Source organism: Callorhinus ursinus, unplaced genomic scaffold, assembly GCF_003265705.2.
Source record: "Callorhinus ursinus isolate GAN/ISIS: 27379988/994484 unplaced genomic scaffold, GSC_fseal_2.0 scaffold76, whole genome shotgun sequence".
Classification (NCBI taxonomy): Eukaryota; Metazoa; Chordata; class Mammalia; order Carnivora; family Otariidae; genus Callorhinus; species Callorhinus ursinus.
In genome coordinates, this window is record NW_027397138.1 from 1071718 (window position 1) to 1347999 (window position 276282).

The 276282-nt window shown below is 43.6% G+C and overlaps 2 protein-coding genes, 1 long non-coding RNA gene and 1 pseudogene across 9 annotated transcripts; 2 read left to right on the forward strand and 2 right to left on the reverse strand.

Moving 5' to 3' along the window:
• Nucleotides 1–86714: 86714 nt before the first annotated feature.
• Nucleotides 86715–104971, reverse strand: LOC112840536 (uncharacterized). Of its 6 annotated transcripts, XR_003212495.2 has the most exons (6): nt 104759–104971; nt 92536–92729; nt 91762–91810; nt 91069–91205; nt 90797–90965; nt 86715–87591 (listed from the first exon to the last, which is right to left on the reverse strand). It is a non-coding gene; the product is annotated as an uncharacterized lncRNA (long non-coding RNA). The 6 variants fall into 6 exon arrangements; XR_012376585.1 differs by lacking the exon at nt 92536–92729 and adding an exon at nt 92334–92468 and having other exon boundaries at nt 86715–90965; XR_012376584.1 differs by lacking the exon at nt 92536–92729 and adding an exon at nt 92334–92468 and having other exon boundaries at nt 86715–90965; nt 91069–91279.
• Nucleotides 104477–181471, forward strand: SESN3 (sestrin 3). 2 transcript variants are annotated; one of them, XM_073887146.1, is made up of 10 exons: nt 104477–104543; nt 151640–151705; nt 154325–154522; nt 156027–156209; nt 160777–161013; nt 161714–161888; nt 167792–167910; nt 168752–168942; nt 171652–171796; nt 173590–181471. In XM_073887146.1, exons 3-10 carry the CDS (start codon nt 154415–154417, stop codon nt 173674–173676), a joined length of 1245 nt encoding a protein of 414 aa, XP_073743247.1. In that variant the 5' UTR covers nt 104477–104543; nt 151640–151705; nt 154325–154414; the 3' UTR covers nt 173677–181471. The 2 variants fall into 2 exon arrangements, with proteins under 2 accessions (XP_073743247.1, XP_025749176.1); XM_025893391.2 differs by lacking the exon at nt 104477–104543 and adding an exon at nt 105819–106178.
• A 21882-nt stretch (nt 181472–203353) lies between these two features.
• Nucleotides 203354–205662, forward strand: LOC112840313 (F-box/WD repeat-containing protein 11 pseudogene; annotated as a pseudogene).
• Nucleotides 205663–222132: 16470 nt separating this feature from the next.
• ENDOD1 (endonuclease domain containing 1) lies at nt 222133–249309 on the reverse strand. The gene is made up of 2 exons (XM_025893720.2): nt 248899–249309; nt 222133–226380 (listed from the first exon to the last, which is right to left on the reverse strand). The coding sequence occupies exons 1-2, from the start codon at nt 249196–249198 to the stop codon at nt 225178–225180; spliced, it is 1503 nt and encodes a 500-aa protein (XP_025749505.1). The 5' UTR covers nt 249199–249309; the 3' UTR covers nt 222133–225177.
• Nucleotides 249310–276282: the final 26973 nt, after the last annotated feature.

The window sequence follows — 276282 nt, forward strand, 5'->3', positions numbered from 1 at the left end:
CACAGTGGAGCCTTCTCCCACCTCTGGAGGCTCCAGCTCTGCGCACCCAACAGGAGGGTGTGATTTGCTACACCCCACATCTCAAAATGGTTTTACTGGCTTTTTAATGGCATTTCCTCATGAATCCTCTGTGCAGTAATTCAGCATTCAGATCCTCGGGGAACAGATTAGAACACAAAGGAAGCCTAAGGTTATGACTTGCCTTCTTTGTCAGAATGTGAGCTGGTGGCAAAGCCTCCTGACAGCTCCTTCTCCCTCCCCTCCTTCCCGTCTCAGCAGGTTGAAATATGCCCAACCCTGGGATGGAAATGTGGCTTGGGTGGGAAGGCTGAATGAAGGAAAAGGGAGGAAAAAGGAAGGAAAAATGAAGCCACCGGAGCACAGAAGACATCCTACAAAGGGCCAGGTGGATTCTTGAAAAGGAAATGTCTAAGAGGGGGGACCAACGTAAGTCTTTTGATGAAGATTGCTGGGAGAAGTAATCTGGAAGCATCACGGTGGAAGTAGCTCAGGTGCCTTGGCTGATTACTTAGACATCAGAGTGTGAAATGAGGTCAACAGCAACTCTGGCCCCTGATGGTGCAAGGGTTGGTATGGTTCAAAGCACAAGATTCTTAACTCAAACATCTCTGGACTGAAACTCTAGCCATTAAATGTCACTCACCATGACATATTCATATAACCAAAGTATCTGCTGCTTTGATAATATCCACCTACGTGACAATGACAACCCACCCCACTTGCCCTCCTGATTTCTGAGTCTCTCCGCTAAGATGCCTCACACGCCCACAATCAGCCTGCCAGCCTCCATGTCCACAGTGATCCTCCTCTCTTGCTGATGTTTCCCCTTGCCCATGTGACTGTGCACAAAGTCCCAGAGAAGTTGACCCCAACTCCTGCCTGTCTTGAGCATGACGGGGTCCATGCCAAGGCATTGTGTCTGGAGGCTCCCACAGCCTCCAGTGTGCCAGGCTACACACTGAGTTCCATCCCCAGCATTAGGCCCAACTTGGTCACCCAAGCCCCAGAGGAAGGCTCCTTGGATTGGAGTCTCGTCAAGTCTGTCTTCAATAACATCTATTGGCTTTTATGTCCACCTGCCAACCACAGTATCAAAACTCAGTCCACAGGAACTTACTGGAGAATGCAATGAAATGCAGGAGACTTGCCAAGAAGAAGACATCTATGGATCTCCACATATTTATTTAACAAATATTTATTTACTTATGTTTTATTTTTTTTCAGATTTTATTTATTTGAGAGAGAGAGCATGAGTGGGGTGAGGTGCCGAGGGAGAAGCAGACTCCGCACTGAGCAGGGAACCCGATGAGGGGCTTGATCCCAGGACCCTGGGATCATGACCCGAGCTGAAGGCAGATGCTTAACCAACTGAGCCACCCAGGTGCCCCTTAACAAATATTTATTTAACAACAACTGCATTGCAGCCCTGGAGGCCATGTTACCCCAAGGAATCAAAACTTAGACAGATATATTTCAATTTTTTAAATCTAAATTCAATTAGCCAACATATAGTACACCATTAGTTTTAGATGTAGAGTTCAATAATTCATCAGTTGCGTATAACACCCAGGGCTCATCACATCACGTGCCCTCCTTAATGCCCATCACTCAGTTACCCCATCCCCCCACCCACCTCCCCTCCAGCATCTCTCAGTTGGTTTCCTAGAGTTAAGAGTCTTTCCTGGTTTGTCTCCCTCTCTGTTGACTTCCCAATCAGTTTTCCCTCCCTTCCCGTAGATTTCAATTCTTTCTCCACCTCAGCACATCTGGTGGCTGTCCCAAACATTCTTACATGCAGTATTGGTTCGTTGTGGACGCAGTGATTCTCTGCTGGATAAATGCTCCCCCTAAGAGAAAGGGGAAGGTATACGCTGATTTGAAGATACCTTCTAGACAATTCTAACAAGAAGGGATGCCCCTTCTCTGGCTGAACAGTCCCCTTACACCATCAGAAGATTAAGAATCACATTTCCCAAAGTCAAAAGACCATTTTCAATGAGAGGCATGAAGTTCTCCATTCACAAATGAAAAGTAATGCAAAACCAATGAGAATTGGGGCCTGGTCAACATCACAGAGTTCTTTCTTGCTATCGTTCTCTTTAGGAAAACACATACAAACACTCTGCCTCTTTCCGGTGAAGCAGGGATTCCAGAAGCATATGCAAGCACCTAAGCTCAGCCCTCTGCCGTGCGTGTAGCATACCAAGGTCCTCACAGAGAGAAATGGCCGAAAGAGCGAAAGAGGCACACGCAATGCCACAGATCGCTGCCCCTGCCCACACATCACTTTAGATGACTGTCCATGTTCGCCGGAGGCTGACTGTGGTCCTTAGTTCCCTGTACTCTGAGATCATCCAACAGAGAGCTTCAGTATTTGGTGTGGTTCACCAGGAATAGCATTTCACCTTGGGGCACCTGGGTGGCTCATTCGGTTAAGCGTTTGCCTTTGGCTCAGGTCATGATCTCAGGGTCTCTAGATCAAGCCCCGCATCAGGCTCCACGCTCAGTGGGGAGTCCGCTTGAGAGTCTCTCTCTCTCCCTCTGCCCCTCCCCCACTCTCATGTGCACTCTAAGTAAAATAAATAGTCTAAAAAAAAAAAAGAAAGAAAGAATTTCACCTTCCCATCCCACAATATAAAGCTCATGGAGAGTGATGAGAAAGGAGGGTGATGACATGGCGCCAGTATTAAATGAATGGTGGGCATAACCTGAGGGATGACATAGAAAGCCAGACCTCGAGGAAGGAGAAAACACAGTCTCCTTCTCTGACCTCTTTTGGTGTCTGACCTCACGTACCATGACATGATAAAACAGCTCTCGCCTGTGCCAGGGTCTCCCCGCTCAAAGCTAGACCATTGTAGTTCTTCTTATTTTTTAGGAAGAATAAAATTCAAATTTCCCTTAAATTCATAAATACATTTCAGGTTGCCTTTGCTACTGTACTGATGGTGTGCTGGCTGGAAGTCAGTTGTAGAGAAGAACGGGGGTGGACACGATTCTATCAGCCCACCCCAAATTTAAAGTCTGTTGGGGAAGGAGAGCAGACTTTAGAATTAGGCAGATGTGCACTTAACCCTAACTCGGCCACTCTCTAGCTGATGACCTTCACCAGTTTGTTTCACTTCTGCATAACTCTCTTGTCAACATCTACCTTACAAGGTTGTCAAAGGGAAGTAGAAATAATATATGTAACGTTATCTGGCACAGGGACTGGCAGACCACAAGAAGTCCTCATATCTTAGTAGAGGAGAAGGAGTGGTGACAATTGTCATTACTGTGAGCCTTGTCGGGGAGATGGGTCTAGGCAGAGGGAAAGGCCAAGTTTACCCTTAGATTTCCCATGCTACCTCTTAGACCAGGAGGGAAATTATTCACCCAGGATTATACAGTCAGAGTTCCGCAGTGGAGACTTGAATTAGGGCTGTCTGAGTCCAGAGCAAGTACAGGAGGTTTCCAAGCAAAGAAGACATCAAAGTAAAGGCATAGCATAGAAAGACAGTAGGAATGATGGTCAGATGAGTCTGGAGTCAGACAGGCCCGTGTTTAAGTCCCCACTTTGCCATTTGCTAGTGTATAGCTTCATGCCTCTAAAACCTCAGTATCTGCACCCCAAAATCAGCATATTGACTGTCAGGGACTGAATGTATGTGTCCCCTCTGAACCCTCCTGTTGTAGCCCAGACCACCAGTGGTTCTGTGTTTGGAGGGCGGAAGTTAACGAAGGTTAGGTGAGGTCATAAGGGTGGGGCCCTGATCTGCTAGGATTAGTGTCCTCATAAGAAGAGACATCAGAGAGCTCTTGGTCTCTGTCTCTGTCTCTGTCTCTGTCTCTCTCTCTCTCTCACACACACACACACACACACACACAATTCTCTCTGTCTCTGTCTCTGCCTCTGTCCCTCTCTTCTCCCACCACGTGAAAATAGTGAGACAGCAGCTCCTATAAGCCAAGAGGAGAAGACTCAAAATGAAACCTACCTGGGGAGCATCTTGATCTTGGACTTTCCAGCCTCCAGCACTGTGAGAAATCAATTTCTGTTGTCGAAGCCACCCTGTGGGTGGTATTTTGTTACAGCAGCCCAAGCAAACTAATACACTGGGTCCTGACTGGAAGGCCCAGGCCATTGAACCTGGGCCAGCAGACCACACCGTGGCCAGAGGCAGGAGAGTCATAACTGTGATCCAGGAGAGAAGTGGCAGGTCAAAGCCGAAGGGTTCTGTAGGACCTGCAGTGGGAAACCAGGACAAGGAAACCAGATGGAGGGACGAGGAGGCATGAGCCAGGGAGCAGCATTGGAGGCAGATGGGCAGGGGGTGATTTGCTGTGAACAATTCAACCCAGAGGCTGAGGCCCCCATGGGTATGGAGGGCTCCATCTCCACGTGTGCCCGTGGTGCAGGGTGGCCAAGGATGACCACTTAAGGGCAGCCAGCAGGACCAGGCAGGGGAGAATCAGCTCACAGTGGTGCTGGTGGAAGCAGCGGCATCCACATGTCAGGGGCACACAGTTCGCAGCCCACGTCATCAGGAATGAGCCATGGGCACCAGAAGGCTCTGGCCTCGGAGATGCATGTCAGCTGCTCAGACAGGGAAACGGGACATTCGAGGATGGATGAAGGCGGGAGGCATGCTGGGGCCCAGCCAGAGAAGCTGATGAAGGGAAAGGAGGGAATGGGGAGAAGCCCGGCTGCTCATTTCTGACCTGCTTCCCATTGATTGCTCCCTGCAGCCATGCAAAGGAGGATTCATTTACTTAGCCACAGTAACTACCCTGTGCTGGACACCCATCTAAGCTCTACAGACACCACAATAAAAAGACAGACATGAAATAGCGTATTTTTAAAGAGGAAATACAGACAATAAACAGGCAGACGGAAAGAGAAAAACATTTCAGATGGGGGAAAGCACTATAAACTGAGTAGGGGTAAGGTGAGGGGAAAGGAGGGAATGGTGCAAGGAAGGCTTCTTTCGACAAGGTAGTCAGGAAGGCTGTCTCAGGAAGGGACAGTTGAATTTAACCCGAATGACCAGAAGGACGCACCTCTAGGCAGCCCTGGAGGGACATCCCAGCATATGACAGAAGCTCCCTTCCCCTAAACTCCCCAAAGTCAGTGTCAGAAGGTGAAGCAGAAAGCAGCATCTCTGTGGCATTTCTTCCCTTAGGTTCTCTCCCAGCCTGAATATCAATCTGGACCATTTGTCTCTTCATCCGCTCAGCGTGGATCGAGTACCCACCACGTACCAGCTACTGTGCTAGGCACTGACACGTGACCGCAATCCAAGGGCAAGTCAGTGAATGCATCCAAATTTTAGACCAAGAACAGGATTTGATACTTAACGTGGCCTCCGCTGAGATCAAAATTAAGCTAAGGAGAAGTATGTGCATGTATGTGCGCGTGTGCGCTGTGTGTGTTTACCCAGATAAACATGTAGCTGGCAACACGGGAGCCCGCAGACAAAAAGCAAAAGTCTCCATGTATATTTGGCCGAAGCACACATCAAGGAAGTCTTCTTTTCACACAGTGAAAGCTACTTCCACACGCTCAGCCACAACAAGTCTTGCCACACTCTGAGAAGCAAAGACGGGGTCTGAGATAGTCATCTTGCTGGGAGGTTCGTTCTGAGCTAAAAATACAGAAGAGGAAAACAATGATCTCAGCAAGGTAAAATTGCCAATAGGTGAACAAATGAAGCGGACAGAATGTGAACAGCAATTTGGCCGTCCTCCGGGGGAGGGGGCAAGCACGCATGGCTAATGCCAGGGTGGCCCCAACAAGAGTTAAAGCCCAGAAAAACTGGTGATCCGACTACTCCTGACAGTGCGCACTCCTGGCCGCCCCGGAGCGTTCTTGGGATGGGGCACGAGGGGTGGGGGGACGAGAAGGAGCAAGGTGACAAGCTGACAGGAAGGAGAATAAGGATGTCTTTTTTCCCACACCTTCAGGTGCCCCCACAGATCCTGCTTAACATTTTTTTTTCCGGTGTGGATTTTATGCACGGATGGCAAGCAACGTGGAAGGAAGCAGGAAATTTTGTTTTTGTTTGGGCTTGGCCAGGACCTCGGGGCAGCCAGCTTGTTGTTTTATTTTAAGAAAGCAGCTGTATTTTAGCTGGGGGAGTATGTTTTGCACAGAGATGTTAAAGTGCCATCTTCCAGAATGGTTTAGTCCAGAGAGGAATCAGGAGGGAGCTGGGGGACGTGAGAGACCCAGCCCTGTCTCCATCACAATCTGAATCTGTGAAAATAATCTGGTGACTCCTCGTCCCCTCCCCAGGGGGGGGGGGGCCGTCTTTGGCCCCCTCATCTGCCCGACAAGGGAGCTAATACGTCGAACCCCCACATCTCGCTGGGATTCCAAACGCTCCGGTTACCAGGAAAAGCCACACAGGTGCGGGGTTTCGGCTGCTTCGGGGTCTCCAGGATGCCCCCCTCAGAAAGCTCTCGGCTTGAGCCCGGCAAGAACACTACCACATTTTTCTTGGCTTTTTATAGGATGTTGATCCAAGGATCTGTTTTTACATTTGAATGCTGCAGTCAACTGTAGCATAATAGATTGCAGACCTTTGTGAGAAACCACTGTGAGGGCTTCAGCGGGGAACTGTGGGCGGCTGCCGGGAACTGCACAGTCAGCAGGTTGGAACTGGGCACTTGTCCATGTTTTCCTTATTTTTAAAGGAGTCATTGACCTTCCACAGGCCTGTATCAAAATAGGGCGAACAAAACGCTGCCAGACACGGCGGGACCGGGAGAGAGTTCTTTCAGGGGCTGCGAAGGGCTTCATTTGGTCTATTGAGTGTCATGGAAATTCTGAGTGGGACTTAGCAGTCTCCCTGGCTCGGGGCCAGGTGGAAAGGTTTGGAAAAAAAGCAGAGCCTCCTGCGGGGAGTGAGCAGGGTGGGAAAGCAGCTGTGCTGGCACAGCCCCCCGGAGGGACGCGAGGAGCCCCAGTTGCCCCTTTGCCAAAGCACATTCAGAAGTCCCCGCGAGAGTTCAGATGAACGGGACAGCCCGTGTCACATGCTCCGGGAGCATGCTGGGAACTTGTAGAAAGTTCTTCTCACTAGGGGAGGTCCCACCCAGCATGCCATTCACTCCTGTATGCCTTCATTCATTCATCCTGCAAACCGTCCCTCAGGGCCTCCTGTGCTGGAGACAGCGAGATTGCAGGGATGACAGTCTCTGCCACTCTTCTGTGAGAAGCCCTTCTAGAAAAAAAACACTATGCCAGGAAGCCAGACCAGAGTGACCGCGGGAGGATTAGGAGGAGACCTGCCTCGGATGTCCCCCACATCTGCCATCTCCAGGGGACCTCAATTCATTTCAGCCATCACCACGGGAATTCCTAGTCACCCTGTACTGGGCAGAAGACTTCGTCCCTCTGCACAATGGGCTGCAGAATCCAAGTGAGGCCAGGTTCAGACACTCACTCCCCCTCACGTGCAAAGGCTAAGGGAGAGATAGTGTCTCTCTCCCCATCCCCCCACAACTTTTTGGGGTCGAGCTTGAATTTTAATTTTAAGGAGAATTATCACCACCACAGCTAAAGTCACTGCTCCTTAGCCCCAGGTTTTAGGCCTGAGCTAGAAGGGTAGGCTGTGTCTGGGAGCTGCAGAGGGCCTTCCTAGAAACACAGATGTCACTCTTGGTAGGCAGGCTGCCCGCTCTGGGCTTTAGGCTGTTCTGGAACTAAAAGGGGGTTGGAAACCATCTGGCAGGGGAGAAAACAGAAAGTGTGGCGGGCAGCCACCCGAGGCTTCTCTCCTGCCCTCCTCTTCCCTGGGCTGGCCTTCCTAAACTCCCAGCAAGCGGGGACTTGTTTTCTGCTAAGTTCTAGGGTTTAGGTGAATGTGTGTGTATGTGTGTGGGGGTGTGTGTGTGTGTTTACAGCCTACAGAGAAACAGCACACGGGGAAGTGTGTGAGAGAGAAATCGATCAGAGAAAAGATGCCAAGCAAGGAGTCGAGAGCTGCCTCTGGCCGGCCTCCAGAGCCACTATGATTTTTGTCAATAATCACAGTACTGTGCTTGAATATGAAGAATATCTTCAGAGCTGGGGCTAGGGAGGAGCCTGACTCCCTGGAAAAGCGTATTACCACCAGACGAACGGGATAGTAATTAATCACTGGGGTGAACTTGAGCCCCTGGGGATGCGCCTCCAACTGAATAATGGTATCTTTATTTCGGGAAACTCTGAAACTGAGATGCTCTTCCCAACATGATTCCCATCACCACCGCCTTCCCTAATGCAAATGAAACTTCTGGAGTAAAGCCTAGTGACTGTATTGTCATGTTTTCAACTTTAGAGTTTTATTCTCCAGACTTCCAGATCTTGTTAGCTCTGATGTATCCATTCTGGCGGAGACACATCGTAATAATTCCAAACTTCAGACGACTTAAGTTATGCGTTTTGTGTACACCAATATAAATATATTTTTTTCTTCCAGCTGCTGTACCTTTCTTATTATTAGCATCGAGTTAACAAACAGTTCCCATGCAAAGGAAATCTATTCTTTTCTAGGTATGCTAACTTAGACATTGGTATGAAAGTTAGCTTTATGCTACCTGTGAAGAAAGGTTTGCTAAGTATAAATGAGGACAATCAACCAAATCCCAGTCCACTTTTCTTTAGCCTACTTGAAGAAACACATATTTGAAGAACTGCAGCAGTACCCATTTACATGTAAACACTTTTTATGCTACTTACAAATTATTATGTTTTTCTTCAGAGCTGATCCTCAGAGAACCTGTAGTCGATAACACTTTGCTTAACCACGTTTTCATTACCCCATACCCAATTTGAAATTCATAAAAATGCTTTGCTTCCCATATATTTCCCCCTAAGTTAATTTGAATTAATAATGTCATTATATGGTAGAGTTTCTTTATAATCTGATACTGCTAAATGGACGGGTGGATAGATGGATAGATGAATCTGGAATAAAATCTAATTTATGTCCCTATTTCCCTCAGATATAGGCCTCTGGGTTTCAGGAGACTCCCTGGGACCTAGAAAGCATGTCCATTCCTCTCACGAATTCTTTGCCATCCAAGACACACTTCTACCCCTGACTGAATAACACAACTTATCAACGCCAGGCCTGCGCCGGGGGCCTCGAGGCAGCGGCTTTTCCCTCTTGTGCCTACCTAAGCTAGTTGGCCAGTTACCCGTTCAGATTTGGCTCTGCTTGGGGTTCAGCCTTCAGGATCTGAAATGAACAAATTGGCCTGCAGACTGGAACGTGATTTGAGTGACAACCAACCCAGCGTGGCTTTGAGACCCAAAATCCTGCAGATTTTGGTAAATAGTGCTCCCACCTTGCTCCCCACATACCAGCCTTCTCTCCTCCCCCCCCCCCCATCCCCTTCCCAAGTCCGGACTTGGTGGGGGGAGGGGCCTTCGGCTTGGGGAGGGGAGACAAGATTAGACAGTCTTCTGACAAAGTCTCTCAGGAATGCCTCATCTCAGATGTAGGTAAACTCCTACTAGCTGCTACCTATCTGGTCTCAAATCTAGATAGCTTTGGATTCAGCACAGCTTCACTTCCTAAAGACGTAATTAATGTTATTTAAGGAAGCCTGGTACTCTGCCCCTTGGTTGTGAAAATTTCCACTCCAGGGTAAAATGATTGATGGCTTCCTACTAAAATCTTCCTCTGGTCCTCATCTCTTATTTTCCCTTTCAAATAGGAGCATTTCTTTTATTTAGCCAAGAGAGCTTCTTTATTTTTTCCCCTCAGCTTTTCAAAGTACCGAAACATTCTCCATGAATCTAATTTTGCCTTTAATCTCTAACACTGCCCAAATTTTCCAAAGATTTCTCTCAAAAATATTTTTTTTACATTTTATTTACAAAATATAGGACAAATTAAAAACAAGCACCTCAGGTCTATCATTTGTTACTATAAAATATGAAGTAAGTACAACATAAATCATGTTTGTATGTGTAAAATACGAGGCAAAGCTTCTGCTCCTTCCATAGGTCCAGGCGACCTCCCAGACATAAGTCCTGATAAAGGTTTAGCACCTTTCCTTCCAGACTTTTCCTGGGCTTATACAAACACGCTTAAACATTTTCAGGCCAAACATCAAGCTTTCCTTGATTCTGCTTTGCTCCTCACCACATACGAACAACTAGGAAATTCTGATGACTACCCTCAACACCACCCAAAATCCATGGGACTCACTTCTTCCCACCTACCCCACCATGCTCGACACATGCTGCCATCATTTCTTGCTGGTTGACCAGGTAAGTCTCTAAGCAACCTCTTCATTCTCTCCCCTTCCCTCTAAATGTGCCAATGCTCTGGACACACACCAACTCTAGTTAAGCAGGAAGAGGATTATTGGCAATCTTGGGGAGTTCACAGAATTGATGAGAAGGGAGTCGATCTCACCTCAGAAATCAGCAGGAACCCAGAGAGGCTGAGAAGCCGCCACAGTGACGTCATGGTACCGTATGAGCTTGGTCGGGATGTTATGCTGCCCCTGCTGGACCTCCACACTTCCCCAGTATGGGCCCCCTGGTGGCACTAGGCTCGGGCTGGCCCCTGGGCTGGCTGCCTCTGCCACTGCTGGAGTAAATCTGCCTTGGCCCAGGTCTTTGTCCCACCGGAACTAGATTTGGAGTCCCTGGTGGAGCACCCATGCCCATTCCTTAGCGTTCAGAACTGGCAGAGGGAGTCTCTGACCTGTTCAGCTTCTGGAGGGGCAGGGGTAGGGAAAGTCTCCCACCAAAACCCACATGGTGGGGGAATCTCCCAAACAAAATGAGGGCTCAGAGGCTTGTCAGCTGAAGGACAATAGCAGCACTACAAACACTTACATTCCATTTCCCACATAACAGCCAGAGAAAGGTTTTCGTATTTAAATTCATCAGGCTACTCTTCTGTTTTAAGCCTTCCGATGACTTCCCACTGCCCTTAGAAGACAGTCTCAGCCACTGGCCCCCCCCATCCTAGATGCACTGGTGGAAGACCCCAGAACCGTCACCAGGGAATCAAATGGGATCCACACCAAAGTCAGGCGCATGAGCTTAACAGTCCTTGATGTCAGCAGAGCCACATGCCCTTCCCATGTGCCTCTGCATGTTCACGGAGTTCAGATAAGTGCGTCTGGGCCCTGTTGCTGTTCAGTGGCTTAGTTCGAAGCATGGTAAAACCCTGATGTAATGAGCTAATTTCAATTCTCTAGTTTATTGTGTACATACAATGTGCCCTGCACAGATCCAGGAACGAATGACCATCTTCAGAAAAATCAGTAACATTTGCAGAGTGGTTCACCCTTGACAGCATGCTTTCATATACTTTAAACCATCTGATTCTCAAAATGCTCTTGTGATGAGGTAGGAGAGACATCATTACCTCATTTGAACAGGTAAGAAAACCCAGTCTCAGAAATTGAGAACGCCCTCCTCAAGCACAGCAGGTGTAAGGGAGGGGGGTTATCTAGATGAAAACCTATCCCTTCTTAACCCTTATTAGTGTCCCTCACAACCAGTGAATTCACCAGGCATTCTAAGTAATCAAGGTTTTATTGGTGGGTGTGAGGAGGTGAATAAGCAAGGTCATGGGATCCCAGATCCAAGGCAGGAAGGGGTAAAATGAAGGAAGCTAGGTTATTGGCGGCCTTGGGAGTAGCCAGCTCCAGTGGACATGCCCAGGCAGGTTCCAGGGCTGAGAGCAAACCACACACTGGGCCACCCCCCCTCCCCCCCGCCTACCAGCCTACCGCACACACCACCATTTCATGGTAGGTGGAATAAATGAAAATGGCCATTGGGGACAGCCTCAAAGAGGAAATTAAATATCAAAGAGACCGAGGGAAGGAGGTGGGGCAGGAGGCCTTATGAAACTGGCTGGCTGGGCCCTGTATCTCTAGGCCTCTCCTAGGGACAGACACCACAAGTAGGGGTAGACATTAGCAGAAGGTAGGTGTTGCCTGGCAGGACTGGGGCTCTACCATCTCTACCAAGACTCAAGGGAGAAGCTGCCCTAGGTCCAGTCTTGCTGCCTTGAGAACTTTTTTACAGAAACAAGACAATCACAGCTCCCACACCCTTCAGTTTCTCAGAGAGTAAATCTCCTGGCTGAGGCACCTTCTCTTCAATGTTGGGTTTCCCCCAAGGTGGCAGCCCATGGACGCTTGCTCACAGGCATAATTTAGTGCCTCTGTCCCCTCCCTTGCTGTTGCCCTCCGTTTTACCATGTCGGCCAAGCCTGGCCTCAGACAAGAGCCCAAGTGTCTCAGGACCAAATGTAAATCACCAGTACAATGCCTCTTTGTAGTCTGTTCACACCTTTCATCCCAGAGTTTCAAAGCGCAGTGCAAATGTTAACCTGTCCTCAGACACCTCAGGAGAGGCAGGGAGGTGGCAAATGTTATTACCATCTCCTGCTTTATAGAAGTCAGCCAGGCTCCGAGCCATGAGCCATCTTGCTGGAGGCCTCCTGGTGAATAATCGGATGTCCTGGGGACCTACATCTAGTCATTAACTATATAATGTCACTGCCAACATACCACAAATATCAGCCCTCTAATTGATAACGATTTTCTTCCCTTGCTTTCTTCTTTCTCTCTTCCTTTGGAGGCTAAGCTCTCCTAGAGCTGTGTAGATAAGTAGTACAAATTGACACAGCCACCATCTTCAGTTGCCCTTCCAGAGGTTAGATTTAATCATCTCCTTTGCTGTGTGCTTGGCACAGATGAAATAGGGAAATGGTTTTGGTTATGTCACTGTGTTATTGAGAGCAGGTAGTCAATCACAGCATCCACACTCCATGCTGCCCCCTTCTAGGGGATTCGCCCCCTATGGCTAAGAAGAGCAGCTCTGATTGTAACAGAAATGGGGTGACCATCTGCTGTCACACATCACTGTACTCCCATCGAAGCCATACCTGATGGGACCAGGGACCCAAGTATTCCAGAGGCTTGCCTATGACTTAAACAGGGGACTGGAAACAAAGCTCTATTCAAACAGGGAATTTAGGGGTGCCTAGTTGGCTCAGTCGGTTAAGCATCTGCCTTCAGCACAGGTCATGATCTCAGGGTCCTAGGTTCGAGCCCTGCGTCAGGCTTCCCGCTCGGCAGTGAGTCTGCTTCTCCCTCTCCCTCTGTCTCCTGCTCATGCTCTCTCTCTCTCTTTCTCTCTCTCTCTCAAATAAATAAATAAAATCTTTAAAAAATAAAACAAAACAAACATGGGAATTTAATGGTGGGAGGGGAGGGATTGGGGATGGCGAGCTTCCATTAGGGGCTCAAACAAAGAAAAGTGGGCAGGCTTAGGGTGAAAAGATACCGGATGAGTAGTGAATCAGATCAATGGCAGAGAACTAAAGAATCCAGAACTTAAGCTACTATGTGAGTAACAGTTTCAAGGACTCTTTGGAACTGCTATGGATTCTGAACAGCCTTGAAGTTGTGGTGTCTGTGAGTCTAAGCCATACCATGGTCACATTCTTCTTTATACATTCCTAACTCCTTTAATGTTCTTCTTTATAATGTGCCCGCATTCTTAGCCTGAGATCAGAAATACCCAACTAAAGATTTCATTTAAGTTCTGTGACTTATATGCCTACGTCAATATAAAGTTGAGCCAGCCACTTGTTTTTTATGCTTCAAAGCTTTCATCAGCAAAATAGGGATAATTATTTCTTAGGCCATGCCTACAGAGTTGATTGGACTTCATAAATATCTAGTTGATTTGAAGTGAGGTTTTTCTAGCCATTATTACATCTAATCACTAAGCAATCACTGAATGTCTACCTGATTTGATTATTTAGAAATCTGAAGTTATGACTGGCCTTCTCAAGCCTGTCACATAGTCATCTTAAGAATGAGATAATGTTGGGGGTGCCTGGTGGTTCAGTCAGCTAAGCATCTGCCTTTGGCTCAGGTCATGATCCCGGGTTCCCGGGATTGAGCCCCACGTCAAGCTCCCTGCTCAGTGGGGAACCTACTTCTCCCTCTCCCTCTGCTGTTCTCCCTCTTGTTCTCTCTCTCTCTCTCTGTCAAATAAATAAATAAAATCTTAAAAAAAAAAAAAAGAATGGGATAATGTTAGCTTTGCCACACAGAAATTCTGACCAATCCCTAAGTGGCGGAGCAGTAAACATACTAATGCTACTGTCCCATAATCCCAGTTTCTTCAAATACTGGGATTGCACCTGGGAGAGAGATTAGATTATAGAAGACATCAGTTACTGCCTGAATGGTACAAATAAATCTCATCTATGAGAGAAGGAAATTTAAATGGACACAGTGGGCTCAGGAGGAAAAAAAACACAACACACATAAAACATTTTTGAGAAATGAGATCATTGACATTTTGATCAGTCAACCTTAGCTATTAAGTACCACCATCTCTGCCAAGCTAATTACCTGCAAATTAAGAGCCAGCCCTAGCCAAGAGTGGCGCTGGCATCCAGCTCCGCAATCACATTATGGAAAGGAAAAACCCAGAAAGGAAGGGAGAGCAGGGCAAAGCCCGAAGAAAGGAAAATCGCTAAGTGCAGGGCAGCACTCCCCTGAAGGATGCCTTGCCCTCAGCAGTTCTAGCACCCCTGCGGCCTGAGGGGAAGCTGCAGGCGGAGGAGGGGCCCAGCTGTCAAATGAGCTTGTCACCTGCTTTCTCAGCACCCAGCCCCTGTCAGCCCATCCCTCAGATGGCTGGTGGGATGGCTCCTCCGGAACTTCCCTTGGCCACCCCCACTCTGCTGGGCATCCATCCTAGGCTCTGTTCCCCGTTTCAGGAGTAACTTCCGGGGACCTGCAAGCTCTGCTAAGATTCTAAAGCTGCCACTGATTGGGAAGAGGAGTGAAGTGGCTTTGGGGGGCAAGAGGAGCAACAACTGGCTTTCTGGGGGGTCCAGTGGCCAAGGCATTTTACTTAGGCAGGACTTTGGGGAGGGAAGTCCATGTGAGTTTCTTTTCCCGAAGTATATGAAGGAGAGGGGAAATTCTTACATCCCATCCTGAACCACAAAGACCGTTTTTGTTAGACGTAGAGTAGATCTAGGTTTGGAGGAGCCTGAATTTTTATATCATTTGAGGGAGAGTTCCTGTTTTAAAAAAAGAATACAAAATTAAGTACAGGATCTTCTTTAAAAAGCCACGAAGCTTAAGTTTCATTAGCATCATGGAAAATCTGCCTCTACTTAGAAGTACATTTGTTTTCTGTCATTCTGTCTCTCTCTCACTTTATTTCTCCCTGTCTGTCTCCACCACTGCAGGTGCATTTTCCCTGGCAGTAGCTGAAACAAGGCAGGTTATGTGAATATTCACTTGTGTTTTCTGGAATGTTCTTAGCATCTCTCCCTCGGAGACTCTCCAGTAGAACAATGAAACCTTTTTGGCGCTGAGAGATGGACTCGAGGCAGAGAAACGAATTCCCCTCAGAATCTCCTCTAATTTGGTTATTCCTGCCCGCCTGGCTTTAGGACTCTGGGTTCTGAACTCAGGTCAGCTGTCAATTCACAGAGTCACGGTTATGGGTTGAATTATGTCCCTCCAAAATTCGTATGTTGAAGTCTTAATCCCCTGTACCTCAGAAAGTGATTTTATTTGAAGGGAGAGTCTTGGCAGGGGCAATCAAGTTAAAACGAGGTCGTTAGGGTGGGCCCCCATCTAATATGACTGGTGTCCTTACAAAAAGGAGGATATTGGACGCTGACACACACATAGGGAAAATGCCATGTGAACTTGAAAGCAGAGATTGGGGTGACGTTCCTACAAGCCAAGGAACACCAAAGATGATCCACAAACCCCCAGAAGCTGGGGAGAGGCAGAGAACAGATTTCCCTCACAGCTCTCAGAAGAACTGACCCTGCCTACACCTTGATCTTGAACTTCTAACCTCCAGAACTGTGAAACTATAAATTCCTCTTGTTTAAGCCTCTTGCTCTGTGGTCCTCTGCCATAGCAACCCTCTTACCCTAATACAGGAAAGCTCGGGTCCATCTCCCTTCTACACCATTTGCCACAGAATAAAGACCAAAAGAATGCTCTTCATCATCTGCCCTGCAAGGCAGCAACTAGGACAGACATAGGAAAGGGCTTTTTTTTCTGTACTATTTATCAAAAACAACTTGTAAACCGAGGTTCTCTAAGCACTTTTGCTGAAAGGGCCTCTTTTATTAGCCTGATTGTATTACAAATGATTTCATTCCAGTCATCAGTCATCATATGAGAGAAACGTTCGAGAAATTTTTCTTGAATGTACTCAGCCACTCTTGCAGTCCCAGGCTTTCATTCCAGGAGAGGCCAGCCTTTGTTCGTGAAATCTCAGCAAGCGTTTATTGAGCACTTACTAGAGTGCAGGTGCTGGGCCAGGGCTGGGAGACAAAGCTTCCTTGGACAGAGACAGGCTTTCCAGGAACTGTAGTCTGGTGTGCACACAAATGTAGCAAAGAGCCACAGATACAGCACAGCGTGAAAAGTGCTACAGTGTGATGCTTATAAAATACTATGGAAGCTCGGAGTTGGGAGAATCTGTGAAGGACAGTTTTAATGGAGAGGACATTCTAGTTGGGCTTTGAAGGACGAGTAAGAGTTTGCTAGGCAGAGAAGGAAGGAGGCAGAAGGAAAACCATGGACGGTTTGGAGTAGGTTGACTAAACTAGTGTGGCCGCAGCATAGTGGTCACTGAGAAGAGTATCGTGGGCCCTGAACAAGTGCGTGTGGCAGGACAAGGGAGCAGGGGTGAGTAGGAGTTAGGGAATAAAACTCAAAAGTCAGAATCTGTCCTCTTGATGTTTTGTGTGTCCTGACGTTGCTGCACAGCTCTAGGAAGCCTGACTTGGGTGTCAGTCAGATCACAGGGAAAGGTCTTGACAAGGCTCTTCTTGTCCTCCATTTGGGCCAATCCGTAAGGAAAACGGCATGGAGCTCGGAGGAAGATGGAAAGGAGTAGAGGCGGGGGGCAGTCCTCTTGGCATCCGGCCGCTGCGAAGTGCTAAGTGTTTGATTCTCACTTTGTGACTTGCTCCAACAGTTTCCCTTCTACTCTGCTTCGGGTTCTCGGATGACCAGAGACCTCTGCACTCGGCTCCGAGGCAGCTGTAGGAGTCTTCCTGTTTTGGCCACTTAACCTGGTCAAATCCGCCCAGTCATTTACTCAGCAAACACTTCAGGTGCTGTGCTAGGCACCAGACATGCCCCCAAAGCATCCAGGAGTGAATGTCACCCTTCCCCCCCGCCCCCGAAGCCAGTTGTCAGGGCTGTGGCCAGGAGGCAAACAGCACACAGCTGGGAGGCCGAGCGACCTGGCTGCACAACTTTTTAGCCGGGTGACCTGAGATACGTCCCTCGCTGTCCCTGATCTGTGGATTCCACATGTTTAAAATTAGGTTTGTGATTTTTTCCCCCCTCTGTGAAGATGGTAGAGTAAAATAGCGACCGTGAAAATCCTTTCTCATCTGAGAAACCCTAGACAATTCTTATTTGTTACTGTGACCAGACCAGTTAGGTGAGTGGGAGCCTAAGTGTATTCATCAGACTCTCGCTATGGGAAGTCGCAGGAAGCCAAGCCAAGCTCACCACAGCAACAAAGGAGTTTATTGACTCGTTTACCTGGGAAGATCCTGCTGAAGCCCAGAGTCAAAGGAAGAGCCGTGGGATCTAAGGCCTTAGGGAACCAGAGATCTGGCACACTCCTTGACGACCTTAGTGTCTACTTGCTTCTGCTTCTCCTCACACCGTGGCTTCCTCCTCTCCTGCCCAGCACCTGCTTTCTCCTTATGGCAAGAAACCTGGGCAATTGCAGCTCCAGCCTGGAGAGAGTAGGTGAGGGGGCAGGAGGGCAGTATGTTACCAGAGGGAGGTGAGTAGACACAAGGGGGGACAACAGAGCCCCTGCTGCCACTGTCTTCTGCAATGTGACAACCACATGCCCAGAGGACACGGTTGGTGGACCCATTCTGCGTCAGACACTGTTCGAGATCTTGGGCAGGCAGGTCGGCTCCACGGTGCCCAGCTCTCCAGTGCGTTCACTCATGACCCAGGGACATCACACGAGGATGTGATCGCTCCTCTGAACGAGCTTGTGGCTTTCCGGCAGGGAATGACACAGACGCAGTCCTTCTCGCCTTCCACAAAGAGGGAAAGAGGAACAGTCTGCACAAACCAGAAACAACCCAATGTCTGCCAACTAATGAAAAAGTAAATAGAACGTGGTGTATCCATACGATGAAACAGAATTTGGCACCAAAAAGGAAGGAAGTGTTGATTCATGGTACAACATGGATGAGTGTCAGAAACATTACAAAAAGTAAAAGGAGCTGGTCCGAAGACCACATAATGTATGATTCTATGTCTATGAAAGATCCAGAACAGGCACATCTCCAGAGATAGGAAGTAGAATAGTGGTTTCCAAAAGCTGAACAGTGAAGTAGTCGGGAGAGGGGTGGGGAACGGCTTCACTACTAATGGATATAAGGCTTCTTTTTGGGGTGCCGAAAATGTCCTAAAATTAGAGTATTGTGATGGTTACACAATTCTGTAAATACACTAAAATCGATTGAATGATGTACTTCACACAGATGCCTCTTACGGTATATAAGGTATATCTCAATAAAGCTGTTTTAAGAAAAGCAAACAGAGGGGCCATGTAGAAAATGTAAGTAGAATGTGAAATAAGGAGTAACTTAATGGTTACTCTGGAATAGTTGGAGATGTCACAAGACCCCTCTCAAGAGACCTTGAGAAAAGCTGAGGTCTGAGTGATAGTAAAATCAGTCCTGTGCAGGGAGCTGACGGAGTATCGTTCCAGGCAAAGAGGACAGCTGGTCAAAGGCCTTAAGGCAGAAACAGCCTTAGTGCATTCAAGGATCCTAGATGGGGGCGCCTGGGTGGCTCAGATGGTTAAGCGTCTGCCTTCAGCTCAGGTCATGATCTCAGGGTCCTGGGACTGAGTCCCACATCGGGCTCCTTGCTTAGCAAGGAGCCTGCTTCTCCCTCTGCCTGCCACTCCCCCTGCTTGTACTCTCCCTCTCTCTCTCTCTCTCTCTGGCAAATAAATAAATAAAATCTTAAAAAAAAAAAAAAAAAGGATCCTAGATGGATGGACGAGGCAGGCGGGAACCAGGTCATGTGGCTTCATATACACCTGGGTGGGGGGGGGTGTCTTTGACTCCAAGTGTAGAAAAAAGTCACTGGAGGATTTAAGAAGGGGAACAGCATGATCTTGATGATGTTTTTGAAAAATCATTCTGGCTGCTATGGGGAGAATGGATTATAGGAAGCTAGTACTAAGTTTTCTCTGATTAAATGCAAAGTATTGAGAAAGAAAAACAAACAGGATTAAATCTCAGCCTTCAAGGAGCTAACAGTGTAATGGGAGAAACAATACACAGAGACACCCATAAATCTCAGAAGAAGCAGAATGTGAGAAGTGCCCAGGGAGAGGTGTAGGAAGGGTTACAGGGTCTCAGAGGCAAATACAGTATTATCTGGTTGGGCAAGAAGCCTGTCAGTAAGGAAGATGTTTAGTTGGAGTGTGATGGATGTGTAGGAAAAGAGGGGAGGGGGGACGGTCTCCTGGCAGCCCCAATAAGGCCTGGAGGTGAGAAAGCACAGGGGGTATTAAGAGAAATTATGCCACCCAGTTAATCCACAGAGCAGAAGACAAATAAGGAGTGATGGCACTCCTAGTTGTCTGATGAGGAGGTAATGACTTAGATGTGATGGGAGGGGTGGAAAGAAGGGGTTAGGTAATGGGAGATGATGGGGGGTTGGGATGAGGCAAGGAAGGTGCCAAAGATAACATGAGGGTTTTCAGCCTGAATATGGAGGGAAGAGAGTCCATACAATTAGGGGAAATCTTAATCCAGTGAAGGTCTGAGCTTGAGGGTGTTACAGTCAAGGCTCTTTCATTTGAAGCCCACTTATGCTGACTCAAGTAGAAAAGGGAGAATTTATTATAAAAATATAGGATTATATTTCAAATTGTAAGGGCAGACAGTACAGCTGAACCTTACAAGGGTCCGGAATCAGGAATGGGCAATACTTCTGGGGCCATGGTGTTCTTTGGTGATGCTGACAGTCATCCCAAGTCTGCAGGGTCTCTCTTTGCTGCCTCTCTTCACTCCATTTGTGCCTCTTTTCACAAACCAGATTTCTCTGCACCTACACACACACACACACACACGACTGAAGACAGCAGCTTCATCTCTGCCTTTGTATCATGTCCCAGTTCAGCCAGGGCAGCAGGACGCCTGCCACCGTTCCAACCAGCTATGGACTTGGGTGCAGGATCGTGTCGTTCCAGCCCAACCTGGAGTGGAGGACGTTCTCAGAGGAGGTCCATGTACTGGGAGGAAATGCCTCAGAGGTGATGGAAGGATGAGCTCATCTTAGTTGGACTATCTAGCAAGCTATCACGATTTCAATACCAACTGAGACAGCAAATTGGCAGGATGATAGTCAGGGGAGTGATTTCGAGGTGACTCTCAGGGGCAAATGCCAAAAGAGGGGATGGAGAGGAAAGGGCCAAAAACTTAACCTTGTGAATGTTTCCATTTCCAGGGCAGGGCGGGAAGGGCAGTCAAAGATACCAAGAAAGAATACAGAAAAGGATCCATTGAAAAGTATAAGAAAGGAAAGAGAAGAATATAGAGTCATGGTGTCAGGAAGAGAAGGGAAGGAGAGCTGATCCCCAAGACCACTTGCCACGGAAACCGAGCTCCTAGGGGGCAAGAGCTCCATGTGGCTCTAGGAGTGACCAAAATACCTAGCAGGACAAGGGCCTTAAAAAGTATCTGTTGAATTGAATGAAGGTGGCGAACAAAGAGAAAAGCTGTAAGATTTAGCAAGCCTGTGGTCCTTAGTGCCTTCTAAGAAAGGAATTGCATACAGTGTAGAGGCAAAAGTCAGGATAGAAGGAAAGAGTGGAGATTGCCTAATCATTTAGTAATTTGGGCAATGGAAGGGAGAAATGACTTGAAGAGGAAGCAGGGTTAAAGGAATGGCTTGTTATTATTACTATTATTATTGTTGCTTTTGGTTTTATTTTTAGAATGGAATAAACTTTATAATTGGAAAAAAGTAGTCACGATATATGCACTGAACATATATTCAAGAGATGAGCAATGAGTAGAACCTTCTTAAAGGAAGAGGGAAGAGGTGAGAGAAACCTTAGCAATCTGACAGAATTCTTCTCAGAGATCAAGGAGAAGAAAAAGAGCCTAAAGATCCCAGGAAAACTTGAGATAGAGAAGAGCAACATTGAAGAAGCTTCCTCACATGCCTTTCATTTCCCAGTGAAAGTGGAATCTTGTTGGCTTGCCTGGTGCAGGGTTGCGGGCAGAGTATGACGGAGAAGTTTTTGGGACAGGAACTGAGCAGAATGCTGCATGTTGTCTTCAAGAAAGAGGTCATTACCCAACAGTGAGCGGCCGGGTAAAGTTAGGGTGAATTTGTTATGGTCTCAGTTCATACAACTGCAAGGCGTGCTTCAGCTGAAGTTCAACGATATGGATGCTGAAGCAGAGTCCCATGGTGATTCCTGGCAGCGGAAGGGTGAAAAATCTCTAGGTGGTAGCAAAATGCTGTGTTGAAAGAGCTTAGCCAGGGGTCAGAGTGTCAAATGAGGCTGATGACTGGAGACCTAGGGGCATTGCTGACCAGAGCGAGGTAGAGGATAGACAGGGGAAAAGACCGGAAGCTGTTGCAGAGGAGGAAGCCTCTGATGTCCAGTGCAAGAGTACAAAGTCATGGTGAAGGTCAAGATGTCAGTATGCCAAGGAATGGTTCCAGCTCTGGAAAAAAACAGTTCAAAGCATGAAGGAATGAAGAAACATTTGGTGAACTCTCGCTTACCACCCTGGAGAGGTCCACATTTCCCAAAGGGCTGTTGCCACAGAGGCTTCTAACCTCCAAGGCTGTTGGTTCCCGCAAAATCCAATGGTAGGAAGTAGACATGAAAGTTTGTCCTAGCATGTGATGGAAAGTGAAAAGGAAATAATAAGCAAATCATATATACAGTGGGATGACAACTACGGAGCAATGCTTCATAGAAAGAAAGAAGAAAGAAATGGGGGGAATGGGGAAAGTCACCAAAAGCCAATGCTTTTTCGTCCTGGGGTGGGGGGGTGGGTGGTATAACTTGGAATGATTTGGCGGTTTTCTTTTTCTTTGTCCCCTCCCCCCATCTTTTTACATTTCTGTGAGAGAGGTATTGTTGTTCCATGAAAAGCTCAAAGATTTTGGAGTCGGGAAGCACAGTTATAATGGCTGGCAGTTATGGACCACCCACCAAGAGCGAAGCATTGTGCTTGGTGCTTTACATATATTACTTCTAATCCCTGCAACAATGCTTGTGCTGACTATTATCCCCATTTCAGATGTGAAAAAATGAAACTCAAACATGATAAGGGACTTTGCCAAGTCCCAAACCCATCTGTATTGCATGTACCTGAACTCACAACCACTTTGATTTTTATCTCTTTTTCTTACTAGATGTCTGACCTTAGGCAGAACACTGAACCTCTCTGAGGCTCGGTTGCTTCACCTGCAAACGCACACACACACACACACACACACACACACACACACACATACACATATACGAAAATAAATTTGCCATCAGCTCAAGATCTGTATCGGAGCCACCAAAGTGAAGGGGATTAAAGCAGCTCCTGGGAGTGGACTGAGCAAAATGGGCTTTCCAGAGAAAAGGAGAAGGCTTGGTCTGTGACCCCAGTTACGCTGTTTGGCTCAAGAACCAAGAGAACCCAGTGTTTGTAAACATTCTCTTTACTAGAAATACAAAGGTTGTTAGTCTAGGTTTTTCTAGGATGATGTTGTAAGCCCCAGTATAAAAGGGCAGTGGTGGGGCAAGACTTTAGCTGTTTTCCCAACTCTGACAGGCCCTTGCTCATACAGAGAGTGTCACTGGCAGCTGCACAGACCATGGGAACTTCAGGGCAAAGGGAAAGCTCCCCAAGGCGGGCTGGACCTGCTCCGGAGGTTTGGATGTCTCTCATATCCAGGGTGAATAAATCAGGTCCGGGGGTGGAGGTGGGTACGGTGGCTGGGGAGATGGCCGTCCACCACTTTTCAACTCACCTGAAATATACAAATGCCTACTGCAAAGAGTTGTGCAGATGAAAAAGAATATCTTTAGAGTCCCTGGTGAGGGCCCTGCACAAAATATGATCTCATTAAATGGTAGCTTTTATTGCTTTTCTTCAAAAATTTTATATTGAGCTTGTATTACCTTTTATGGGTAAGAAAATGAATTTTTAAGTGTGCTTACATTTCAGCCACAGTTATGCCTACAGAGTAGAATGGGGATGTGTCGTTACATCGAAGGAAAGATAATCATCTTTTCCTTGATACATTTTCGTTTGGCTATACACTGAGCACATGTGGGTTCTTTGGGGATTTTTTCCAAATAAGTTATTTTCTTGAAAAATTCGTTAGCAAGATCATCCTTAGGAGACTGAGGTATCTCTTGAACATTCCTTTCCACCAGCCACGGCAGAGAAATCGGGTTAAAAGGAGCCATGGGCAACAGAACTGAAAACCCACACATCAGCCACAACAGTAGGTAGAAGGAATGCCAAGGCACAACACCAAGAGGTGGTAGCAGCGCAGATGTCCATCAACAGATGGATGGATAAACAAAATGTGGTCTATACATGCAATGGGATATTATTCAGCCTTAGAAAGGAAGAAAATTCTTTCACATGCTACAATATGGATGAACCTTGAGGACATCACGTTAAGCGAAATAAGCTGGCCCAAAAAGACAAACACCATATGATTCCACTTATATGAGGTATCCAAAGTCGTCAAATCCATAGAAACAGGGGGTAGAATGGTGGTTACCAGAGGCTTGGGGGAAGGGGGCAAAGGGCACTTATTTAATGGGTACAGAGTTTCAGTTTTGTAAGATGGATTAGTTAAGGCTCTCCAGAGAGGGGAGGGGATGGGAGGGAGGAGAGAGGAAAGAGAGAGAGAGAGAGATTTATTAGGAGGAATTGGCTTACTTGATTACGGAAGCTGAAAAATGTGATGATCTGCCATCTGCAAGCTGCAGACGCAGGAAAGCCAAGGGTGGCAGAAGACCAATGTCCCAGCTGAAGCAGGCAGGCAGGAATGGGACAAATCCTCCTTTCTCTTTTTTGTTCTATTCAGGCCCTCACCCGATTAGAAGATGCCCACCCACATTGGGAGGGCAATCTACTTTACCAGGTTTACCAATTTGAATGCTTATCTCATCCAGAAGCACCCTCACAGACACACCCGGAATTCACGTGGAATGTGGGCACCGCCCCCCCAGCCCAGTGAGGATGACACATCGAATTAGCCATCTCACAAGGTAAAAAAGTTCTAGAGGTCCATTTCACAACAATGGGAAAATAAACTTAACACCATGGAGCTGTACACCTAAAACTGTGAAGATGGTAGTGATTACAAGTACCAATAAATCGGGTCAATGGGCCTTGAAATGACAATTTCCTTGACTATGTATAAAAATGAATTCGAGCCGCTCATGAAACCAAAGCCGATGCCAAAGGAATGAGGCCACAAACAGACAAAAGATGTTACCGAAGTCAAAGCAGGAGAACCGAGGAGAGAGCCGTGGAAGGAGCCAAAGCCCTGGGTGACGGTGGAAGGAGCAGGTGTCGGCAGGGGCGGCGACACGCCAACCCTGGAGGAGGGTTCAGGCCAGCCAGCGGAGCCACCTCCATCTCCGCTCCCTGCCCTGACTCCCTGAGCTCCAGCCCACCTGCAGCTCTTCAAGCACGCATGTCCAGCAGCTCCGCTAGGATGGCCGCCCACCAGCACGCCCCACTTGACTCCACCAGCTGAGGCTCAGTCCTGCTTTTGTGCATCACTGATAGGCCACCTGCTACCTCAGGCACTTGAGTCCAGGGCACTCTATCTACACCCTGAGAATCCAAATTATGAGCCTTGATCAAGAAAATAAATATGTCAGTGGAAAATTTTCATGAGAAAATTAAAAGAAGATAGTTCATCAGCCCGGAGCCGCCTTCTTTTTTTTTTTTTAAGATTTTATTTATTTATTTGAGTGAGAGAGAGAGCATGAGCAGGGGCAGAGGGAGAAGCAGACTCCCCGCTGAGTAGGGGGCTCCATCCCAGGACCCCAGGATCATGACCTGAGCCAAAGGCCGATGCTTACCCGACTGAGCTACCCAGGTGCCCCTAGGCTTCTGGCTACAAATTACAGAAAGGTCTGACTCAAGCTAGTTAAAAGATAAGGAAATGTATTGTTATGTAATAAGTCCAAGTTAAGTCAATAGACAGAATAGGCTCCAGTGGTGGTTAATCAGAAACTCAACATTGTCATCAAAGACCTGGCTTGCTTCAGTTTCTGCTCTGCCATCTAGGTATTGGCTTCGTCCTCTGGCTGGTGGCACGCTGTCCCTCCAGCTAGCTCTAGCCATCAAATGCAGAGAGAACAGGCCCAGAGGAAGAAAACCAGCTGTCTCTTCCCGTTTTCCCTTTCCGAAAGCAGAAAACCTTCCCTATAAACCCTTAGCTTACTTCTCTTCTCATCCCACTGGCCAAAACCCGGGGCCGCATGCCCCTTGCTAAACTACCCACAATCCATAGCAAGAGGAACGTTTTCACTATAATCGTCTGAGTTTAATTATTTAGGGAGACCACAGTGTCCCCTACACAATGTAAACAAGACCAGAAAATTAACACAGCTATTATATCAAAAGCTTGCTCCAGGAGCTTTTAGAGTAGAACTGTGATACTCTCTCCGACCCACCGTCACCTACACCCACCCTCCACCTCAATTCAGTTACAATGCCTAAGTTCTCAAATTTGGAATCACTCATCTGAGAGAGATGGGGGGGGGGATTTTGTGGTCAAGTGTGATTGGGAAGTGTATGCTCCATGTCCTTCTGAGAGATTCATGGTTCTCACTGGTACGTTTATTAAAAGCCCTGTGGGTCTTACAGATTGCTTACTCTGCCAGTTTCCAAATTTATCTGACCAGCTAATTTTCCCCCAGGTGATTTTTAAACTAACATCCTATGAAATGAATACTCCTCCAACTTTAGGAAACCTCAGCTGAGACATGATCTTTCCTGGAGACAGGCAATATTTTGTTCTCCTTGTCCCTTCAGACTCAGCTTAAACAACACCTCTCCCTGGGAACCCTGCACCACCCAGCAATGGGGGGCAGGTTGCGGGGGTCCCAACCCGCTTAGCCTGCTACGTTGCAATTACCTGTTCCTCGAGTTTTCACCCCCACAATCTGTGAGCTCTTCAAGGGCAGGAACTGTGTCTTACTCATGGCTTTACATCCAACACCCAACACGTGGGCCAGCTAGAGAAGAGATGGAACATTTCTTGAGAGACTCCACTGACCCACCAGACCAGTGGTGTTGCCCAAAGGTAAGGGAACAAACTAGAATGGAGCCGAGATAGACAAATCCTGATTTCAGCCGTTCTAATCTACTCCGCCTCTAGGCAATCACTGAGTACCTCTCCGAGATTGCTGGGGAGCCAAATTGTTCCAGAAACTCCAGTCTGCACAAAGGAAGCTTTTGTTAATAGACCACACCTCCGCATCCAGAGGCCTCCGCGGAGAGCCTTGGCCCTTTCGGGCCTATTACTCCTGTTGGAGAAGCCAGGAGGAGGAAGGCCCAGACTGGGCCTTTGGGGCTGCCTCATGACCCTCACACCCATCTCCATAAATGGAAGCTGGTAATCTTCTGGGCAGAGGTCACCGAGTCCATAAAAGTACCTGGAGCATGTTGGAAGAAAAAGGCCTTTCCTAAGTACGAAGTAAGGTTAACGAGCTTGAAAAGAAAAAGTAAAAGGCCTCCAGCTCTCACTGTCCAAGTACATCAGATGTGGAGGCCTCAGAGTGGGGCTGAGGAAGGGAAGACACAAGACTGGTTGTTTCCTTCTCTAGAGGTACAGAGAATACTGAACTTGTGGGAACTAGATCGTGAGCTGTTGAGGAGAACACTCCTGGTTGCCGATCCTAGACCTAACCCTAACCTAACCCTGCTGCTCCCCCTGCTTGTGCCCACCTCTCTTCCTCCTTCCAAAGAGAAATGAGTTTGGGTTCGGGCACCCACCATCTTTCACACAGCCATGTGCTTCAGGGCAAACTGTTGCCAAGCCCATCTTCACATGGTGACTCTGGTTTGTCTATAAGCCAACCACAATGGCCCCATTCTTCTTGATGAGGCTTTGTTTAGGAATGAGATTGTGACCCAGTTCTAGCCAATTCAATGTGAGAGTGAAAATCTGCTACAGACCTCTGGGAAAGTGTTCTTGTTTCTAAAACAAAGCAAGGGGAAAAAAGAGAAATCTTTCCTCTTTCTCTGGTCATCACTGATGAGAATTGATGGCTGGAACTACAGCAGCCATTTTGCTCACCTGTCTGAGGAGGAAGACAACATCAAGGGGGCAGGATGGAAAGAATGAAGCTTCCTAGGTTCCTAATGATGTTGTCAAGCCTGGGTCACACTATAAATGCAACCCACTCCAGACTTACTGCGTGAGCAAACATTTCATCATTGTTTCATTGTGTTTTATGTGTGCTATGGCCAAAATCTTCCTAAGTTAAATGTACAGGGCCCCAAGGCCAGGTCTTATGCATACTGTGTCCAATCATTTTGGCCTTTCTCCCCAGTGTTGGGCAGTGAACACCCCCAACCAGTGCGAACTGAGGCCACAGCTCTAGAAAAAGCTGGTTGGGATATATTATATCACAGATAAAACCCTCAGACCACAGGTTCCTGAGGCCCGCACAGTACAGAGTCGTCACTCCTCCTGCCCTGATCTGCTTGAGAAAACAAAGCTTCCGCCCAAATGTCTAGCCTTCTCAACTGACTTGGAGGAGGGCTGTGCTCAGAAAAACGTAAGCAAATGAGCTAGGCCCGAGCACAGAGTCTGGTCTGGGCTCAAGGATGTGCAAGAATGATGCGTCTGGACTTAGTGTACAGTTAACATTATTTTGGTTAGCTCCCAAGGCAGCTAGTAAGTAATGTGAAGGTGTAAAGCGTAAGTATGTAAGATAAGGTTTAAGTTGGATGGACTTGGCTTTCTACTGACTCCCTTATTTGCTATGGACCCTTGACTAAAATTTGGGGTTTCAGCGACTTAACAGGAATGAGACACCTGCTGCTCAGAGCTGCAGAGGGCTGAGTGCCCTGCTGGTACATTCCAGGCCTGGAAGCCTCCAGAAAGGACATGCACTCCAGATAACTCAATAATTCTCTCACTTGCAGAAGCCATACGCACCGTCCTCATATCTGGGTTCTGGACTTCAAAATTCTTATGTGCCAGCATCAGGCAATCTTTCCTCTCCTGCACCTGCCTTGCAAGGCAGTTTTCTGGTGATATCTCCTGGGGGTGCAGCACACGACTCCTTACACTAAAGTGTAAGCTCCACAATGGCACGGTGTTCTTCTGTTTTAGTCACTGATACACCCTGGGTGCCTAAAACAGGGCATGGCACATCGTCACCTCTAAGGTGGAATTGAAAGTAGTATCTATCTCCCAGGATTGTTCAAATATTGAATGGGATAGTGTGCAAAATCTTGGCTCAGTGCCTGGCACTTAGTAAGCGCTAAATAAATGGTAGTTGTTACTGTTGTTGTTGTTGTTCGACCTTCGTCTTTGCTCTACTGCACAGGTGCATTGTCCCACCTGACCCAGTAACTGGTGGGTGGAGATCCATAGAGGAAGAGTCTGAGTCACCCCCGTGTGCCCACATGGAGGGACAGGCAGGAGTAGTGTTTAAGAATTCATTTTGGGGGGCGCCCGGGTGGCTCAATCGGTTAAGCGTCTGCCTTCGGCTCAGGTCATGATCCCGGGGTCCTGGGATCGAGACCAGCATTGGGCTCCCTGCTCGGCGGGAAGCCTGCTTCTCCCTCTCCCACTCCCCCTGCTTGTGCTCTCGCTCTCTCAAATAAATAAATAAAACCTTATAAAAAAAAAAAAGAATTCATTTTTAAATGTCAGATCTGCTCCTCATCTTCTTCCAAATCTCCTTATCTCAGTCAGTGCTATGCTTTTTGCCCAGTAATCTCTTTCTCACTTGCTAGTAGGCTCCAAGTTTCCGATCTCCCTCGGAGTGTCTCCCACACCGGCCTCCCCCAGCCACCCTCACCAGACTGGGCTGGAGCCGCCCCCCATCTTCTGTTCCACCGCCCCCCCTTCCATTCCCATGTCTGCACATCTGGCAGATTCTTCTTCCAACCATTCTCCTCCTCCCAAACTGCATGTTCTCCTGATCCCCTGCAAGATCAAGTCCCGTTTATTAGCAATATCATGAGTGAGGTTTTCAACTTGGCCCTGAAGTATTTTTCTAGCCTCTTTTCTCACTATATTCCTCTCTTTACCCCCTGGCCACCATGCTCCAACATACACAGAGTCACGCTTCTCTACGTTCCTTCAAAAGGATCCTTTCGCCAGACACACCCTTTCCCTTCACCTTTGACGATGCTGGTGACACTCGACCGGCGGCAGGCTTGCCCCCAAGGGAACAGTTGGCAGTGTCTGGAGACACTTTTGGTTGTCACGCTGGGGTAGAGCATGTTCTAGCATCAAGCAGGTAGAAGCCAGGGATGTTCTTGAACATCCTACAATGCCCAAGACAGCCCCCCACAGCAAAGGATGACCTGGCCCCAAAGTCTATAGTGTTGAGAGATCCTGGCCATGGAAACGCTACCCGTGCTTTAGGACCAACCCAAATGCCATGAAGCTTCCCCGTGAGGGTCTAAAATGAAAATGTGGGGCCCTCCCCTTTAACTTCATTGCAGCTTTGGCAACACCATCCATGCTCTCTTGCCTTTCCAGAACTGTGGGCCCCTTCACCAGATTTCAGAGTTGCTCTTCTGGCCCAGAGGAAATGTCCCAAATGTACTTATGTCAAATCACAGCCAGAGAGGAACCACTATGGAAAATGGTATAGAGGTTCCCCATAAAATTAAAAATAGAACTATCGTAAAATCCAGCAATTCAACTTCTGGGTATTTAGCCAAAGAAAAAGAAAGCACTAACTCGAAAAGGTATGTGCCCCTCCCTGTTCACTGCAGTATTATTCACACTGGCTAAGGCGTGGGCACAACCTGTCTACTGATGGGTACATGGAATTCAAAAATGTGAGATAGATATAATTCAGTCATAAAAAAGAATAGAATCTTGCCATTTGTAACATGGATGGACCTTGAGGGCATTATGCTAAGTGAAATAAATCAGAGAAAGACAAATCACTTATGTGTGAAATCTAAGCAAAGCAATACAAACAAACAAAAAACACGCTCCTGGATACAGAGAACAGACTGGTCGTCGTCAAAGGTGGAGAAGGGGAGTGAAATGGTGAAGGGGATCAAGAGGTACAAATTTCCATTTATAAAACAAATAAGTAATGGAAATGTAATGTACAGCATGGCAAGTATAGTTAATAATCCTGTGTTGCATACTTGAACGTTGCTAAAGAGAATGAATCTTTTTTTTTTAAGTAGGTTCCATGGCCAGCATGGAGCCCAACACAGGGCTTGACCTCACAACCCTGGGATCAAGACCTGAGCTGATCGGGATCAAGAGTCAGATGCTTAACGAACTGAGCCACCCAGGCGCCCCTAAAGAGAGGAGGTCTTAAAAGTTCTCGTTACAAGAAGAAGTATTTTGTAATGATGTCTGGTGACAGATGTTAACCAGATTCACTGCGCCCGTCATTTTGCAATATATACAAACATAGAATCGTTATGTCCTACACCAGCAACTAATATAATCGTACATGTCAGTTATGCCTCGGTAAAAAAAAAAGAAGGGGCCCACAATATTTGTACCTGTTAAAATTTGTGAGACCACGAGGATACAAGAATAAAGCTCTGTTACTTTTTTTTTTTTTTTTTAATCACAGCCAGAAAAGACAGTCTTGGCCTGACATGGGTCAGAATTCATTGAAACTCCAGTTTTACTTCCCCAAGCCAGTATTTCCAATGACTATTTGATTCGGCTTCATGCTAGTGGTTCACAAGTTTGTCTTTACGTAAGGAAGAAACTATTCATCCCTCAGCCCATGTGGCCATCGTGACACCCGACCAAAGCGGGGTTTTGGTGGGTGTTTCCTGGATGTTAAATGTCATTCGACCAATTTTGACTGTACGGTCCATTTCTAGCTTCTGCAGCGAAGGTTCTTCCTGAGTGGCTTTGTTTCTATCTTTTCTTCATCTGAATCAACCTGTCAGTTATATCCCCCAGGATATCACATGGGGAGGCATGAATACTTTCCCAGATGCCCTTTTTTTATTTTAAAGAAGAGAATGTGGGACAGCCAGTCGCACTGCTATTTCAGAGGTAAGTCCTACTGCAGACTGAACACACCCACTCCCCTGACTCCCTACCTTTGTAGGACCAGATGGGGAGGATATCTTTGCGAGAAACACCTAAAACATTAAAGAGCAGAGGGTTTCTAAAAGAGCTCACTTATTTTTAAGCTGATGCCAGGTCAGAACCTGTACAGACCCGCTGAAAAATCTGAAGTTGAAATAAGACACCCCAATAATTTCCTCTAGATGACAGTGCATAGGACCGTCCTCAGTAAGGCAACTTTGGACTTTGGGACTCCAATCCCTGAGCATGCCCTCTGCCTCCTTCCTGATGGCAGAGGGACAATCTCCCTCCCTCCTTGGAGTTGTCCTGTTGGTGTTGGCCTAATAGTCTGGCACCCTCCTGTTCCCTGTCCTTCCTTGTTCTGTGAAGCAGTGAGCAGAATGCTCTCAGGAAGCCATTAAGAGGCAGTTTATTTGACTACAAAATGCGCATTTCAGAGTACATGGAATTTCCTGATAAGCCAATTGTAAATACCGTTGACCCTTGGAGGAACATGGGTTTCAACTGCACGGGTCCACTTATATGTGGATTTTTCACAGTCCAGTACTGTAAATGGATTTCCTCTTCCTTATGATTTTCTTAGTAACATTTGCTGTCCTCTAGCTTAGTTTATTCTAAGAATACAGTGTATAGGGGTGCCTGGGTGGCTCAGTCGGTTAAGCGGCTGCCTTCAGCTCAGGTCATGATCTCAGGGTCCTGGGATCGAGCCCCGCATCGGTCCCCCCGCTCCGCGGGAAGTCTGCTCCTCCCTCTCCCTCTGACCCTCCCCCCTTCTTGTGTTCTCTCTCTCTAAGGAATAAAAAATCTTAATTAAAAAAATAAATAAATAAAGAGGCATACAGTATATAATACATATAACATACAGAATATGCGCTAGGCAACTGTTTCTGTTGTTAGTAAGGCTTTCCATCATCAGTAAGCTTTTAGTAGTTAAGTTTGAGGGGAGTCAGAAGGTGTGTGCACATATTTTTAAGGTGTCTGCAGAATTTGACTGGGCAGAGATCGGCTCCCCTAATGCCCACATTGTTCAAGGGTCAACGGTAGTGTCCTCAGGTCACTCACGGGTCCTCATCTGGCGTGGGTCCACCCAGCAGGCTAGATCCTGCCCCCGCCTGCTTGCCCCTAGGCTGGCTGGCTCTCAGCCTTGGATTTTGGGGCTTCTGGTTCTTTCTGCGGGCTTCCAAACAAAATCCCCCTTCCAGACCCAAACTACAGACCCCAAAACAACAATTCCTTGCTTGGCTGGATTCCATTCTATCTGCTCCCAAACAAGCCCTAATTCTCCATGCCTCACTGCCAGGCTGAGCTTAATGAATGATGCTTTAAGTCCCCGTTTGCCGTCCCTCTAGGCCCAGGGTGTTTAAACCAGGTTTTAGATTCAGAGAATGATGGCCTCTTAACTTTCGTTAGAGTCTGGAAACCACTCTCTGCTCTGGGCTCTACCTTCTCCCAGGGTCTCTCAATTGCTATGCTTTTTTTTTCATTCAGCGTGTCTCCAATCTTTGCTTTTAAGCAGCCTGTCTTTCCCAAAACTCTTTTTTTCTGTATCAGACTTTTGAGTCTACCGCACCCCTCCCTACCTTGCCCTGCCCTCTCCTAGTCCATTAATTGTCTGACCTTGGCAACCCCCTTCCAGTTCGTTACAAAATCATCTCCCAAACCACATTTCCATTGCACATCTACAAAGTAACCTTTGTCTTCAATGGGAAGGGAGACAATTATACCGCACATAATTGGGGCAAGACTCTATTCATTATAATCTTCCATCTCTATAGAAAAGTCAACTCTTAACTTTACATCAGTTTCCTATTGTAGACAATCAACCCCAATAATTCAGGATAGCCAAAGATTTTTTTTCTTTATTTCCAGATTGATTTTCCAATACCCAGAAAGGTGGCGTAGAAAAAGCACCAGACTTAGAACCAGAAGGCTTGTGTTCAGATGCAGGCTCTGCCACTTACCAGCTGTGTGACCTTGGGAAAGAGGTTCCAACTCTCTACAGCTCAGTCTACCCATATGTGAAAGGGGACGATAACATCTACCTTGTTCAGTTACAGGGATTTGGGGGTGACCTGCATTACCTGTGAGTACCCAGCCCTGTGCTTAATCAGTGACTAGCCTCATGGATCTCCATGGGAAAACTCGAATGAAGAACAACTCTGGATTTGGAGATCTCCCTTTGCCACAGAGTAGCTGAGTAATCATAGGCCAGTAATTACCTTCATCTCTCAGCGATTTGATTTCTTCAACTATAAAATGAAGATAATGTCACCTACCTTGCTTACCTTATGTAGGACAATTTGATCGGAAATTGCTTTGTAAACTGAGGCACATCGTACCGTATGAGGGTAGTGCATCTCCTTCTCAGGGAAGACTGAACCGGGGAATTTTACAGATTCTCCCATCTGCCCCCCTCCCCCCAGCTTTCTGTGGTTACTATATTTCCTCCCCGGAGAAGATCAAACAAGGGAATCTCTACTGGCTCCTCTCACTGGGAAAGTAGGACAGATTCTAGCCGCCTGGAGGGAGCTGGGCCTGAAATTAAACCCTAAGGCACTCCCAGGACTTGGAGATGCCAGATCATCAGCCTTCCCTTGCTTGGGCCTAAGTGACAACTAAGCTCCTTAAAGTCTCCTAGAGAAATTTAGCAAGAGTAAGGATTCTTCATACTATATCGTTTTTACAAATGCTGATTTGTAGCAAACTGTTGTAAAAGAAAAACAATGCAATGTAATGCAGTAGAAAAGTAACGTAAGGTAAGGTAAAGTAATGCAAAGATAAAAAGGAAAACTAATCATTGATTTAAAACCTATTTTTTTTTAACTCAATGATGTGTTTAACCCTTCTTCCACACATGCAAGAGTTTTCAGAAATGCAGGTGCATTGGCCTGTCACACCCCCATTAGACCCTGGAGCTGCTAAGATGCAGTGTTTCACCCAAAAAGCTAAGACTGAGTACAGTTAGAGTCAGCCGGGTTCCCAGGAGACAAGCAGCCAGGCTCAATAATAAGGCGTAACAACTGCCTTCAGGAATGTTTTCTGCTGAGGAGAAAAAAAAAAAAAAAAAAATAAGAAAAACCTGTAACTTTCCAGGACTCCTCCCGGGCCCCAGACTCTGACCCGCCTCTGCAAATGTCCAAGTCCCAGGAAGTCTCAGAACTGTCTATCGGCATGTTCTTGGAGGAAAACGGCCCAACTTCCGCCCTCCCTTTAATTTGGTCCAAATAGACAAAAGCCTTAGATGTCACTGGAAAGTGCAGGAAGGGGTGGGCGGAGGAAGGGATCGCGTTTTGTTTTCTGATAGCTGTGCATTTTCCTTGTTTCATCTGGCTTTCAGCTTTCATCAAAACAAGTTGTTTACCAAGATTAATGTCAAGTATAAGAAAGGCCCCAGATAGTTCTACCTGTGGGTCCGGAGACTCAACAAGGCTGTGCTCAGATTACACTCTCTGCTTCCGTGGGGCAGCTTCAGTTTGTTATTGTGCTCTCTGTTGATTTCAAGCGAGATGACACAGAGACAGATTGGTGAAAACCACAGACATTATAAATTGCAATTTGGCCTCAAAAGATGAATGAAGAAGAAATGCTTTGATCTGTGATTCAGAGCCGAGCTGCAGTATTTACAGAAAAACATGTCTTCAGGGAAATAGAGAAAGAAAGCAGGAAAGACAGACAAACAGAGACAGGGAGACAGAGACAGAGAGACAGAGATTGAAGCATAAAAAAGAGCTTTTGGGTATTGAAAGAATATTTTCTCAAATTACTGATGACCTAAATGAGGATGAGGGCTCAGGCAGAGAGTGCGGGACTTTTCTGGCAATTTTGTCAAGGCTGGAAGGGTGATCCCGAGGAGATTTACACGGAGGACATCTGCTCTGATAAAATATTACAGCACCTAATGCAATTCATGCTTGTGAGGCAGGGCTACAGGCCGCCAAATGGCTCCATGGTGCATGGATGTCCTCCTGCAGTTTGCCTCCCTCGCCCTGTGTCCTGATGGATGTTCTGTGGCTCCTGTATTGCCCAGAGCAAGTCCCCTTTGCTCTGGGTCAACCATCTCCTTGTGCTTCTCCCAGCGCCAGGCATGCGGCCAACCTGCAGACCCTTGGGGACTCTGAGGACCATGACCCCAGCCACCCCGTGACCTCACGCAGATCGAGGATGTCCTTGGTCCACCACGTTGGTCTTCACCTCACCCTCCAGTGCCCACTTCTTCCCCCACTCTCATCTAAGCCCTGGACTGATCTAGAATTAGTGGCATCATGGAATATGAAAGTGGGAAGGGCTACTAGAAATTAGAGACCCAATCCTGCCAAACTTACAGATGGGCAAACTGAGGCCTCGAAAGGGAACGTCATCTCCCCAAGTTCACACAGCAGCTAACCCTAACCCTAACCCCTTGGGGACCAACAAAGCTTTGTAACAGACAAGACATTAGGTCAGAATACCCTAATGGGAAGAATGCTTAAGAAATGTCTAGTTCTCTCCCACCCAACTTCCTGCTTCTGCCACTGGTAAAGCAAGGAATGTTGAGGTCCTTTTACCGTTTCCCTCCCTGGGGTGGAAAGATGCAGAAAAACATGGAATCAGCTAGTAAAATGTCAAATTACGTATCGTTTATAATTTTGACTGCTGAGATTCACTGAGTGCTTACTGGGTGCCAGGCACTACTTCTGTCCACTTATCATCCCCGTTTTTCGTAGAAGGAAATTGAGATTTAGAGCTGCGTCAAGGTCACACACCCGGGTGGCACTACCTGAGTGCAGAGTCCCAGTTCTTGAACGGTTACCAGCAGATTTCAAAACTTGGTGTGTCTCTGCACCATCTGTGGTGCTTGTGAGTGACGCAAACAGCTGGGCCTCACCCCCCGATTCCTTTTGGCACCTCTTGGTCCAGCCCCCCAACCTCCCAGTGTTCTCCCCATCTCTCACCCTGAGAGCATTCCCTTGCCCTTCGTGTAGCTTATCTAGCGGGTGATCACGTTCCTCCCACGACTCACCCTCTTGACTCTTCGTGTCTTTGTGACCTCCCTTTAAAGGCTGCTCTGGAGATCTTTTCATTACAGTCTGCTCCTCCTTCCCCTGAATTCCCACACCTGGGCTTCCCAGACTCCCACATCCCTATCTCCCTCCCGTCTCTTTTCTCCACCGCTCCCTCAACAAACCTCGCTTTGATCTTAGGTCCCATGTACATCGCCTGCCCTGCCATACTTTTACTGAGATCGACAGCATTGTTTCGTAAACACCAGTACACACTGCACTCGTCCTAACAGTACCCTTACCTTGTTTACTTACTTGGGGGGTGGGGAGTTCAGAGGAGGGGAATTTGTACCAAAGTATATCTCCTTTTGATCGTCTCCTACCCACCTAGCAAGGACTCTTGAAGCCATTTCTGTCTTCGAGCACCATGCCGGGTGCTGCCAACATGAAGCTGAGTAGGACACCAGCCCCTGACCTCGAGAGCTTACAGTCTAGGGCTTCTACCTTCAGGAGGAGGAGAATACCACCTCCCCTTCCTCCCAAGCCTATCTTTCATTCATTTACTCACTCAGCAGATATATATTAAATACCTTCCCTTCTGCCAGGTAACTTTTAGGAGCTCAGAATAGGGGCTTGGCTCTCCAGGATGTTACAGAGAAAGAGCGAGATTCCGCAGAGGATTATCCCGGATGTAACTGTGGAAACCAGAGGAAGACTTACCACCTGCCTCCATGAGTCTGGAAAAGGCTCCATGAGGCACCTCGGAGCTAGCTCCTGAAAGATTGAACTGCCAGGTTAGGAATGGAGAAGGGAAGGGCACGTGGGGAAGGACAAGGGCGAAGGTAGAGAGACATAAGTAGACTGTGTTTGAAGAATGTATATTGAATTCTGTGACTCTGGGCGGGGCATGTGAAGGAAAGGACAGGAAATGAAGGTGGAAGGTTGGCTGGGGCCAAATCATGGAGGCCCTCCCTTTCTGCTGGGCCTGATAGCACCCGGTGCTTCTTGGCCTTCCTTCATTAACGTGGACTGCCACGGCTGCCTCCCATATACCTGCGGACTTTGGGGCTCTCTCTCCCTCAGCTCTTACCATGTACATCACTCGCCCACTCTTTTGACCACATCCATGGCCGTCCCTCAAGGATTCTTCTGTTTATACAGCGACCTTGGCCCCCGCCTGCACCAGGACCTCTGTATGAGTCATCAGCCCACCACACAGACCACCAATCACTATTGCAGAAAGAACTCTCAAGGCCCAAATGCTATTTAATTATGGGCACACAGTTTAATTACTTAGTCCAGCTTTATATGACTTAATTTATAAATATAATTTACAGTTCCCTTGTTTCTTTCTCAAGCCTTTTAGCTCATTAATAGTGCTGACTATAAGAGCTCTTCAGTCCTATCTTGCTGGGCTCCAGGCCAGTGGTATTCCAAGATGAGTGGGGAGGGGTCAGGGATGGTGGGAGAAGTCTGGCTATTCTTCACCAGCGTTGTTAAGAATTTCCAGTGCACGGCGATTAAAAAAAAAAAAAAAGCAGACGGACTTGTAGTTGGTTTTATTATTGTTTTTAAATCCCATAAAGCCGATACCACCCTCCCCACTGCCGTGCCCAGGACAGACTCTATCCCCATACCTCTGCTCCAGGCACAACCTTCAGTTCCACCTCGAAACCAGTTCTCAGCAACAACCTGCTGGTGGGGGGCGGGGGTCCCTTAGGCCTCCCCAAGGAGCATTTGTTCATTCAACCATCATTTTATTTAGTACCTATTATCGTGCAAGACATTGTTGGCAATGAAGTGAAAAGCCGGGGTAAAGTATAATACAATAATTAACAGTTAGTGCACACTCACTATGCACCAGGCTCTGTGCCAAGCTTTTGCAAACGTGGCATTGAATTTTCAGAACCACCCTGGAAACAACGCTCAGGTTGTTTGAAACAGCAGCTCTCGACCCTGGCTGCTGCATGTTGGTGTCCCCGGGGAGGCCCTGATGCTGTATCGCACCCTCTACAGTTTTAGGTTTCACTGATTTGGGGTACGGCCTGAGCATCAGGATATTAAGTAAAACAAAATGAAAACCACTTCAGGCAATTATAACATGCAGCTATGTTTAAGAACAACGGATGTAAGTGATTTTCCTAAGATTCCACAGACAGAGACGGGAGAGCAGGTAGGCTGGCCAGCTGCCCCCCTGCGCCCTACTGTGTGCCAGGATAAACACCAACTCCTCCCACGACCGATGATATGACAGACGGCATGTGCCATGAAAAAGATAAAGCACTATGACAGCTCAAAGAACAATGAATGCAGGGAACTCTTCATGAAAGAGGTAACTGATGGGTTACTCTTTTAAAGAATTTGCAGACTATGCAGAAGTGGTCAAAAGGGTAGGGCAGGACTTCCAGGCAGAAAGAACCATGTGAGCAAAAATGCGTATGTTGGAAAATATGATGAATGTACAAGGAACAGGGAACAGACACTGTGCATTGGCACAGGGGAGGGAAAATAGGCAGGAAAGGTAAGTCAGGGACAGGTTGTGAAGGACAATGCTTCCCACACCACTTCTGGGTTAAATATGATCATTAGTGTGGACTAATGATCATATTTACAGCATACACCAGAGTCAATGGATGAGTGTGTTTTAGCTGCTATAACAAAATGCCACAGATGGGTGGCTAATAAACAACAGAAACTGATTTCTCACAGTTCTGGAGGCTGGGAAGTCCAAGATCAGGCTTTGGTGAGATTCCACTTCCTCGTAAATGGCCACCCACCTGCTGTAACTTCACACGGCTGACGGAGCCAGAGATCTCACTAGTGCCTTTTCTTGAAGGGCACTAATCCCGTTCCTGAGGGCTCCACCCTCATGACCTAATCACTTCTTAAAGGCCCCACCTCCAAACACCATCACACCAGGAGCCAGGTTTCAACACAGGAATGTTGGGAGGACACAATCATCAGCCCATAGCACCAACTCAACATATCTGGCACACCCACCGGGAAGTTCGGGATAAGGCCTTCAATATGACCCAAGAAGTTTAAACTTTATTCTATGGGTAATGGGAAGATGATGAAGATTTTATACTGGAGTGGGGAGACGGTATAGGGAGCCGTGTCTTAAATACAAATCTAGGCAATGTCACGCTGATTTCCCAAAGACAAAGTCTTGACTTCAGGAATTTTCTACCGAGTACCACTATTAGAATGCTTTTGTAATGTATCATGATTAGCTACATAGTAGGTAGTGTCATTCCTGCTATTGAAGAGCTTTAGCTTTAGTTCTTCAATAAGAGGGGTTGTGTCATAACCCCCCACCTTTTTTTTTTTTTTTTTGGTAATTCCGGTGTCTAGCACAGAGCTTGGCCCACAGGAGGTCTACAATTAGAAATAGCATTTGAATCACTCATTAAAAGCCATTCAGCATGCAGCCATCTATTCTAGGGTCAAGGAGCAAAAAAATGGCGTGAATGCGTGTACATTAGAAAGAGAAAGAGAGGGGTGCCTGGGTGGTTCAGTTGGTTAAGTAGCTGCCTTCGGCTCAGGCCATGATCTCAGGGTCCTGGGAATCGAGCCCCCAGTCGGGCTCCCTGCTCAGTGGGGAGTCTGCTTGTCCCTCTCACTCTGTCCCTCCCCCCCGACTCGTGCACACGCACGTGCGTTCTCTCTCTCAAATAAATAAATAAAATTTATTTTTTATTTTCTTTATTAGCATATAATGTGTTATTTGTTTCAGGGGTACAGGTCTGTGATTCATCAGTCTTACACAACTCACAGCACTCGCCATAGCACATACCCGCCCCAATGTCCACCACCCAGCCACCCCATCCCTCCCACCCCCAATAATTAAATAAAATATTTTTAAAAAGAGAAAGAGAATGGGTGTCAGAGCCAGAGGGCCATGAGTAGGGCCATGATGGCTGCACAGCATGGAGGCTGGGGCAGACAGACCCACTTTCCAGGGGTAGTTTCCCTCCCCTAACCTCTGCTTCCCTCCCTCAATAGGAGCAATAAAAGCCACCTAGCAGGGGTGTTGTGAAATAACACACGAGTAGCACATGCAAAGACCTGGCATGCAGTTGGCACTCAGCAATGGCCACTGGCCCCAATTCCCTTGACCACATTTAATTTTCCAATACTTCAAATCAAATAATGAGGATCACATTGATGGTTCTAGTTTGTAGGAGTTATATTGTCCTCCCAAATATCTATTCTACTGGATATGTGGGGGGGCAGGGCGGCTAGCACAGAGAAGCCTGAAGCTTCTGCCATTTACTGTCTTTAGTTAGCCAGGCAGGAACCATCATAACTACCATTTATTGAGAATTGACTATGTTTAAGATCCAATGCAAAGCATTTTATATATGTTATCTCTAATTTAATTTAATTTAATTTAATTTAATTTAATTTAATTTAATCTTTACAATAAGCCTAAACAGGAGTTGCCAAATCTGACCCTGGGCCTGTTTGGGTATAGTCCTCAAGCTGAGAATAGTTTGTGCATTTTTAAAAGTTTGTAAAGAGGGGCGCCTGGGTGGCTCAGTCAGTTAAGCATCTGCCTTCAGCTCAGGTCATGACCTCTGGGTCCTGGGATTGAGCCCCCGCATCAGGCTTCCTGCTGAGCAGGGAGTCTGCTGTTCTCTCTCCCTCTCCCTCTGCCTGCCACTCCCCCCGCTTGTGCACGCACTTTCTCTCTCTCTGTCTTGAAAATAAATAAATAAAAACTCTTTTTTAAAAAGTGTGTAAAGAAAAGAAAAAAAAAAAACAGAAAAGAATAAGCAACAAAGACCATATGTGCTGCAAAGCCTAAAATAATTACTATCTGGCCCTTTACACAAGTTTGCCCATCCCTGGCCTATAAGGTAGGTCCTATCACCATGCCCACTTTATGGATGAGAAGGCTGGGTTTTAGCCAGGTGAAGTAATTCCCCAAGGACACACAGACCGTAGTAAGTGGTAAGTCTTGGCCCAGGTCTAATTCCACAGTAGGTCTTAAAACCAGCTTTATTGATTTAAATTATATTAAAAATAGCCTTTCCCTTTAACCTAAACATGAACTTGACCCATGCATAGCTTTTTCCTTCTCGGTTGCCTACATCCCTGAACATGTTCCATCTTGCCTCTTCCTGTGTTTTGTGTTTTTTGTTTTTTTGCCTTTTTAAAGGGCCCAAACTCTGTATCAGTTTCCTCTGTCACACTCTCCACAGAGTTTCCAAACGGTCACGGGCTGTGAGCAGAGTTACAGTCCACGGGGAGAGCCCACAGAGAAGGAAACGCAATTCCTTGTCTTCAGCGAGTCTGGATTCCAGCTGTGGGGGAAGGGAGAGAACTAGGGTATCCTTCCCAAGGAAAACCAGAGCTTTCCACATCAGCACAAATCTGAGCAGCCTCGTTGTCACTCTGTCTGGGTTTTGGGGGGGAAAGCCACCTGCAAACCACACTGCTTCAAGCTCGAGCAGCTCAGCAGCTGAGAAGAGCCCCTGCTCCTGATGCATCTACTCCATATTCAGCAGGGGGATTAGCTTAAGGTTCTGACCCTGAGAGAATCATGCCTACAGTAAGCGCTCTGTTAGCCTGTCCAGCTGGGGAGCGAGGTGCCCTTCTTTGTCAAATGTGCTGGTTCATGGAGGGCTCGTTGCCACGTATGCCATCAGCAGGCAACCGGTATTCAAAGACTCAGAATGCATAAAATACACTTTGTACTAAAACTATCCAGAACATCGTTCCATCTTTCTTAGACGCTTCAGCAGGCATGGTGCCTCGGGGACATTGTCAAAGAAGGAAGAGTGTACAGGAAATGAAATCCACATCTATCGAGTTCTATGCCACCAACAGTGAGCTGAATGCCTTAAACGAAGACGTCATTTAATGCTGACGGTTGTCTTATCTCCACTTTACAGAAGAAAAAACTGAGGTTCGAGGTGGGTTCATTTATTCATACAATATTTCCTGAGTGCCTTCTATTGACGTCAGCACCAAGACTAACTGTCCCTGCCCTCACAAAGCTTCCATTCTCATAAGGGAGCCTCAAACTGAACAACCGCAAGGAATTAATCAATTATGGTAGGGATAGGAGCCACACAGGACAGGTGAGGATGCTATAGGAACTTACCACAGAGGGAGCTGACACAGTCTGAGGACCCAAGACTTCCCTAAGGAAGTAAAATTGAAGCTGAGACCCAAGGCGTTGATTAAGAGAGGGCTACAATGGAATATTAGTCAGTCATCAAAAAAAATGAACCTTACCATTTGCAACGACGTGAGTGGAACCAGAGGGTCTTATGCTAAGCGAAATAAGTCAATCAGAGAAAGACAATTATCATGATCTCACTCATGTGGGATTTAAGAAACAACACAGACGATCCTAGGGGAAGGGAGGGAAAAATAAGACGAAATCAGAGAAGGAGACAAACCATAAGAGACTCTTAATTCTAGGAAACAAACTGAGGGTTGCTGGGGGGGAGGGGGGGTGGGGGGAGGGGGTAACTGGGTGACGGGCATTAAGGAGGGCACGTGATGGGATGAGCATTGGGTGTTATATGCAACTGACAAATCACTGAACTCTACCTCTGAAACTAATGATACACTATATGTTAATTAATTAAATTTAAATAAAATAAAATTTAAAAAAAAAAAGGAGAGGAGCAAGAAGCGGGCACTCCCAGCACCACAGAGCCCCACAGCCATTCCAAGAACTGAATATATACTGGGCGGCTCCGGCAGAGAGTGAGGAGTGGGGATGGCCACGAAGTGAAGCTCGCAAGATTAGTAGTCTAGCGCTACCAGGGCCTGCCTCGGAGACCAAGCGAGGATGTTGGCCTTTATTCCAGAAATTCACAGACAATGCAAGCCACAGAGAGCGACACGGCATTCCTGCAGAAGGTCAAACTCTTAGAAGTAAGTAGCATGCAAGAGTTCAAGTGCAGGTTCAGCTCTAAAGTCCGTGTTTTTCCCCTGTCCCCAGCACATTCTGTGCCTCCAGGTATGATCAAGTGATAGGATCTTTCAGTGGATGGGAAGGAAGTCTGATATAGAAGGAAAGCCCTGGATTAGGAGTCAGAAGTCTTGGGTTTAGTTCTGTTCGGCCCATGACCCCTAGTCATACGGCGCGGCTGTCTTTTCACCGACAGACCTCACCTCTAAAAGGGAGGGTTAGACTAGGTGCTTCAATGAGTTATCCCATGGAAAACACTTAGAGCTATGCAGAACCCACGGTAAAATCTCAGTAAGTGTTAGCTGTTGCTTCTCTCGCCTCTTTGAGCTTTAACATTCTATGACTCAGCATAAATTCTGGGACTGTGAATGCACTTTCTCAGAGCCCTCCCGGCCCCGGGCCCAGTCATCCATCTTGGTCACTTCTAGAGTACGGTGGTAAAATTATTTTTCTGACATGATCCTAGAATTCGCCAGTAACACTTAGGGATTCTTGTCTTCCTGGGTTTTATAGCTCGCTTAAATGTTTGCATAATTGATTCGCCCCTCTTACAGGATTTACCCACATAACCCACAGGCAGAAATTTAATTACCATTCTGACTTGCTGTTAGAATACTGGCAGCGCTTTCATGGGTTAAGTGATAATTAAGATTTAAATTCCGCAGGGGTCAGGCAACTTTTAAATGGATCCTCTCCCTCTCCCTCTCCCGTCCCATATTGTAACAAAGGTAATTTGGCCTTTGAAATACAGAATGATACTGAACAAGAAATTATTTTGCGCACATTGTGCCTGCTTTTATTTGGTTCCTTGGTTTAGTGACAATACATTTCACACGCATGTTGTGTCCCTACAGCTTACTTATAAAAGTTGGGAGGGTTTGGGAGGGCTATTCTTGGTGATTATAGCAAATATTTAGTCCTTGGCCACTTCCTTTATGACTAGCCCTCCCCCATCACTTAGCAAGTTTTTGGGTGCTCTCCTTTCTTTGCCCAGCTGGTGTGTGCTTTCTTTGGGAATGCAAACTCATTTTAATATTAGTCTAAGCGAGGCATAATTAGGAACACAAATCTGCTGCAAGAAAACAATACAATTCATTTGAAAGCCAAGATTGTATGACTTCTGGATTATCTGTTGTTGGGCTTCTTTTTACATCCTCATTGCTCCCCAGTCCAGTAATTGAAAGCTATCTGTATATTTAAGTAGGCAGCTGAAATTGGCCTGCTAACATACTCTCCCAGCAAACTCGGTTGTTTTGCAAGAACAGAAATAGGATGGTTCGTCTCTCTTTTGCAAACTTAATAGAGGAGGAGGATGAGGTTCTTTCTAGATTCTTCTTGTGACAGATGCAAGAATAGAACTCACTATACACTGGAGCTGAGTCACACACCGAGGATAAGGGTATTTTTTATACTGGGTACTACTTCTTATTTTCCATAATAATCTTTTCTCGAGCTTTGTCTTCATGCCTAATCATCTGCACTCTCCTTCAGCAGATTCATTTTATCTTGAGACCAGTTTGCCTTACCCTTTTGTCCACATTGCAAAGCTGAAACAAAACATAACCACCCACCCTTGAATTGTCAACTTTTTGCCATTAGAAGACTTCATAACCTACACAAAAGCAATCACGTCAAGTGCTCTTTTCTATAACCATGTGTGGGTGTGTGCAAATGTGTATGTTACCAAAACCTAAGATCAAAAAAGAGTTTCTAACACATCACAGTCAGAGAGTCACACCCTGACTGGGCATTATTTCAGGCAGACAACCTTTGGCCCACTTCTCGTTCTGCAACGCATCCTGGGAGGAAGGATAACAAAATCCTACGTGATTTAGTTTCTGTCTTCCCAGCCTCCTCTGACACCACTCCCTTGCTGCGTTCTCTATGTCCCAGCCATCAATGCTCCTTGCCTCTTCCCAACCTTCACACATGTTTTCATTCTACCTGGTGTCTTCTTCTACCTTATCACTGAACTATTTATTCCTTATTCCTCGGGTCTCAAGTTAATTGTCACTTCCGGTGAAACTTGGCTGTGGACCCGGATCTACATACAGTTATATAGATTTTCAGCTACAGCAAACATTTTTTAACTCTTTCTTCAGGCAAGTCTATATCCCAAGTCTCTATGGGGGTACAGGTAAAGGGGAAGAGGGCTTTAAGGGATCACCCAAAGGTCGCCAATATCCTCATCTATGGCACTTCCAAACTGACCCCTAAGACCCTGAACCGCTAATATCCTTCTATTAGGAACAGTCTAATTTGCTGAGTCTCTATGCCATTTTATACAAAACCTTAAATTTTAAACTCTAAATTCCTCACACACAAGGTCCATCTTAATTTTAAACTGCCTCCAAAGCCTAGGACTGGAGTAAATATATAAGAAATATCATTAATTAATTGCCTATTGGCATACCTACCCTTGCAATGACTCCCACATGAATCACTTAGCAACATGGTGACATACCCAGGAGATTGTAAACTGCATAAGGACGGGGATGGTGTCTACAACGTTCGGCATTTGGCCGAGTCCTAACACAATGCGTGACACACCATAAGCACTCAAATATTTATAGAGTAAATGTGTGAATGAATGATGACACAAAGGCAGCAGTGAACACAAGTCTTGCCCGGAGGCACCTTCTAGACCGTGGAAAGAGACTTGTACTTACATTCTCCTCTCTCCACCCCAACCCTTGTCTTCACTGAACATTATTTATGCTTCCTTCCTGATTTCTTCTTAGAGGTATCTTGAAATAGGAGTTTTTACTGTTTTCTGAGATGGCCTCTGTAAGGAAAAAGGATAATCTTAGCAAAAACACATAAACAGGAATCTTTCTTTGAACAGCTTTAGAAAACACCAAGAATGATGACTGGGATGACTGATCTACTCCAGCGGGCTTCGCAGAGGTAGAGTTAAAAAACGTCCTTTCAGGATGGCCGACTCTTGGTTTCAGGTCCAGTCATGATGGGTCCTGGGATCAAGCCCTGTGTTGGGACTCCAGGGTCAGCAAGGGGTCTGTTTCTCTCCCTCTCCCTCACCCTCTGCCCCCACTACCCCCCCCCCGCTCTCTCTCTCTCTGACTCTAAAATGAATAAACAAATCTTTTTAAAAAAATCCTTTCAGTTCACAGCCTTCTTTCCGTAACATACAACGAATGATAAGCATTGCAAATCATAAGAGCAAAATCTGCAATTTAACATAAACCAGCAATAGTTCATTCTGTGTTGAATATTTGAGATAAAAAATAAAGATGAATAAGACCAGAATGGAGTGAGAAAGAACATTCCACAACTATCTTACAACATGGTAATTACAATGTTAGAGGGATGGACGGAGTGTTCAGGGAATAATGAAGATGGAGCAATTAATTCTGTCTCAGGGCATAAAGGAAAATTCCACAGAGAAACTGATCATGGAACTAGTCCTTCAGGATGGTGGGATTTTGCAGGTAAAAGAAGAGAGGTGAGGTTTCCGAGCGCAGAGAGCAGCTTGAAGACGTCGAGCATGCATCATGCTCATGATTAGGGCAGCTTGGCTAAGACAACTTCCCGACAACTTGAACACCAAAGGGTTTCATTCACTCCTAATGAAAATAGTTGTAGCTTTAGTGTTCGTCGATTGAGAAAGAGCATCACGGCAAAATTTACTACACGTTTAGTGAAGCTCTTGAACAGATGTGTGTTTTTTTGTTTCTTTGTTTAAAGATTTTATTTATTTATTTGAGAGAGAGAGAGAATGAGAGATAGAGAGCACGAGAGGAAAGACGGTCAGAGGGAGAAGCAGACTCCCCGCTGAGCAGGGAGCCCGATGTGGGACTCGATCCCGGGACTCCAGGATCATGACCTGAGCCGAAGGCAATCACTGAACCAACTGAGCCACCCAGGTGCCCCGAACAAATGTGTGTTTTATCAATCACAACAGCATCTATATACAGTCATAAAATAGTAGCACGTGATGTCAGACCTAGAGCTTACAGCTACCTTCTCTTCCTCTAAGAGTCCCGCTGAAACTAAGATGGAGGGTGGTTGTCTAAGCAAAATATGTAATTGTCCTGGAGAAGCCGCCTGGTGAGATTTTCAGGGCTTAGGAGAAAAGACCAGAGTTTTAGGGAGCTCTTTGACCCCCCCCAACCACACACGAGCAGGGATGCCGGAGAAGGGGACGGGATGGGGGGCGCGGGGGGCGGGGAGGGAGGGAGTGGGTGGCAGAGGGCCAAGACGAGGGGAATAAGTACAGAAGGAGTAACAACTCTGCCCCGGAGTGAAATACAGTCTTCCCAAGTTCTCTGGCACTAAAGTAAAGCCATCCTCCTTTGCAAGTGCAGGGGTCCCCCAGCTGCCTTAGGGAGGGAATCTGACTTACAAAGAGCCCACAGGCAGCCCTTTAATCCAGAGATCTCTACAGCTGCATAAAAAACATATCCAACAGCCTAACCCTCACCCACAAAGATAACCTGAGAATTATCAACAGACATTGGAAGAAAACCCACTGACCTTTTAATGAGAATCCTCAAAGAGTCGTGGTTTGCTTCAATTAAACAAAAGCAGGGTGCTATATAAAAAGGAACAATCTGCCAGAAAATAGTCCTTCGAAATTAAAAATGACACGAAATTCAATAGGTGGCCTGGAATAATATGCTAAATACAGCACACGAGCAAACTGGATACCCAGAAAGTGAAGTCAAGGAGGGTTCCCAAAATGTCTATCAATAAAATTAAAAATATGCAAAATAAGGGAAAAAATCAGAGAGGAGGAGAAAGGGGAGTATGAGCAAGCAGTGAGGTGGTGTTCATTTCCTGATCTTACATAACAAAGAGTCAATAATTCCCTTCAGCTGATAATAACAAGAGCGAGAGTCTTAAATATATGATTTAAGGTCATATGGTTACCAGTAAAACTAAAAACAGCCTACAGCAGTCATGGCCTCTAGCACATGAAACTGGGTTAAAGAAACTGCTTCTGGGACAGAGGAGTTCCTTTTGTGGACTCCTGTTATCTTTGAAAAAAGAAAAATTTACTACATAGGGCTACATTACTTCTAATATTTTTCACAAGGTTATCCTTAAAAACGATAACCCTTTGGCTAAACTGGGATACCATTCCTATCTCCTCCATATTTACTCTCTGCCAATGTGGAGGTCCTTTGTAACAAAAGGAAGCCCCAGAAAGAATAGCATATTCCAGGCGTGCCTGGGTGGCTCAGGCGTTAAGCATCTGCCTTCGGCTCAGGCGTTAAGCATCTGCCTTTGGCTCAGGTCATGATCCCAGGGTCCTGGGATCGAGCCCTGCATCGGGCTCCCTGCTCGGCGGGAAGCCTGCTTCTCCCTCTCCCAGTCCCCCTGCTTGTGTTCCCTCTCTCACGGTGTCTCTCTCTGTCAAATAAATAAATAAAATTAAAAAAAAAAAGAATAGCATATTCCATTTATTTATTCATTCAATCTTTTGAGAAACACGAATTGAATGCCTGCTCTGTGTCAGGGGCTGTTCTGGTGCTCCAGATAAAGCACGGAAGAAAAACAACAAAACTCCTTGCCCTCACAGAGCTTACGTTCTTCCCTTAGCACAATAATGTCAGGGTTATTATTTTGCAATTAATAGGTTCAATGTCATTTGAACAGAAGAGTGTGTTTCTTAGATGAGAACAGACTATGTTATCTTCAGAAAAAAATAAATATTTCACAAGGATGAGGTGCATTTACCGTTAGGTAAATTCAAGTGGAACCCACTGCCCTCCACTTCCCCCCAGTTCTACCCCAAGAAGAGATCTTCCCAAGAGAGGGTGGGGTGGGCCACCAGATGTGAAGAATTTAAAGAGGGGAGCTTCAGGAAAAGGAGAAGATCAGGGAGATCAAGTCAGAGAATGAGGGAGCGACCACGAGGAACAGGGAAAGTGAGGCACCTCCATATGGTGCTTGAGAACAAGTTAGCATAAAAGCCCCAACTCCCAGGCATCAGGCTCCATGCCACTCAGGGGGGCTTAATTGAATCTTGAGTGAAAGAAATGCTTGCCCCTCCCTCAGAGTTTGCTGAGGCTTATTTCCAGAGATGGCTGACATGGGGATACTCAAACACCAGCGTGATCTCTGAACCAGAGGCAACTTTGTAGGTTAACAGAAAGAAGACCCATACCCCAAGCTTGACAGCAGGTCAGTGGCAGGGCAATTCCCTGCTCTTTCCCTCAGTGGGTCTCCTGGGACCGACCCTTCCCCGCCCACAACAGGATCACCAAAGAAGGGCACCTCCTCCACAAGCTAATATTTACACCTGCTACCAGCAGATGGGAAAGGAAGTAGAGGGGATGGTCATTCGGGAAACAAGATTCAATGCAAGCAAAATTAAGAAACTCCATTTTCTCTGAACACCCAGGGAGAAGAGTGAGTTAAGTTTTGTGAACTTACAACATATGCTGAAGGCACATTACTTATTCAGGCTACAGATTTCTTGATGTACATATGGTTTTTCTGATCTGAAATAATTCCATAGGACCCCGGAGTACACAAGTTGGAAGGGACTAGCACGAAGGGTGCCTGTTGGAGGAGGAGTGAGAAATGGGGCCAGGGAGGCAGATTTTGAAAAATGCTTCTTGTGCCATACCAAAACTTCAGAGGAGGGCCAAGAGGTGTAAAAGAAGAAAGGAGTAAGGGAAAAGAAGGTTTCTAAGGGAGGGAGTGATATAATCAGATCTGGGTCTTGGAAAGCTGATTCTGGCAGTATCTGAATAGTGAGTTGGAAGAGAGATTCGCAGACGGGGAGCATAGTTAGGAGGCTACTGTATTATTCAGGCAAGAGGTGCCCTAGACTAAGACAGTGACAGTGGGGGAAGGTCACTTCTCGTTCACATCTCTCCTACCCCACCCTTTACTCTGACCACTGGTGTGGTCACCATTTCTGCACAGACTTCCACCAACGCTGGGCAGGTGCCAACTGAGAGTGTATCTTCTAGCCACAGGCCATGTACCCCATGCTTCCCAACTAGAGTCTTCTTTGATGTTGCTGGGTAACGTGCCCCAGAACTCTGCAGGTTTCTATGCACACCCTGGAAGTACGAAGCCGTTAATGCCCACGAGGCCCCGCTTGAATGATGGTGGACAGGAGGCTCCCGCAAGTTCTGAGATTCATTTCGTGAGGCTCCTCAAAAGATCTTGTAGGATCAGGATTCGAGGCAGCGGCCAACCCAGTAAGACAGCCTTGAGCTGGCTCCTGCTCTTCCTTATTCACTCCCCTCCCCATCTCCCTGCACCTTGAGTCCCCCCACTCCCCAGATAGACCACTGCACACAGGCCTTGTCTCAGGTTTTGTATTTGGTGGAGCCCAGGCTAAGGCCTGCCGTCACGGAACCTGATAGAGCGCACCACATCGGCCCGCAGGAAAGGAGAAGACCCTGAGATGGCTGGAGTCTCCCTCGTGGGTGACAGAGCTGGCGTGTGTTGGGGCTATCTGATGGGACCGTGTCGGTCGCCAGCATGCACACACAAGCACACACACTCCTACACACAGTTCTCTGCTCGTTCTCACATGGCTGGAATCCGGCTCTGGGGTGCGAGTAGCTCGTTCCACAGGAGCTCAGACTTCCTTAAGACTGTTGGCTTGCTTCTTTCATTTCTATGTTCTTCTGACCTCTCTCCTCCTCCCCCTCACTCCTTTCCCTTTTGTCCCGCATGCCTTTCCTTTTCACTCACATCACACAAGCCATTTTCATTTTTTGAGGTAAAATTCTAACTGAGCCAAATTTACACAGAGAGGACAAAGAAGTAAATTTCTATTAAAGATAGGAAGGCAAGAGTAAAGATAATCCATCATTTTGCAAGGGGATTTGCTAGCACCTTCTGATAATTTTGGATTTACTAAGGGCTACTACCTAGGTTCTTGTGTAAGGCAACCATGACTTGGCTTGCTTCTGCACCAGAGGAGGGTATGGAGGAGATCTCTGCACAGGTGGCATATGGAGGCAGCCTGGCCCCCCTTCCTCAGAGGCCTGGGCACTATTGCCTTGGCATGGGGAAGGGGGCCGCAGCCCTGTAAGATTCTGCCTGTTAGTGAGTCATGCTGCAGTGAGACATTATTGCACATTATAAAGTCACAGTGATAAGAATATGAATATGCAGGGGCGCCTGGGTGGCTCAGTCGATTAAGCGTCTGCCTTCGGCTGAGGTCATGATCTCAAGGTCCAGGGATCGAGCCCCACATGGGGCTCTCCTCTCAGCGGCAAGTCTGCTTCTCCCTCTCCCTCTGTGATCTCTCTCGCTCTTGCTCTCTCTCAAATAAATAAATAAAATCTTAAAAAATATATGAATATGGGAACATGACCATCCTGCAAATGCTTCCTTACTCTGCCTACTTAGACTCATTGGAGGACGATCGCAGACATATTTGGTTATGCAAGGATTCCCGCCCCCGGAACTCAGAGGAAGACAATGAAAGTAGAGGCCAGCGTCCTCCATGTGTAAATGTCCGCACTCCCACACATGGTGATGAAGTCCACCCCTGCTCCAACCCAGCCCCCCACTGCAACCCACCACTTACTCTCTCCTGTCCAGCTCAGAGACATTCAGCTCCTTTCTTACAATGTACAGAGTACACACCAAAAGAAATTACCATGTTACGAGCCATACTTGAAAAAAACATTCCTGTCTTTGTAGCCACCTCTCCTTTTTCATTTCCTGCTATGTCAGACACCACCTCTGAGATCTGCCCCTTTTCACTGATGTCAGCAGGAACCGACCTCTTGTCGAGCTGTCCTGGATCCCTCCTGGCAGTTCGCCTTTGACCAGAAATATCTATATAAGCAGAGAGGGAATGAGAGCATTTATCTCTTAAAAAAAAAAAAATGCCATGTTCTGTGTTCAAGGTCAGTTTCCCAAAGATCCCCTTGGGGAGTGGGAGGGGGGCACTGGGGCAACCTGCCAACGGAGCCGGGTAGCAAGTAGCCAGATGAGATGCCATTTGTTCACACACGAACAGTGGCAGAGGGATTTGTTTATGCCTTGTCATGACTAGACACCCCAAATACCATCCAGCCTGCATCAGCAATTAGGTCTGGGTTTTGTCATTGTCAGTCCCTCTGGTATTCAGAAGAGATGCTGGCTCAGGAGGGCCAGCAGAGTTTAATTTCCAAATGCATCTGAAATCCTTTAAGCCTTTTGTTGGAGCCGTTGCAAAATCAGAGTGGCTCTAAGCCTTTTTTCCCTCCAGTGGTTACATCATAGTCACCAAGACGTGCACAACTGACTCTTTCTCCAGAGAAACGTTGGCATTCGTGGTCCAAAGGTTAAGCATGCCGGGGCTTGGCTGGCTGAATTGCATTTCATTTGAGAGCACAAGTGAGAGCAGGCTGAGCTCGGCAGCCCTCTGGGGAGGGGGAGGCAGTTGCTGGTTGTTCTTTCTCCAGGGAAGGCAGGCAGCATATGGTGTGCTGCCTGTGACACAAACGGTTAATTTCCACCAGCTTTTCTGTGGCTTCAGCAACTCTGGGATTAGAAGGGACAGGTTCTTTACAATTCCCTCCAATATCTCTCCAAGTTACTTTCCAAGTCTCTGCTTTTGTGCTGCTGGTTTTCTTTCAGTGCCTTTGTTTTGCTAGGGAGGTAAACACTTGGCTTGGGATTGAGGGGGATTTAGCTGCCATGGTTTTCTTGCTGTCTTTACCCAGGGTCTCTGGAACAACTTTGCAAATCGGAAGATAGTCTTAAATGTTTCCACTCTGTGTCCCTACGCACATGCAAACAGTCCACCGCGTGCACGCATGCACGCACACAAATGCTCGCCCCCTTCCATGTAATGTTTATTAAGGATTGTAGAACTATCCTGGCCCACATGAAATAAAGCTCAGCTGGAGCAAGGACTAAATACTTGATAGATTTGGTAGTGGCGGTGGTGGTGGTGGTGTGTATGTGTGTGAGAGAGAGAAACTAATGATAACAATAGTTATAATAATAGCTATCATTTATTGAGAACTTTGTACACATTGGGGGCACTGCTAAGTACTTCACATGAGTTCTCTCATTTACCTTCAAACCTTACAGACACAGAGGTTATCATTATCCGTGTTTTACAGGTGAGAAAATTGAGGCCTAACTTGCTCTAGATGTGAACTCAGAGCCAAGCCAGATTTTTCTGACACAAAAACTATGCCTAGTCATGCTGTTAGAATGCTGATCAATAGCATACTCCCCCCCCTCGCTCATTTTCTCAGAATTCTGTTTTCTTTCTTTCTTTCTTTCTTTCTTTCTTTCTTTCTTTCTTTCTTTCTTTCTTTCTTTCTTCTTTCTTTCTTTCTTTCTTTCTTTCTTTTTCTTTTCTTTCTTTCCTTCTTTCTTTCTTTCTCTCTCTCTTTCTTTCTTTCTTTCTCCCTTTCAGAGAGAGTGCAGGTGCATGTGAGCGGGGAGGGGGTGTTGAGAGGGTGGGGCAGAAGGAGAGGGAGAGAGAGAATCTCAAGCAGACTCCACACTGAGTGTGGAGCCCCACATGGGGCTCAATCTCACGACCCTGAGCTGACACCAAGAGTCAACGCTGAACCAACTGAGCCACCCAGGTGCCCCAGAATTCTCTTTTATAAGAAGATAACTGGGTCATTGCTCTTCCATAGTAACCAGTCCTGAGAGCCACAGTGGTAATGCTAACAGCTATGATGATGGCTACCTTGATGCATCAGACACAACCCTGGGGGCTTTCTACTCAGCATCTCACTTAATGCTCACATAAACTTGCCTGTATATAAGTAATAACACTTGTCACTCCCCCTTTACTGATGAGAGAACAGAGGTAAGATTTTTTTTTAAGTAAGGAACTTACCCCCAGGTAACACAACCAGTAAGTGGCAAATTGGAATTAAATCGGTTGCTTCTGAAGTCCTACATCTTCCCAGAGCCTGCTCCATGTTCTCTTGTTGTTTTCCTAGGAAAAGAGCCCAAGAAGAGCATAGATGCTTGATGATTTTCCAGTTTATCACTGTGTGCACGCCAGTACCTCATTTCTAATATATATATATATATATACAGATTCATGCATCCAACACACAGTATCAGTAAATTTGGAAAGATAAATGCTTCGGAAAATGAGAAACAAGCATTTACGGAACTTGTGCTGTATGTCAGGCAAAATGTTGGGCTCTAGGAATACTAACATTCAAAGGAACCTGCAGTATCACAGAGAGAGACACTCCGGGACAAACACTTCCAGGAGAATGCAGCGAGTTCAGTGCGGGGCTCTAGGATGTGTTCCCAGATGAGGGACATGCAATGCAACTGAAGCTCCAGGAAGTCCTGGTACCACACACTCATTGTTTTCAAATGCTCAAGTCTGCACACTTAATACCGTTGTAGAGGATAACAATGTTGTTAGCAGTTCATAAAACTGAGCAACAGAGCAACTATAGCAATTGAATGAATGAATGCATGAATGAACGAACGAACTGGAACTTCCTACTCAGAAAGTTTCCCAGGGTCCCCCACTGCCACCTGCAGAATGGAGCTAGCTGCTCAGCCAGGCCATCTGTGCCCCAAGTCCCCACCCTGCCTGCCCCTGGATGCCCTTCCAAGGACACCCACACAGTTTGCTGGTAGGCAGCATTGTTGTGATGCCTCCCTTCCAGCCCCAGGTGACCTGATAGGGAGGACAAAGAGCCTAAAGAGAGCCATCGCCAAGAGTGTCTCCCTCCAGACTTTGTACTATGAGACCCTGGGAGGACTATCTTTGCTCATCACCAAATTTGAGAAACAAGTGGCTCTGCGAGGCTGGGCCATGAGAACAATAAGCAAATAGAGGAAACCAGGCAGGGAAAGAGAAGGTGAAGCAGACGAGAGAAGTAGAGCCGGGACTTCACAGCCCCTGGGACATGGAATAAGAGCCCCTGAAACATCCTCATTTCCTACAAGTCTCAGTGGGACCCGTGGAAACTTTCCTTCTTGAATCATGCGCAGTTCCCTTTTCTTAGGTTAATAAATCCTTCCATGTGTTTTAGCTGGAGTGCGTTTCCGTTTCTTCCTACCACAAAATCCTTGACAAGAATACCTTCAAGTCCTTCTTTAATGAGCCATAAACTTAACTTTTTAATTCCCTAGTTTGCCTCAGGAATCAGACCCAACCAGAGCTATTCATTTGTAGACACAAATGCATTTAGCTCTTTGCTGCCTCTACCTCTTGGTTGATAGACTCTCTCCACTCAGAACTCTCAACACCTGCATGTCCAAGGGTCCACATCCCAGCCCAGCTTTGGAGCCCCAGCTCGAAATTTCCTCCACAGGGCTCCTTGGAGCCCTCCTGGTAACAAGTCATCTCTCACTTCTTCAGGGGGCCTTGTGCGTAAGTTTCCTGGCCCCAGTGCTTTCTTCCTTGGGGTAGAGCTTTTAGTGCACCCAGCTTATCTTTCCTAGTAAGTTGTAAGCTTTTCAGGACAGAGACTCTGGTCTCATCCTTCCCACACTTCATCAGGGTTTAGCACACAGTAGATGCTCAAATGCTGGCGTGGGTTGAAGAGTGGATGTGTGAATAATAGAATAGAATTAGCGAATAAAGGAATGAACTCAAGTTACCAGAAAGCACAGTCAACTGAAAAGTGTCAATGTTCCAATTTTGGAGGGAAAAAAAAAAGACAAATAAGTTAGATTATATCACACATATAGTCAAAATACAAGTTACAGTATGTCAGAGATCAGTACAAATTCAATCAAATCTTGAACGTAATCTCTAAAGTGTCTTCCACTACAAAGAAATCTGTGCCTAGATGATTCTATACTATATACACCTGCAATACTCCACAAAGAGACCTGAGGTGAGGAGTCAAACCCTGAGATGCCATACATTTTCAGTGACTAAAAAGACAATCCAATTAAGAAATACTGGAATCGAAGAATTAAATTTTACTTGACCCCCCCAAAAAAGACAATCTTCTTATCCATTCAGCGTAGTATTTATCACCATATGGCATGGTATGTAATTATTTCTTGTATCTATTTGCTTATTATCTCTTCTTATCCATTCAGCATAGTACTTATCACCATATGGCATGGTATGTAAATATTTCTTATATCTAGTTGCTTATTATCTCTCTCACACTGCAATCGGGGCTCCATTAGGGAATGATCTTTCTTTCACTCACCAGGGTATCCCATGTGCCTGTGTTTGGCATAGAGGTGACACACGATAAATCATTCTTGATGACTGAATGATGAATGATTAGGATATATAAAAACAGAGAAATGTAGCCTCTGCCCTCAATAAGCATCCAGCTGTCTTTAATGTAGAAGACACTTTTGTGCCCTGCCCAGATCTCTTTTACCAACCAGTAGCCCCCCCTCCCCCACCCCAGATGTTGTAAGTGGCTGCAAACAGGCGGCAGCTGCCCTCTTCTCCTGAGCATTGCCCTTAGTGGCTGGGAACATCTCTCCAGAAAGCCCTAGGAGGCTGCACACTAACTCCAAAGGTGGCCCGTTGCCAATGACTGATAAAGGGATCCAAAAAGTATGTCCCCTCGCCTAAGCATGGGGAAAGTTCTGTGGTGTCATTCACCATTTAGACTTCCTCTTTTTTTTTTAAAGATTTTATTTATTTATTTATTTGAGAGAGCGAGAATGAGAGAGAGAGAGAGAGCACGCACATGAGAGGGGGGAGGGTCAGAGGGAGAAGCAGACCCCCCGCTGAGCAGCAGGGAGCCCGATGCGGGACTCAATCCCGGGACTCCAGGATCATGACCTGAGCCGAAGGCAGTCGCTTAACCAACTGAGCCACCCAGGCGCCCTCATGGATCACGGGAGAGCTAGCCTTCAGCTGAATACGTGTTTTATCTGCTCTTCCTCATCCTGCCTCTCTCACTCACTCCTCACAGCCTTTACCTGAGAGCATTCCCTCAATAAATCGACGCCGCAAAATTCCTATCTCAGGCTCTGCATCTCAAGAACTAATGCAGAGCCTGAGGTAGGGATTATCTACTAGCTACTATGTGTCATGCATCATTTTTGAGATGTCATATCCATCTTGAAATTAAATTTGATTTACTCTTACCCTGACAACCAACTTTCATGACAGTTACTATCATCTGTAAATTGCTCAAGCTGATAGAGGCTAAGTAATTTGCTTACACACGTTCTGTGTAGTTAAGGACTACCTAATCTACCTAACTCCAGAATCTCTGTGCCTCATATTACACTACATTAGTGCAGGAATTCATCCATATGTTTCAGGAACATTTTTAATGGCCAAAAGAGAAATAAGTGAGATTTTTGTTGCTGACCCTCAGTTAGCCAGAATGGGCAATTAATCACAACTTCTCAATCTTTAGAATTCAGGGTAATCAGGTAGTCTCTCCTTTCCCAAACTGGCTCTACCTTCACATTCTGTTGAGAGTCAGACTTAGGAGTTGATACATTAAGAAGTCCTTCAGTATTTGACTGTATCAGACTTTCAAGTAAATTCCCAACACCTGGGGAGGGCAGGCATCTGTTGATGAGGGCCACATAATACATCTTCATCAGAACGAAGCATTTCAAATTCCTGACCCATGCCTCAGACTTTCAAATTGTTATCTTGTATGGATCCACAGCTTTCGTCATTACTGGGTGAAATGAATCCCTAAAAGAAACCTTGTTTTGACTCTTGTCTGATTCTGCTGGTCAAGAATAGGGTAGAAATATGTATATGTGAAGAGTGATCATCTTTGTTTGCAGCTTCATAGACCAGATTAAAATGGAATTTGGGGTTGGGGCATCTGGGTGGCTTGGTCGGTTAAGCGTCAGATTCTTGGTTTCTGCTCTGGTCATGATCTCATGGGTCATGAGATGGAGGCCCGAGTGGGGCTCCGCACTTGGCAGAGTCTGCTCAAAGATTCTCTCCCTCTGTTCCTCTCCCAACTCACTTTCTTTCTCTCAAATAAATAAATAAATCTTTTTTAAAAATGGAATTTGGGGCAGATGATATATAGAATTAAAATCTTTAAAGTAGTTAAAATTAGGAGAAATGGACCATTCAGACATTTATTTTCTATTTGAGATACTTGGACTGCTTTGCTTCTAGAGCCCATCTCTTTGGAGGTGTATTGTATTCTTAGAAAGGAGATTTTGAACTTCTAAGCACTTTTAAAATTTTTTGCTAGTCTAAGAAAGGATGAACAGTAAGTAGATATATTGCAGGCCAAATGTGGGTTAGAATGATAAAATATAAACATAGTATCCATAGAATGGGAAATTATATTGAAATTGTGGCTCATAGATATTTCTGATCCTTTCCATGGAATGAAGAAAAAGAATGTAAGTTAAATTATGGATTTCCGTATTCTTTCTATCACTGGTATTCTTTGTTTCTACCAAAACAATGCTCTAGATTTTCAGACCCTATCTTGACTTGATTTGCACTTGGCAACAATAGACTTCATATCAAAGAAGAAAATACAAAAAGGAGATTTCAAATTGGTCTCTAGTATAAAAAAGAAGAATTGTAATGTGATCCTGGTATATAAAAAACAAAATTTGTAACTATGTCCTATTAATAGGCATGGATGTTTTTGTTGTTTTGAACAATTCCATTCTCTAAAGCTGACTCTCCCAAAACAAAGATTCTCAAACACATATTTTTGTTTTAATGAAGGACATTTGGCTACCAATATCTCAAATAATGATTATAATGTGAAACTCAAAGATAGTGTTATAGAGTGGAAGGCTCAGTACCCCTGACTTGTAGGACGTGGCTTCCAGCCCAACACAAACTAATTTTGTGATATTTGGCATTTTACTTATTCTTTCTTGGTTTCAGTTTCTTCAACTGCATTTTGAGAGGACTGAGCCAGACAATCCCTAGGGCCTCTTCCAGCTCTGTCTTTATGTGAATTCACATGTACGAAATTAGTTTAAGTACATTGGAGAAAGATGTCACAACCTCTGTAATAATTTTTCCAAATTAAGTGGATTATATTTCTCAGAGCATTTCTTTTTAGGCTATGGTGATATGGTAAAGCATAACTTTTTCCCCCAGAAATCATCATGCTGAGGTCTGCTCACAGGAAATATATTGGTATTGGTATTTTTTTAAAAAGATTTTATTTTATTATTTATTTGAGAGAGAGAGCATGAGAGAGAGCATGAGAGGGAAGAGGGTCAGAGGGAGAAGCAGACTCCCCGCAGAGCAGGGAGCCTGATGCGGGACTCGATCCCGGGACTCCAGGATCATGACCTGAGCCGAAGGCAGTTGCTTAACCAACTGAGCCACCCAGGTGCCCATATTGGTATTGGTATTGAAAGCATCTTGAGGCCAGATATGTGAAGAAGGAAAATATGATGGGCAGAATGAAAGGAAATGATACAAGAGCAAAGATCTGGGTAGTGACTCTGGAGAATTACTGAAGACTAAAAAGGCTGCACAGACAACATAAATCTGGAGAAGTCAGAAGTCAGGTCCAAACCAATCAGCCAATGCAAGAAGGGTAGACGAAAAGCTGCTGGTCAGAGTAGGCAGAGTCCAGAGTCTGAGATCAGAGAATGGTTATTAATAGCACTGAAAAACAGAAAACATAAAGGAGAGATCAGATTTCAGGGCTTGTTTAGTTATAGTTTATTTCCTCTCTAGGCTGCTTATATTTACAGGTAGCTACGTCCCTATGGTTCTCATTGTAGTCAGAATAATGTAAAAAGTATACTGATTAAGATACTGCCTCAAGTAAGAAACTGACAAAGATTTTCAACGCTTGCTTTCCATCAAAGAGCGTCAGAAGAGTAAGCTGATTTAGAGATACTGGAAGTTGAGATTTGAGCCACCTGTGGGTGGCTCAATTGTTAGGCATCTGCCTTCGGCTCAGGTCATGATCCCAGGGTCCTCAGATCGAGCCCCACATCGGTCTCCCCACTCTGCAGGAAGCCTGCTTCTCCCTCTCCTGCTCCCCCTGCTTGTGTTCCCTCTCTTGCTGTCTCTCTGTCAAATAAATAAAAATAAAATCTTAAAAAATAAATAAATAAAAATAAATAAATAAATAAATAAATAAATAGAGATACTGGAAGTAGGAGAGGAGACCTGATAAAAGAGGAGAAAGCGGGGCGCCTGGGTGGCTCAGTCATTAAGCATCTGCCTTCAGCTCAGGTCATGATCCCAGGGTCCTGGGATCAAGACCCGCATTGAGCCCCACATCGAGCCCCACATCGGGCTCCCTGCTCAGCAGGAAGCCTGCTTCTTCCTCTCCCACTCCCCCTGCTTGTGTTCCCTCTCTCGCTCTCTCTCTCTCTCTCTCTCTCTCTCTGTCAAATAAATAAATAAAATCTTAAAAAAAAAAAAAAGAAAGAAAGGAGAAAGCAATATGTCTTTCTTAGACACTTATTTTGTTCTGGTCCTGTATGGAAGGAAAACAAGCCACTCCCTACTGCCCTTCCACTCTCATACAAAACTGAACCAGTTGAGCTAGCACCAGGGGACATGATCTGGGTCGTGAAGGTCAGGTCACAATCCCTCCCCTTGTGGAAGACTCCACACAGTAGCTGGCAGATTCTTCACTTCGTTTACAGACCTCTTGGACTGTCCACCAGAGTGGACAGAAGGCCACCTTATATAAGGACTTTCTCTTACCATCTCCATCTGGCTCTGTGTGAAAATGCCCTGACCTATTCCTTACTCAAAAAGAAAGGCTGAAGAGAGCAGTTGTTATAAGAAGGCATGGCAACATAGAAGGCACTGTGGACACAACTGAAGTTCCTTTTCTAAAAGAGAATGCTTCTTCTGTGCCAATTGACTACTTGGAGATTGGAGAGGGATGTTCTCATTTATATTTTAAATAAATCTTCTAGTTGCCCTGTGGAGAATGTACTTCACGGGGCAAGAATGGAAGCAGAGAAACTAGTCAGGGTACTTTTTTAAGAATCCAAGTGAGGGACAGTAGTGACTTAGAATTCTAATGTTCACCTACATCTGTTTTCCTGGCCTTCCACACACATGGAAGAATTATACTTCCTTGTCCCCTTTGCAGTTGGCTGGTACCACGTGACTAGTTCTGGCCAATGGATTTGTGGCAGAAATGGTGTGTATTGCTTCCAGATTGGAGCTGTTGATTGCTGGCTGGGAACTTCCTGTGCTCTCTTAGCCTCTGTAACTGTGGCTGCTAACATTCTAAGATTGCGGATCCTTTTCAGTGAGGGGCCTGGAGTGAGGAAGAAGTGAAACAGATCTCCCTGCTGATATGCAATGGATGTGTGCCTAAGTGAGAAGGAGACATTTGTTTTTCAAACCACAGAGATTTGGGGGTTATTTGTCACTGCAGCATAATGTAACATTTCCTAACCATTATAGATACTAATAGTAGAAATGGTGAAAAGTAATCAGATTTGGGAAATGGTCCAGAGTTTTGACTGATAGGACTTTCTGACAGAGTAGAGATAAGTGACAAAAGAAAGAAAAACTGAGGATGAGCACAGCACAACCATGAGCCCATAGCTGGTATTGTGAATCAGTTACAGCTCTCGTTCCCACTGAGCTCAGCACAGTCTCACAATCCTTGTGAACACAGTGCCATAGAAATGTACTAGAGTAAGAAGACAGGGATGGTACGGTTTGCCATAGCTGGAATTGTATGGTCTCTTGCACCTTCTAGTTCTAACAGTTTTTGACTCTATGAGGGACTTAGAGACAGATGATTAGAAATTTTTTATCATTGGGTTGGGACAAAGTGAAAGCAACATTCACTTCAACCTCCCCAAAGGTAAAACTAAGGACATTTATATACTATCACTATCTATAAAGAAAGTCAAGAAATAACTGAAGCATTAGAAGAAATCTATCTCCCTAAATATTTTATGATAACCAGAAATCAGAAAGAAAGAACTAACTATTCTTGCGTAATAGCTGCTGGTAGATTTAGGTGCTCAAAATACTTTACCCTAAAACCACTATTTGATTGGACTAGATTTAAAAGGGAATTTCCAAAGTCCTTTGCTGAAAACTCTTGCTTTCAAACAGGACTGTGGCTCTGACACAGTGTGACACAGTGTGCCTTTGGACAAGTCACTCTAACCTCTCTGAGCTTTAATTTAGTCATTTAGAAACCGAGAGTAACCCTGAGGGTTATTTTGAGAATTAAATTAAATAATGTGTATCAAACTCTTTGTAAACTATACAGTATGAGTCTAATATGCAAAATTATTAATATTTTTAAAGAGTGGACTGCAGAGGGGCTTTCCTTCTCTTATTTCTGAGTCCACATATAATTGTGATGAGGCTACAGAGGAGACATGAAAGATTTAAATCACCATAAATTCGAATCATGACACAATGGCATTCCCAATATATCACAGGCCCTCTGATCCCACATATCAACTCATGTGGGAGAAATTAAATCACTATTCACTGTGTGCATTATTAGAACTAATGAAATCAGTAGAGCATGCTCTCATTAATTCAAGTATTTGTTAAGCAGTTTATAGTAATAATCACATAGACTAATCTTAGCTGCATTCTCCCCACCCCCCAACAAGCCCTACTTCTAAGAGGCTGAGAGAAGAGATATATCTGAACCTGGTTCCCAAACTCACTCCAACACCAATTTCTCAATTCCCTAGATTTTAACAATGAATGACAGCTGAACACCAAAGATCAAATGTATTAAAGGAAGAAGAGGAGTCAACCAAATAGAATCTCTGAGTGGCTTTTCAGGCTAACCCAAGTATACGATAGCAACTGAGTCATAGGGTTTGATTAGACATGCTACAGCTCTGTTACAAGGCTGCCGTGAAAAATAGTACGCACTAGTGTGGGTAACAATTTAGGAACGTGTTTAAATTCAATAATGGGTTTGATATGATTTTAAAGAATTTCTCTAATTAGATTCTGAACAAACTTGACCACATCTTGACTTCCTTCTCTTTGGGATATTCAAGAACTTAGTTAGATAAGATGTGTAATGTCTAAATCTCTAAGTCATTTGTTTTCGTTAACAGCTAATTGCGTCCTGGGTTTTTACATCAAATTTCCTCTTTGCGTCTATCTCCATGTTGACACAGCACAAAGCAACTTAAAAAGCAGAAAAATGATATAGCCAATACAGGAAAGTTAATGGATGGGGCACATCAGACTCTGGATCTGCTTCACTGAAAATCACCTGAGTTCCTGTTTGTAGTATGAATTCACGTGATAGTTTCTGGTTCTCCATTATGACAACAATTTTAAGAAATAGTTATTGGGCACTTATAATGTGCTGGACTCTTGTGTTAGGTACCAGGAATGTGAAAATGATTTGAACTTCCCTGCTCTTAAAGTTCTTAGAGTCTAATGAGAAAGATAGACATAAACACCATATTGACACAAGGTAGTCAATGGTTAGAGAGCTACAGGTGACACAAAACTTCCAGCACACTTGGGCTTCCTCAAAGAGGTGTCACCTGAGCTGACTTTCCAAGACACATGAAAATTAGCCAGGTGAATAAGGCAGGGAAGAACATTTCAGACACAGGGAACAGCCTGATCGAAAGAAAAGTAGGAGCCGGCAGACTTAAAGGCAATGACAAGCTCAACTTGGGATGTGTTGTGGGAGAATGGAGTGAACCTAGGAGACATCTTGATACAAAAAACAAAAACAAATTTCAGAGGAGAGTTATGGGCCAGGCATATAGATTTGGGAATCATCAACTGATGGGGAGCAGAGGAGACCAGAAAAACATATGAAGGGAAAAGATCTGAAAGTGAACTGGCAACTGAGGAACACCCAAGCTTAAGGGGCAGGAAAAGGAGGAAGAATTCTCAAAGGGGCAGCAGAGAAATGATCGGAATGGTAGAAGAATGGTGGGAAAAGAAATCTACCATGTTGAAAGTATCAACTAGTGTCAGCCTAAAATAATACTCATGCCGTTAGCAATATAAAGAGCATTTACAGTCTCTTAAAAAGCAGTTTCAATGGTGTGGGGTTTGGAAGAAAAGGAAGAGGAGTGAGTTTAGATTGTGTTTCTTGACTAAGAAGAGGAGCGAGATAAAGGAACGCTAGGTCAAAGAAGAATATAGTTTTAAGCCGGAGAACTTAGAGGGTATTACAAGATAAAGGTTAAGAATCACTAGAAAATAAGAGGTTGGATATGTAGAGAAGATAACAGATAGTGGAAGGAATGGGAACTCTTGTGGAAATGTGAAAGGGTGGGGAGCATGGCCTTGAATAGGATGATGCTCTTGATAAGCATGACGCACTATAAGAAATGCTTCTCGCCCAAGACCCAGTACACACACAAAGACATACACACAATCATAGATGTGAAACAAAGTTTCGGAGACAATATTTGTCCTTACCACGTATCACATACCCTGAAATTATCTTTTCTTCTCTAGTTTACTTCATTAACAATTGCTGGTCACAACCCACCAAGTTGCCATCATGCCCTACTAACTGATCAGGGCCTAACGTTTGAAAGGATACCAGAATGAAAGAAGTAGCTTTCAATCTGAAAAACGTCAAGCTCTAAATCTCTAAATCTTCCAAAATTAGAAGAAAATAACCCTGGGAAGAAATGAGGATAAATCTATAGTCATACAGAGGACGCTGAGTCCTTTTAGGCCTTAAGGCCTCACCTTTCTTCGAGTAGGAGCTGATGTCATCTGGTGAAGACGGGGAAAATGGAGTCAGAGCGAAGGGTTACCCCCTCCAGTGGTAGAGGGTGTGAGGAGAAGGGTGAAGATTTGGAAAAGCCGAGGAGAATGAAAGGGAACGCTCTGCCAACAGAAGGAAAAGGCTGCCCAGCAGCACTGGGGGCCCGCAGCGTGAGCTGCAGTGGTTTTATCCATCGGCTTCTCAGCACCACCGGACTTGCCTCATTTACTCCTCTTTCACAAGACAATCTAGTAAATTTTCAACAAATTGTTACTGAATGAATGTTGGCTCAGAAATACTCAATTTAGCCAAGCTAGTTCACTGCCTGAGTTAAAAATGTCACACTGACCATTTCAATTCCTGTCTCGTGGGCAGAAACGATACAGGGCCCTTTCCTTAGATTCTCCTCCCCACCAGCACCCCCATTAAGGCTGTTCTCAGAAGGCTTTTGCGCTCCGAGAATTGTTCAACTGTCAAGCTGACAGCACTAAACATGGCACTTGGCACCCTGTAGGTGCAAATTGTTTATTGATTGGCATCTAGTTTGCAATATATTGTGGGAGTATGCTATATAACCAGCCTCTGTGTTTCTACTGTTTGTCCAACAGAACAATACTTTGCGATGAAACTGTGACTGTTTGAAACAGTCTGGCTCCGTTCATTCATTCAAATATTTATTGAACACTGACTACGTGCCAGGCGCTATTCTAGGCATGGGGATGGAGTGTGGAAAAAGAACGACATGGTCCCTGCACTCTCAAGGAGCTGACCGTTCTCTCCTACTCTCCTCTAGAGAGGAGAGGGGATGTGTTTTATTTTGCTTCGCTTTGTGTGGTGTTGTTTTTGGGTGGGGTGGGGTCAGGATGGGGTGGACAACAAACATGCAGGAAGAGAGAGCGCGCACAAGCTTAAGGCTGGGTATAACGTGGAGCTCGGTGCTGGCATGTTCCCGGAACTGAGATAAAGCCAATGTGGCTACAACCCAGTGAAGGAGAGGACAGGCCCAGGTTGCGGGCCTTGTAGGCACATCAAAGATACTCATTTCTCTCCTAAGAGCAAAGGGAAGCCATTTTAGACAGGAGAATGATGAACAGATTGCCATTCCTGGATGCACCTCAGAGTCTGAGCCCTTATCCAATTGTTTTTCCCAGTGAGGCATCTCTCAGCTGGCAGATTAGTCCAAGATCTGGTTTCTGCTTCGATTTGTTTTGCTTTTGCCCCAAATGCAAGTGTGGCTGAGCAGGGTCTGCCTTTTGAGACACGTCCGTTCCACCCTCACGGTTCACTTTAGCTGTCTGGGGCCCCTTCTGCTTCTACCCACTTCAAATGGAGACAGTCTCCAGGGGGAATTTACATCACCAGGAAGAGCCTGGCGTGTGCGGAGCAGATACCGCAGAGCACTCGGGAAGAGTTTTAGAGGCCAGCTTAAATTTCCAGCATCACAACATAAAACAGGACGGATACATTTCCCTTTGTCAGAGTGGAGGGTTTTGCCTCCACTCCACCCCACAAGGCGGACTTCATTCCAGAGGGGAAATCTTGGCACTAACTCCATTGTGCCTTCTCAGTTTCCTTCTGGATTTCCTGTTGCCTGGGAGCCTCGGAATCCACAGGAGCGGCCCGCTTCCCTTCCCTGGGCTCCAGGGGTGCCTGCGGAGCTGAGCTGGGATGCAGACCGACACCCGAGAAAGTGTACCAGGCTGGGTGAGGCAAGGGAAATGTAAGCTCCTGTGTCCTGAACCGGGCTTGGGTCTGGTAACTGCAAATCCTCAGGCTTAATGATTAATTAGAATGAGAACAGAGTCTTGCTCAAGGTGGCTGCCCAGGATTCTAGCCCTGCCTGGACTCAGGAAGGCCTCACAGCCTTGCTCCTGTGACCACAGACAAGGGACGGATGCACTGTGGGGATTTTATTTAAAATGTCTGCCCCTTGCCAGGGAGGCCATGAAGCTAGTCTGGAGCGACCACTTCCAATTGACTGTGGGGGGAGGAAACTGTTGTCACCTTAGGAGAAAAAGCAGAAGCTGGTACTTTTGTATTTACCTCCACTCCACTTGTTAACTTTATTTATTTTAGAGAAAAAGAAAGAGAGAGAGAGAGCCCAAGCGGGAGGGGCAGAGGGAGAAGGAGAGAGAGAATCCCAAGCAGACTCCCAGCTGAGCACAGAGCCCGACGCAGGGCTTGATGCAGGACCTGATCCCTCGACCCTGAGATCATGAGCTGAGCCAAAACCAAGAGCCGGACACTTAACCGACTGTGCCACCCAGGCACCCCTCTGCTGGCTAACTTTTGATCTCCGCCCCTTATACATCCTGAGACTATCCCTAAATTCTAGGAAGTTTTGATTTTCTCTCAATTCTTTGTACCTATGAAACCAAATTTCCTTTAATCTTTTGAAAAAAGTTTTTTCTGTGATTGTATCACAATGCAATTAACTTAGCAAACGGACCTGGCTTTGAGCCCAAGCTCTGTGTTTTACGACTTCGGTAATCTAAACCTCACAGAACTTCATTTTCTCAATTATAAAATGGTGGGGATAATAGAAGTCACCTCGCTGGGTTGTTTTGAAGATTCAGTTAAGTGAGATAACGCAGGGTGTCTGGCTGGCTCAGTCGGTAGAGCACGTGACTCTTGATTTCGGGGTTGTAAGTTTGAGCCCCATGTTGGGTGTAGAGATTACTTAAAAAAATAAAATCTTAGGAAAGAAAAAGAAAAAAAAACAGATAAAGCACTGCCTGGCACACATGTGTGCTTAATAAAGATTAACTGTTATTATTGCCCTCCACTAATCCAGGCAGGAGGGAATTATCTGGAGGTTGATCTTCTATAGAAATCTCAGACACTTTGGGTGTGTGGGTGTCTCAGTTAGTTAAGTGTCTGGCTCTTGGTTTTGGCTAGGTCATGATCTCAGGGTCCAGGGATCAAGCCCCGCATCGGGCTCTGCACTCGGCAGGGAGTCTCCTTGAGGACTGTCTCTCCTCTCCCTCTGCCCTTCCCCCTGTGTGCTCTCTCTCTCAAATAAACAAATAAATCTTAAAAAAAAAAAAACTCAGACACTTGAAAAAGATCCAAAGTTTGTACACTACAGCTCAGTTCTGTGTATTCTTTGATGGTGCAGAATTGAGGCAGGATTTCCATCAGTTCTAACAGCCAAAATTTGGAGGTATGGATGGGGCTGAATGCCACCTGCTAGATCCTACTCCATGTTATGCAGATGTTCATCAGGAGTGTGCACTCTTCCAAATAAACGGATTCATGTAATGGAAACACCAATATCCTTTATTTAGAGTCAAAGTGCAGGGACAGGCTAGTCCCAAGCCAATAAACCCAGGGTTCCAAATTTCTAATCCTCCCAGACACTGCTGGTGGGTAGGTTTGGAAACAACACTCTAATCAATCCCATGCTTCATCCTTGTCTGTAGCTAATTCCACAGCCGAGTCCTCTCCTTCCTGTGGCTAAAAATCTTCTCACTGGGCCTTCTGGATGCTCATTTCCCACCCTCCGTTGCAGTGACTCACAGCTTGTTTACTGGACCTTGGATGGGCTTCTGAGTTCCGTGCAAAGTGTTCCAGAAACATAATGCCTGTCCTTAAGTTCCCTTCAAGTCTATTTGTTAGTAAAATTGTACTTCCCCTGTCCCCAAACATACCTGGCCTCCGGACCTTTGCTTGTGATGTTTCCCTCCCAGGAATACTGTCTCCATTCCCTACTCTCCCCTCCAGTGCCCATTATCTCTCCTTGTCAAAAGTCCCCCTATCGATTTAAGCTCAGTTCAAATACAACTCCTCCTGGCAGCATTTCTCTTATCTTCCCATATCCCTCTTCCTCCTCTGAATTCTCAGCTTAGAGTCCTTACTTTGTTCAGAGAACTACCTGCAATACCATTTTCTGTGGATACATTTCTCTCCCCTAATTCAGTACAATATACTCGGGAGAGAAACCGGTGCTGTCTGTCTTTGTGTCTCTCACAACGTTTACAGAACTTAACAGTGGACACTAAAGGGTGAGTGAATTCATTCATTCCACAAATATTTATCAACTGCCCACCATGGGTCAGATACTGTTCTAGGTACAGGGGACAGAGAGGTGATTAGACGAAGTCCCTGTCCTTGTGGAGCTCACATTCTATATGAATAATTTCCAGATTTGTTTAAAAGGAAGGATACAGGATATGTACATATGTTTTCATCCATTGTTAGCACAAGACAAGAAAGTATTGCACCTCTTCATTATTCCCATACCAACTTCCCCATTAGCTAATACTTATTTTAAATGAGTGCCATTTATTATTTACTATTTGTTGGACACTCTGCTAAGTGTTTAACAGAAAACATTTCATTTTATCCTCACAAAAATGCTAGGAAGTAGGGACATTATTACAGTTGAAGAAACCATGACTCATGAAGGCTAAGTAACCTACACAAGCACAAGAGCATCAGTTAATGAGAAAGATGGAATTTGAATCCCACTCTACCTTTCTCCAAAAACATGCTATCTACGAACCACTGTGTTATACCACCATAAACTTTGGTGCAAGAGTCTCAATACCAACAGAGTAAACCATGTAACCCAGCGTTTGCATTTGTTGGTCTTCAACCAGGTACAGTATCCCTGAAACCACACTTAATTGCCAAAACTTCGCACACCTCTTTTGATATACATATACATATACATATACATTTCTCCATGAATTTCAACAAGTTCCATTGCTACATTTAGAAAAACACGATTCCAGCAGTTCCATTCTCCTTAAGTCATGTTATTAGGAGAGCAGCCATCTTGGGGTTCACGATGTCACACGGAGAGACAACCTCCTGGCAAGATTGCCACACCCCTCATACCTAACAGTGCTAACTACCTGCAATGTTTCCATCCTCCACACACTGAATCAATGATTAACATGTAAATTATATTCTAAAAATTCTCACGACTTCAACATAGATGTCGCTACTGAGATTTGGTGTGATTTATTCAATATCATCCCTTTGTTAACCAGATTGAAAGAGAATCAGTTGATCGTAGAGACAGATTTACACAGTCCCTAAAATAAGGCACTGTAGAATGAACCTCCCGAGAAAAAAGACTGCCTTTCAAATGTATATCTCTACTGACTACTCTATGTCTAGAACACACTCTTTGTTCAACAAATGCCTGTTGAATGAACTTAATAAATAAGTTGTTTACTTTGTCAAATCACTCTGAAGATAATTGAATATGAGATGGATAGTGTGCCCAAAAGAACATTGACCCTGCAGATTAAAAAAAAAAAAAAAAAGTTTGATTCCTTCCTACTTAAGACCTGTGTTGCATGGGGCATCTTGCCCATAAACAAACTTGCTTTACATTTGCTTTATAACAGGAATGATGTTATTTGGTTTGACTCTGTGAAGGAAAACAGGGATAACCTGGCAGAGCACCCAACACAGTGTTGATACATGGTAGGTCCTCACTAATAGTCCTTTCCTCCAAAAAGGAAAATCCACTTGTTGGGTTGCACTTTTTTGTAAAACATGGATCAAAAGAGTTAGATTATATCTGAGATGCATTGTCTTTACTCTTGCTTTAAAATTCTTGTCTTTTAGAGGCAGGGTTTGTCTATAATTTTTTTAAATGTTTTTTTTATTTATTTGAGAGAGAGCATGGGAGGAGGGAGCATCAGAGGAAGAAGCAGACCCCCACCCCGAGCGGGGAGCCTGACGACGTGGGGCTCGATCCCAGGACCCCGAGATCATGACCTGAGCCAAAGGCAGATACTTAACCAACTGAGCCACCCAGGTGCCCCAGGGGTTGTCTGTAATTGTTAAAAGCCATTGATGGGCCAGTGGTGAGTGCTTGTCAGGCAGTTGGCTGTGGTACATTATCTAGCACTATAGGTGATTATGCTGCTTGAAACATTTATGCAGGACTCACAGTAGGACCGTGAATAACTCAGTTTAGCCTTTTAGCTCTGCAAACTTCGTAACGGAGGGTGTTTCAAGTAACCAGAAGTCCCAGTCATCCCACATGGGTGAATGTTACTCTCACTTCCCAGAACTTCCATCCAGTGATCTGATCTGCTATCTCCAGATATCTTGGGGTCTGAATTAAGGGGAATGAAGTAAGCAAAGTTTCAGGAAAATACTCAAGAATGCCTGAAAGATAAGAATATGAAGTCCACTCATTTGACTTTTCAACCCATTTCCATGGGCTTTGCCATCAGGAGTAGCTTGAAAGGCTGTAGGTAAATCTCTGGGTGGAGTTGTCCGGTACATAGCTGACTCTCAAGAAATCTTACTTCCTCTCCTTACTCTCCTCCTATAAGAGATCCTCATAGGCAGCCACAGTATTTGGGTGAACCCAACAGTTGATCAAAGAAAGAGAAACAAGCCACAGTGCAGTGACTCTAGCATGCTCTGTGGCTTTGAGCAACGTTTTTCACTCGTGTTATTGAGTGACAATCACTTGCAAGTTAATTCTCTCTCTGTATCCAGTTATCAGTTCCATGAGATGGGGCTTGTTATCCTCATAGTTACAAATAAGGACAATGATTATCAGAAAGGTTAGAAAGTTCCCAAGACCGTACAGCTTATGAGTGTTAAAGCTTGATGAAAACCCAAGGTCTTTACAAATTACGGTTCTTCTCTCCATACCTCCGGATCTTTGGCTCTAAAAATGGCATCTTTCAGATCTTGAGCCTGCTCTAAATATCTATGTGATTTATGACTTAATTCATTCCAAAAAAATGAGGTTCTACTATGCCAGGTGTAGCTGAAAAATCCACATGAAATTTAAGATCTATGTTGACACACAGAAGCAATAACCATTAAGGCAAGATGGAAGCAGGAACAGTCACCAAAGGGCTCTAGCAAAAGGGCTCAGGGACTTTCGTAGATGGAGGAACTGGTCTTGCTGAGCAGACCCAGAGAGACTTCCTGGTGGAGGAACAACAAGGTCTAGACCTCAAATGTCTGCTCAGTGTTCAAAGCAAGAGACCCTCCTATTTCCCAGGGGCCGAAGCTCCCAAACTTTCTCAGTTCCTCCGTTAAGGTTGAGAGAATTCCTCTGTGAATGGAGAGCTTAAGATTATTTTGGACAATTCAAAGGCAAGAGAACTCCAAGTGCCCATAATAAAGTACATTTCCAAGTGCTTGCTTTCAAAGGCCATGACATTTAAGATTCGGTTCATCTAAATTCTTTCAATTCATCATCTGTGTCATTTCTTCTATAAATCACGCATACACAGATATCCAAATAATACCAAAGCTTACTGTCGAGATGCTCCTCTTGGTTTGTGAAGAGAAGGGAGAGAGTTTAGATTCCAAACCTTTGAAAATAAACAGAACTCTACTTGGTTAGAAATCACACAATGACAATAGCAAACACGAGTACCACTCACCACATCCCAGGCATGGTTTTAAGTGCTTTCCATATATTATTCTCACTTAATACATGCAATCATCCTATAAGATAGATACTATTAATATTTACATTTTACAGATGAAGAAACTGAGACTCCACAAGGTTAAACAATTTGCCAAAGCTCACTCAGTTATCACACGTCAGAGCCTGGGTGTAAACTAGCAAAGCCTGGTTCTAGAGAATATGCTCAGCGCCATTCTTCCACGTGGTAGGCTTACCCAAATTGACTTACCTGGTTTAAAAGCAATAAAAGGAGAAAAACTAGCATGATTCTAAATATTTGGGGAAAACCAGAAGTGTTGTTAACTTGCTTGTTTTACTGGAAATTTTGGCTTGATATATAGTCATAGTTTAGTGGTCTAAGTTCCGTAGGCTTAGATTTGAAAAATTATTGTTAAAATATTTGTACTGTTATTTTCCTAACTATAAATGTAAATCAAGTTCGTCGTAGAACAATTTCTTTAATATGGAATCAATAAAGAGGGAAACAAGTCACTTATGAGACAACCACTATTTACATTTTGAAGTATTTCTTGTCAATGATTTTTTTTCGTATTCATAGCTAGGTCCTCAAGCTGCCTTCTAAATAGGCAGATTGAGGATCACGGTATACCCAGCCCAGTATCTCAATCTTTGTCCGTGTTGTGCTTTGTGACTAAAATTTCTTCGGAAGTCTCATCTTTTTTTTTTTTTTAAAGATCGTATTTATTTATTTATTTGACGCACACACAGACTGAGAGGTTGGGGGAGGCCGGTGTGGGAGACACTCCCAGGGAGATTGGAAACTTGGAGCCTACTAGCAAGTGGAGGGGAGTAGATGGGTGAGAAAGGGATTACTGGGCAAAAAGCATAGCACTGACTGAGATAAGGAGATTTGGAAGGACAGGAGGAGCAGATTTGACATTTAAAAGTGAATTCTCCTTTTTTTCTTTTTATTTATTTATTTTTATTAAAGATTTTTATTTATTTATTTTGACAGAGAGAGAGAGATGGCGGGAGAGGGAACACAAGCAGGGGGAGTGGCAGAGGGAGAAGCAGGCTTCCCGTGGAGCAGGGAGCCCGATGCGGGGCTCGATCCCAGGACCCTGGGACCATGACCTGAGCCGAAGGCAGACGCTTAACTGACTGAGCCACCCAGGCGCCCCCTAAAGTCTCATCTTAAGGGCAGAAAAATATTTCACCAAATGGATATTCTATAATTTGTTTAATCAAACCTCTATTTTAGGCATTCAGGCTGTCTCTATTTCCCTTGCTAAAGTAAATGCTTCCATAAACATCTTTATACATTTTTTGTAACAGTATGACTTTTTAGGCTCTGTTAGAATTGGATCCGATTTAATTAATTAATTAGTTCCACCAATACTAAATCTCCACGATGCACCAGCTACGGCTGAGGGGCTCCTGTCCTGTGGTGTTACTGGGTCAACAGGGTGGAATATGGTTAAGAATCTTAACACATGTGGGCAACCGCTTCACTTGGAAAGTTGTTCCAGTAATCCTATGTGAGCTGCTTGAGACTGCATTTTGCTGAATCCTATATGGATGAAGGATCATATTTTCCAATTTGAAAGGTGAAAAATTCTATTTCATTGTCGCCTTTATACGTATTTTTTGACCTTTAGTGAGGTTATACCTCTTTTGTATATTCATTATTCATAAATGTTTAATTTTTAAACTCTTGTTCAGGCCTGGTCTAATTGAGGAAATTTCTCATCTCATATTTCTTTATAGCTTGAGAAAATGCAAAAATACTCCCAGAAAGCCTTAATGTTGCCTTGTAGTACCCATAAAAGTCAAGGTCAGGCTGTTAATACATCTAGCTCTCAGAGGTCTGGGTTATTGGAGAACATCAAAATGAGCCCCGTGTATGAACCATGGGCTTGGGATGAGCTGCATAGGGATATTAAACAAAATTGGGGCAGAAGGTATAAAATCTGTTGGTCTCTCGGAAGCTAAACACATGCAGTATCAACAGTTGCAGTTCTTCTTTTTACAAAATATTTTTAAAATCCCAGGTTTGTCTCTAGGGCTAATTGCTGGTTAACATAACTGAATGTAAATTACCATAGTAATGTTACTTAAGTAACATGGGTATCTCACTGAATCCCATATGCATAAAGTACTTCAAAGTACTTTTAAAAGTATTTTTGTAACCCATTCTCAGAAATGACATCCCTTCCTCTCTGCCATATTCTATTAGTTAGAAGTGAGTCGCTGGGTCCGGCGCCCACTCAAGTGATCACAGGAGGACGTGGCTACCAGGAGGTGGAGGTCGTTAGGGGCGGTCTCTGAGGCTGCCAGCTACACTCTAGCCTTCACTGTCTTGTTCGCCACATCACCCCTAGAACCTCGACTGGAACTGGCATACAGTAGGTGTTAAATAAATGTTGTTTATTTAATTAACTTATTAACCTGATAGCTTACAATGGACTGGGAAGGAGCAGAGTCTGGAAGTCAGACAGACCGGACTTAAATTCCCGTCTTTGCCACTCACTCGCTGTGTGACCTGAACATAGGACCTCGATGTCCGTATCTGGAAAACCGGGATGATATCTACCCTGCAGAGTTGTTACAATTCACTTTAATCGTGTACACATATAGGTATACATCAGACACATTCACTTTATATCACCTCTGTCTGCCTATTTCTCTGTCTAGCATCACAATCCAAAAGATGATTCTCCCAACCCGTGGGTATAACTAAGCCTCGCAGTGATGCCTTGCACTGAGACCCCGTTGCTATAAGACCAGCCAGGAAAGGAGAGGAGTCTGTGCATCACTTCCCAGGAGGCTTCACTTCCTCCACACCCACCCAGGGCCTTGTTTGGCCAAACTTAGGCACAGAGAAGAAGGAAAGGGGGCGTACCAAAGCAGAGACGCATCCAAAGGAGGGGCACACATTGCATGCATGGGGCTCATTTCTAGTCACCATCCAGCTCCAGCTGCTGACTCTCATGGTGAGTCTGTGCCGACCCCTCACACTTGTTCACTCTGTCCCCTTGTCACGGGGGGTGAGGGGAGCTGCACTACTTCCCAGGGCCATCTGGGGTTTGGGAGCTGGCTGTGCCTAACCCCAATAAAGGGCAGGACTCTATAGGAAGCCAATCATTGGCACAGGTTTTGGCCAACTGAACTAAACCGCTATGGCTGCAATCTGCTGAAATAAGAAAAGTTGATCAAATTGGGCCTAAACTTTTCCACTTCCTGCAGATGATTCAGAGAGTTTCACACTAATTAAACCAAAACTGCACACAAACTCTTAGAGTAATAATAAATAAATCCATTATTTATCTGTCCCTTTACTGCGCAAGGATTTATTTAGTACTCGTGCGCCAAGCGCCACGAATGGAGGGAAGAAGATTCCTAGAGAAGTGACATACAGTGGTTTCCCCCCCCCGGCTTAGTGGCAGGGGCAGCGCCCCGAGACCCCTCACCGGATGCCTGAAACTGCAAAGACTAATGAAACCTACGTACACTGCACTCTCTCCTGTCCACACAGAACCTGCGAGAAGGTTGACTTTATAAAGTAGGCACAGTACGAGAGTAACAGCAAACACTCCTAATAAAATAGGACAACTGTAACAATGTACTGTAATAAAAGTCATGTGAATGTGGACCGCCCTAAAATAGCCTACTGTGCTATACTCCCCCTCCTTCTGGAGATGAGCAGAGATGCTAGGACGTCTGCATGAGGAGAGGAAGTGTGTGACGCCGGTATTGTGACAGAGCTTTAGGCTACTGTTGGTGGCCAGTCGGAAGGATCATCAGCTTCTAGCGGGCTGTGTGACCAGGGGTAACTGAGACCGTGGGAGAAACTGCAGATAAGCGGGGACCAGTGTAACATATTGGTGGCACACAATGGGGGCTCTGAGGGAGCTCCTAATTCAGGTATTCACATAGCTTAAAAAACCCTTTGAAATGGGTCACAAAGAATAAAAGATTCCTTCCTTCAATTCATACTCATCAAGCTCTTACTCCATGCTAAGGAAAGTGCTAGGTGGTGGAGAAAAAGTGGTAAAAAAGCCATGTTGTCTTGTGGGAAATAAAACAGTAGCGGGAATCGATGGGTGTACGATTTTAAAAGAGGGAATTTCAAGGCTTGGTTAGGAGACAGTAGTATGGCTAGAATATATAAAGTGTGGGGATGAGGGGAACTTGCAGGGGTGGGCAGAGGCAGGCCTGAAGCGGGGGCTCGGTCCCGATGTGAAGAGCCTCACGCCAAGCTGAAAATTTTCCACAGTATTCTGTGGGCAGCTTCGGGCTGTAGAAGTGGGATGTAGGGGGTTGATGTTTTCAGATCTGTGTCTACAGAGATCCCTCAGGCATTCATGATATATATATATATATATATATATGGAGCCCAGTTTTGCAAGTTTCCAGTCAAGAAATAGCTGGGTCCTGAACCTCAAGGGCAAGTACAGATGGAGAGCTGAGGAAGGATTCAAGAACTGGATGGGAGGAAGAAAAGCTATAAAATATCGGGAGAAAACTGCATAGTCTCGAAGGATTTTTAGATTCTCTGGAGTCACCTGCTCTAGCCCTATTTCACATACAAGAAAACCTTCTACCAGGAGGTCAGGTCACCTGTCCAAGATCACATCACTGCCAACTTTACCTGCTTTGAAGTGACACCAGGGATTTTGGTAATTGCCATTACACACTAGTTTCTTGGGGCTGCTATAACAAAATACCACAAATTAGGCGGCTGCTTAAAACAACAGAAATGCTTTGCCTCACAGTCTTGGAGGCTCACGTCTAACATCCAGGCACCAGCAGGACGATGCTTCCTCTCAAACCTCTGGGGGAACCCTTCCTTGCCTCCTCCTAGCTTCTGGCAGTTTGCTGCCAATCTTTGGCGTTTCTTGGCTTGTGGATCCTCTTCACATGGCATTCTCCCAATCTGTGTCTGTCTTCACACTGTCATCTTCTTAGAAGGCTACCAGTTGTATTTGGTAAGGGACACACACTACTCCAGTAGGAGCTCATCTTGCTAATTACACCTGCAACAAATCTATTCTCAAAGAAGTTCACATTCTGAGGTACTTGGGGGTCCTTAGGGTTCCATTCAATCTTTCTTTGTTTTCAGTGGGGATTGGGGTGGGGGGCGGGGGAGGACACAATTCAATTCAACCCATAACACTGTATCAAGTTGTTCTGACACGAAACAGCATTCTCTTGGAATAAATTGGTTTCCCTTGTCTAAATACAGGTAAAGATCTATTAGGACCCATACACCTATTTGTGGAGGTCTCGTCTTTCAAAAATAGGCAGGTCTTGACTCTAGTCAAGGTAAATCCATTTGGATTCAAAGTGACCGGATTAACGGAGGAAGCGTGAGGGGATCTCAGACTCCCTTTCGGGGTCTCCCCACTCAGCATCTGCATCCTGCTGTCCTAGTGCGGAGTGATCTCTCACAGGTCCCTGAGCCCGGTCACAAGCTATCAGTTTATCTGTCTGTAAAGTGGGAAGAAGGCAGCTTCTCAATTCCTTCTCCATGGTGCAAAGCCTCGGAGGGACAGAGAATTTATGACATTTTATCTTCCATAGCAAATGCATTTTTCAGGAGAAAGTTCCCGTGGAAAGAATAGAATGTTACCATTCCGTAGTCTTCTCGACTGCTGACTAATGAGGAACGAGTGTCTAAAATAGCTGATTTGGTCTCGCCCAGGAAATGCGCTCCCCCCACTTCCTCCCGCCTCCTCTGGGCACCACAGCTGCTCTGACCTCTAACCTGCCCTGGGGCTTTCACATCCCCACAGACTCCCAGTCTGCCAGTCTGCAGAAAGCCTTTCTCAACCCCTCTGGGCACCAGAAGCATGGCCCCTGGAAGGATGTTCAGATGAAGAAGGGGAAGGATGAGAACAGATGAGTCCAGATACTTCTGAGTTACATCTTTCTTGTAAAGAGTGCCAGGGCTTTCTAGAAGAATTCGAAGGCCCGCTGCATTCCTCCCAAGGCTCCCAGGAAAGTGAAACACCGATCGCACTAAAGCACCTTCATGTGGAGCTTGGGGTCATTCAAACAGAGCCTGAACAAAATTTAATTTTGCCCTGGCAGTAAGGCTTTGCTGAGCAAATTAATGCTAGAGTGTAAACAAGGCTTCTCAAGTCAGCCTAAGAGACCGTAAAGGACAACCTGCTTTCAAGGCTTGGAAGCAATCTTTTTACATGCTAATTACAAACCCTTCGGTGGTGGTGAAAGCGGGTCCCTCTGGGATTTCTATTTGCCAACAAGTTGTTTATTTCCAGTTTAAAGGGAGTGAAGGGTCTATGAATTATTGAGCGGCGAGGCTGTGTTTTGCCTGTACCTGATGAGAGATTGCTTCTCTTCACCTTCACAGGCATCCTTGGAGCTAAGCATTGCCCCGGTCTGCACCTGGGGAACGGAGATCTGGCTCAAGAGGTAGAGTTGGTAGGTCGCGGGGCTGGGATTCAAACCCGGGGTGAGCCTGCACGCCCTCCTGCAGCACGTTATCAGCCTTCGAACCTATTAATGCTGCTTCCTCCTACAGTATATTCCCAAATTCAGTCCCCTTGGCATTTCAGAATGGCCTGTCTCTAGCGCAGGTTAGCTAGATCTTGTAAACTCTGTCTTCACTTCAGGAACAAGGAGAAGGGGGCATTCAGCCAAGAGGCAAGCTGTCAGAGAGGGAGGCTGCAGATCGGGGCTAATACATCGTGGTCTGTGGTGCTTCCTGAGCTCTACCAACCACTCTGCAAGAAGACGCGATGGTAAATCACTCCCTCTTTGTTATATCTTTTTGTTCTTTGGGGAAGATGTGTTTTCAGCACTGGCACGCAGGAGAGACCGACTGTCTGTGGCCCCCTGGTGCAGGTCAGATAGGCGAGGGTCCCGCCTGGGGAAGGGTAATGGAGTGGATACCAATGCCGGGTAGGGAGGTTTAACCCTTTGTGCCCTTTTCCGGTCTGGCTGCCACTGTCTACTAAGGTCAGAAAACCCGAGAACATGTCAGAAGATTACAGCGTGGTTTTAGAACTACTACAGAGGTCTACCCTCCCCCAGCATGAGGCAATATCTACAAGTCACATCAGAGCCTTCCCACTTAGACTTATTTTTAAAGCATTCACAAAACACATTTTAGTGAAATTGGAGAACTGGAGCCTTTGACCCAGAAATGAAACAGCTGTTGGCTTCCAGACTGCTCGAACTGAGAGAAAAGACTTGAAACACCAGAAGCAAGTTCAAACCCTTTAAGTTGCAGTATTGCTCTTTATAAAAGTGCCAAGAGCTGCACAACAGCACATAATGCACAGAACAGGTTTCAGACAATCATAAGGCACAACGTATGCATCAAGCATTTAAAATATTTATTGATGCTGAAATTTTTGAGGCAAAAAAAAAAAAACTTGCCTCGATAGCACTCATTACTCATAGGACCCACTGTTTGGACGCAAATAATCTTAACTGCTTGCACACCCATTGGTACCCTTTCAGCTAAGGAGCCATTCAGCCTCAGCTTCAAGTGCAGAGGAAGTGCAGATAGCCTCTGCACTTAAGAGCTGAGTTTGCTTTGCTAGGAAACCGTTGAGCGAAATCCCAGCACGCTCTGATTCATTCTGCCTGCTGATTGGCTGCTCTCCTGGCCGCTGACATCATCCTGTTGCTGGGTGGAAAACGGCTGCCCCGCCGTCCACCCTGACTTCAGATTCTGGTGAAGGGGACATTGTACTGAAGAGCGAAATCAGATTGTAGCTCAAACGGAACGCTCTCCTTCTTGTGTGATCCTTTCCATCATCCTACCCCTCTTAAACGAGAGGGTGCCTGCGCCCCCGACCCCATAACGGAGCAAAAGCTTTTGTGTGGCACTCTCTCCTCCAAGCTACCCAAACCCAACCCCCTCTAGAATACCTGTCTTCTTTGAGTGTAGATGGTCAATGTTGTCCACATTTCCCAGATGAGGCTGGCTTTCCGATTAGTTTATGTTTGCCTTTATTAACAGAATTGAAGTATGTTCTTACTTGCTACTGTGAATTGTGAAGTAGTACTTCGGACTTTCTGTAATAAATGCCTCCCCGGCTCTCATTATTCTCCCGGTGTTGTGTGGGGCGTTGATAAAGGGGGGAAGGGATGGCAAAGACCAACTGGGCTATTGCTCTTTGCAGTTTGCAGAGCGCTTTTTATGTTCGTCCTCATTGGTCCCTCACAACAATCCTATGAACTAAGTATATTGCTTCCTCCATTTTATAGGTAAGGAAACAAGCCCCCCCAGTATTAAATTCTTTGCCAGCCACATAGTCAAAAATGACAAAGCTGGGACTCAAACTCAGGCTTTCCGACTCTCATTTCTGAACTTTGCCCACTCGGACATTGCATCTTGCAGCCCAGGGAGGCTTAAGTGACTTGCAAGGGTCAGTCCAAAGTGGCTAAACCAGCGCCAGCACTGACCCAGCCACCCTCATTCTCTGTACAAGACCTTTTCTTCTAAACCTCCTGGGAGCTCTCAAGACACCATTCTTCAGGTTTTCTTTAAGGATGTTCTTAGATACACATTTATTTTAAAAATCCCTAGGCTTTCACAAGTTTTTACTTATTAAGTGAAGTTTTAAGGGAAAAAAATAGAAGGCTAATAATTCAGATGCACATTTGCATGCATTACATAAGGCTTCTATAAGGGGTAAGGTTCTCTAGTTGCAGGCTTATTTTAAGTTTTAATGGAATGACTTTGACAGAGCAGAAATAGCAGGCTTCATACCAGCTCAGTGACTTAGGTGGCAGAGGCATTTCTGAGGTGGAAAATGGGGATCCTTCTCATCTCATCTCAGAGGAAACACTGGATTTCTCTTGTTGATTTCCGGCTGGGATGATTAACCACCATTTGCTTGGCTTTCATCTTGCCTGGCTGGGGCTTTGCTTTCATCTCATTCATTGCTCCAAACCCTTCCTCCCTTCAACTTTTTTTTTTTTTTTTTTTGAGATTTGATTTATCTGAAAGAGAGAGAGTGCGAGCAGGAGCGGGGGTGGGGGGGCGGGGGGGAGGGGGAAGGGGCAGAGGGGAAAGGAGAAGCAGACTCCCCACTGAGCGCAGATCCTGACTCTCTGGGCTGGATCCGGGGGGGCCCTGAGATCATGACCTGAGCAGAAGTCAGATGCTTAACCGACTGAGCCACCCAGGCGCCCCCTCTCTTCAACTTTTAATACACATTTGAAATATGTCAGCCTCCTTAAGTTATTTTTACAGAAGCAGAGCAAGAGTTCCTCCTTGGAGCCCACTACATCTGGTTTGCTTAGGTAAAAACAATACTCCCTCAGCCATCCTTATTTTTAAAGGGGACAGACGCCTTCCACAAGGACTTGGGAGACTAAAATGTTGGAGGAGGGGAGGAGGGGGTGAGGGGCGCAGATGACTCAGACGTGGAACCGTAGGTGTTTATTTTCTTTCTCCATCTTTGTGAAGGCAGCCCTGAGACATAGCACTGGGACTTACACTTTACAATTTACATAGCTGATCTCAGGTACTTTGCGTGTTTCCATCATCCTCTCAATAGTTATCTTTTCCCTCTTTGGGGACATTGTGGGGCTGTGTGTCCCTCTAAATCTTCATGTTTCTTGACTCCTGTGACTTATGTATACATGGGTCACTCTCGATTTCAGCAAAGTCTCTCTCTGAAACTGCTTCATTTTACACTGCTCAGATGTTCATGTTTTCACTGCCTGTGGAAGTACAAACTTACTGATGCTTGTCTTTTGGTGTTATTCTAAGGTAACAAATAATTTCTCATATTGAAAACTAGAATCTTGGTCTCATGAACTCTCCGGAGTGAACCTAGTCAGTCTCTGCATCCAGTTCTCCCCACTCTGCTGAGTGAATGCACCACCCCTTTGCTCCTGCTGTCCCTTTGCAAGAAATGTTTATCTTCAAAAAAAAGCCACAGAGTTAGCTCTCAGTAAATGTTCGAGGAAAAAAAAAATCCTATGGCCACATAGCTAGTTGGTGGTGGTTAAAACTAAAATTAGATCCCAACCTCACTTAAACAAATATTTTTTGATGAAGAAACGCATTAACGTAGGTTAAGACATTTGTACAATATCCAGCCCATTCCAAAGCTCCAGGCATGAAAGCTCTCTCCTGGGGTCCCAGGAGCTAGATCACCCCTTTCTCTTAATCCACCCAACTTCCCCTCCATGCTTTTTGATCTCCACTGGGAGATTCATTTTGCCTGGAAAGTGACAGATAAAATCAGGTCAATAAGCATCCATCATGTTCTGAACTAGATGATCTCAAAGGGCACTTCCAGCCCGGCCTCCTAGGTCTTCTGGCCCTTTGCAAAATTATGCGTACTAGGTTAAGAGTTCAGGCTCTGGAATCAGGCCTCATTCACACCTCAGCTCTGCAACACACCAGCAGACTGAGAGGAGGGACAGAAACCAATATAAATGTGCAGATAATTTAACCTCCCCCCATCTGTTTCATTTTTTTAATAAATCAAGGGTAGTCATAGATGCACTTCTTACAGGTGAGGATTAAAGAGGATAAGGCCCCTGAAGTCCAGACAACAGAACCAGGATGTGGGGTGTGGAAGAGTCCCCAGGATATGCTACTGTGTATTTTTGTCAAACGGACAAAAATTCAGATGCCATAAGGGGAAAAAAAAAATCAAGGTAATGAGGAATGAATGAAAGCAAATTTCAAGAATGAGTATCTGTGGCACTCATGGTTCTGTTAAAGAAAAAAAAAGTGAAATATGCAGGGATAGTATGAAAGACTACAAATATATCTAGATGATTAACTTCAAAAAGAAGGATTTTTGTTGCTGTTGTTGTTAATGAGCTTTGCCAAATAAAACTGTGGCTTTTATTACATTTGGTGAGCCGGTTAATTAGAGTCTTATTGGCAAAATCCAGCCCTTTTGATATCCTTGGTGGATGAAATTGGGGATCAGCGACGCATAGAAGGAGTTACACATCCCTTTTCTCCTGATCTCACTGCATCACTTGCAGAATCTCTAGGATAAACTACAGAGACTAAAAACTTTCACAAAATAGCAGAAAACATTTCTGGAGAGCAAAGCGTACGACGCGGTGGCACTGACTCTGGGGAAGGAACAGGAGCCTTGTTACTAACTTGGGCAGACCTGGGGAACGTCTGAAGGGCTCAACTTTGTATTTCAATCCTGGAAATGTATCAAATAGCCTGGCTGTTTTGTACAGTCTCTGCAAGTCCATAAAAAAAGGATGCAGGCTACATTCCCGAACAGATGTGTACTGCGTGTCCCCCACATACAACACTGCACTCAGTGTTGGGAAAATGAGTTTTACTCAATCCCCATTCCCCACTGACAGAAGTAAGACACAATGTCGCAAGCACTGTGATTCACAGGGGCCGTGGGTTCCCATCGGCAGTGCACTTCTCTCTGGCTACCAGATAGGGAGACTCTTCCCAGGATAAAAATACCCTATGGCATCCAACATGTATTGACTGATCAATCAATAATCACCCAGAAGGAAATCTCTAATACTGCCAGGCTAGGGGCCTGAAAGTCCCTCTGAGACCTGTCACCAATTTTAAAAGTAGGGTCTTAAATTAGCAAAAAGAAGACATGTTTATCCCATCTGCATATGGCATAAAGTTGGGAGAGAGCTAGCGAATTGACGACGGAGGCAAGATTCAGAAAGATCTAGCAGGCTGGGAGGATGGCCTGAAACCAAGAAAAATGTAAAAATTTGTATTAAAAAACCAAATATATAAAAACAGGAGGAGAGCGAGCTGGCTGGGAAGCAACCCATGTGAGAAGACACGGGGAATGATTAACTGGAAGTTCTTCTTGGTTTGACTACAAGCTTCTTTAATGAAACCAAATGTCATCATTAAACCGTAGTTTCCTTCAGGGCAGGGATCGCATCTTAAATATTTTAATATCCCTCCTTTGCCTACCATAGGGCCAAATGCAGAGTTTGAGCTCTACAGAACTTTCTTAAACGGGGTCAAAAATGAAAAAGCGTAAAGCAATAGGGCTCTACTAATGAAGGAGTCGTGGTCAGAAGCACCAGGAAAGGTTGTCCACTCTCCTCTCATGAGCCTTCCTGAGACTGCTCTGGGCTTTCTCCTCCTGTCTCCTTAAGCTGATAACCAAAATCAGAATCCTCTGCATGACTTAGAGGGCTGACCTGATGCCTGCCTGACCTCCAGTCCCACTTGGCGGGGCTCTGCTTGCTTACACAGCTCCAGCTTTTTCAGTTCCTCCAAGGCCCCTGAAGGAGTTGGGGACTCTGCAGGGAAGACTCCTCCCTCCAACCCCGCCTCACACACACGTGTTCTACCTGCTTCTCCTGTCTCACTCTGTCATGTTGCTTTAAGTATTTCAGGGAACCCTCCCCTGAACCACCGCAGCCCAGCCCTGAGCCCTCGATTGCACGCTCTCCCGGTTCCCGACGTTGTGTCCCCTTTCTAGCACTTACTGCAGTCCTCATTCAGCCTCAGCCATGGCACTGTTGTTTACCATCGGCCTCCCTGCTACAGTGTGAGCTCCGTGAGGGCAGGGGCATTGGCCGTCCTGTGTCTTCACCACTGGATCCCAAGTCCCCAGGCCAGCGTTTCTCAAACTTTGGTGCCCATGAATGACCTGGGGACCCTGGCAAGCTGCAGATTCTGATTCAGTAGGTCTGGGGTGGTGCCTGACACCCTGCATTTGTTCCAGATGATGCTGATATTACTGGTCCTCTGATCGACTTCGAGTAGCCAAGTCCTGCAGCTCATGTGTGCTCCCTGCCTTTAAACCACCCCCTTCTTTCCATTCCGCCTGCCAGGCCTTCATGGGATCCCCTCGAATCTCTCACTCGGATGACCGGGTCCCCCAGTTCATCTTCCTGCCTCTGTTTCCCAGAGGTTCTGCCCCTGGGCCACACACCTTCAAAGTGTCTTTCTGCAATGTAAGCCTAATCATGTCTCCCCCCTTCTTTTAAAAACATTAGAGACTCCCTGTCACCTTGTAGGAAAAACAAACAAAAAATGAAAACCAAGTTTCTCAGTCTGGCATTCAAGGCTTACCCCTGCCTACTTTTCTGGTCCTACCTCTTCTGTGTCACCATCTTATACCCACACTCTTGCCCTCTCAAGGCCTTTGTGGGTCCTTGAACTCACAAGGCCATTCCCTTCCTCCCTACCTTTGCTTAGGCCATTGACTTTCCTTGGAATACCCTCTCCAGCTCCATGTGCCTGATGGAACAGACATCCACACTCTGATACTGTATGAGAAGCCTTTCTAGGATTCCTCTCTCATGGAGAATCGGCCACTCCTTCATTTGGGTTCTGCTGCAGCAACTTGTGCTAAACTAGCTTGTTTAGGGTGCCTGGGTGGCTCAGTTGGTTAAGCGACTGCCTTCGGCTCAGGTCATGATCCTGGAGTCCCGGGATCAAGTCCCGCATCGGGCTCCCTGCTCGGCAGGGAGTCTGCTTCTCTCTCTGACCCTCCCCCCTCTCGTGTGCTCTCTCTCATTCTCTCTCTCTCAAATAAATAAATAAAATCTTAAAAAAAAAATAAATAAAAAATAAACTAGCTTGTTTACAGAGCAGCCTTCTTCCTGCAGTGAGTCCTCTGAGCACAAAACGGCGTCTCACTCACCCTGTAACCTTCATGCCTGGCACCTGGCTGGTACATAAGGCATATATAACATGAATGAATGAGTGTTACCATGCTCTGCTCTAAATGCCATATTTTAAGGGGGCGTTCTTTGACACAGTGGAGTCCTTCTAAGGAAGGATCATCAGCATTGGCCCCAAATCCCCACGAGAAACAGTTCAAAAAATGGTCTAAACATGAAGCTTGGAGAAAAAGATGTGTCTGCACATAGTAGGTACTCAATAAATATTCATGGAGTGAATGAACAAATGAGTCATAAGAGCTCTCTTCAGATGGAACTGTCAAGTAAAAGAGAGATGGCATGCATTCTGAATTATCTGTAGTTCCAGGAGCTCAAACATTATATCAAAGGCAGAGATCTCAGTCCGATAAAATGATGAATTTTCCAACAAGACCAAGATGTACCAAATTTCACTTTTTCTAGGAGCCACCTAAATGATCTCCTTCTTTTACAAATATAAAAACTAAGTGACACGACTTAAGTCTCTGGACCAGTGAGAGTTATTTTTGTGGCAAATGACAGAAAGAAAGTTAAGTTGTGGGTGATTCATTGCCTCGGATGGAGTCATTAGGTGCCCCTCTTTCTCCTCCCAGCCCCGGCCTTCCCCTGTGCTGACTTCAGTGTAAAGATCCTCCTCTCCCCACCCCCACCATAGCTCCCAGCTCACCTCTCCCTCCCTCATTTCAGCCCTCCTCTAACAGAACCATCTGGAACGGTGGCTGAGCGAAGCCCATGGCCCCAGGAAAGTGGTTCTCTGGTGGAACAGAGGATCACATAGCAATGCTGGACCCAGTGCACCTGAGGGAGCGGGGGCAGGGACAGGGCTGAGAATGGAGGAGAGGGCAATTTCCCAGACTAAGACGGGCTAAGGGTTACCCAAAGGAAAAATAAGAGCCGGAGGAGAAAAACCACAGTTAGCCATCACGGCCTAATCCTTGCTCCTACAATAAAACATGTTAACTGCATTCAATATTCCATTTTTTGCACATAATATAAAATTTGGTTGACAACCACTGGTTATTAAAAACTCCCAAGCAGGGGCACCTGGGTGGCTCAGTTGGTTGAGCGACTGTCTTCGGCTCAGGTCATGGTTCCAGGGTCCTGGTATCGAGTCCACATCAGGCTCCCCCTGCTCTGTGGGGAGTCTGTTTCTCCCTCTCCCTCTGCTCCCCCTGCTTGTGCACGCTCTCTCTCTCTCTGTCAAATAAATAAATAAAATCTTAAAAAAAAAAAAAAACTCCCAAGCAATTCAACCTACATTTTACTAACCTGGTAAGAATTCACTAGACCAGTTGCGCATTGACCTTCTTTATTCATTTCTTCAAAAAAAATTTATTGTATTGAGGATATAATGATGAGAAAAAACTGTCCTCATGAAGCTTACGATCTCATAGAGCAGGCAAATAAGTACAAAAACAATTGCAGAGCAGGTGCCAAGTAGTGTGAAGAAATAACCTATTTCCATATGACCGTACCAAGATATAAAAAGATAAGCAAAAGTTTAACCAAGCTTCTTCACGACTAAATATCTGTTTTCTTTGTTAACTTGACCGGCTGCATCTCTGAGTGATGATACAGATTGGCCGAAAAGTTATTTTTTGCTGAAGTAATCTCAATGTTTCCCTGGCCTACCAGAAGAAGAAACACTATCCACCGGCTTGGAGCACTCGGTCGCAAACCTAACAAACACTCACGGACGTCCCATTGTGGACACTGAGGTCACCACCTTCAGAGCACAGAAAACAACAGATTACTTTAGATGAAATGAGCAGCTCCTATCAGTGGCTGGGTCTATAAAGAATAAAAAAGGAGAAAGTGAGGAGAAAAGCAATGTCTTGATTTCCACACCATTTAATTGCTTGTGTCACCCATACTTCCGACTCTGGTCCTGTTTCACTTATTTCTCTCGGGTGGATGTTTTGAACTTCTAGCATGATCCCACAAGGGGTGTGACCTCTCAGATGTCCCCTTTGTTGTGGACATTCTTTATGCCATCTGTAGTGACATGGCATACTACTCATCCTTCCGAATCTGCACATGAGGACGTTTGGGTGAGACTCCTCTCGGGAGGAGAACACCAATGCTCTATGTTACTTGTCTCTCCAGCCTCGATCATGTATTTCAAGTTAGTTAGGTCCCGGATAATGGCAGGGGTAGTTGGGTTACAAAGTTTATCAGGCTTCTATTCTCTGCCTTTCACCTGATTTTTAAAAATTTTCCTGTTGCTTATTGAAATCTTAGCCGCTATTAAGAAGCACACTGTACTTACACTGAGTCAGGAAACATCTAGAAAACTACTCTGGATTATTTCGTTATCCCTCTTACAGGAAGCCCAGATGTGCTACATTCAGGTGACCTAAGAGGCAAGGGGTTCCATTGTAATTGCTGGCCCACAATGTGGGCCCAGCTGGGCTGACATTTTAATTTGTCTCTTTTGTGGCTTCCATTATCCTGGGGACCAAGGTATAAACGTGTCTGGAATCACAATTTGTGGAAAGTTAGTAAAATTTTGGAACAGTGCCAGGACCATTCAGTGCTTGGGATGGATTTCTTGGAGTCTCTCCAACTGTATGGGTTGTCCATTGTGCCATGTGGCCAGACTTGAGTCTAGAGTAGACAATTAAGATGAAATTATGTTTACTGCAGCCCAGTTGCACAATGGAAAAAAACTAAGGTGATCGGTCTGGAGAGGGTCGCTTCTGTGTTTTAGGAGACTTTTGAAGTTTCCACAGAGGAATGCTGCTTGCCTGTGGTGAAGCTTGGGGGTGCTTAGATAGCAGTTACTATATAAATATAAAAGATGATTTAAAACAGAAACGATGGCTGAGGCTGGAAAGGCTCTGGGTTTTGGCAAATGTGCTGTCTACTGAAAACGAAGGTAGCTTGATGCGATAAACAAAAGCATGGCATTCTGGTTCAGCCTGGGTTGGTAACCCAGCTTCACCACTTTTTGGCTGGAAGACTCTGAAAAATTTCGCTGCTTCTCAGAAAAGCAACAGTATCGTGAAGTTAGGGTTAAATTAGGTAATACATACAAAACATTTAGTATAATGACTGACGCTACAAAGTGTTCTGCCAAGCCTTGTAAGTAGACAATTTAAAACGTTATATAAATCCAGTGGCTTATAAGGCTTTTAGGGTCTCAGACCTCCCTGGGAACTTGATGAAAACTATGGGTCCTTGTCCCTCAGGGGGGAAATGCGCATATACAAAATTTTTGTGCACAGTTTTAGGGAATTCAAAGACACGAGGCTGTACAACCATAGACTTTAGGTGAAGATCCTTTGTTCTAGGGCTAGGTCCATTCCAAAGAGAGAAAGAAAGTCCTCAGTTTTATTTATTTTGTATAATTTTTGATCATTTATAATCATAGTTACATAGCTTTTTAGATGAGGAAGGGATTTTTTTTTAAATTTTATTTATTTATTTCAGAGAGAGCAAGAGAGCACGAGCAGGGGGAGCAGCAGGCAGAGGGAGAGGGAGAAGCAGGCTCCCCGCTGAGCGGGGCTCGAACCCAGCACCCTGAGATCATGACCTGAGTTGAAGGCAGATGCTTAACTGAGCCACCCAGGCGCCCCTGAGGAAGGGATTTTAGCTAGTCTAAATCCCCTCCGTCTTTTTTGGAATAACAACATTAAAATCCTAAGAAAATATCTGGTGTTTCAGATAAACAGGGAACTCGATCAATTTCACATTTCTATAATTTAAAAGATAAGTTCTCTTTTTATCACCTACCCTTCATTTTGAGATATTCCTTAAGATGTCTCATATTTCCCCTCTGTTCCTAACCCTGTGCTCTGAGATACATTCCCCTCAGAAGTTCACGTCCATTCAAAGCCCCACGATGAATACAATGACCATTTTCTCTGTGTATTTTAATTAGCATATCAAAACCTACCCTGCTGTACCCATTTGATATTGTGCAATTTGTTGAACTATACTGCTAGAGGATAACTTCATCAGGTAGGAATTTGTATTAACAGAGTTATCAAGCCCCTATAATGGGATAGGCTCCGTTCCTTCCTCCTAGGATACACGAATGAATAGAACCCAGACAGAGACGTGTGCCTCATACAGCTTACATGTATGTAAGGATGAAAATGATCTTTTCTTTCGGACGACTATGACTGGGGTTGAGATTGTATTCGTGGACGGGAACAGAGGTAACCCGCAAGTTTTCAACCAAGCGAACATCACCAAAGCCTCCACTGCCATTCCTCAAGGACACCTGCCTTCATTTGCTTAAACAAGAGTTGGCCACATGGACAGCACTAAGCACGGACTAGCCAAAGTGTGTCCAGGCAAAATCCCACCCATAACTTCCCTCTGACAGGAGCAAGAACTATAGCGCTAAATCAGCCATGTTAGGGAGGTCATCCCTTGGTTTTCCATTGCAAAATGTTTTTAAGCACTTCTACTTTATTTCTAGGATACCTCGGGTGGCTTTTGAGGAGAAGGTGAGCAAGAGAGTGAAGGTCCTGAGGTTTAGCAGTTTGCTGTAGTTCGAGCGGAGCAGGGAATCTGGCTGACAATGTGGAGAAGCAGCAGATTAATTCAAGGGATAGGAGACTGGAGCATGAAAAACTGGAAGGAGCTCGGATAAGTGACAGGGCCAAAGGCAAGAGACATTAAAAGGCTTCAAAATCCTGTGCTCTTGTTCAGTCTGCTTCGCAGTGACGACACAGACCCAGTGTCACTAACATGTTGCTGGGATCCACAGGCTCTGAGCAACTCACCTGACCTCACTCGGAATAGGGGTAGGATGATGTTGCTGCAGCCCCGAGGACAAAGGACAAAGACAACGGAGTTGAGGTGGTGCTGGCAGGTTGGGGCTAGAGCCTCCAGTCACCTCAGTTTCTTTCCTGTCTAGGGGAAGAGACTGCGGGGCTCCATTCTGAAGCTACTCTGGTTGGCCAGGGTTACAGAAACTATGGTGCCGACACACCCACGCATCTGCCTTCCCTTCTTTGCTTTTGTGACCTAGAAAAAATCTTACCCATTTTGGTTACCCTCCACATCCGGAACTTTATCCTTGTCTGGTTAAGTATACTCCCTAGTTCTTGGGAAAAGGGGAGACACTCTTCTTGGTGTTATCGGGAGGATCCAACTCAGACTTTGCTCCAGCCCTTTCTTACCTGAGATGTCACCGTGCGGTGGGCTAAGACCTATAGTGGAAAAGCAAAACTTACGTTCACGACATCTGAAGAAGGTGAAATCAACCTAAATGAGTGGCATCATTTGCTTAAGAGAACAAAAGCATTTACTTACGACTGGGTAATGCAGTGACCTTTCTTATGTGCGCCCATAATTTGCAAGCCACAATATTTTTGGCAGATGACTTGCTTATCTCCTCTCCCAGTGAACGCTTTGACAGACAACAGTGTAAATATCCAGCAGCCTGGGTCCTTGGTTTTGTAAACAACGAGGAAAGAAATAAGGCATTTTGCCTGATGACCAAGGCAAACTCACAAATAGGCTTCTATAAACAGAGGGCAATTGTAAAAGGCAAAGATGACAGAACCGATGGCTTGATCCATGCTTTATATATCTTGCCCATTACACCACCCGGAGGACCCTCTCAGCCCGAACCCATATTAAAAAAAAAAAAAAAAACAGCTCTATTAATACAATTGGGCTCTTGCTTGAGTCATACAGAATATATCAGGCATATTATCTTTCATGATTTTGTTCATGACACAAAAGGTGGTTGCCTCCCACAGACTGAAACTGGAGTTCCTCAGCTGTGGGCTAGTAGGCAAAACACTTCAAATATTTCGAGGCACTTTATCTCAGAATTCCAGCTCTCCAACGGAAATCATATAAGCTGGCCAACTGCAGTTCTTCAGTTAAAACCTTAAATAATAATGATGACTGGTATCTCTAGCTTAGAAAAAAGAATTTATTCAGCACAAGATACATAAAGGTATATATACTCATACATGCATGTGTGCACACGCTCACCTATAAACACGTACAAGCCCAAGTTCCAAAGAAGATCATCTTTCTTCACCTAGAGAGAGGTTAGAATGAAGAATGCATTGTTGTCATCTCATTTCTGCAAGTACTTAGGTTCTTCATTAGTCGACGTTATCTCTGACAGAGAGTCCTCTATCTTGGAATGTGATTGGATAGGCTAATGGAAAACGAAAACGTTCTTTGCAAACACAAGTGCAATAAAGATGCTTAATGATAAACCTTGCATGTTATCAAGTACTCGGGGCCCTTTTAAATCAAAACAAGCAATGGTAAAGGGTATCAGGGAACCCAGAACATTAAAATTCAAGTAAATTTCAATTCCTCTTGGAAAACAGCATGATTGTTGTATGAAACCTTTTTTAAAAATAATGATAGCTAACATTTGTTGAGTGCTCAGAACCAGACGATGCATTGTTCTATGCACTTTACATATATTTTTTCACTTACTCCTCAAAAAACCCTATAAGTTTAAGTACTAAACAATGAAATTTGAAGAATTTTTTAACAGTAACTAGATTACACAATACTGTGATAGAACAAAAAGTTTGCAGTTTCACCTTTACAGAGCTCTTAGACAATATATTCCAGGTCACAGCTAAAGTTATCCTTGTATAATAGGTGAATGTTTCCATGTGTTTCCATTCCTCAGCATTCTAGTTCCTGACAGACATGTGCATCTCTGGATGTTCATGCTTTCTCGGAGAAACAGAAAATGCAAAGCGACCAGTCTTGTCTATACAGAAATAACAGGAGAGTTACCCCGTCCACAGCAAGTCCAACACAACCAAAGCCTTCCAGTATTGCCCAGGGAGAAGCACTTTTTCCTTTGGCTCCCCATCCACAGCATTTTCAAAGGTGGGGGGCAAGGTACACCCGCAAAGATGATCCTCATTGATAAGGTGAAGTACCTCCTTCATTTTCTAAGGGCTTAACGTAGCCTTAGAACTGTTTTCCTAGGAGATAAAGGGTCAAGGGTTGCTGAGCGGCAAATGAGCCCAATATAAAGGAGAGAAAGAGAGAAGGGGGAGGAGAAAGGAGAGAGAGAATGAGAAGGAGAGAAACTGATTTTAGGAAGGGAAAGCAGCAGACAAGACATTTGAGGTATAGGAATGAAAACCAAGAAAAGCCCAGATCTATTAAGGCTAGTGATGAAACAGCTTGGTCATTGAGGCACTTGTCCACATCTGGCAAGTCGAAGCAAATTAAAACACTTACACGTGGGAGCACCTGGGTGGCTCAGTCGGTTAAGCGGCTGCCTTCGGCTCAGGTCATGCATGCTCCTGGGGTGCTGGGATCCAGCCCCATGTCAGGCTCTCTGCTCAGCAGGGAGTCTGCTTCTCCCTCTTCCTCTGCCCCTCCCCCTGCTCCTGCTCTCACTCTCTCCCTCTCTCTCTCTCTCAAATAAATAAATAAAATCTTCAGAGAAAAAAAAAACCACACTTACATGTGTTTATATTTCCAAAACAAAATGACCTCCTAGTATATGCCTTAATGCCCCATAAAGACCACCACAGTGATCTTTAACCTGCAAATTGACACAAAGTCACCTTCATTCACTTTATCTTTTTTCTTAACTACTTCGTTCTTGGAAACTTTTAAGGAAATTGAACTTTTTCTAGAGGCTTAACATAGCCTCAGAACTATTTACTTAGGGGATAAAGGGTCAAGGGTTGCTGAGCTGCAAATGAGCCCAATATAAGGGAAAGAAAGAGAGAAGGGGGTCTTTTGAACTTTGATTTCTGTTTCTTTTTACTTTTTAAAAATTCTTTTTGGTTCAGAAATCCTAGACCATCATTAAACTGGGCAAGCAGGCATTAAGTCTGAATGAAGGATAGAGTGGGAAGGGAGAATGCTTTTTGCCTCTCTTCATATAGACGACTTAGAATCTTTTGGGCATTAAACCCAATTTGGGTAATAGATGACTGATCCCCACTCTCCAACTAAGAATGCAAAAAGTTTCTAAAAAGTTTGAGGTTTATGCAGAGCAGACTTTCTTAATGAAATGTGGGCTGTAAGAATTTTTTATGTGCAAAAACTGAAATGGGGTTTTCTCGGCCAGCGAGTTCTACTTCTTTCTTTGGGAATGTCTGACTTTCACATCCATTTACTAATGAGAACTAAAAGTAATACTTCATATTTGTAAGTGCTTGACATGAAAATGAAGGAAGACTGCTTCAGTCAGTCTTGTTTGGTTGAAAGAAACAGAGGTGCAGTCAAGTTACTTCACAGAGGTGGCAGTGGGAGGACATGAGATGGGGGAAGGGAATTGTTACAAGGACACCCAGCAAGGACTGGACCGGAAACCCACCAGGACTGGAGGCATCTCTAAGTACTCGTGTCTTACTGCCTTCACTTTCCTTCTGTGTGTTACTCCGGCTTCCTCAACCTTCACTCTCTATCTGTTCTGATCTTTAAAGTTTGAGCCTGCATATGGTTCACGGCATCCTCCCACAATCTGACTGGGCTGCCAACTGGCTGAGTGTCTGAGCTTCCCATTGCCAAATCTCCAAGAGAGGCATCTGATTGGCCCCACTTATCATTTTAAGCTAGTCTATACAGATGGCTGGCCGGGTTACAGAACGGCTGCCTTCACATCAAGTGTCTACCCTTTGGTCCACTCATTTGAGACAAGGGACAAACACGTAGCAAGGAGCATGACTATTTAGAAGGAGGCCCCCAGCAGAAAGATTTCCTCGGAGGAGGATTTGGATGGGGCAGGTGGAGATAAAGGTCCCAGTTGGCCAGCAGATTATGTGGAAACCAGTGTATTCATCTTCCTTCTGAGAGGAGCTCATCCCAACCGATCACGACATACCTGAACTATTTGTGACCCGGCGCATAAGAGTGACAGCACCACCTTCTTTCCTCTCCCCGTTCCCTCAACTTTATCACCTTCATCGCCACTCCATCTACCACTATCTCCACAACTGACCAAGTGCCTTAGGAATCTTCAGACCTCTGTATCAAAACACGAGGAAATTCAACGTAGAGTGCCAGCAACAGTATTTTTCATATTCCAGGACCACTCAGTCGTTTTATTTTAGAGTACTATGCCAGTAGGCAATAAAATATTAGAATAGAGAGAATAGATACGACTCTGCCTACTCCAGTGGCATTTATATTAATAGGAATCCAATTAATACAGGTGCCCAAACTATATTTGGTGAGTGTTGGGAGATCTAAGTCAGCCGACTTCTCACCGTTTGGTTAACCTAATACAGAGAATTAGTTCAAAGAATATTTACAATAGGGACGCCTGGGTAGTTCAGTCAGTTAAGCTTCTGCCTTCGGCTCGGGTCAGGATCCTGGGGTCCTGGAATCGAGTCCTGCATAGGGCTCCTGGCTCAGTGGGGAGCCTGTTTCTCCCTCTGCTTGCTGCTCCCCCTGCTTGTGCTCTCTCTCTCTCTGACAAATAAATAAAATCTTTTAAAAAGAGAGAATATTTACGATAATGACTGATTGTATAATGCCAAGGCAGGGTTGCAAAAGACTATAAACCCTGGCATCAAGCAAATATGGATTTTTCAAATCACAGCTGTCTTATAATAACTGTGGGACTTTGGCAAAACTGCTAGCCCCCACAAATTATTTGTAAAGTAGATATAATAATAACCACTTCATAAGGGTTTTGTATATAGTTAGGCAAGATAATGTTTATAATATTATTTTAAAAAATAAATATTTGGACAAGATAATTTAGGCATAAGTTATTGCAAAATGACTGGCACAGAGTAAGCACTCAATATGTGGTAGTAATGGTTTCCATTACTATTACTATTTTGATTATAATATCATTACCATGGGTGTTACGGGGATTGCAGAATAAAGATGAGCGATATGAGGATTATCTTCAAACACTGTACAGTCTTAAGAGAGATGATATAGACGTACATATTAGAAGTGGGGCATACGTAGAATTTGCACATACACAAGTGGAACTCAGCGTAATTGTGGACTAAGTGGGAAACGTTACGTGTGAAATAATGTTTAGTGATAGTCTTTAATCAGGAAAAGGAGGTTCAAACTCTGGTGAATTTTTAATGGGGATCATGCCTCTTCGAAAAGAAAGGAGGGATTGCTCCCGGTGTAAAAGTTTATCTGTTGTAATGTAAAAAGTCAGGATGCCTAGGATTTTCATAACTGGAACATGAACTCTATGGCAAGCATCGAATTGCAAATGGAAAGGACCTACTGGATGGAATACATGGAAGTCACTGTCAGAAACTAGGAGACAGCCCACTGTTTGGGTGTACATTTCACTTCCTCCGGGAAGCCTAAACCAGGCTAGAGTTCCCTGCTGTATGTTCTCTTCCTGTGTTTTCCCTACTAAAATACTCACTACATACTGGCATTACTTGTAAAGTCAATCTTCTGTGCTCGGTGGTAAGTTCTGTAAGACCCTGATGCACTATTCATCACTTTATTTGTGCAACTAGCCAAGTTCCTGGTACATGGTAGGTACACCACAAACATATGCTGAGTGAATGAATGCATGAATGCAAGAATGAATCAAGTAACGAACATGGAATTCAGAGGTGATTTGATCATATACTGTTCTGCATTGTTCTCTAATATTTATAAGGGTTAGTCCTGACTTCCTGTTGACATTATAAATTGCACTGAGACACGGCAAGAATTCTGCATCTTATGTCTCTACAACTACGAGACATCCAATTACAGGCATAAATCCTCAAAGAGCCTTTCTGAGCTCTTTACTAATAATTCTTTTTACCCCCTACTCCCCATATTCTATCTTCTATTTTCTATACCAATGCAGAGATTATACCTCAGTCTCACTATTAGATTATAAACAGGTCTTTGTTATTTTTATCACCAGGACTTACAACTTGGTAAAGGTCCCATGAATAAACGAGTGAATAAGGGAATATTTGGACAGCATATATTCCAAAGCATACCATCAAACCTTGCAGCCTTCTAGAACCTCACAAATTGCTGTTGTGATTCCAAGCTTACCGTTCATGTAGAAATATATCATCTCAAGCCAACATTTTATCTTTGAAATTGCTGTCTTTGTTGTTACCATTCACACAAATGTTGGAAGTTTTTTCTTGCTAACAAGGCAAATTTTACCTTTGCATGAAAATATTTTTTAAGATTTATTTATTTATTTGAGAGAGAAAGAGTGTGTGTGCATGCGCGTGAGCACAAGGGGGAGGAAGGGGCAGAGGGAGAGAGAGAGAGAGAATCTCCAGCAGACTCCCGACTGAGCGCAAAGCCCAATGTGGGGCTTGATCCCAGGACCCTGAGATCATGACCTGAGCCGAAACCAAGAGTTGGACGCTTAACCGACTGAGCCACCCAGGTGTCCCTGCATGAGAATATTTTTACAATTTTAGGATAACTTGAGAACTTTTGTTGATAAAAATAACATGCTCACTTGCTCTCTAGTTAACAAACCCTAATACGTCCGATCATTTCATCCAAGAAGCTTTTTTGAGCACCTCTTAGGTTCCAAGCACTTGAATTACTCAGATGCAAAAGACTCGTCCCTGAAGAAGGTCAAAGTCTTCATGTACCACAGTCACATTCAGAGGGTCTGAAAGTTGAAGTGTAGACTGTTCCTTTCCAAGGGCCCCTTCAGTCTCACCTCTGTCCTGCATGTTGACTCCTGCAAATCCTTCACAATAGACTACTACTGTATTGAAGGCTTCTGAGTCTGCAAATTATAATTCTTCTGTACTCCCATTAATTAGATCCTGCTCTCAAACCTCCTTACTGTCATGTGGATTTTTTCTATTTTATCCATCCACTTTCCTTTTTAACGCCTAGACAGCATATTTCACAACAATCTTTCTTTAAAATATATAAAATATCTCTCTGTCTGAGTTTCCTCATCTCTAAAAGAAGGATATTGAGAATTTGGGACAATGAATTTGGAATACCAAGGAGACGAACAGGCTAACAAGGAGAAATAATCCCTGAGCGAACAAAGGAAAACCAACACAACTCTGACAATTTTGAGAAGAGAACTGATTTTACTTTCTCCCTGACTATTTGAAGAAATGCTTCTACTTCTCCTATATCCTGCTTATACTAGATTCTCATGGAAATACTAAGACAAAACAGATCCACAGAATTTTAGAGCTTGAAAAGGTCTTCACAATTCTCTACTCCAACGTGGATTATCCACAAATATAATGAATTTTAAACCTTAGGGTCCATTGCTAGCATTGGCCCCTTCCAAGGCCCTGGGAGAGGGCCAAGCAATGTGTTCACATGGTCATATTTTTAATTAAATATCAAAAGTAAGCTATTTTAACCATTATTGGTAAAGACCACAGTTCCTGCAGCCCAACATACCACCTTCAAACTCCCCCTTGTGCTGGAGGAACTGGGAAAGCTGTAGGGTATTTTTGTTGCTCTGGCTAAGGAGCAGCTGAGATGGAGACGCTACTGGCCGGAGTTTACTGGTTATATACACATAAATGTGGATCACAGCCATTTCAGTATGTGGTTGTTCCTTTGAGTTGTTCCACTGTGAGGATGAAGTCTAAATAGTCCACTGTCCATTGGGCCAATTTACTGGCATCTTGTCACAAGATGTAGGGTTACAGGCTGTTTCACGATGCATATATATCTTAGGGCACTCAGCACTGGAAATGTATGGTAAGGAAAAGAAAAAATTATCTTTCTATTCTCTTTGGAGAAGATAATATTGCAGGGGCACCTGGGTGGCTCAGTCGGTTAAGCATCTGCATTCAGCTCAGCTCAGATCCCGGAGTCCCGGGATCGAGCCCCGCATCGAGCCCCCTGCTCAGCGGGAAGCCTGCTTCTCCCTCCCCCACTCCTCCTGCTTGTGTTCCCTCTCTCGCTGTCTCTATCTCTGTGTCAAATAAATAAATAAAATCTTTTTTTAAAAAAAAGATAATATTGCAAAAATCATTGTCATATGAAGAGGGAATCAGCCCCCCAAATGTAGGAAAAACGTAATAAAGGGTTGTATCAGATAGTTAATTAATAAACATTTATTTGAATTTTGTGATGTTTATGGTATTTTCACCCTTTTAAAATTTGTTGTGATTTTGTTACTTATTTTAAGTATTCACTTTCATAACTAATCTTGAATCTATAATTTTATATTCTTTTCTTTAAAAAAATTATATAAGCTTTAGTCTCCCTAAAACCTGGATTTGGCCCTGGCCCTACTTAATCACCTCTCCACATTTAACAGGTGAGGCCCAACCATATCACATAGTTCATAGCCATACTGAACTAAACCCTAGGTCTTCCGACTTTCTGTCCATTGCTATTTTAACCCACGTTATCTTACTTTTGAGAAGTACCCCAACGATCAAAGATCTCCACTTTAAAAAAAAAAAAAAAAGGAGGGCGCCTGGGTGGCTCAGTTGGTTAAGTGACTGCTTGCGGCTCAGGTCATGATCCTGGAGTCCCGGGATCAAGTCCCGCATTGGGCTCCCTGCTCGGTGGGGAGTCTGCTTCTCCCTCTGACCCTCCTCCCTCTCGTGCTCTCTGTCTCTCATTCTCTCTCTCTCAAATAAATAAATAAAATCTTTAAAAAATAAAGAGCAAATAAAAAAAATCCCCTGACCACAACATGTAATAATAATAATAAACATTTATATAGCATTTCTTATATGTTAGGCATTGTTTGAAAGTGTTTTACATAGAGCTCATTTAATCCTCAAAACAACTCTGTGACTAAGCTAATATTAATATCCTCATTTTCAGAACAAAACTTCGTCCATTGATTGGTTAAGTAAGTAGAGCAAGGTCACAGTGTGTTATGCAGAGAGCATAACATCCCCTGTATTGTGAAGCTAGCAGCAAACATTTTCTGTGGCACTTTGTTGTTCTTACAAATGTCCTAGGCACTTTGTTGAACACTCTAGTGCATTATCTCATTCAATCTTTACGATCACCTTGTAAGATACACAGCATTATGACTCCATCTTAGAGACGAGAAACAGAAGTGTAGAGAAATTAAACGACTTGCCCAAGGTCATGTGTCTCATAAGGGCAAAGTCAGTACTCAAATCCAAGCCTGACTCTAGGGCCAGGGCTTTTAGTCTCTCCATGATCATGCCCATCAAAGAAAACACCCTCAGTGTCCTTCTACTATTGCCACACTCCCTGGGCGCACTTTCTCCTAAAATTACAATTAGAATGGGTATGTGGGCAGAATTAGATAAAAGACTGGGGTTAGGGGCGCCTGGGTGACTCAGTTGTTAAGTGTCTGTCTTCGGCTCAGGTCATGGTCCCAGGGTCCTGGGATCGAGCCCCGCATCAGCCTCTCTGCTCGGCAGGGAGCCTGCTTCTTCCTCTTCCTCTGCCTCTCGCCCTGCTTGTGAACTCTCTCTCTCTCTCTGTCAAGTAAATAAATAAAATCTTAAAAAAAACAAAGACTGGGGTTAGCAGCATAAAGGACATAGTAACCCCCTTAGATATCCGTCCTCCACCTTGTGGGATGCACACACGCACACACACATATATACACGCATATATACATATAATCCCATTGTACACACACACACATTTGGATCTTAGTGGAATAATTGTTCTTTGGAAAATGAGCTTTGGTAAGAATTTTCTTGGTGGAGATGTGGGTGGGTGGGTGGGTGGGTGGATGTGTGAGGGCATGTACCTATATATCATGATATACCTTGCATCTGCTTCCTGTCCTCAACTTTTGCTGTCCCTTAAGAGATGGCAAATTTATTTTTGATTCATATTCTGTGATAAAGTTAAGAATGGCAATCAGCAGATCAGTGATTGAGAAGCTGAAGAAAGTTTATAGAGGTGGCAAATCCCTACAAACGGCAAGAAGATAACATAAATATAATGGCAAAATGTAACCGCCAGGGAGTGACAGAGACCTGGGTAGAGTAGAGAGTACTTGTCCAAACCCGAATAGCAGGTACTGGGCTCCAGCAAAAGGTTGCCATGTGGCAATAGGAGCTTGCTTGGTGTGACCAGATCTGACAATTTTTCAAGAGAAACTGGAAATCTAGATTTGGGGTGTAAAATCTCCTAACTTGCAAAAATTTTAAAGTAATTTAATTTTTTTTTTTTTTTTTTAAGAGCACTGTGCTGGCTCACATTGTGCAGGCCAAACGACAACAAACCCCACATCTGTAGGCCTCTCCCTGGAAGTCTGCTTTGTATGGAGTTAAATGCAGGGAACTCTGAAATGGGAAATTACAAGAAACAACCTACAGAAATTTGGATCTTGGTGGAATATTTGTTCTTTGACAAATGAGCTTTGGTAAGAATTTTCTTGGTGGGGGTGGGTGATTCAGGGTGTGGGATGGAAATGGGCACTAAAACCATAGCCCTTTTGGATCAGATCCTCTTAATTTCTCCTTTGGAGTGGCATTGGTCTTGGGCCTTGGGGGAAAAAAAAATAGCAGGAATCTAATTAACAGCTCAAAGGGAGCAATCAATTTACAATTGTCTGAAGTGCAAATTCCTTTGCGCACAAAACAAATTACAGTATTTGCAAATTTGTAAATAATGCAGCACTTTCTACGATCCAAATGCTTTGGGTGCCCCCGGGGAGAAGGAAAAAGAAGTCTGAGAAGGCAAAATGTTAGAAAATGACCTATTGTCTCAAGAAATGGAATTTAAAAAATATCTTTAGTAATTGATTTTTTTCAATTGAATCCTTATTTAGGAGCTATAAAGGGGCCCAGTTCTTAGGTCAGTACGAGAATATCTAAAGAAGTAAACAATTTCAAGTCCAAAAGTCACAGCATGCTATTAACAGGGTAGCTTCTTTCAAAATTACTAAACAGGAAACGTTGCCCCCAACCTTCCCTACACCCTGAGTTTCTGGCAAAAACTTCCATTTTATAAAGGCAATAGCAAGGCCCAGGCATAATAATCATTATGTTCAATGTCGGAGAAGGAATCGGTGACAGATAAGGACATGAATCCAGCCAATCTGCTCCAAAGCAATGGTTTTGTGAACTGCTCAATTCATAAATATTTATTGGGGCCCTTTTATAAGATGCTATCACTGTTATTCAAGATTCAAAAGACACCCTGGAAGAATGTATGGTGTATTTAGGCAAGTAAGGAGTGAAAACTCATTATTTTTTTTCCAAGACTTTTAAAGCATACTCAACTTCCTGTTGAGCTAGGAATTGAGAATACAAAGTAGGGGTGCCTGGGTGGCTTAGTCGGTTAAGCGTCTGTCTTCAGCTCAGGTCATGATCCTGGGGTCCTGGGATCAGCCCCAGCTGGTTCCCTGCTCTGCTGCTCCCCTCACCCTCAAATAAATAAATAAAATCTTTTTTTAAAAAAAGGATACAAAGCAAATGTAACTTCATCCCTGCCCTCAAGGTGTTCACAATCTAATGGAGAAAACAGGATTTAAGCCAATCATTTCAAGACTGAGATTGTGCTAAAGAAGAGATAAGAGGGTGACACTATAGACACTTGGACAAGTGCTTGACTCCACCAGGAGATCTTTCAACAGATGAAAATCACCAGGCGGAAGGGCGAGGAAAGCATTAGAAGTGGAGGTAAATGGACTATTTATGGGCCTGAAGCCGGAGAATGACAGTTCAGATGTGTGCTTTCCAAATGATTCTCTCCCCTGTGTTCTCATTCACTGTGGGATGAGTACAAATTGGTTAAAACTTTCCACAAAATATTTTAGCAAATTGTAACAAGAGCCTTAAAACATATTCACATCCTTTCAGTTTGAAATTCCTTATCTAGGAATCAGAGGGGCTGCCAGAAACTTATGTATGAGGAAGCTTATCATGGTTATTTATAACCATGAAGAACTGGAAACAGCCTCCATGTTCAATAATGGGGTAATGGCTAAAGAAGTTATGGAACATCCAAGCCATATGATTTTAGACATTATGTGGGACAAAAAAAAAATCACATTTTAAGAGAATATTTCAAAACAAGCAAAAATTATTTCTGAAAACAATGTCAAACAGTTAATAAAGTATCATCCTAATTCGTAATAAGAAAGTTAAAAAGTACTTCTCAATGTTGGTTGTAATTTTCACCCATATCTTACTTTTCTGAAAGTCTTTCTTATTTTATATATACCTGACAACAAAAGGGAGGGAGTTTCTCCTTGTCCTGTGTGAAATCAAAAGAACTGCATTTTGTTTTCTTCCCTCTTAAGAATGTGATCCAGGATTCACAAGTCACTCTCTTAAGTCACATTCTCTTTATGACATCCAGGCTGTTTAGAAAAGGAAGGGAGACTAGGTAAGGAATGGAAGAGAAAGGAAGAATCCAGAAGTTGAACACTGACATGAGCACAGAGAAGAAGGATGATGGGAGTGGGGGTTGTGAGGACCTGAAGAAAGGGTGGAGGTTGTGTGCTGAGAATGAGTTACCAGACTGAAGATTTTAGGGGTGAACATAGACACATATAAAAGTGTTCAACATAAGAAATGTCACAGTGCAGCACAATGTTAAATGTCAAATAAATGGTCCTCTGGATAATTACTGTTACAAAAGTTTGGAGGAGTTTGGTGGAGAGATCCATCCTTCGGTCACGTACACATATCAATGAAGCTATTCCTCTAAAACCTCCCTTTAGCAATCTTTGTAAGAGCGGGTAGTGGTGTAGATTACACTCTCTTGGCCATCCCTTCTAGGGAATTTAGTTACTGAAGAGCTTAAAGAACGTCACTGTGAAAGGATTTTAACTACGAAGTAAGAGGAAAGGTTATACGAAGAATATGATAGAAAACAATTTGAATCTAAAATACTATTTGAGAAAATTCAATCTCTGCACAAAAATTCACTTCATCCTTCAATATCTCATATCCTTTAAAATGTATTCACATAAAATCTGCTTTACAAGAGAGAACCAGCCAGGAATATAGCCCAAGAAATTTACCACTAAATGGGGACACATATGTGTTTCAGTTCTTAGGAAAACTGTGCCTTGCTAACTTTCTCCCTGGATTTCTTGGTTCTCTGCATTGAAAAGCAGGTGGTGATTTCTCTCCTTACCTAATTTTCTTGCTTTTACAGTTTCCAACTGATTGTTAAGCACCTTCCCCATACCACTGCTATTCTAGGTTACATATGTCTACAACAGCATCAAGTGACCTTTAGCTATCACTAGTTAAATGGATCAACACGTTTACCCAACCACATAACTCAGACCCTTCAGGGGTTTTCCAGTCAATTTTAATCTATTTAAACCTGACACTGGCAGATTTCCACTTCCTTTGTTCCTTGTGTAGACTTGGTGTATGTGTGTTGGTCTCTAAAAGGGACAGAGGAGGCAGTTGTTGAAAAATGAGATTGACAGTTTTAACCACACAATTTGGTCTAACAGCTTTGATATGCTAAACTTGCTAGCACCTCCAAGTGTACCTTTCTGATTTTGCATTACAACACCACACTGAATCCCTAAGGAAACGAGGGTTTTTTGTTTGTGTGTGTGTGTGTGTGTGTGTGTGTGTGTGTGTGCGCGCGCGTGTGTGTGTTTTAATTAAAAAGAAAAGAAAGAAATGCAAACCAGTGAAACCGTTCTTTTACATCATCTCCAGATTGATTCTGCGAACTGCAGGCCTGCACAAATCCCGGTCCACTAGAGACCTTTAAAAAAAGGAGAAGCTGAGAATACAGATCGTGTTCTAAAGAGCGAAAACAGGTGATGTCATAACGCACAGTCCTGTGTGGTCACAGCCAAGGCCGGGTGGGGAGCTGGGGCTCCAGTGAGCACGCAGCTCCGCGCCAGTGGGCGAAGCAAGTTGTCTCCGGGGCCAGGAGGACACCGGTGGGGACCCGGCACCAATCAGGTTCTCGCTCGGCGCCTGCCTTTGTTCTCACTGGGGACCAGGTTTCCGGGCGTCTCGCGTCGGGAACCCGCATTGGACCCGCACGCGCGTTGCTGGCCTCCTCGAGAGACCTGGCTCCCCCTTTCGCCTGTCCCCCCACACTCTGCCAGCCAGAGCTTTCCCCAGTTACATGTGCCCTCTCTCCCTAGAGCGTGGACGCCAAAATCCTGACTCACCATTTTTAGCTTTGGAAGAGGCAAGTCCTGCCCAATAGTTTACAGACGATTTGTTTTCTGAACCTTCCTTCCCGAGCAAAGCTCTATGTTCTCCATGTTTCTGATGAACTGTCTCAGAAAAGGACCGTTGGGTGGGAGGATAAACCTGTCTCTTTGGCCCTTTCGTGCTGGACAAATAAAGGAACTTTCATTGCTGAAAGGACTGCGAGAAGGTGCTTCAGATGGAGGAGGAAACCGCTAAACCAGAGGTTTTGTGTCCCCCCCCCCGCCAACTCGATTAAGGGTGTAAATATATCTCAAACGCCTACCCCCCCACCCCCGCCCAAGCCTCAGGTAATTGGTCTTTTGCAAAACAAGGCTCAAGATAAACGATGCATAAAGTTCTTTGAGATCCCTGGTTGCCAAGTACTACGTGACTGCAGTCTTCTTTACAGCTAAGCTAAGATTCTGGCTGAGAGAAAGCCTAATCACTGCCCTGAGTGTGTGAACGTTTTAGCTGCCGCCCCTCTCCCGTCCCCAACCTTTCTCAAGAAAGCAGGAAATATTTAGCTCAGTTTTAGACCCTCTAGCGAGGCTCTAGCTCCCAGTTTTTTTATCTCACTCTCTTAACCATTTTTGCAGGGACCTAGAGAAGGGGGCGTGGCTTGTCTTCGGGGAGGGGCTGGGCTTCCAGGGATAATTTGCATACGACACACCCTCTCCCTCCTATTGGTGGAGCAGCACAAACTGTATTCCCTTCCACCCCACACTACCTAATTAACCCGCCATCTCTCTTCAGTTCCGAGCCTCGGAGATAAACTTAACTTGCCCGGAGATTCAAGGCGTCCTCGGCCTCTGTGATTGGCCGGCGCAGCTCCCAACAGGGCTCTGGTTGCTCATTGGCTGCGGGCTAGCGGCCCAGGGGCGTGGCCGGGGCTGTCCGAATGGCGGGAGGGGGCGGTACCGGAGCGTGGAGGTGGTGAAGGTGGCGGGGAGGCGGGGGCGGGGCCGCACTGAGGCGCTGCGGCGGCGGCGGAGGCGGCGGCAGCGGTGGCGGCTGCTCGTCCTAGCCTGGCGGGGGCGGGGGTCTGGAGGATGGGGGCGGGAGGAACAACGGGCCGGTGAGGAGCAGCCGCCGCCGTCTCCGCCGGCGCTTCGGCAGCCGCCGCGGTGCTCGCCTGGGGCACCGCCGCTCGCTCTCCGGGCCATCGCCTCCCATCCCTACATCCCGCCCGGGGGAGGCTGAGGCTGAAGCGCGGCCGGCGGCAGGGGGACGGTCCGACCCCGCAGCGGCGCGGGCGGCCGCAGTGATACCCGGCCTCGGCCCCACCGTCCGTCTTCGCCCTCGGCGTCCGCAGCCACGATGAACCGGGGCGGCAGCAGCCCGTCGGCCGCCGCCAACTACCTGCTCTGTACCAACTGCCGGAAAGTGCTGCGGAAGGTACGGGCTCGGCCTGGGGTCCAGCCCGAGAGGGCGCTTCCTGCTGGCGGGGCTCGGGCTGCTCGGCCCCGGGGCGCACTGTTGGGGCGAGGCTCAGAGGGATCCCGGGGCACCTTCCCCACGCCGAGACCGAAGGAAGGGGGCGTGGGTTGAGGGTGGAGGTTTGCACTGCTGCTTTTTATCTCCGCCGGGACAGATGCTAGTCCCGAGGGGTTGGGGATTTTTTTTTTTTCCGATTTTCTTTTTGCTGCCAGTAGTCTGTTTTTCGGATCACCTCCCTGCCTTGCCACCTCCGGCCTGCTCCGCGGGCGGAAGGAGGGAGCGACCGGCTCGATCCTCCTCCCGGTGCCGTGGATGGAGGTCGGTGCGAAATCTGAACAGCCTGGTCTGGTCTTCAGGAACCTGGCTCCCTCTTTGCTGTGTGGCCAACTCTTGGCGGGGGTTGTTTTTGTTTATTCGGTCGCTTCTGCCTTCTTTGCGCGCTCTCGCTTAACACCCCTTTTTACATTCTTTTGACGGCAGTCTTGTGTCTATAGTTCAGTCTTGAAAGGAACTGGGAAAGCAGCTTGAACTTTATGCCCATGGGAAATGCTATTCGACCTTACAGTTCCTCTGGGGTTGGGGGAGGAGGAGACGGAGGTGGACGTGGGTTATCACTCCTCAGCACCCCCCCGCCCCGTGTAGGTCCAGAAAAATCAGACGTACAATCAGCTTATTGCTTCCCCAAGTGACTGATAGAAAGTTTACTCCAGAATTGTTTAGCTTACTTGGCTTAATCACTCCGTTAAGGGGGTGGGGGAGGGGAATGAAAAGATGTCGCTTTAGACCGAGAAAAGCTTTTAATCAGACTTCATCAGCCTCCACTGGGTAATATTATAATCAGTTTATTTTCCTTCAAACTGCATTTTTACATTTCATTAAGTGGAAACAGTAGTTGAGGTGCTTCTGTTTGTCCAGTACAAATGAATTAAAATTGCTGAGCTGTGCAAATGCATCGGGACTGGAAGACTAAGATGAATACGGCACCGTTTTTAGTCAATTTCTCTAACTACAGTGCAATTGGGATTGTTATTTATATATTAAAAATAGAAAGAAAGCATGTAAGTCAGCAAGCTCAAATATTTGCGCTCTTTGTCCAAAAACTGTTTTTCTTCCTCTGTGGGTCAGGCCAAGTGCCAATCAAAGTTGTTTTTCAAGCCTCTTTTCCCTGCAGTAGGGCTGCTGCTTTTTTCCCCCCACTATTTTATTTGAGAGCATGAAGAAAGCAAAGGGATTGCAGATTTGAAGTTAATCGAACAGTTAAATGTGCCTTAAATTGTGTTTAGTGGATATGTTTCTCTTGAAACAGATTTTTATTAAATGTGCATGTTGAGTATGTGCAGTTATTTTTTTCCATAAACTCTGGGATCAAATTACAGTTGATACTTGCTCAGTTCATTGTAGGGCAGCTTGTGAGAAATGTAATGGATCAGAAGTGCAGATCAGCTTAGTTGAATGTTAACTCTTTCACTTCAGGGTCAGATGTCACCCGAACCTAGCTTTTAAAAAAAATTATTATTATTATTTCCTGACTTCAAAAGTGGTAAGTTATGTCTTTAACATGAAAAAATTGTTGCTTGAGACACATCTGATTAAACTCAAGCCTGGTTAAAATAACAGCTAGTTGTTTGTTGTTGTTTTTTTAATTGAATAAGGAACAAAAGAACTATATTGACTTTGACTTTTTTTTTTGATGGCTCTGGCAATTTGGTAGGCTAATAAGATGTTTGGAGGTGATACTAGGCTTCAAAATCTAGTTTTTCTTTTAAGAGAACCCTGGCTATGGATCCATCACTGTTTGCTGGCATTCTTTATATATTTCTCTTAGCTTTTAAGAAACTATTTCTATTTACCTAGAAAGAACATCTTCTTTTCTAGTCATTCTTAAAAGAAAGAGGTATATGGAAAATGGAAGTTCACCATTTTCATATTTTGTAATTGCTATATACCTCTGCTAATATTCCAGTTTTTAGTAACTCCAAGGTATTTAATATTGATTCATGCAGTAGCATGAAATAACTTTAGATGGAAATGGGCTTGTTTGAGCCAGTTATGACATGACTTGGCAACATTTGTAGCTTTTAAAGAGTGCTATTCTTAAGTGCTTTTAAAAGATACCAAGTGTTTAGCATTTTAAATTCATCATTCTAAAAATAGCATGTAAGAGTTTATTTCTAATAAAAATGATTTTCTTTTTGATAGAAAGTATATAACTTTAAAATTCATCTGTAACTCAAAATGTGATTCTTTGGATTTATCTTGTGTTTTCCACTTAATAAAGTGTTCAGTAATAACCAAGTGAGTCATAGCAATTTGAATTTTAGTTCAGTTCATAATGAAGAATGAAACTCATGCACACCCAGTGTGAATTACTCTTTGCTGTTACAGTCCTCATTAATGATGGGGAAAGAGTCACCTTTTATGTGGCATGAAGCCTTTTGCTTTAAGTAGCTTAATTTGTTGCAATGTGTTAAATTTGGGGGGGGGGAATCTTCAAAAGGAACTGGATTCACCTTCAAATGAAATAACTCGGTTTAACCCAATGTCTGAAAATTGAGTTATATATTGTATGAGAGTCACATTCATTATTAGAAGTGCCTTTACAATTTTGATTCAGTGTCTTTTAAAATAGAAGGACTTCTTAAAATATTGAATATACCTAATTTGGTATCCTAGGTTAGTAAAAAGAATATATTTCCCATACAGGGAAACAAATGAATGAACAAAAACTATCCTCACATCTATAACTCCTACTAAGTCTGACTTGTTCTGTTATCAATGAAATAATTCAATAAAGTTTTTAATAAAAGAGGAAATGCTTCCACTTACTTTGGAAAAGTTAATGAGTTTTGAAGTAAAATGCATGTTACTTGAAGAAATTCCCATGACAACTAGATAAATTTCAAAGTGGAGTACCAAACTGCATTAAGAAAGGTAGGTAACTATTAGTCCACTTATCTTCTGATGAATGAAAAGGGGCATATTGCAATATTCTTTGAGTATGGAGCAGCCAGCACTACTGAAGTGAATAAAACTGCACTGTAAGTTAGAATATTTAACATTTAAAAATTCTTAATGTGTTTAGGTAGTTCTAGTAGTAATAGATCTTTGTTGGTATTTTATTTTTCCACTTTGTTTATATAATCACTTATTTTGGCAACTTTTTGGTGGGTTTTTAAGTGAAAAGACTGCAAAAATAAAATAGGAAATATTAAATCGAACCATATGAACCTCACTTTTATAATTAAAATTGTCAATTAAGAGCTATTTTATAAGGTTCAACCAATAGGATGTAATTGCCTTGACTGATTTCCATAGCGATAACTCTTAATTAGGTTTCTTATATGTATTTTTTTGATTGTCAAAACCAGTTTTTTACTTATTTTATCTTAAGTGAACTAGGCAGAGATCAAGCAATGAATTTATGATGGTAAACAATTATACAAAGGTTTTCAAACTGCTTTTTAGGGAGCCCTAAGATGCTTCAGTGTTAAATGCATGAGTTGGATTACATTTTTAAGTACAGTTAAAATTATTAAGTTATAACAAAAGCACAGCTACTTAAAGTTTTTATCAAATTTTAACAAATTATTTTAAAAGTTATCTTTTGTTACAAGATTATTCTTGTGCAGGCTGCGAATTAAAACTTGTTTTGCTACCTTTGTCCATGTATTTGAACTTTTTTGTTAATATGATATTGATAAGAAAGATGGTCATTGATTATGAAGGTTTTGGCCTTCAAAAAAAAAATCCCACACGTATGTACTCATGTTATATTTCTACTGTTATATTATTACTTGTTAACAAACTTATTGTTAACAGTAGTTGTTACTTTATAGCTAAAACACATTAAAATCATTGTTTTGTATTTTTATATGTTGCATAGTTCGGGTCCGATTAAAATTTCATTTGTAAAATTGATTCTGTTGCTTCTCCCACCTTCCCACGACCAAATAAGTAAACTGCCAAAACATAACTGCTAATGTAGTGATGCTGGAAGCCACTAGATGTAATCATGGTCTCTGATAGGCCTTTTAATTTGGTAGGTCTCGGGTAGGTCTTTTAATTTGAGGCAAATTAGTTAATTTCCTTGAAGCATAGTTTTCTCTGTAAAATGTAGATAATTTCTGTTTGACTTAGAGGTTGCTGCATAGCTCAGGAGAGGTAATGTGTGTTAAAGTGCTTTGTAAACCATAAAGTATAACTTATAAATATAAGAAAAACATGAGCCTATTTATTTTCCCAGGTTACTGTAGTTCTTTGTGAGTTGTAGCAATATATTTCAGTACATACTGAGTAATTTGATTGGTCTTCACTTTTCTGTCCTTTTTAGTTATTGTCTGTAAATGAGAGGTAAAGATAACTATGCTTTGGTTAGAATGATCGACATACTGATTTTTGATTTGCATGTTTCTGTTTATACCTACTCCTCCCCCTCTTATGGGGTAATCCAGTGCATTGCTTTCATTTTTCCCAAAAATTAAATAAAATGAAATTGCCTTTTCAACACTTCAGCAGATGAGGGAAATTAGTATTTAGTTTGAAAAGTCTAAGAGTCAAAGATGACTGTATTTAATAGAAGTTGGGGAAATCTAGGGCAAAGCAAAAAATTAATACTGCTAATTTAGGAGAAGAGTTATGGGAGTAAAGGTGTCTTAATCCTTTCTCCCCACCTCTGTCCCTTTCTTCCCTTTTGAAAATATTGGGTTATAACTTAAGTTTGTCTAGACTTTCACAATTTTTAGAGTGCTTTCACGTTATCTGATTTGGTTCTCACAGAAAATTTAAGTGCCATGACCTCCATCATACAACTAGTAAAAAGTCCATTTAATTCTTAGGACTGCCTCTATAGTAAAACTATATTCTTATGGTCCCCTGAAGTATTGAAGCTGCCAGGGAAAATATCCTCATTTCCAGCTTCAGCAACTATGAACGGCTGTGGGTCCGCAAAACTCTCCATCTGACCGTTCTTTCTCTTACTGGCAATGAATGTTGTCAGTGGTCCTTCAATTTTCAGGATTGCTTGTCTCATTTTTGAGCAAGTGTTTATCAAAATCCTACGTAGGTAAAAGATCCATTAAAAGTGCAAACTGGGCAAATAGATTTTAATATAGTAGGGTATAGAAAGTTCAGTTTCCTGATAGCGTTTCAGATTCCACATTATAAGGAACCATTAGGAAGCTCTGCTTGTGGAGTTTTGGTGTGCTATCAAAGAAGAATATTCACAATTAACTCTTTCATTTCCCAACTTACGTGTGTGAGGCCAGATTTTCCTCAAATACTTCAATCAAAACATTGCAACAGATTGAATACAGAATCAGATATGAAATTCAGTTGTCTTCTATTAAACAGACACTAAAGATATTTGCAAAACGTAAATGTCACTCTGCTCACTTTTTGTTTTGGAAAAGTTATTTTCATAAAAGTATGTGCCTTGTGTTAACATGTAATGGATTTATTATTTTAAGTGAATTAACATTTAACATTTTATCAGTTTTAATTTCTAATACAGTAAATATTGACAGGTATAACCCATACACAAACAAAAGCTCTTCGGGTTCCTCCATAATTTTTAAGGGTGGGAAGGAGTTCCAGAACCAGAACATTTAAGACCTTTTGAGCCAGAGTTCATATAAATGTATGGTACATGTAAATGTAATTCTCAGGAGTCTATGGGGAAAACAAAAGGCAAGCACCACCTCACAGAAAATGTAGATAAGACCAAACCAGTCACCTCTATTCTGTATGAGGATCACTTGCAGATGCTGTCTAGCACCTTTTCAGTGACATCCTAGAAGCTTCTCTACTATCACATTAAGAGTTAGACTAACTAGAAATGATCTTTACTTTTTGTGAGCATCCCCTTACCTGGTAGAAACCAAGGAGGGGGAAAAACACATCTTTCTGGCTCTGAGGGAATATTCTCCTAAGTACTATGCAATGAAGAATGGTCAGATCCAAAGATTATGTCTGTTGTGCTCAAATTGGTTGGTTCTTGGCTGAAAAGGAAAGGCTCTGAGTAGCCAGATTAGCCTTTTTTCTTGAAAGCGGAGACGCGGGAGAAGCAACAGAAGAAGAAGAGACAAGAAAGAATCAGAAGTTATCACTGTAGACTGCTGATAACAGGCATTGTTAGAATAAAGAAAACACCACTGTTGACGGGGAGATAGGACAGCTCTGAATGTCCTATGAATGAAGGAGTCCCTAAATACCGCAATCTTCAAAGACAGAGGGCATTTTCTATTTTGTGTGTAGGGGGTGCGGTTACTCTGTCCACACAAACTACGACAGACAACTACCTGCAGTTCAATGTGGTCTTGAAGGCATGGCCATAAGGATCTGTTTGTTTGAATAGATCTGGTGAGACCTATAAATGACTACCAGTATCTAGACTATCCCTAGGATACCACTGTGGTGGGGGGGCAAGGATGGGGGAGGGGGTGGGTTTCACCATATACAGTAAATACATGGCAAAGCCAAAATGATTAGTGATGATTAGTGATGTGTCTACAACAGTTACCTTAAACTTCTAAGTAGATGCAGTATAAACTATTCAAAAATCTATATCCTATACCATCTAAATCTACAGTTAACATGTAGAATTCCTATTTGTCTTTCAAAAATCTTCAAAACTTGTGATATCTCAAGTGTTTCCTAATCTTTAAACCATTTTCCTTCTCCCTATCTCCTCAGGACTGCTGTTCTGCCCAAATATACTGCATTTATCACACTTAGCACATTAAATTATAATTAACAATTATTTGCATATATTTTTCCCCTACTAGGTTTCCTCTTATTTGGGATCTGGTTAATAGAAAGTTTATTTTTAGCAAAATTAGAATTCTGATTTAAAAATCTATTGCTCTTATAAATATTGGCAGTATACTTATATCGGATACAATATAATCTGATAAAATGAAAACTTCTCTCATTTTCCAAAATAGGTTTGATATTTGATATGTCTGTTCTTTACAGTCATATTTTGTATATATAAGGAACACTTTGAGAAGTTCAGTGACAAAGATGACTACCATCTTTTTGGCCATGGGCATGTTTCAGTGAAATATGCTCCGTTTTGGAGGGAGTTCTGATAGGGAGCAAGAATGTCATTTCACTAAGAGGGTCAGGACACTGGCCTTAGCTAGCTGTTGGTCCTTCTCAGAAATGTAAAATGGCCATTGCTTTGATAGGACATATGCTCTACCTCCTGGAAGGTGCTAGTGTTCTGTAAGGGATGGTAGTTTTGGAGTACTAAAGACGTACCTTCAAACTTCCAAGATTCTCCGTAGGCCCCCTCCTAAGGTTCTTTTCACATATTCTGGCTAAGCCTTTCTCTCTTCCACTTCCCCCAAGTCCTTTATTTTGGAAATCTCCCAAGCCAGCTGCAATCCCCTTGGCCAGCAGGCACTCCCTTGGTAACTGAACCAGAGAACCGTTCCCGGGCCCAGACTGCCCCTTAGTTAGCCTTTACTTTTTAAGATCCACCCAGAAGTGAGTCACTTTTTGGTCCATGGGCCAGGATATTGACTGCCCCCTGAGGGACACATGAATATCACGGGATATTTAATGGTGGGTTGGAATACCTTGCATTTTGTTGCTGAACGCTTCCACTAAGGAGTAATAGAATACCTTACGTTTCATGAAGAATGTGTTGAACATATCATATATGAATAAGTACGACCAAGTGTAAAAATGGCTGATTTAGGGCCATATTATTTCTTGCACCAGAGATTTCTTAAAAGTATAAAATATACATTTGAGTGAGACTTACTTTTTCTACTAATAAACAACTACTTGTAATGGAGGTACATGTTCTCATTTCTAGGTACATATTTTTACATCTCTATTGCAAAGGTGAAACTAGTCGCTGGAAGAAATGAAATCTCTCTTTCCAGTTATAGATATAGGCTGAATATTGAGAAGGCTGAAATTAACCTCATGGCTACCTAAAGCTGGATTTTGTGGAAGATGATTGTAATTATCTGAGATTGTAACTCTTAGTTTTGAAGTGCATTTTATAATACCAGTAACGATACTAGCTTCTTGTGAATACCGCCTATGTGCCATAGACTGCTAAATATTTAAGCCCAGCATATGTATCACATTTAATCATCACAATGAAACTCTAAAGAATTACTACATTTGGGCGCCTGGGTGGCTCAGTTGGTTAAGCGACTGCCTTCGGCTCAGGTCATGATCCTGGAGTCCCGGGATCGAGTCCCGCATCGGGCTCCCTGATCAGCAGGGAGTCTGCTTCTCCCTCTGACCCTCTTCCCTCTCGTGCTCTCTATCTCTCATTCTCTCTCTCTCTCAAATAAATAAATTAAATCTTTAAAAAAAAAGAATTATTACATTTTGTGGATGAAGAGATTAGGGTTCAGAGAGCTTTAGTTACTTGTTTAAGGTCATAGTACCAATAGGTGGCAGACTCAGGATTTGAAACTGGGTCTAACTCCAAAGCCTGGCTCTTTATACAGATATAAACACTGAATTTCCTTACATTCCATGTTTTCTTCATGGAACAACTTTTACAAAATATGAAATTAATGAAACAATAGGACTTGATTACTCAAGAGATTAATAAGAGGGATTTCAAATTCAGATATTTTCTACTTTATTTTTGTATTAGAAATGCAAATTTCTTTAAAAGATTAAATCAATTGAAAACCAAATTGAGGTTCTCATTGACAGTTTTGACCTATCTAGTTAGCCCTTTTATCTACGTCTGTTGTTATATGATCATGGTTCCTAATCCCAGGATATATTTTTCCTAATTTTCCAGCAAACTTTGACTTATTTCTTTTGCCAATCAGTCATTTATTAGTTCAGTAATGTTGATTCGTTCAATACTGCTGACATATCTTGACAGAAGACATTGTCTCGAAACATTGAGTTCAAGTGTTTTGTCTCTTGAATAGGACCTCTAAGAAATGTTCTCAATTTTTAGTAATATTTTACAGTAAAAAAAGATTTATGAAGATAAAATATAACATGAATGCTCATTTCCACCATTCATCTTGGCTTTCTGTGGTAAGGCAAAAATTATGCTAAAAGGAAGCCCAGATCCTGGGATGGTGTCCAGCCACTGGCCTCCCCCTACCTACATTTTGTATGTGACATCTACAGAAGACTTAACAGAGGAGTTACTGGTGTCACAAAGGGTTTATGTTGAGGAGAGGAGTTTGAGGGAAGATGTGGTTCTGCTCTTTGTAAATTAGGGCTCTTGAGAGTCTTTCCATAGAAACACAGTAAGATATCTAGTTGAGTACTATTAATATTACAGTTATATTCAATAGGCATTTACTGATTAACTTGGAGAGCCCCTGGGTGTCTCAATCAGTTGAGTGTCCGACTCTTGATCTCAACCCAGGTTTTGATCTCAAGGTTGTGACTTCAAGCCCCATGTTGGGCTCTATGCTGGGCATGGGGCTACTTAAAAAAAATAAAATAAAAAAAAAAATAACTTGGAAACCTAACCAGTAGGTATAACAACATTGTCTCCAGGGGAATTTACATCCTGAAATCTACGTAACTGCTTCACTGGAGGGCTTTCCTAACTTGCATACTTGACACTAAAAAGGGTAAATAATTTTGACAAAAAATATTTTGTAATATGTTCACTCTGAGACTATGTTTGGTTATTGTCTCTAATAGGAAAATTCCGTGACTGCAGTTCTATCCAGTATTCAAATAAACAGTGGAAATGAAGAACGGGTTAAAAATTGGGTGATAGTGAGGTGTTGGGATAACCAAGGGTCCAGCATCATCAAGCTGGCTTATCCTTGTGTGCTTTGTAGTTACTGAGGCTCTGGCCCAGCATGGTGCATTTTAAGCTGGGTGGGATATTTTTTACTTTTCATTTTGTCTTTAAGGTAATATAAATGAAAAAAAGCAATTTTAATTCCTCAGTTTCCTTTTTATATGAAATTAGGGATTTAACTTGTGTATCTTAATTTTTTTGGTATAAATTAATAAAGGAAAACACACCCAGCAAATTTACTCCACCAAAAAGGGCTTAAAACAAAAATCACCTAAGCTAAAGGTACCTCAGCACTAAGCCCCAAGTAATATTCGAATTCTTTTATATTAACCTTTTTGTCTAATATATTTGCTGAAATTGGTGAATTCTCAGATGGGGTGCAGAATATCTATTTGTGTTGTAGTTTTATTTTTTTAATAGAGTATGGCCTGTATAGTTAATAATCTTGTAAGCTCTTGTTTTGTATCGGGTAGCTATTAAGATAACCACAAGGTCTAGGTTTTAATATTCTTTAGGCAAAGTGCATTGTTGAATAGCCAAGACTAGCATGAACTCGTAAGTGTTCTTTTATGCAAGAGACCTACTTAGTATTTAGTGCCCTTAAAAATGGGGGGGAAATGCATGTTTAGGCAAATAAGAATGCAGAAACAATGCCCTTTTTTGGTAAAAATATATACGTTGCCATCTTGTGCTTATTCTATATCCGAATATTACTGCTCCTTCATGGCCTTCATACTCTTAAACAGGCAAGAAATGTAGAGGCTGTTAACATTTATAAACTACTCACGTACTATACGAATATCTGTCATTCTTTTATATATTCTTTCAGCAGACCTCAAATGCTCCTACCTGTTGGGTAGTCAAAACACAGGCACTGAGGACGTCAGGGTTCTTGGCCTAAGCCGGGTGATGAGTTACAGCCTACATCTGGATCTCATAAAGAGAACTTCAAGATTATGCCACTCATTTGACAAATGGTATAGAATAGTGTTTGGCAATTTTTTTCTGCAAAGGGCTAGATAGTGAATAATTTAGGTTTGCAAGCCTAAAGTGAGGCCTAAGTAGTTATCAGTGTGACAACCACTCAACTCTGTCCTTGGATGGCGAAACCAGCGGTAAGACACCTCACATAGAATAAGCATAAAATGGCAATGTATATATTTTTTATCAGAAAAGAGAATTGTTTTTACATTCTTACTTCCCTAAACATATATTTTCCCTCATTTTTAAGGGCACCAAATACTAAGTAGGTCTCTTGCATAAAAGAACACTTAGGAATAGATGTGGCTTTGTTCTGATAAAACTTGGTTTATGGACACTGTAGTTCTAATTGTATATTATTTTCACATGTCATGAATATGCTTTTGGGTTTTTTTTCAATTATTTAAAAATATAAAACCCGGGCAGTAAAAAAGGAGACAGCAGGCTGGATGTAGCCAGCAGTCTAGTTAGCTGACCTCCTGGTAGAGAGGACAGTGTAAGGAATTTGGCATCAGAGGCCTAGGTTAGGTGATCTTTCTGAATTATGCCTGCTCGGTAATAACATACAGATAACATAGTATAGGTTTTTTTTTAAGTAAAAAACCATTGCTATATCATTCTAACTGAACTTTCATTGGTGTAAAAAAATTAATCCAAAGCCAACTATTAATAAACACCACATTTGTAAAAACACCTAATTAGAATGACCTGTCTAGGGACATCTGGGTGGCTCAGTTGGTTAAACGTCTGCCTTCGGCTCAGGTCATGATCCCAGGGTCCTGGGATCGAGCCCCACATCAGGCTCCTTGCTCAGCGGGGAGTCTGCTTCTCCCTCTGCCTGCTGCTCCCCCTGCTTGTGCTCTCTCTCTCTCTCTCTCTCTGTCTGACAAATAAATAAATAATCTAAAAATTTCAAAAAAAATAGAATGACCTATTTAGGACTGGATAGATAACATAATTTGGATATATTCAAAGTAAAACTTTTAAAAACATGTTGATACTAAATATCCTTGAAAGCACATTTGTCAGGCCATTAAGCACTTATGAACACAGTGTGCTTTTTTACTTCTTTTGAAGTAACACCTTATCACACCTTTTTTGATTTTTAATAGAAGAACCATTATATATTACACAGCCTTACATTTTAATTACAGTTACATTTTGAGAGTTCTGCAAAACCTGACTTATGTGAATGGTTTGGATTGATAGGCCATAGTGCAAAACTAGATACTTAAGCTTCTGAATGTGTTCTGTGTGCTGGTCAGAGTCCCCATGTTAGGATTTCAGAGCTCTTGTCATTTATATTGTCTTTGAGTTCTTGAGTGAGGAGAATATAGGATAGGTCTGTAGACATTTCTTATGACTACAAATAGGCCATGCAACACGTGTAGTGCTTTCTCTGTAGTGAATTTTAAAGTGTTGAACTCATTGTCTTATTCCACTAACGTCCTAATTCCCTAACTACTTTCCTCCACCGACATTAACGTAGTGGCCCTCAAGAACTGTGTCATACTGTAAGTGAAACAAACACGTACTCCAGAGCTGACAAGGGTGGTACCCGAAGGCAGAAGTATCTGAGTCTTGGTAGGGCAGTGTATGTGAGGGGAAGGTAATTCAGGGGAAACCAACCCCTCTGGTGAGCAGAAGCGATGGCTGTCAATAATTCAAAAATGGAAAATCATTAATTATTCAGGATACTTTTTAAGACGAAGAGCTTTAAAAATTGCACACCAAGTATTTAGTCAGTGAATATAAGATGGCACATTTACCAGGGTTGCACCTTTGTAAAAGTATCAGTATATGATGTCTTCCATGGTTGAGATCTAATGATGTCCGGAGCAATGACACAGCCAGTACAAAGTGCAAGATTCAGACCCTATTCAGTCAATCGGAATTTTCACTGAAGTGAAGATTAACAAATGGCTACGCATTTTATTTTATTTATTTATTTTAAAGATTTTATTTATTTATTTGATAGAGACAAAGCGAGAGAAGGAGCATAAGCAGGGGGAGTGGGAGAGGGAGAAGCAGTCTTCCCACGGAGCAGGGAGCCTGATGTGGGGCTCGATCCCAGGACCCTGGGATCATGACCTGAGCCGAAGGCAGCCGCTTAACGACTGAGCCACCCAGGCGCCCCACGGCTACGCATTTTAATATTGTGTGCTTCATACTAGATCTGGTAGGGAGTTCTTTTGACCAACTCTTGTTATGATTGCATATTGTTATGATTAAATGTGGGAGAATTAAACGTACATAACCCAAGTATTGATATGGATGATTATGCTTATCTTGTTCTCTTTTATATTATGAAGTAATCACTAATTGGATGCTCTTGGTTTTGTTTTGGTTTTTAAGTGTAATTGGTATACATTATATTAGTTTCAGGTGTACAGCATAATGATTAGACATTTATATACATTGCAAAATGATCACCACAATAAATCTAGTTACCACCTGTCACCATACAAAGTTATGACATTTTTTTCCTTGTGATGAGCACGTTTAAGATTTACTTTCTTAGCAACTTGCGATTTTGCTGTATCATTGACTGTAGTCACCATGCTGTATATTACACCCCCACTACTTACTTATTCTGTAGCTGGATATTTGTGCCTCTTGGTCCCCTTCACCAATTTTGCCCACCCCTCGACCTTCTTCTCTGTATCTCCCCTGTCCACCAATCTATTCTCTGTATCTATGAGCTTGCATTTTGTGTGGTGTGTTTGTTTATTTTTTTAGATTTCCACAGGTAACTGAAACCATACGGTATTTCTCTTTCTCTGACTTATTTCACATAGTATAATACCCTCAAGGTCTATCCTTGTTGCAAATGACAAATTTTCAGTCCTTTTCATGGTTGAGTGGTATTCCATTGTGTGTATATATACACCACATCTTTTTTGTCCATTCGTCCATTGATGGGCATTTAGGTCATGTCCTTGTCCTGGCTATTATAAATAATGCTGCAGTGAACATAGAGGTGCATATATCTTTTTAGATTAGTCTTGTTCTCTTATGATAAATATCCAGAATTGGAATTGCTGGATCATATGATAGTTCTACTTTTAATTTTTTGAGGCGCCTCCATTCTGTCATCTCTAGTAGCTGTATCAATTTACATTCCCGCCAGCAATATACCAAAGGGAACCCTTTTCTTCACATCCTCACCAATACTTGTTATTTCTTGACCTTTTGATGATAGCTATTCTGACAGGTGTGAGGTGCTATCTCATTGCGGTTCTGATTTGCATTTTCCTGATAATGAGTGATGTTGAGTATCTTTTCATGTGCCTATTGGCCATCTAGATGTCTTTGGGGAAGAAGTCTATTTAGATCCTCTGCTCATTTTTAAGATTGATTGTTTGGGGGTTTTTGTTATTGTAACAGTTCTTTATATACTTTCAATATTAACCCCTTCTCAGATAGATGATTTGCAAACATTTTCTCCCATTCTGTATGTTGCCTTTTTATTTTGGTTTCCTTTGCTGTGCAGAAGCTTTTTAGTTTGATGTAGTCCCACTTGTTTATTTTTGCTCTTGTTGCCTTTGCCTTTGGAGTCAGATTAAAAAAAAAGAAGAAAATACTACCAAGAATGATGCCAGGGAGCTTGCTGCCATTGTTTTCTTCTAGGAGTTACATGGCTTCTGGTTTTACATTCAAGTATTTAATCCATTTTGAGTCAGTTTTTGTGTGTGTGCTAGGATAGTGGTCCAATTTCATTCTTTTGTATGTGGCTGTCCAGTTTTCCCAGCACCAATTACTGAAGAGATTGTCCTTCCCCATTGTATGTTCTTGCCTCCTTTGTCATAAATTAATTGACCACATATGCTTGGGTTTATTTCTGGGCTCTCTATTCTGTTCCATTGATCTATATATCTGTTTTTATGCCAATACTATGCTATTTCGATTACTGTAGCTTTGTAATATATGAAATCAGGGAGTGTGATCTTTGCTCTTTTCCTCAAAATGGCTTTGGCTGTTCAGGATCTTTTGTGGTTCCACATAAATTTTAGGATTGATGCACTTGGTTGTTTTTTTTTTTAATTTTTTTTAAGACTTTATTTGTCAGAGAGAGAGGAGAGAGAGAGAGCAAGCACAAGCAGGGGGGGCTGCAGTCAGAGGGAGAGGGAGAAGCAGGCTTCCCGCCGAGCAGGGAGCCCGATGCGGGACTTGATCCCAGGACCCTGGGATCACAACCTGAACCGAAGGCAGAGGCTTAACCGACTGAGCCACCCAGGCGTCCCAGTGCACTTGGTTTTAAAAAACAAATCCTATGATGTAAAAGCAGCTAGTCATGGAAAATACTTTACTTTCAATTGATGGTAAGCTTTTAAAAGTAAGTACATCTATGTGTTTTTCTTTTGTTTCCTTTCCTAATGGTCTTTATTAAAACTATTGCAGAGAACATGTTTGTCACAGTGGCAAATGGAAAGAATTGCTAAGTACCTTGGTGATAACTCCATTTAACTTCAGATATTTATAGAAACAGTTGATTTTTTTTTTAAAACCTGAGTAAGAAACTCACTCAGAATCCTACTGTCAATGTGCTACCAGGTGTTACATCTTTTGTATTAGAATGCCACTAAAGTTTGAACCCATCATGACTATGCATTTAACAGTTTTAGCTTTTAATAAACCACAATGTTACCATTTATGAAAGGTACTTTGATGTCATGAGAACTAAGTAATTTGTCCACTGGTACTTCTAACTTGCCCATCACTTTGCCAGTAACAGGTATGCATTTCATGCCCATAAAATAGTAGAGGAGTATATTGTTATTACAAAAGGCTGTTTCCTTTTATTCTATCTTTATAGTCATTTTAATGCATTTTAGTATTTATGGATAATTATTTGACAGAGTTATAGAGCACTTGAAAACTAAAATGCAATATGCTGTCAGTTGTAGATCAATCAATTCAAGATAAAGGATTTCTAAAATGAAAGTGTAAGTCGGCAGGAAAGCTAGATTGGACTCCTAGAAACTTGATACATACCTTTTCTGGCACATACATAAATGCATAATTGGTTTACAGTTATTTCTAAGAAAAATTTACATTCAATTACTAAGTTTCTCTGCACAAGTTTATAGTAGATAGTTGCTTTTCAAGGCCAGTTGAATCCACCAGAGACACAGCCATTTTCTGTTGGTCAAGGGTTTGTTTTCCTGAATGTCATTGTAACCCCAGCAGCTGCCTAACCACTGGATAGCAAGTTTTAGGAATTTAACTTGGTTTTGATTGAATTAATATCCTTTCCAGATTGCTAGGATTGACTGTCCTCCCCCACCCCACCCCTGAGATTAAAGTTATTGTTTTATTTTCCTTTGGGGAAAGATCGAAGTGATATATTAACGGAATAACAATTCTGTAAGTTAATAAGCTTGTTTAATGTCTAGGACAATGGTTCTTGAAGTGTGGTCCTGGAACCAGGAACATCAGCATCACCTGGGAGTTTGTTAGAAATGCACTATTTGGGGCCCTGACCCAGCTCTGCTGAATCAGAAATTTTGGAGGTGAGGCCCGCCCATCTGTATTTCAACAACCCCTCCAGGTGTTCCTGATGCACTCTTAAGGATTGAGAACCACTGGTCTACAGTTATTAAGCAAATACTTCTATGAATCAAAATTGTGTGTGTCCATTTTATTTCCAGTATGCATTATCAACTGTTGGAGAAATATGGTAAAAAGAGGAAATTGTTTCAAATTAAGTCAATATGAAATCCCTACTCTTCATAGATAATAAAGGTAGTATCAGCTCCAGAATCAGAAAGATTTCTCTGCCTGTTTAAAAAAATATATAGATTTGAGACCATCTGGTACGACATGCTCTCACCTTAAGAAATATAATGTCTTATTTTATTGTTGCTGGATTCTGAACTTTAGCTTAAGGGAGAAAAGAGTTGGGTTTTAGAAGCTATTTTATGACTGAAATCGAACGAAAATATCTTTTGGAATTGCTTGTTTACATAAAAATAGTGTTTTAGCACCAACATTGATAAACTTTGATGGGTCTCACCATCTTAAATTATTTTTATTTCACAGAAGATTGATGTTTTAAGCTTTCATGGAAAAGATTATCTTGGACATTTTTATTTTCCTAAACAGAAGATGTGATAATATTTGTCCTAAAGACAGGTTTAGGATTGAAAGATTGTGTTTTTGTTTGTTTGTTTTGTTTTGTTTCGAGTCTCAGACAAATTTAAACATACATGTCAATTATGGATATTCCTTTTTTCCTGTAAACTAGTAGCTTACTCTTCAGTTACAAATGGGATGTCAGAAAGCCAAATCAGGAAGTCTGAAAATTAACACAAAGGAAACTTAAGGAATGTCTGTTATATGTGGGCTTTCTATAAATCCAAAGGATAAAAGATTGCTCTTTGAAAGGAAAGATTGTTTCAGCTAGTTGCAGTTCCCTCTAGGATAGTAAATAGAAATAATTTTATTTTCTTATTTGGTTGCATATAATTTTGAGGTAATGGGATTTTTTTTCTCTTATTGTCTCCAGCTTAGTGGTAAAATCTAACCTGTGTTGATCTTTCTCGGGAAAAATAACAAACTGTATTAAATTGCCCCCATTCCTAAATTCCCATTTATGTGTTTGCTGCCCCAGAAGCATATGTAATTACTTAATTCTAACCCATGGAGAGTGATGCTTTTCTATTGACCACTTTTCTATCCCTCTGTGAGGAAAGGACTAATATAGTACCTTAAATAGAACTGTCTCCATGGCAATGGGCAGTCAGCTTTTGACTTTGAGACTCATAAAAAAGGAAATTTAGAAAGGCATTTTCATGGTCTAAAATAGCAGTGCAGCAAAAGTAAGGTATGAGAATATTTCCTGTCAGTTACTGCATGTCTGATGAAGCTAGCATAACATATTTTTTTTACATAGCACTTTTCATCTGAGCATTTCAAAATGCTATACAACAATCCCTCCCTTAATTAACGAGTGATAATTACTATCTTCAGCTTAATGGAAAACTTGAGCAGCTCCGATGTAAGTTTAGGATTGGGGCCCCTGCCTGAGAAAAAAAGGGTTGCCTAGCTCTAGTTGTAATTTTATTCTCATAAAGAATAAAAATACTAAATTATGGGTCATTCTTGATTATATTTAAATAGAATTCTCTGGGGAACACTGGAAGCAATGACAAGATTAAAAATAAAAGCAACACTTCATGCCTATTTTTTCCCCCTAACTGCTTCCTATAATTTTGAGTCTACAGATCACTTCTGTTTAAGAGACTCCACTGGCAACCTGCCCGCTTTCCTTGTTCCTTCTTGCATCCACACCCACCAAAAAGGCAAAACTTTGGTTCTCACTGTTGGGCCACCTCGCCTTCCGTCAAGGTCTGTGAGAGTGCTGTTTAGTACAGGCTAAAGAATAAAACCACATTATCATTTGTAATCTTTTGTCTTGTCTATATTTATTTCCTTCTTGACTAAGCCTTATCCAGTAAGGGTTCCTTTCTAGTTGAATCATCTCTTACCTTTAAAGTATTATCAGTAAATGCTTAATAGTCTGAGGTTACTCTTAATAATAAGGAAATCAATTAAACAAATATGTGACATAAATACAGTGGTATACTGAACTACTGTTGGGATTAGATCTATGTATTGAAGTGAATAGTGAATGTATTGTCCGTAATAGGTTATTGAGTGGAAAAGGCTGGGTTTCTTTTTTAAAGGATATGACTTCATATCCATTTTCATTTTTAAAAAGGTAAAGAGACAAAAGGGCGGACTCCAGGGGCACCTGGTTGGCTCAGTCAGTTGGGCATCTGACTCTTGATTTCAGTTCGGGTCCTGGTCTCGTGGTCCTGGGATCGGGTCTCGCGTTGGGCTCCATGCTCAGCGGGGAGTCTGCTTGAGATTCCCTCCCTCTCTTTCTGTCCCCCACCCCACCCACTCATACCTGCTCTCTCTCTCTAAAATAAATTAATTAATTTTTTTAAAAAAGGGTGGACTCCAAAATTAGTAATATCAACACCCAGATGATGGGATTGCTGGAAATTATTTTTATCATTTACTTGCTGTTATTGTCTTTTGTTTGTTTCCATAACAAATGTGTATTTCATAAAAATTTTAAGAGCTATTACTGTTTTGAAATAAGTAGAACAAATAATTTCAGTGCAGAGAGCAAATCCAAATGAGATGGTAAATTAAAGGTGCATTGAGACAAAAACAAAAGCTCATAGATTTAATAGATATCCATAGTAGCTGTGGGTAAATTGCCAAGGGAATAATAATGTGTGTGTAGGTGGTTAATGAGGACTCAAATGTGTAGACATCGATGTATACAATCTGGAAATGAATGAAGGTATTGTAGCTATCTGGATAGCAGTTTCCTTTCTGTTATCATATACATCATTCTAGGATTTCTCTTTAGGAACTTGTACTTACTAATATTTAAACAGAAATTTAGTTTTTTCTCTTTAATTTTGAATTCAAAAGATAGCTGCTGTTATATTACTCTTCTTTTTATACTATATGATAGATAAGACTTCTTGTATAAATTCCAGGAATTTATCAAATATTTAATTTGAACATTGTATATTAATCTAGAGGTGTTACTTATTAGGACCTAAGGGTAGGGAAAGATGGTTACTTTATGAAATAATTTATTTTTTTTAAGATTTGTTTATTTATTTATTTGAGAGAGAGAGCGAGAACAAGACAGTGTGCACCAGCAGGGGGAGGGCAGAGGGAGAGAGAGAGAATCTCATGCAGACTCCCCGCTGTGCCAGACTTGGGCCTCCATCTCAGGACCCTGAGATCATGAACCGAAGTCAAGAGCCAGAGGCTTAACTGACTGAGCTACCCAGGTGCCCCTGAAATAATTTAATTTACAGTTAATTAATATTTTCATTCCAGCATTTTTGAAGAATAAAGGGGCATACAGAATATGACCTAGGTTTTAGAGAGCTTACTATGTGGTTGGAGTGAAATATATTTTCTAAGTAACTATGAAAGGAGGTACAAATGGAAAACATATTATTTTGGCTTTTAATAGATATTCATCGATTGTTACTTTAACAATTGTGAAAGCATGAATAAAATGTCGATCATCTAAATACAGTGTGTGGAAAAGACTAGTTAAATATTAAATACCTTTTTAATTTTCAAGGTAGAGTGATGTGGTCTTGGTGACTGTATATTTAATACTTTTTTCAGTCTAAATTTTAATTCTTGAAAATCATCATCTACTCATTAAAGAGTATCCATAACCAGTTATTGTGTTAATGAGTGTTTCTCACTTAAGTGGCTATATTTTCCAATTCTGTTTTCCATTTTTAATTGTCTGGGACATTTGATGAGCAAAATTTTGAATTAAGGGACTACTGTGAGCCAATTTTAATAGTTTCATAAATCCAGTCTATTCTATAAATCTTTCCTTTAACTTGTTAGATAACGTTTAAACATTTTGACTAGTTACATCGTGCTTTGTGAACTCAGTGTTGACTAATTCTAATAGTAGCAGCTATGCATCTGATAATGTGACACTGTTTTAAGAAGTTTACAGGTATTCACTCATATAATTGTTCTCACTACTTGTTTTAATAGCTTCCTATTTACCCCATTGATGAGGGAGAGATCCCCAACTTTGGGTCATGGGGACGGCCAGACACACAACACCCAACACTGGACAGAGGAGATCAGCAGTTTGTTCTATATACTCACACCCCAGGGAAAGAAAACACTGCACACCGACACAGGGCCACATGGAGGTTGCACTCAGGAGTGAACAACCAAGGGCTGTGGGTGGGAGGCTTTGTCATATCAAGAGGTTGAGATACCCCTTGGTTCCTGTGGAAATCTGTGATTGGCTTGTTTGAATAATTCCATGGACTGGTGGGGAATTGAAACTTGCTACTTGAGGAAAAGCAGGAATTGTACCTGGTGCATGTGGTAAGGAGGGTTTTTTGGTCTGGGAACCTTATCTACGTGAACAGCGTGAGGATGGGAATTTGTAGTTAGGCTATTTAAGATCCTCCTTATTTTATCAGATGTCAAGGCAGCTCATAATGTTCAGCCTTAATTTTAGGCTTTGTGCCATACTACCCTTCGAGGTAGGTGCTATTATTATCCCCATTTCATGGATGAGGCTATCAGGTACACAAGGTAACTTTTAAAACTATGACCACCATACCCTCAATGATTTTCTTATGTGTTTGCTTTCCCTCAACCTAGATAGAAATTCTCAGTATCCAAAAAGAACAGAAAAGTGTATGGAAATGAACTGACTCAGTGTTTTTATTACTAATTGCCAAGTTTTCATCTAAGTGCCCTGATGATTTTATTTCCTTTCCTTTTATAAGTCTGTAAAGTCTAATATAGTGAGATATATTTGCATTTCTTGCCTGAGAGTTGCAAGACATAGTTCTTAACCAAGAGAAGCAATTGCTTTGGTTTTCCTCTTCTAAGAGCCTTTGAAACAGAATAATAGGTAATTTGGATTTTATTCCACCTAGTATAGAGGCAATGGTCTACTGGTCTTCACTTCTAAAGGCCAGTGTTTCTGTGAGTAATTTACATTTTTAATAAATATATAGAATGTCTTCTGGTTGATAGAAATTTTCCTGGTTTGCTTGATTACAACTTCAGAATTTGCAGACTTGATTTGTCACTACTGTTTAACAAACATACTTTATCTACACACCAGGAAGTAATTGATTATTATCTGAGACATATATCCTATTTTTTTACTCTAATGATAACAGGGCATCTCAGTTTTCTTGATAAAATTGGTTATCTTTTTCTGTGAATCTGGTTTTCAAATTTCAAATTTTGCAAATCTAACTATAAATTACATAAATTAACTCTCTGTTTTTGTTGTTTTTTTTAAATAAGACCAGATCTTTGATATAAAGAAGGCAAGTATTTATTTATAGGGTATTATTTATAATAAACTACATGACATGATTGAAAGCAGATTTTCCATGTTTCAGTTTCTCTCCATCTTGCCTGTGAACTTTGTCAAGTTAACTTTTTTTCCTATGAAACAATTTAACTTGTATGTATTCAAGAGTCTTGAGTCTGGTATAGTGGGATAATAATAATAAATGTGTTTAGTCTTCCTTTCTGTCTTAGTAAGAGCTGCGTTTAAGTGATGTTGTGTTAGAATGCAACCTGCTTTCTGTTCTGGTGTAGCGCTTAGGCAGTTTTGTTCCAGTTGATGTGTAAGGGAATGATTTGATCATAATGGTGAATTCTATATTTGCTTCACGCAATTTCATCTGTGAGAAACACGGGGTACGTTCAGAAAAGTGCACTCATCTGACCTGATCTACCTAGGAGTACCTCATACACACGTACCTCAAACATCTGCCCTCTACCTTAGCGTGCCAGTGTTACGAGCTCCATCCTTCCTCATCCGGTGTGAAGCCTTCCATCCCATTGCACATGATCCTCTTTCCACTGCTTTGTAATTCAGAAGTGGCTGTGGGGGGCGGGGGTGTAGTAATAACAGTAAGTTAATTCATTTCTTACTGAAGGTCTCAGGGAAACATAATCCAGAATGTAAGGAAATTAGTAAATCTTGTCAGAAATTCTATCTAAAATTTGAATATAGGGCTGCTTTTCATTTGGGGCCCACTATATCTCTGACTCAGTAGTAGGCTTTTTCTTCATACCTTATATCGTTCAATCCTCGTAACAGTCTTTTGAAGTTGAGATACCATCCCCACTTTATGAAAGAATAAATTGAGTCTTGAAGAGATTCAGTATTTACCTGCTGCTTGGATGCTACAGTATTACTGTTATAATGTGTTACTTTTTTCTTTTTCTCTGGGGAAATGTGTATTTTTGAAACACGTGTTTATCTTTTTGTAATAAAAACACGATCATCTTGTTTCTAAATTAGAAAAAAAAACACGTTTTCTGGGGGAGAAAGTTTGTTAGCTTTTGTGGAGATGGACACCATAGCCTTATAAGACTGCAGAATATTGCCATTCAAGACTTAGAAATCTGGATTTTGTGTTTTGCCACTATAGAAATAAATTATTTCAGTGCTTATCAGTGAAATTAAATTATGGCTTCTGTTTCATAGAGCATCCTTATTTGAAACTTTCATTTGTTTCCCTAAGAAACCAAATAATAGCATTAACAAAATGCAAAAGAAATTATTGGGTATTTGAAATTCAGAAGTCTGTTTGGTATGTTAAAAGTATTGACAAATATTTGCCAACTAAATTCTGCTTAAATAATCCCATATCTATTCAGATTTATTGACAATAACTTCATTTACATGATGGGTAAGAGTGACTTAACTTCACTAAGTTCACTTCTGTTCTTGATCATGATATAAAATCACCATCTGATTAGTCTTTGAATCACGTGGAGGAGAAGCATGGTACCCCTGCCATTAGCCAGCATCAACCAGCCATTGAGTGAGGCCTCCTTTCCAAGTAGCCAACCCATCAACTCTGATAGTTGTATACATGTTTGGCGTACTGATGATCAGATGACTCTTCTTTTAGAAGAGAAAAATGTATTTTTTTGAAGATTGCATTCTGGTGAAGAAATAGCTGTATTTGAAGACGTATTAAGATTATATGAACTCCCTAAAAAATAAGTTATGGAAAATTAAGACTCATGAATATATAGAGGCCTCGTAATCCTTAATGGTGAAGCTAAAATTCTACAATACATTTCTTAGTAGAAATATCTGAAAACAGCAAGCCCATACATCATTTTGTGAGGACATTGAAAAATCATTTACAATAATAGATTATAAAGATTTTTAATTTTATAAAACAACATGAATCCTTACAAGAAATTGATTTTTTTTATTTAAAATTTTCTTAAGAGTAGGTATGTCTTCTCAACTGGATCATTTATACAGAACATGGAGTGTAGAACATTGAAAAGGTTTTTAGATAAATTTAAAGTGAAAGTCATTCTGTTATAAAAATATGTAAATTATATAGTATATCTGTAATATGGTTTATTTTCTAATTTTGGTTTCATAACGTTCTACCAAAAATTCAAAATCTGAGTTTGTCAGCTTATTAAGTAGAATGGTTATTTTAAAAATATTTGTTTTAAACTAGTAAAAATAATGAAAAGGTAATTTTAAGGCATTTTGGTTATTTGTTTCTGAAAACTGTTTTTTAGAGTTGCTCACAGCATTCTGTATAACCAGAGAATGTGAACACAAAAAGGCCCTTAGAGATCATCTCTTTCATTTTTCACGTGAGAAAATTGATGCCCCAGAAACTGAGCAAGTTCTCTCAGTGCTTAAGAACGCAGGTTTTTTGGTACGTTTTTCATTATATCACCTTGCCCGTAGCATTTAGTTACATATTGTTCCGTTTATTATTGTTTGAGGTACTTACGTCTAATTTCACCAACAGTTTGTAAACGCCTTTAGGTAGCTTTTCTACTTTTTATAGTCTTAAAAGAACTATTACATAAGCTGTTCAACAATGAAGAATTCAGGGGCGCCAGGGTGGCTCAGTCAGTTGAGCATCTGCCTTCGGCTCAGGTCATGATCTCGGGGTCCTGGGATCCAGCCCCACGTCCGGCTCCCTGCTCATCAGGGAGCCTGCTTCTCCCTCTCCCTCTGCCCCTCCCTCCCACTCGCTCTCTCTCTTTCTCTCAAATAAATAAATAATTTTTTAAAAAATGAAGAATCCACTTAGTGCATACTGATTGGTGGTTGGTTGGTTGATTGGAATGGCTGTTTTTAACTTAGGATACCCAGTACAATGCTCTGGTTCCCATTCAATGTCCTTTTATTTATTTATTTTTTTATTATGTTATGTTAATCACCATACATTACCTCATTAGTTTTTGATGTAGTGTTCCATTATTCATTATTTACGTATAACACCCAGTGCTCCACGCAGAACGTGCCCTCTTTAATACCCATCACCAGGCTAACCCATCCTCCCACCCCCCTCCCCTCTAGAACCCTCAGTTTGTTTTTCAGAGTCCATCGTCTCTCATGGTTCATCTCCCCCTCCGATTTCCCCCCCTTCATTCTTCCCCTCCTGCTATCTTCTTCTTCTTCAATGTCTTTTTAATACTTAAAAATTAGTAAAGCTTACATCATATGAATGCTCATCTTTATTTTTTTCTAAGATATTATTTATTTATTTGAGAGAGCACAAGCTGGGGGAGAGGCAGAGGGAGAGAAAAGCAGGCTCCCCACTGTGCCTCGGTGGCTCAGTCGGTTGGGTGTCTGCCTTCAGCTTGGGCCATGATCCCGGGGTCCTGGGATTGAACCCCACGTAGAGCCCTGCAGCTGGCTCCCTGCTCGGTGGGGAGTCTGCTTCTCCCTCTGCCTCTCCCCCTGCTCATGCTCGCTCTTTCTCTCAGGTAAATGAATAAAATCTTTAAAATGTTTAAGGCGATTATTGCCCCCAAACAGCTACTGATATTATTAAATGTGTAGTAGTCTTAGTAATATATAGAGATGTTATGTGATCAGTCAACATTTGTTAGCACCAGATTTGAATTTATTATCAAGTAAGATGGAATTACTCTTAGAATTAAGTTAGTGTAATAAAAGATAAAGCCATATAAAGGTATGATCAGGTGTCATTTAAGTGAGAACCCAGAAGAGGGTACAAACTCGCTGTTGAATGACTCAATATAGAGCACGTAGGAACTGAGTTGGGCCTGAGGCGATGAGTTAGAAACACTGTAATAAATATGAAGAAGGGATGTGGCATTCCATGTGGAGGTTCAAGGACAAAGGAACAGAGGTACAGAAATATGCAAAGGATGGTTTGGGGGTCAGCAGATCAGGGTAGTTGAAGCAAAGTGTTCATGTCAGGACCACTTGGAAAACAAACCTTGGAAAGCTAGGTAAGGGCCAGAATATCAAAAATTTTACCCTCTTTCTACTGTCTTCCCCGCTCCCGCCCCGTAGGTGGGGCTGTATACAATGGTGTATTATAATGGGATAGTGGTGGTGGAAGTGGGACACATATTGGTCACTGAACGAGACTTCATGAACAGGTGGTGGGAAGTTGCTATTAAATGCATAACAGGAAGTTTGGCTCTTTAAGTGCGGTTGAAAATAATCAAACACTTTACTCTTGCCAGCAATCTCCTCTCCCTGAAACTCCTATCCTTCTGTCTACCTGCCTTATAAATTTATATCTCCCGATTATTAGAGTCAACCGAAATCCAAGCTGCCTCCTTCTCTTGATTTCTTTTATATCAGTTGGTGCCACCGTTCTTCATCCATCCAGGCATCTACGTCAGAGGCAACCTAGACTTCACTCACTCCTACCCCCTCCTATCCAGTCAGCCCCTCCGTTCTGTTTGTTCTGTCTGCTAAGTAGCTCTCAACAGAATGCTTTTTCTTAATCCATACTGCTTAGTGAACCCAGGTCTTCTCTCTTCTAGAAATTATAGGAGCCCTCTAACAGGTATTATGTTCTCCAGCCTCCCCCACACCGGTCCTTTTCCTCATTGATGTCAGAAATATTTTCTTAGGGGCGCCTGAGTGGTTCAGTCAGTTAAGCAGCTGCCTTCAGCTCAGCTCATGATCTCAGGGTCTGGGAGTGAGCCCCACATCGGGCTTCTTGCTTATTGGGGAGTCTGCTTCTCCCTCTCACTCTCTCTCTCTCAAATAAATAAATAAAATTAAAAGAAAATTATCATAAAAAACACCTGGCTCTGGTCTGGCATTCATGATATATGACTCTTGCCTGTGTCTCTAGGCTTATTCCCTGAGATTCAGGGATTGGTAGAACAGCATATAGTTCTCTAAATGTGCCATGCCTTTGCATTTTCTGTTCCTTTTACCTAGGATGTTGTACCCACATACACCCATCTGTTTTCTAGATGGCCTGACACATTTCCATTCCTTCCTAGAGATCTATCCCATCGGGAAGGCTTTTTTGATCCACCCCCTTGCAGGCAGAGTTAGGTATTTCTATTTTGGTCATCCCCATTATAGCTCCTAACGTCTATTGTAATTGTACATCCATATTTATTTACCTGAGGTTTCCTTGAGGTCAGCACTTAACGCTTTATCTTCGTACTCCCAGTACTTAGCCCAAGACCTTCCAAATAACAACCTTTTAAAAAGAAAATATAGGGCGCCTGGGTGGCTCAGTTGGTTAAGCGACTGCCTTCGGCTCAGGTCATGATCCCGGAGTTCCGGGATCGAGTCCCGCATCGGGCTCCCTGCTCAGCGAGGAGCCTGCTTCTCCCTCTGACCCTCCCCCATCTCATGTACTCTCTCTCTCTCAAATAAATAAATAAATCTTTAAAAAAAAAAAAAGAAAGAAAATATCTGGGGGGGTGTCTGGGGTGGCTCAGTTGGTTGAGCGTCTGCCTTTGGCTCAGGTCATGATCCTGGGGTCCTAGGATCAAGTCCCACATCGGGCTCCCTGCTCAGTGGGGAGTTTGCTTCTCCCTCTGCCGCTCCCCCGGCTTGGGCTCTCTCTCTCTCTCAAATAAATAAAATAAAATAAAATTACCATAAAAAACATCAAGCTATACAAAAGCAGAAAAAATAGTACACCAAACCTCTGAGAGCCATCACCAAATTCAATATTGCAAGATTTTGTCACTTCATCAATCCAGTGGTGTTATTGTTGCTGAGGTAATTTAAGTTAATTAAGTCTCAAAAGCCATTCTCTTTTACCCCTGCTACATTAGCATCTAAAATATATAAATGCATTCTTATATAACTACAGGGGGAATATCACACCTAACAAAATTGGCAATAATTGCTTGATATCATGTAATATTTCATCTTATTCAGTTTCCTCTCATTGTTCCATGTCTTTTTAGAGTTGACTTTTTCTGACTTACATCCACTGAAGCTGTGTTTTTGAAGTCTCTCTTCAGAGTAGTCTCTCCTCTTTTGTTGCTCCTGCTGTTTTTTTTCATGCCTATAACCAGTTGGGTCAGTTGTCCTATAGAATATTTCATAATTTGGATATTTTTCTTTGTTTTCTCATGCTGTCTTTTAACTTGTGCCTCTCACCCTCTATTTCCTGTTAATTTGAAGTCTGGACTAAAAGCTTGATTAGATTCAGGTTCAGGTTATTTTTGGTACATAGACATTTTCCTCGCCATTTTTTATGGCTGTAACGATGGGTTAGATTCTCAGAAGTGAGGTTGCTGGGTCAAAGGATAAATGCATATGTAATTTTTCCAGACATTGTCAAATTCCTGTCCCTGAGAGTTGCTGGATTCTTGCATTCCCACAATTTTTTAGAGTGTCTGTTGCCTTATAGTCTTGTCAATAAATAATATGTTGCCTAACTTGGTTATTTGCCAGTCTGATATATGAAATATAATGTTTGCTTTTGTCTTTTAATGCATAATTCCTTCTGTTAATGCCTGTTCTTTGTCCTTTCTTTAATTTGGTTTTGTTTTTTCCCTCTTGATTTTTGGGAGCTCCTTAAACAATTAGAGAATTAACTATTGTCGGTGTTAAATTTCAAGTATTTGTCATCTGATTTTGCTTATGGTGTTTTTGTAATGTGTGAAGGGGTGTGTGTGTGTGTGTGTGTGTGTGTGTGTGTGTGTGTATGTGTGTATGTGGTTGAATTACCAATTTTTTTATTGTTTCCGGATATTGAGTCATAATTACGAATGTTCCATTGGTTTGTGAATCTGTTCATATGCCAACACAACTCTTAATTATAGAAATATATTTTACTATATGGTAGGGGTATTATAGTAATATATTTTACTATATGGTAGGGTAGCACCCCTCCTAAATTGTGCTTTTTCTACAGGGTGTTCTTGATCGTTTGTATATACTTTATTGATTGAAAGTTTATTTCACAAATAAGAAAATGAACACTTCCATAGAAACTCTATGATCTTGTAGTATTGAGAAAAACAAAACATCATAATTGTTCTAAGAGCTTCTTAATACTTTGTCTTAATATGAAGGTAAAATGTGGCAATCTTTTTGCAAATGACTGAAACCACTTATAAGGATACATAATTGAAAGAGAGAGCCCAGTGCATTGGAAACATTTATTTCAATCAGTGGTTCCCAAAGTGTGGTCTGTGGACCTTTAGGCCTTGGCACAAATCAAAGCAGGGGCATCACACTGTAATGGTGACCACTGTTTTCCTCACCACCCTGTATTCACAGTAAAAAAGTCAGTTTCACTCAAGAATATTCTTTTTTTTTTTTTTTAAGATTTTACTTATTTATTTGACAGAGACACAGCGAGAGAGGGAACGCAAGCAGGGGGAGTGGGAGAGGGAGAAGCAGGCTTCCTATGGAGCAGGGAGCCCGATGCGGGGCTCAATCCCAGGATCCTGGGACCATGACCTGAGCCGAAGGCAGCCGCTTAACGACTGAGCCACCCAGGCGCCACCCACTCAAGAATATTCTTGATGAGACAGTAGAGATTATACATTTTATTAAATCTCGACCGTTGAATACTTACTTATCTTTTAAGTCTCTGTTTCAAAGTAGAGAATATGCACAAAGCTCTTCTGCACGCCACAATACAGTGGCTGTCTCCGGACAGAACAGACGTGTGACAGTTGTGAGCCAAGCTAATTATTTTATTGATCACCATTTGTACGGGAAAGAATGACTGATGGTTACTCAGACTTGGGTATCTGGCAGACATTTTCGCAAAAACTAACCAAGTGAGCCTGCCATTTTAAGGAAAACAACTGACAGGACTTATTGCCAATGATAAAAATTGAGCTTTCATGAGAATAGAATTTTTGAAAACTGGTATGCTCTACCATGAGTTTGACCACTTCTCAGTACTTACAGATGCCTCTGATGTGATGAGTGGTGGTATTTAACAAATTTTATTTTTAATATTATATTATATGTATCACTATTTTCTAAAAACCTGCAAAGCTCAGGGAGCCAATACTTTCTAAGGGACCAGTGGTTAACATTACAAAATCATATGTGGGTAAATGATCGATTTAATACAAGTACAAGATAAGCCAATGGGTTTTAATGCAGCAGAGTAAGAAATTTATTGATAGGGCTTCAGATTCCACATTGCAACAAACTTATAAAAGCTACCATTTGTCCAGTTTAGTGTAGTACCAAAGAATGTGCAAAATTATGTGAAAAGGCTGTGAGGCCAGATTTTATTCATGTTGTGCAATCACTACAACAGATAGCAACATTTTGAATTGCAGACGCAAATACAAGACTCCAGTTCTTTTTAATTAAGCCAGATATTTGCACAAATGTAAAATAATGCTCCTCTTCTCAGTGATTTTTTGCTATTGTCTATAGTTTCCAAAAACTTCATTTGTGTTAACATGTAATGGGTTTATTCTTTTTTTACTTTTCTTTTTTTAAAGATTTTATTTATTTATTTCAGAGAGAGAGTAAAAGAGAGAGAGAGCATGAGAGCAGGGTCAGGGGCAGAGGGAGAAGCAGGCTCCCCACTGAGCAGGGAGCCCAATGCGGGACTGGATGCTGGGACTTCAGGATCATGACCCGCGCCAAAGGCAGACGCTTAACCCACTGAGCCACCCACGTGTCCCTGTTTTTACTTTTAAATGAATAAGTAATTCAAAATGTTCTTTGGTTTCATTTCTTAAATGGTAATTATGGATAGAGAGTACTTACATAAAAGCTTTTGGGGTCGATAATTTTTAGTATAAAGAGGTCCTGATATCAAAAAATTTTGTGAACCATCCATTTAAATGAGCATAACCGGCGCCTGCGTGGCTCCATCGGTTGAGGGAATGAACTATCAGATTCTGATTATTTTATTATTCAGATCAGATTTTCTATTCCAGGCAAAAATTAAAATACAACTGTTCTTTTCAAAGTTAAACAAAAACTTATGTTTTTCTTTTAAATTTCACTACAACTGAAGTTGAATATAATTCAATATAAAATCAAACACACTTTAATTTGCTCAGCTGTTGTGTTCCTGGGAGGCTGTGTGAAAGGTACTTTCTCAATTTAAATTAGAACATAAGTTTCTTGTTATTTTTTACTAAGTGTGTAAAGAAGTATTGGTTTTCAAGTGGTTAAAATACTTACGTTTTATAAATCTCTAGAAATCAATTGTATTTAATGCTTTCCTCCTGATTCCTCTAAGCTAAGCAAGTGATCTGTATTTTGTTAATCATTGTGTTTTAAAAGATCTGGAAATTGTCCTGGCATCCTGTGTTCCATTAGAATAACCTAAAGGCCTTTTGATTTTGTTACAACCTAGGCGGTAGATGCTGAGTTTAGAAGTTTGATTTAAAACTATGTTTCCCTTGGGTGCCTGGGTGTCCCAGTTGGTTAAGCGTCTGACCCTTGGTTTCCGCTCAGGTCTTGATCTCAGGGCTCCATGCTCAGACTCTCTCCTGCTTTCTCCCTCTCCCTCTCTTAGACTTCAGACTCTCCCTCTCCCTCTGCCCCTTTCCCTTGTGTGTTCTCTCTCTCTCTCAAATAAGTAAATCTTTAAAAAACAAAACTAGGGGGCGCCTGGGTGGCTCAGTTGGTTGGGCGACTGCCTTCAGCTCAGGTCATGATCCTGGAGTCCCGGGATCGAGTCCCACATTGGGCTCCCTGCTCGGCAGTGAGTCTGCTTCTCCTTCTGACCCTCTTCCCTCTCGTGCTCTCTATCTCTCATTCTCTCTCTCTCAAATAAATAAATAAAATCTTAAAAAATAAAAATAAAAAAAATAAAAAACAAAACTAGGTTTCCCTCATATACCAAGGGAACTACATTCATAGCATATGTTCTTGTTTCTTCAAAAGACTAGTCCTATTGACCATGTACTTTTATCAGAATATTATGTAACTGTAATGGTCTCTGCTGGGAGTCTTACTTTCTAAAACTCCCATTTTTAATTTCTTTTAATCTAATTAGGACCTAATTTAACGTTCTAAAATCAAGAAGAGTTTTTATTATTACACAATACAAAACTTTATAAACATTGTAGAGAAGTAAAGCCCTTCTTAATACTTTTGTGGGACTTGGGGAGAGATCCTGTAATTGGTAGGAGAAAAGTATATTGTCTGTGGTAGTTATTATGGACTCGCATTATTTCAGATACAAAAAGTAATAGTTCTCTCCTCATTGTCTTGGGCTTGAGCCCAAAATTTTGATAGCATGTTCAGCAAGTGTATTTCTTAGTTCTGCATCTCTAAAAAAGTGCTCAACACTGAAAAGCTTATATAGGAGCGTTTATTGTTCAAATTAGTGTCACAGCATGTAATAATATTATTACTGACTTCTAGAAAATATTACAAATTATGGGAAATGTAAGATATTATTTGTTTTATCAATATAAGAAAATAAACAGGAAAAAGTGTCACATAGGAAACCCAGGGGGCACAAGGAAGGTAATGGATTGATGTCCAGGACTGTGTTTATTAGTTTAACTTACTATTGTTTCTCAATAAGAATACAGAGAATGGCCTCAAGTCCACAGGATGCTCTTGCCCTGTTGAAGGAAGAGAAAAATCTGTACCAGACTCCTGTCTCCTTAGTTCAGTTCAACAAATATACAAGTACCCTATTATTTTCATGTTGCTGTGCTGTAATACATAGATACTGTATCAGAAATTGATCCTGCTCTTTAAGGAGCTTATTTATTATTTGAAAGGAGTCATAAGATAATGGTATATGTTAATAGTTATAAGAAAGAGAAACACAATTGTGAATCTTAAGAAGAATAAGTTTAAATTCATAGCAGGTCTTGGGAATTGGTAGGAGTGGAGGGGAGACCAAAGGAGATGATATTTGAGCTGGGTCTTAAAGGAGGAATGGGTAGAATTTCAACAGACATAAAACAGGGAAGGCAGAGTCTCAGGAAGCGCTGGTTCAAATATATCTAAAGTCCACAGAATATGGAAAAGACCTGTCATATTAGAACTATCAATTTTTAGGGGCACCTGGGTGGCTCAGTCGGCTAAGCGTCTGCCTTCGGCTCAGGTCATGGGATGGAGCCCCATGTCGGGATCCGTGCTCAGCTGGCGGCAGGGGTTGGGGGGGCGGTCTGCTTCTCCCTCTCCCTCTGCCCCTCCACACCCCCCAGCTCTCTTGCTCTCCCTCTCTCAAATAAATAAAATCTTTAAAAGAAAACTACTGATTTTTAATTATAGGTGAAACTAACTTGATAGATTTATGCTACTTTGTGACATTGCATGGAAAGTGGAAAAGGATGTGTGTTCTTTGCTGCTTGACTCTGGATGGCCTTGGATATGAACATGATTTTATTTTATTTTTTTTAAAGATTTTATTTATTTATTTATTTGGCAGAGAGAGACACAGTGAGGAGGGAACACAAGCAGGGGGAGTGGGAGAGGGAGAGGCAGGCTTCCCACGGAGCTGGGAGCTCGATGCAGGGCTCGATCCCAGGGATCACGACCCGAGCCAAAGGCAGATGCTTAACGACTGAGCCACCCAGGCACCCATGAACATGATTTTAGATTTACTTCCAGTTTAAAGGATTAGTTAGTAGTATGATGCTACTCATGTAGTTTAAAGATTATCCCAGCCCCATATTTTATTTTATTTTATTTTGAGAGAGAAAGAGAGAGGGAATCCTAAGTAGGCTCCACACCCAGCACGGAGCCTGACATGGGGCTCAATCTCACAACCTTGAGATCATGACCTGAGCAGAAATCAAGAATCGGATGCTTAACCAGCTGAGCCACCCAGGCATCCCTCCCATATTTGTTTTTAATATTTCTACCTTTATAAGTCGGTGTCAGTCTGTGGTTGTACAGGGTGCTTTGTTTTTACAAGTTTGCTATTTCATAGTCTGTATAAAAATAGAAAAACTTGCCTGCACTTTGCACGGAGTTCACCATGAATATGTTCTAATGTTCTTTTTTTTTTTTTTAAAGATTTTATTTATTTAATTGACAGAGAGAGAGAGAGAGAGAGAGAGACAGAGAGAGAGGGAACACAAGCAGGGGGAGTGGGAGAGGGAGAAGCAGGCTTCCCGCTGAGCAGGGAGCCTGATGCGGGGCTCGATCCCAGGACCCTGGGATCATGACCTGAGCCGAAGGCAGTTGCCTAACCAACTGAGCCACCCAGGCGCCCCTCTAATGTTCTAATGAATAAAATTTAAGAGATTTTTGTTACTAGCCAAGGGAAAGCTCATTTAGAAATTCAGCTATACTGCAGTGCAAATTTAAATCATTAGCTACCCTTTGCTATATAGATATACGTGTTTAATTATTTTACTGATGGGATGAGGCCCATTCATCTTTGTGTACTTGACTGCATCTACTACAGCAACTATTATTACTGATTTCTGCTAGATAATAGTCCTACTCAGTAGGTGAGTTTGTCTATCTTTAGGCCCACTATTGGTAAAACAAATTTACCAAATGGTCCCTACCAAATGGCACACCAAGGTTTTTTGTTTTTTTAATCATGATGTCTCATTTCTTGGAACTGATTTTTTGAAAAATGAAATAGAAAAAAAATAGTTATTCAAATGATCATTACATAAAACTTTCAAAAATGGACCAGATGTTTGCCTCACACTGTAGATTGTATTAAGTTGGAATACTCAAGGATGAACAAGGCACTCTCCAGGCCCACCTGGAGCTGACAGCTTAGCAAGGGAATGAGAAGGTAAAGAAATCACTAAAATACACTGGATGGGGGCGCCTGGGTGGCTCAGTCACTGGTTAAGCATCTGTCTTCGGCTCAGGTCATAGTCTCAGGGTCAAGCTCCATGTTGGGCTCCCTGCTCAGTGGGGAGTCTGCTTCTCCCTCTCCCTCTGCTCCTCCCCCTCCCTCTGCTCCTCCCCACCCCCAAATAAATAAATAAAATCTTTACAAAAAATACACTGGATAAATGCATTGCTTTTGTTGAAAGTGTTTTGAGATTTCAAGTTAAAATTTTAGCCAGTATGTGTTAGTAAAGAATCACTGAAATTTACAGTTAACAAGGTCTTTGCCTTGTTCTTCAAGTGACTCTACCCAGGGTTGGAGCTATTGTTGACAGAGGGACTTGATAGGCTTCGTTTTTCTAAGTCTGTTAAAAGGAGTCCGTCCACTCCTGGTCTCAGGCCCTGAAAATGAGGCAGGATCTCCCACCTCTGAAGGGGAATTTTGAGTGCTGTTTGGACTATCAGTGCATTTCTGCCACTCGCTGCGATGCCTGGTTGGGCTCCTGATACCCAGCAGTTCTTTGCACACCCTAGCTCCAAGTAATAGGAGAGATTTGGGTGGGATTGGAAAGATTCCCATCCTTGGTGCTATTGCCATTTTCTGCTACCAGATCTTTTCTCACAAAATGACCGTAGATCGCAGTTATTATAGTATCATGCAGGTCAATACATATTTTAATCTAGTGTGGGAGAAGTCACAACTTTGTTAAATTGTCTTTTAGGCCATTTGGGTGGTGGGAACATAATGTATATTCCAGATCATTACAGAAATTTAAATTTGAGTTTACTGTAAAATTACCAGTCTGTTACAATTAATCTTCAAGCCTGTTCTTTCCTCATTTAGGTAGTGATAGTTTTTAATCTCTGTGTTCCTTTCCATTTGCCCTTTTCCTCTGAAATATGTAATGTCATCGATTTCTCTAAACCCAGTCATTATCCCTGAAAGTGTCTGCCAAGGAACAAAAAGATGTCATCAGCATTATCTCATAGCATGGAGCCTCCTATCCATCTCTGCCCTTCCTGCAGTGGTTTGTGTCAAAGTGAAACACCTGTAAAGAATAGAAGGTGACTCAGCAACTGAAATGTACTATTTGTGTTGATCATTGCAGTTGACTTTCTTATTACAGTCACACTTAAAAATTTTGTTTGGGGCACGTGTTTCGTATGGAAGCTGTTTTGTCACTGTTGTATTACAAAAACAAATGTTGAAGGTATTAAATTGCCCTCTCAGGATTTATTTATTTATTTATTATTTTGTTTTAAATAGGCTCCACACCCAACGTGGGGCTTGAACTCATGACCCTGAGATTAAGAGTCACATGGTGTACAACTGAGCCAGCTGGGCGCCCCCTCAGGCTATCTTTAAAAGCTATGGGATCAGGGGCGCCCGGGTGGCTCAGTCATGAAGCGTCTGCCTTTGGCTAAGGTCATGATCCCAGGGTCCTGGGATCGAGCCCCACATCGGGCTCCCTGCTCCACAGGAAGCCTGCTTCTCCCTCTCCCACTCCCCTGCTTGTGTTCCCTCTCTCGCTGTGTCTCTCTTTGTCAAATAAATAAAATCTTTAAAAATAAATAAATAAATAAAATAAAAGCTATGGGATCAGTGTGCGCCGTGGAGTCAAATTTATGTTTTGCCATAAATTTTATATGTTGAAGATTTTAAAAACCTCTAAGTGTCTCTGGGTATTACTCGGTATTTCTCTCCTAGAGAGAGAAATTCACAAGTAGTTTTTACATTTTAATAAATAGAAGGAGCATGTGTTTTGCTTTCCCATGATAAACGGGTGAGATACATGAAGATGAAATTTAATAATTTTAAAAGTATTTAGGAGCAGGAGGTGCAGCACTTTAATTCTCCGGGGTAGTCAGCTTTTTAGGGCCAAGTAATTTGTTGATTACACCTAAAAATTCATAATTTTAAGAACTCCTGACTTCCAAGTATCTGAATTTTCTGTTGGGATTAATTTATATAAATTGCTTAGCTGTTACAGGTCAAAAGAAGAAGCAGTTTTCTAAATATAATTAATCTTCATCCTTTCAGTGTTTTGTTTTCTAGCAGTTAATGACTTAATAGGCATAATCTCCATTGATGAATTTCAAGCATAACTTCTTTCAGCTATAATAACATATCTGAAAAAAGAAACTTTCCTCATGGTAGCCTTCTTGACCTTACAATCCTTTTAAAACAATTTTTTTTTAAAGATTTTATTTATTTATTCATGAGAGACAGAGGAGGAAAGAGAGAGGGGGAGAGAGAGAGAGAGAGAAGCAGAGGGAGAAACAGGCTCACCAAGGAGCAGGGAGCCCGATGCGGGACTCAATCCCAGGACCCTGAGATCATGGCCTGAGCCAAAATCAAGAGTTGACTGCTTAACCGACTGAGCCACCGAGGTACCCCTAAAGTTACATGTTTATTACACTTTTGTTCATTCCTGAAATTTTAACCATTTTATATCTTTGCATCATCCCAATTGCTAAAATCAGGACTAAGTGATGCTATGGAGCAATACTGTACCGTAGACACTTTGGCGATGATTAGAAAAATCCTAGATTTCCATTGTGCAGCATGACACTCACTAGCCACCTGTGACTGTTGTACACCCTCAAATGTGACAAATGCAATTTGGGCAGTACATTTTTAACTTCATTTAAGGTTAACTTAAATTGAAATAACCACATGTGACTATTGTAATGGACAATGCAGCTAAAAAAACTCAAGGGCTAGCTTTGGGAATTTAGATTTTCTTTCATTTTTTAAAAATTTTTCATTTTTCTAAGTAATCTCTGCACCCAGCTTGGGGCTCTCACAACCCTGGGATCAAGAGGCACATGCTCCACCAACTGAGCCAGCCAGGTGCCCTGGGATTTTAGATTTTCATAGAAACAAAACAAGGCCATTGTACAAGAATTGCTAGTATGAGCAAAGCCATTTGTTTCTGCAGAATAAGATATCAGTTTATACTTAAAAAGAGGAAAATATGACAGTATTACTCCTTAAAATTAGTGGGGCTGCAGGTGACTTTCACTTCTAGAACAAACCTTGAATTCTATTAGAGCAGCATCTGTTGAGAAAATATAACTATTCTAGTTTGGGGTGTTTGGTTTTGTTTTACATAAGAGAAATTTGGCAAAAGAAAAATAAAACTAAGACCTCATTTTGTATTATGCTTTGCATTTTTTATGTGTTATCTTCCCCCACAAGAGGGAAAGCTAAGACATTGAATGGACATTAATTTCAGTTGTGAGAGGAAACTGTTTCTCAACTCTTATGGCTGAGGAGGGTCTGTGGAGAGGATGGGAAAAGGCAGTTACAGGATTTGGCAGTTGTTTGAATGCAGGCTCCTAGGATGAAGAGACAAAGATAACTCTCCATTGGAACCAAGGCTACTGGGGCGTGCAGCGATTTTACGACTGACTCAGACAGGAAAGCAAGAATGGACAGTGAGTTTGATGTGGAAGATTTTTTTTTTTAAGATTTCATTTATTTGAGAGAGAGAGAGAGAGAGAGAGAGAGAGAGAGAGAGTACAAGCGGGGGGAGGGGCAGAGGAAGAGGGAGAAGCAGGCCCTACCCCCTTCCAGGCCGCTGAGCTGGGAGCCCCATGTGGGGCTCGATCCCAGGACCCTGAGATCATGACCGGAGCCGAAATCAGATGCCCCAGAAGACTGGTTTTAAACATGTTGATTTTTAGGTGCAAATATTACAAACAGATGACGTCACAGGCAGTTCAGAATGCCCCACAGCCAGCCTGCAGGGCCAAGAAGAGCTAGCTCTGAACTAGATAACAAGATTCAGGAGTCAGTTGCGTGGCTTGCTCATTTTCAGTTCACATGCCCTCCCCCCACCCCCACCCCCGCAACAGGGACTATCACACAATTCAGTAAATTTGGTTTTATGGAAAGAAGATGTAAGCCCTGGAAGAGAATGCTCACTTGAGCGAATGAATATTAATGAAAGAAATGCAGGGGATGTTCAGGAAAAGTGTACAAGTGGTCAAAGACTCAGTAGGATGGGTGGTCCAGTGTTACAGAGGCAACCAAGGGTGGAGTTACACAGGAGACAGAACTGAATAGTGCGAGGAGGCCGGAAGGCTGGTGATTATGTAAGGAGCATCTCAGCTGGGATCTGAAGAGTATGCTTACATAAAAAGCACAAAGTAGTGGTTGCCAAGGGCTGGGGGGTGAGGGAAATGTGGAGTTGTTGTTCAATGGGTATAAGGTTTCAGTTATGCAAGATAAAAAAGTCCTAGACATCTGTTGTACAACACTGTACTTAGAGTGAGCAATTCTGTACTGTACTCTTGATTTGTTAAGACAGTAGGTCTCATGTTATGTGCTTTTTACCATAATTTTTTTTAAAAGGGAGAAAAAGGTTTTCTTTTCCTGGAGACTGTCATAAGAGCAGAAATTGAGACAGGGATTCTTAGAACTGGCTGATTTTGTGTTTGTTTGTTTTTCCTGAATTGCCCTTATCTGGATTCACTCTTAATTTGGTTGAGAGCATTTCTGCAATTACATTAAAATGCTTGGTTATGGGATTGAGTAGGTGTGATCATCAAACTGATAACTCTGCAGAGAAATCATTTATCATTTCAAAAAGGCATTAAAATGCTAAAGATGTGATTTAAAAAAAATGAGTCTAGAGCAGTGCTATTTGCTAGAACCTTCTGCATTGGGGCAGGGGAATGTCTGCACTGTCCTTTACAGTAGCAATGGGTGCATGTGGTGGTTGAGCACATGAAATGGGACTAGCATGGTTGAGGAACTGTACTTTTAGCTTTATTTAATTTTAATTAATTTAAATGTTGTCACATGTGACTGATGGCTACTGTACAAGGCAACAGAGGTCTGGAGACCTCAGAAAAGTTAATCAGGGTATGAATGTGAGGTAGCAACTCAGTCCTGGGCATTTTGAATTTGAAATAAAAGCTGAGGAAAGGTGTTACAGGGTATAACAGGAGACCAGAACTTCAGCTTAGGGTTTGAAAATGAATCTTTGGGATATGGTGCCATCCTCTTTCTTTTGGGTTTGACCTTATCAACTTTAAAAACGTACAGAGACAGAAAGTAGGTGGGGGGGGAGACTTAGAAAAATGACTTCACAGTAGAATTTATGAGCTGCCTTGATCATTTTTGAAATTTTGTTTTTCACCTTCTTATAAATATACAAAGCAGCTAACTGAGACAATAGTAGAATCCTCACCAGAAAAGGTGCTCCTTATACAGAAGCAGGAACTAGGCTGACCATTTCAGTAGTGGTGCCATTTTAAAAACATAACTGAGGAAGGATACATGATGGCAAAACTTAAAAATGATGTTAGTTTTCAGGGGTGCCACGGTGGCTCCATTGATTAAGCGTCTGACTCTTGGTTTCGGCTCAGGTCACCATCTCAGGGTTGTGAGATCAAACCTCACCTCGGGCTCCACGCTCAGTGCAGGGTTCGCTTGTCCCTCTCTCTCTGCCCCTCCACACACTTGTGCTCTCTCTCTCTAAAATAAATAAAAATCTTTTTAAAAAATGATGTTAGTTTTCCCTTCCCTTCAGTGTTTAAGCAGCTCTCTTAGGTCAGGCCACATCATTTCTCCCTGGGACTATTGCAGTAACTGCCCAACTGGGGTGTTTCTGTTGGCTTGTTGGTTTGCGTTAGTCCCAGGCCCAGGGGCTACATCACCCCCAGAACTGTATTATTAAAAAATTTATATTATTTAAAATATTGTAATATTATTAATTGTATATTAATTATATTACATATCTCTATGTAAGAAATTTTACCTCAGATATGTATATCATGAAAAGTTTCAATCACATTTTTGGTTGCTGTTTTTCACGTTGGAAGTGAATGAGTTAAGTGGGCATTTTCTCAGCTGATGAAAATAAAATTGGTATAACATTTTTGTTAGCACCTTTGCAGTTTGCAACAAGAACTTTAAAGATATGTATGACCTAAAACCCAGGAAATCCACACCTGGGATTCTTCCTAAAGAACCTATCCGGAATACCACTGTCTGCCCTCAAATCTCTTTTTACAAAGATACTCCTCATAGCATTATTTTATAATAATGGAAACTGGACATAACTTTAATGTTCAACAAAAGGGGAATGACTGAGCAAGTGGTAACTGTTACAATGATGTCTTCCCACATCACCTTGTGTATGTATCTGCGCTGGGATATGTCATATGCAGGGTGGTTGGTTGTATGCATTTCTGCCAGGCTAATCCTTATTTGTGTCTGGCACGTTGTAGATACTCAATGAATGTTTGCTGACTAAATGAGCAAATGAATGTTGACACAAATGAAATTGAGTTTCTGTTGCTTCTTATCAATTGGTGAAAACGAAGAGATGTTACATTCTTTGCAGTGCAACGGCCTGCAGTTCCATTTGTAATGAAGACGTATTTCAGATTTAAACATCTTCTGTTCCAGAAAAATATTTTCGTAGGCAGAATAACAAGTTCAAGCATGTAAAGGTAAATTCAGTTGATAAATGTATCAAAGAGTGATTTTTGTAAACAAATCATATTCATAATAAATCATTCTTTGTCCCCTGAAACCCTTCATATGCTTTTAGTTTCTCCCTATCTTTTCTCTGAACTTGATGTATTTTTTTATAAATATAAACAAAAACCTCCACTTACCTTCCCATTGGCATTTTTTTCTCTTCAAACCTGTGGTAGGTCCTCACAATCAGTTTCTCTTAACTGCTTTATTCATTTGAAATGATTCGTCATCAAAGAAATTGCTTTTAACATATGACTGTATTAGGCTATATTGTATAGAGAGTATCTGAAATGTTGTTTCCTATAACTCACAGAGACTAGTAGAGGGAAGAAATCTGTTATTTTCCTTTAAATTATTTTTCTGGGTAAAACAAGATTGTGGTTGATGTAGACAGGAAATGCCAATATTAGAAATTCTAAATTACTTCTTTTTACATGGAGTCTGCTAGTATATTTGACCAATAGGTTAAGATATATTTGTCATCACTTTATAAATACAACCTAAATGCCTGGTCCTTTCTGAAACCTGAGCAGGTTTAGATTATCATTATTCACTGTATTTATTCCGATAGAATTCTGAAAATTGATGGAGATTGTGTGCCACGCTCACAAGGGCGGGGACCCCCCCCCCGTTTTGCTTGCTCTGTATCCTCTGAGTCTATCACAGTATCTGATCAGGTTCTCAAAAAAATCATTGAATGCCTGGCTGCCTACTTTTGTTCATTTGTTTTGTAACTGCTGCTCACTGAAGTAAGAGATTGGAATAACTATTTTGTGTTTGGTAGGCTCTTTGATTTTAAGGAACAAAAAAGACTCCGGTTACCTTATGGAGGGAGAAAGGGGGAAGGATGGAAGGGAGGAAAAGACACAGGAGAGCCCATGATTAGGCTGGACTTCTTCTAGAGACTCCGTAGAAATGCTATTGCTTTTCCCCTTAGAAGCAGATAGACACTGGGGAGGGCATGTGCTATGGTGAGAGCTGTGAATTGTGCAAGACTGTTGAATCACAGACCTGTACCTCTGAAACAAATAATACATTATATGTTTAAATAAAATAGAAGATATTAGGAAGGGAAAATTGAAGGGGGTAATCGGAGGGAGAGACGAACCATGAGAGACTATGGACTCTGAGAAACAAACTGAGGGTTCTAGAGGGGAGAGGGGTGGGGGATGGGTTAGCCTGGTGATGGGTATTGAAGAGGGCACGTTCTGCATGGAGCACTGTGTGTTATACACAAACAATGAATCATGGAACACTACATCAAAAACTAATGATGTATGGTGATTAACATAACATAATAATAAAAAATACATATATATTAAAAAAAAAGCAGATATCTGTTGTTGCCTACTCTAATGCTTCTTTATTGTGCTCTCTGCCTCTGCTTCTGAGTGCTATGTTGTTGCTCTTTGTCAGAGTGCATTACTTGCATATACTTCTAGTAACTCTAGAATCTTAACTGGTCCATCGAATTACCCTCAGTTGTGTTTGGGCATAACTTTTGCGTCAAGGCACCTGTAGGCTGCAGATCAGTTTCTATGTTGATTGGTCTAGTCGGCTATGGCCAGGAGACAAAGTCACATGAAATAGATATTGCCAACATTGGATAAGGAACCATTTAGAGTCACTTCCTCTGTTTAGAAGTTTCCTGTGGAGGGCTTGGTGGCACCTGAAGCTTAGTACACTCTTTTCCAGTAGACCTCTGTTCTCATGTTATGTTCTTCAGTTTCCCATGCAGTCTTTATAATCTCTGTAAACCACAGCCTAGTCCCTATTGTGTTTTTATTGAAGTATAATTGACATACATTACATTAGTTTCAGGTGCACCAAATAATGATTCGACATTTGTGTACATTGCAAAATGATCACCACCATAAGCCTAGTTACCGTCTGTCACCTGCACAGTTACACGTTTTTTGGTCTTGTGATGAGAACTTTTAAGATTTACTTTCTTAGCAACTTTCAAATTTGCTATACAATATTATTGACCATGCTGTACATCACATCCCTGTGACTTAACTTATTTTATAACTGGAAGTTAGTACCTTTTTATCCCCTTCACCAATTTGCCCACCTTTCCATGCTTCTCCCCTCTGGCAACCACCAATTTTCTCTCTCTAGGAGTTTGGTTTGGTTTTGTGTGTTCGTTTGTTTTATCACTTGGATTCCACATGTAAGTGAAATCATACAGTATTTATGTCACTTAGCATAATACCCTCAAGGTCTGTCTGTGTTGTTGCAAATGGAAAGAGTTCTTTCTCTTTGATGGCTGAGGAGTAATCCATCGTATATATACAGTATACCATGTCTTCTTTATCCATTCATCCATTCATGAATAGGTTATTTCCATATCTTGATTATTGTAAATAATGCTGCAATAAATATAGAGGTGTATATATTTTTTCTAATTAGTGTTTTCATTTTCTTCAGATAAATATTCAAAAGTAGAATGGTTGGATCATATGATAGTTCTATTTTTAATTTTTTGAGGACCCTCCATCCTGTCTTCCACCAGTTTGCATCCTCTCTGACACACGAGGGTTCCTTGTTCTCCATATCCTCGTCAACACTTGTTGTTTCTCGTGTTTTTGAGTTTATCCATTCCGACAGGTGTGAGGTGGTATCTCATTGTGGTTTTGATTTGCATTTCCCTGATGATGAGTGGTGTTGAGCATCTTGTCATGTGTCTGTTGGGCATCTGAATGTCTTCTCTGGAAAAATGTCTATTCAGATCCTCTGCCCATTTTTTAAATTGAATTTTTGTTTTGCTTTTGAAGTTTTATGAGTTCTTTATGTATTTTGGATATTAACTCCTTATCAGGTATATGATTTGCAAATATCTTCTCCCATTCAGTAGGTTGCCTTATTATTTTGTTGATGGTTTCCTTCACTGTGCAGAAGCTTTTAGTTTGACTAGCCCCACTTGTTTATTTTTGCTTTTGTTGCCTTTGCCTTTGGAGTCAGATCCAAAAAAAATATCGCTGAGAGTGATGTCAAGGAGCTTATATGGTTTCTGGTCTTACATCCAAGTCTTTAATCCATTTTGAGCCAATTTTTGTGTATGGTGTAAGCATAGTCCCTGTTTTTAAGTTACAGTTTTAGAGGGCTTCTTTTTTAGAACTTTAGAATATTACTTTTAATATAGAACATTAAGTGGCCATTTCTCCTCTCTCTCCTCCTGCCTAAGGAGGACTTCAGAGCCTTGAGAGCCTCCCTCTGATTATTCCCGCTTTTCAACATACCTGCAGAGAAGGAAGTTTTTACCTGATTGGAATGTTTGCAGCTTTATAGATATCACACTTAAAGGGGGTTACCAAGATATTTTTTAATTAAAAAATTTAACAAAAAAATTAAAAACTTCAAAAAACTCTAACACTCAAACATACCATTGGCAATCTCCCAGTTAATATTAAATAGAGTAGCAAGTGGAACAAGATGCATTGCTGCATTCTCCATTTCTTACATTAAGTTAATCTCTACTTCTCCAAGTTTAACATTTTTCTTACTCAAAGCTTCAAAAGTTTATATTAGATATGTTTATTCCTATTTTATTCCGGAAAAAAACCCACAGGTCAGGTCATTGCTTTGGGGAGTTGCATGGAATCCTCTGAATTCAGCCTTTCCTGGAGCTTTCAGATTGAGGTCTGACAGTGCACTAGTATACTATTAGATATGATTTTATTACAGAGATCGACAGTTTCAGTCATGTCATCTATGGGCTAAGAATCTCTGGGGCTGTAGAAGATGACTGAGGGAAATGAAATTTTGGAAGCCTACTGTGTATCCAGAACTAGAGTAGGCACTTGCCCCATTATCTTTTTTTTTTTTTTTTTTAGTTTTTAGTTTAATTCCAGTTAGTTAACATACAGTGTTATATTAGTTTCAGGCCTACAATATAGTGATTCAACAATTCTGTACATCACCTGGTGCTCATCACAAGTGCCCTCCTTCATCTCCATCCCCTGTTTTACCCATCCCCCACCCACCTCCCCCCTGGTAACCATCAGTTTGTTCTCTACAGTTAAGAGTCTGTTTCTTGATTCGTCTCTCTCTCTCATCTTTTTCCCTTTGCTTGTTTGTTTTGTTTCTTAAATTTCACGTGAGTGAAATCATACGGTGTTTGTCTTCCTTTGAGTGACTTATTTAGCTTAGCATTATACTCTCTAACTCCATCCATGTTGTCGTGAATGGCAAAATTTCATTCTTTTTTATGGCAGAGTAATATCCCATCGTTATATATATACCACATCTTTTTTTTATCCATTTACGAATCGATGGACACTTGGGCAACTTCCATATCTTGGCTATAGTAAATAATGGTGCTGTAAACATAGGGGTGCATGTATCCCTTTGAATTAATGCTCTTGTATTCTTTGGGTAAATGCTTAGTTGTGTGATTGCTGGATCATAAGGTAGTTCTATTTTTAACTTTTTGAGGAACTTGCCCCATTATCTTATTCACAAATTAGCCCTTACGGATTTTCTGTGATCTGAGACTTGTCCCTTATTTTGATTTTACATAATTCTATTTATGCTGTTTGTTTTAGTACCTCAGCAATAAACTTGCACCAATTTAACTTTTCTTAGAACATCATCATTAACACATAAAACTTTTCTTTTGAAAACAGGATAAAAGAATCAGAGTATCTCAACCCTTGACAAGAGGACCAAGTGCCTTTATTCCAGAGAAGGAAGTAAGTTTATCTGTCTTAAAATACATTAAGTGTGATACAAAAAAATAACCGAATTGTTATCAAAGAATATCTCCATTTTTAATATGGAAGTAAGCCTGTGTTTTGCTTTTGTTTCTTATTTATATGTCAGAGAACCACAGAGATATTTCCTTTTGAACTTCACTTAAAAGTTTGTGTACTTAGTAATCTGCCTTCTTGTTTTAGAGTTAGTTATTAGTTATACTGCAAGGTTAGAAAAAAGTAAATTTTACCATATTTGATTTCAAATATAACTTTTCTGAACAAAGCTGCTAACAGTAATAAATGTTTTTTTAAACCAAGTGTAGTATTAACCTAAAGGTTTTAGGTTTTTAAATGGCCTCATGGTGATTATACGTTTCATAAATGTTAAGAAAATATATTTTGAAATGAAAAAATGAGTTTCCCAACTAAACCTATTAAGCAAAACATGCCATTACATCATTAGTTGTTACTCTTTTGTTTGCTTGCTTGTTTTGGTTCTAAGTCTCTTGAACAGAATGTCAATAGAATCTATATAGTCTATACCTTTGGTGAGGGTGGCAAGGCAATATGGTAACTGCAAGAAAGAGGTCATAAAATGTAATGCAAAAGAAATGATAATCAATAGAAGATTTGTGCCCCTTTTGTGGGTATACATCTTTATGAAAGATCACAGCAAATGTGCGGGACTTCCTAGATTTCTAGATGCCTCTCAGACATTTGGGCTAAGAAAAGTTTAAGAACCACTAAACTGAGGAGTTTTTCTCTGCTGGAAGGAGTTTTTCCCTTATTGAATACGATTGTGTATCCTGATTCACTATTTACTGCAAAGACATTTATCTTAAAGCACCAGCATTATTCCTCTGTTGTTCTGAAAGTAGTCGACAAAGGTGTACAGAGCACCTGCTATGTGCGAGGCATTGTCTTAAAAGAAAGGGTGAATAGAATTTGAAGGATACATTCGAGGTCCTTGCCAGAGTCAGTAGTCCTTCATCTTCATTTCGCTTTTTGAGTGACCTTACCATCTGAACGGAAAGGTTGAAGGATTGTTAACCGTAACGGCTCTAGCTGATCTAGGTGGTGACCAGTCATTAGAGAAATGGCCGTGTTTGTGCCCATTTTCCCCTGCAGCACAGGGACCACTCTTGACCGAGTGATTACCTCGTATACATAAAGACTTCCTGAAACACAGTCTTTTTCACAGTATATATTTGAAGGTAAGCTGGTTTGCAGAAACCACTGCTGTTTTCAGGACGTCTTGCATCTGTTAACGTCTTTGGCGCCAGTCCGTTAAACAAAAGAAACTGCTCTGGAGAAAACAAAACAAGACCAACAAATACTCTGTGTTTAATTACATGTGGTTGATCCGGATCTTACTGTTTTTAACATCACTTGGTCCCTGTAGTTGACAAAATGGGGGGAAATGGGCAAATGAAACTGTACTTGGCTTTATAACTAGCTGAAATGAAATTGCTTTTTTATGCCATTGTAATTAACATTTCCTCACAGTTCACACTTTCCAAACATTCTGTTTCCTTTGGGATTACATTTTCCTTGGTCAGTAGTGCCTTTGTGTAATTTTTGCTTATTTTTCAGAAGAGACTGTGAAGGCAGCCTTAAAGAGTAAATAGAGTTTCTAATGGCAGTATGGATCTTTGGGAAGACCATTAGTCTGGACTTTAGAAAAATCTGGATTCTAGACGAGGCTTCTGTGGTTAACTAGGTGCATGAGCTCAAATTTAATTTTGAATCTGGAATAAGAAATGTATTCTTAAGTCTAGAATTCTAATTCGAAAATATCAATAAATAATGAACTGAGCCTAGAAATATTCATCTCCTGTCCATTAATTCCCACAGAGCTGGGTCCTTCTACGAGGTGCTAATAAAGCTCTTAACACCTTCAGAGCCAATTCTTGGTGTGATGCCTAAACTGTCATTGTGTATAAAGCTATGGATAGTAATCTATTTTTGAGAAAACTATTTTGATTCCCTGGGATGGAGGATGTCCATTTTAATAACTAACGTTGGTTTTAGTAATTAATACAATAGGCTGAAAATAGGAGTGACAGTATTCGAGTGTCCTTATTAATTTTTCAATTAACACTTTCCTACAAATTATCGTATTCTCCTTTGTCCCTAAAAAGACTTTCAGAAAGCTTTTCATTTTATGTTGAACGAAAACAAAGCAAAAGATCGGACTGAAAATACTTGTCTTAAGATAATGTGATTAAGTATCTTCATAGGCTGTTGAGATAAAATTGTAACTCTGGAAATCAAATGCCACCACTTTGCCGCTCCACGAATTGGCGTAATAATGACCAGGCAAGTGGGTCCTGAAAATTGTGCCTTATGTGCCTGGCACAGCAGATGGAAGCTGCTTTTCTCCCGTTTCAGAGCTGTGTGTTTGACGATTTGACATTTGTTGTTTAATAAATTGTCGTCCCAGAGCCAAGAATGAGCGGCGCCTGCTTTTTATTTCCGTTTCTGGTATGAGCAACGGCACAATTTCAAGGTCTGCTCATATCAAAAGAACATTCGTTTGCTTCAAGAGTGGCATCATGTATGTAAGCAAAAGAACCACTGCTTCTCAATAATCATTGTGTGTTTCTCAATTGCAAGGTTGTCCAAGCAAACACGGTGGATGAGCGTACTAACTTTCTTGTGGAAGAATACTCTACATCCGGTCGGCTGGACAACATCACGCAGGTCATGAGTTTGCACGCTCAGTACCTGGAGTCTTTCCTGCGGAGCCAGTTCTATATGCTGCGCATGGACGGCCCCCTTCCTCTACCACACAGGCACTACATCGCAATAATGGTGCGCCTGCTTGCCGGCTGCCTCAGTTCCCTGACCTCGCCCTCACTCACTCCTCCTGCCTCCGAGTGTGTGTGTGTGTGTGTGTGTGTGTGTGTGTGTGTGTGTGTGTCGAGCTAGGTGTAATTTTCTAGAAGTAAGACTTGAAGAAGCCCGTGGCCTTTCAGATACCCTGTGTCTTGGATACGTTTTGAATACTTTACACATCTTAAAGGACTCACTGTTTCTGCTTGAATTTTCAGTTTATTCTCTTACAGTTAATGACGCTTGTAGGGTCCAAAGGAATATCCCTAACATCCTACAAGTTTTATTTTGGCTCTTGATGCCTTGTCTTTATTACTTATATAAAACAGGTTGGTTGTGACATCCAATTTAGTCATTTTCTCCATGAAGAATATCGCTAATTTGGCCCGATGAGAGGAAAGTTATCAATCAGCACCAATGGAGAAAAATTCTTAAATGAATCATAACGCCACTAAGTATAGTACTTGATGCAAACTGGGTGAACTAGTTAATGTTTTGGTGGGGGTGGGGAGAGAATTATAAATCGGGATGAGAAAGGTGGAGGGGAACAGTGTTACAGTTGGACTATTACTGAAGAAACAGACGAAGGACCTGCTCCAAGTGCCCTGTGCTGGGACAGTTTAGGAGAACAGCTGGGCTCGCAGAGCTAGCCGACAGTGAGCAGGTTCGTTTTTCCTAAGTTTAATTTGATTATCTTGTTTATGCGCTCACCGAAGTTTTAAACAACAACAAGGGCAGCGCTCTGTTTTCTCGACTGACGAACACGATCAAGACTGTAATTCCAGCTTACATTATTGATGACAGTGAGGCCCAAGGCAGCCTTAGAATGATCACAAACTAAGAGATAAGCAAGATACGGAAAATAGAATGAGTAAACAATACTATTTTCCTGAGAAGCAGTCCCAGGGAAAGGAGCGGTGAAAAGTCTGTTTTGCACAGATTTCCCAAACTGTCAGTGTCAAAGCTGGTTTTGACTGTGCAGGAAGGAAGGGGTCAGCGAGCTTCAGTCTCATCTCAGTAGGGTGATGTGCCCAGATAAGACTGAAATCACAGTTATCTTAGAAGGGGTAGGAGGAGCACCCAAATTAGCATGCGTTCTGAATGGGTAGAGTACAAGTTAGTGAGATTTTATTGTATTTTAAATAGAACATAGTTCATATCATTTACCATCATGAAATGGACATGTATGTTCTTGACATAACCAGAAAGTGGATTCTAGGTTAATCCGTACCCACTTCTGGCTGAGGAGGTAATTGCCTGCAGGTGACAGTTATTTGCTTATACAAATATCAGCTACATGTATTGATTCAGGAATCTATGGCATATTGTATGATAGAAGTTGGAGGAAGAGGAGGAATCTGGAAGAAAAGAAGTATTGGTTATTGAAATTATTAAACTCCAAATAAATTATTATTGGTTTAGAACTAGTAGAATCCGACCTCTACCACGATTGTTGTCTCAACTGACTCTTCTTGTGTTTTAGGCTGCAGCTAGACATCAGTGTTCCTACCTAATAAACATGCATGTGGATGAATTTTTAAAGACAGGCGGTATTGCTGAGTGGTTGAATGGTTTGGAATATGTACCGCAAAGACTGAAAAATCTTAATGAAATAAACAAGCTGCTAGCACACCGACCCTGGCTGATCACGAAAGAGCACATTCAGGTACTGAGTGCTGTTTGGAAATGAAAAAGAAGTTTACTCATGATTCTAGCCAAGAGTTCATTTTTCTTTTCTTTCTTTCTTTTTTCTTTTGCTTTCTTTCTTTTTCTTTTTTTTTAATTTTTGCTTAAGACTTAATTTTTACTACTTGTGTATTAGAAACTTAAAACATAGGCTATCGGTATATAGAAGAGAAAAATGTAAAAAGTCTGTGGGTTTAATTTAGGTACAAATGAATATTCCTCTTTAGGTAATCGGTAATGAGCTACCCGGGTGCTTTAGTGAGTGGCTCTGAGAAAAGTTGATTTCTATTTTCAAGCAGGAGGCCGACAAAGAAAATAAACTGCACGATGGGCCACCTGGGTTCTCATGCCCGTGACCTTGAGTAAATTAACTTCTGTGGGTCTCAGTAGTTCCCCCTCCATAAAATGAGGGGCCTACATTAAATGAGTTCCAAGCTCCTTTCTAGTTCTAACATTTCATAATTTTAAGATTTGCAAATTACAGTTTTGCAAATAAAAAGCCATGTGCCAATTGGTGTGAACACTTGAAGGCCTCTGGAAGCTAGAGCTCAGATGAGAAACAGAGTTGCAATTGACTAGAACACTTGCAGGTGGAAAGGAGCTTCCATCAAAGGCACACAGGGTAAGGCCCTTGTACCGTATCCTTGGCTCTGTGCCTGGCACTTGGTCACTGTTCAATACATAGCAGCTGTCATCTAAATTGTTATCGGAGAAGCCTTAGGTATTTAAATTCCCTGCTTCTAATGCGTAGACATGTCCTTGGTTTTGTTGATCCTCTCTATTAGACTACATATTTGTTAGTTATTTGCCCAGTTAAACCAAACTGAGCTTTTGTCAGTCTCTATAACTCTTAGAAATTGAGTATCTGTCTGGGAATATATGAAACGTAATACTGCCCTGAGGTTTATGTTCTGACTTGAATGTTACTTAGATAGAAGAATTGATCATTATTTTTATGTCATATGTTAATTACTCCGTGCCATATACTTTGGTGCATCTAAAAAGGTAGACCCTGCCCTTGAACATGCTTGGAATCTAGGGGAAGAAAGGAGGAGAGGTAATGACAATAAACACAGCACAGTGATGTATGAAGATATGAATAGAAAGAAGGGGATCAGGAAGTTGCATGAAAGAGGTAACATTTGAGATAGGTCTTGAAGAGTAAGTGGGAATTTTCAAGAAGAGGAGGGTACTCCAGACAAATAATAGAGTGTGAAACGTGTTGGAAAAGTAGCTAACGGCCTCAGGTTACTGACAGTAGGGAAGGTTATGTGAGGTGGGGGTAGGAGATGGGAGGAATGGGGAGCTGGATACTGTATTAAAGAATTTATGTTTGGGCGCCTGGGTGGCTCAGTTGGTTAAGCAACTGCCTTCAGCTCAGGTCATGATCCTGGAGTCCCGGGATCGAGTCCCACATCGGGCTCCCTGCTCGGCGGTGAGTCTGCTTCTCCCTCTGACCCTCTTCCCTCTCGTGCTCTCTATCTCTCATTCTCTCTCTCTCAAATAAATAAATAAAATCTTTAAAAAAAAATTTATGTTTTATCCTCAGAAAGCTATGTTCTTCAGATTTATGTTACATTACTTCAGGGGATGCAGAAGGCAATCCTTCAAAATGTTAGAAAATTGTGTGTGTGTGTATGTGTGTGTGCGTATGTGTGTGTGCATACACATGCACATGTATTTTTACCTTAATAAATTTCTCTATTTGTATATTTTACAGTATTAGTATTACAGTACATGTGTACGGCTTATCTATATAAGATGTATTTTATAAGTATTTATTAATTTATAAATAAATGTACATACTGTCAAGGGTTGGAGCCCCCAACTGTTATTGTCAGAAGTGTATGTGATCATGGGGCGCCTGGGTGGCTCAATCAGTTAAGCATCCGACTCTTGATTTTTGTCTCAGGTCATGATCTCAGGGTCCTGGGATCAAGCCCTGCGTTGGGCTACGCACTTAGTGCAGAGTCTGCTTGGGATTCTCTCTCTCCCTCTGTCTCTCCCCCTGCTTATGCCCTCCCCCCAAATAAAATCTTAAAAAAAGAAAGAAGTAGTATATGTGATCAAAAGATTTCAGAGATCACTATGATAAAGAATTAAGAATCATCAAATGTTTTTGAGCTGAGTTGTAAATATGAATGTGTGTGGTGATGCAGAAGATAAATCACAAATGGTAGTCTAGAAACAGGAGAGCCAGTCATAAAGCAATTGCAGTAGTCCATTTGAGAGGTGATTTTTTTTTTTTTAAAGCCAGAGGAGAGATCAGACTGTATGTACGCATTCTGCATGGGAAGAGGCAGGACTTGGTGACTAGTAGAATGTGAGGATGGAAGAGAGGGTAGGGACAGGAGAGTAAGTCAGGTTTCTACCTTCCTGACTGGCAAAAGGCAATGCCATGAGCAGGACAGCATACACTGGCCTAAAAACAGACGACTGTGACATCTAGATAGTGATGTTCAATTACTGAAGGAAATACAGGTCTGTAACTCAAGATAAAGGATAGATTAGAAATAAAAGTAGGGGGTGCCTGGGTGGCTCAGTCGTTAAGCGTCTGCCTTTAGCTCAGGTCATGATCCCAGGGTCCTGGGATTGAGCCCCGTGTCGGGCTCCCTGCTCAGCAGGAAGCCTGCTTCTCCCTCTCCCACTCCCTCTGCTTGTGTTCCCTCTCTCGCTGTGTCTCTCTCTGTCAAATAAATTAAAATCTTAAATAAATAAATAAAGAAAGAAAGAAAGAAAGAAAGAAAGAAATAAAATCAGATAGCTATTGACAGTAAGCAGAGGTCAAGTTGGAGGAATGAATGCTCCATCCAGGGAGGTATTGCACAAGGAAAGAAGAACATGGGTCGAATAGAGCAAGCCAACATTTTAAAGGCAAGCAGAAAAAGGGGGCTATGAGGAAGATGGGGAAACGTGCATCTCAGGGGAGAAAGGATGCAAAAAAAATTAGTGGAATTGCTGAAGTCAAGGGAGGTTAATTTCAAGAAGGGAGGAAGTAAGGAAAACATAAATCCTACAGAGATCAAATAGGATAAGTACTAAAAAGAAATAGTTAGATTTGGTCTTTTGGAGGTCATATGTCACCTTAGTGAAAGTTGCTTTCAGGAGCTTGCTTAAAAAAGAAAACAAATTATAATGAATTAAAAAAAAAAACAGAAATGAGTGTGAGATGAGAAATTTGAGATGATGAGTGCTGGATGTCTATCCTTTCAGGTTTAATACTCTTGGAAAGACTGACAAAGGCATTGTAAATTCTACCCGTTGTTTTGGAAGGCTCTTTGGCAGTATTATCAAAAGTATTTAAAATATGATTGCCCTAAAAATGCTGTTAGGAATTATTCAGAGCTATAGCTTGATGATGCTATTTATAATAGCAAATAACAACAACAAAAAAAACCCAACAAACTTTAGAAGCAATTTGAATATCTAACAGTAAAGGAACAGAGAAGTAGCTCTGTACATCCATTGCTATGCAGTATACAGCCCATGCTCAATTTAAGACAGCGTGAGCCTCATGAGAAATGAATATGTCAAAATGTCAGGTTTGAAAGGCAGAGAAAATTAGATGTATTACTCTGATTATATAATTATGCTTATAAAAATAAAATATGTGAAAGTTATATGAGGGTGGTAGAATATGATTAATTTTTCCTTTCCTTTTTCCTGAGCTTTTGGTAATATATTAAATTTCCTGTGTGTGTGTACGTGTGTGTGTGTGTGTGTGTGTGTGTGTGTGTGTGTGTGTGTGTGGTTAATGGAGAGGAAAGCAAAACAGGTGTCTGGTGGGGGTTTGGCTGTGATGTGAGCAGAATTAAAAGCGTGGATTTGTGGGGAGCAGCAGGACATACACGCACGTGTACACCAAGCAAGGTAGAACACTGATGGGAAAGACTCTCTGATGGACTGATAGATGGGATTGGCTCTTGGAGAAAGTGAGGATGGAGACATCACAGTTTTCAATGACTTCACTTGTGGTTCCATCCTTCAGCTGGAGGATCAAGTGAAATAGCATATGAAAAAGTACTTTGAAACTTTTGAAGTTCCTATTCAAAAGCAAGGTAGTATTCTGGAATTCCTACCATCTGCTATCGGCTCTTTCTCCATCAGGAAAGGCACCTAAAAGTTGACTTACTGACTTGGATTTTTATGTGACTTTGAAGGTAAAGTCTTTACCTAAAAACCTTAAAGTGAATGGCTTTGCTAGAGGATCTTTAAAGTCCCTTCTAGCTTTAGTGTTCTTGGAGTCTCTGAAATATCTTATTAAAACAACATAATATGTAAAAGCGCTTTGGAAGCAGAAGATCCATGGTACATATAAGGGATTTAGAAGGATCTACAACATAATTATGTTGTTAGGTTTGCCGGTTGAATGTAATATTGTTTGACCAAGGCCATATCTTTATTATATGAAACATTTTTAAAAGGGAGTTTTAAGTTTGATTCCTATAAATGGACCTAAAAGTTTGGTGGATTTTCCATGCTTTCTAAAATTGCTTTGTAGCATTCTGTGATTTTCATTCTTACTCTGATTCACTTTCTCATTTCAGAAACTTGTCAAAACTGGAGAAAATAATTGGTCTCTGCCTGAACTGGTACATGCTGTGGTCCTACTGGCACATTATCATGCTTTGGCAAGCTTTGTTTTTGGTAGTGGCATCAATCCAGAGAGAGATCCAGAAATCTCCAATGGGTTCAGGCTAATATCAGTCAACAATTTCTGTGTGTGTGATCTCGCTAATGATAACAGCATAGAGAATGCATCCCTTACAGGCAACAACTTCGGGGTTAGTGTTCTGAACTTTGTTTTTCTTTACTATTTTGCCTGAAAAATATCTAGAAAGAATTTGTCTGACTAAACAGGACATTGTATACTTGAAATATTTCTACACAAGTTTTCCTACTGTAAAAACTTAACTTGTACATGAAGTTCTGAATTGTCTTAAAGAGGCTTTCAAAGCAAATAGATAAGGGCACCTGGGTGGCTTAGTCAGTTGAGCATCTGCCTTCGGCTCAGGTCATGATCCCAGGGTCCTGGGATGGAGCCCCGTGTCAGGCTCCCTGCTCAGCAGGGAGTCTGCTTCTCCCTCTGCCCCTGCTCATGCTCTCTCTCTGTCTTTTTCAAATAAATAAGTAAATAAAATCTTTGAAAAAAATAATAAAGCAAATAGATATTATTACAAAGCATAAAGCTGCCTCATTTTAAAAAATAAACTAATTTAATATATACATAATGCTAGAATTCTAGATTAAATATATCTACACTTCTAAATTTTCTAGATTTATAACTGCCGCAAAAACATCGTACTCCTGAAAAGGTTTGAATGTGTCATTTGATTTTCTTTGGAGTTAATGGAAAACCCACTTAGGAACTTAAGAACTGTGCCCACGCCACTGTACATAATAAGGTGGCATTGGGAGACGGGGACATGTACTAGAATAATTCTTAATATTACTAACACCCAACATTATCTTACCTGGCTTCAGATTGTCGATTCTCTAAGTGAGCTGGAGGCCTTAATGGACAGAATGAAGAGGCTTCGAGAAGAGAGGGAAGATGAAGAGGCATCTCAGGAAGAAATGACCACTCGTTTTGAGAAGGAGAAGAAAGAAAGTCTTTTCGTGGTCTCTGGAGACACTTTTCATTCATTTCCTCATTCAGGTGAGCTCCCCCCAACCCACCCCGTACTGTCTTTGCCTTTGAGTTGTTGCATCCCTGATAGACCACGTTCCGTATTTTCCACACGGATCTGTAAAACCGACTCTACTATCAAGTTCCTTTTATTTCCTCCTCCTCCAGCTTCCCCTGATGCTGTTGCCACCCCCCTTCTGTTGGTGCATCTTTGAATACACTCCAGGTCCAGTTGAGAGGGACTTCCCGCCTTGTAGTCCACACTTATCTGGGATAAAATGAGATTCGAAGCCAGAGCAGTTGCCTACAAAGTTAGATAGAGATACCTAATTCATTCTACTTTTGTGATGTTTTAAAGCGATCAGTGAAATCCTGTTTCAATAGATTAAAAAAAAAAAAAACACATCTCTGCCTTTCTTGTGTGTGGGGAGTATGTGGGAGGATTGTTCTCGAACTGCTACTTTTCCAGATTAGTTCTAAAATTACATTGTACTTGCATTTGCATTTCTTTGGAGACATCTTTGGAATTTTATAAAAATGCATTATTTAGGTCATTTTCTTATATCGGATTTGGAGGAATTCATTCTGTATTAAAAGCTAGACATCTTTGCTCTGGTCTTAAAAATACACTTCCTCCCCCCCCCCCCCCCGCCCAGTACTCAAAGAGACTTTGAATTAGGCAACTTTTTAGTTATGACTAAAAAAGATATTGAACACCACATAGTAAATGTTATTAAAATAGCCTTGGGGCGCCTGGGTGGTGCAGTCGGTTGAGTGCCTGACTCTTGGTTTCGGCTCAGCTCATGATCTCAGGGTCATGAGATCGAGCCCCAAGTCGGGCTCTGAGCTCAATGGGGAGTCTGCTTGAGATTCTCTGCCTCCCTCTCCCTGTGTCCCTCCCTCCACTCTCTTTCTCTCTTCTCTCTCTCTAAAATAAAATAAATCTTTTTAAAAAAATAGCATTGACTCAGTAGAAAGCTGAAACCCTCCAAAGTCACCAATCTACATAACATTTTAAAAATAGAGTTCCATTGGTTTAAGAAATGTCTCATCTTAAGGCCAGTCAATCTCATAACTTCTGAGGGTAACTGATTGGGCCATAACTTGTTTGTTAATGTTAAACATAGCATTGACCAGTAGTTCTCAGAAGTTTTGCCAGGAAGAAGAAAAACCCCTTTTATCATCTCCCCTGTGGTCTCTTTATGAAAGATTTTATCCACCACATTGACTATATTAAGTTCTAGTTTCTTGGAGCTTCTAAGCAGCAGGAAATCCCAAATAAAGAAACTCGGTGTTTTAGTTATTGGCTTCATATCCATTCTACAAACATTTATTGAGTACCCTCTATAGTCTCAGCACTGTAGTAGGTACTAAGGTTTTCAGGCTAAATAAGGCATGATTCCTGCCCTCTGGAAGCTCCCCTTGCTGGAGGGAGAGAAAGAATTTCAGTACATAGCAGAGTATGAACAGTATATGAGCCTAGAAGAGGGCCCTGAATCCAGTCTTGGTGGGGGGGGAAGAGTGTGCACAAAAGGGGTCCTCGAGGAAGACTTCCTCCAGCCACTGGGCTCTAAGTCTTCAAGACTCGAGTGTAAGGGAGTCAGGCAGTGGCTGGAGGACAGGGGAGTTGGTGGTAAACAATCAGCAGAGCCAAGGCACCCTGCTAAGGAAACAGGATGCTGGGCACAGGAACAAGTGGGCATAAATCATGAGGCAGGTAATGTCATCACATAAGCTGGTTAGGTAAACAGAGGCCTTATCATGATGACCTTTCTAGCTTTAAGGAGCATGCAACCTGCCATATTTTGGACATTTTGAACTAAGAGGTCTGTTAAACCTCCAGTCTGGAGATGTCTAGTACACTGCTTCTTAAACTTTGATTGCGTGTGAGTCACTGGGGAATCTTGCCGAAATGCGGATTCTGATTCAGTCATCTGGTCTAGGACCTGAGAGGCCACATGGCTATCATTCTTCCAAGTGATGGCAGGGCCACCAGTCTGCAAACCCCACCCTGCAGTAGTGAGGGCCTTGGCAGATGGTCTGAAGGTCAGGAGAGGCTTTTAAACTCCAGATGAAATTTTGGAAATTATCGCCATATGATTGGGAGTTAAAATGGGAAGAGTTGTTTATAAAGACCATCCAGAGGGAACCCATGGGACAAAGGAAAATCACAAGCCTAGGGTGAACCTTCAAGGTAAACCAAGATTGTAAAATGTAAACATTTTTATTAAGGTTAGTAATATCTATTTGCTTTCAGACATTCATTTTTAAGAACTTCTCGAACATTACTAGAGCTTGAAGGATATAAATGTTTTATTTCTCTTAGTTGTTTTTTAATGTTGAAAATTTATTTTTTTTAATCAAATCTCTTCTGAGAGCTTCTTTTGTTTTGTTTTGTTTTGCTTTTTTTATTAAGTAGACTCCACACCTAGCGTGGAGCCCCACGTGGGGCTTAAACTCACGACCCCAAGATCAAGACCTGAGCTGAGATCAAGAGTTGGACTCTTAACTGACTGAGCCACCCAGGCACCCCTTGAAAATATATTTTGGATCCCAGCCTCTACTTTCTTGGATCCTTGAGCAGGGACTCCTGCCTTATACAGTAGTGAATTTTGACTAGCAAGTCTTAGATCCTCGCCAAAAATTATGTTCTAATTTTGACAGAAGAGGCTGTATCATTTGTAAATCAGTCAAGGAAATAAATCATTTCGTTGTTTACTCTTAACCATTCCCAGTACTACATTTGCTGGTCACACAAAGGTAACAGAAAAATGACTCGGTAGAGTGGCTGAGTCCTTTTTATAATCTTACCATGTTTTAAAATGGAAATAGAAATGTATTTTTTTCTATAGTGAATTTCTTGGTTTGACCCGTGTGATAAAGCATTCCAGATTGCATGTGGAGACTCTAAGAATAGCTTTTCAAACCTTTTGAAGAAAATAAACGTTTAAAATGTTCTACAGAGGTAGTATTCTATAGCTTGGTAACAGAGTTAACCAACTCTTATTCTTTTTGTTTTTCAAGTTAGAAAGCTGCTCCATTACTGTAGTAGTGTTTTCTGTATTACGTTTGGGGCAGAGAATGCAGCCAGTATTGCAAACTACTATTTCCTTTGAGCCCAGACTTTGAAATATTTGTTTAGATAGAATTAAAATTGGAGTTTTAGATTTGTTGATCAGAGTACTGGTTTTAACTTCTTAAAATAAATTTGAAAAAAAAAAGTATTTGTGGTTTGAGAGACCTTTGTACATTTCTTTCTGTGGACAAAATGGTCTAGAAAACAGGTCTTGATTGACTCCTAATTTTAAAATGAATAAATGGATATTATCTGTAGGATAAATTTTATCTTGTTTGATTCCAGTTATCATTGTTTATTTGAAAATGTTTCAAAGTCGTATGACAACTAGAAAATGTTTGTGGACAAATCAGAAACTAACATCAACATCAAATGAACCAGCTGTGTAATAGTCAACTTCAGAATCGGTATTTGCCCAGTGAAACCAACTGCTTGTGCAGTGTGGGTGGAGAGATCACATCAGGGGAGAAACTGTTGTGCAGACTTTAGTTCTCATTCACTGTTCTTGGTTTGATTTTACTTTGCAGCCCACAAAACTCCTAGTTTTCCTAGCAGCCTCAGTGATCGCTAATTACATTTTCAATTTTTTTGCTTCATTTCTGTTGATGAGTATGTGATGGACTGAATTAAGGAAAGCATAACCTCGTTGATAAATATGGAGAGACAAAGCATTGAAAACACCGTTTTCAAAGTGTTTCCATTTACCCAAACAGAGTTCTGCAGCCTGATGAGACAACGCAGGGGTCATGGGTTGGGCTAGGGATAAGCCCAAGATTTCGATTTAGAAAACTGGAAGTCACTTACAAGCTTCAGATCAAATTAAGTAGTTCAGTGTTTACAAGTTTCCCACACCATCCTAAACTAATTCGCATTGTAGTTCTTACTGACAGTGCTTTTAGTAGTTTACAGTTTACTAATTTCTTAAGAAGGTATTTATTTTGCATTAATCAAACAAAAAATAGATATTAAGCACATAGCATAGTACCTGGTATATATTAAGTACTCAACAGGGACACCAGGGTGGCTCATTCGGTTAAGCGTCTGCCTTTGGCTCAGGTCATGATCCCAGCCAGGGTCCTGGGATGGAGCCCTGCATCAGGTGCTTTGCTCAGCGGGGAGGCTGCCTCTCCCTCTCCTGTGTGCTGCTCCCCCTGCTTGTGTGCTCTCTCTCTCTCTGACAAAAAAAAAAAAAAAAAAAAGTACTCAACAAATGTCAGTCTCTTCGCATTATGGGTAGTAAAGAAGTTAGGTAAGAATTTTAATATTTCCAAAGTTGGGTAGCCTGGGTACTTGATCTTTCCTGCCATTATCGAGCACCCTGTTAGGCCATGGCAGTGACCTAAGGAAAGGTTAAACCTTGTGAGAAAGAATAATTATTGCTAGGATTTTCATGAAATAGCAAAGATTAAGGATAATGCAGACACTACTAATTTACTACATCTTTTGGATGAATTACTATAATTGTACCTGTTCTTTTAAGCCTCTCAAGACTGTCCAGTTAAGAATTACAGTTTTTATGCCACCAAATTGTTTAAGTGGGGTGCCTGGGTGGCTCAGTGGGTTAAGTGTCTGCCTTCGGCTCAGGTCATGATCTCAGGGTCCTGGGATCTAACTCCAAGTCGGGCTTCCCTGCTCAGCGAGGTGTCTGCTTCTTTCTCTCCCTATGCCCCTCACCCCCACTCATGCTCTCTTCCTCTCTCTCTCTCTCTCTCTCTCTCTCTCTCAAATAAATAAATAAAATGTTAAAAATTGTTCTAAAAACTAGTACTTGTTTATTAATTATTAAGTATGGCATTTATTTGATATTGATTAAAATACTTAATAAAATATTGTTCTTTGCATGGAAGGAGCTTTTTTTTATTATTTTGGAAACAGTATGTTCATTTCCTAGAGTAGGAGGTAGTAAATAAAGGTTGTTCATTCCCTTTCAGTGGTTGAAATAAGAAAAAGGTAATTATAAAGACAGACTGCCCTAAAAAAAAAAAGTGAGTTAGAATTTTCTTTAAATGACATTAACATGCATGGGCATTTGAAATTTTTCAGTGGTAAATTTTTAATATTATCAAGTATGCAGAAGTCAGCTGTCTTAAAAGATGGTTGTAGTCTTCCTATCTTCCTGAATGCCACTTTTATAATATTCTGATCACAATCTCATTAACACATTGTTTTACTTCATACGTTGTATGCCTTTTTATTTCCATGTGCATAGAAAAGCGCACATACATTAGGCATAAAACTCAATTAATTTTCTCAAACTGACCCTTCCTGTTTAGCGCCCAAGTCAACTCAGAATAATGGCGGTACCCAGAAGGCCACTCTCCTTCCTGTCCCAATTCCCTTCCCAGGCCTTCTCCCTAAATGCCTCTTTGTGAGCTAAAAATGGATGAGATTGCACTAATTTTCAGCATGAACACATCCAGATGAAGCACCATTGAATTTTAACGAAATCTATCTTAACATTAAATTCCACTCAGGTGGTCTTTCACCTTCATCTCGTCTCTTTCCCCACATCCCACTTCATGGCGCAAGAGTTCAAAAAATGTTGAAGCTCTATACTCAAAGCCCTGTGCTATATTCCTCTTCTGAATTAAGTAAAGCTAGTGTATTGATTCTTTGCTGCTACTGCTTAGATATTTCAGTGTAGTCATGTTTTTGCCTAGACAAGTACAGTTAAATGTTAAGATTGCCAGTATTTAGTAATGAAATTGAATTGAAATTAAATTCAAAACTTAAGCCAGGAAGTCAATATTGTCACTTCAGAAATCCATGGAAAAGCTAAAACGTGGAGGGAAATGGAGCAGTTTCATTGTTCTATGCACAGTTTCCTTTATTCTAGATTGTTCATTATTGTCCTTAGATTTTGAAGATGACATGATTATAACATCTGATGTCTCCCGATATATTGAAGACCCTGGTTTTGGGTATGAGGACTTTGCCAGACGAGGAGAAGAACATTTGCCAACATTCCGAGCTCAGGTATATAAGATGCCTTTAATTCATAGAAACTAGAGAAGAAATACTGTCATTTTAACTGTGAAATGTTGAGATGTAAATACATTGACTTCTAAAGAAATTAATGGTCATTTTGATAGAGTCTGTAGATCTTTCTATGTAACCTAGTTTTTGGCCTAGTCTAATTTGATCTTCCAGTAGATGAATTATTATTTCAATGTTTCCCCCTCTACGAAGGCAAAAGGAAATGGTCTTATTCAGTTACTTGCATTATTACATGGTAATTGTACAATGCTCATACCATTTTTTTTTCTGAGAGGAGCAGGGAGGAAATTAAGTGATAAAGTTACATTTACAATTAAATGGCATTTTGTAATAAGATCATATACCAGTAGTTATGGGCTTAAGGGCTACCCCACCAACCCCTAGAAAACAGAGCCACAGTAGTGATGTGGCTCCTAAAGAGAGTGGAAGTTTGAATTAAGACAGACTTCTTTGCGCTTGTTTCACTGATCTTCTAATTGTCACTGAGTAGGTTTGGTCACTGAGTAGGTTTGGTCACATAGGAATATTCTCAGATTTTCTGGGGTTCTTCCAGATAAGGGTGTAGCTAACTAGCATAGTACCTGACCACAGGAGGTGGCCAGAGTTCATCACCAACATGTCAAACCATGGACTCCACTGAGGAGACTACATGGCACTTTGATCCATGAACCGATGTGAAGGGTTCTTAGTAAAGCTGTCAACTTAGAATTATATTTGAAATATCTTCACTTACTTGCTTCAGTAGTTATATTTACTACAAACATGGAATTTAAATGGGAGACTGCCCATTTTGTAACTGGATACAATTTCTTCTTTTTAGGACTATACCTGGGAAAATCATGGGTTCTCCCTGGTGAACAGACTTTATTCTGACATTGGACATCTTCTTGATGAGAAGTTCCGCATGGTCTACAATCTCACCTATAACACTATGGCCACCCATGAGGGTGTTGACACAACCACGCTGCGCAGAGCTTTATTTAACTATGTTCACTGTATGTTTGGAATCAGGTATGTTCATTGTCAAGACAGTTTTAAATGTTTCTAAATGAAAATTCTGGCATGAGTCTTGCTCCTGTCCTGTTTAGTGCTATATAGTACTGGGGAGAAAGTGTTACATGCGGATTTCTGATTTTGAAAAAATGACTTCCATTTTATAGAAAAACATTTTTCCTTGTTTAACTGTTGGGAATCTTAGCATGCACCTATAAATACAGTAATGAGAATTTACTAAGGAGGGGGGAAAATCAGTAATCATTGGGGGGTACAATAGAATCAGACTCAATTTAAGAATCCTTCCTGGAAGAATTAGGCAGTTAAAAAATGTTTATTGTGCCCCTTTAGCTCACTGTGATAAATGCTGGTTTGTTTGTTTATTTTTAAAGGAATGGTAATTAGGGTATAAATAAAACTAGGATAGATTGTGTCCTCATAAAGCTCACATAAGAACACTAAAATGAAACTATCAGTCAATATAAATTAATGGCCTCTAAATTTAGAAAATTGGCATTGAGAGGACAGTGAGTAAATGAGTGAATGAGATTGAATGGTCTAATCAGGAAAGCTTTTTTGGGAGAATGTGCCTTTTTGAGCTGGGTTTTGAAGGCGTTTATGGAGATAAATTTGCAGAAAGAAAAAATTCCCAGTTATGAATACGTTCAATTTGACTCTACTATATCGTTTCTAATGTATCAGAAAGCCTTTGTGGAATGGAATTAGAATTCAATTTGCTAAGCAAAGTATTTTCTATAATTTTAATGTAAAAAAATTTTCCTGAAACATCAATAGTCCAGCATTCTACCTAGAAGACACTGTTATGATGGTAAATAGTTAGCTATGCTATTTGCTCATTTACCATTCCAGATAATAAGTTAACACAGAATCATCACATTTTAAGACACGTAAGCCGTAACTACCTAATTTAAGAAAAATAAATACCAGCAATTTAATTCAATTGTGATAAATTATGTTCAAGACAATACATGACAAATGTTATGGTGTTTATCTGTTGGCTGCTACCAAATAAAGCTCATATAAGATCTTTGAATACTTATTTTTAACTAAGTATATGTTTGGGTTAAAAATTAACTGAAAATATAGAAGAGAAATCCCACAAGCTCCCACTACTGCATTTACCCTCCTGTCTGTCTCTGTGCCCATTGACTCTGCTCTCTCTTCTCTCTTGTGATGGATGAACTGTTTATAGCCCTCTGGGCACAAACTCCCATTTCCTCTCATTTAAAGATCCCTATTCTAGGTAAAGAAGATGTGGTAGATAGATAGATAGTATACTGTATATACGTATATGTACATACTGTATATATGTATATGTATGTATGTATGTATGCGTATATACACACACACAGTGGAATATTACTCAGCCACAAAGAAGAATGAGATCTTGCTATTTGTGACAAGATGGACAAACCTAGAGGGTATAATGCTAAGTGAAATAAGCCAGAGAACGACAAGAACGGTATAACTTCACCTATGGGTAGAATCTAAAAAGCAAAACCAAGAAACAGAAACAGACTGATACAGAGAACAAACTGGTGGCTGTCGGGGGAGGGGAAAGAGAGGGCAAAATAGGTGGAGATCAAGAGGTAAAAGTTCCAGTTATAAAATAAGTAAGTCATGGTGATACAGTGTTTCAGCCCAGGGACTCTAGTCAGTAAGACTGTAGTAACTTTGTATGGTGACAGACGGTAACTACATTTGTGGGGAGCATTTTGTGAAGGATACTAATGTTGAATCACTGTGTCCTGCACCTATAACTAATATCATATTCTATGCCAACTATAATTAAAAATAAAAGTTCCTCCTTCCGGGGGCGCCTGGGTGGCTCAGTTGGTTAAGCGTCCAACTCTTGATCTCAGCTCTGGTCTCCACCTCAGGGTCGTGAGTTCAAGCCCCTACTTAAAAAAAAATAAATTCTTCCTTTGTCTCTCCTGCAAAATCAACTTTACCCTCTTCACTGGATCTTTCCCATCAGTATATACACAATGCTGTGACTTCTCTCATCTTTAGAAAAAAATCCTCTCTTCATCCTTCTTTTCCTTCTGGCCGTTGCCTCGTCCTCCCGCTCCCACGCACAGCCCATCTCTTTGATGAAGTGTTGTCTATTTGCTGTCACCATTTTATCCCCCATTCCCTCTTGGACGCACTATGGCACCACACCAACAAAAGCAGTCTCGGCGAGGTTGCCTGTGACCCCCGCACGACTGCTTCCGGGGCTCTGGGGTCAGTTCCTGTCGTACGTGATACGTCAGCAGCCTGGGACACAGTGGATCACTCCCTCTGTGCACCCCCCCCCCCCATGACTCGCGCCGCAGGGCTCTCCGCTGGTGCCTTCTCCTCAGATGGCAGCCTCGCCCCCTCCCTAAAACCACAGCTTCTCTTCTCACAGCCTCGTTTCCCTTTCCCTCCACAGCAGTGAACACCCCCAACATATCACAGGCTTGTCTATTTTTTTTCCTTCCTTCTCCAGAAGGGCTGAAAATCCCCGAGACCGGGGATTTTTGTTTACTCTGTTCATCCGTGTATCACCGCTGCCTAGAAAGCTACATGAAAAGGACACGGCACCTAATAGGCACTCAGTAAATATTTGTGACAACAATTAGTTAATGAGTTCTTGGTATTGAATTGCTAGACAATCACCGTCTCTTGATACCAACTTAGAAATCAGAAATTTTGATTTTGTCATTTGTCTTTGGCTCATAGGTATGATGACTATGATTACGGAGAAGTTAATCAATTACTTGAACGAAGCCTGAAGGTTTACATTAAGACAGTGACCTGCTATCCGGAGAGAACCACCAAGCGCATGTACGATAGTTACTGGCGTCAGTTCAAGCACTCAGAAAAGGTGTGTTTCGTGACTCAACGTTATAGACACCTTAGGCACGTGTTCAGTGTAGTTAGTAATGATCAGGAAAAATTACACAGGAAAATATTGATAAGTTAGTGCCATTAAAGAAAAGGAAGTGGCATCATCCGGCCGTCTTAAAAACGTGTTTAAATTCCAGTTTATTGAATATTAACTAAATTTTGGTTACATGTTTTGGCCAACGTGGTGTGTACTGTACACGTGTAGCATCCGCCTTTGAAAGGCTGGATCTGGATATTGATATTTTTAAAGTACCTTTAGGGAAATGTCTACCATTCTCATGATTAATAAAAATCAAACCTAAGGAGGTGTGTTTGGGGTGATTGTGCCAGGCCCAGAAGGTATCTCCGTTGAGAGATTAACTCTAGCCATTAGAGTTAACTTATTAGAATAATAGTTTCTCATTCCAATTTGGTAATTTAGTATTTTGACGATATAATGCATGACCTTTGAGCCAAACGTATGTACCATTATCTAAGAATATTTCTTTGGATAAAATATATAGGAATCGTTATTTAAGACGTAGTAAATGTTAAGAATCTTTACCAACATTGTAGTGTAAAAACTGGCCTTAAAGCCTAGGTCTTTTCGACCTGTAAGTCCAAGAATCTTCATTTATACCACAGTTTCCAAGCTTTTGAGAGTAAGAAAATCTCTTTAGGGTCTTAGTATTCACTAATTAATTCTATGACCGTGGCAAAGAATGTTATGGCCTCCAAACCTAACCGATTTTTTGAAGTCTGATGTGAAGCCAATCACACATCAGATAAATACCCATTTTACTGCCAGCATCTCTTCTCAATGGCTCTTTATGCCCTGTTTACATGTTTGCATTAGATTTTCTTCCTTTACTAGGTTGTATCTAGAAATTCTCTTTACTCATCAAGAGACTATGTCTTAACAGTACATCTAACCTGTAGAAGTTATCAAAATAAATATAATGTCAAAAGCATTTCTCTGTAGTAAGTTTCGAAAATATGTGGGTATTAATTTTAACCTATCAGCTGAGGTACATATCTCCCCTAAAACTTAGAGGCTTGTTCACAGTTGTATCTGAAATACTCCAGGGAAGCTATGCATATCTAACAAGGACCAGACACTAATTACAAACTGCTTTCAGCTTCAGGTTTTCACCTTAGCATCTTTCAAGTACACAGTAAGAAATGTTTTTAAAAGCTTTCCAAGGAGTGAACATAGGTTCTAATGAATGTAGAGCTGATTTTTAGCCCTATAAGATTTGACAACTCGAAGAAGGTATCACTTGCAGGAAAGTTGTCATTTATAAAAATATTTTTAAAAAGTTATTGCATAGGGGCGCCTGGGTGGCTCAGTCGTTAAGCGTCTGCCTTCAGCTCAGGTCATGATCCCAGGGTCCTGGGGTCAAGCCCCACGTCGGGCTCCCTGTTACGCAGGAAGCTTGCTTCTCCCTCTTCCACTCCCCCTGCTTGTGTTCCCTCTCTCACTGTCGCTCTCTCTGTGTCAAGTAAATAAAATCTTTAAAAAAAAAAAGTTATTGCATAATCCAGAAGATTGATTGGCCTTACCTAACATATATTCTGACATAATGATTGGTATTTTCCAGGCTTTTAGAGGTCATTTTTACTGCTCACAAGACCCATTTCTTTTTTACAGTTTTGTCAATGAATGTTATGTCATTTACTCGCCTGTACGTGTGATAAACCTTTGTGAATGTCTGATATGTTAAAAAAAAAAAGTAAGTTTTTTTCAACTATTTATACTGGTCACTAAGAAGATAACATTTTCATTTCTAGGTTCACGTAAATCTACTTTTAATGGAAGCACGGATGCAAGCTGAACTACTTTATGCGCTTCGTGCCATAACTCGACATTTGACCTGAAGCATCATCACCCAGCGAAAATGTCCTATGTGTGTAAAGACCTTTTCACACAAGATATACATCAGAAGCTGTTTGTGATGTAGCATCAAAAATTATTCAATCTCTAGTGTCAAAGTTTAGCCGTTCTTTTTGGCGGCTGTAATGTGCAATGATGTGTTTTATTTTTCTTGATGCTTAACATTACTAACAATTGCAAAAATAATACTGAGGAGCACTACTTTGCATTGTTTTATAGTTGGATTTTTTGGATACTGATCATAAATCATGAACCTGGTTTATTAATGCTTAACTTCAGCGCTTTTGGATTTGTATGTATGTGTATTCTTTTCTTTTCTTTCCTTTTTTTTTTTTTTAAATAAGGAAAAGCGCTTACAATCTGCTCAAGCAATTGTTTTTCAGATATCGGAAATACAGCACAGAATGACCTCCTCTGGCCATTCTAAACTTTTTAATGTTGTGTCCTAAATCTGGTGGAGGAAAAGCATGCGCTGTTGAACTAAGCTGCTCACAGGACACATATCTGTGTCCCCAGGAGATTATTTGTCAGGCACTGTTTGTGTTTTTTTTTGTTTGTTTTTGTTTTTGTTTTTTTTTTACTGCTATTGGCGATAACGTGAAATGTGATACAGCCATTGTCCATAATTTAATGTGAAATTAATCATGATGAATTCTATAGCATGCTACTGAAATGCCAAATTCAGCTGTTTTCTTTCTCTTCTGAAACAGAAGTTTCCATTTTCCTTATCAGATGTATATATGAAAAGTGAAATTATGCACAATCCTTTCTATCACTGACAGCCATCCTCAGTCACCGGAATAATCAGTGCTCACAGGGCTGCTCACAGTTCATTCAGTCGGCACATACAAGCCTGTACCCACACATGATTGACCAAAAAGTTTCTTTGCACATTTTTCTTTTCTCATAGTGTTTTCTATATTGCAGTAAGCAGAGGAAGGTTAATATACTTGTATTTTTTCCTGGTAGGCCTTTAGAACTTCTTTCCCATGATTTTTCTTCTAATAGGTTGAACAGTTGAATATTCAAAGGTAAAAATTGTGTTTCTATGCATTAATGTGATTGAACAGCAACAACAACAAAAAAAGTGCAATATGTTGGGAAAAAATACTCTGCTGGACTTTCCCCCCATTATGTCATTGCAGAAGTGTCCTTTTGAACAGAGCCATAAAGAAATTTTGTTCCGATTTCTTTATCGCGCAAGGCTTTTGCCTTACTGGGGTTGAACGATATTCTTTTCCTAATGCCAAAGCACCCCCTTCCCCAGGGAAAAAAAAAAAATCTCTTTGGACAACTGGTTTTAAAAAGATATCAAGTCTTAGGGGAGGAATAAGCATCCAAAAAGTCACATTTTTGCATTGGTTTATGTTGCTTGATTAGACTATCTTCACAGAGCACAACATTATGTGTTTATAGCTTTAATTTGTATTGTGTTAATGAACCAGTGAAGTGCCTAAAGAGATGCTTACAGCTATCCAGTAGGACACGAACTGCACTGCTTAAACACTTTTTGGTTAATTAAGGGTGACTTGAATTTTAAACATGCTAATTTTTTAAAAACCGCTCCATTTGTTCATAGTAAATAATATCGTCAAAATTCTCCATTAGAGTTCCCACAAAGATTTCATCTTAGACTTACTTCCTTACTTGTCATATAGGAGTTTTCTCTCATGAAAGAATCGTGGACAAGTGTTTTGTTAGATCATTTTGCCCTTCCATTCATCATCCTTTTCTGGTACAACATGTTAGGTTGCTTTCTTTTAGATTTTGTTCCAGATAAGAAAACAGAAAGATAACTGTAAGCCTACTAATATGAGGTGGTTCTGCATTTTTAGATCCCAGGATCTCATTTGAAATCTTCCATGTGAGGAAAAAATTACTAATATTTTTTAAGACAGGGTGGTTTATTTAAAGATACTATTCAGAGAATTCATGCCAGATCTCTTCTGTTTAATTGCATATACCATATGCTGATTTTACTCGACATCACATTATACAGATGTGTATTAACTGCAAGGAAAGTAGGCAAATGACAAGACATGGATGATAGCATAAATGTTCATTTGACTTCCCTAACCTTAGAACTTTCAAGTTGAGGATATCTTTTATTCCTGACATCTGGGTTTGGTTTTTTTGTTTTCTTTTTTTTTCTTTTCCTACAGTCCTTTCAGTTAATAGCCCTATATTGTTGTGCAGGTGACCTGTGTTACAGGATTAAAAATGATCTTTATAAATGGAAAAGGAGGCGAAATTCTCACAGAACACCATATGAGCTTTAGACCAAAAGGGGAAACAAGGTGTAAGTAACTAAAATGGCCACTTAGTTTTTGTCTTTTATTTTTTTACCCCAGAAATGTAAGTAGTTGGAGTTTGGGTTTTGGAAATATTAGTGCCTTTACTAGATCTCTTTTCTAGCAAAGTTTCTTTTTAGCTCAGCATTGATCTATCTCATCAGTAATCAGGAACATAAGTCGACTTGGACCTATAAACAAAGACAAAACAATATATTTATGAACCTCAGTGAACCAGCCTAGAAAAATTGACTTCCGGAGGTGCTCGAGCACCTCCTGAGCCACAGCATGTGCAGCATTCCAGGGTGTGAGTACCGTTTTACGGCAAGTTTGCCGGGAACGTTCTCTAACGCAAACTTGAAATTCTGATGTGGTTTTCCAGGGTGGGATTTTTTCAGAGTATTGAATTTACTATGTAGTAATTTATAGTATAGCTTTTTATATTAAAATGTGATATTTTTAAAAGAGATATCTGGTTCAATTGGTGTAATGACGTGATTATACGATATGCTAACCTACACCTTGGGGCTCACATTGTGCCAAACGTTAAATGTGCAAGTGTACTTGGAAAAAAAAAAAAAAGCACATGCGAATGTGAACTCTCTGACTTCATCGCTTATCATGTTAAAATTAGTCTAACAACCCACTGATGTATATGCTTGATTGAAATCTATTTACTTCCCAGCTTTGGTTGTAATTCATAATTTCTCAGATCACCGTAGGAAATACCTGAATACTCTCCCATCGGAAGGTGACTCTGTTCTGTAAGCCAATCGCTTGACTGTGGGAGTGGCCTGGCAGCCACCCCACTTGGTCCTTCAGATTAGGCCCCCTCAGGTGGACTTGTGATAACCAGAGGAAAAGAGGCTTTCTGAGATGAGACCGCTCATTACCTTCTTTACCTTTTTGAACCACGTATGTTGTCTCAGTCTCAGGAAGAATCTTCGTCCCATCTGGGGTACTTTTACCATAAAAGGTGGCTAATGTGGAATCTGGGCCATGGCCTTGGCCTTTAGTTATGGCTTTAAACCCAGATAATGGCAGAGCGACGCAGGGCTGTTTTAGAACAGAAAACTCAGTGGAAGCTTTATATTAAGACCATATTTGAACCAGAACCCCTATTTTAATTGTGTTATAAAGTCTCCAAAACTCTTAAATTCTTCTAAAGACTAACATTATTCCAGAGCAGGTTTTTTTTTCCTTTTCCACCTTATAGAGTTTTTTAATCCAAAATCTTAGATTTTTAGGCCACAGCAAAATAAAATGATCGGCAAAAAAATTCAAAATCTATACTTAAGAACAGTTCACCACTTTAGTGCAGAGTGCATGCATATATGACCGTAAGATTCTTTTAAACTCTTAAAGACAGTTCATCAGGGAAAAAAAATAAATTTCAGTGCATGTGATATAAATGATTTGCACTGTGATAGTAAAATGAGGTTTTGTGTTGTGTTGTGTTGTGTTTTGAAGACAGTTTGAAATCATTCCTCTGAAAAGCAAGACCTTAAACTCTTGTCTTTATCTAATAGACTTTTTTCTTCTTTTCTGCAAATAGGCGGTCTTATATGGAGTAAAAAGTATGCAACAGTAATGCTATATGAACAGTATCTGAAATTTTCTTGGTGGTATAATCCCACAGCACCCTGAGAGACATGCGGCCCCTTGGTTCAGATCGAGTGTGAAGTTACTTAATTTGTATCATCAGAACCCACTCTCGGTGGCCGTCCTCTTCATATGTGTTTCCCTACTGTGTCCCTCTGGAGACTGAGAATCAAATTACGGAGTCTTTCCTCAGAACAGTACTGTACCATGAATGTATTCCTCTCAGTCACCGGAACTTAAATGCCCCAGTGTGTGGAGCTGATTTCCATGCTAAATTTGGCTTAGTGAGCAGTGTCCACTCAGGTGAGACCTAGAACAAAAACAGCTGGGGTGAAATGGATCCTAGAGGCAGAGGCAGAGAGAGCCCTGTGAGGAAGGAAAAGGTTTCCCAAGAACACGTGGAACATTACTCTGAGCGTGGCCGTCCTCAGCATCGCACACCTAACATCAAGGAACCTTCCCCTGTGGGAGTTCTGACCTACATTCAGTCCACCCTTTCCTGCCTGCTTTCTTTCCCCCAAGTGCCTCAACCTTCTCCACGCTTGCGTCCCTCAGCCCATCTTGGTCTGCAGGTCTTTTCACCATCCAAACATCACCAGCCACCTGCTGATAGTCACCAGCATTTACTTTTTCTGAGTTACTTCTTCTCCACTCATTAAGAATATGACTTTGTCCCAGCTCCCCTAAATCCCTCAACCATCCAGCTACATTTTAGCTAACCTTTACCTTGGACACCCTACCAGATATTATGCAGCACTGAGTGGAATCCTGTCCAACCCATACTCTTCTCCCCTTTCCCGGCTGCCAAAATATCTTGCTGTCCTCTACCTCATCCCCAAAGAGCCTATAAATTCAGAGTATCCAACCTTTTCATGGATTCACTCTCTGTTGTTCAATGCTACTTCCATATTTTAATAAATCGTAGAAGATTTTTGCCTTCTATCAAAGTAGAAGTCTTTATATTTATACGTGATACGGAAATGGAACTATTTCTATCATGCAGAACTTAGCGTTTAGCAGGATTTTAACGTGATTGAGTTACCATCCTAACCTGGATCTATATTAGGGAATAAATAGTGGTGTCAGTCCAAGTAATTTGAATGTAAATTTAAAATTCTCCAGCAATTCAGATTGATCCGTAACCCTTCAGTGGAACAGGAAAGTTCTGGCATATAAATGGGTGGTGTTTCAGATACTTGTTTGATTGTTGTTGCTTGGGCCTTGAAACACAGTTCTAATAGAAGAACACATGATAAAAGGTATTTAGGTGGTCCCATTGGATCACACAAGCCCATTTGATATATAACATAGATAAAATACCACAAAATTGTGTTCATAAGAGTTTGGACGAGCTTTCCTGGGTCAGATTAAGCTCACCCCCTTTCTTACCCTGCTGTCATGGGGAGGCAGGGGGGGCAGTACTGTTTGATGAAAAAGGAATGCATTGACTTTGTAGTCTGTCTTCCCCTGCCTGCATTTCAGGTATACCCAGACTTTATCATTAAGGAACAAGTGCACAGAGGAGGAAGAAGCAAGTTCTTCCTCTCCGGCCAGTGCACGCTCTGTGTTGTTCATGGATGGAAACTCTGTCAGGTTCCTAACATGGGGTGTGTTGCTCTACCGATGATTGACCTGAGGATGAACCACCCTGTTTAGAAGTAGAGATTATTACAATCTGTGGTGGTATTTGACACTTTGCATTCTGTTCATGAGCAACCCAGCCTGACAGCAGAGTCTAGTAAAATGCCTTTAGCTGCCCAGGAGTGAATTGATGCCTCGTTAAGAAATGAGACAATAGTAGATGCTGAAGGGATGGTTTTTACTAAATCATATGTCATGAAGTGTTCATTCTAGCTTTAAATTAATTATGACTGCACCACCATGAAGTAGAGAATTGAAAAAGGAAAAATGGGGGCGGGGGAAGGAATATCTTTTTTTTTTCCCCAATGCTTGTGGAAATCTTTGAGATAATGAAACACACCCTATAAAATAGCCTTTAGAACAAACACACCATTCTACTTATAGCTGATAGGACAACATCAAACATTAGTAAGTCTAAGTGTGATAGATAGAATTTTTGGTATATAAATTTTGCTAAAACAGTCTATTTTTCTTGTACCCCTCGGTTGAACCTCTTAAAAATGAATGTATAATTTCCACAGAAAGATTATCAAAGGGGGAGAGAACCTCTGGTCTTTAATGCTCAAGTATTGCCCATGACTTCTGATTAGCTGAGTGTGTGCATTATGACACTTAGCAAATGAAAGTGGCTATACATCTCTTTCTTAAATTAATCCGTCTTTACAGATTTCCACCGACTTCCAAATATCGTAAGGAAGGATCAAAAGGAAGGATAAAGGAAACCTTTCAGTTGGGTAGGAAAATGTTTCCTTGTGATGTTGAGAGGCTGTTTTCTCCTTTCTGAATTTCATGAGTTCTCTAAAAGGAAAGGCAAGAGTTCAGTGGTGCCCTTGTTCATCAAGGAAAGCGAGCCAAACTCTCTTATCTAGTGCACATTTTCTTTGCATCCATAGATCTTCTCTGGAAAGAAAATACGATTTTTCCCTTCCTCTTTCTCTTCACATCTACTCTTTTCAGCTCAAAATAAGATAGACACAGGAAGCAAACCAAGCCAGTTTGGCATCTTCTCCATGCCCAATAGAATAGTCCCATCACATGCACAGTCTGAGCGAGGTGAGAAAGTACCCCGTCAGGTCAACTTGGAATATGGCCTTGCTCCTCGGATTAGCTCCTTCAAACCTGAAAATAACTTTCCTGGTCATGGAAGAACTGGATGTATCCTCTAGCTTATGAAATAGGATTTGAACTTGAAATCTCTTTTAAAAAAAAAAAAAATCCTGATTTTGCAGGGCAGCTACATGATGAATGTATATATTAAGACTTTGTAGCTGAATTGCACATGAAATCAGATTGCCAACTTCTTGACTTTCAATTTTAGACATCATTTTATCCTTCAGTTGTGAGCGATATATGTAGCATGCTGTGAAATGTCTATTATAGTTCTTTAATTCATCAGTATTAATACAGATTTATCTTTTGCGTTCCTTGGTACTTTTTATTCAATGTAATCAGAAGCTGTGATGTTTTGCCTTTGTAGTCCTGTGCTTTGTTACTGTAATTTTTTTTTTTTTACGAAGCACGTGACTTTGGACTAATGTGAGGCAGATGACATGATCTTTAAGACTGCTATATATATCAGTCTTACTATATAAGGTTTTTCAATTAGAATAAGCTTTTATCAAATAGATCATTGATGCAATTTAGGTTTCACACAGTTTTCAGCATCAAACGGCGGTCCTATATTTATAGTTTCAATTCTGAAAATAGCAGACTTGATAAACAGCCACTTTAAACTCATTCTGGCAAACCAGACCCTGCTCTAGATGTAGTAGTCTAAGGTAGTTAACCATATAAGCCTTTTCAACTATTATGCCCTCCATGGGAGTCAGCAGTTAAGGAGATTATAGAACCCATGAAAGCTTTTTGTATGTATAAGTAGGTTTTATTTTTCTTATGTTGCTGATTTTACAATTCTGACTAAAGCTGACCTGAATGGATCAGTTTATGTGTAATATTCTAGTGCTTTAATGGCTTTTTTTTTTTTTTGGAGGGATGGGTAATATTATTTGAACAGATGCAGAAGGAACTGTTGGTGGGTCAAGACAAACACATTTGAAATAAAGGAACTGTGTATTAAACATGTTAACAACAATTCATAACTGCACTTTTTATGACATTTTGAAAATCTATTTATAGGTACAGAACAATGGGTTTTGTTAAACTGTATCACATTTATACTTGCAGAAATTTATTTCATTGTTATTAGTAGGAATTTTATTGGTTCAATAAAATTGGCAAAACTGAACCCTGACTGTTTTCTTTTATATATATTTATATTTACATGGGAGAAGCATTCTTGCCTAGGTTCATTTCTGCTCGATGATTGAGACATGCTTTCAGAAAGACATCAGAACTATGTCTTTTTTTTCCCCTTTATTCCCAACCCACAGTTTTTTGGTGACATTTCTTATAATCACTTGATACTGCATTAATGAAATATTGCAATACCATAAGTGGTGCAAAATCTATAATTATTGCTACCTTTTAAAATGTCCATTGTGATCGCAGCAAGAGGCACGTTCATTTCACTATTGTCTCTTGTTAGCCAAACCGGGAATGTAGAATGGGAAAGGGGCATTGAACCTGGGGTCAGAGCCTGGCTTCAAAAACTTTTTCTTCACATTCTAATCCTAGCTTTGTGACCTTAGAAGTGATTTGATCTCTGGGAGCCGTGATTTCCACACCACAATCTGAGGGGAAGAATACCTTCTGGACGTGGTTGACAATGAGGTGAAATGTAATCATGTATTTGAAATATACGGTGGCAGGTTTCAAAGGCTAAATGAGAAAGCCTTGGACAGTGTTGTTGCCAATTGAAATAAAGAGGTGGGAAGGACAACAGACGGGAAGGAGAGGTTATACACGTGTAATGGGCAGTGATGGTAAGGTCTCAAGTAGATATGTGAAGACAGGCTTTCGGAAAGCTACAGAGCATGTGTAAAGCCTTTTATGCAAGGTTTTCCAAGGCAAGTCCTAATTTTGATTTATGCTGATTACATAAAAATTCGTGTCAAAGGCGAGAGCTCTCCCTTTGTGCCGCGTGTCCAGCCGTCCACGGACGATCGGCAGAAACCAGCTCCTTGCTGATGAGAGTCTGTCTCTTTCAATAATATGCAACGTCTGGGGGAGAAGAAGGGGACACATCCGGCCAACGCAGCAGCCCAGCCCTTCCTCAGGACCTCCCCCAATTCAGAATCCCCCTTTTTGACACTGGCTCCCTGGGAATTTATTAACAACTCTGAACCATTTTTAAAAGTGAAATAAAAGTCCAGGTTTATGTGTGAGCTTGGTCCTCTCACATACATGATCTTATTTACGCCTCAGGATAACTTGGGGAAGAATCGCACCTCCATCTTACAGGTGAGGAAGTTGAGTCTCAGAAAGATTTGCCCAGTGAGGGTTTGAACTCGTCTTTCTAATACCACTTCCTATACTGAACTTCCCTACCTTAATTCAGCCTAAGTTTCTTGCATGATAGTGTAAATACTATCAACATGACATTTTACTTAGAAAGTTAAGGATAGTCTATGCTCCAAACAAGAGGTTAGATAACTTTCCTCTCCAGCTAACTTGCAACTGTTTTAATTTTAAAAAATCGGGTTTTTTTTCCTCCAGTCATGTAGGGGCACTTCGATTTAAAAGCTGGTCCCCGAGGGGAAGGTCCCCAGACCAATTATATCAAATCAGTACCTGTAAATTTAATGGCTAAGAATTTCTCCCAAGAGAACAACAAGCCTGATCTAAAGAAGACTCAAGAAAGCTTAAAACTATATTACATTTCTGTTTTGAGCACCATTCCACTATATGGTGGAAGTTACCAATTCAAAGTCATAGTTGCACTGGGTATTTACCCCAAAGATAGAAATGTAGGGATCCGAAGGGGTACGTGGACCCCAGTGTTTATAGCAGCAATGTCCACAATAGCCAAACTGTGGAAAGAGCCAAGATGTCCATCGACAGATGAATGGATAAAGAAGATGTGGTATATATACACAATGGAATATTATGCAGCCATCAAAAGGAATGAGATCTTGCCATTTGCAACGACGTGGATGGAACTGGAGGGTGTTATGCTGAGTGAAATAAGTCAATCAGAGAAAGACATGTATCATATGACCTCACTGATATGAGGAATTCTTAATCTCAGGAAACAAACTGAGGGTTGCTGGAGTGGTGGGGGGTGGGAGGGATGGGGTGGCTGGGTGATAGACATTGGGGAGGGTATGTGCTACGGTGAGCGCTGTGAATTGTGTCAGACTGATGAATCACAGACCCGTACCCCTGAAACAAATAACACATTATATGTTAATTTAAAAAAGTTTTTTTAAAAAGTCATAGCTGCTAATGCACATCACATCACTTTCTCACTTTGGGTTGAGAACAGAGTCAGTGGCAGAGAATGTCTCTTCTCCCTAATCTCACATCTTTGACATGTTTCAAAACACAGGTGAGCCAAACCTTTCCATAGAACCCTTTCGAAGCAGGTTAGGCAAGACTTCATTCTCCCTCTGGCACGAGCCTGCTCCTAAAACGAACATATCAAGGTGAAATTTAGGAAAATGGACCTGGTTCCAGAACTGTCCACCATCCGTTGGCTCTCCTTCACTTGCCCAGAGGCATTAGTGCACACTCTTGCACAATCACGGTAGCCCCTTGCTAACTCCCTCCCGCCCCGCTGCAGTGGCCAGCTGCGCGTAAGCCTTGGCCGGGTTCGGTGGGGGAGCATCTCTTGTGGCCCTGGACTGCTGACTTCTGGCTTCTGGCCCCCGGGGCTGCTCTGAGTGCTTGTAGGAGGGTGCCAGAGGGAACTGCCTTTGCACAAGGCATGTGAAATGCTGGGAGTTAACAGTTAACCCCTGGCCAGTGACTTAACAGGATGGATGCTTCCTTCTTTCGGTCTGGAGACTTGGAGAGCCCGGAGAATCAAGGACTGGTCCAACTCTCCTTTCCCTTCTCCCTCCCCTGTCCTCCACTTTCTCTGGTCTCCTAAACCATGGTTTCTGGCTTTGCTTTCAGGACACCGCAGGCCAAGATAAAGCAGTACAAGACAGGAATTTAGAAAACACATCCCAGAATAAATTCAAATCTCAACGCCAAGCATTGCTAGCTCTCTGGCCTTGAACAAGTTACCTAATCCTGTGGTTTCTTGGGTTCCTCATCTGTAAAATGTAGATAACAGTATGAAGGAGGGCATAGCTCCTGTCCTTAAGAAAGGGAAGTGTGGGTAGGAAGAGGCTAGCATAGGGACATCAGACAACAGAGGAAAGAATAAGGGAATAGTTTGTATAGCAGGGGGTCATAAAACCAGCCATCAATTATCAAGAACCTTCTAAATGTTAGGAGCTTTACATACACTATTTTTATTAGAGTCACCCCACAAATGGGTGTTTCCCCCATTCAAAGAGTTAAAAAAAAACAACAGGTCAAACAAAATTAAGTAACTTGTCTAAGGTCAAACAGGTGGATGGTAGAACAGTTCTCAGGTCTGTTTCACTTCAGTTGCTACTCTGTTTCTTCTAAGACTTGGATTCACAGAGACTGAAGAACAGCACACTTGGGCAGAGAGGACAGACAGAGTGAGCAAAAACCCAGAGTGCAATATTCAGGCCAGGCGCGTAGGGCTTTGCATCAGAAGATGCATTTGGCAAGTGTCATTTGCTCAGACCGTGCAGGGTCGTCAAGGTTAGACTAAAACACTTGTATTTATTCATCCGAAAAGGAGATGAAAGCCATTTTCAATAGGCCTCGAGCACAGGAATGGATGTGTCCCACTTTGGAACCACAACATCTCCTTGACAACCAGAGCCTGACTAGAATCTCAGGGCCTCGTGCAGACAGGATGTGCAAAGCAAGTACAATGCTGTCTTTGGGAGGTTTTCTGCCTATCTTGATTAATTTCCTGAATACTTTTTCACATCCCCTCTGATGATGTACGCCAGGCTCTCATCGGTAAAGTCTAAGATCCTGGGAGCATACGGTGGACACACAAGCCCTTCCCTTCCCACGCAAGACCCTTCCAATGCCCAAGACCAATCTGAGAGCTGTTAAAATCTCGAACCTTCTAGCTAGGCGTTACCCAAACAGGCAAAGTTTAAGTAATGGATGGGGTAGATTGTTTGCAAAAGTGCAACACTTAATGTCCTTCCAGCAGCCACAACCTTTGGAATATGACTCGACAACGTCTCTCATCAAGGGGTAGAGTCTATTCCTCTTGAATCTGGGTTCATCTGGTGCCTTGACTTCGCCAACAATGTAACAGCAGTGACATTGTACGAGTTGCAGACCTAGGTTCCAAGAAACCTTAAGTGCTTCTGCTCTCTCTCAGAGTCCTGCCATGTCTGGGGCCAGCTGCCGGAGGATGAGACACCGGCAGCAAGCAGAGTTGTTCCAGATGCTCTGGCCGTGGCCTTGGGTGGAGAAACCCACCCAAGATCAGTAAAGTCATTAGCCTACCTACCACTGACTGCCGACTTGCCAAGCCCAGTCCAGATCAGCAGCATCTCCCAGGCAACCCAGACACATGAGCAAAACTCATTCTTTTTTTTTTTTTAAGATTTTTGGTTTTTTATGAGAGACCAAGTGCGTGCACGTGCACAAGAAGGGGGAGGGACAGAAGGAGGGGAAGAAGCAGACTCTCTGCTGATGGTGAAGCCTCACACGGGGCTCAATCCCAGGACCCCAAGGTCATGACCTGAACCAAAGCCAGATGCTTAACAGACCGAGCCACTCAGGCGCCTCAAAACTCATTATTTCTGGTTGTGCACTATTGAGGTGGTCAATACTACATCCCATATAGAACCTGGATTAGGAAATTTCTTTCTCCTATCTCAGTTTATTAAGGATAGCCTTGGGGAAGCGTCTTAGGGATTTTCATTTATATCTCTAGAGTTAATGTAGTTAGTAACTTAAAGATCAGCCCCTCTGCTCATCCCTGTTCCCAGAATGTTCATCTTCCTGGGGTTAAAATATATCACATTCCTATTAAGCTTGTTCTTGGAAAAAAAAAATAGCTTGTTCTTGGGTCTTCAACCTCAATATTTTGGACCCTAAACATGACTGCACCTTAACTGGACTGGTGAGTTCAGGGCAGAAATACCCAAACTTTGAAGTATAAGAACCACTGAGGAGCTTGTTAAAAATCCAGATTCATGGAACCACCCCTAGCAATTCTGATTTAGTGAGTATGGGCCAAAGACCAGGAACCTCCATTTTTAAAAAGCATCCCTATAACCGGCAGCCACATGGTCGGACCTTGAAGGAAAATGGCTGGGTCATAAAAAGAACTTTCCAGTTCTGAATGTACCAAAACTACAAGACAGGTGCATACCACAGGATAATATTTGAAGTCTGCGAAAAGAAAAGAAAAAAAAAAAGCAAATCAAACCACAGAAGGACAAGTGGGTACAGAAAGTAATCATGAGATCATGACTAGGGGTAGGGTACAAGGGAAAGGAGTATTTTTCTCCTGGCTTTTCAGTGAAGGTTCCTGCTATACTTTTATTTCTTCCTCAGGTGAAGTGTAGGTCAAATTAATTGTTCTTGAACATGATGCCCTCAGAATCACTGGGGACTTTAAAGATACTAATAATCTGAGAACCAATCACCCACCCTGAGATTCTGATGGAATTAGTCTGAGTTACACCCCAGACATTTGGTTGGGGTTTTTTGTTTGTTTGTTTGTTTTGTTTTGTTCTTTAAGATTTTATTTATTTATTTGTCAGAGGGAGAGAGCACAAGCAGGGGGAACAGCAGGCAGAGGGAGAAACAGGCTCCCTGCTGAGCAAGGAGCCCAACGTGGGGCTCGATCCCAGGACCCTGGGATCATGACCTGAGCCAAAGGCAGACGCTTAACCCATTGAACCACCCAGGGGCCCCAGGATATTTGGTCTTGAAATCTCTTCTGGTGATTCCAATGTCCAGCACGTTTTGAGAACCAGTGGGCAGAATTAAAAACACATTCCACTGAATGGATATCTTCCTAACAGTAGAAAAAAATTGCAGCCCTGATCTATTGCACTGACCTGCCGACAATGTGAAGACGGATTAGCAGACATGAAAAGGGACTCCCCACTGCTTCTAAGGCCACATCCTTAGGTGGAATCTCAGCAGTGCTAGGAAGGTGAACATGGAAACACACACCCATTTCCCAGGACCCCAAGGAAAAGAAGGTAAGTGCCCACTCTTGCTTGTGAGCAGAATGCTTTTGCAGATTGAAGTCATTCTAGATTTCTCTACATGTTTATATCCATATTCCTATGTACCTAAATTTCTATGTATCTGTATGTGCACTTACAAGTATGGTCCACAAGCTACATGGTGTCTTCTGTCATTGCTCTTCTCCCTATAACTCTGTGGTAAGAAGGAAATACAGCCATGAAAATAAGACATGGGGGAAATCTTTAAAAATTAAATGGACTATGCTAGATTGCAGTCTAAATTGTGGTTCTCAGACCTTCTCTCTGAGCATCAAGATCTATAGGGAAGGATCTTTAAAATAAACATTCCCAGAAACACCCAGACATACTGGATTAGATTGGAAAGTAAGGGCTCATATGATTTCCCTATTGGTAAGTTACACACACACACACTTTTTTGTACGCACTCAGCACCATACTTCAAAAGTCTCCTTTGGAGAACCCTGTATGTTTTGAGAGCAAGTGCCCTTGGACAACATTATCCATAGTTACGTGGCCTTAGATCCACCTTGACTGTCTATACCCTCTCTGTGTTCAGTATATGACTGGGACACCAGATGGCATCCGGGGGCTGACTGAGAGCCTGGGAGGGAGAGGTTGAGGCTTCAGAAGACCCTGCACCCTGACTTCAGGCCCCAGGTGTGGTGGTGACGGAGGCAAGTTAGCGGGTGCAGCCCCCTCTGCTTCCTGGGCTCTTCTGGGGTCTCCAGCTGTTCAGAGCTGTATCCACTCGACTTTTCCAAAAGGAACATGCCCCTTTTCATCTCATAATAGAAGATTCTAACCAACTCCTTCCACTGAGCACCTTCTATTTAAACAGCATTCTGTAGCTAGAACTCTTTGTACTCAGTTCTGCCTGTGGCCCCCAGAAGGATTCAGGAGAAGGTAAAGCACCCCTAGATTCCAGTGTGAAATGATGCCCCGTGTATTGAGGACTGGCAACAGAGGTGACCCCAATCCTCTTTGTGACCCTTCCTCCAGCCCCACTCCTGGCTATGGAAGAGCCGAGAGAGGGGAGGCAGGAGGAGAAGATTTCTTCAGAAAGAACTGGGTTTGAGCCCCCGCTCCACTCTAAGGAATTTATACATGTCGTGCGGAGTTTCGGGAAACGTACAGACTGCTCTGCAACTCCAATCTAAAGGAAAGCACACAGCTAAACTGTGGCCCAAGCATCCCTCATTGGCGGGCCAGTCAAGAAGGGAGACCAAGGGGCAAACACAAGTGCCCCTCCAGCATCTGGCATGGCCAGGAGTTCTGATCCCCTTGCAGGCCAAGAGAAGACCATGAGGGGTAACCAGGCTGGGACATCTTGAAGGGACACAGTCTGAGAGGGGGCCCTGTCCCACCCCCCCGCACGAAGGGCAGACTGGGGTGTCCACAAGAGACAGCTCCCAGAATACATCTTCTGAGTCCACCTCCCAAGGTCGGGGCCGTTGGCTTTTATTGTAAGAGCCACAAAAGCGACAGCAGAGTTTTAAATTGTGTGTGTGGAGGAGGGAGGAATGATAGTGACATGATCGGATTTGCATTTCAAGAACATTCTGGCAGGAGCATGGAGCACGTAAGGGACCAGAATAGAAGTGTGAAGGCTGGTGAAGGAGGCAGGCAGGGACATGAGAGGAGCAGGGAGCGTGGACTGGGGCGGATGCAGCAGAGGTGGGGAGGAGATGAATTCGGGGGCATGTGAGGAGTAGCCGGGATCAGACAGGGGGGGGGAGACAGGGGTAGACAATAAAGAGGAGTCAGGATGACTCCCAGCTTCCTGCCTGACCCAAACGGCTGCCTGATGGAGCCACTTACTCAGAGAACACCAGGAAGGGGCCAAGTTGTAGGGAAGAGACCATGGGTCTTTGCCTTGGTCACTGGGAATTCGGGGTGCCTTTAAGACATACAAAGACGTTGTGTAGGGGCCCTGAAACTTTGTACCTAGGTGGGATGAGGGTGACCTGAGAGCCAGCCTCCAGGACTCAACAGTGAAGGCCAGGATGTGGCGAAGGCACTAAGCCAGGAAAGGGGGTAGCAAAGCAATGCCCAGAGATGCAGGCCGAAAGGCCACGCTCCCCACATGCGCTCAGGGCCGGCTACACAACAAGGGATGAGGAGACACACGCCCTGCCCATGTGGAGTTTCCAGTCCACAAAATGCCTGAACTATCGGGGGGAAGGGGGGCAGGGAAGGGTTGTTGGAGGAGGCGACATGTCTGCAGATCGGCTCCTCGGCACTGGGATGCTAAGGAGAGGCAGCTGATCCAATGCCAATTAGGTCCACATTGATTTCTTCAAGCTCTGGATTGAAGATACCAGGGCCCAGTGAACGGGGAAGTGCTTGGAGAGGGGGGCTCCCTGGTGCCCACTGTCTGCTTCCCCACAGGAGCCCATTCTTCCCTCCCCAGCAACTTGCCGGGAGGTGCTGAGGACCCACGGAGACTTAAGAACTAAGTGTCTTTGACCAGTGAATGTCTCCCAGAAGAAGGCGAGAGGACCGGCAGAATTGACCCAGGACCCAAATGCTCGGCCAGCGGTGAATGAGTGGAGGAGAGGGTACCTCACGCCCCAGGCCGATGAGAAGATGTCTGGGCTCTTGGTCACAGCCTGGGGACAGGGACAGCCTGGCCTGCACTGACCCCCAAGGGAGTCAAGCCCTTGTTCCAAGCGAAGTGGCCCAGAGGGTGTCAGGTACCACTCAGCCTTGCCAGGCTGTCTGCAAAGAAATGCCGACTGGGGTTGTCGTGGTGATTTTTGTGGTGAGGGCACCAGGGAGTCAGATGACCTTGGGGATACAGCCCAGGAGATCCCCCTCCCAGGCTGCCTGAAATACACCCCAGACTCAAGGTACACTCTTTCACGGAAGGTCCCCGTCAGACTGCTTTACTGGATTCCTTTAATCTAATTCTTTGCCCTGTAAACAGTATGGCATTGTTCATATACCATCCCATTTAACGAGGCAAATGGGAAGCACTGTTTTAGGGCAGAAGCCTTAAACACTGTGAGAAAGCACTAAGTCTCGGGGAAGAGAGTACTTAGGCTCTGGACTCAGACCGAGATTCCAAGTCCAGCTCCACCACCTGCTGGCTCTGGCCCAATGGTTCCGTGCCCTTGGGCAAACGATGCAAGGCCCACCTTCCTTCTTGTCTTACAGAACTTACTTCCCAGGGATGTTTTGAGAATTCAGGGACATAATGCCTGGAAAGGATTTGATATTAATAGTAATAATAATGATGCTAATATTGATTGAATACTTCCAGTACCCCAGATACGGTCAACGTGGCTGACATGAATGAATGACCTATGACATGGCACTCAAGGCCTTTCTAGTCCGGCCCCCCCTATGCCCTCACTCCCTCCCCAAGCCAGATACCAGTCCTTCACTCCAGCCACACTGGCCCTGCTCCTTCTTACCAACCCCCACCTTCTCTCCAGTCTCCCGAGGCACTCTCCAACTGGGTTCCCTCCCACTACCTTGGTGTACCCAACTCCCACTCACCTTTCAGGTGCAAATCAAATATCCCCGGCTCTTTGAAGCCTTCCCCTGCTGCAGGCCGGCACCCTCCTCTGCACTCCCACATACTTCCTCCACACTTGAATGAGAGCGGTAAACACAAGTGCCAAGCGTGGCGCTGAAGTCTCTTAACTTTTTAAACTCATCAAATCTCCACGAGAACCCTATAGTGTAGGTTTTGTAACTAACTCTGTTTTAGCATCTAAAATGGAGGCACAGAGAAGTTAAGTAACTTGCCCAATGCCACACAGCCCATAAGCAGCAGAGCCAGTGCCCAAACCCCCCCGGGCATTTTGACTGCAGAGCTGGTGTCATAAGCACCACACTGGGTTCAGGATGCCTAAGCCCCTCTCCTCCTCCGGGTGAGGTGGGGAGAACGCGGGGTGGAGGGCTGTTTCATTCTGTGTCCCCACCCCGCACCCCCTCCACCTCCCTCCCGGTACCTGGCAAACAAGCACATGCAACCTCCTTCCCCCGAGACACTAAATAGATTATTACAGGAAAAACCACTAATCCAGGAAAATTCGCCCATGTGTCCTGGTCTTTTCTTTCTGTCCCTGATTTCTGATTGGGAAATTCTGCTCTGAGTCCTGTCCAAGGGGCCAAGTACAGTCTCTTTGAAGTTGATGTATAATAAAGAACTCCTTCTAGTTCATCCAATTTTTTTAAAGCCATTTCCCCCCCCCTTGGAGAAGTCTGGAGCCTAACTCTAAACAGAGACGTAGTATTGGTCATGACACCTTTTCCCATTGAGAGGAGGGGATTCTGTTTTTAAAGAAAAGGGTAACAGCAGAACTCAAAAGGAGCTCCAGGAGGCAGCTGTTGAGTCAGAGGAAGCCTGTGGGGGGGGGGGGGGGGGGGGTGAAGGAAAGCGGGCCGTCCCCCCCCCCCCCGGGGTGGAGCCCAGCCCCGCGCTCACACCTCGCAGCCCCAATGGAGCTGGGAGCTGGGGAGGCTAGCAATCCCGGGACGAGGAGGATACTGGAAAAATCTTCAGAATTAGCAAGACGGAAAGGTTGCCCGGCTGGTGCCTGCCCCTTCTTGAGCCCCCCAGTTTGGTGTCTAATTGGGTTATTTCCAGGATTCTTGCCTTTCCCACCAGAAGTGGATCAGGTCTGGGGCCAACTGGTCCTTTGCCCTGAGTCACCCGTGTTCCTCGCCCTCCCCCTCCACACACACACACACACACACACACACACACACACACACACACTTACAAACAAAAGGTACAGCTTTGCCAAGACTCAGTGGCATTCCTTTCAAAACTCCAAGTCTGGCTCAGTTCACCATGCACAAGAGGAGGCCTTTGAAGGTGCTCTGGCTAATTTTCTAATAAAGCAAAACCACCCGGCGGGACGGAGGCCAAAACAGAACAGACATCTTTCAAATCCAGGTCCTAATCAGCTCTGTAAAAAGTGGATTTTGAAGCCAAAGCTCAAACTCATGCTGAAGCTTCAGATTTGAAAACTGTTTGCGACTAGAATTGGGAAGGCGGCCTGGGAGGCGGTAAGGAAATGTGGGGGTGGGGGAAGCACTGGGGGACAGTGGGGCTCCCTGCCCACAGTGACTGAGTTCATGAGTTCGCACACTCCTGGCCCCATTGGGAGGTCTATGCTGAGCGCGTCTTTATACTAAAAGTCAGGGTGGAATTTAAAGGTTGTCTGACACAGGGTGCCACCCTATGAGTGATTCATCACCTTGCCGAGGAGAGGGGGCCAGAAATAAGCCAAGGTCTGTATATAAAGGACTTGGCCCATGGTAGGGACCTCTCAAAGTCACTTGCTGTCTGCTCTTTGGGGCTGCCAGAGAGGAAGTGATGTGAGCACGAGAGGTGTCCGTGGGCAGAGGGGAGCGCTTTGACCGTGGAAAGGGAAAGATCGCTGTGGGCCCGAGTGGCCCGTGGGACTCGCCGGGGGTGAGGTGGGCCGTGGTGAGCCAGCGTGAGCTAACGGACGAGAGGGGGCACGGGAGAGGAGAGCAGGCTGCTCAGACCAAGGGGTTCGGCTGAGCCTGGGTTCCAGATGGGAAGCCGAACTCTGACAGCTATGGATATGTGCGTGTATTTGTTCACTCTTTGCTTTAACAGGGATTTAGTATATATTTTCAGCATCTGAATTTGAATGTCTGGGGTCAGGAAACATTTCGCTCTTCAATTTTTGATTCAGCTGCAGGCCCCCTTCCTCCTGTTGATCACCCAGTTCATGCATTTATGTTACCTGCCCAGGCAGGTAGGGACTTGAGCTTGTGGTTACGGATAGGTAACAGGAAAACTGGACACTTCCAGAATGATGGAAATGGCCTTTCAGAACTCACACTCATAGATACCGTTGGCATATAAATACAGATGCCCCATGAAATCCGCATTTCAGGTAAACAACAAAAATATTTTTAATACGTGGTGATTAACATAACAATAAAAAATTAAAAAAAAATAAAAAAAATATTTTTAATACGGGTACGTCTCAGACAGTGAACATTTTTCATTGTTTTTCTAAAACTCAAACTAACCGAGCCTCTGGTTTTTGGCTTTGGCCAAATCCAGCAAGCCTACCCATGTGGCATGGATCAGATTATTGGGAGGAAAGAGAGGATGAGATCAACTGTGGAGGTTGTACAAGATGCCCCCCGAGAGATGGGTCACTCAGTCCCCTGGCACGGCAGGGGGCTGGACAGGAGGGGAGAGGCTCTGAGGGAAGAACGGCAGCACCTACAGCCTGGTTAGAGATGTGCGGCAAAGGCCCAGAAGTTGCCCAAGACTTATAGAAACACTATCTACAATGTAGCTTCACCGCTCAATGAGGCGAGACTTTCCAGCCTCAGTTTCCCCATTAGCGCCTCTTGGCGTGTCGTGAGGGGTAGAGATGGTGGGAATGTCTTACAGGTGCTGCACAAACAAGGCCCCAGCCCTGTTCTTAGCCACATACGCTACTGCTAAAGTCATGTCTCTTCTATTCTGTCCTTGGCCGCTGATTCAGAACACGAGGGTGACATGTGCCCGTGTTCCATTTCCCCATGGGCCCGTGCTGCTTGGAGCTGTACAGCTCCCCGCTCTTCCCCAGGGGCACTCGCCAGTGCTCAGCTTCCTATCCTTGGCAAACTTGAGGACCTTCCCTCTGCTTTTTAAGCCGTTGGTAAAAATGTTTCTGAGGGCAGAGTTGGGGACAGAGCCCCACAAGCCATAAACCCTGGCCCTCCAGGGGGCTCTCAGTCCATGACCAAACACCCTCTAGGGCCCATCTCATGCGCCTGTAGCCGCACCGGGTTTCTCTGTGCTCAGCCACCAGGCAGCCGCCTGCTCTGCAGATGACGCAGGCGATGAGTTGGGACACTGACCCTCCCCTCAGCCCCTTTCTCCCTCTGTGACTTGGGACAGATCATATGGCTTTTCCATCCAGGGGTGAAGTTTCATTTTCGCCTTTTGATGTCCTTTAATTGTTTTTTTCTTTCTTCATGTCAGTTGCAGGAGTCTAAACAATTTCCTTCTGAGTTACAAATGATGGAGGCAAAAGATGCTCTCCCTTGCCTGGATTTCTTCATATCACCTTGCCTTTGCGCTCGGTGGCTCTGCCTTCCTCACCTCCCCCTCACCCCCCCAGATCTGGGCTCCCTCCGGGTCGACACCTTTCCTTGGTCTCTGTTGCCACCTGCTGGATCATTTGGGGGAGAGTTCAGCGACCCTGCATGGCCCTGGAGAGAGAAAGTAGAAGCAGCCTGAAGTCTTTGGGCTTCCCCAGCGGTCAGAGACCTCATGAGGCATCTCTCTGGAGCTCGGGCTCCAATATTTAATTAGCTGAGTGGCTTTGGGCAAGTCACCTCTTTGAGCCTATTTCCTCGTCTCTAAAACAGTATTTGACACCCACACAATTGCTTTGACAGTGATTATTGATGGTTCATTCATTCACTTATATATCCATGAAGCAAACACCATGTTGATAGAAAGACACGGGAAACAAAAATCTTTCCTAGAGGAAATCACCATCTTACAGTGGCATCCGTCAAATCCACAGGAAACTGTCCATTTGTTGTGACACTTGCTACAAAAGAGGTATGACCCAAGTGTCCCGTGAACTGAGTAGCGACTAACTCCAGTGGGTGCAAGCAGGGAAGGCCTCACCCTGGAAGAAACATACGAGTTGGCTTTGGAAAAACATACAGGAATTCACCAGAATTTGGAAGAACACATAGGAGTTGTTCACCAGATAGAAAACAAGGGAAAAGACATTCCAGAGAGAGGGAGCAATGAACCAAAATGTTTTGACCTTGCTTGCTCTAGAAACTCCCAAGGAGTGAATGAACCTTCAGATCCTGCAGCAGTATTGGTAGGAGAGAAGTGGAAGGAGGGAGAATTTTGCTACCTTCAAAGCAAAGAGGTAGCCACTCACTTGACCCTTGGTGGGGCCCAGCCCTGTGGAGAGTCTAGCACGTGGAGGAGGAGCCTCAGGTTTGGGAAAAGAACATTCTGGTCAGTATCGGGAGGGGGTGGGTCTGCTCCATGCCCCAGGCTCTGCCACCCACTCAGCCTGTGACCTTGGCTACATTAACCATCCTTTCTATGCTCCGTTGTTAACACAGTGCCTGACACAGACGTGCTCATATTTATATGAGTGGGCTGGTGTTACCACTAGATGTTCACCTTCAGAAAGTTCTTCTACCTCGCCAAGCCTACTTTCCTCCTCTAGGAGATGAGAAAAGCAGTGTTTGCCCGCATGCATCAGGAATTAATTGGGAAGATGCCATCGAGTAATAGAGGCGGTAAAGTTCTCATAAACCTGAGTTATAAATAAGAATGAGATCATCAAGAATATATCTTAAGAATATACTGAGTGCCTACTATTCGGAAGGCATTTTCACTTTCATCGCCCCATTTAGCTTTTCCCAACAACAATCTTAGAAGGTAGGCATCTCGTTTTGCTTGCCTTACACGTAAGAATCAGATGTTCTGTGAGCAGGCACTGGGATGGAGCTGTGAACAAGAGAGGATCACGAGGACCACAGCTGAGCAAAGGGACCAGCCGTGATGTGCGTACTGGCGGTCCCGGGCTCCGTGCTTGCAATCCCATATCCCACTCAGTCTTTCGAGATCTCTCCAGCCTCAGGCCTTCCAGTGCCGCCCCACGTTTCTATCTCAGCCCAGCCCTCTCTAGACAGCCTCTCCGCCACTTCTTCTGTTAGACATCTCCAACTTAGTATGACCAAAACGCAGCTCTTCCGTGCCTTTCCCCCACAAGCCTTCCAGTCTAGAACCTTCCAGCTGTTTGGAGCCATCTTCGATTCCTATCGATCACACCCCACAGCAGACAGGAATCTTCTTTATTCTAGTTTGAAATGCATACCCACAACATGACCACTTCTCCCCACCTCCAGCACCCCCCACCGGACCGAGACAACACCCTTCTCACCTGGGTCCCTGCTGTGGCCTCCATGTTGCTTCATGATCTCTTACCGTCTCGTCTCAACACAGCAACCAAGGTGATGCTTGTGAAAAGCAAACGCCCACCTGCTGCTGGTAACCCATGAATGGTTCCCCATTTCTTTCACATGAACACCACAGTCCGTAAAATATCTGCAAAGCCCTGTATAACAGGCCCCCTTCCAACAGATATGATTTCATTTTTATATGTATTGCTTATTGTCTGACTCCAAGCCCAGCAAATAATAGTTTCCTGGCACATGGTGGGCACTCTATGAATATGTGTTGAACAGATAAAATGACCATAGTGGTAAGTGCTATAAGATGATGCAGTCTAATAGGAGGCAACTCATAGGGAGGGAGCCAGAAGTCCAGCTGGATTTCATAGCTCTGAACCCAGAGCTTCTTCCACCAAGACAGTGTGCAGTGGTATGCTACCCGAACTGGAATCTGAGGTGATTTCCGAAAACAGGGAAGGGCTCCCCTCAGCCTTGGTCGGAGGGAGGCATGGACACACACACTCTGCCTTCCCTGGCCCGCTTTCTTTGTGTGCAGAGACTTCATGGCTCCTGAAAATGTAAACAGCTCTCAAGAGGAGTAAAAGGACAGTCAACTGGGCTCACGCTGGCTTCCCTGGAGACAAGATGCGCAGGGGCCCTCCCCGCTGAGCCTTCCTGCAGGTGAACGAGATGGCTGGCTAAGGAAGAAGATACCCAGGTCCCGCCTCCCCGGTGAGCTGGGGCGAGAACCTGGAATCAGGCTGCCCTCTGCCGGCCAGCCTGTGAAATCAGCGCACCGCCGAAGAGTGCGGGGGGTAAGGGGCGCCCAACACAGCCCCCCGCCCCGCGGTAAGCCGACGCCCGGGTTAACACCTCTCAGATGGGGCGCATCGCAAAAAAACGGGACACAGGTCTAGGGAAGGGCGGACCCTACGGGTCGCACTGAGATGGGCCAACAGACTGTCCGAGCAGGATGCAACTGTACCTTTGGTTTATCTACCTCCCCAGCTTTGAGTTCACCGTCTTCCAGCAACTTCGCCTGGGGCTTCGCACGTGTGGGCCCCGGGCAGCGCTCGGTGAAAGGACCTAAGTGACCCTCGGCCCCGGTCACCACCGCCCAGTCCTTACCAGTCGGGTCACCTCACCAGGGTGAGGCCGTTGACGGATGCGCCCCGCGGTCTGGCCGGGTGGGGTCACCAGGGGGCGAGCCGGGGCCCCCACCCGTAACCGAGCGCTGGCCTCCCGCGGGTCTGAGGGATCGGGCCCCGCCGGGGTCTTCAGCGGGCCCAGGGAGGCCCAGGGGACAATGCGGAATTGGGTGGATGAGAGCGGCCGGTCCTGGGAGTCTAAGGCTTCCCTCGGCCTCCCAGGCTCCCAGCCCGAGGCCCGGGGAGAACCCGCGCCGGGAGGACGGACGCGAGGTCCCGGGGGCGAGGAGCGCTGGCTGTCCCGCTCGTCGCAGTCCATTTCCTTGGATCGTCTTCCCCGCGGCGGCGAGGGTCACCAGAGATTCAGGGAGCGGGGTTGGGAGGGCGGGAGCGGGGTGGGGTCGCCGCCCTCGGACACGCTGCCCCCCGCTCCGCGCAAAGGACCCCACTTGCGGCCGCCGCCGTCGGACTCTGCCCGCTGACGTCGCGGGGCGGGACAGCTGAGAGCGGACCGGACCCCCGGGACCCTCGAGAAGCACGGTTTTCGCCGCATCGCCCCCGGACCCCCGAGATGGTGGACTGCCCCTAGCGCCCCGCCGCCCTCCTCCCCCGCGAGGGTGCCCCCCCGCCGCCGCCCTTGTGGGACCCGGGCTGTCGGAGGAAGCGCTGTATACACATTTGTCCCCCGATCGCAGCTGCCGGCCTGCCCGCTTTCGGAACGGAGCCCCCGCTCAGGCTCCCTGTGCTGGACTGGGACAGCGGAAGGGGTTTCATCCCGGTTTGGGCCCTGCTGTCCTAAGCATCGGCCTGTCCTTTCTAGAAGCGCCGGAGGAAACAGGCCGAGCGGGCTCGAAAGGACGCACAGTCGCCCAGAGGACGGGACAGTGTTGTCCCCTGGCCGCCTCCCCGAGGACTTCGGAAGTTGGTGCAGCCACACACAGTGGAAAGGTTGGGGTGGTGGTGGGGGAAACAGCCTGGATCCAGCCCAAGAAAAGGAGTGGCTTTCTCCCCCACACACCCCAGGGGAAAAGAGAGTCTCTGGCATTTTCCTGCATTCCTGATTTTTAACAAACTATTGTTGGAGGTTGGCCACCGTGGGCCGGGATGGAGGACTTCCCCTCCGGCGGAGCAAACCTGCCCACCCCCAGGCCCGCGGCGGAGTGGGGGCTCGCCCCAGCCCGCCCTCTCAGGAACAATGCCCCTTTGTAGCCCGCCCTCCCGGGGCCTGAGGCCGCCCCTCCACGCCCGGGGCTCCCTCCCTTCGAGGACTCCAAAGACAGCCATGAGCTTCACGGTTCTTCCAGGTCCCTGCCTGGGAAGAAAACAAAGCAACCTTCCTAATCGCTGGGGACAGTGGAAGGGAAGGGAACACTTCCTGCGCTTGGAGCGTGGGCCCGCACCTGACTTCTCCCTGCCAGTCTTGTCCAGGGGAATTCCTATTCTCACCTTCTGTACCTGGTGCAAGGTCCACAGTTGGGAAATGGTAGAGAGGGTCGCAAACCCAGCACTGTTGTAGAGAAATTATGTATACATACGTACACACACATATACATATATGAACTTATACACACATACATTTTACACGCTAATATATTAATATACATTAATATATGCATTTATACATGTACATCGTTTTTTCTTTCCAGCATCCAGGGTTGAGGGTTAATGCCATTTTGTTGTTGTCTTCTTTCCATCTAGAGCCTCCAGAACTGTGGCTGGCATTTGCTTGACAGTTCTTCCATGTGCCCCAGGAAATAACACCTCCCCACTCCCTCCTTCGCCCCTCTCCCTCTTTTACCTGCCCCACCTCCTTGGCATTGGCCCCCTGCCTCCTCATTTAAATCTGAGAGGCAGGGACTTCTACTTGGGTGTGCCTCCCACATGGTCCTCTCCCTTCAGGCTCTGGCTTGTCAGCCCTCCCTCAATACTCCTGCCAGTGTCTCAGTCCACTGCCAAGACCTGGGAGGACCTGGTCCCTCCCATCCGCTCTGCAAAAGGGCAGAGCCGCAGGCGTGTTGTGAATAATGGTTACCCCCGCCACTTGGGCAACTGTTGGCAGCATTCACAGGTGTTCACACAAGCTAGAGCCAGTCCCAGACCAAAGATGATTGCCAAAGCACAAAGCAGGGGCTGCCGGGTATGGGGTCACTAAGGGACCACAGACCAAAAGTACAGACTGGGTGACTCCTTGGAAAAATATTCACGTAGGGGTGTTGGTTATTTTGCAGGAGGCAAAAATGAGGTGCTTGAACTCACAGCTCCATACATTACCAAATTCTCCTCCCACCCCTCCCTTCCCCTGCCTGCGCTCCTCCTCTGTTTGCATTGGCTGTGGACCACTTTCTTCTTGCCAAATGACTCAGTACAGTGGGAAGTTTTGCTTATCTGAGGGAGGCCTGCATGCTCTACAGGTACCAAGAGTCACACACACACACACACACACACACACACACACACACACACACCACCCAAAATTGAATTAAATAAATAAAAATAAAATGCCCAGTACCAAGTAACTGATCCCTGTGAAATTTGCAATCCTTGATGGACACTGAATGTTTGCATCAACCAAAAGCAAGACCAGGATAATCCATGTGGGACTCATGGACCTCCGTAACCTTGAGGCAGGAGGATCAAGGGAAAAGTGTGCAGGCTCTAATCTGGCTTAGAATCCTGGTTCTGACACTACCTGTGTGATCTTGGACCATCCAACCTCTCTGAGCTTCAAATTCATCTTCCTCAAAAATAGAATTAATAATTCTTTATCTTATCAGGGTTTTTGTGAAGAGTAAATGAAATAACATATTTGAAAGTTTCCGATGTACAATAAGTGCTCAGTAAGTGTTCATTTCGTTGTTGGAAATTCTATTAGAAATGAAGCCCAAAAGGATTTAAGTCATCATATGTCTAAAAACCTCTGGAAAGACGGTCTTGAGGCACTTCAAGCAGGACCTGGAGATATTTAGAAAGGAGAAAGTGCAGGTGGAATGAGGACTGGGGGTTCCGGGACTTACCTCCTCCTTGTTTTCTCAGTTTGGGTGCACAGGGAAGAAGCATGGTTTTCTGGGGGCATGAGTATGTTTGGGCATTTAAAAAATCACCCCCCTTTTCTATAAATGGGCCCAACGCCAGTCTGCCCCCTTCCTTCCTCCCTTCACCCCTTTTTCCTTCTCTTCCCTCTTTCTCCTCACACTCAGGGATCTTAATTAGTCCATTTGAGTCTCAATTTCTTCACCTGAAACCTGGCAGTCAGAATAATTCATAGGGTCGCAAGAGGGCCTAAGTGGGATAACACACGTTCAATAAATCAGCCCTATCTCCCTTAAGTGGTTTCTTATTTTCCTCTTCCCTGTTGACTTCCACTTCTCCCCACTTCTCCCCCTTCCCAGGCTCCACGGAGATGGAAAGTGAGACTGGATCAGGCACAGAGACAAAGGGTAGGTCTGGGAAATGTGTTCATATCATTCCATCCTGTTTGGATGATGACAGTCACTATGATGGGCTATTCATATCTTACCACCTAACAAGCTCCTACCACCAGCATCTAGGAGTAAATAGCTCCTGAATTATTTACTTGTAGAAACTTTTCACTGGGTGTGTGGCCACAATGTGGAATCCTAGAGTAAATAAACTCAATACTGTAAGTTGATTCATTTTGGGGCCATGCCTAAACTCAACAACATTAAAAATGTACCCGCCTGTGCTGAGGACTCCTTGGGCAGGTTAGATAAAGGGACCTACAGTGTTCACCTTAGTGCTTTGTTTGGGCTTAGCGAGCTGGCTTCTCCTTTTGAGGAAGTTAGGGCCTGAAGTTAGGGCCCGAATGTTCTAGTGTCCTACAGGAAAGGCTGTCCTGGTCCAGGGCTAGGGCTGGCTGGCCTGACATGTCAGGGAACATCCTCCCCCGCCACCCCCGTGATGCTGCCTCCCTTTATAGTTCAATCTGGATCTGCTTGATGCATTGGTTTATTTAGCAACCATTTACTGTGATGCCTGCAGTGGGGGGAGGGCGCTAATAAAGGCCAGACACCTTGCTGAGGACAACTCTGAAGGGCTATCCCAGCTTCAGGGCTCCCCAAGGGCCTGCTAAGTCCTTTGCTATGACAGCAACAGCCTACCTTTTCCTTTGTTTGACCCTGTGCCCTTATGTTCCCTTTCAGGTGATGTCCCTGATCTCATCAGTGACCTTTCTTCATGCTGACCTCATCTCAGCATCTGATTCCTGGGAGCCCAAGCTCAACGTGGAGCTGCCTGGAAGATGGACTGACCGACCTGGGTTTAAATCCTGGCTCTATCACTTAGTGGCTGTGTGATTTGGGGCGAGTTATTTAACCTCTCGAAATTTCATTTTTCATCTGGGGGGAAAACATTTTAGTAAAGATTACATGAGTTTATACAGAGTGTGTAAGTACCTGGATCACTGAAGCAACTCAAAAATGTTAGTTCTTTATTTACTCTTTGTCAGACAGGGCATCCCAAATCCTACTAGAACTTACATTTCAAGTTTATACATTTTACTAGAATTTATATTTTTATGTTCTTGAAAATAATCCTGCATCTTTGAAAGGGGAGACTCATTAAAGTTTTAGAACACTGTCTTCAGTGAAGCATAGTGGTTAAGAGATCAGAGGGAGTGTGGATTTGGTTGCCCGTAAATGAGCAAGCTAACGATATGACCTAGCAATTCATTGCAAAATGTCCTCACCTATAGAATGGGATATTAACAGTATATACTTATGACAGATGGTATTTTCCTTGACTGCCTACAGTAATATTTCTCATCCCAGCTGCTCTTCTAAAATGACCTTGTCTTTTTGGAGTGCCTGGTTGGCTCAGTCCGTTAAGTGTCTGTCTTCAGCTCGGGTCATGATCTCAGGGTCCTAGGACCAAGCTCCATATCGGGCTCCCTGCGCAGCAGGGAATCTGCTTCTCCCTCTCTCTGCTCATGCTCTCTCTCTCAAATAAATAAATAAAATCTTTTAAAAAATAAATTAAAAATAAATAAATAAAATGACTTGCCATTCCTCCATCAACAGATGACCTCTAATTCCCCCTTGCATCCAGGCTGGCCTCAGTGACTGGCATGACCACAGAATGTTGCAGAAACAATGTTCTGGACCTCAAGGTTAGATTACAGGAGGCCAGGTCATTTTGTCTGGGTTTCTTGTAACATCGCCATGCTGTGAGAAGCCCAAGCACTTGGGGAAGTTGTGGTGTATGTATCTGCTTAACGGCCCCAACCAACAGCCAGCCTCAACTACCAGCTAACAGAGTGAGCCACGTTGGATGTCCTGCCCCACTGGGCCCTCAGACGCCCGTGGCCCCAGCCAACGTCTGACTGTGACTCCATGAGGCCCCAAAAAGATTGGCCCCACTGAGCCCAGTCAAACCACAAACCAGGACAGGTAATAATAAACTGTTGTTTCAAACCACTAAGTTATGGGCTGGTTTGTTACACAGCAGTAGAAACCCAGACTCTACCTCCTAGGGCTCTTGTGAGATGAGACAAGTTGAAGTGCTTGGTCAACGATTACTACACTTGGAGAAAAGGATAAGCTGGTTTATATGGGGAGATAGAAGATGGGGGTACGGGAGCTGCCAGCGGCCCGGGCAGGCTGGCAGCTGGAGTGGGTAGGAGAGCCGCCTCGGTTTCTGTTGCCTCCGCCATCACCTCCTCCGCCCGGGCCATTTGCTGCTGCGCGGGAAGAGCGAGGCGGGGCCGCCGGGGCCTCCATGGAGCCCGATTCGATGATTGAGGACAAGACCATAGAGCTCATGTTACCGAAGTGCATGTTTGGGATTTTATTGAAGAAAGCTGGATACAGTAAATGGAAAGAATCTTGGAAGCTGCTTGACTGCTGTCTTTTCTCAGACTAGTCTGAAAGGGAATACCCCCATTCATTCTGGATTGGTGGATCTGAAGTACAAAATATTGTCCAGAACACTTCAGTTATGGAGGATCAAAATGAAGATGAGTCCCCAAAGAAAAATACTCTTTGGCAGATAAGTAATGGACCATCATTTGTGATCATCTCCAGAAAGAGGACCTCAGAAGAAAACTATCAAAAAGAAAAAGACTTGTGTATTAAATATTTTGACAGTGGTCTGAATCAGATCAAGTGGAATTTGTGGAACACCTTATTTCATGAATGTGTCATTATCAGCATGGACATAGTAACTCTTACCTGAAGCCCATGTTGCAGCAGGACTTTATTACTGATTTACCAGAGCAAGGCTTAGACCACATAGCAGAGAACATTCTTTCTTACCTGGACGCCAGGTCTCTGTGTGCAGCAGAGCTGGTATGTAAAGAATGGCAGCGAGTGATCTCTGAAGGAATGCTTTGGAAGAAGCTGATTGAAGGAATGGTGTGCACTGACCCTCTATGGAAGGGGCTTTCAGAAAGAAGAGGGTGGGATCAGTACCTGTTTAAGAACAGACCTACAGATGGCCCTCCCAATTCATTTTATAGGTCATTATACCCAAAGATTATCCAGGATATAGACTATAGAATCTAACTGGCAGTGTGGACGACACAACTTGCAGAGGATTCAGTGCCGCTCTGAAAATAGTAAAGGTGTCTACTGTTTACAGTATGATGATGAAAAAATTACCAGTGGCCTACGAGATAATTCTATTAAGATTTGGGATAAAACCAGCTTGGAATGTTTGAAAGTGTTAACAGGACACACTGGCTCTGTCCTTTGTCTCCAGTATGATGAACGTGTCATTGTGACTGGTTCTTCAGACTCTACAGTGAGAGTCTGGGACGTGAACACGGGTGAAGTTCTGAATACATTGATCCACCACAACGAGACCGTACTGCACTTACGCTTCAGCAATGGACTGATGGTGACCTGTTCCAAGGACCGCTCCATCGCTGTGGGGACATGGCTTCTGCCACCGATATCACTTTACGCTGTGTCCTCGTTGGCCACTGCGCTGCTGTCAATGTAGTAGACTTTGATGATAAATACATCATGTCTGCCTCTGGTGACAGAACCATCAAAGTCTGGAGCACGAGTACCTGTGAATTTGTTCGTTCTCTGAATGGGCACAAGCGAGGCATTGCCTGTCTCCAGTACAGGCATTGGCTGGTTGTTAGTGGATCATCAGATAATACCATAAGGCTATGGGATATCGAATGTGGTGCCTGTTTAAGAGTCCTAGAGGGACATGAAGAATTGGTCCAATGCATCCGGTTTGATAACAAGAGGATTGTCAGTGGGTTCTATGATGGGAAAATTAAAGTTTGGGACTTGCAAGCTGCTCTGGACCCTCAAGCCCCAGCAAGCACTTTGTGTTTGTGCACTTTGGTGGAACATTCTGGATGTGTGTTTTGGCTACAGTTTGATGAATTTCAGATCATCAGCAGCTCCCACGATGACACTATTTTGATTTGGGATTTCTTAAATGTGCCTCCCAGTGCCCAGAACGAGACCCGTTCTCCTTCCAGAACATACACTTACATCTCCAGGTAACAGTCTGCACTTTACCCATTTCAGGGTTTCCTAGTCTTGAACTACTGGCTACATGGCTACCAAATGCCTAAGGGAGTTCTTCACAGCTGAGTTATGAAGCTGGAATTGGTTCTAGACGCTGGGTAGATGCAAAGCAGCCTAACTCTTCCAAGTACCAACATTTCTCACCTCCGATTCCGGCCTCTACTTTGAGAAGGATACCTTAGCTTCACAGACTTCCAGTAGAACAGAAGCCCATTTCCTCCCCCCATCAGTGAAAAAAAAAAAATCTAATGCTTCAAATGTAAATGGTTCATATAAAAGGAACATACAGTCTATTTTACAGAAGTAAATCGACCATCAAGAGAAGACCGGCCTCTAATTTATATTGCTTTGCACTTTGGTCTGATATTAAGAAACAGCATTCTTCTTTGGTGAAATTTTGGGTGCCAAACACCTACCCAGAATGTCCAGGGCTTTCCTTTTCAGAAGTTAGCATTCTCCTTTTGACCGTCCAAGTCATTATGAATTCTGACCTGTATTAGGAACATGTTGGACAATGGAAAAATTTCTCTGGATTGTTTTAGCAATATTCTTTGGATTATACTTCCTTTCTGTACCAATTTCTTTTAATTTGAAGAACTATAAGCCAGGTTATATTATCTCCCAACAGGTAATATAGCTCTTTTCTTTTATTAACTGCTCTCTCTGTACCCCCAGCCATCTCCTGATATTTGGTAGAGTAACACTTTTACACGTGTGCTTGCCTCCTAATTTAAAATACTGTATCCGCATGTAGATACAATGTACATAACAGTTTAACCTCAAGGTTGCTGGAGTCATGGCCCCTGTGCCTGAGACACTAATACAGAGTGTGTTCGCACTTAGCCATGGGCTGGGCTCAAGAACCTGATACCAGGGTTAATGTGGATTACCCAGGACCCTCAGCTACTAATTCAAAGTCAATACTCTTAATAAAGTGTTGCAATACTCTGAAAAAAAAAAAAAAGAAGATGGGAATATGTAAACTCAATAGTAAGCAGACATTCTCTGGTTCAATATTTAGTGAGCACCTGTCACATGCCAGGTTCGCTATAGAATCATAAAGTCTCTGAGTAGAAAGGCATCTTGGAATTCTTCTAGTTCAACCTGTCACCCAGGGAGGACACTCCTTCATGAATGGTTGCTTAATCCAACCGTTACTTATTAACCGCTGCTCTGTGGGCGACAATACCGATGGGAAGCGGAACACAAAGATGACCAAGACGAAGGCCAGCACCAGGGACAAGCCCTAGGACAGCATGGCCCGGTGTGACATCTGCACGTCCCCAGCACAGAATAGGCGAGCCACCTCGTTGTCGGCCAGCCCTGGCCACACACCTTCCCTGCACCCTGGCTCCCGTGCATCTATTTTTTGCGTACCAACTTGTACTCTGAGTGGCAGTTCTGGGGCTCTTTGCCTTCTTGCTCCATATCCTGAAGTCAGCTATTTATACATCCACTTGCCCCTCTCAGCCCCTGCTCCCCCTTATCGGGAAGGCGGGCTTGGCCTGGCCTTGAACACCAGCCCGCAGGCCCTTTGAGGCCACGGGGCCTCAGCTCCTAGAGTGCCCAAAACCAAACAAGGGAAAACAAAAAGAAGAAGAAAGTGAAGAGAACAAGGAAAAAATGCATCCCGTTATGTGTGGGTCCAGAAAAATGCCAGAGATGTCCTTCACTCACGTTCTTATCAGTCTATGCGCTGCTGAATCCACGCCCGCTCCAAACGACAGCATAAGCTCTTTTCTCAAGCTTCACAAGTGACTCAAAGGTTTTCATAGGCTGGCGTTTGCATGGACAGGTGAAACCAGTTTTTTAAAAAATCCCGGAAGGGTTCACTTTGCGTTCAAGCCAAGTAGTTAAGAAGCTGCTACAATTTACGAGCCGTCCTTGGTTCCCACACAGAGCCATGTTTTATGGCTTCTTAACATTATCTATAAAAAATGTTTCACACACCCTGAGCTTCACACAAATATAGGCTGGGAATTTTTATTCTCAATGATAAACGTTAGGTTCTGTGTCACAGCCGAGAAAGCCCTTGTCTTCTCCTGAGAAACGGAGAGAAGAGAATCCACCAGAGCAGACCTCGCAGGCCTCCCAGCCCTGGAAGCCCGCGGCCCTCCTCACCTGATGCACCTGCTGAGAGCCCCGCCCCCGCCTCCCGGGTACTGGGGCACAGCAATCTCACTTCATGCTCCGTCATCCCTCAGACCCCGCCTCCTCCTCCTGCTCCTCCTCCCCCTTTGAAAATGTTATCCTTTGTTTGTACCAATGTTTCTCTGCATATCTGGAACAGTAGTTTATACCAACAGGACACAGGGCTCTGTTGTTTAGCGATTTACTCTATTTTTGGTTGCTACAGTGTATTCATACCGTGGGGTGGGGGCAGAATCTGTTTAATCACCTCTGAAGACTGTGCAGCCCCCATCACAAAATCACCACCACTTTTCCTATGGAGGAAAATAGAGGAAGTCCTAAGAAAAAAAGGAACTTGGTAGAGAAAAGGGGAGGAATGTTTCTGGGAAGTTTGGTGACCGGTGGGGAGACTTCATCCTCAGGAAGCTGGGAATCGCCATGTGCGCCTGGGTCAGTGCGAGGCCCTCTGAGAATGCCAGAAGCTTCGGGATACAGCCCAGCAGCAGGTGGACCTCAGGGCCTGGGAGTGGACTGCGGTGCTCGGTGGACGGACTTCTGGGCCTGGGCGTGAACACCAGCAGATGGAGGGTGAGCTCTAGGAGTGGAGAGAAGACCCCAGAAGACCTGATGGTCTTGGGGGACTCAGGGGCTGTCAGCAGGTACTTTCAGCACCTCTGTTCCCAAGCAGAAAGGAACCAAGGGCAGTGCCTGGTGCCCTTGGCAATCTCTAGATAATCGATCTAGAAGAGAAGGCAGCTCAGTAGCCCACTGCTTAATTTCTCTGCTTGATATATTAGAGCCCAAACTGCTGACTTTCATCAACTTCTTCATCTCTACCTTGACCCTCTTCATCCCTGCCTGGGCTACAGACTGGGGAAAGAGCTTTTTAAGTCATGCTGCTTCTTATTTCCAGAATAGAAGTTTTGCTTCCCCCCCGTCGCCGCCATGAATTTATATCTGCTGTTCTTTGGGAGTAACTGATGTGGGGTCCTCAGCCCTTCCAATGTGGAGAAGACTTGGTGGAGACCTTTTCTGGCATCTCATGGCTTTTTAGTTCTGGGCAGGAAGTGATGGACCTTAAATGCTAAAACTAGGGAATCATGATAGGCCCTCCTGGGTTGCAAGGAAGTGTCCAGGGAGTCAAGAGTCCTCCTGGATTAAGATTTGTCTGTGCAGTTATGGTGGGTCCTCCTGAGTAGGAGATGGATCCAGGAAGCCATGATTAGTGCTCCTAGGAAGAGATGCTCCTGAAAAATGCTGATATATTCTCTTAGTTTGTATGGTTTCTGAGCAGTCAAGAACCCTCCTATATTGAGATGTGTCTAGAAGGTCATGATGGACCCTCCTGTGGGGAGATGGGTCTGAGGTGTTCTGCTGACCCTCCTAGGATGAGAAGGATCAGGAAAATCATGACACCTCTCCTAGAGAGAGATGATCTGTGGAGTCATAACAAGAATGCCTTTGGAAGGACAGACCTTCATTCTTGCTTCCATTCGGCATCGGTCCCAAAGGCCTCCATTTGCTTTCCCATCTGTGCTACCCCCCACAAGCAAATCTCCGCCATCTTCCTCTGCCTCCTTTCCTACTCAAGGGTGAAGTTAGCTCACATCCTGGTCTGCAAACTCCATCCTCCTGCAACTGGCCCTGGAAGGCTGCAGCTGCTTTTTTCGACACTTGCAACTGAGTCTACCGCTCACAAAAAAATAAAATAAAGGGCAGGGAGAAGAAACCACAGCAGAGGGTGCACCCAGGTTCTCAGGTCTTGGTGCCAGATGGTGCCATTAATGAGAGTCTGAGGGAGATGCAGCCCCACTCGGGGCTTTATGGCTTCAGGAAACTCCTTATTCAGTTCCTAAGAAGATCACCTCCATTTTTTTTAAGCAGTGCAGTAAATGGGATTAAGTTGAGCCACGATCACAGTGTTTACCTGCAGCTGATAAGCCTGCATAGCTATTCAGACCTGGTCCAAGGGATTGATTAGGATACTCATTCAAAGGAAAGAATATTTGTGTGCAGAAGGTTAGGAACAAAATAGTTTCCAGGGATAAGATCTGCTTGCATTTTTCAGTAATCAAAAAAAGAAAACTGGGCACCTGGGTGGCTCAGTCGTTAAGCGTCTGCCTTCAGCTCAGGTCATGATCCCAGGGTCCTGGGATCGAGCCCCACATCGGGCTCCCTGCCCCCCGGGAAGCCTGCTTCTCCCTCTCCCACTCCCCCTGCTTGTGTTCCCTCTCTCGCTGTGACTCTCTCTATCAAATAAATAAATAAATAAATCTTAAAAAAAAAAGAAGAAGAGAAAACTGAATAGATCTCGAGTTTCTTTTCTATTCATTGGAAACTGAGAGGAGGATGAGGAACCCAACCTCAAGGAACTCATGGTCAAGTTGACCCTCTGATTATCAGTTTATCAAATGCCCTTGCCTCCTAGCTCACTTACTTACACGTTCCCTAAACAACATGACCTGGAGATTTACCCATTCGTTACCAGCTGGTATCAGGGTGTCTATATAGCATTTTCATTCTGTTCAAGACACTATCTCCCTCAATTGGAATGGACTTCATTTCTCATTATTGAACAGTTCATTTCTTCTTTGCTCTTTTCACTGACTCAGTCTAAGCCAACCCCCTAAAATTGTTTTTACTTTGCCTTGTGAAGAAAGAAACGTCATGTCCTTATGCTATGTTAGCATTTGGAGAAATGCCTACACAATCTCTAATTTCTCGAAATGAGCAATTCTAAGATTCAGTCCCTATGTAAGTGCACGGAAGAGAAATGCGTGTTCATGATCCAATCACCTTCCTTATCTTCTTTGTCCAACCCGGCAGCGTGGAGCTGGAGACCTGCATAGCGCAGCGTGAAATGCTTCTCCCAGGAAGAGCATGGCTCGGAGAGCTGGCACCTGTGAGCACATGTGATAGTATCAGAAATCTGCCCCTGGACTTCACATCCTGCCTCAAGAGCCTGCCAGTGGAGGTAGGAAGGAAGGTGTACTGCTCACAACAGGGCCGGCATAAGAGAAGCTGTTGAGGAAGCACTTCCTTTGTGCCCAACAGTGGGCTGAGCATGCCTCGTCCATCTTCTTGCTCTCACACCAGCTCAGGCTGCCAGTGGAGCCAAAGTCTTTGGTCCTATCAAAGGAAGACTGGATTTTTTCGGAGATGAGTCTGAGCAAGGGACTATACAAGTTTTCCATCTGGACCATTTTGTTGTCAAACTGGCAGGGCTGTGAGACTCTGCAAGACTGCCCGGGCACACTCCCTCTCCAATGGAACCCAGCTCCACCGTTTTCAGAATCCTCACAATGTTTGCCATCAGCGCTGCTCAATCTTCATTTTTCTGGAGATAACTCTTCCAGTCTTTGAAATCAAATGACCCAAAGCAGGCTGGAATTATTCAGGGAAGCCAGGAGTTAAGCACCCGTCCACAACGATGGAGGTTTCTCCTCAGGGGGGACAACAGGTAGACCCCTGTTCTACAACCTCACCTTTAGTCAGAGTGGCTGAATACATTTGTAAATCTGAGTCCCTTCCTTAAGTTTTTTTGTAATGAGTTTGTAATTTCCCTTCTCAAAATGGAAACTTATTTGGAAATCCTTTGCTCATTTAAAAACTTTTTGACAGTACAACTACATATAAATAATATGTCATGTGGGAAAGATTGCATTCGTGATCTGCCTTTCTATGAACTCAACTTATTCCTTTCAAAAAGATAAACTTTGACTTTATATAACAACAACAAAAATTGGTGAGAATGTTCTTCTTAGTCACTTTTGTGAGATCTGTACATATTAAGGATATTTGCCATCCATCTGCATATTATATTTATCGGTTTTCTCCCCCTCTCTCAACCTTAGTCTGTAAGGTGTACAGTATCAGCACATAGCTGTATTTTTGGTCTATTCTTTGTGCGTGGTGGACATGAAGTGTCCAGCAAATGGAGAGTAATTAGAAACTCTAAAGGTGGGACGCCTGGGTGGCTCAGTCCGTTAAGCGTCAGCCTTTGGCTCGGGTCATGGTCCCAGGGTCCTGGGATCAAGCCCCGCATTGGGCTCCCTGCTCAGCGGGAAGCCTGCTTCTCCTTCTCCCTCTGCCTGCCGCTCCCCCTGCTTGTGCACTCTCTCTCTCTGACAAATAAATAAATAAACTCTTGGAGAAAAAAAAGAAACTCTAAAGGCATATCATCTCACATTCTGCAGCCTATCTGATAACTCTAATCTTACCTCCGTAGGTTTATTTTCAGAAGCCAAGGAAAAATACTTGCATTAAAAGCCCAATCATAAACACCCACTCTCATCTCCAGATAGCACAGAATATTCTAGAACAAGGATTCCTGTTTCCTGACTCTTAGCAGAGCCCTACCTGCTTTGGGATTCAGAGAGAAGGTCTACAGAGAGCCCCTAAGTCATTTATTAAAATCTTGAGCTGAGACAGTCCTTTGTAGGAGAAAACTCAGCTGATTATAACTGCATGCTTGGGAGCTGGACTGTGGCTTGGCAAGACCCAAGTCCATTTGCTGGCTGTGTGATCTTGGACAAGTTGTTAACCTCCCTATCAGCCCTTTGGTGCCTTCCTTTGTAAAATTCCTCTGTAAAATATAGATGCACTTTAGTAGAGTGTTGAGAACATAAGTGCTCAATAAATCTAGCTGTTATTGTTATCGTGATGATTACGACACCACCCACGTCATGTAAACAGCAAGTCAAGTTTTGGAGGCTGTGTAATGATGCTATTCCTCAGGCTCATCCAGTTTCCTACCAATTGAGTCTACACCTTTGCTTCTCCCTTCTATAAAACACTGGGATGATCATGGTAAATAAAATGCTTTTGTGTTTCTAAAGCCTGATCACACTCATTTTCTCATTCAATCTCCACAATAACTCTGTTAAAGTAAATGAGAAAGACCTTGTTGTCTCCACTTTATAGGTAAGGGACTGACCGCAAAGAGAGGTCAGGTGCCTTGCCCAAACTGATAAAAAGTAGAATGGGATTCAAAGCAATATCCCTTTCACTGTGTCTCTGGGATGAGTAGAAGGGGCCTTAGCACAAAGGGTCATCCACCTGGTTCTAGCTCCCGGCCTCCATGTTCCCTGGTCTTTGCCAGTGGTCAAGTTTTGCTGCCATCCCTGGGAGTATGAAGACAGGGAGCATTTCTCTTCCACCTCCTGGCATTCTGGATCCCCAGTCTGCTGCCTTAGCTCTGAAACTTCAGGATATCATGCCCACAGTTGTACCAGCAGGTGTTAGTAGGAGGCATCTGGCTGGGGCTAGACACACTGTTTCTATACATACAAACCCTCCTAAATAATATCTTTATCTACTTTAAATATCAACATGCTCACCAAAGGCAGCTTTGAAAAGACAATTGTCACAAGGAAGCATCAGGCTAGAATAGATGGATAAATGTTGGAGGGGGAGGGGTGTTTCTGTTCTATGAAAGGCCAAAGGCTCCAGCTTCCAGGCAGCTAGGCTGGACCCTGGGCACTCAGGCAATGGATTTAATCACTTTGCATCCTTTTGCATGAGCAACTGCTGTTGTGGGACCATCCCCTTCTGCTCTAGTCCACAAAGGGGGGAAGGGCTTTCCTAAAATCCCTGGCCTAGGGCAACTGAAAATTATAGAACCAACCTTGGCTGTACACCAGAATCATAGATGGAATTTTTAATAAACACTGATGCCCAGACCAATTAAATCAGAATCTCTGAGCCTGAGATCCAGCCATCAGTTTTTTAATATAGCCATATTGATATACATTGTATTATATACATTGTATAATTGACATGCAATGAACTGCACGTAGTTAAACAATTTGATGAGTTTTGACATAAATGTGTATATCTTGACCCATCACTGCAATCAAGTAAAGTTCCTTCACACCCTTGGTAATCCTTCCCTACCTCCCCCACTCCCACCACCAGGCAAACGTTGATTAGCTTTCTGTTGCTATAAATGAATTTCTATTTCCTAGAATTTTACATATATGGAATCATATAATACATTCCTTTTCTTTTATCTGGCTTCATTAGCTCAAAATTACTTTGAGATTTACCCATGTGGTTATGTGTCAATTCCTTTTTATTGCTGAGCAGTATTCCACTGTGGGATATACCACAGCTTGTTGATCTATTCACCTGTCAGCAAACATCTGAGTTGTTTCCAGTTTGGAACTATTACAAATAAAGTTATTCTGAACACATATGTGCAAATCTTTGTCTGGCTGTAGGCTTTCTTTTTTCTTGGAAAACAGCTCAGAGTGGAATGACTGAATCATGTGGCAGGTCTATGTTTAGTGTTGTTTTTTTTTTAAAGATTTTATTTTATTTTTTGACAGAGAGTGAGACAGGGAACACAAGCAGGGGGAATGGTAGAGGGAGAAGTAGGCTTCCCACGGAGCAAAGAGCCCGATGTGGGCCTCGATCCCAGGACCCTGGGATCATGACCTGAGCCAAAGGCAGACGCTTAACCACTGAGCCACCCAGGCGTCCCTATGTTTAGTGTTTTAAGAGGCTGCTAAACAGCTTTGCAAAGTGGCTGGACCATTTTACATTTCCACCAGCACAACAGGAGAGTTCCAGTGGCTCCATATCCTCTCCATTCTGGTGGGTGTAGGTATGTGATACATCTCACCAGAAATTTAATTTGCATTTCCCCAATGACTGATGATGTTGAGCATCTTTTCATGGGCTTCCCCGCCCCCTTCTTTGACATTATGTATATCTTTTTTGGTGAAGTTTCAGTTCAGATCTTTAGGGATGGGACCTAAATGTCAATTAAAAATAAATAAAATCTGACTGGTGATTCTAAATGTCTAGCCAGGATCAAGCACTACTGTCTTAACTGGAAAGTTGAGTGCAAACCTCTCATTTAATCATGTGGGGACTGAAATTTAGAAAGAGATTGGGTTACTTGTAGAGGAAAACGAAATCACCCTTAACATGATTGTGGCCACTAGGGAGCAATTCTTCACTAACTACCTCATTTCCATTAAGTTGGACAATGTATCTATGTGAGCTAAGACTTACTGTGTTCAGACCTACTGGTCCATGTCTCAACCTGATCATTCACCATTTCACTCACTTATCTGAGTATTTGTTCTATAATAAAAATTTGAAGGACATGACTAATTTTGAATTTGTGACAATATTATGACTATGGTGACATAGAAGGGAAAATGGTCTCAGGGCTTCCACATATAGTGCGGACTATACAACTCTAGATGGTTCCATTCACATAGACTATGGTGTGAAAGGCATTCCCAGAATTGTTCAGTGCACAATCTGTACAACCCTATAGGGTGACCCTGAACAACCTTAAATTCTAAGATCTGGATCTCACCTTTAACTGTGCAATCATAGGAGAGTCTGTTGAATCTCTGAATTTTGGGTTGAAATCTATAAAATTGGGATAATTTGTGCTCACAGCATAGATATGAATGAAATGAGGCCATGTTAGGGATTAGCAAACCCAAGTGGCTATGGGAGCTAAGCAAGTAATTTAAATGAGTAAAGAGGGTCAGGTCAGAGAGGGTGATAAAGACATGAAGGGGATCATGACAAACTATCTACTCAGCTCTAGCTGATTATAGTCTTGTAAAAATGCTGGCACATGGTGACCAGAGCTTCTGTTTCATAAAAGAAGTCAAAAACCAAAATATCTATGGTCAAATGTAGTCCACTGTTGAATGTGAAAGGGCTCTCTGAATTATGTCCCCTTATGTATTTATAGGGCATCATTATATGATGCTTAACTCAAGCTGTGGGGCAGTCTGTGAGCGAGTATCATAGATGTTTAGCTTGCACCCCCCCCCCTCTCGCCATAGAGCCAAGCCAACCTAGGAAACCAGGTCATGATTCAAAGTTTGTCTGGTTGGAATGGGATTGAAAAAAGAGGTGTTGGGTAAGTTGAGGCTTAATGGCATTAAGCTAAAATAACCTGATGCATTCATTTCACAGGGCAGGTGATGGATTTGGATTTGGAACTACTCCAGGTGCAGGTTGCCAAGTCTTCCTCTCTCGTGCATAGTACTCATATGGGCATGGTCAGTGTCTGTCACAGTAACCCTTTCTTTCTCTGCCATTCTATGGTTGATCAATTCCTTCTCTGCTGGAAACACCTTTTCTCTATATGTCTTAATGCACTCAATTGGATTATAAAGTTATGGTGCAAGGGAGTGGCTCCCAGTGACTTGCACCAACTCTGGAGCGCTGATCATATGCATCTCTTCCCCATTCTGCTTTCAGTGATGTCACACTGGCAGCTTGAAATTAGCCACAGTGCGTATTTATACTAAAGAAATTGGCAAATGTTACAAATCAGGTTTATCCCTTCCACCCCCAGAAAGCTGGTTGTTCGACACTAACCAGCACACTCCTGGTTATGAATGTCATAGGTCCTGCTGCTTCTTACCGCTTCCATGTATGTTTCTACTTTGATCTCTTATGGGCCGATCTTCTACTTGACATGTAGAGAGCAATTTACTAGCATTATTTCCAAGATTTTACAGGGGACCTTACTTTGGCCCCAGCCCTCCCATTAAAGGGCTCGCCTGAGCCAGGCTCTGGCCCCATGGGAAGCTGGTCTAAGACAGGCTCCTCCTGACCCTCTGCACAGAGTCACCTGACCATAACCCTCACCTATCAGAATAATTCCTGTGTAGGCATTGCTCCAGCTGGTGGGAAGGATTTCATGAGATCACTTATTCTAATCAGCTAGTATTGACACAGTGTGCTAACTCTCCTCAGATTCTGTATTTTTATAGGAAACGGAGACAGCCCAAGGGAAGAGAATCAAGGGACGACGTGCCCCCCACCCCTGATAGCATTGCAGGCTGCTGGGGACTTATTTGCTATTGAGGAGCTTTATGACATTTCTTACATGCTCTCAGGTTGGCTACCAACTGAGAGTAACCCCGCCAATTAATTTTGTGAGTCTGGAAGAAGAAATGCTAACAATAGTAATAATAATAACAACGATGAAGAGATGATGGTTCACTATCCTTCCCGGTAATGTCCCAGGGAATTTCTATGACTTTTGGTAACCTTCAAATAGAAGAGATAAACTAATAAAACTTGATTGGGAATCTCTGTTTATCAGTGATAGAAAATCCCTGTTGAAAAGCAAAGATTTATTACCTGCAATTTGGCGAGGCCCTAAAGATGGTCCTGCCCCTCCCTTCTCCTTTTGCAATGACATCCAGAAAAAGTACAGTTATTCCAGGGAAGTGAATTTGGGTCTCCCGGGTCCCCTTTGACCAGCCTGCTTCTTCCTCACTTCTGGAACTCCCACTTCCCTGAACGTTTACTTCTGGATGCAGTGAACAGGATACACCTGGATCTGCCTAATTAACAAATATCTTAGGGAAATACACACTTGAGAGAACCTCCAGACACACAATCCTGGAAACTGCTGCCTGGTGTTCTTGGGGACAGGTGACTCAGTGGCAGGCCAGGGCTGGCCCTCAGTTCGTAGGCTGCTCTGGGCGGCTTCTGTCCGTTCTCAGAGGCTCCCCTGTGGCTCTTCACTCTCTGGCATATTTCTTTTCATCAGCTCTATTGTTACATGACTCAAAGAGTGTCATCTTTTCAATACCTAATATCCCAGGGACTCAGCTGACTCATACCTGAGGGATAGGCATGAGGTGTGCCAAGCATCTACTGAAGATGGGATTTATTGATTTTGAGAAAATAGACTTAAGGAAAGATAAGAGGCAGAATTCTGAGGACCTTAAATCCAGAGCCTTCCAAGGGCATTATGTTCAACATGTTCTGCCAAACCCAGTCTTTGGGTAAACCACTATACTTTCTAGATAACTGCTTTAATTTTCATTTATATCTACTCATGTTTTAAAATATGAACCATGCATCAATTTTGGAGGAAATAGAACCAACCTGGAGCCTCCCATAATAATAAATCTTTATCTGATACTTTATAATTTACAAAGCTGATAATCTCATTTGATCCTTACAGAAACCCTCTGAGGTTGATACTTTTATTTGGAGACTTTCCCAAAAATGTCATAGGAACACAAAGATTTGAACCCAGGTCTATAGAATCCAGAGTATAGGCTAAAAAAACAAACAAAACAAAACAAAACACAAAAACTCCAACCTCATGCCATAGCTCTTTGTAGAAGCACTTTAGTGCAGAACTCATAGCAAATTTGATCTTGAACTCCTTTTCCCTTCCAAAGATGCCCCAAATTCTGGGAGCTCTTGTTAGGACATGGCCTTTCTTATAACAGAGTTCCAGATCAGAGTAGTATTATTCAATATAGTGCTGCACGCAACTTCTCTCTACACCCACAAAGTAAAAAAATAAAAAATAAAAAGTTTTTTTATGGAATATTGATCCATCTTAATGAGTGTGCCCTTTTCCTACCCAAAAAAGAATCAAATACTCCCTAAGACGACAGCAGCCCTAGACTCCTACCTTGAAAATCTAGTTAACTGTGGGTTTACCTGCCAATACTCTAGTCTACACAATGTCTGAGAAAGTTGGATGAATCCCTGTAGGTGAAAATACTTCTGCAAACTCTAGGGTTCTGGTAGGTGGATCCACCATTTTCAGATGAAAAAGAAGCCAGTAAACTTTTTCAGATGGGCGAGGCATATGCAAAATTATACATTTAAGAATGGCTTACTGACATGGATGAGAATCCTGAAGAGTGCTGGTTCAAGGCATCACCCTGCTCCACCACCAAATTATTGTATTTATTTTCAAGGCCCTTTTCATTAAGCATAAATTCCATTTTTCTATACTTTTAAAGTCATGTAAGTTTAACTCTGGTCGGTTGCATGAGCCAAAATCCCCTTGTCACCCTTGTAAACTTCTCCCCCATTAGCCAGGAGCCTTCTGGTGTGCTCAGGAAGTAGGGCTCCTCCTGGCTGGGACTGTCTGAGCAGCTCTCCCGAGGGAGGAGGCTCTGGGTTGGAAAAGTGATCTTTCAGGAGATAGGAATATCTCAAGAGAAAAAGAAGCGAGACTGGTCCTGCAGGGTCAAGTCTTAGAAACCCGGAAAGCACTTAATATGTGTATCCGTTGGAGCAGGAGGCAGAGAAGGATGGAGAGATGCCCAGCTAGGTCGCCAAGAGGAGGAGTGGAACTTACCAGTGAAAAGGGTAGTTCAGGAGCCAAGTCTACAAGCCAGTATGACTCTTTTTTAATGTTTGAACCAGAGTGATCCATTAAGTGGGCCAGCTCAGGACACAAAAAATAAGTAGATCTCTTATAATTTCTTAATTAATCATCAAAATTATATTTTGGGTCATCTGATTAGTATGGGTTCTTCTTTATAGAAATAATCTCTTATTTTGAAAGGTATTATGCTATCTTCAGAGATAGCATGCAGTTTCATATCATACTCAAGCCTCCAAAGTCCAAGCATGCTGTCAGCGTCTGCTTTGGATGTAGGTATTGAAGATCAGTTCGTCTTTGGGCTTTACTTCATTATGTCTTAACTCACAAGAGCCTGAAGAATAAAGAGGAATGACTATTTACAGTAAGGGCCATCATCCTTTCCAGCCACTAAAATGTACATACTCTCTGTCTAGTTACCTCTCTTCCAATAACAGGTTCTTGGGAAGCTGAGTCTGTTATAAAACTGTGGACTCAGCAAGGAAGGGGCCTGGAAGGAAATCTCCTCTCCTCCAGCGACCAGAAATGCTCATGCCACAAATAGTCCTAAAATTTGTATGGAACCAGAAAAGACCCTGAATAGCCAGAGGAATGTTGAAAAAGAAAAGCAAACCTGGCGGCATCACAATTCTGGACTTCCAGCTCTATTACAAAGCTGTCATCATCAAGACAGTATGGTACTGGCACAAAAACAGACACATCGATCAATGGAACAGAATCGAGAGCCCAGAAATGGACCCTCAACTCTATGGTCAACTCATCTTTGACAAAGCAGGAAAGAATGTCCAATGGAAAAAAGACAGTCTCTTCAACAAATGGTGTTGGGAAAATTGGACAGCCACATGCAGAAGAATGAAACTGGACCATTTCCTTATACCACACACAAAAATAGACTCAAAATGGATGAAAGACCTAAATGTGAGACAGGAGTTCATCAAAATCCTAAAGGAGAACACAGGCAGCAACCTCTTCGACCTCAGTCACAGCAACTTCTTCCTAGAAACATCACCAAAGGCAAGGGAAGCAAGGGCAAAAATGAACTACTGGGACTTCATCAAGATAAGAAGCTTTTGCACAGTAAAAGAAACAATCAACAAAACCAAAGACAACCAACAGGATGGGAGAAGATATTTGCAAATGACATATCAGATAAAGGGCTAGTATCCAAAATCTATAAAGAATTTCTTAAACTCAACACCCAAAGAACAAATGATCCAATCAAGAAATGGGCAGAAGACATGAACAGACATTTTTCCAAAGAAGACATCCAAATGGCCAACAGACACATGAAAAAGTGCTCAACATTGCTCGGCATCAGGGAAATCCAAATCGAAACCTCAATGAGATACCACCTCACACCAGTCAGAATGGCTAAAATTAACAATTCAGGAAATGACAGATATTGGCGGGGATGCGGAGAAAGGGGAACCTCCTACACTGTTGGTGGGAATGCAAGCTGGTGCAGCCACTCTGGAAAACAGTATGGAGGTTCTTCAAAAATTTGAAAATAGAGCTACCATATGATCCAGCAATTGCACACTTTGGGTATTTACCCCAAAGATACAAATGTAGGGATCCGAAGGGGTACCTGCACCCTAATGTTTATAGCAGCAATGTCCACAATAGCCAAACCATGGAAAGAGCCAAGATGTCCATCGACAGATGAATGGATAAAGAAGAGGTGGTATATATACACAATGGAATATTATGCAGCCATCAAAAGGAATGAAATCTTGCCATTTGCAATGATGTGGATGGAACTGGAGGGTATTATGCTGAGCTAAACAAGTTAATCAGAGGAAGACATGTATCATATGACCTCACTGATATGAGGAATTCTTAATCTCAGGAAACAAACTGAGGTTTGCTGGAGTGGTGGGGGGTGGGAGGGATGGGGTGGCTGGGTGATAGACATTGGGGAGGGTATGTGCTATGGTGAGCACTGTGAACTGTGTAAGACTGTTGAATCACAGACCTGTATTTCTGAAACAAATAATACATTATATGTTAAAAAAAAAAAAAGAAGATTGCAGGAAGGGAAAAATGAAGGGGGGGAAATCGGAGGGGGAGATGAACCATGAGAGACTATGGATTCTGAGAAACAAACTGAGGGTTCTAGAGATGAGGGGTATGGGGGCATGGGTTAGCCTGGTGATGGGTATTAAAGAGGGCACGTACTGCATGGAGCACAGGCTGTTATACGTAAACAATGAATCATGGAACACTGCATCAAAAACTAATGATGTAATATATGGTGATTAACATAACATTAAAAAAAACGCTCACACCCTGCTTCCTGAATAGTGCTGGCAACCTGCCAGGTCCTGGTCCCTCCCTCACCTCCTTCTTCAGATACTCTGACACCACTGATGGGGCTCTGGACTCCTTCATTTCTGTTCAACTCCCAGACTGTACTTTAACTCCAGCCTTTCCAGCTCTGATCTAGAACTATGCTGACTTCTAAGGCAGCTTCTGGCAACTTCCAGCTAATTTCATCCAAGATGCATGGGTTATTACCAACAATAGCTATATCAACAAGAATTAACCTTTATTGAGCACTTATCATATGACAGCCATGTAATGAATCTTCATTTTCTTCATTAACTCACTGAATTCCCATAACAACCCTCTGAGGTTGGTACTAATAATTAGCCCCATTTCACAGATGAGGAAGCTGAGGATTTGGATGGTAACTTGTCCAATACCACATAGTCATTAAATGGTGAGGCCATTTAGGATTCCTTCATGGATTCTGAATCACATAAAATTATAGGGCTTGAGCCTAAGTAATTTTGACTCCAGAGCATGGGCTCAACCACTAGGCAAGACTCCCTCCAGAAGTGACCTTGACCCACCTCCCCAGAACATCTCACTGTGGACTCCTATACACCAAACACAGCCAACGATGGCGATGGGTCATGAGGGCTTTCTTTGTTGAAATTTAAGCTTAACAATAATTGGTTTGGAGTGTAGTTATTAGAAAGCAAGCCATGATCTGGGGGAAAATACCTACAGAAAGAGATGGGGAGAAGTCTTGAAAACCCAAGTTAAGCAGTCCACGCTGTATGTCTCCTGGTGTAACATTTTGAAAACACACGTATTACGTGGTGAGCTTAGGTGAAATGCTGAAGAAGACACAGAATCACACCTAAGACCCTGCCCAATTGGAAGACAGCCAAGAATTACCTGCACCCCAGATGGGGCATCCTACAAAGGCCACAGAGAAGACCGGTTCCCCTCAGAGACTGCTACTTATTTCCCACATTGTGGGGGTTTCCTAATGAATAAACCAATAAATAAGTGTCTTTGAATGAATAAACCAATAAATGTCTTCATCATTTCCTATGTGATTCAGAATCAGTGAAGGAATAAGCCTTTGGTGCTTATTTATGGAGGACATATCACAAATACCTGGTGTAAATAGCTTTTCAGAGGAAAGAACATTGAACAGTAGTTCTAAGGCCTCTTTCACTGACCTAATCTTCTCGTATGATTCTAAAAACAGTTTTTTTTTTTTAAAGATTTCATTTATTTGAGAGAGAGAGCATGAGCATGCACAAGCAGGGAGAGGGGCAGATGGAGAAGCAGACTCCCGGCTGAACAGGGAGCCTATTGTGGGGCTCAAGCCCAGGGCCCTGAGATCATGACGTGAACTGAAGACAGACACAACCCACTGAGCCACCCAGGCACCCCAAAAACATTTTTTAAAAACAAACCTAGATGTGTGCAGAAAACTGCTTGAGTCAAGGTGGATAAAGAAGAAAATGGGAAAAAATAAGAGTCACAGATAATCCCCAAAGCTCATTTCAACCATTAGGATTCTCCCTGTTTAGATATTTTGTGGTTAATGATATAGATAGGATGATATAGATGCATAGATAGAACGCTAATGAGTTGTCAACGATTATTTTATTGAGCATTGCAAGGTGCACAGCATTGTACATAGCCTGAAAATGTCAAGTTGACTTCTGTCACACCCTCTGTAAAGGCTTCCTTCGTTTCCATGGTTTTGCGGGCTTTCTTCCCATGCTCCAGGGAGCACGCTGCTAGGATTGTTCTTGCAGCACTCACCATGCTGTGTTTCAGCTTTCAACTGCACCGTGTGTTCGCCCCACTAGATTTCTGAACTCCTCCAAGACGGGATCCACGTATTGCTGATCTCTGCAACCTCGATGTTCAAATACATGTTTGACAGATGAATGACTGAATGAATGATGAGTGCTTCATTCTAGATCCTTCTCCCAACTCCCTAGTCTGCATTTAGGTGGAAGTGCTGATGGTGAGTGAGAAGCCATCATTCAAAAGGCACAATGGAAAAGAGGAGTGTCCAAAGGCGTGGCTCAACCACAGACTAGAAATTAGCTCCATAATAATGAACAGTTGACCTCCCCAGGGCCTGAGGACATAACAGAGCCACAGAAAAATCTTTGAGCTACAGACAGTGTTCATCAGTCCAAACTGTCACCTCAAAGTGAAAGTAGTTTATGGGGGGGAGCAGTCCAGCCACCTGCTGGAGCCAGTTCCAGTAAATCAGGCTCAACCAACCCTACTGGTCCAGAGCGGATGGGCTCAGCCACCTCGCCTTAAAGATCTATCTTGCTTTATTACCCCTTCCCAGATTTCACAAAAGGCCACAAGAGAATAAATAAATAAAACACTAAACAACTCGAAGTGAAAAAGAAGGCATTTCTAAGTGGCTCTCGAGAAGCAGTTTGGATGCCCTGTTCCTTGCATGGTGCCAAGGGGTTCAAGCTGCCTTGGATGGCCTCTCTGGGCCTATCAGCATGCAAATACATACTTTGAGGGAACAAAGATTCTGCGGGGGGCAGGAAGCATGGCGCTGTGCATGGATGGCTAATGGTTTCATCACTTGGGCTCAATCCATCCAATTGAGGAGTCAGGGCCTAGACTGTTTGATGGACGATGGAGAAAACCCAAGGAGGCAGCTGAGTAGTAACGCACACAGCACATTATCTGACATCCCAGGTGTGATGGGACATGTGCAAAAGACCTTGGCTCCTGATCTGCCATGAGCCAGCAAAGAAACTAAAGGCAAGCCTGGTGCCTCCCTGTGCCTCAGTTTCTTCATCAGTTGAGGGTTTGGTCAGCACATCTCTCTGGTTGCTTCGATGATTCTCTTCCTTTCACCCAGCAGGACTCTTGACCCCTCAGTACCAAGGTGAACCCTCACCCTTCTGTGAATCTCCATGCTGCTGAGATGAAGGGAAGGCCCACTACAGGGTCTCACTCACAAACAGAAGCGTTGCTAAAAGACAGCTTAGGATTCTTGGATAAATCTAGTGCATATCCCCTACCATGGACCAGTCTGGTGTTCATAATCCCCAGTATTGTCTCACCAATTGACCTTCTACTTTGGGTGCAATTCAATGATTTTTCAGCAACACGGAACTCACTACACTCACATTTCTTGTCTACCGACCCACTGGAAGTATTATTTCTCTCCATTATTCTCTCCTTGTTGCCTTTCTGGATCCCAGGTATTTACAACTAACTTTCAGATGAATGGTACTCTACGCACCGCCCCCCCGCCCAAGGACAGTATTTTACACGTGGCCCATTTCTACCTCACAGCAACTCTTGAGGACACTCAGAAAAATCCAGATGATTCCATCTCAGCTGTGGAAGGTGGAACAAAGTTTGGAAGATACTGCTTTCTCTTTCAGGGCAAGATTTAAAATAAATTGATCAGAAAAATAGGGGTTAGCTCTCAAATCAAACTTGCATTAATGGGAGAGTTATGTTTTCTAGCCTCAAACACACTATAAAAGTAATTTCCTAAGACATGGTGATTCTTAATCAAGTTTATGCTTATATAAACTTATATATGGATATGGATTTTTTTTCTGAGATGGCTAGAATAGTTTTTTTTTTTCTTTTGTGGCTCTTCTGTATACATTCATACCAAAACAATCATTTAAGGACAGAGGTCAGAGATTTTACTGTAATGGGTACTTGTCTGAAGCACAACAAAGACTGATCTAGAATGCTGGAGAGTACAGATTTTCATATTAGCTAATATGTCAGTCTTTGAGTTCATTCTTGTCAGCCAGAGATTTAATATACATCAAGTTAATCCAAGCTTAGCTAAGGACGTTCTCAGACCTACAACACCTACTCAGAGCGGGGCTCTGACCCTTGCAATCTCTTCTTTATACCTGAGAGGATGGTGCTACACTGTTCAAAGGGCAAACAATCTTTGCCCTTGCATTCAAACTTTGTTATGCCACATTTAACACATAATGCTTATCATTACCTAAAAGAAAAATGCAGCAAAATTCATCTTGGGAGGGGAAAAAAAAACACAAAAAACCCAAGCAACCTTACAGGTCCTTGGAAGCCATGGAAAGCTCAGGGCTAAAGCAAATTCTTTATCCTTAAGAAAGTTATGTCAACAGGGAAGCATGTCTGCACTTCACCAAGGTCAGATGAGTTGGGGAGAAAGAAAAACAAATGAAAATGAATCAAACAACAGCATTTATATAGGCTTTGCCTTACATCTCATAAAAGAAACAAGATTCCTTTCCCATTCTCTCAGAAACTCTTTGGATTAAGGTTGTCTTCTTCCTAATTCTTCCCTTCTCTGTAATTCCTAGTTATCACAAATGAACACCAGAGTATCTCAGGCGGTCCATCAAGTAGCAGAGTGAAGAAAGATTCTAATGGTTTGGAAGTTTGCCCATATCCCACAGATGACCTACACATAATCCCACGCTCAACATCTCTCTTTGCTCAAGTCTAAATTATACCATCTTCTTTTGCAAAAACATGCAAATACCCCTACCAAAGGCCAAGATATAACGGTAATGGACAGCGAACAGAAACCCATTGTAAAGACAAAATATTCCAGCTTTCTCTATTTAAAAAAAAAAAAAATCAAATTCACTGTAACTGGACCCTCCTAGTTTTTCTGAGTTCTATAACTCCTCCGAATTGTCAAAAGTAACCCTGTAGCCAATCCTCTTGCAGATACTAAAAATAACCTGAAACAGGCTACCCATAGTGCCAAAAGCAGCATCAAAGAGCAGAGAGATGGTGCCACCAAGGCCCACTGCAATGTCCTTGCACACAATCGGAACCGCGCTTATGGTGTGCATGGGGAAAGTGGCCACGTCCACGAGGACTCGGACTGGAATGCCCAGAATGCGGCAAATGGCCTTCAGCAGACAACAAAGGATCCGGAGAATGGCCCTGATGATTTTGACCATGACTTTGAGTACCTTCCAGGGGATGCTCGCCAACTCTTCCCCAATGGCCACGAAGTATGAGATGGTGGCTGAACCCAAGCGGTAAAGGCAACTTTCTATGCCGTTAAACACCTGCTTGGTAACAAACCACAGGACATATATAACGTTCTTCAGGATGCCTACAGCAACGTAATAAAGTAATTGGAAAAGCCTGATGATGGGGGTGGCGAGGAAGGTCCTCAACTTGCCCAAAAAGCTCCTCCTCTCCTCAGATGGCTCTGGAGGTAGCAGAGCTGACCCCTGGCCCTTGGTGCTGGAGAGGGGATGAGTGCCCTCTTTCGCCTGTACCATTCGCTCTTCGTCCTGGACTTGGTTGACCACTTCCAGGATTTTTTTCATTCTCTCCGTGTCCTGTTCGGTTTCGCCACAGTTGTCCCGGAAGAGCTGGGGGTTGAACGGAAGCAGCTTCTCGAGCTCTCTCACCATCACGTCCTCTATGACATCACCATCCCGGGCGTGCTGGACAAAGCCCATGGCCCAGCCGCCCCCGGGTGCGGCGCAGCAGGCTGCCAGCCAGACAAACGCAGGGACGGTCACTCTGTCCTTCAGTTTGCGGTCTGAGGGCACAGCGCCTGTGAGGATATACAGGTGTGCCCCACTGCTACACTGTGGGGTCAGGGCCCGCTCCATCAGGCTGTTGAGATTCAAGTACCACCGCTCCCGGAAGGACGGTGCCATCGGAGCTGTGTTTGTGAGAGCGAATGTGGCCACTTGCAAATCCTTGCTAAGGGAGAATGGGTATAGCTGTCCTCTTTGGTAATCAGAGTCCAGGTAATCTGTACTCAGGGCTTGCTTGCTTCCCAGGCCATTCACAGAGGTGATGGCATCAGCTTCATCAATCACCTCCTCGAGGGGGCTGGTGGGGTCATCGATCTGAAAAAGAGAGCAAGTATTGAGATGCATCGTGTTCACTGGAGAGAGGGTGCACTGGAATCACTTGCACTTGAAGCCAAGGCTCTAGAGAAGTCCCTAGGGCACGAACCCTCCCAGCACCTGGGTGTGGAAGGGCTTGGTTCTCCGTTGCACACACACTTCATTCTAATATCCCAGGACCCTGGTGTTTGGAAGCAGGTGCCAAATAGGCTGTTTCCTATTCTACTCCCTGTGTACACTCCACCCCTCCTCTGTGCTAACACCTCCCCAAACACACACACACACACACACACACACACACACACACACACTGGGTATTCCATTATGAAGTCACTCTACCATATCATTTATAAAACATTAAATCCCAGGGTCTTATAATAGCCTGCTCACTGACCTCCACTGACAGACATGCCCGTTATGATTCCTGCTTCCTGTCTTAAAACCAGTTTTTTAACCTATGACAAAACTTTCTTCTGCTCCCAGGCTGATGAGTATTTTAATGTCATGCGTTAAAGAACCATCTGAATAGCTAAATAAAATCAGAATAACAGCCCCCCGTCACCACCACCCTTACTTAACTCTACAGAACAGCCCCATGGGTCTTGGTAGCCTTCACTTCCTGAAGGAATGTCACTGTGTATGTCACTAAAATACCAAACTCACCTATGGGAAACTGGACTAAAAATAGTAAGAGTATTTGATTTTAAAGTCTAATATATTCTTTGAAACACGGTCACGTAAAGGGCAGATGTATTTTTCCATGCTCTCTGCAGACACAGTTTAATGATCTGGTTATTGCCATCACAGTAAATTACTGACAACACTGCTCCCTGAAGACAAGAATACGCCTGTGATGTAAGAGGTAATTTCAGATTACATTTCTGGGTTACACTTGCCCTTCTGCGAGAACCACTAATCTTACTCTTTGGTTTCCCAGCGGAACCTCTGGACGGACGGACAGGTACAAAGCTCTCTCTGTGTACTCTCCCTCCCTGCTGACCTGGTCCCCCTGGGCTGCCCATGTCATTTGATACAGTTCCTGTGTTTAATGGAAAATTTTTTTCCTAATCACAACATGCTAAGTAGGTTTTAGAAAAATGAACTCTCCCCCTCCACCAGCATCCTGCCCCATAAATAATCTTATAATAAATTCCTTTTCGAATTTAGTACCAAGAAAAAAAAAATGGTTTCTCTCAATGAGTTGGTCTCTATACCAGACAGTCAAAGCTAGTTAAACCCATGGGGTTTCTTTTTGTTTTGGAATTAAACGAGACTTTTAGTTTTCCTGCCAACATGCATGTAAGAAAAAGAGAAAAAAAATTGCAAAGGACGGCACCTGGGTGGCTCAGTCAGTTAAGCGTCTGCCTTCGGCTCAGGTCATGATCCTGGAGTCCCTGGATGGAGCCCCACATCAGACTCCTTGCTCCGTGGGGAGTCTGCTTCTCCCTCTGCCCCTCACCTCACCCGTGCTCTCTCTCTCTCTCTCAAATAAATAAAATCTTTAAAAAAAAGGAAGAAAATTGCAAAGGAGGACTGTAGGGGAAATACTCATCCATTCAACAATATTTATTGAGCATATATTACGTGCGACCAGTACTGTAGAAGGAAGCATTCGCATCGGTAACAACCACCACCCCCATCAACATTTCTTGGGCACTATATGCCAGGCACTCTTTTGAGAACTTCACATGTATTAAATCAGTAAGTGGCTATGTTGTCTTCACTCATTCAAGCTTACCCCAAAACTAGGTATTATGGTATTGTTATCACCTTTTTTGATAAATGAAGACACTGAGGCACATCAAGATTAAGCAGTCTATTCTAGGTCACAATGAGGGGTGGCATCACCACACAAACATGGCAAGTCCAGCCCCATGGCTGGTGTCCTTAATCATTGCTTTATGTGCCTCAAAATAGGCCTTCACATGAAGAAATGCACCATCTATTTGGGAAAGCAAGACACAGATGCAAAGTGAAATAGGAAGCCAAGAGAAAGATAACAGTGCCATGCAGGTTACCCTAAATGCTGAATAAGTGATATAAAGAAAAAGAGCACACGAATTGCCAAGGAAGGAAGGGCACCATGAATGCAGTCAAAGATGATGTCTCACTTCTTGGAGAAGACAGAAGCTGAGATGGGATTAGAAGGATGTGCAAGACTTCGCTAAATGTAGAGACACAGAAAGGTCAGTAAGGCTTAACAAGACTTCTACACCAAGGCCTGGGGGCAGAGACCAGCAGCCTGTGAAAAGAGGATTCTTTCTCTCTCTCTTTTTAAGATTTATTTATTTGAGAGCGGACAGGGCAGGGAGAAAGAGAGAATCTCCAACAGACTCCCTGCTGAGCATGGAGCCTGAAACGGGGCTTGATCTCACGACCCTGAGATCACAACCTGAGCTGAAGTCAAGAGTCAGATACTCAACCGACTGAGCCACCCAGGCGCCCCCGAAAATAGGATTCGAAGTAAGGAAAAGTGAAAAGCTGAACTGGAAAGGACAGCAGGAAGCAGAGTATAAATGATCTGATATACAGATAACTCATCATGGGATAATTATCACTACCAGTGAGTGCTCACTATGCACCAGGCACCACGGAAAATGCTCTACATAAAGCATCTTTTTAAATCCTAATAGGATCCCCATCACCTCAGATATGGCAAAAATTGTAAAGCAGGTTTGCAAAGGACTACCATTCAGAAAGCACTGCCCTGCCGCATTTACTCTTCACATAACCCTCTGGGCAAGGGATTATCTTCATCTGACGTACAGGAAAGTGAAAACTCACATAAGTAACGCGTACAAGGTCACCCAATATGTAATATGGCAGGGCCAAGGTTTATAGCCAGCTTCTCAGACTTCAAAGCCCCAGCCCCGCGCCTCTGGGTGAGGAAGGGAGCACGAGAGCTCCAGGGTGGCCGTGCTGGAGGACAGGTGGAGGACTAGAGACACCTGGGTAACACAGATGGAGCCGCAGGAGAATCAGGCACCTAGATTCACATCAGAAGTCAGGGGAGGAGAAAGCTTTGGCTAGAGAAGATCAACAGCATGGTACCCGCCACAGAGAGGAAAGGGAAGGATGGAGACAATGACCAAAGCCTTCGATGATTTGAGAATCCTTAGTGAGACTTCAAAAGGTGATTTCCACTGAGGGTTCGGGAAGGAAGGCAGATGGTGAAAGTGACGATATGGGCAAGAGTGGACTGCAGACACAGACGGCTTGTTGAAGTCTTTAGGTAAAGGCAGGAGATGAGCAGGCCCTTCGCTGAGAAGCAGGGCTCCCAGGGATCCGCAAAGATGGTCTTCCAGCCCCCACACACGGCCCAGGGACAGGGGCATCGGGAGGGTGGGGCTACTAGGTCTCTGTGCGTGCAAGGAACATTTTGGGGCTCGAAGGCATCTCAGGGGCATAGTGCCCCTGAGCACCGGCCCAGTCCCTGAGCGTTTCTGGGCTGCAAAATCCATGCAAACCTTAGGGACCTGAGTCAGCCGGTGCAGATTTGCCACAGGGGAGTTTGTCACTGAGTGGGGAGGAGGAGCTATTTGTCGACAGTGACAATGGTCTGCAGAACACGAACACGAAGCTTCAGCACTCAGCAGCAGTACACTGCCCCCTTCTTTCCTCCTTTGTCTCTTCTCAACTCCTCTGGGAGTTCACAAGCACCTTCTCTGAAGCAGTTCAGAGGCCTGGCAGGTACAGGGGAGACCACTAAACCCCCTTCCCGGTATCAAGACTGCACAAGGATTTTGATGAGACAGATGACCCCACAGGGCCAGAAGACCAGAAGGTCCCAGCCAAGACCTCCAAGACCAGCTGGGGGACTGCACCGTGGGGCAAGAGAGTAGCAGCATAGGGAGAGTGTGTGTGTGCCCTGAGAGTGTGCACAGGCACAGAATGTTCCAGAACACACAGCTACACAGAGGCTTTGCAGAGGGCTGGGATGGCCAGGCGAGGAGGGTGGGAAGGTGGGAGGCGCTTATAACTAGTCACCAAGATTAGTTTTAAAGAGCACACACCATGGATCCAGCACAAAGAGATACCGGGGTGGGGGGATGAAGGTGTCTGCATGTGGAAATTGGGCTCCTGTGCATTTACTTCTTATAGTTTTACAGACTGCAAGTTCCATAGACACCGGGATCACCTCATACTTTCGCCTGCCTAAAACATGATGACGACTCTGCATACGGTAGGTGCTAGGTAGGTGGTGGCTGATCACGCGCACTGATGGCACGGGGGGTGGGACAGCAAAGGGAATGCTACTGGGAGCCCGTGGAAAAGACCATCCCGCCAGGATGAGGGGACCTCTGCTGAGAACACAGGGGAAGAGGTAAGGGTCTGTGGGGAGTTGGGATTGGTGAGTTCTCTGCCATAAGTGCGGACATGGAGGCAGAGCCTAGGGAAGGTCTGCAAGCCTCGGAGGTCACTGTGCCAGGGAATTCAGGAGAGCGGCGAGGGAAGATGCTGGAAAGAAAGGGAGGCTCCGTAGAGGCCAACCAGGGTCGATGGGACAGGGCGGCTCTGCTTAGGCCAGGACTGTCGTTTTGTACTTATTTTACCCACAGCCACGACCCATACTCCAAGAACAGGTTCAGAAACAGGAAGAAAGGGGCAGGGAGGCCTTGGCATCAGAGGCCAGGTGGGCAGGGGCCGACAGTGGCAGGTGACAGCTACCGCACTGCTCAGGAAGAGACTGAGTGCGTGCGGGTGAGGAGCAAGACAGGCTCAGGGGACGTGGACTAGGGGTCATCTAGGAGGATCATCCAAATGGTTATAAAACTTTGCAATGGTTCGGGAAGGGTGGAATTTCCTCCCCCAGGAGAATCTGAAGCTGGGGCTAGGTAGGCACTTGCGGGGCTGCTTCAGATATGACCCTATCATCAGGAGAGACCCGGTGGGCTCCTACCTAACTGGGGACAAGGAGGCTATTTCGTTTGGGGAGTTGTTTTATTTTCAACAAGAGCTAAGTCATCGAATGGGCTGAACCGTTGGCGTTCCAATTCTGTTTCTGCCCTGAACTATGACACACACACACACACACACACACACACACACACACACACACACACGGACACTGAAAAGATGCTATCATCCCACTACCCATCACGGGGCAGTCAGAGGGCCCCTCCTACAGGGAAGAGTCGGACCATCAGATGATCTTATCAGACCTGGAGCTGGCTGGTGCAAACAGGCCCTGTCCACAGTCGCACACAGGAGAATAAACTAGACCCGAGGCCTTGGGTGAATCCTGACAGAATGCACTCACCACAGAAAACACCCAGCTTGAGGAAAGAGCTGCCTTTCAGAAAAGGAGCGGGAGGCTGGTGAGACCACGAGAGCAGATGAAGGCTATTTGAGGAGGAATAACCCATAAGACCTTGCAGCTCTTGGGAAAGGAAGAAACAGAGTTCCCACCCACCCACTGAAGAAAAAAAAAAACAAACAAACCTCCCTGTTTGGCATCCAAAATATTCTTTATCCTCTTGGGAATAGAAACAGCTTTAGAAGACTTAGTAGGATTTTCTTTTTATTTTAATTCTTTTTCTTTTCTTTTTGAAGGAGAAATGCAGGGCTTTCCACTTCCTGACCAGCCCTTCAGCACTCAGGCGGGCTTCCCGGTCCTCTCGGCCTTCCGCCCCGTGAATCACCCTTCCTCTGGGCCCCCAGGGCCACTCACACACCTTCCTGCGGGCATTTCTACCTCCAGCCGCTGTGCGCCCTGTAGGTGCCCAGCATGGGTCCCCCGACCCCCAGAGGTGCAAAGGCAACCCGGTGAAGGGTTCTCTCCTAAGTCAGAGGATGACGGAGCAGAAGAAAGAATACAAGGCTGTTCCAATTCCATCTCAGGCTTTTCTTTTTCTTGGAAATTAAAAAAAAAAAAAAGTCAATAAAAGGGAGGGATTAAAAAATGCACCAACCCTGAACAGCAAATACCTGCTGGGAGGGGAGGCCTAAGGGTGGCCTCCGTGGCCTTGGGGACAAACTCCCCATGGGACTCCTCTGGCTGCAAGTTTCAAACTCCTTCTGGGAGCCTACAGAAGTGTGCCGACTCCTTTAAGACCTTTCCATAAGTGCAGTACCTTCTCAGGTTACATCATCCCTGCTCTTCTTTGGTTTCCTTCCCTGTTACTCACTGAAGCCTGTTTTCCACTCTCTACTCTGCTTTCTTTTCCAGAGCAATTATTCTTAGCATGTGACTGTGTGGTACGGAATTCCGAAAAGTCCGTTAAGCTGAGACATTTCTAATTTTTTTCCACCTTCTGGGTTCAGACCAGATTAGTGGTGCTCAGGTCTGGCTGCACGTCAGAATCACCTAGGAGCTTTAAATAAAATACGTCCAAGCCTCACCCCGGACCAATGAAATAGGAATTCTGGGGTCGGGAGAGGGCTAGGAATCAGGATGTTTTTAAAGTTCTCCTGATGATTCTAAATTGAGAACCCGCTGGGCTAGATCTTTATCAGATTCTCTTTTATCCTATCAGTTTCTGGTAGAATTAACTCCTGCCCAGATGGCCACTACCAGAAATTTGTGATGTCTCCTTAAATTAGTTTTCAAAACTCAGTTTATATTAGAAGCACCTTGGTGCTTGTTAAAAATGGAGATTCTTGTGTGTCACCCCAGAGCTATATATTCCGTAGGTGTGGAGTGGGGCTCAGAAGTGCATTTTTACCACCATCCCAGGTGATGTTGATGCGGGGGGGGGGGGGGGGGTTCCATGAACCCCACACCTAAAAACAAATCTTTAAATCACCTTTGGGTAGTGCGCCCCCACTGGGCTTAAGTGATTCACATGATACTTGAGATTTGTGAGAGCATTATCCACAAACTGCAAGAGCTCTGATGATAACACTAAGGGAGAGAACAAAGGATTACAGGGCCATTGAAGTCTGCCTCCTACTGGACCAGTTAGTATTCTGATCACAAACGTGTAAACATGGGTTTCCTGCCTTATTCATATATGGAATGAGAAGTCCGTTTTTGCTATGTACACTCTTTTGAGCGTATCTCACTAGTCTAACGTCTTTGATAGAATCCTATATTTCCTGGGTAAATGACAAACAGGCATATTTGTGAGCTCACCCCCCTCCAATACACAAAACTCCTCCAATCTCTTCACTCAAATCTTCCCTTACATTCAACCAAAATAGGCCAGTCTGTCCCCAGCAATGTGAGTTACATGGATGTCATGTGAATGCTTCCCTGGTTCCCTCTGCACCTGTGACCTCGGGGGCGGGGGGTGGCAGTGCCTCCACCATTCCTCTCCGCTCCTTGCATTCCACCTGAGTGCTTGAGCCCAGCCCCAGCCTCATAGCCTCCCGTGCTGAGTGGTCCCCTTTGGCCTCCCAGATCCATTCTCCACTCTTCTCCACCCTACTCTGGGCCCCAGCAGGCTGACTTCTAGGGACCACATCACCTGAGCTCTCGTGCCCTCTGGCTTAGCCAGGGGGAAGGTGGGAGAGATAGCAACCAGAGTATTTATTCCTTTGCTCTCCCTCCACCCGGCTGCTGTGTTTCTGGCTCTCGCTGAGTTTCTCTGCTGTCATGGCTCCCACCAGGCTCTAGCCTGACCCCGCAGGCTTGGGATGGTGACAGCTTCCTGTAAAAATGGCTGGGCCCTAGCAGATTTACCATATCTTGTTGACTCCCTTAATTCTCTGTACATTATTTCTTCATTCAATTCTGTCGGTTAAGCTACTTTGAGAGTTCCATCCAGTTTCCGGCCAGGACCCTGGTTGATACAACCTGGGTCATTGAATCAGGACAACAGTCCTGATTCAATGAGTGCTTTCCCAAGATCGCAACTCACCCAGTCCTGGGAGATTAATTCCACCTTGGGGCCTTTGTGGCCTGCGTTACACACAGAGATGGTATACAGAACCGGTTCTGCTGACTAGTGAAGGTCCCTCGAGAAGTCGAATATGGCTGCGCAGGCTGGACTCTCGCAGACAAGCCCCAGCTATACCAGCCCTTGCCGGTCAGTATGCTATAGTTAACTTCCATTTTTAAATTAACTATTTCAGATACTATCTCTGAAAGAGCAGCACTTCTTACCACATGATCCCCTCCTACCCACCTCCTTGCCAGTCACATCTGGCCAGCAAGCAGTCAGATGGCTCTCTCCCGGGTTTTCAATCCAAGAAACTCAGAAACTGCCAACAATCAGAGTGTGAAGGTTGCCACATGCAGTTTAGGGTTGGGAGCCAGGCTGACCCATGGGAAAGCAGGAAAACCCTTCAAAGATCAGGAGGGTAGGATAAAGACCCTGAAGACTGTGAGACCATCTGGCTTCTAGAAGTTTGCCAGCTCTGCTTCCTTGGAGGCCTGTGTGTACCTCGGTTCCTATGTCTGTGAATCTACCAGTGATCTGTTACAACAGCCCTGCCCTCCACCTGAATAAGCTTGGGTAAGCGTGTGATTCATGCACCAACTAGCCTGAAGGAGTCCCCTGTGGGAGTTGGGGCAGGAACCTTATAGGCATGGAATCTTTCAGACACCTGGACTAAATTTCAGGAGCAAATGAAGATACAAGGCTGTCTTGGTTCCAGAAGTCTGGGAACAGACCAGAGGGGCACCCCATGGAGCAGAGAGAAGGAACTTCTACTGAGTTCCCCAACAAAGAATGTATCAATGGGCAAAGTAACATGGAGGATAGTGTACGAGCCACCAAACTCCAAGAAGAAGCTGAGGCCAGTCACAAGAAAAGTAGCAATGGAGCAGGAGTATGGGTTTTTGTTTTTAACCAGCTCAACAGTTTTATTACAGAAATCCAAGATTACACAGGACTTTAGAGTTGGCATTGGGACCCTTCCTTTTGCCAAAGGTGCGTACAACACTGATGAAGCACTGGTTTTGCATCTGCTTGGCCTGACCTGTCTTCTCCCATTTGGCCACCTGGAGAGTCTGACCTCTCACTTTCTCGGCACAGGCCAGGAAACGATTTGAGCAATAATACTGAGGCAAACATAGGAGCCCGGGGACCCTTAGCCTGGTTGTCTCCAAGGCAGGCATGGTCGGAGAAGCCAAGGGCACTTGTTCATCTCACATGCTTAATGTGTATGTATTGAGTGCTAATGTTACAATGCAGAGTGCCTTCTGCATACAGTGTCACACCATCTTCCTTACTCCCCTGTAGAATAGGGACAATTTATTAGCCCCATGTCACAGAGAGGGAACTGAGCTCCACGAAATTCAGTAACATTTCCAAGGTCACACAGCTGGTAAATGACAGAGTTAGGACTCAACCCAATTTTGTCCCTCTACAAGACCCACCTTCTTAACCACTCTGTGTGCTCCCTCAGTCCTTGCCCTTTCGGGGCTAAAAGTCTAGTAGGAGAGAATTCAGTCATGGTCACGATCTGCCTTCCTGCCTTAAGTAACAAGACACCTTCGAGAAGGGACTGGGTCTTGTTCCAGGGCTAGGTCTGAGAGTCCTATTTCTTGGCTTGGCGCTGAGAACTCAATAAACGGTTTTGATGTGGATGAGAATGGCAACACCGATCACAGTGTCCATCAACAACTGGATGTCGACTCCTCCACAGCTCCTTCGTTGTAATGCTGAAATTCTAGACGAGCTGACCAAGAATAATAAGTGAATGAGCAGATAATGAACAGGATGGGCTTGTTTCAATCACTGCAAACCCCTATAATCCCACACCTACCTCTTAAACCCCAATTCACCGACAGAGAACAAATTTATGATACACCCTGGCCTCTGGTTGATTGTGATCACATTTATTATGTACATAAATGGGAGGAAATATTCAGGGGCTGGCCTGTGGCAAGAACGGAGGCACAGAATGGGACCCAGTACAGACAGCAGCAAAAAAAAAAGAAAAAAGAAAAAAGAAAAAAGAAAAAAGAAACAGTACTGCGCCTGGATCTTGAGCAATATAACCACTGTCAACCCAATTATGGAGTCGCCCTCATCAGAAAACGGGGAAAGGCTCAAAGCCTGTCTCCACACAAGCTGACAGCTATAAGAAATAGCCTTCCTCTGAAGCCAACTTAAATATTTACCCTTCACTTTGAAGATCATTAGAGAAGGGGACCTGACAGTCCCTAAACCCTTTCCCACAGCATAATAACTCTTGCTGTTGGGAAATGGCTTATTTGCTTCCAACCTAAACCCTCCTCGAACTATTAAATCTTACCCTGTGTCTTCAGCACAAAAAAGACAGCATATACTTCTCAATGTTGTGTAATAAATATGATTTAAGGCTAGTAAATCTGCCCTCAGGCAAAATCATTTCCATTTGTTCAAACTTCTCTCCTGGGCTTTATGAATGTCACTCTTATTTTTTTTTTAAGATTTTACTTATTTATTTGATAGAGAGAGACACAGAGAGGGAGAGAGCACAAGCAGGGGGAGCGGCAGGCAGAGGGAGAGGGAGAAGCAGGCTCCCCGCTGAGCAGGAGCCCAATGCGGGGCTCGATCCCAGGACCCTGGGACCATGACCCGAGCCAAAGGCAGATGCTTAACGGACTGAGCCACCCAGGCGCTCCGAATGTCGCTATTCTTCAAGTTCTTCTAAATGTGAGACTATATGGCAGCGGGGCTTAGGAACAGAACCAGATTAGAAATGAGGAGACTGGTCAGCTCTGCCGCTGACTGGCTTCCTGACACTGGGCAGGCCAGTGGGGCCCCATAAGAGAACAAGGATCACCACTGCCCAGGAACACAGGAAGGGGCAAGAAGGTAAGATTATTTCAGGCCGCCCATGAGTTGTCTAGACATCTAGACACTGACTTGAAAAAATATGATGAAGTAGACTTTGCATGTGAGGGCCCCACGCCTTCTTTTTTTTTTTTTAAGATTTTATTTATTGATTTGAGAGAGAGCAAGAGCAGAGCGAGGGGCACAGGGAGAAGCATACCCCCCGCTGAGCAGGGAGCCACACATGGGGCTCCAGGATCATGACCTGAGCCGAAGGTAGACGCTTAACTGACTGAGCCACCCAGGCGCCCAGGCCTTCCATTTCTAAATTAAATAAATTATTTCTATTCATGTGCAAATTCACTCATCAAGAGCCCCTTCACTTTCCCGGTCCATGGGTATGGTGGTCCTTTGAGAAGCTTGTTAGCTGTGACTTGGGGATCCCAAAGAGTGTTGAACCTTGTTGACTAGAATAAGGGGCTGAGAGCCTATATGTGTCTCTATGTGAATAGAAATTTCTGGAATGTTAGTACATACCCATACACAAACTGTAAAGGTTAGTTTTCTGTGAGAAATGAGATCCTTTTCTTTCTAGACTTCTAAAATGCTCAAAAAATATTTTTACCATAAGCATATATTACTTTTCTAATCCTAAAAACCCTTAGTATTATAAATGATGGCCATTATCATACATTAAAAGGGTTAGTTGAAAATTGTCCGCAGGTCTAGATCTAGGACTAGGATTGCCCACGTTTCAAATTTCACTGTCGCTGTTCAGTCCATATTTGCTAAGTGCTCCACACTGGGCAACATTTCTTCATCACTTATGAAATGCTGGCCTGAAGCAAGACCAGGGGCTGGCAAGCTACAGCCTGTGAAGCCAAATCTGACTGACCACCACTTTTCATAAATAAAGTTCCCTTGGAACACAGCCACGTTCATTCATTTATGTATTATTGTCTGGGGCTGTTTTTGTGTGAGAACAGCCCAGCTGAATAGTTGAGTCAGAGACTTCATGGCCAACAAAGCCTAAAATACTTCCTATTTGGCCATATACAGAAAAAGTGTGCTGGTCCCCGTGTTAGAGGCTGAGGTTCAGACAGTGAGCAATGAGAGCCCTGCACCCTCCCTCATGGAACTTCAAGTCTCACTGGGTGGCATTCAGTTATACAAATACATGTGTAACTGTGACACACTAGCAAAGAAAGGTGAGGTCTGGTGCTACTAGAGAGTATTCTGGGCAGTTGCCCTATTCTGGAATATCGTGGAAGACAAAATGCAAAACAAAACAGCAGGTACATAGGTCCTTTGACGGGAATTAGGAAAACAGCAGCACCACCCTCACAGAAATGAGCCGAAGTGGCTGGAGGTAAGGGACTTGCAATGTGTGTGGCCCCAGGATAAGGCTGGGTGGGGAGTGGGAGATGCACGTGCAGGACTCCGGACATCACTATAAGGACGTATCTTTATAGGAAGAGAAATGGGGAGCCCTGGAGGCTTTCCAGGGAGGCTGTTGGAGGCACGACAGGATTGATGATCTGAGAGGATTTCTCTGGCTTCCAAGGGGAATAAGTTGAGAGATGTGGGTAGGAGGAATTAACCAGGGAGGAAGCTGTTTTGCAGAGGCCTAGAGGAAGATGAAGGGAGCTTGGACCTCTGCATGCAGATGGGCCAGGATCACAGGGGGGAGGTCTGTCCAGTAAAGAAAGTGCAAGAGCAAGTTCACCAACCACCCCAACAGTGCCCTTGGCCATGAAGGAGGCATCTGTCATCATGGGTTCCATGGTTCCAGACACACTAGAGATACTCCAGAATGACAGAAGACTGACGGTGGTTCGTAAGCTCGCCTCTCCCTTCCCCAGGCTTCCGTGCACATCCTGAGACTATGGTGGATGACCAGTCTTTCAGAAATATCAATGGTGGCCATTTCCTTACATGGCCCTGTTCAGTCATACGTCCTGGTCAATTCACACAAGACACTGAAGTGATATGGGTCAACTTCTTCCCTCAGTTATAAATATTAAAATAATGATAAGGGGACTTCCTGAAACCAAATATACCATCTCCCAGACACAGCGGGAAGGCTCATTTACCAAGCTGGGTGAATGCCTGGTTACCTAAGACATAAGGACAAAGGGAAGAATGTGCACAGGGGAGAGGCTGTCAGTTTACTAACAGTCATAAAGGAAAAAGGAATTTCTGTCCTTTCAAGGACGTGGGGTGTGCTGAGTTGGAGAGAAGGTCCTCTCCTGGTCCCAAATCAGGGTGTATGACATGACCGGGGTATGAAGTTTCAGAATGTGCTGGGTTCAGCTGCCTTTCCTACTCTGGGGAACCAGGCTGGGGCCATTGGAGGGACTCTTGAGCTCTCTAGGCTGAAGGATGGATGAGTGGGTCCTCTCTCTCTGTTCTAGAGGTGGGGCTCTGGACGGTGTGCTTTGCTTGCACCCCCCTCCCCGCCCCGGGGCAGTTGGCACCTGGTCAGGAGCTGGGCTCTCCTCAGGCTCATGCATGGCACCCAGCCCACTTCCAGCCCCAACAGCTCCATGCCCCCACAGATGCAAGAGCCCTCCCTTATGCTGGCCACACTCACTGAGATGCAAGGGACAATACTTGTTGCCTGACAGAGCTTTTAGATGATCCCCCCCACCACCAACCCTATGGAGAATGTCTGTCTGCATAACGGCCATGGGCAGTGCTCACAATGGATCGATGGAGTGGAACAGAGCATGACTGCAAAAGGGAGCCAACAGCACTCAGCCCAGCACAGTGCTTACGAGCCGTAACCTGCCGTGGTTTCAGCACGAGCGTGCACGGTCATCGGCACGTGGCTGTGGGGCTGGGAACATGCTCTGGTCTATAAAGTCCTGATAAAGGAACCCGTGAGCTTTGCAAAGAGGAGCTTCACTCAGGAGAGGGAAATAGGAACTCCCCCATACGTTAACGGGTTTGCTAAGAGAGGCAACTCCGTGGGCTCTCTGATGTCAGAGAGCCCCAGTCCCACCCTTTCTAGCTGTGTGAGCATGGAAGAGTAACCCACCCTATCTCTGCCTCAGGAGCCTCCTCTGTCCAAGGAGGATAAGGACAGCACCTATTTCCTATGGTTGCCCTGAGGATTACATGAGCTCACACGTGAATCAGGCCTGGAAGAGTGCCCAGGGTGGTAAGTAAGCCCAAGTGAACACCATCCTTCAGCCCCACCTGAAGCTCCGCGGAACACCGAGAGGCATCTCGTACTTAGCACGTCTAACGCTCCTTCTCTGGGATCGTCATCTTATTCACGGCAACTCCGTTCTTCTAGTTGTTCCGGCCAAAGTCCCTGGAGTTGTCTGCCACTCCTCCCGTTCTCTCATTCTTGGCTCTCCCTTCAAATTATACCCAGAACTAGACCGCCACCCCCAGTGGTCCAAGCCACCACCGCCTCTTGCCAGATATTGAAAGCTCCCATCTGGCCTCTCTGCTTCTGCCTTTGAACCCACATAGTCTGTTCTCAACGCAGTGGCCAAAGTGATCCTATTAAAGTGTAAGTCAGAACACATCAAACCCCACCCCCCCAAAGTCAGCAGAGTGGCGTCCCATCTCACACGGAGTAAAAGCCAAACCCCTTACAAACAGCCCAGAAGCCCTACATGGTCTGCCTTCTCCCACCCCACCTCTTTGACCTCATCTCCTGCTTCTCTCCTCATTAATCCTTCTTGTGCCACACTGGCCTCTTTCTCAAACATGAGGACCACTCCTGCCTCAGGGCTTTTGCACTTACTGTTCTCTCTGCCTGGAACATCCTTCCCCCAGATACCTGCATGACTGGCTTTGCCCCTTCCTTCAGGTTTGTACACAAAGCCACCTCCACAGTGATACCTTTCCTGAAAACCCTTTGAAAACTTCACCTATTCCCTGAGAGCTCATATCCTCCTGCCTTGCTTTATTTTTCTTCTTAGCACTTTCACTATTTAACATGTTATGTTTTTTATTTATTTATTTTATCGCCTGTGTCCTCTGTTAGATAGTAAGCTCCACGAGAGAAGGTATTTTTGTCTGTTTGATTCACTGCTCCATTCCCAGGGCCTAGAACAGTGCCTGATACACAGCAGATGCTCCAGTAAATATCTGTTGACTTAGGGAATTCACTGATAGAGGGCGCAGGGCCTTGTTAAAGCATTAGGCGTTCCTGCCAACTGAAACTCAATCAAAACTCAAACCAATCACCCCTAAAATTAAGGTACAAGTCGACTGGAACATGTAATTTAACATGTAAATTAACAATGTATTTTCAAACACTATTTCAGCCACCTGTTTACTCTGCAAAATGAAATGTACCCATATTTTTCATCTTGAGTCAAAGTATAGGATGTCCTCAGCCTGACCTCTTTGGATGGAGCCACACTCTGACCGGCACTGGGTCAATAGAAGCATGACTGGAATACTAATGGTGCTTCTATTTTTGGTTCACGCCATGAGTCGGTTTCTCTTCTATTTCTCCTTCCTTTCAGTGGCTAACTAGATATATCAGCAGGCAACAAACTATGGCTGCCACAGACACCACGTTCCATGGGGCCGATAGGTTACATGGCCACTCTGGAGACATGATATACAACTTGAAGGGGGGCCATACTCTTGAATGAACGGTAATTCTAGGAGCAAGACCAGATCACAGGAAGCGAAAGCTACTGGTGAGTGGGAGGATTTATTTTCTCATATTCTTGTTAAAAGTTTCACTGACAGTTTAAAAGGAAGAGAAATCTGAAACCCAAAGAATAAAATCTTTATTCAGGGAAAGCTCCATTGATTCACCATGAGCTCATAACTGAGCTAAGAATAATCTGAAGCCGAGATTTTCAGAATGGCCCATTCCAATGCAAAGCCACAAATCATTCAAAGAACTAGATGAATTCAGTAAAATAAAAATAAACTAACAACCCCAGTCAGTCAATTTGGAATCTGGAGAGAAAATATGAACACTGTCACTGGAAGACCTCACACTCGAGTAGAAAGGACAGTAAGAGCTTGGGAATTGGGCAGCCATAACCTCCAATCCAGGCTCTGCATCTAGCAGCTGTGCGACCATGGGTAAATGGCTTCACCACTCTGAAGCTCAGTTTCTTAAACTATAAAACATGGATTACAATATCTAGTTATATGAACAGGTTAATTTGTGAAGACCCTTGTCCATAGTGAGGGAATCAGTAAATGACATCTCCTTCCCTAGACTGTCCAAATTTCAGTCTGAACTGAAAGAATGGTGTACAGCGATGTCACCCCTGAACTGTTTCAGGACAAAAGAGCTCTAAAATGTTCTGCCAATGTAGGGCAAGTTCCTTAACTTGCTCCTGAGAATGACCACAAATCAAACAGAAACACTGAATTCAAAGAGGAAGAGAAACCTACAAGAGGAGAAAAATGCAAGGAAAGAGAGCCTAAGTGACTTCTGTTTTTGCTATGTGCACCCCAGTGAGGAAGAAATTGTGAGTGATTGACTTTGGAATCATCCCTTTGAGTCAGCCGCTTCCCAGACTTACCCAGACTCAGTGCCATAGATTGCAGTGCCATTGCTCACCATTTGTTTTGTGACAACACATCTCTTGGTGACTCAGGACAGGGAGGGTGGAGGTATCTCTGGCACCAATTTTATTTTTGTTCTTTCAGTCACCTAAATCCATCCATTCATTCACCTACCCATTCAATCTCTCACCAAAGCTCTTTCTAAGCACCTGTTGTATGATGTGAAATATATGCCTAGTGTTTGAGAAGATACACAGATGGTTTACATTTTAAGAAAGCTGTAGAATTGTAAGAGTCACCTGTCTAATCCAACATTCCATTTGTGTGTGTGTATTTGTGTATGTCTTACACCTATTATATCAGGTGACTCTTGATCTCGGGGTCATGGGTTCAGGCCCCACAGTGGGCACAGAGCTTACTTAAAAAAATAAAAAAAAAATTTTTAAGGTAATAAAAAAGGGGGTGGTGATTAACATAACAATAATTTTTTTTTTAAAAAAGGTAATAAAAAGGGGGGCTGACTCAGCAGAGCACGCGACTCTTGATCTCAGGGTTGTGAGTTCAAGGCCTATGGTGGGTGTACAACTTATATAAATATTTTTTTTTAATGTAGTAACACCAGGGCACCTGGGTGGCTCAGTCAGTTAAGTGTCCAACTCTTGATTTCAGCTCAGGTCGTGATCTCGGGGTCATGAGATCGAGTCCCAAATCAGGCTCTACACTGTGCGTGGAGCCTGCTTGGGATTCTCTCTCCCTCTGCCCCCCATCCCCCCGACTCTCTCTCTCTCTAAAAAAAAAAAAAGTAGTAACACGTATTAGAGTAAGACCTTAGTAAGGTAGACACATTAATATTTCCTAAGACTTTACCAGATTCCAGGTACTGTGCTACAGGTTTATGTGTGTTACTTTGGTCATTTGTCACAACCACTACATGAAATTAAACACTGTTGTTGCCGCTAATGAACAGATGCGAAAAAGAGGACTGGAAGAATTTAAGGTCACATAGCCTTTAAGCAGCAGAGCAGGAGGTCTGAATTCAAGTCTCCTAACTATAAAGTATGTATCAGAATTGTCCTGTTTGCTGCACAGGGATTTAAGTGTATGATGTCTTCGATGTATCTGTTCTCTGACACAATGACAAAGGGACTGATGTTAGAATAAAGGCCTGTCTAACAGTTTCAGGGTGTGTGTAAGCGAGAAGCCACTGATAGAAATTAAAGATCCAGAACTTAATCAAGGTTCTAACTTGTGATCACTGTTCACAGGCATTTACTAGGATTTGAAATATGGCCTCATGGGCCCTTTAGGACAATGCTTTTGTAGTTAACCAGAATCTACCTTTCATTCCAGAGCCACTGACACCTAAGCAACATTTATGTGGCCAAATTTGTGTTCCCACTTGTCCTACTAACTATTGGAATGAGAAATGAAGTAGAAAATAAGATCCCCATATAAAAGATGAGAATTAAAAACCTATGGCATTAATGCAGTGGATGCCCTAGGAGGTCAAAGAATCTCCATGATATATTCAAAGAGCATTGGACTAAGAACAAATAATAGTCATGAGTTCAAATCCAAGCTGTGTGACCCTGGGCACATCCCTTAACCCCTCTGAGCCCATTTCCTCATCTCTACAATGAAGACAGTGACATCTACCTCAAACTATTTTTGTAAGATTAAAGAAGTGTAAGCTGAATACGAAGCCAGATCCGTTCAGCATTCATCTTTATAAAATGGCAGAGTCTTCTACGATGGCCTCCAGAATGAACTGACAATGCACTTTGGTAATGCATCACTTACACTTCATCCAAAAATTCTTCCATTAAATGGAAAGGAATTGAGAGACTAAAAGGTTTGAGCCTCAGTGTACTAAACCAGAACCCAGTTCTCAGGTCTCTGAAGTCTTGACTAGAAAACTTCTAAAGCATCTCCACCATGCTAATGGGGGAACATTTTCTCACCTTTTTTGCCTTTTCCCCATTCTCTCTTTCTTCTTTCTTTTTTCTTTCTTTCTTTCTTTGACAGAGAGAGAGAGAGCATGAGCAGGGGGGAGGGCAAGGGGAGCGGGAGAAGCAGGCTCCCTGCTGAGCAAGGAGCTCGATGCAGGGCTTGATCCCAGGACCCCAGGATCATGACCTGAGCCAAAGGTAGACGTTTAACCGACTGAGCCACCCAGGCACCCCCCATTCTCAACTTAAAGGTGACCACATTCCACATAAAACCTACAACAGCCCGCTGTTTGCTTCCTTCAGAGTTCTCCTTCTGTCCCTCAGAAGATTCCATTTAAATTCTTCCAGTGTGGGTGGACATGGGATCCTGTGTCTGACACCAAAGAGCTATTGTGCGGAGAAGAGATCCAAATCATTTGGGGTCATTCCAAAGGCCAGAGCTGGGACTAATGGGGTGGACTTAGAAGGTTCCAGCTCTGCATATGGAACATGCTTGTATTAGCGGCTGCTGGCCAGCTATGGGGCAAGCCTCTTGAAGCAGTATATGTCCCACCAGGAAAGCTCAAGCAGAGCATCGCACCCACTGCTGCCTGACTTAGCCCAACAGCAAACTATTTTATTCAACCCTTGTTGAGAGACTCTCTGTGTCCCAGGCACTAGGAACATAAGCATGATGAGTGAGGTGCAGCATTCACCTCTCCTGGGTTCCCACTGAGGAGACTGACACATAAGCAAGTAATTATAAAACAATGTGGGGAGGGATGCCTGGGTGGCTTAGTCGGTTGAGTGTCTGCCTTCGGCTCAGGTGATGATCCTGGGGTCCTGGGATTGAGCCCAACATTGGGCTCCCTGCTCAGTGGGGAGCCTGCTTCTCCCTCTGCCTGCCATTCCCCCTGTTCGTGTTCTCTCTCCCTCTCTCTCTCTCTGACAAATAAATGAATCTTAAAAAAAACAATGTGTGGAGTACAAAAAAGAGAGAAATTATCAGAGTACTGAGCAGTAGAGCTAACTCAGGTGGGCAGTTCTTTCTAGAAGAGATGGTACCTCAGCAGTCTTAAAGGATGGAGGAGGGGAAAAAATGAGGGGCAAGATGGGGCAGTACAGAAAGGAGATTCGGGGCAAAAGGACTGAGCATGAGGACAGAAGCAGAAGTGACAAACAGTACAGTTTCTGAGAGGCATGCCAGGCAGTGGGATAAGGCTAGAACATACAATGTGAGGGCGTGGAGGGGTGAGAACCAAGGCTGGAGCTGGAGACAGGAGCCAGGACGTGGAGAGCCTTGTTAAACTGCATCCTGCAGGATGAACTTGGTCTGGTAGGTGTTGGGCAGCCAGCACCTAGAGGTTTTAAGCTCAAGAGTGCCTAAGTTTCTATGATCTTCAATTTCGGTGTTTTTTCCCAAGGGAAACTGCAGGGCAGCTGTGAAAGCTGCTGAACTGGGCTGAGGGAGCCCCGGGGGCCAGCACAGCCCTGCCTGACTCATCGATCAAAGCAAGCACCGAGCTCCTTTGGCCTCCCGCTCTGCTGGGCCTCTTGGTAAAGCTGACTTCAGAAAAAGGTGATGTGGGCACAAGGCAGCTGAGCATTACAAAGTGCTCTGAAGAAGTCCACAGTTAGCCCTGAGCATCCTCCGCAGTGGGGACCTTGGCTGGGAGGCAGGCCTGGGGACGCAGGCTGCAGGGGCGGGGGGGGGGGGGGGTTAGGTTTGCTGCAGTGTGCTCCAGAGCCCGCCTGCATCTCATCTTGCAGCTCTTCCTCCCCCCCTCCTTCCACCCGTCCTTCCTGATATCCTCCGGCTCCTGGCTGAGGCTGGGGTAGGAAGGAGGGGGACATGAGCCCATCGTGCGGGAAAAGCATCAGCCACTGCCACCGTTCTGACCTCCCCAGCTGGGAACTCAATGGCCTCCTGTCCTTTTCCAAACCACTGTTCACCTCCCCTCTCAAGCTGCCATTTGGAACAATGTCCCCCCCGCCAAGTGCCATTCCTCATTTCCTGCCCCCAGGGGCCCGGGGTCTCCGGTGCCTCTGTGACTTGGTTCTGCCCCTGAAACTTGCTCATTTGTGACTCCTTCTGTAACTGCATCAATGGCTCTGCCTCCCAAAGCCTTCCCTGATTATTCCTTCATACCTGCCCTCTCCCTTCTGTTACCCCCCTTTGTTTGCAACACTTGAGCAGACTGTCACCTAGATACTTCTACGAGTTCAGGCGCTCCAACCACTCCCCGTGCACTAATCTCTGAAGGGGCATTTCTCACTTGTGGTGTTCCCTCCAAAACATCAGGAGGCTTGGAATGTCCTCCTCTTCTTCTCTCTTCTGAACTCTCTGCTTCCACCTCCAGGCACAACACAGATGTCACCCTGACCCCAAGGCTTTCCCCTCTCACCCCCAACAGAGATTAAATCTAACAGGTCTTTGTTTACCTTTATGAAAGTATAGGCTTTGCTTATGTCCTAATAAGGTAGGACTTATGTGCCAGGCATCTCTCAGAGAACTTTATATAGTAACTCATTTAATCCTCAAGGCCACCCTGTTATTAGCTCCAGGATAGCCTGCCCAAATTTACAGCTAGTCAATAAAAACATTCTTGAACCCACATTGCTTGGCTCTAGTCAGTTTTGCTCCTCCCCACCCAGCAGGCTTCTTCACCTGCACACCAGGAAGCTTTGGAGTCCAAGAGCTACCCTCTCTTCTCCTGGTTCCCTATGTGCCTGGCACCCAGCAGGTGATTACTAACTGTGCTCTGAATTCAACGGAAATTTACCACGCATTCCTGTGTCTTCTTCACTTGTATGTTCTGTCTCCTTGAGCCGTCCGGAAGATCCTCAAGGAGAAAGGCCTAGGTCATCTGTTTCTTCTCTCTTTTTTTTTTTTTTTAAGATTTTATTTATTTATTTGACAGAGGGATAGAGAGAGAGAGCACAAGTAGGCAGAGAGGCAGGCAGAGGGAGAGGGAGAAGCAGACTCTCCACTGAGCAGGGAGCCCGATGCGGGGCTCGATCCCAGGACCCTGGGATCATGACCTGGCCGAAGGCAGCCGCTTAACCGACTGAGCCACCCAGGGGCCCCGGTCATCTGTTTCTTGGCAGGCCCACAATCGTGATGTATAATGAATTGCGGGATACGCAGAGGGCTTGAGGGGTGCAGCTAGGGACAAACTAAATGTAGACTAATATAAGTCTTACATGTGTACAGTTTACAAAGGCTTTTTCACACATGCCTGATCTCCTAGGTCCCGACGTCAAGGAGACAGCTATGGATTGGATGCGGACAGGAAGACAAGACTGAGGTGCAAGATGACATGAGTCCCGGCTAAGCTCTCAGAGAAATCCAGAAATACCTGGATCACATACAGGGATTACAGCCCAGGGCTCGGAATGAAGCACCTGAAAGCCACAGTCTGTTCACCCATGTGGTTTTAGCCAGCTTTGGCCATCAGGAGTGGGTAGGCTCAGGGAGTAGCTCTGCCCCCTGCCAGGGTGGTCTTGACCGCTGGGACAGGCACAGGAGACGGTGGGAGGAGGCGAGTGAGAGGCGGAGAACCCACCCAAGGGGAGCCTGGCTGGGTCTGCAGAGAGGAGGCCAGCTATGCAGAGGTGGGGCAGGATGTGTTAAGGCAGGTTCAGCAGGAACTCGGGGGACCTTCTGCAGTGTTTGGTCACCCTCGCCAGCCAGTACAGAACACTCACGACATGGTTTCCAAGTGGTCCGATAATACAGATAGAAGAGTCTGGTAAAACTAGTTTGACCTTCCCACTAGCTGGAGATAGTTTCCCTACTATTTGTAACTAACCCATGGCATTTCTAAAAACCATGTACCTTGATTGTCCTAACTCAACAGAACTTCAGGTCGAATTTACTCCATGTCCTGTGCACAAGGGGTTTTCAGGCTCAGGTAGCCTCTGCAGAGGAGCAGCTTTTCCATAAGTAGAAAGGGCAGTGAACCTCTAAGCCAAAACACCTGCCCCATCTTACCAGCTGGGCAGACTTCCACAAGTCTCTTCACTCCCTGGGCCTTGATCGCCCCTTCTGCAAAATGGGCACGAAAACGCCCATCCACCTACCCGGGGGGCCCAAAGAACTATGGCAACAACCTGCGCCAAGGCCTGTGGGCTCCCAGCCTAGGCTTTCCGCAGATCTGAACTGTTCATCTCACGCTCCTCACCGGTCAGGAAATGAATGAGACACTGCAGATGTCTACCCCGAAATGTAGGGGAGAACCACCTCCCACTGGGGACCGCGGGGCCCCCGCGGCTTAAGCGGAGGCTCGCGGATCGCCAAGCCCCGGCTGCGCCTTAGACAGGGGTGCGGCGGGGCGGCTCGGAAACCCGGGGTTCCTGACCTGGCCCCGAAGGCGCGGGGGCTGCCTTTCCCCGCCCCCGGGGGCCAGCCCCGCGCCCGGGCTCGGGCTCAGCTCGCTCACCTGCGGCTCCACCAGCCAGCGGGGCTGGGCGCCGGCGGCCGCGGGGCGCGCGGCGCGGAACGCCGAGTACACGGGGATGCGGTCCCGGTGGCTGTACAGGGTGGCGAAGCGCTCGGCGCCCTCGAAGCGCTGACAGACCTTCACGTGGGCCTCGGCCGCCAGCCCCGCAGGCGGGGTCCCGGCGTAGAAGAACCGGTCGCATTCGCCGAAGCCGGCTTCCTCCTCGCCCACGAGCCGGCCTTCCAGCAGCCCGACCAGGGCGAGGAGGCTGCCCAGCGCGAGGCAGCGCGCGGGCCGCATGGCGGCCTCTGCGGGCGCGGCGGGGCCGAGCGGCGGCCGGGGCGGGCTGGGGGGGGGATGGGGGTGCGCGCGGGCTCCGCGGGCCTGGCCGGAGGGGAAGTCGGGACTCGGGCGCGGCGCGGCGCGGCGCGGCGGGGTGAGCGCTCGGCGGGGCGGGGCTGGGCGGCCGGGCGGCGGGGGCGGGCCCGAGGCCCGAGGCCCGAGGCCGCACCTCCCTCCCTCCCACCCGCCCGCACCGAAGATGGCCGCGGCGGCCGGGGACTCGGGGCTCGGGGGTGCGGCGGCGTCCCCGGCTCCCCCACCTCGCGCCTGCCGCCACGCCGCCTCGCCTCTGCAGGCCGCGGGGACGCGCCCCAAGAGTGGGAGGCCCGAGTCGGGTGGGCCTGACCCGAGGGGCTGGGAAGGGACGGTCCCCTGGGCGGGGGCGCCCGGAAGCCTCGGGAGCCGGCGCGCTCCCGGAGTCGTCAGGGATGCTGAGGGGCGGCGGGAGATGTGCGCGGAACGGTGGCTCTTTGCGGCGACTGGGCAGAGACCCCCCCCCCCCCCGCCTCTGAAATCCGGTGAAAAGTGGAAGGCTCGCCCAGGCGCACACGTATAAAGCTTTGATGTCCTGTTAGCGGATCAGAAGCCCCGAGCCTCAAACTGAGAAATCCTGTTGTAGGAAGTTCCTAACCAGGCAGACAGGAGAGCCCTGCTGTGGTTTACTTGGTCCAAGGCTGAGAAACAAAACCAAAACCAAGAAAGGACACCAGCAGGCATCCTCGGTTAATGTGTTTATTTGATTCGTTGTTTCATTCACCGCGCTGAGTGCCTTCACGCTAGCCTAGGTTGGGCACAGGGCTAAAGCCAAGGGCCTCCGTGGCATGAAGTCGACAGCCTACTGGGAAAGCTTGTCATTAATCACAGAAGCATGCTATTAAAGGAATAATTAAAAACGGAATATGGAACTTTGAGAAACTGACCCCTTCCAGTCTGCTTTCCTTCCAAAGGTAAAATTTTATTATAAGATTGAGCTGACTTTTGTAAATTACACATGTCTTCGCCCCAAGAGTCTGGAACAAACTACAGGGTTGTAGTGCCTGGATCTAACTAAAGATTTTGCTGCCGGCTCATTCCAGGCTATGGTCCTTGTTAGCTAGCTGCGTGTCTATGTGCGGTGCCCAGCGCATCCACCGATCGCTGCTCTCTCCCCATTTGGTCGCTTCTGGTCCCTCTTTTCCACACTGACTCTCTTCTCACAGGGGAGGGGACTTCAAGCCAGATCCTCTTGGGCTTCTGCACTCATACCCCATCAGTAGATAGCCTTCAGCAAAGGCCTGAAGAGGAAAAGTGACGGCCGGTGTGGAATAAAATGACATTCTACTTATACGTATGCCAGTTGGTTGGTTTTCTCCCCCAGTTTGTTTGAAATCAGGAGGCAAACTAGACACTTCACACCCCTGTCCCCACCTCCGTGCTCTGATGACAATTCATACCCTGCCCCCCATCACCACCTTAGACCAAGCCAGCTGCGCTCACACCCAATTTCTATCCCTTCATCCCCTCCAATCCATTCTCCAGCTGGAGTGACTTCTTAAAATAAATCTGATGATGTCACTCAACTCTTAACAGCTGTTCAAGTGGAGACTTGCCTGAAGATGCCACTTGACTCCCTGTTTGACCCCATGACCACTGAGATCTGGCCCTCCTGATTCCTCAGCTCTAGTCTCCCACCAGCCCCCTAAACGCTAAGTAGTATTGGATTCTTTGCAGTTCCTCAAATGACAATGCTCTCTCTTGTGCCTGAGACTTTGCATCATAAACTACTTCTGCTCGCCTGGAATTCTCACTACTCATGCATTCCTGTCCCTTCCCCCCTTTCATTTCCCCCCCCCCCCCCCCCCCCCGCCAATGATCTGGTTAAAATTAGATCCACAAATCACCCACCTTCCTCACAAGCTTGCCCTTCCCCCTCCCCCCCACATGAGGTTAAGGGCCCCATCTGATCCTGCCTGCCAAGCCCAGTATATCCCCTGTATCTGTTATCTCCCCCCTTAGAAATTCACATAGTGCCTGTCATAGGGTAATGAGTGAGTGAGGGAGTAAATGATTGAGTGAAAGAAAAAAACCCTTCTTCCATGAAACTTTATTTGGATTCTCATTACTCTAGTTCCTTCATTCATTTTCAAATGTTTTTAAAACATCTACCATGAGCCAGCCATTGTGCTAGATGTCGAGTATTCAGGGGAGCAAAGTCAGACCTGGTACTTGCTCTCGTGGTGTTCAGGCTAGCACCTCGAAGGGCTGCACAGGTAATCAGGATAGAAAGCAGAAGGATCCTGGGTACCTGCTCTGCCTCAGACCAGAGAAGGCACTGCTGGGAACTTTCTGGAACATGGACTTCATTCCAATGCAAGACTGACACACACTGGCCTAAGCACAACAGAACTTAAATAGGCAGGGAAGACAGATAAGCAATTACAAGACAGTGGGGGAAGTGTGATGTGCTATGAGGGATGAGAAGGCTAATCTGGGAAGAAGTTCTAGAAAGACAATGCGTACAGTAGAAAATCCCACTTCATGATGAGACATGTTGAAACAGTGGCTCACAAACTAGCACAATAATTTCTAACCAACGTCTTTGGCTCTTCTCACTGTGGATCATCTCGCACTTGTACAAAATTGACAAGTAATAAGGAAGTTAACCTCATTTGGATCACTAGGAGCGGTGAGGAGGCTGAGAAGTAGCTCCTCTTTGGTTTAGAATGCTCAGTTTATTTTCCTAATGATGACTACACCGAAGAAAGCAGGCCTGGCTCACCACTCCAGTGAGCGGCAGAAGGCCGCTGACTCAAAAGGGCTGTTGACACCCACACCAGCAGGAGCCTGAGTCATGCTCACCTAGATTGGAGGCAGAACTGTCTTCTTTCCAGCAAAGCTAAACTTTGGATGATGTCTAAAAGTAATAATTAGACAACTTCTGTTCTCATAGAAGCAGCATCCATGGGGCACCTGGGTGGCTCAGTCAGTTACGCATCTGTCTTCGGTTCAGGTCATGACCCCGGGTTCCTGGGATCGAGCCCCTCCTCTGGAAGACTGCTTATCCCTCTCCCTGTGCCCCCCCCCCCCCCCCCCCCCTTGTGCTCTCTCTAGCTTGTTCTCTCTCTCTCTCTCTCTCTCAAGTAAAAAAAAAAAATCTTAAAAAGAAGAAGCATCCATGTGTGCACATACACACTGGCTCCCCATTAGCCTGCACCTAGCCCATGGAACTGCTGGGCACTTCTGGGTTATTCAACCACCTTCTGGATATTTGTCCAGACATTAAAGGATTAGTTCAGGCAGGAATAACTTTGAACCCATCAAATGGAGAAATATTTAAAATAATTTATCTGATATACCTCAATAAAAAAATGGATAAAATAAAAGTAGATTTTTCCGACTTTTTTTGGCTTTCCATATCTGTAGAGAGAAGAGTGTAGTGCTTATGATCTTGAACTTTGGAGAGAGACTGTCTGGGTTCAAATGCTGGATCCTCTTACTGGCTTTGTGATCTAAGGCAACTTGTTGAATCTCTCTGTGCCTCAAGCTTCTCTTCTATAAATGAGGACAATGATAGCACTTACCTCCTAGTGTTAAATGTTAAATGCATGAATACACCATGTTTCATTGAGTGTAAGTCATGCATATTCCCACTGAACATTTCCGAAGTTGAGGTACATTTTACAATTGATAGTGTGGCAGAGTTTAATTGTCTCAGGGCTATGTAAAATAATTGTGCATTTTTTTATTATTATGTTCTGTTAATCACCATACACTACATCATTAGTTTTTGATATAGTGTTCCATGATTCATTGTTTGCGTATAACACCCAGTGCTCCATGCAGAACGTGCCCTCTTTAATACCCATCACCAGGCTAACCCATCCCCCCACCCTCCTCCCCTCTAGAACCCTCAGCATCTTATAATCAGCGTTGTCTTAGATGTGATGAAAATCAGGATACAAAAAAGAGCTTAGAAAAGTGCATAGCAAAAAAAAAAAGGAAAAGTGCATAGCACACAGAAAATACTATATAAGTATTTAATAGATTATAGATATAAAATATAAATATAGTTCCTCTAACTTCATCAGAGCCAGTCAATATAGCTCATTTTAAAACAGTCATCCATGTTGGCAATGGCAGGTAATGACATGACTGACCCATTTGCCAGGAAAGAGAGAAGCTGCTCTTAACACCTGGCTTGGGGTTGGAGGAGACATCTGATATCCATCCCTGTGTCTTAGCAAGATCTCAGAAAAATATGTATCTGAGAGCTGCTGAGACATGGGTATCCTGAATGGGCTAATAATGTGGCACCCCTCTAGGTCAATATTCTTTATCTAATTATTTATTGGAGAGACTGGATGCTCTGACACACAGCAGAGAAGTAGGATCTCTGATGGTGGGGCTCAGCAATCCAACTGTGGCCCCAAACCTGCATATACCAGGGAGCACACCAAAACTTAGAGCTAACCACCACCTTTAGAAGGATAGTGACCATCCAGCTACTCAAGAGGGCCCTTTGGAGATTTTACACCCCTCCCCAAGGGACTCATCAAAGTATTGCTTTCCAATCATATACAGCATTCTCCCCAAGAGAAGGTTCAATAAATATATGTATATTTAAATATCATCACGTTTCTGGTAATGCTTTAGCAAACCTTGGAGACTCATCCTATGAGTGACTCCCATGCCTCTTCCCATCAGCCATAATTCAGCTCAACTTCTGGGCCTCAGAAGGCCCAGATGACAGGCAGGCAGATGTAAGTGGGTGCTGTATATTTAGAGAGGGGATCAAAAGCAGCTTCTGTTGCCTTTTGTTTCTTGCTGATTACATATTCTCTTTTAAAATGTATTCAACTGTCAATGTGAGAATGTGGAACATTCTGTGTTAAACTTTCATTATTTTTCATTCTCTTCATTGTGAATAATTAGTATATTTCTACTTATCTAGAACAAATGTATATTTCCTTGGTATTAAGAAAGTTAAAAAAAAACTTTCCAACAGCAATCAGAAAAAGGAAATAAAGGCATCCAAATCATTAAGCAAGAAGTAAAACTCACACTATTTGCAGATGACATGATACTATATAAACGAAACTCTAAACACTCCACCAAAAAACTACTAGAACTCATAAATGAGTGCAGTAAGGTTGCAGGATATAAAATCAATGTACAGAAATCCGTTGCATTTCTATACACAAATAATGAAGCAGCAGAAAGAGAAATTAAGAAAACAATCCTGTGTTATAATTGCACTAAAAATAATGAAGTATCTAGAAATAAACTTAAGGAAGGAGGTGAAAGATCTCATGGACTAGAAAAACCAATATTGTTCAAATGTCCATACTACCCAAAGTGATCTACAGATTTAATGCAATCCTTATCAAAATACCAACAGCATTTTTCACAGAATTAGAACAATCTTAAAATTTGTATGGAACCCCAAAAGACCCTGAATCGCCAAAGCAATCTTGAAAGAGAAAACAAAACTGGAGGTAACACAATTCCAGATGTTAAATTATATGACAGAGCTGTTGTAATCAAAACGGTATGGTACTGACACAAAACTGAGCACATAGATCAATGGAACAGAGTAGAAAGCTCAGATAAAGCCACAATTATATGGTCAATCTTCCACAAAGGAGGCGAGAATATAAAATGGGGAAAAGACGTCTCTTCAACAAATGGTTTGGGGAAAACTGGACAGCAACATGCAAAAAGAATGAAACTGGGCCACTTTCTTACACCACACACACGCACAAAAAAAAAACCTCAAAGTGGATTAAGGACCTAAATGTGAGACCTGAAACCAAAAAAATCCTAGAAGAAAGCACAGGCAGTAATTTCTTGGACACTGGCAGTAACAGTCCCTCAAGAAACAAAAGCAAAAATAAATTACTGGGACTACATCAAAATAAAAAGTTTCTGCACGTCAAAGGAAACCACCAACAAACTAAAAGATAACCTACTGAATGGGAGAAGATATTTGCAAATGACATATCCAATAGAGGGTTGGTATCCAAAAGATATAAAGAACTTACACAACTCAACACCAAAAGAAACCAAATAATACAATTAAAAGATGGGCAGAAGACACGAACAGACAATACTCCAAAGATGGCCAACAGACACATGAAAAGATGCTCAACATCACTTATCATTGCAAATCAAAACCACAATGAGATATCACCTCATACTTGTCAGAATGGCTAAAATCAAAACCACAAGCAACAACAAGAGTTGGCAAAGATGTGGAGAAAAAGGAACCCTCGTGCACTGTTGAAGGGAATGCAAACTGGTGCAGCCACTGTGGAAGATAGTATGGAGGTTCCTCAAGAAGTTAAAAATAGAATTACCATATGATCCAGTAATCACACTCCTGGGTATTTACTATGCCAAAAAAAAAAAAATTACAAAACACTCATTTGAAGGGGTATATGCACCCTGTGTTTATTGTAGCATTATTTATAATAGCCAAATAATGAAAACAGCCCAAGTGTCCATCAATAGATGAATGGATAAAGATGTGGAGATATATACAATGGAGTATTATTCAGCCACAAAAAAGAATGGAATCTTGCCATTTGCAACAACATGGATGGATCTAAAGAGTATAATGCTAAGCAAAATAAGTCAGTCAGAGAAAGGCAAATACCATATGGTTTCACTTGTATATGGTATTTAAGAAACAAAACAAATAAAGGGGGAAAAGAGACAAACCAAAAAACAGACTCTTAAGGACAGAGAACAAACTAGTGGTTACCAGAGGACAGGTGGGTGGCGGGATGGGTGAAACAGATGAAGGGGATTAAAGAGTGCATTTATCATGACGAGCGCTGGGTGATGTATGGAACTGCTGAATCACTATATTATACATCTGAAACTAATGTAACACTGTATATTAACTATACTGAAATAAAAAAAAAACTTTCCAGGGAAAAAAGAAACTGAAGTTCCATTAACATGTTGAAAATAGGAAGAAAAATTAGAAAACTAGAATAATCAATTGTATACATGACATGATCACACTGTGTCAACATATGCAAAAATAAAAGATGGAGTATTTGGAGTATTGTCTGTTCACTAATTGTCTCCGCATGATAGGATAAGTAAAATTATTTGATTCTATTTTTGCATATTTAAATTTTAAATAGAGAAAATATCTTACAAGAGGAAAAATAAGAAAACACTTTTTTTTTTTTTTAAGAGAGAGCGATCTTGGAGGGGTGGGGAGGGGCAGAGGAAGAGAAAGAGAGGGAGAGAATCTTAAGCAGACTCCACGCTGAGCAAGGAATCAAAATCAAGAGTCTGACGCTTAACCGACCCAAGAAAACACATCCTTAAAGCAGATAATATTAGGGGTGCCTGGGTGGCTCAGTCAGTTGTGTCTGACTCTTGATTTCAGCTCGGGTCATGATTTCAGGGTCATGAGTTTGAGCCCCCAATGGGCACCATGCTCAGTGTGGAGTCTACTTAAGATTCTGCCCCTCCCCACCCCCCACTACTCCTGCACACCCATGCCCACATACTCTCTCTCTCTCTAAAAAAAATATAAATAAGCAAATCAAGTAATATTAAATCTAAAAACCACTAAATTTAGTAAGTATAAATTTTTTAAAAATCTCTCAGGAGGATTTTCTTTCCACTAGTTGTTCATAGATCACCAAGGCACTTGGTCATTCTCCTCTATAATACAAACATGACTTGGAGGCTCTGATGAAGCAAGAAGACCCAAATCCACACTCTATAGATACAGATAAACTGCTAGGCTTGGTTATCTTGCCTAACAAGACAATTCAATATTATTACTAAATTGATATTAGTGTTATTAATGTTAATATTACCTAGTATTTGTGGTAGTCTGTTCAGGCTGCTGTAACAAAATACCACATACTAGGTGGCTTATAAACAACAAACATTTATTTTTCACAGTTCTGAAGGCTAAGAAGTCCAAGATCAAGGTGCCAAGACATTCAGTGAGTGAATTTCATCACATCCAAGACACCACTGATTATCAGATGCACCACTAAGGCAATTAAACTATTCCACATTCATGCTAAAACCCAAGAGGTTCGTGGTATGTCACCACCCTCCTTTGATTTGTCTAAAAAGGCTTTATTGAGAAAAATGGAAAGGAGCAATAAGAACCATGACATTGGCCATAGTCATTGAACTGTCTCCCTTGGTTTGTTAGCTAGTTCCCGTAGGTCCTAAATTTGGCTACCAGTGGTGATTAGGTGGCATCATTTTTACCAGGCAGTATTATTGCTTGTCTTGACGTGGATATGCCTCTTCTTGATGCTTTGTGCCCCTGCCTGCATCCCCCAAGAGCTCTGCCTCCACTTCCAATGGCATTTAGACTGTGGATTCGGATCCCAGGTCTCTCACAGGCCTGTCCCCTCCACCTTGCCCAACACTGTGTGAGCCCCTTGCTGTTGCAGCAAGTTCTGCTATTAAAGTCCCTGGGCATTTGAGGCCTTGTCTTGGCTTTATTAATATGTGCCATGTGGACCCGTGGCCCAACAATGAGGGCATCTGTTGCAATTCTAATATTAGCAACAAACACAAGTCACATCATCTTGTATAAAGAGAATATTGAGGGAGAAACATTCGGTCACTAGCAGAGATGTGGCAACATAAAACAAGGACCTCTGTCAACTGCTGGGCGGTCTGTTATTCAGGGGGGAGAGATGGAGGAAGAGAGAAGAGTCGAGAGGATAAATCTTCCCCTCCTCCCTTCTGTTCTGCTGTCGTAGAGAAATGCCCATACTCTGCGCAACTCCTGCACCGTCTGGCCCCAGGGCAGGCAGAGAGGTGTGCTGCCACCCTAGGAGGACAGAGGTCTGAGATGATGAGTCAGAAACAGCCGTGCTTAGGTGTAGGCATACAGAAGGTGTGCAGAGGGTCTACTGAGCTATCAAGTCATCTGAATTAGACACCTCTGGTTACATGACTTAGAGGACTCCAAGCATCTCACTTTTTTACCAGCTCCAAAGGTAGGGTGACATCATTTAGGATAGTCGCCCTGACTGTGGGATCTCTGCAACCCAAACTGGCTGTTTAAAACAGGGAGCATGTCTCAGATATCAATTGGCCAACTCCAGAAATGTTTCATTTGGCCTTTAGGGCTTTTAAATTTTGTAATTAGCTGCCAAATTTTAAAAACCTGAAGATTTTTTTACTGAAATTGCAAGTTGCCAGCTACTCTGGAAAATTCAGAAAATGGCAGCCCCGTGACCCCCATTCGGGGGCCCCAGGGAGAGTCCTTGGTCTTACTGTGGGGCATAAACCAACATCTCGACAGTACTACTCACTTAGATAACTTGCGTATCTCGACAGTACTACTCACTTAGATAACTTGCGTATCTCGACAGTACTACTCACTTAGATAACTTGCGTCAGCCCAGTAGGAGGGTGAATTTTCCACCAGGGGTCAAGGGTCTCACAGGAAAGGTCAGGAGATCTCTCGCCAGGTTTTCTCCAACCAAGCAGCCTCTGGGTGCCATGAGCAGTGGGCAGGAATGGATGGAGAGAGAAGGACCCCACTGCAAAGAAATACAAACTCCCACAGCTGAAAAGCCCCCTCCACACAGTGACTTGAGTGAAGGGGACGGTAGGAGCCAACAGAGCCTGGACACCCGTGAGTCGCAACAGAGAGAAAGAGAAACGTTGGCCAAGAAGCCTGCACAGAGCCTTGTCACGTGTGCTGTTCCCTGGAATGAAGACGGGAATGGCGGGGGCAGGGAAAGAAGAATGTGTCCTCTCTGTGTCCCTTCCTACTTCCACCGGACCTGAAGAGAAGGGAAACAAACCAGAACTCACTGGCACTTGCCGAAGAAACTGAACTCCCATCCACCCCTGCCGCCTAACTCCCCACGGACCAAACGCTAGATGGGTGAGCCTCATCTTGGCTGCACGTGGGCGTGGCCCAGGGAGCTTTCAAAATTTTGTACTCCTGCCACTGAAATGAAATTGGAGGGGTATAAGGAGGTTGTCCAGACATCAGTATGTTTCAAATATGATTCCAAAGGGTTGAGAACCAGTGTGCTGGAGCAGTGCTTCTCAGCCTTAAACTTGCCCATGACTCACCTGGGATCTAGTTAAAATGCAGATTCTGAGTCATAGGTCTGGGCTGGAGTCTGAGTTTCCACATTTCTGCCAAGCTCAAAGGCCATGTTCATACTGTGGATCCAAACCATGGTTTGAGTGACAGGAAGCCACAGCCCTTTTCCTTTGTCATTCTGTTTCAAGTATTTTAGCAAGGGAGACCGACAGCCTGTTACCTCCAAGTCTGAAATGCTGGTAATAGCAAAAAAATAAATAAAGGTAATAATAATGTTATTAAAGTAATACAAAATAATAATAAGAACATCAGTAATAGCAAGACTTTGTTGTGTGCTTTTTTTTTTTTTTTTAAGATTTATTTATTTTAGGGCACCTGGGTGGCTCAGTTGGTTAAGTGTCTGCCTTTGGCTCAGGTCATGATCCCAGGGTCCTGAGATCGAGCCCCACATCAGGCTTCCCTGCTCAGCAGGGGAGTCTGCTTCTCCCTCTGATTCACACTGTCTCTGTCTCATGAGTAAATAAATAAAATCTTGAAAAAATAAAAAAATAAAGATTTATTTATTTATTTTAGAGAGAGAGAGAGAGAGAGCACACAAGTGAGCAGGGAGAGGGCGCAGAGGGAGAGAATCCTCAAGCAGACTCCCTGCTGAGTGGGATTCCCTTCATCATCCTTGCCAGGTTCGATCCCACAACCCATGAGATCGCGACCTGAGCCAAAACCAAGAGTCAGACACTCAACCGACTGAGCCACCCAGGAGCCTCCGTTGTGTGCTTTTTTGCCAAACACTGTGCTGATGTTGCACTTTTTAAAATATAGACATTCAACACGAAGTTGTGAATAGCTTGTTCTTAACTTTGAGCTGGTTACTCCTGAGTGTTTTACTTACGGTGACTTACTTGATCTTCTGGACCCCTCTTGTTGTGATGACTGCTATGATCATTTCCATTTTGGGGAAGAGGAAGCTGAAGCAGAGACGATGCAGCTCACCAAGGTCACAGTGGGTAAGCACAGTGCGGGCTGTGTGTTGGTAACCACTCTGCAGATCATCTCTCCAGGGAGCTGGAGCCTCGGAGTTGTGAGTCACCTGCTCACGGTGACGCTAATCAGTGGCAGAGCTCGGCTTCCAATCTCCATCTGCTTGACTCTGCAGACTGACCTCTTGGAAGGAAAAATGAATGATGTATATATACTGCAAGTCAGTGTTCTCGGCACACTGCCAATATGGTGGCTATATCTGCCTGTCTTTTTAGCTTTCTTTTACCTTTCTCCTAGACAACCAGGGTGAACTCTAGACAAGCAGTTTGGCGGGGGGGTCTTTGTCCATTCGGGCTGCTGTAACAAAATATTATAAACTGGGTGTCTTAACAGTTATTTCTCTGAGTTCTAGAGACTAGATGTCTGAGATCTGGGTGCCAACATGGCCGTGTTCTTAGTGAGGGCCCACTTCCTGGTTTCCAGACTGCCACCTTCTTGCTGTATCCTCAGATGGTGGAGAGAGAAATCGTCTCTCTCAGGTCTCTTCTTAGAAGGGCATTAATCCGTTCATGAGTGCTCTACCCTCACGACCTAATCACTTCCCAAGGCCCCACCTGCAAATATCATACTGAGGGTTAGGGTTTCAGTATATGAATTTTGAGGGAACACATTCAGTCCATAGCTGGGTGGGGATGGGAGGCAAATAGTGGGAAGACAGAATGGAACACAGGAAATGGAATTTAAATGACCCAGTTCCCTAAAGGAGCCAAGGAATGTCAATGCCATGGGCAGAGGAAGGGAAGGGTCTGACAGTAAGCCACATTCACTTTCCAGAGTGAAGCAGCCAGTGGGGAAAACTCAAAGCCAGCCCCCTTCGCCCTGCAGAACCAGTGAGAAAGGAAAAGAGATGTCTGGTGCAGTATCATTCCCCCCCAAATGGGGGCAAGTGTCCATTTGCCAGGCACCACTGAGAAAAAGCAAGCAAGGGGGCTACCATGCGCCCAGGAACAGACAGAAACAGCTCTGAGAGCCCCACAGGGCTTTGGCCCTGAGCTTGAGCCTGTGCACGCCCCCCCAAAAAAGTTCCATCTCTCAAGGGGCTCTAAAACCAGTGGCTCGGGGAGAGCCTGGATATTGTTACAGTTGCCGAGAAGAAGCTGTGGCATGGAGAAACTGCCTATTGCTTGTCTGTGTCTCCAAGCAGATCGTAAACTCCGCATTATGTTGTTTTCTGAGCACCTAGCACAGTGCCAGCCAGTGATGGTGCTTAATAATGTTTGTTGAATGAATGAATGAATGAATTGTATTTGGAATATGAGACACAGAGTTTAGTCTCTGGCTCTGCAAGTTATTTCAACCCCTTAGCTTAGAACTGGATATCTTATTTTAAAACGTAATTAAAATGCAAGCAATAATGCTATCATAGAGACTGTTTCTTTATTTTAGCTGTTTCTTATGATGCCAACCCTTTTCTCAATTCTATCGAATGGTTTCGAGGCTTTTATTCATTCAACCAACAATAGTCATTGAGTTGTCACCACACAGAGAAAACCAAGAGAGATAATAACCAACTGTATTAATCTGGTGTAATCCACAAGATAAACCAGAGGTAAAATAAAGTTCTTCGAGTCCCAGGGGGTCATAGGTAAGTACAGTGGAGGTGATATCACCACAAGAGGAGGAAGGTTAGGCCAACTGGTTCCTAAGGAGTTTCTCAGGAAGGAGAAACTTACTCAGTAGACCTTTGACATTCACAGGGAATGGATCCCGACATCTTCACCAATTCCTAATGCTGGTGCTTTCCTGAATATTAACCTTATCTGGACCTGGGGTTTTCCTGCGCCGAGCCTCACTCTAAATCTACCACCTGTTCAACTCTCCCACCTGATCATCCACCTTCTAGCTGTTTTGCTAGAAAACTCCTGCTGCAGGTGCCCCAGGAGCAAGGGGTCTCCTTCCTTCACACTAGCTTCATAGCCTTCTGCATTATTCAAATATGGGCCTCGGCAAAGCTCCAGAATAGTGACTGCACGCCATTCATCAGCGTTGCTCATAAATAGCTGAAATGGCTGTTAACTTAGTCAATGCCAGGGACCCGCTGAGTCTGCTGGAGTCTCCGCTAATGACAGTACACATCTAAAGTTCCTACCGAGAGTCCGACACACGCCAAGTGAGTGGATACAGCAGGGAACCGAAACCCCTAGAGCTCCTGCTCTCAGGATTTGCATTTGGTAGGAAAGACAGAGCCATTTCCAGAGTTGGCTGTGAATTATAAGTGATTTCAAAGGCTCTCTGGTCCCCAAATTCTTCTATCCCCAGCTCCCCTAAAACACCAACCACCACAACCACTCGGTAGTCTTCTAGAGCGGTGTGCATTAACTCAGTTAAGGTACTGTGTGCCTATCCCCCACCCCGATCCCCTCCGAGGCTCCCACTCCCCCACTTCCACTCTCCACCCCCCTTTGCTGATCTGTAAGCACATTGAGGCTGCTCCCACTTCAGGGCATTTACACGTGTTGTCGCTCAGCCTGTAACGATGCCCCCACGTGCCCATGGCACACTTGAAGACCACAACCCTAAGAGACCTTCTCAAAGTCTCTTCCCACATCCCTAAAAAGGCCACCCTATCAACTATAGCAGCCCTGTCACCCTCTAACCCCTTAACTCTGCTTTTTTCCCCCTTATAGCCCTTAGGACTACTTGACATGTCACTGTGTCACTTTTTATTTATTTTAAAGATTTTATTTATTTATTTGTCAGAGAGAGAGAGCACAGGCAGGGGGAGGGGAGGGGATGAAGCAGGCTCCCCTCTGAGCAGGGGGCCTGATGCAGGTCTTGAGCCCAGGATCCTGAGATCGTGACCTGAGCTGAAGGCAGACACTTAGCCAACTGAGTCACCCAGGTGCCCTTGTATGTCACTTTTTATAATGAGAATCTAAGTTCCAGGAGAGTCGAAAGTTTGCCTTTTTCACCGTTATGTTCCCGATCCCAAGAACGGTGCCTGGTACACAGTAGCATGCTGACTGACTGACTGACTGAATGAATGAATGAATGAATAGGCCAGAAAGGGCCATTCACACAGGATGTGGATCTTTGGAGAAGCGGCTCTGAGAGATGGGACAGAGGAAAGACGCTCTCTGAGGTCTACCGGCCTGGATGTAGAGCTGGTCTGGGCGGGGGACCCTGAACTTTAGGGCACAAGGATCCTGGAGGCCAACCAACCAGAGGTGAGGAAAGAACATGCAGAAACCCAACAACACAAATGTTATGTCTGTGTAGGGTGGCCCCTCCAACCACACATCCTTCCCCCGCAGAGCTCAGCTGAAATCGCCCTGTAATCCCCGCCACTTACTGAGGGTTATAATGAGAAGGGTGCCACTATCACACCACAGTGAGGGGCATGAGGGACAAAAGCATGTGAGGAAGTTCAGGGTGACAGGCTGGTGTGCAGCACGGGATGGCCAGGCCCCCGGAGCGAGGGGCTCTTCTTCACCCTTGTTCTGTTCAACTCTGATAGGTTTCCTTTTGGCTTATCTCTGCGGCCAATTCCTTGCAACGGTTTGTGGTTTCCTACTTCGAGTGATGACAGGTAACCCAAACACTGGGGCGGGGGGAAGCAACTTCAAATCCATATATAGCCACAATCCAGTGAAATAAATATCGTGCTGCAGGTCGTTCTGAATATCTGGAAAGGTCTCCATTCACACACGGAGACTGAAATGGTGTCGTGGTTAATCCTTCTGAATAAGGCAGAGTGTCCAGATAGACAAATCCATAACTGAAATATTTTAGTAAATCTTACAGGAGTCCCAAGACCCAAACACCAACCTCTACAAATAGTGGTCAAGTCCGGTTTCTCCTGTCTGTCTCATAAGTTTGGGCTTGTAAGTAACAATGATACCAGCTAATATTTCTTTAGCACATGTTATGTTTGCACTGGTCTAAGTTGGTTGTGGGCGGCCTCCAGGGCAGGTGCAATGTGCTAACAGCCCCCTTTGCCTAAGGAGGGAAGTGGAGAGCCAGAGGAAAGAGCCAATTCATTGACAGATTACTCAACACATCAGTGTAGGAGTCTGAATAAACATTGGGTCTTCTGGTTCGTGAGCCTGGATGAAATCTTGACCTTGCCTTGGTAACATTACAACAAGGCCAAACATGACAAGGAGTGGAATTCGCAAACATGCACATGTGACCTTTTGTACAAATATGTGGCAGATCATGAGAAAAAAAAATAAGTTTTCTACCAGGAAAAATAATGGGTGGAGGAGAGTTGGGCATTTTCTTACAAAACTAAATATACTTTTACCATGTGATCCAGCAACTGCATTCCTTGGTGTTTACCCCAATGAGCCAAAAAAGTCCATCTACACAAAAACTTGCACGAGAATCTTTAGAGTAATTTTACTCATAATTGCCAAAACTTAGAAGATGTCCTTCAGTAGGTGAGTGGGTAAATAAACAATGGCATATTCATACAATGGGATATGATTTGGCACTAAAAAGAAAGGAGGTATAAAGCCACAAGACATGGAGGAAACTTAAATGTATATGACTAAGTGAAAGAAGCCAAATCTGAAAAGGCTACATACTGTATGATTTCAACTAGATGACATTCTGGAAAGGGCAAAATGATGAGGTCAGTACAAAGATCAGTGGTTGCCGGGGGTTTGGGAGGAGGAAGAGAGGAACAGGCAGAGCACAGAGAATTTTTAGGCAGTAAAACTATTCTGTGCAGCGCTATAAGGGTAGATACATGTCATTATATATTTGTCAGAATGAACACCTCCAAGAGTGAACCCTAATAAAACTATGTAACTATGGACTTTGGGTGATAATGATATGTCAGTGCAGAGTCATCAATTTTTTTTTTAAGATTTTATTTATTTAGTTATTTGAGAGAGAGAAAGAGAGCATGCACATGAATGGGAGGAGGTGCAGAGGGAAGGGAGAAGCAGACGCCCCGCTGAGCCGGGAGCCTGACACAGAGCTCGATCCCAGGACCCCGAGATCATGACCTGAGCCAAAGGCAGACACTTAACTGACTGAGCCACCCAGCTGCCCACAGTTTCATCAATTCTACCAACTCTACCACATTGGTGCGGATGCTGGTGGAGGAGGCTGGGAAGGGGAGTCTCTGTACTTTCTGCTTCATTTTGCTGTGAACTACTCCAAAAAAAATAATAATAAAGTCCATTAATTAAGAAAAAGAAAAGTCATGGGTAAGCCTGTGAGGGTGCTGATGAGGGAAGCGGTAGAACCGCGCAGCTTAGAAAGAGCATCCGAGAGCGTGTCCTTGGCCCCGTGCTTGCTCTAGAGGCAGCGAGGGTGTATGATGCACATCCAAGTGAACTGAGCAGTGCAAGGACATCCCGCAGCATTGCACAGAAATCTTGCTCTGTAATGTTGGTGCAGAGAACATCAGTGAGTGCTTGCTGCAGGTCGCCGACTAGAAGTGGCAAAGCACAGGTCCAAATGACATTCTCTGACTCTAAGACCGGTTCTCCCCTCTCAGTCACTGCTGGCAAGGGAAAAACAGTGACTAGGGAAAAGTTTGAATACACCATGCTTCATAATCAGCTTTGCACAGATGCAGCCAGAGCCGGTATATCAATGAACTGAGTTTGTGGATGGAAGGAAAACATAAAGCCACCTCAACAGCACGATTGTTTCTCTCCTTTACCATCAAAAGAAAAGTCAGTAGCTACAGGGGAGGAAGTAGGGAAGAGGAATGAATAGAGATTGCTGATTACTCTCCAGAGCGACAGCCTTCCCAGAATTTCCCAGACCAAGGACAGAAGGCCATTTGTAATGGACAAGCAGAGTCCCGACGTTCCCCGGGATCGCCCAGGGGAGTCACTGTCTGTGGTGGTGAGGAAGACGAGCCTCGGCAGGTCTGGAGTCAGGCCACAGCGACGCCGTGCGGAGGGGCCCAGGCAACCAGGCTCAATTGTCACAACCAACTTGAACTGGCCTCATGTTCTGGGTTTACTGGTGGGAGGGCTGAAGGGGCCAGCAGGTGCACAAATGCAGAGGGGCAGGGGAGGCAAGCAGTGGGAGAAGCCGGAATAGAAAGCGTTATGCTCTCCAGGACTAGGGTCTCACTACAGTGCCTTTCATTTGCCAGCCGCCCGTCTGAGGATCCAGTCCAGCAACTCCAACTCCCTTCTTGGCGTCCTCACTGTAGTGCCTTATATCTTTTAAAGTTGTATGTCACATGCTGTACGATGTCCCGTGTAACTCCAATTACTACGGAATTTTCTCTACCCACAGGACCGACCGTCTTCCTTGGCCAACGGCAAGTCTCAGGGCCCCAAAGATGTTGTGTCACCCACTGTCCTGGGGCCCATCTTACACCAGAAGCCCAAACAGGAGGCAGGCAAAGCCCACACAGCCCCCCCCCCCCACTGGGCATTTCCAGACACCAGAGCCTCACTCCACAGTTCTGGTTGTATGTTTAGAGAAACAAGTCTTGCTCTGAATGTCCTCGCCAGCATTTGATGAGGAAAAGCACAGAGCCTTTGCTGTAGCTAAGTCTCCCAGATCCCTCTAGACCCAGGCAAGGCTTCCCCAAGTCTCCTTTCTTGTCTTCCGTGCATCCCAGGGGCTAAGGCCCATCTCCCCGCCTCTTCATGGCCACACTATCTCATTCTTCTGTCTCCAAGCCTGGCTGGAGTAAGAGAAAATCTACCTCCCTATTTCCTAGCTGCTCCAGGAAAACAAAGGCTTCACTCCTTAAGGCTGCAGGAGAGCAGAAGGAGGCAATACACACACACACACACACACACACACACAAATTCACATGCTTTCAGTGCCTTACCAAGCTCTTGTCTTAATGTCATTCATCTGACTTTCCCAGATGGTAATTATAGGTCTCCTTTGGACTTTCTCTTCTATTTTTCTTCTAAGAGTGCTCACCTAAAATCTTTCTTATTCTGACCCAGACTTTTCCAAAGGTGATGCAGAACCCATATTCCCACGGGGTCCCTACAGAGGCAATCAAGAGAAAATGTTGAGAGGATGAATTAACTTGCTCAAGTTCCTGTAACTTCTAGGGAGTGACAGAGCTAGGATCTGAACCTGGTTGATGCCAAGCCTAATCTTTTTGACCACAGCAAGCTCAGAGGTGCAAAGGAAATCAGGAAATTATGCTACTAATTGCCAGGGATCCAGACTTCAGCAGCGTTCAGGAGCGTTTTTGGAGAACTCTGTCAGAAACTAATAGCTTTTTGCAAACTCCAGTTTGGCCCAGAGCTGGAATGAAGATGTTAACAGCGTCAAGCGGTGGCACAAAGGAGGCAAACCAGGAAGGGCTGGAAGGGACGGGAGGAAGTAAGGTCCAGGGGCCGTTCAAGGACTGTGAGTTGTGGAAGCCTTAGCACGAGGACAGGTTGCAGGGCTCAGGTCCCCAGCACTGTCCTGGGGCGGGACTAGGCTCCGGGTTCCGGAGCTGTGCACACTGTGCCCACCGAGACGCATCCTGGCCCCGGGCCGGGCCGGGGCAGCCGACTCCTGAGCCCCTGTTCCCGAGGACGATGACTGACGACGACCCTGAATGCCAGCTGGGCAGCTGGGTAGAGATTTGGGGCAGACCTCCCTCCAGGCCCTCAGCTCCCCGCTGCCGCACTCCCGCTGGTTCCCAGCTTTCAGAGTTTTGATCGTATAAAGAGCCATTGACTTTTAATGCTATAATTTTGGTCGTTTGTATAAGTTTCTTCAAATATTTTCGCTCCAAATCATCATACCCCACCTATGCCTGGATCTGATAGTTAAGCTTTTCCCCTCCAGCTGGCAGGGCTTTCCCACAGCCCCGCCTTTTCTTTCGGGGTGTTTAGTGAACAGACTCCCCTCCTCACGCCCCCTACTGGACAGGAGTGGCTATTGCAGCGGTATCGGACGTTTCTGCTTTCCCGTTTCTCAGCCTGGCCTCTTCTGGGCCTGTGTGTGGGCTGCGTGTTCCATGTAAGCAACGTATTTCTGAAATATTGAAATATTTTTCACGACTGGGTGCAATTTCATTATTGTAAAGCTTAGATTCTAGATGCCATGTTCCTGAGATGCTATGGTTTCAAATGAATTAAGTCTCAGAGTCTTAAATCCCAAGCTCTGTTCTGGATATAGCCGAAGTTACTGGAGGTCCACATGAAACCACAATCGTATATGGGGCGCCTGGGTAGCTCGGTCGTTAAGAATCTGCCTTCGGCTCAGATCATGGTTCCAGGGTCCTGGGATTGAGCCCCGCATTGCATCAGGCTCCCTGCTTGGCGGGAAGCATGCTTCTCCCTCTCCCACTCCCCCTGTATAAACATAAGTATTATTTACTACAATGATAAAACCTCTCATGTATGTCACCAACCACCACCAATTCTAACTTGAACTCTTTAACCAACAAGAATACCTCCCAGCCTGCCAATTCCTTCAGGAACTAAATCCTATTTTCAGCAATTTCTTGCACAAAAGGAAATGGGATATTTTTTGACTGGCATTTCAATCAAAAAATATTATTGAACACAGATATAACTCAAAGAATAATTTTATTCAATCAGCTCCAATATAATTCTGTTGTCAGCAGACCCATCAGACTCCAAAATGTTCTTTTTCACTGCTAGTAACTCAGTTTGTTATCATCTCACTAAAAAAAAAAAAACTATTTGGGGTAAAAATATTTCTTTCAAACCTGAAGATGAAAAGGTACAAAAACCCATATGCCTTAATAGTGTGAAGATTTGATAAAATATTTTAAAATGTTCTTAATCACCAAAATAAAAAGTAAGGATTTAAAAATTTTATACATTTCAAATGTAAATAGTTCTTGCCTTAATCTCTTACATGTTTGTTTCTTTGTTTTTAAAGAACAAAGGTGGAGGAATAAACAGGCGATTGTCCAATAATATACAATCCTGATTTCACATGAGCATTTTCCAAGATCCAGAAATATGCTTTCCTCTTTGAATGCAGCCTCCAAATATGAAGCAGCATGAATTGATGGCTCTATGTATTGAATTCACTCAGCACTATTCTCAACCAATCCCTCAATATCCTTCAAAATCATTCATGTCAAACTCTGGTCTACTCCTTCAGTTTCCCCTAAAATAAAGACTGCCTGGTAAATCTGTCTTTAAAACTTTTTTTAAAAGATTTTATTTATTTATTTTATTTGAGAGAGAGAGAGAGAGCAGGGATGGGGGGCACAGGGAGCAGGAGAGAGAGAATCTTAAGCGGGCTCCACGCCCAGCGCAAAGCCAGGGCTGGGGCTTGATCTCAAGATCCTGAGATCACAATCTGAGCCGAAACCAAGAGTTAGGCATTTAACCGACTGAGCCACCCAGGTGCGCCTGTCTTTAAAACTTTTAACATGACAACATAGCAAAACTAGTTACCACCCATGAAACAATTACTCAATGTATATATATATATATATATATACACACATATATATACATTCAATTTTATTTAATTATATATATATTCATTTTTAATCCAGGAGAAATAGAAACCCCATCTATAATGATTTCCAACGCAAAAATTAGAAAATGGTTCCACGACTGAAAAGCAAAAGCTTTGAACTTTTAACAGAGAAAGTTCTCCCTTTCCATCAATTTCACACATTTAACAAGAAAAAAAAATAATACATAGCTTATCTTCCACTGATCTGAAATCCTGATTTCAAATAAGGTAATCCCAGACCCATAAAGTGCTTTCTCACTGGAGCCATTTTCAAAATGAAAAGTAATGGGGTGATAAGCCAATAACATTTTATTTATTTTATTTTTATTTTTTAAGTAAGCTCTATGCCCAAAGAGGGGCTTGAGCTCAGGACCCTGAGATCAAGAGTCACAGGCTCAACTGACTGAGCCATCCAGGAACCCTGCCATAACACTTTAATTCAATCATCTGTATCCTAATCTAATCCCATGGCTCCTCATTGTAAATCAAGATAGAATTAAAATTAAAAGCCACTGGGGTGCCTGGGTGGCTCAGATGGTTAGGCGTCTGATTTCAGCTCAGGTCGTGGTCCCGGGGTCCTGGGTTGGAGCCCCACATCGGGCTCCCTGCTCAGCGGGGAGCCTGCTTCTCCCTCTGCTTCTCCTGCTCCCCTTGTTTGTGCTCTCTCGCTCTCTCTATCAAATAAATAAATAAAATCTTTTTAAAAAGTTAAAAGTTACAAAAAGGTAGAAAAGTAAGGACCCAGAGAAATTTTTGATCAGGAGAGAGATGAAAAACTCTAGCTAAATGACTTCACTAAATCAATGACTCAAATAAATATGAACTGAGGGACTACAATGCTTAAGGCATCAAGATAAGTTCAATGGAGAATGCAAAAATGAAGCAAAAGATGTTTATTTCCATGGGGAAAATAAGACAAGTGCAGAATTAACACTAATTGACAGGTTGGATTTGAATATTGACCCCAATACCTACTAAATGGTGACTTTAAGCATTTTATCCAACTTTTCTATAAGTTTATTTCTTCATCTATATAATGAGAATAACAATACCCTCTACCACATAGGGTGATTTTTTGTATTAAATGAACTGCTGATCTTGATGCTTGGTATGGTTCCTGGCATATTGTCTGTGCTCAGTAAGCTATTATAGAGTGTTGCAGAAGTTCCGAGATAATTCGGGAAACTTCATCAGTAAGTAGGGATTAAGGTCATCTGCCTAAAGATGAGAGGAGTGATAAAATGGAAGTTCTGGAAAAGGTAGAAAGTTTAAAACACAGTACACCTTTGAACAATGTGGAGTTTAGGGGTAACAAACTGTTGAAAATCTGAATATAACTTTTGACTCCCGCAAAACTTGACTAATAACCTACTGTTGACCAGAAGCCTTACTGATTACATAGTCAATTAACAAATATTTTGTGTTATTTGTATTATATACTAACTTCTTACAATAAAGTAAACTAAAGAAAATGTTATTAAGAGAATCAAAAGGAAGTGGGGTGCCTGGGTGGCTCAGTTGGTTAAACGCCTGACTCTTGGTTTCAGCTCAGGTCATGATATCAGAGGTCAAGTTTCTCTCCTTTTTGCTACTCATTTTAGATGAACAACAAAGTTTTGATTGAATTCTTCTCCCAAGAAGTAAAATCTGTGTGCACAGAGCCCTGCTAAGGTAAAGTAAGAGGGGAAAAAAAAAAAAAGATTTAACTAGCCTCCTCCTTGGGTTTTCCAGGTATTTAATCATACCTACTTAAAAAAAAAAAATGACTAATTTTGTCATTTTCCTTCCATCACTTCAAGTTCTAATATTTTGCATTGGTTTATACCTCTAATTCTATTTTAATTGCTGGTAGAAATGTCTCAAATATTTCCATCTTCAGTAAAATGCTGGCTTTGGGGCTAAAATAGCTAACTAGATAGAGAAAATGCTTTCATTTTAAGGAAGGGTTTATTCATTGATTTATATGTGGGGTGTGTTTAAAACAAGATGGAGTGTTAAATTTTGTCAAATGGGTAACAGCATCCATGAAAATGGTCATATAACTTTTTTTCTTGGAACTATTAATAAGGTAAGTTATATTACCAGATTTTCTTATTTTAAACCATCATTGCCTTCCTACAATAAACCCCATTTAGTCATTATGTTATTTTTATAATGTAGTTACATTGTCTTAGCTAATTTTAATTTAAAACTTTTGCATGGATTTTCATAAAGAACATCTGCCTATTATTTGCTCTCATTATGCAATTTATTAGGTTTTTCTATCAATGTTGTGCTTGTTTTAAAACTTTGAATTTTTTCGGGGCATCTGGGTGGCTCAGTCGGTTAAGCATCCACCTTCAGCTCAGGTCATGATCTAAGGGTCCTGGGGTCAAGCCCAGGGTCAGGCTCCCTGCTCAGCAGGGAGCCTGCCTGTCCCTCTGCCTCTGCCCCTCCCCCCCCAGCTCGTGCATGCTCTGGAGCCCACGCGTGCGCTCCCTCTCTCTCTCTCTCTCTCTCAAATAAATAATCTTTTAAAAAAACCTTTGAATTTTTTCTTCTTTTTGAATGCCTTAGAAGATATGGAAATATCTGCTTTGTAAAGGTCTCATCATTATGCTGTAAAAAATTATCTGGCACTAATGATTTTTGAAGAGGCAGATTTTTTGATATGTTTCTATATTTCCTACGTAGAAATTTATGTTTTTAGATTTTCTTTCTTTTTTGAAATCAGTTTCAATTAATTTTTCCTAGAAAATTATCCATATTATCCGATCTTTCTGTTGATTTATTAGTTATTTTATATTTTTCTTACTCATCAATTAATATTATAAATTCCTTCTTGCTACTTCCTTCGTTTTTTCTCTAACTTTATGAGAGTGATATGTAATCTAGGTATTTTTTTCTTTCAGTTTTATTGATAAAAGGGAACCTGGGTGGCTCAGTCGATTGAGCGTCTGCTTTCGGCTCAGGTCATGATGCCAGGGTCCTGGGATTGGGTCCTGCCTCGGACTCCCTGCTCGGTGGGGAGTCTGCTTCTCCCTCTCCCTCTGTCTCTGCCCCCTGCTCATGCTTGCGTGCTCTCTCTTTCTCTCTCACTCTGTACTCTCTCTCTCTCAAATAAATAAAATCTTTAAAAAAACTCTATAAAAATTTTTTTATTGATAAAAATATTTAAGGCCGTAAATTTTCCTTAATACTATTTTAACTGAATCTCACATATTCCTATGTGTATTTCATTCATTTTTAACTAACAACACTCCAATAATGATTTTTGGGTCCCAGGCATCCATCTTAGCACTTTACAAGTATTAAGTCATAGAACCAACATACCAATCATATGATGTGCGTGCTGTTAGCGTCCCTGTTTTACAGTTAAGGAAACTGAGTCATCACCATTAAGTAATTTGCCAAGGTCACACTTTGTGGTAAGAGTGAAGCTAGGTTTCAAAATCAGGCAGTCTGACTCCAGAGGTCATATAATTAACCAATATTTATTCTGTTTCCTTGTTTCCTGGAAATATGGCTCAGATCAAGTCATTCAACTAAGAATTTTTAGCTTTCCAGGAAAAAGGACCTCTATATTTTCTGATTTAAAAAATTAATTTCTAGGTTTTTTGTTTTTGTTTTTTATTTTTTAGAGAGAGAGCTTGTGAGCGGGGGGGGGAGGTGGTGCAGAAGGAGAGGGAAAGAATTCTCAAGCAGACTCCCCCACACCCAGCATGGAGCCCAATGCAGCCCCATACCAGGACCCAAAGATCACCACCTGAGCCAAAATCTAGAGTCAGATGCCCAACCAACTGAGCCACCCAGGCACTCCTAATTTCTAGTGTTATTGTGTAATAATCACTAAGGGTTTTTTCTTACTTTGTTTTTGGAATGTGTTGATGCTTTTTTTTACCTTAATATATTGTCAATTTTTGTGATTGATCCATTGGCACTTGACAAAAACAATCATTCTCTATTACCAGGTACATAAGTTCTGCCTATTATTAATGCTGTTTAAGTTTTTGACATCCTTACATTTGTCCATTTTTTCTGTCTTGCACTAGGTAAGGTAAAGGGGATTCTGAACACCCAATTCCAATGTGGTGTTCCAGTTTCTCCACACCAGCACCACCACCAATGCTCAGAACACCAACAGGATGTCGGAGAACTCAACTCAATTCTGAAACTGTTAGGAGGCAATTGAAAAGTTAGGGAGTCAGAGCCTGGGTCCCCAACAAAAAAATACGGAGTCGGGACAGCTAAAATAAAACAGCACTGACATCCTCTTTTGCAGTTTAGACAGGACCACATGGTATTCTGCTTTGCAGCCTTTGCAGAAATGACTTTTGTAAAACCTCCTAAAATAAGACAATTAACCACAAAAGCATTTGTCAATGTCATGGGCAAGGGGCAGTTAAGACATAAGCCGCCAGATGTCAGCAAAAAGGGGCCATCAGCACATGGACATTAACCCAATAAGTAGATAGATATGCGAACAAAGCCCTGATTGGCATGACTCAGCACACCCTGATTGCTTAAGAAAGTTCTGCAAAAGAGCTCATAAAACTCCCTAAACTTAGAAACTCCAGGGGCAACCCACTCAGGCTTCCCTCCTTCTCTGGGAACTTTGTACTCTTGCTCAATAAGCTTTGCTTTGCTGTCCACCACTCTTCATCTGGTCTATCTCTTCATTCTTTGAAGTGGTGCAACGGAGAACCCAGGCACTAAAATCCTGTAACAACAACAACAAAAAAACTATCGACCTGAAGATAACATCAGGTCCTACAAGTTAAAGGTCAAGACTGCTGTACCCCCTGCATTGCTCCCCCATCCAACCCCCCGCGCACTTGCCTGTACTTCTGACCAACTAGCTATAAACCAGAGGTTCCCTCGACCCCTTCCTTCGGCTTGATTAATTTGCTAGAATGGCTCACAAAATGCAGAAAACATTTTACTTACTAGGTCACCAGTGTTTTATAAAACGATATGACTCAGGAACAGTCGGATAGAAAAGATGCATAGGGCAAGGTATAAGAAAGGAGTGCAGACCTTCCTTGCCCTCTCCCAGCACCCCAATGTATTCACCAACTCAGAAGCTCTCCAAACCAAGTCCTTTCGGACTTTTAGGGAGACTTCATTACCTAGGCCTGATTGGTTAAATCATTGGCCATTGAAGATTGATTCAAGCTCTAGCCTCTCATCCCTTCCCTGGAGGTCAAGCTAGTGGGATTAAAAGGTCCAACCCTCTCATGACAAGGTTGGTTTCTCTGGTTAGGAACATTTAGGTGACCTAGGGGCATTCCAAAAATCACATCACTAACATAACAAAAGACACCTTTATCATTCTTATTTCTTATAAGATTCCAAGGGTTTTAGGAGCTCTATGCCAGAAACGGGGATGAAGAGCAAATGTCTATTTCTTATTATAAATCATAGTATCACAAAATTCTCCTATTTTGATGTGATTCTTTCAACTTGTTCTATGTTTTAAAATCTGCTTTTCATCTAAAAAGTAATTTATAGTTTATCAAAGTTGCATGGATATTCGTGACGGCTGTATGTTCATGGTGAAATTTAGCCATTGGCATGATAAAAAGCCTTTCTGTGTACCCTTTAGTTTCAATTCTACTTTGTCTGATTTTTTTCTTTAAATTTTTTTTATTGTTATGTTATCACCATACATTACATCATTAGTTTTTGATGTAGTGTTCCATGATTCATTGTTTGTGTATAACACCCAGTGCTCCACGCAGAACGTGCCCTCTTTAATACCCATCACCAGGCTAACCCATCTATACTTTGTCTGATATTAAGACCCATGACTCCTGCTCTCTGCTTGTATTTTGCTTGGCATAGTTTTGTCTGTTCTTTTAACTATTTTGAATCACTCAGTTTCAGACTGTTAAAAACAGGCGTGGTAAAAATTTTAAGGGTTTATTTGAGCAGAAATCAATTCAAGTCATGCAGCATCCAATCTAGCAGATAGAAAGGAGCTCCAAAATGAATGACTTTCATAGGCAGAAGGGAACAGGAATGAGGAAGTTATACTACGCAAAAAATTGAGTTGGGTATTGCAGGGTTTCTTAAAAGATGGGGAGAGTCTAGCAGGCAGATAACCTAACTGGTACTGGTCAGGCGATTCCCGATTAGCTGGTTTAAACCTCCATTTCTGAGAGAACTTAAACTCCAATTAAGTCTCTGTTTCGTGATATGGGGCTTAGCACAAGACCCTCCATTTTGGACCTGTTGTCTTGTTTTAAATATATTTTAAAATATATATTTTAAGGATTTTAACCTTTCTTTGCTTTGCAGATACACACTATAGATAGCAACTTTAAGAAACATCAATAAAGTTAAAAGCATCCCTGAGGCAGAGTTGGCTGACAGACTCAATGAGGTCTTGTTGCAGCATGAGCAGTGGCCTGGGAGATGGGGTGTGTCGGAGTTGCAGAAGCGTGAGGAGCTCCCGGGGCTCAGTTGTGGCCGTAGCAATGCCCAGAGGAAGCCACGATCGATGACTCAGAAGCCCAGATGCAATATGAGGACCAAGGGGCTCGGTCATATTCTCGTTAACATCCAATGTTACCCCAAATTACTGTAGGGGCAGATAC

What these genes read in the sequence shown, in the direction of transcription:
- ENDOD1 (XM_025893720.2), bottom strand. Translation starts at nt 249,198, where the DNA reads ATGCGGCCCGCGCGCTGCCTCGCGCTGGGCAGCCTCCTCGCCCTGGTC. An exon ending in GCTGGCTGGTGGAGCCGCAG is followed by an intron (nt 226,381 to 248,898) that starts GTGAGCGAGCTG and finishes TCTCTTTTTCAG; the next exon opens with ATCGATGACCCCACCAGCCC.
- SESN3 (XM_025893391.2), top strand. Translation starts at nt 106,101, where the DNA reads ATGAACCGGGGCGGCAGCAGCCCGTCGGCCGCCGCCAACTACCTGCTC. An exon ending in TTACAGGCAACAACTTCGGG is followed by an intron (nt 161,014 to 161,713) that starts GTTAGTGTTCTG and finishes ACCTGGCTTCAG; the next exon opens with ATTGTCGATTCTCTAAGTGA. An exon ending in AGTTCAAGCACTCAGAAAAG is followed by an intron (nt 171,797 to 173,589) that starts GTGTGTTTCGTG and finishes TTTCATTTCTAG; the next exon opens with GTTCACGTAAATCTACTTTT.